Here is a 288,358-nt window from a genome sequence, read left to right on the forward strand (position 1 = left end):
ACAAAGATCAATAAGAAGCTGGATGAAGACTTACTAAAACTGCCTCTTGACGGCAGGACTTGTATCGGAGAGCAATGATTGTTTGATCAGCTGAATGAATATTAATCCACAAAGTTCAAGTGCTGGAGCCTGTAGCGGCTCGTTCCACACAAGCTAGACAGCAGCAATCCACAAAAACCACAGAGTAATCACCTGTGGCACAATTGAAGCTGCGTTCGGATTTAGCGTTCGGACTCTGCTGAGTCCTACTAGGGAATCGTCTCACTCCCTCCTTCCACCAGGGAGCCCACTAGAGCTGAAGAAGGGGACTTGACCAAACAGCTTTTTTTTTTTTTTTTTAATGTCTGACCAAAAAGTGGCTACTTGAAGAGATGTTACTAACTAGTACTCCACTGTGCACTTGGATGCTTCTCCTAGGTTTGCCCATCTCGTTAATTTTTATGTACTTCAGGCAGCTAAAATTCCAGTGGCAACATTTTGGAAGCAACCTTTTCATATAGTAAATAAAAAATATAAATATTTATAGCTTAAAGGTAAAGAATGACCCACTACATACCATGGGTATATAATATAAATGTAACAGAATATGGGAACCATGAAGAAGATACAAGTGCTTCATAATTTTAAGCCCCTTGGAGAAGAACTTCCAAAGAACTTCATACAAATATTTTTCATGAAAAATTACACTTTAAAAATGTCACTCTTCTTTCTTTAAATATTTTTTGGTATATTGTACTTTGTAAGATTAAATGTAACTTCCTAATATGTCATAATATCCCATAGGTTACCCTTTTCTAATGTTTAAATTTCAAAATAAATTACAAGACATTTTAACACCTCCCTGGACAACAATGGTACACCATTCCTTGCTGTATAAGACAATTAAATTGGTGGACAAAGTTGGGTTGTCCTGACTACTTCCATATTCGCCCAAAACTTATATGGTCTCATAAACAGACAAAAAAAAATCTACAATATGTTTTTTAACTAAATGTACAGTGACACTTGGAACACCCACCCACCATTCAGGTAAGTGGGTTGGGGTAGTTTAATTTAAAAAATAAATTAAAAAAATTGGCCTAACCCTTATTTGGGATGACATAATTTTTCCTTCAGTCTCTTTGGGAATTCCCATACATTCATGGAAGAATCTACTGCAAAGCACAAGGTTACCTTACAATTTTATAAATTGATGCAACGTGGAGCTCATTGGACTAATTCCCACAGACACACCATCTGCTGGCCAAAGCTATTTAAATATTTCCAAACGTGTTCCTTTCACAAAACTTTTCCAAAGGAACAACTATTTAGACATTTTACCTCTTTTAAAGCTTTTCGCTCCTATTCCCCCACTTGTTAACGCATGAAACGTTTGGCGGAGCTATTCTCTAAAGGGCATCTCCATGTAAAATTGATGTCTCCCTCTACCCCTTGCTTTAAATACATTAAATTTTCTCTAGAGGAGGGGATTTAAGAATAATGGAAAAAGTATTAAAAATACACATTAAGCTCAATTTGGATATTTATGGAGGATATTAACTGAATGAAGGAACATAAAGATGGTGTAAAATAATCCAGAGTGAGGCATTCTTTCAGAGTATTTTACACCATTTTTCTGTACTGTAATTTTGAAAATGTTGCTTTCTGGTGTCAAAGTATTTTTCTCTCCATATTGCCATCTATAATATCCCCAGTATATACTTTTTCCCTTACTATTATTATTGCCAACATTTAAGATTTTAGATCTGGCTGCTGTAGCTGCAAATTATTCAAACTGTGTAGGTCCCTGGCAGTGATTATGTGCATAAGATTTGACAGACCGATATCTCTTCCATTGGTGCCCAGACAGTACAAACTCCATGTAAATATCAACTCCATATTGAGGTTTATAATGAATATGCCAGTGTATACTGCCCATCAGATGTTTAGTATTGCTAATTATAAATGAATGTGTCTCAAAAATCCCTTTTCAGCACACGTCACTAGGAAGTTGTGCAGATACTGCAGTAAGACACATTGATGAGTGCTTGTGAATACCCAGAAATGGTTCTAAAGAACATTAATGAAAAAAATCACCCTTTGTAAACTAGGGAGAGGTTAAATGTGAAAAATAGGCACCAAGAAGGTGATTTTGAATTGCATGCAAAAGAGTCCCATTTGTGTGTGTGCAAGTATACACCAATACACAATTATGTTTCAATGTCCTCATTTGGAGATTATTTGGAGCATATAATGAGGTATCCTTAACGTTGGGATGCAGGCTTAAGTCTTTTGATCAAAATATGAACTAATACCTCATGTTTTCATTTTGCTAGACACACACAGATATGCAGTTTAAAGGATAAGCGCTGACAACTTTCTTTTTGTTTTGTATACATATATGGGCATTTATATTGCCACGCAGCTGGTACCACATACAATATGGGATATACCGAGCGCAGGCTTATTTTTCTCTGGTTTTGCTTTATATATATATATATATATATATATATATATATATAATGGTCAAATACATGCAACCTTAAATCTAGTATATAGATGTGTCCATAGCAAATATGTTCAAGAAGCATAAATTTTGCACGTACAGGTGCACTTTTCAAGACTTGAAAAGTGCACCTGTACGTGCAGAATTTATGCTTCGTTGACACGCCTGAAAGGGGTGTGTTTAACTTGTATCTGCACGGCTTTAATTGCACATGAATGCCACTGATCTACCGTTTAAGTGACCACAGATGTCTGACACATGCATCTCAAAATACTATTGTAAAATACTATTGAAGTGAATAGGTGGTAGCTTAAAATTCCTTGTGTTTTCATACATGGTAATGTGTCACAGTGGGGAATCAAATAGCCACCAAAATGTACTTAGCAGTTATGAGAGTATAATATTACACATAATCGTTTCTTGTACAGTAATAGTAAAGCAACTAATTACAGTAATGTGAAGATGTTATTTGGATAGTTATATAGTTTTATGGTGGGTGTTTATGTACACTCTCTATACAGGAATGTTATATTTATACATCAATGGTTACTCTGCATATGCCGTAAAAAGGCCCAACCCAGGTTAATAACAAAATGTGTAGCAAGTCTAAATATCAGTGGTGTATAGCGTGCAATGTAGGCGGTTGCTGCCATTGTATGGGTGTGACATTGTGATATTGAATGTGTTGATGACAGTACTATGTTAAGAGAAAATGCAAAGCATGTAGTAGCATATTGTGGAGGTCAGTACTGTGTAGAGTGGCAGTATAATGTAGGTTACAGCACACAGTTATATACAATAGTTTGGGCATCCTTGGTCAAATTAAATATTTCACTGAATACCAGAAAAGTTTATATTTCCAAATTTCAGAAGGTTGTAAACATTAAATATTTCTGCACATTTTAATGCACTATTAAAAGTCAATCAAATTTTATGGCCTTACAAAAAAAAATATTAATGTGACACAAGATCATCAACAAAACTGCATCAACATACATCTCCTAAATCAGGGGTGTCCAACCTTTTAGCTTCCCTGGGCCACATTGGAAGACGACGAGTTGGTTTGGGCCGCACATAAGATACACTAACAATAATGATAGCTGATCATCCAAAAAACCATAGAAAACATAGTTAACATATATATATATATATATGAGAAAAAAAATGATATATATATACATATATATATATATATATATATGTATATATATATATATATATATATATGTATATATATATATATCACTTTTTTTTCAAATCCCCCTATACTTACCTTTCAATCGCCCTGTTCAAAAAATCCTCTCTAGTTATTATACTATAATCACTTTTTGTATTGTTTCAATGCAATATCAATAAAGTGCATTTAAGCCAGGCATTGTATATCAGGGTGCCCTGACCAGGCCTGCGGTACCCAGGGCCGGATTAACCATAGGGCTAACTGGGCAACAGCCCAGGGGCCTATGGCATCCAGGGGGCCCTTGAAAGTGCTCAGCAGCAGTATTGATCGGTCGGGGGCGGGGGCGCCCTCGGCGCGATCAGTGCTGCTGAGCACTTTCACTGCAGTCCTTCCCCAGCGCGCTGTAGTCTCCTTACTGAGGAGATCTCGTGAGTCTCACTCTCACGAGATCTCCTCAGTAAAGAGAGTACAGCACGCCGGGGAAGGAGGTAAGTGCCAGGGGGCGCGGGCAGCTCCGATCACGGGGGGGGGGGGGGGGGGGGCGTGCAGCTCTGATCACGGGGGGGGGGGGGGGCCCTCACGGGGGACTGGAGGCCTCCATTCCCTTAATCCGGACCTGGCGGTACCTGACATATACATCACTGTGACCCCAAATTGTGACCTATTTTGCTAATTACACCACTATGTTAGTTAAGGGATAACAACTTATAATGGGCCAAAGAGAATAATATATAATGCCCCATTAGTATTAAAAGTAGAAGTATGTAGCAGGGAGATAAGGTCCATGATGCTCCAGAACCAGGTGACTTTTATTCACTGGTCAGCGTCCCTTGAAATAATAAAAAAAAATCCCCCTTAACTTACCTTTTAATCGGCTTGTTCTCCTGTCCTCTTCTCTTCTTTTCTCCAATTCTGTGCTGCTGATTGTTCTTCTCGCGCGGGTGACTGCTCTGTGCTGCGCTCTGCAATGGATGTTGGGCATGATGACATCACGCCCGACATTCACTGCGATAACCGCACGGAGGAGACAAGGGAGGGAGCCGGAGTACCAGCTGACGTGACCGCAAGGTAAGTATTTTCTTTTCTTTTTTTGCAGGATTTTTTTTTTCCACTAACAGTGCTACCCCCTTGCCACAACCAAAACTCCTTCTGGGCCACATTTACAGGCGTGCTGGGCCGCATGCGGCCCGCGGGCCGCGGGTTGGACAACCATGTCCTAAATCAACACCTTTGTTCTGCACAAGATCTGTGTCTCTCATAAACACTCATCACCTGCTCCCATTTCCAGTTACAGGATTTTTGGGTTGCACCAGAGCCGGATTTAGACCTCATGGGGCCCTAGGCAAGATACTGGTTTGGGGCCCCCTCCCTGAAAAATTCCATAGCACTATAGTTTTTTAGCATAACATATACACCTATCCAGGTTCTTGCTGGCAGACTTTAGCCCGGGGGGGCAAGCACATAGCACTGGCCCATAAGTAACGGCCCATTTTTAAAGGGTGGTCTCACCGCCAGCCCTGGGAGGGTCCTCTGGGGACCGCTGGGCCCTAGGCAATTGCCTAGGTTGCTTGGTGGTAAATCCGGCCCTGGGTTGCACACATTTTGTGGAATTTCCTCCCTCGACCAATAAGACTTTCCTCAAGTCTTCATACCTTCAAGAGTTCTCTGAAAGCCCGCCTCTTCAGGCAAGCTTATAAAATTCCTCAACCATCCTCTTAACCTCCCTAGGTTAGTCTATTTTCACCCTTTATAGAGTTCTGACAAGACAATATCTCTCTGACCCCTTGACCAACTTTGCTGCGTGACTGGTTCATAGAGCCCACAAAGCAATTTTTAACTTTGCATTCTGGCTCGACCAATATGCAATTTGTAGCACTTAACTTTATGTACTAAACTCCCATTGTCCTATAGATTGTAAGCTTGTGAGCTGGGTCCACTTACATCTGTGTCTGTACTACCTGGGATTGTTTTACTACTGTGTTTGTTCCCAATTGTAAAGAGCTAGGAAATTTGCATTAAAGTGTACAGAAATACTTCATGTTTATGTTTTCACCTTGCGAAATTGTCCCAAAACATTGGAGCCAGCACACTGGACTTTTACTGAGTGCCCACAATTGCTTAACTCGCACCTCCTGCAGCATGTTGTGGGGTGAAAATTCTCTGTGTGTCTGAAAAAAGTCAGGATCTGCAGGAGGGAGGACAGTGACACAACATAGGACTTTCCTCTCTCCTGCTGACCTTGCACACAATTCCTGGAGGGCCAGCTGGACCACAATTATATCATTTTTTGACATTGGACTTTACTCAGAACAAGACACCCAAAACAGGAATTATGCTTTAAATTGTATTCCTTTACATTTTTGAACTTCAAATATTTACATTTTATATTTTAACCAAAAACATCACTTTATACATAACACCAAGTGTCCATACCAGCGGTTCCCAAACTGTGCGCCGCGGCTCCCAGGGGTGCCGCGGCGCTGTCACTGGGGTGCCGCGGGCCAAGCATTGACAAAAAGAAAGAACACAGAAACTTACCAATCTGTCGGGCGCCGGGACCCAGCAGACTCCTCTCTCCCGCAGCTGTCACTGAATATCAACGTCAGTAACAAGCTGCTGCGGGAGAGAGGAGTCTGCTGGGTTCCGGCGCCCGACAGATAGGTAAGTTTCTGTGCTCTTTCTTTTTATTCTATGGCTGGCGCGCGGCAGAGGAGTGAGAGGGAGCGGGGCACAAGAGGACAGAGGAGGGTGACAGCGGGGCACAAGAGGACAGAGGAGGGTGACAGCGGGGCACAAGAGGACAGAGGAGGGTGACAGCGGGGCACAAGAGGACAGAGGAGGGTGACAGCGGGGCACAAGAGGACAGAGGAGGGTGACAGCGGGCAGAGGAGGGTGACAGTGGGGCAGAGGAGGGGCTCAGCGAGGCAGAGGAGGACAGCGTGAGAGAGGGTAGAGGAGGAGGACAGCGTGAGAGAGGGCAGAGGAGGAGGACAGCGTGAGAGAGGGCAGAGGAGGGGGACAGCGTGAGAGCAGAGGTGGGGGGACATCGTGAGTGAGGGCAGAGGAGGGGGGACATCGTGAGAGAGGGCAGAGGAGGGGGGACATCGTGAGAGAGGGCAGAGGAGGGGGGACATCGTGAGAGAGGGCAGAGGAGGGGGGGCATTGTGAGAGAGGGCAGAGGAGGGGGGGCATTGTGAGAGAGGGCAGAGGAGGGGGGGCATCGTGAGAGAGGGCAGAGGAGGGGGGGGCATCGTGAGAGAGGGCAGAGGAGGGGGACAGCGTGACAGAGGGCAGAGGGGGCAGTGTGAGAGAGGGCAGTGTGTCTGGATGCAGAGGGGGCAGTGTGTCTGGATGCAGAGGGGACAGAGTGCCTGAGGGCAGAGTGTCTGGATGCAGAGGGGGCATTTTTGCATACAACTAAATAAGTATTTCTGTCCTGACCTAAATACATATTACAATTTTTTGACCCAACTACTTCTAAAACAGGACTGCTCAGTAATTATTTTGGAGGGGTGCCTTGAAAAAATTTGGAGACTCTAAGGGTGCCGCGAACTGCAAAAGTTTGGGAACCACTGGTCCATACCATTTTCTGAAGTAAAAGTTGGCACAAAACTATACATTTTTCTACAATCTGTAAATGCCCCATTTTGAAAGTATAAATACTTCATCCTATAATTCATCTGTGTATGGTTGTTAGAAGGCATTGCAGGAACAGCACGAATTTAATTCACGTTCTTGGTTATATTTGTTGCATTGTAATGTATGTAGTCATGTACCACAAATTAGGTCTAATATAATAGCTGCAATGCATGTAAATATATATATATATATATATATATATATATATATGAGACGATTTGCTTGCTCTCTGTACATCGCCTCTTGCTGTATACTAGTAGAACATCGTCAAAGCTTTGTATTCTTGACAACCACAACAAGATTACGGCTTCTACTTTACAGTGTGACCAATCCGATTCTCCTATTGTCCCTGGAAAGAGGCGGGCTATGCAGTGATTGGCTGTTTGACATTTCGATCACGTGATCGCCCTTTGCACATCCAGTATGGCTTCCTCCTGTTGCACGGCAATGTTCTGGCAATGGGTGTAAGGAACCTGGCACCGCGGCTGCACTGGGCATGAGTAACGTGCAGCTGATGGGTAGGATCATTACCATGAGGTCCTACCAAGCCTTTCTGCTCTGCGTGGCTGCACTGGCAGTGTTTGCCTTCTATTACCTGGGTTCGGGGAAGGAGAATTTCTCTAGCACCACTAGGAGGATGAAGGAGAACAGCGCTGCCCATAGTGTGAGTCCGGACTTGGACCTCTCCTCTTCATCCGAGCTGAAGCTCAGTGAGGGGAAAAGCAAGAATTTGGAGAGCCGCGGGGTGCTGGACTATCACCTGCTGATGATGTTCACTAAAGTGGACAGAAGTCCTGGGCTGGGGAACAAGTTCCAGGTGGCTCTCAGCTCCTTAGTGAAGTATGGCAAGTTTGAGAGCAATGAGGTGCTCAGCCTGCATTTTGTATCTGACGAGCCCAGTAAAGAGATTGGCAAAACTGTGCTAAGGGACCTGCTGCAGGGTGCCAGCTTCAAGTATAAGGTAGGCGTCTGGGACCTGTTACAGTGACTTGATATGGCAAATGGAGGGGTATATTATAACTCATTGGTGTAAGCATGGAGAAGTTTACATTGCTACATGTAGCTCTAGGTTTCTCAACTTACAATTCTGTTTTGCAAAAGTGTGGTGTACCACAAACTGTAATTAGAAATCATCATCATTTATATAGCTTCACCTATTTCGATGGGAATAACAAATATTCTCTGTACTGCACATCAGTTCCTGCCCCATTGGAGTTTACAGTCTAAATCCCACACACACATTAAGGAGAAATTTGTCAGTAGCGAATTACCTTGCCAGTATATTTTGAAGTGTGGGAGGAAAACGGAGCACCCGGAGGAAACCTACGCAAACACGGGGAGAATATAAAAACTTCACACAGATAGGGCCCTGGTTGGAATTGTACTCATAACAACTTTGCTGTGAGGCTGCAATGCTAACCACTGTTCCACCATATTGCCTTATATTTATTTTTGTGTGCTGGAACATGGCCGTGGGCACCAAACTCCCTTTGGTGCCCACTTGCAAAGTATTTTGTTTTCGTGTATAAAATGGAACAGTTGACACTACATAGGGTGCCCACTGCCGTGGTTACATTAATAAGTAATTATTAATGCTATATTATTATTACTATTATATACCTAAGTAAACAACAGTAAAGAAGTTAAAAGAATATCATTAATTTAAACTGTAATTATGACTCACAAAGCTGATGCATAAATATAATGTGTCCCAGATCAAAAAGATTAAGGCCTCCTGAAGTAGTGCTTTTCAAAGAACTGAATGATCTAACCCAGTGGTCCCAAACTTTCTCAGTTTGCGGCACCATTAGGATTTCCATAATTAGGTAGCCCTAAGCCAATATGTTTACTGAGCAGTGCTGTTTTTTGAGTAGTTGGGTCAAAATAACATAATTGTTTAGATAAGGACAGAAATACCTATTAAGTTGTCTGCAAAAATAATCCATCTCTAAGGAAAATTAATATTATTTTATATTAGGGCAGGACGATGGCTTAGTGGTTAGCACTTCTGCCTCACAGCATTGGTGTCATGAGTTCGAGTCCCGACCATGGCCTTATAGTTTGTATATTCTCCCCGTGTTTGCGTGGGTTTCCTCCCACACTACGAAAACATACTAGTAGGTTAATTGGCTGCTATCAAATTGACCCTAGTTTGTGTGAATGTTATGGAATTTAGACTGTAAGCTCCAATGGGGCAGGGACTGATGTGAGTGAGTTCTCTTTACAGCGCTGCGGAATTAGTGGCGCTATATAAATAGCTGATGATGATTATATTGTTTTCAATTATATTTTTTTCAAAGAACAATTGACACCATTAGCAGGAATAAAGTCAAACAAAATAAAGCAACGATATGTACAAAAAGGTGCTTGGTTATTAAATAATTTATAAAAAAAAATACCAAACTTATTTATTACTGGGATGGGTGCACCTGTTGTGCACTACACAACTTTTTAAACATTAGGATCAGCTTGGACATTGTCACCTTTATTTCCTGTTGCCCCTTCATGACAGTGTTTCCCCTACCATCCTTTATTTACTTTTACTTGGCCTTCTTTCTTCTGTTGTTTTTTTTGTTTTCTTCTGTCTTCTTTAGGCTCCTCACTGCACCGCTCCTCACTGAAAATGTCAGGCATGATGACGTCATGCCCAACAGTCAGTGAGAAGGGAACAGGGAGGAGTGAGGCAGAAGGAGGATGCTGGGTCCCAGTCGCTACAATATTGGTAAGCATTTTTTTTTCTTGGTTGGCCGGTGAACAAGCTGGGGATGGCAGGCAGTGGGGGGAGCGCCTCTCAGGCGTGGTGCCCCCTGCCTTGCTTACCTTGCTAACGCCGGCCCTGGCCACGGCACTTCTGTGTGAGTGCCAGGGCACAGTTTGGGAGCCACTGGTCTAGCCAATAAACTTGTACAACTATTGCAATTAACTTCCTTTATTTTTATAACCAATGCTAATAATTTGAAACATCCAATGCATTTATGTATGTTTATTAACATACTTCTATTAGAAATATATGTTGTGGCTCCTTTCCGGTGACCATAGTCCATTAATCACAGATTCAATCAAATTGATACATTCATCTCTGTAAAACTATTTTTTTTTCTACATTAGTAGTCCAGTTTTTTTTAAATTTAAATTCTAGTGTCTAAATATATTTTCTACTGTATTCACTGTATAAATGAAGGGGCTTTCCTCCCAATATTCAAACCCATGTTTTTTTTTAACCCCTTCATTGCCAAGGTTAGTTTACACATTAATCGAGATTTCAGGAAAGCCTTATGGGACTCATAAGTGGGATTGTTTGAGTGAAGTATGTGCCAGAAGTTGCGACTAAAGGACCATTTGTATAGGTAGGAAGTAGAGAGGTTCAGGAGGATAAGTATGGAGATCTGACCTGTAGACTTTGCTGTAAGTAGACTATATGTTACTTTTGTGAGGGCAAACTCAGTTGAATGTTGGGGATGGATGCCTGATTGCAGAGATCTCGAAGAGAGTGAGAGGAGAGAAAGGTGTGTGTACACAAGCCACTCAAGTATACTGGAGGCATGTGGGGGAGGAGAGAAAAAGTGTGATATATTATACAATTAGTGCTTATAAAGATTGTTGAGATAAATTTAAAGGAAGATGGAAATGTGCCAGTGAAGAGAGATAGGTTGAAGAGAAGTGAGAGGAAGAGTCATGGATGCAAATTTTTTATTGATTTGAAATATTGTGATTACAATTCTCCCTTACCTGTACATTAGTTATATCTATCTATAATGTTTTTTATATATTAGTGCCATCTCCAGCAGAGCTTCCCTATCTAGTATATACTAGTTTCATTGTCCCAGTTTATATGTGAATAGATAAAATCACGTATGAGGAAGACCAAATTTTTCTTTGCTGCTCTTTGAATATGTTATCATAAATACATTTTAGTACAAATACTTAGGGTAGGTGGCCTATAGGATATCACAATTTTTTTCTCTCCATGTACAGTATATCTACCAGTATGGAGTCTACATTGTCATAATGTTCACAAGTATCTTCCCAGTTGTCTTGTATTAAACAGATTTTTTACATATGCGCTCCCCTTTTCCTTTGCTTTATAAACATCCAAATTGACTACCCAGTCATGACTTTCAACCAGATAAATCTGTTATGCCCATTGCCCTGGCTTCCACTACCATGCATTCTAATTCACCTGTTGTGTTTGAATAACTCCAAGCATTGTTACCTTACAACAGTGGCCTAGTGGTTAGCACCTCTGCCTCACAGCACTGGGGTCATAAGTTCAATTCCCAACCATGGCCTTATCTGTGTGGTGTTTGTATGTTCTACCCGTGTTTGCATGGGTTTCAGCCGGGTGCTCCGGTTTCCTCCCACACTCCAAAAACATATAGGTAGGTTAATTGGCTGCTATCAAAATTGACACTATCTCCCTGTCTGTCTCTGTGTGTGAATGTGTGTCTATATTAGGAAATTTAGACTGTAAGCTCCAATGGGGCAGGGACTGATGTGAGTGAGTTCTCTGTACAGCGCTGCGGAATTAGTGGCACTATATAAATAAATGATGATGATGATATGATATTTTTAGTGATTCTACAGAGGTGTATCCTGTCCTTATTGTAGAGTATACCTGCGAGAGAATTTCAGTTCTCCAAAAAAGCTGAAATGTTAAGTTTACAGCCTTATTCCTTGAAATTGTTTTTGAGGACCATCTATCTAGGCCTACCTTTGTCACTGTATCATGACCCCTGGGTCCTCCCCTTCCCCTCCCAACATTCTTTTGACCCAATCCACACTGTGCCAAATCTGAGCACCCTAGAGACATTCACATTGTCATGAACAGCACTCACTTGAGCCTGCATGACAAGGGGTTAATCACTACAAGTCCACCTGACCTGTCTAAGAAAGATTAAAGTAAAGGAAAGCAGACTACAACTGGGTCACAAGTCCTGAGTAATTTTCAGAAACACTGTCCCTCAGGTCTCTGAGCTTTTACTATTGTGCCTCAGGGGTGATGCTAAATGCTGTTGCAGGGCGCTCTTGATAACCTCCTAATTTTATCACGTTGAGGGAGCAAATGGAAATGCTTCCAAGGCTTTACCTTTACCAGGGGTTAAGTACCGCACTCGGTACCAGCTGCACTGCAGTGAGTGTCGGCAAGTTTTTCCAAACTTTGACTAAAATGTGTACAGATCCCTATATTGTTCCAATACAGGGAGTGGCTTAATACTCTCAATACTGGAGTCTGGTACCACTGACCTCTCTGACTGTTGAACATAATGGAGAGTTTGTGAAGCTCTAGCTGGTACATTATTTTCTGCCTCTCGCTCTGTCTGCCCACCCCTCCGCTACTTCTCTCTCCTCATATTATTGTAAAAGTTGCTTTTTTGTTGCAATAATTACAGGCACCAGATATTTCAAGGCAGTTGGAATGTAAATGTCCATAACAGTATTCAGAGTTGGGCTATTGGTTCCAGAGGATTGTAAAGTTCATCACCTAGTGCAGTTTCTACTTCCTAACCTCTCTCTAGCATAACTGTGTCCTCCATCTTGACCACCATCTTCATGCAAAGGGGTTCTATCAGTTGGGCTTTGACTTTGCAAATGCTTGGATATCTTCTCTCCTCACATTGAACAACAAGTACAGTGACTGCCATATTCTCACGCATTGTGCCAAATAAACAAGTTCATGACAAAAAGAGAAGGTGGTGGTGGGTAGGAAGTGACATGATTTGTACTATAAGGGGTAGATTTATCAAAGCTTCTAAAAAGTGGGGGTGTTGTACATAGCAACCAATCCGATTCTAGCTATCATTTTCTAGAATGTACTAGATCAGGCATGTCAGACTCAAGCCCCAATTGGGCAAAATAGTCAAAGTCTAAGATTGTGTGGGCCGCAACTAAACTAAAAAAAAAAGAATAACCCTGCAATCTGTGTTTAAGTATGTTCATCCATGCTGCTACTACTACTCTGATCATTATTCTGTGAATTTCATCCCTGCAATCTGTGTTTAAGTATGTTATAGGAAACTGTTATCTGTTTAAACTTAGGTTGGCACAGTCTTTTATTGCTGCCTAATTTATGATGGGTATCTGGCCTCCTCTATCCTTTCCCACAAATGTTTTCTTTTCCTTTGATTAGCTGACCAATTAGCACATCTGTAGTGTATTCCTAAATTAGACTGACTACATCTTAGCTTCATTCTATGGGGAGACGTATGTGGGGTTAGACGTGTGGGATTTTCTCACAAAGTGGACGAAAATGCACAGTTGGACAAACATTGGACTACATTTGACTTGCTTTTACTCCCAGCAATAAGCAACATCTGCCACAGCCTATTTCTGCACTACTTGTCTATTTATATGGAATACTGCTAATAGGTAATTCTTAAAATACCCTTGCTTTTTGCTTTTACCCCTTTTATCACAATGTTTCACAAATTGCTTTTCTTAGTCTCATTTCATGGCATGATCTTTAGGACTGTGTCATCTTTCACCCCTCCACCAACACACAAATTTGTTCATATTGCACATGCATTACTCCACTCACCTCTATTTAACACCCATGAACTGTTGTCCTATTTATTATCTCTAACAAGTACAGCCTCCACCTGTCGCCAGAAAATAAAAGGCCACACATCTTACAATCCCCTTGCCTATCTTTCGCTCACTCTGCTTCTATTAGCTGGTGATATATCACCTAATCCAGGTCCCCCACACTCCTCACACACACATACATCAGAACACTACCGTTCTATAGCAAACCTCAAACACATCACCTGTCTACCCTCTCTTCCCAAGTCCTTTAAATGTGCCCTTTGGAATGCACGATCTGTTTGTAACAAACTTACCTCCGTTCATGATCTCTTCCTCTCAAAAAACCTCAACCTTCTGGCAATAACAGAAACATGGCTCATGCAATCAGACACTGCCTCACCTGCAGCACTTTCACATGGTGGCCTCCATCTCACCCACACCTCCAGACCTGAAGGCAGACAAGGAGGTGGGGTTGGACTACTTCTCTCCCCACAGTGCACATACACAGTTCTACCAAATGTCCCATCACTCACGTTCACATCTTTTGAAGTACATGCTATTCGCATTTTTAATCCATTCTCCCTACGTGTTGCGGTGATCTATCGTCCCCCAGGAGCACACCAACAATTTATTGAGGATTTCTCTGCATGGCTCCCTCACTTCTTATCTTCAGACATCCCCACCATCATCATGGGTGACTTCAACATCCCCATTGATAACCCACCTTCCAAAGCTGCTTCCAAACTACTCTCTCTAACATCCTCACTTGACCTCTCCCAGTGGATTGAATCATCTACTCATAAGGATGGCCACTGCCTTGATCTTGTTTTCTCTAGACTATGCTCAGTTTCTAATTTTATTAATACACCCTTCCCCCTCTCGGATCATCACCTTATCAGCTACACTCTCACCCCCACTGCTCTAACCTCTCTACTGTCTAACTCAACCAAGCCTCCTCATACTCGTAGAAATCTTAATTCTATTAATCTTCAACAATTTTCCACCTCTCTCCAACACCTTCTCTCCCCTATCTCTACATTCTCATCCCCTGAGATGGCAGTACCTCATTTTCACCTAACCTTAGCAACGGCCCTTGATCAAGTGGCTCCAGCGACACTTCATACTACACGTCGACTTCGATGTCAACCGTGGCACACCAAAGCAACACGAAATCTTCAAAAACTGTCCCGTAAAGCAGAACGTCACTGGCGTAAATCTCGAAGCTCTAATGACTTCTTCACATATACTTCTGTCTACCACTCCTATCGAAATGCTCTGGACACTGCAAAACAAACATACTTTCAATCTCTTATCTATGCTCAGGCTTCTAACCCCAAACGCCTTTTCAATACATTTAATCATCTTCTCAATCCTCCCACCCCGAACCCTCCATCTACTATCAGTGCTCAGGATCTTGCTACCTACTTCAAGGACAAGATTGATAAGATCAGACTAGAAATGGTATCCTCTTCCTCAACAAGCCATCAGCTCATTTCCTTCCCACTACCCTCTGACACCCTTTCTTCATTTGACCCCACAAATGAAGAGGAAATTTCTACGCTCTTCTTATCTTCCTACTCTACCTCCTGTCCTCTTGATCCTATTCCCTCGCAAATTGGTAGATCCCTGTCTTCTGTGCTCATTTCACCTCTAACTCAAATCTGTAATCTCTCACTCTCTACTGGCATCTTTCCATCACTATACAAGCATGCAGTGATTACTCCTATTCTAAAAAAACAAAACTCCGACCCAAACTCTCTCTCAAATTACCGTCCCATCTCTCAGCTCCCTTGCCCCTCTAAGCTTCTAGAGAGACTTGCCTACACTCGCCTCACACGCTTTCTTTCCGCAAACAACCTGTTGGATCCTCTTCAGTCTGGCATTCGTTCTCAACACTCCACAGAGACTGCGCTGACCAAGGTTGTTAATGATCTGATCACTGCTAAGACTGAACGCCATTACTCTCTCCTAATTCTCCTTGATCTCTCGGCTGCATTTGACACAGTTGACCACTCTCTTCTCATACAAACGCTGCAATCCCTAGGTCTTCAAGACACAGTTCTATCCTGGTTCTCATCTTACCTCTCTAATCGCTCTTTCACTGTTAATTTCTCTGGAGCCACATCTGCTCCGCTTCCCCTATCAGTTGGAGTACCACAAGGCTCGGTGCTAGGTCCTCTGCTGTTCTCTATCTATACCGCTTCTCTTGGAAATCTAATAAGTTCCTTTGGCTTTCAGTATCATCTCTATGCGGATGATACCCAAATCTATCTATCCTCTCCTGATATCTCGACATCTGTGTTGTCCCGTGTAACTGACTGTCTTTCTGCCATTTCATCTTGGATGTCCTCTCGTCAACTCAAACTTAATCTTTCTAAAACAGAGTTAATAATCGTCCCACCCGCCAACAAGAGCATACCTGACATTTCTATCTCTGTTGATAACATGACCATAAATCCCACCCCACAAGCTCGCTGCCTAGGTGTAATCCTTGATTCACGCCTATCCTTTGTTCCCCACATTGACTCTATATCTAAATCATGTTACATACATCTAAAGAACATTTCCAGAATCCGCACATATCTCACACAAGACACTGCTAAAACCTTAATTCATGCACTAATCATCTCCCGCATTGACTATTGCAATTCCCTCCTTACTGGTCTTCCCAAAAACAGACTCAAACCCCTAAAATCTATTTTGCATGCTTCGGCAAGACTGATTTTCCTTGCAAATAGCTATTCCTCTGTTGAATCACTCTGTATGTCTCTACACTGGCTGCCTGTCTTCTACCGAATCCAATATAAAATACTTTTACTAACCTACAAGGCCATCAACAAAGCTGCACCAACATACATCTCCTCTCTTGTCTCAAAATATCTCCCAACTCGGCAACTCCGTTCTGCAAAAGATCTGCGTCTCTCATCCACCCTCATTACATCCTCCCATTCCCGGTTACAGGACTTTTTTCGGGCTGCACCCACTCTATGGAACTCTCTCCCTCGCACAATAAGACTCTCCTCTGTTCTACAAACTTTCAAGCGTTCTCTGAAAACCTACCTATTCAGACAAGCTTATAATATTCCTCAACCACCATCTTAACCTCACTACCTTTAGCCTGTTACACAATTTCACACAAGACAACTACCCCCGGACCAACATTGTTGTGTGACAGGATCATTTAGCTTATGAGTCACCCTACCTTTGCAGTCTGGCTGGGCCAAGATGCAAAATGTATACTTAACCTCATGTGTCAATCTCCCATTGTCCCATAGATTGTAAGCTTGCGAGCAGGGCCTTCTCACCTCTTTGTCTGTTTTACCCAGTTTGTTTATTAGTTTATTACGTTTGTCCCCAATTGTAAAGCGCTACGGAATATGTTGGCGCTATATAAATAAATGATGATGATGATGATGATTGTCAGCACAAATGGGTAATACATTTGATAAATAATCGACATACTGTCATATAAATGTACTTGGACACCAACTTGCCAAATGAATAATTATAATGCTTTGAACACAAGCAGTCACAGATTACCAAGTACCAAGCAGTTCGCTTGAATTACGAAAGCGTACTGTTTTGACTGTATGCAACAACATACAGCATGGGTGGAGGGAGGAGAGCAGATTTGATGCGCTCACGTGTCATCTGACACTGACAGGGAAGATTGACCAAACTAACGAGCTAACTGTTCTGTCATATTCAGTGAATGTTTAAGTAATTTAAACAAATAATTGAAACAAATTAAAATAAAACACATTCCACTTGTTTCGCATATATATTGTGGGGCCACAAAAAATATGCGTTTGGGCCTCGAGTTTGACTCGTCTGTGCTAGACAAATGATAGCTATAATCTGATTGGTTGATATGGGCAGAAACTCCACTTTTCTTTTTTTAAAATGTTTGATAAATCTACCTCTGTCTTCAAAATATTCACCAAAGACAGGACTCAATGCATAAAATAAGTCTGTATTCCCTCTCGCAATAATCACTCAGACTTTATTCAGTAAAGTTCTTAAATGAAGAATATCCCACAAGACGCCAACTATTTGTCACAAATAGCAGCCACTCAAGCCTGTGAGATGAGAGTGTGACAAGGGGTTAATCACTACAGGACCACCTGGTCTGCCTAAATATGAAATATAAAAATTATTTTTCACACACCTTGTCCAAACTGCCCCCACCAAGAGTTATTTTCAAAGCTAGTACTTTGCAGGAGCTCATAGGTTGTCCCTACACTTATGTCTCACATTAATCTTTACATCAATCAGAGTTATCATTAACTAAATAATATCCTGTAAGTTCTGTAGCGATGTATATGACCAAGCTTAATTGTCACACAGCTTTATTAAGAACATTGAGAGAAAAAAGTTATGAAATGGAATTTAGTATGGTAAAATAGCCACTATGTTTAAGATAGTGGCTGCTCATATAGTTTAGGCCTTTATGCCAGGGCAAGCGGGAACAGGATGCAACTCTTCAGAAGATGGAACCACATCTAACCTCCCTGACACTTTCCCTCTTTCCCTTCTATCTGTGACTCAGTTGCCTACATGAGGTTGCTGTTTTCCTATGTCTCCATCTTGTCAGTGAACCTCATTGTACATACACATATGTTATGGGATTAGCCTCAAAGGTAGCATCCACTTGGTTATTGTCTAAGGGCCTGATTCATTAAGGATCTTAACTGAAGAAACTTCTTAATTCAGTCTTATTTCAGTGTGCTACATGAAAAAAAACAGTCCGGATTTAACTTATGTGCAAAACAGAATACTAATTTGCACCCCTTGCATTGTAACATGGTGTCGAAGTCAGCTAATTGGATAAAGTCATTTCAATAAAAGTCGAGCAAACTTGGTTGTCTTTGTCTGAAAAGATGCGTACGGTACGCTACGACGTACAAGGTCACGCTACGGCGTGGAAGGGCGTACGCATCCACTACACGTGGCAGCAACAGTAATTGGTCTTTTACCATACATTCGCACAAACACGCATACTTATAAAATTGTACACAGGTTGAAGGAATCATATCATGAGTGGTATCATAATAAACCTCTTTACATTTCCTACTGTTTGGTTCACTCTGTGAAGGAATCGCAGAGTGCAAACACAAGTTATGAATGATAGGAAATTATGAACTACTTAAGACTAAGGAATCTTGGCGGGAAGAGCCGAGCATACCCCCTGGAGAGGTGACCCCCTCCTTTGGATTCCTTAGGATGAACTAGCCAATGATTGACAACCCCTTGGACCTGCCTGAGACCTGGACCAATAGATGCAAGCTATACCACCTTCATTGTATTACTGTATTTCTGTGTGTATATAAGCAGCAGCCTCACATCCACTGTTCAGACATCTTGTCCCCAGACTTCAGGATTGAATGACTGCACACTGGATCCAGAGCGCCTGCGATAAGTAACGGCTGTATTTATTACCACTTCGCTTGAGCATATTATTCTACTATTTGCGAATAAATCTTTGTGTGTTGGAAACACAAATCGAGGTTCGACAATCGTTATTGGTTAGCGACAATACGCACATAACAATGGTTTTGTCCAGGAGACTGAAATAAGATGTTTCTTCAGTTAAGATCCTTAATGAATCAGGCCCTAAGTGTTTAGGTCCAAAAAATATGGATCTCCACCAGGTAATTCAGAGTATGCTGTTAATTAAAAATAATTTATATATCAATTAAAAAGCAAAATACCACTGGCCTAAATAAAATCGACTGAACTAGCGACAATAGGAAGTGCTAACTTACTCATTCTCCTCTCTCTATCAAGTGGGCAAATGGGCCGCATAACAGTTTTGTTGTAATGGCAGAGCTGAGGTTCCCTCCTCATTCAGTCACTATGGCCACTTAGAGTGAGATCGGCCGTTCCGGGATAGGACACAGACCTGTCTCCAACAGACTACTGTAGCAGTTGGTTGTCTCTCTCTTCCTTTCTCCTCTCTGGCGGAATCTAGCTCTCATAAGATGACACCCTTCTGTCTTTCATCTTGGCCTGCAACTTTTCTGTGTTGTACGTGACTCTCTCTAGCAGAATCCAGCTCTTAGGGAATAGACCTCTTTTCATTTTCTAGATGAACAATCATGGACTGGCTACAATTTACTTAACTAATATTCAGCGCTTTTATTTTGGAGTATTCCCTTATAGCTTAACTAGAGCTAATGTCTGCAATAAGAGCCTATTAGTACATAATATTAATATAGTAGTGTTGGAGTACTAATAGACTACAAAGAAATACAAAGTTATATTTTTTCCATTAGTCATTTTTATTGAGAGATTTTACAAACTTTGGAGCTGCAGATGGGGGGAAAAGAGGGGGGGGGGGTGTAGTACAACCAGGAGGAATGTGGGGGGTAACAGAGGGAATAAAGGATACAACAAAACATTACCAGTATGTTACAGTACTTGGTCAGAGTCAGATAACATTCACTATGGTTTAAACTCATGAAAAGTGTGTGAAATAGACTAAGGTTCATTAAAGTGAAAAAAACAGAGTCTGTGTTGTTACCTGATGGGGTTATTAGGGGCATTGTCTCCATCTGCTGCATATTCGTGCCATTTAAACAATTTAACAATTTGTAAAGAGGCTGAAGTGGAAGGTCTCCATTTCAAAACAATATTGGACTTTAGCTATTATCGTGCCAATATTGAGAGGTGTGGGGTCCTTCCGAATCAGGGCTATTGCAGCTCCATTTGGTATCAAAATATGTCCCATAAGGTATCTGTAATGTTTGAAGATTTGGGGCAGGTAGAGGTGCAAAAGACTCATCTTGCTCTCACGCCGCTCCTCCTCTGCCTCCCCTCTCTGCCTCGCCTTACACTGGCTTCCCTTCCCCTACAGAATCCTTTTCAAACTTACACTTACAAGGCTCTCTCCCACTCTACTGCCCCTTATATCTCTAACCTCCTCTCCATTCACACTCCCGCCCGCTCCCTGCGCTCGGCCAATGATCGCTGCCTCTCCTCCTCTCTTTATCACCTCTTCCCACTCCAGAATCCAAGACTTTTCCCGTGCTGCCCCCCTTCACTAGAATGACCTCCCTCGTTCCACCCGCCTCTCTCCTACTCTGTGCTCCTTTAAACGTGCGCTGAAAACCCACCTCTTCCTTAAAGCCTACAAACCATCCACATAACCCCTTCACAAAACTCCACTCGCTCTCCCCTTGCCTTATCTGGCTCCCCTGTGCCAGTCTGTTTTCCCTCCCTTAGGATGTAAGCTCACATGAGCAGGGCCCTCTTCCCTCCTGTCTCCTTACCGTTCTTCTGCTCCTTGTTTACTACATCAGCCAGCCTGGAGTTTCTGAAGTATTGGTATTTTTGTTTATTGGTTTGTACTGTTTTTACCCTGTTTAGTCTACTGTTTGTACTGTGTACGGCGCTGCGGAAACCTTTTGGCGCCTAACAAATAAAGGATAATAATAGATGCAGGGACAGCGTTATTGTTGTACCTATTGATTAAATTAATTTGCATCCCAGTGTGATTTAAGGTGTTTAGACATACAGTGGGAAGCTGCATTACCATTCTCCTATGAAAACTTCTTGCATAAAACCCCTTCCCAGCGTATATGGGAAGGTGAATTGACACAGTTTCAGGGGTTAATAAGTATTAGAGCCAAACGGGATACCAGCTTTATGTTTACCCTTTGTGAACCTAGACAAAATCAGAGATGGAGTTAAACGTATACAGTGCTTAGTTTTCATAATTTCAGCAGACCACTATCTGATATGAAGAAATGTATAAAATTCCTTTGATGAGAGATTGGTTTGCTCTTGTATTTGAGAAAAGCGTATTAAGCTCTCCGCAGAGAATGGATTAGTTAAAGAAACAATACCCCTCTCACACCAAATTGTTAGGTTGAGATCAGGTATTAATTTAGTTAATGCTCTCAAAGAAAGACTACTGGTAGGGGTAATGATTTTTTTATTTACGCAATGTAATTGGTCTATATATTTCCTAGGGGGCAATATGTGGTATAGTATGAAACATTTAATAAAGTACTGTAACTAATACCTAACTTAGCACGGGTCAGACAGGCTTCTTCCATTATTGTCCTGGTGCTCAGGCTTGGTTACAGATTAGGTGGGATGAAGGACTTGGGATAACGTCTGGCTTGTACTGTAGTCATTTTTATAAATAAACTTGCAGTTCCATAACAGTGTCACAAGATGTCCCCAATGCTCAGTAAATTGATTAATGTTCTAAGGGAAGAAGTTGTTTTGATTTTTAGATGCTATTTTTTAAAATGATCTTTAGCAGTCTTGATTTTGTTTTTGTTGTTGTTTTGTTAAGCATATGTTTTAAATAGCACATACTAGTCTAGTAACATTCTGCTCTTAATACTTCCTGAACCACAAGTGATTCTGTCGATGAATAGGTAACTCACAATGGAATATATGTATAAAGAAACATGTGAGACAGACAGAATTTGCTCTGGTGTATGGTTTTTGTGCTCTTTTATCATGCAAGTTCACAGTTGTTCTTAATTATCCAAATTCATGTGTAGCAAATATATGGGCTTTGGTTATTGGCTATTTGCATCACTGTGGAGGAATTAAACTATATATGTTAACAGGCGTGCACTGTGTTGGTTATGGTTAGTCTTTCCTCCAATAATCATTCAGAAGTTGCTGAATACAAGCTTTCATATTTTCATCAATCTTACCCATGTCACTAACTTATAAATTTACTGCTTGAATGTGTACTACGTAATTTGCTAGCGCTATATAAATAAATGTTGATGTTATACTTATATTATTATTATTATTAGTATTGTTTATTTGTTAGGCGCCACAAAGTTTCCGCAGCGCCGTACATGGTACAAACAGTAGACTATACAGGGTAAAACAGTACAGGACAATAAACACAAAGTACCAGTACTTCAGAAACTCCAGGAAGGCAGATACAGTAGAGACGGAGCAGAAGAACAGGTATGGAGACAGGAGGGAAGGGGGCCCTGCTCATTCGAGCTTACATCCTAAGGGAGGGTAAACAAAGTCAGGCACAAAAGGGAGCCAGTGAAGCAACGGGGGAGAGAGAAAGGGGGCAGGGGAGAACCAGAAGAGGTGAGAGGTTAAGTGGATGGTTGGTAGGCCTTAAGGGTTGGCAATATTTCTGTAAGTATGGATTTTTAGTGCAAGAAAATGATTATCTATGATACATGGAAGCCCTTTGCAAAATAAATAAATACATGTTACTAGGTTGGCAGCAAAACCTAGACTCCAATTGTGATGTCAACTTTCCTGAAATTTATAATGAAAAATTAAGTTCCAATGATTGGACTGGTTGCTTTTTAAGATGCTTTTGAACCATTGCTGACAAAAAAATAAATAAATATCACAAATCTTAACAAAACCATATTGATGAAAAAGGATTTATCCATTGTAAGACCATTTATTTCTGTCAATATTGGAGATACAGCAGCATTATAATACTACTAAAGGGTATTCAGAAATTGTGACAAATAAGCCCATATCTTAAGGACAGTATTTGCATTTTCCTTTGTGGTTGAATTGATAAAACACCCAAAAGACACAGGTGTTGTATTCTTTTTAGCTGAGTCTGACTTTTACATCTAAATAGCAGTATACTGGGAGGGGCAGGATGTCAGTGCTAACACAGGATATGAGGAAAGGAAGCCAGTGAAACCTTCCACCCATCTGGGGCTTCAGTTTATATTCAGGGCCTAAATCCAAATGTCAAAGAATTGGTATTCTGCACTCGCAGTGTAAATGGATTGTGTATTTCAGGTACCTTGATGATCTGCATCTTGCCTAATCCAATCAGCCACAGAAACCAAGGCTGTTTGATTGTTGTCTTTATTATGGTACCATCATTAATTAGCAGCACCGTTCATTAATGACACAGGTGAATGAGCAGACTTGATAATAATCTGAAAGGGTAAGAGCATGTAAAGGGTACAAACAACTAGTAGGGAGTTGCAGGTAGTGAATAACCGTGTAGAGCAGTGATGGACAACCCAATATACTTGAGGAGCCACATGAGGCCCTCCATCCTTCAAAAGGGCGGCACATTACCCTTAATTTCAAGAAAGAAAAACTGCCTCAAAAAGACCTCAGCACCCCCCATCACTTATCCCACATTGACCAACCCCACATGCCCCTTGCTAGCTCCAAAATGATACCACCTCCCACTCAGACCTCCTCACATGCCCACCATGATGGTGTCTATTAAAGTTCAGGATTGTTAGAAGCCTAGAGTGTAGTCCAACAGTTTGTGGTTTGTAGACAAAATTAATGTGGAGTTTTTATAATTCTTATTAATGGAGTTGAATCCCTTTTCTCTACAGGTCGTTAATTTTTCTTAGCTCTTTTGTGGTCTGTGTGGGAGCATGGAAAGTTATATGAGAGAGAAGGTTTTCTTCGCTTCATTCTCAATCTGCAGTTAAATAGAATTTCTTGTTGTTGGTGTTGCAAAGTGTTCATGGTGCTGGTTGTATGTGGGTGTACCTTTTATGAAAATAACTTGATGTTGTCCCCACTTCTGCTGCAGCGTGTTAATCTAAGTTCTCTTTGCTGTGCACTTCTGCGGGTGTCTTGTCTTGAGATATAAGATTTTCTCTACTGCTATGCTGTTCCTGACTCCTTGCCTGGGTCCTGGCTGCTGCATGTGTGGTACTTATGTGCTGACCTCACTTGTAGGGGGGGAATAATTCATGGAGTTGGGGATGAGAGATGTTACATTACTATAAGACATGTTTAGATGTGACTGAGGAGGAGAGGTTGCCTAAAGGATCAATGATTCCTATGACAGATGCAGGTATATACTGAGGGGCTGAATGGTGGTGTCACGTCCAATGTGGCCATTCGTCTGTCTGTCTGTCTTCGTCTGTAGCCAAGTGAGACCCTATGGGCAAGATCAACCTATGTCCATATGTCATAGGATACATAATTCTAGAGGTTCTTTGGTAAGTTGGATGACCACCATTTGCTTGCAGCATTTCTGTTTGGAAAATTAGAACATATTGGATAATTTACCAAATCAAACCAGCCCCAACACACATATCTGCCAAAAGTCCATTTTTGACAAAAATAAGGTGTGTTGGCAGGTATACCATTTGGACACCCTTGTATTAAACACCATTTTGGAGGCTAATGTACAATTGATCTTAATTTATGTATGCTTTCTTGTTAATAAGAAATAAGATTGATGCATATTTATATAATTAGAGTAGACCAGTCAATCCCACTTGACGCATCTATTTTTTCCTTTGAACAAATATTCTTGAACAGCCTATTAATTCGCTAGTAACCTCTGCCTCATGAATTTGTCGGGGCTTCTGAATATTAGTCAGGTGTTTTGTCAGTGATAGGCAGTAGTCTGGTTCAGCCGACAAAATGGATGCCTCCAATGTGTGTAGGTGACAGGTCCATTTTAAGCATTTTTCATAAACATGCACTGGTCAGTCTGCTATCTTTTATAATGTAAACTTATGTCACTATGTTTGAGAAGATAAAATTGCAATTCCTAGTTGATATTTTACAGTCTCCTGAATGGTTTGTTTTTGTTTACTGTGTAAAATGTATATTTGCATATTTAATTTTTGCCCTCAATATTAGAGCCTCAATTTCTCAGCATCTTTAAACAAGATTTAATTTATCAGTTTCAGATGAGATTTGTATTTCTCATATGTGTAAGTTATAGCTAGCATGTGATGCATGGGTGTTTGTCAGAAAAGGTTAATTACACATCTAGTTCCTAAGTTTTTCTACTGGAATGCAGAGGTTTGACTGGCAGCGAACCTATTAATGTAGTCATTTGAGGTTCGTTATTCATCTTTTCTGACAGTATTGATAATGTTAGATCTTTTATCCCTGATTCCTCTGATATATTGCATCTTGTGATAAGATGTTGCACTGCTATAAGGCATGTTCAGATGTGCCTGAAGAGGACAGGTTGCCTAAAGGATCAATTATTCCTATGGCAGATGCATATTTGGCCCTATTTTACAAGCCTTTTTTGTATTCACCACAGAAAAATGAGTTTGTGTGAACTAGAATATAGGGGTCAGGAAAAACCTGACTTAAAGAAGTAGAGAAGACACAGATTGATGTGTGAGGGAAAGTAATTTCCTAATGTAGACACCATAGACAAACTATTAATTACAACAAACGTGTTGTCATCTACATACAATTGCGCATTAATCCGAACAGGTAATATATAAATAAACATTTACTGTGTGTTTTTAGAATGTTTCTTCTAAATTAATTTTTTTAGATGTGTAAGCCAACTTCAGAGCGGGTATAATGAATCATTATTATTGTGTGAACATCTTATGCATTGCCAGGATCATGAGAAACTTTGATAAGAAGTAGACGTATAGAAAGTCTAAGGGTGGAATAGGATGTAAATGTGCATGTTTAATGTCCACTAATGTAAAAAATAGATTTTGCTTTTCAAGAGGAGGAGCTGGTATTTGATAATGACCGACAGGGGTATTCAAGCATAAATACCACTAGTTTGCCTCCAAAAAACAGACATTCTTTTTAGTTCTTTAGGATAAACCAGAAAGTGTTAACAATATACTGCTGATTTGGTGGGATTGGGAATTTAGAAAGTGAAATCCTCTAGATTTATCTATCACTGTTAACAATACCACCATTTCATCTGTTCCCCAACTCTGCTGTCTGGGCATCACCCTTGATTCCTGCCATTCCATTACCCCCCACATCCAATCCCTTCCCCAATTCTGTCGGTTCCAACTAAGCAACATCACCCACATCCAGCCCTTCCTATCCCAGGATTCCACCAAAAGCATTATCAATGCACTTATTTCCCATCTTCATTTCTGTAACCTTCTCACTGGCCTCCCCCGCTCCCACTTTACCCACCTTCGTTCTATACTAAATGTGGTTGCTAGACTTCTCTTCCATGCTCACCGCTCTACCTCTGCTCCCCCACCCTGCTATACCTTACACTGGCTCCCCTTTCTTACAGAATCCTCTTCAAACTCCTCACCCTAACCTACAAGGCCTTCTCCCACTCCACTGCCTCATACATCTCTAGCATCCTCTCCATTCACACTACCTCCCGTTCTCTGCGATAGGCCAGTGACTGCCGCCTCTCTCCCCCTATGATGACCACATCTATCTCCCAAATCCAGGATTTCTTCCGGGCTGCCCCCCTTCACTGGAACAATCTCCATTGTTCTCTCCGATGCTCCCCTAATCTGTGCACCTTCAAACGGGCACTTAAAGCGCACCTGGTCCTCAAAGCCTACCCTCCATCCACCTACCATCTCTTCATGCTTGAGTTCCTCACCTGTCTCTTCCCTTGTCACTTTCCTGCGTTCCTCTTGCGCTAGATCCCCTCCACTGATTCTCCCTTTAGGATGGAAGCTCTTATGAGCAGGGCCCTCTTTCTTCTTTTCTCTACAGTCATGGCCAAAGGTTTTGAGAATCATCATCATCATCACTGTTTATTTATATAGCGCCACTGATTCCGCAGCGCTGTACAGAGAACTCATTCACATCAGTCCCTGCCCCATTGGAGCTTACAGTCTAAATTCCCTAACATACATACACACAGACAGAGAGAGAGAGACTAGGGTCAAATTTTGATAGTAGCCAATTAATCTATTGGTATGTTTTTGGAGTGTGGAAGGAAACCGGAGCATCCGGAGGAAACCCACGCAAACACAGGGAGAACATACAAACTCCTCACAGATAAGGCCATGGTCGGGAATTGAACTCATGACCCCATTTCTGTGAGGCAGAAGTGCTAACCACTAAGCCACCATGCTGCCCACACAAGTATTGGTTTTCACAAAGTTTGCTGCTTTAGTGTTTTTAGACCTTTTTGTCAGATGTTGCTGTGGTATGCTTAAGTAAAATTACAAGCATTTTATGTGTCAAAGACTTTTATTAACAATTATATTAAGTTTATGCAAAGAGTCAATATTTGCAGTGTTGACCCTTCTTTTTGAAGACCTCTGCAATTCCCCCTGGCATGCTGTCAATCAACTTCTGGTTGGCCACCCATTTTTGCTTAATCAATGCTTGGGGTTTGTCAGAATTTGTGGGGTTCTGTTTGTCCACCCGCCTCTTGAGAATTGACCACAAGTTCTCAATGGGATTAAGGTCTAGGGAGTTCCCTGGCCATAGACCCAAAATTTCGATGTTTTGATCCCTGAGCCACTTAGTTATCACTTTTGCTTTATAGGTGCTCCATCATGCTGGAAAAGGCATTGTTCGTCATCAAACTGTTCTTGGATGGTTGGGAGAAACTGCTCTTGGAGGATGTTTTAGTACCGTTCTTTATTCATGGCTGTGTTCTTAGGCAAAATTGTGAGAAAGCCCACTCCCTTGGCTGAGAGGTAACCCCACACATGAATGGTCGCAGGATGCTTTACTGATGGTAGCTCATACCTTTCCTTCTCCGGACAAGAGTTTTTACAGATGCCCCAAACAATATGATTCATCAGAGAAAATGACTTTACCCCAATGCTCATCAGTCCAATCCCTGTACCTTTTGCAGAATATCAGTCTGTCCCCGATGTTTTTTCCTGGAGAGAAGTGGCTTCTTTGCAGGTCTTCTTGACACCAGGCCATCCTCCAAAAGTCTTCACCTCAATGTGTGTGCAGATGCACTCACACCTGCCTGCTGCCATTCCTGAGCAAGCTCTGCACTGGTGGTGGCCCTATCCCGCAGCTGAATCAACTTTAGGAGACGGTCCTGACGCTTGCTGGACGTTCTTGGGCACCCTGAAGCCTTCTTCACAACTATTGAATATCTCACCTTGAAGTTCTTGATGATCCGATAAATGGTTTATTTAGGGGAAGTCTTACTAGCAGCAATATCCTTGCTTGTAAAGCCCTTTTTTCAAAGCAATGATGACTGCATGTGTTTCCTTGCAGATAACCCTTGTTAACAGAGGAAGAACAATGATTTTAAGCACCACCCTCCTTATAAAGTTTCCAGTCTATTATTCTCTCACCCGTGTTAATAAGAAAATCACTGTACTGATGTCAGCTGGTCTTCTTTGTGGAAGGGCCGAAATGCAGTGGAAATGTTGTTTTTGGGATAAAGTTAATTGTCATGGCAAAGAGGGACTTTGAAATTAATTGCAATTGATCTAATCACTCTTCATGACATTCTGAGGTATATGCAAATTGCCATCATAAAAACTGAGGCAGCAGACTTTTGTGACAAATAGTATTTGTGTCATTCTCAAATCTTGGCCATGACTGTATACCTATTTTTGTGCTCCAACTAAATTTGTACTAGCTATGCTAGGAGCTTTTGGAGTTTTTGTATTGCTTGGTTTTTTGTTTGTGTTGTTACCCTGTATGGCAAATACAAAAGGAAAGCGCTCCAATCAAATCACTCAATCTAAATCTGGAACGAGCTACTCATAGGGAGAATTCCGGAATCTTATTAACAATGTGACAACATTCCTTGAGCACTCAATTCCAGAAGAACAAGAACAAAAATATAAAACAAAAACAATATCAAAAGCAAAAGCACAGACCACTAACGATAAAATTTGTCAGTCCAATCAATAAGCATGTAAATAACACGCAATTAAAAACATATAAGTGGAACGTCCATATATAGAAAGCAGTTGAAATCTTATAAAATGTTCATAAGGGATAGTGGCAATATAACACGTAATGTGCAGTCCAAAATGATGGATGTACAATATATTGTCCCAAAGGGAGAGACTTACAGTAAACGCTATAATGATGGTCCTGTAGATATAATAGAATGCTGTACTCCTTTCCCGTTGATAATTGTAATGTCCCGAATAGGGTGCTGGATGAAGGGACTGATGACCCTAGTCGCGGTCCTTCTCCCCCAGCAAAAGGATCCGAGATAGCGAACTTCCAAAAATCCCCTCTCCAGTCAAAGTTGCAATCCCATAGAGAGGCCAAGAGGAGTGGTTAGTACGGTGCAACTTTATTGAGCAAGTAACACAAAAATGTACTTACATGTAGATAAAGGACGGCAAACGTCAATGGATAAAAGACACAAACAAGTGTAAAATACAACGGTAATTCTCAACGCGTTTCGGTCCCTTCCGGAACTTCATCAAGAGTAAATTTATGCATATGTTGAGACCTTAAATACATAAGCGCAATATCCGTTACCCTGTCTGATCTATTGTTTGTAATTTGTACTGCGCTGCGGAAATCTTCTGGCGATTGTGTAAAAAAAAAATGATGATATATTTTGCATGTGTCTATTAAAGATTTGGTCAAGGTTTATATCTAGCAGGGCTTAAGTGCCGGTGAGAATAGTTTACAGCACAGCAGCAGTAGTGTTAAACTGGTGTTCAGCATCAATATTGATGAAAAATATCATACAACACCAGCTGACCACAACCAGAGGACTGTCTAGCTATTGATTGATGAAATGGTGAGTTTTAGTGGCCCACAGTCAAGAGGACACAGTGTGAATAATAGTCATTTGAATTTAGAATTAAGATTATCCTGGAATTTGTCTAAACGTGTGAACTTGGGGAAAATTTTAATTTAGTCTAAATTAGTTTGTTGTTTACCAGAAGAACTAGTGGACCAAAATCAATTTGATAAAGCCATTGGACCTTTAACTACACAAATTTTAAATGAATCATTCTGAATATTTATGCACAAGGAACCCTACACATTACATGGTGTGGGGAATGATTTGTCAGTGGGAAAAATATGGTGAAATAAAAGAACTAATAATTCCTGGATAGTATGAAGCATAGGAAACCTGTGTCCTATGCGCGCACCCCCCCAGCTTGTTTTTTACGGAACACTTCACTGCAACGGATGACAGCCAATCAGTTTGAGCAATTCTCGTTTGAAACACTCAATAATACACTAAATAGATACCGAGGAGCAGCTGGACTACCTATACAGTTTTAAGTAAAAATAAAAGGGATACAATAAACACTACTTAAATTACTGATTTTTTTAATGGGATTGTGTATGCATTATTGTCATTTATTAATAATAAAACTTTAGTGTTAGATTTATAGATATGATTGTGTTTATTGTTAATTTGTTTATGCATCCTTCATAATTGCACAAACTAGCTTCAGTATCTCAGAAATGGTAGCAGAGAGACACAGGCGCCAGTCGGTGTCACTAGAGTTTCACGTGTACCACAGACTGGCTGGTCATATGTTCAGGAAGATGTTATTGGTAGAAGGATGTCTGTATTGTGTGACTGAGCAATATCATCCCTCTTCATTTGTTTGGTTCTTCCAGATATCTTCCCCTTAGCTTGTTCCACTGCCTGGTCACTATGGTGATGCCCTATTTCTGAAGTGTTATATCTTATCCTGAGATTGATTTTGCAGCCTTTATTTCCTGATTGCGGCATGAGCTCAATGGAAGGCAGTGTTATCTGTTATCTACACCTCCCAACAGCAATCTAGTTATTAATGTTTTCACTCTGTAACAAGCCCCCTGGTCGTCTGTCGTTTAACATTCCCTGCTGCTTTTTAACTCTGGGTCGTCATGGGGATACAGTTTTGTGTCTCTTTACCTTGAAGAAAACTTATATGAACTCTCCCCCATCAATTGCAGGAGACTAAATAATGTGCTTTGAGTCTCTTGTGAGAGCCAGCTGTGAAAGGCAGTGTATGACCTGTACCAATATTCACCGCAGATTGAGATACAAAAATAAAACTTGGGAACAGCTATTTCATGCTCAGGAAATAGGTTAGTGTGCAAATAATCTAGTTTTGTTACAGGGAAGGATGTCCCATGAGCTGTACAAATAGCCTGATAAACCTTCCACATACAGTATATCCCTAGCAACATACTAAGACGTCATTTGGATATGTGTAGCAAGGTTTTCTGACACTCTGTGAGGGATTTTGTTTTTGTTTACTTTTATTTATCTATTTTCTTCAACTCAGATGCACCATTCATGCATACTAAGGAAATCCTTGCATTCCCATATAAAATGAAACTGGACCTTCACACATTAATTATCCCTTTAACCATACCTAAAGTTATAAAGATTTATTTATATAGCACAAGCATACACCACAGTAATTTACAACTGGAAGCAATAAATCAAAATTGAGTATTAACAGACAGACAAAGCAATAAGAGGACCCGCTCGCTAGCTTTCTATTAATATAGCAAATGTTTTTAGCCTATTGACGTGTCAATAGACTAAAAAAAGTTTGTGTCAAAATGTTAGTTAATTAAACTAAATTGCACTTTTATACAGAAAACGGGGACACTTGTTCTATATAAGGTTGCCTTGTACAGTAAAACCACAAGTGGAATCTTTTTTTCACAGATTGTCACACTGATCATTAACTACTGTATAGTGCTAAAATTATAAGTGCTTGTGGGCACAGTAAGTTAGTGCACATCAATAATTGATATTAAGACAAAAAGGGGCGAGGAAGGAGCATAACAGTTGATTGACGGGTCAACAATTATCTACGCTCCACCATTTAATAGTCCCAAGAAACACATTTCTGTTGGAGCAGCAGTGTTGCACTTTGTCTGGCCTGGCAATATTTATGATCCTCTGGCATGGTTTTTCTGGGCATACATCATCTCCGTTTGGATTTGCAATTGCCATTTTGAGGTGCTCATTAGGTCTGGTCTGGTACTATGTGTAAGCGTTCAGTGGGTCCACATACAGTCTAGGCTCATATTTAGTCTAGATCAGATATACAGATGTCCTTCTCACCCAACCTTTTCCATCTTTGAATCATCATTCATCTTTGTCACAGAGAATGAATTACACACTTTGAAATGGCTATAATATTTCAAATAGAGCATCCACATGCTCCCATTGGTTGAATGGTTCATGCATGTGAATGTACCGTGTTACTTAAACATGATTGGCTACGGAGGATCATCACTGACCAAACCACTTTTTGCAAAGAGGAATACTCGATTGCTCACAGTATTGCTCAGTTTGTATCACATACTCCAACTGTTCTTCTGTACGTCAGTCTGATTTCTATGCAATTTAGATTTTCAGTGGCATAAAACCTGACTCTCCTCTGTGAGGTTGGATAGATGCGATGCCTACATTAGACCACCACTTCACAAGTATCATTAAAGATGATGAAGCCTATGCTCTCTCTATTTGGGATCAAGTAAATTCTACAGATATAAATGGACTTTAAATTGACTAAAATTATTTTTCCTAGAATATGGAACTTTAGACTGAGAGAGAATGTAGATGTATACCTCTCAAAATGGAGCATGGGTTGAGTTATATACAAACCGATATAGATTTTTATGCCTGCATCGTATTAGGCTGCACTATAAGCTAACATAGGTAAGTATCCCAAAAATGGTGGCAGTATGGCTCTTTACTTGTTAAGTGCTTAATCAGTGCTCCTTGTGACTGGTTCTGATTTAATAAGCCCCTGTGCTGCAGTTTCTGTGCACTACATCACAAAACATAATTCAACATGGAATACAGTATAAAAGGAGCTTCTGCATTGGGTTGGTTTTCAATATGTGGTGGTGTCACACATTGCACCAGCTAACCTGCATTATGGTCTGTTCTCACCTGTTTCCCTCTTTCTGCATTCACTTGCCGAGCTGAACTGAGCATGCACACACCTGGTCTGCTCATTACTTCTTGCACTCTCTTGATTGGCTAATTGCCTGTCAGCTCTGCCTGTCCCTGTACTTGCTCCTGTTTCTCTGCTTTATGTCTTGTGTTCCTGATACAAAGGAGCTACCAAGCTCCACAGGATTCATCAGCAGCCGCTGCTGCAGAACTTCTTTCTACTGTATTCTGGCTTACAGGCTCTGCCTAGATCCACTGGACCTCTTCAGTAACCACTACTGCAGAACATCCTCTTCTGTCCCCCTGTTCCTCAATATTTCAGGCTCTCCTACAGGTTTCGCCCGTTGCCCTCTGAGAGGATTGGGTCCTGAGGTTAGGGAGCTGCCAAGACCATACTCCCTTGCCGGAGCCTCTGGTGAAATCCTCCCTCTCCGTTAGACTCCGCACCTCAAAGGGGGAAGTGCTAAACCGGGCAAAGTAGTCGGGCACTCCTAGTCCTCCGTATCGTGACAGGTGGTGTTAGTGAAGACAGCTCTAGTTAATAGCAGGACTTGGATTGACTAATATAGATTACGTAGCTATTAATCTACTGGTATAGTTATACCCCAACTAGTATTGTATCAGTATTTTATGTGTTACAAAAAATATAATTACAATAATGTAATGAAGTAAAAATAATAAAACAGCAACTGTAAAATGTACATGTATACAAATATTGGGGCAGATTCAGTTCAACGCTAAGTGCCACTGAACATCAGATGCGTATATTGACTCTATGGTTGTAATTTTCTGTAAAAACTCATATCTTGCGCCGAATTTAATCTGTCCCATAGAATTCAGTTGGCTTTAAAAAGAAAAATGAATAATCTGACAAATCGGGCAGAAAAATAAAGTGACTACTGGATGAATTGAAATAAAGTGTTGTACTAAGCACATTTCATTTACTACTGAAATATCTAACTGACTTTTCAGCTATAAACAATGAGAAGGAGTGATTTATTTCTAGAAGATTGTATGGTATCCAGTAATACTGAGCGACTGAGGAGAGATTGTGTTTTTGCTGTAACAGTTTCTGCAATTGACTCTAGTTTTCATTCTTGCCAGAGTTTCACCTTGACACGTGTTTCTGGTGTATATGTCTGTACAGTGGTTAACGGTACTTTTATAGTACAGTGTAATAAATAGCAAATCAGACTGTTACAGATACAAAAGATAAACACAGGCCAAGTGTATACAAATATTATCTATGACAGTGGTTCCCAAACTTTTGCAGTTCGCGGCACCCTTAGAGTCTCCAAATTTTTTCAAGGCACCCCTCCAAAATAATTTTACAAAATTACAAAAAATTGTAATAAGTATTTAGGTCACGACAGAAATACTTATTTAGTTGTATGCAAAAATGCCCCTCTGCATCCAGGCACTCTGCCCCCTCTGCATCCAGGCACACTGCCCCCTCTGCATCCAGGCACACTGCCCCCTCTGCATCCAGGCACACTGCCCCCTCTGCATCCAGGCACACTGCCCCCTCTGCATCCAGGCACACTGCCCCCTCTGCATCCAGGCACACTGCCCCCTCTGCATCCAGGCACACTGCCCCCTCTGCAACCAGGCACACTGCCCCCTCTGCATCCAGGCACACTGCCCCCTCTGCATCCAGGCACACTGCCCCCTCTGCATCCAGGCACACTGCCCCCTCTGCATCCAGGCACACTGCCCCCTCTGCATCCAGGCACACTGCCCCCTCTGCATCCAGGCACACTGCCCCCTCTGCATCCAGGCACACTGCCCCCTCTGCATCCAGACACACTGCCCCCTCTGCATCCAGACACACTGCCCCCTCTGCATCCAGGCACACTGCCCCCTCTGCATCCAGGCACACTGCCCTGTCTCACGTTGCCCTCTGTGCCCTCCTCTGCCCTCTGTCCTCCTCCTCTGCCCTCTGTCCCCCTCCTCTGCCCTCTGTCCCCCTCCTCTGCCCTCTGTCCCCCTCCTCTGCCCTCTGTCCCCCTCCTCTGCCCTCTGTCCCCCTCCTCTGCCCTCTGTCCCCCTCCTCTGCCCTCTGCCCTCCTCCTCTGCCCCGCGCCAGGCGCCGGCTATAGAAAAAAAGAAAGCAAACAGAAACTTGCCAATCCGCACAGCGCTAGAACCCTGCAGCCTCCTCTCTCGCGCAGCTGTCACTGACGTCGATATTCAGTGACAGCTGCGGGAGAGAGGAGGCTGCAAGGTGCTAGCGCCGCGCGGATTGGTAAATTTCTGTTTGCTTTCTTTTTTCTAGGGCTGGCCCGCGGCACCCCTGGGAGCCGCGGCGCACACTTTGGGAACCGCCGATCTATGATTTCGATTTTGGGTGTTCCATGTGTTAAGGTATATATAAATATTACTGATCCTTTTTTTGTACAGAGATCCATTTTAGTGGTTCCCATTTACATACATATTACAAAGGGTTATTCTATTTAGTGGCAGTTTGTGCCTGGATTTGTGCGGATTCAGCTATGTTTCCGGCAAATTCCAGGAGTTGATAGAGCTAGATGTAGCGTTGGTAGCGGAGCTGAAGTTTACACTGGCTGACGAGAGGAGTTACAGTCCTTGTTAAGCATGGAGTAGGATTTTTTTCATGGTGTCTGTGGGGATTTTATAGCAGGGTTTCCTTGTGTGGAACTACGGGTACCAGCATGTATTCTACATTAAAATGCATCTGATGACCGACGTCTCTAGCACATCATGATATGTCTCTAGCACATCATGATATGTCTCTAGCACATCATGATTGACTTAAAGTATATGATACTGCAGACACATTTAACATTGTATGCATAAGATAACCGTGACTCAGAATAAGCACGTAATTGTGTTGTTTTTGTCAGACGCGTTTTAGGTCTGAGGTTGTGACGTAAAATGCGTCCAACTCTACATGAGGGCATTTGTGCCTTCCAGTTCCTACTCGGCAGAAAAGCACATCTCTAGACATTTATTGCCCAATGTGCAAATAAAAAACAAAAAACTTCAAGCACAAAAATGCCCCGATCCCAATGTCCTCTCCTAGCAGTTACAATGTAAGTGAAAAATTAGACTAAAACGAGCAGTAATGTAGCACTAAAAATGAAGTTTTATTTAATGAAAGGAGATGTTCTAAAGTGAATTGAGGTAGGCCCTCTGATGTGTCATTTAAAATTTTGTACAGTATTCCTCACACTTTTAGTTTGTATAAGGGTCCCTTGAGAATGGAGGGTAGGCACCCACCTCGATATGCCGTGGGTGGACCATCAAGACACAATAGTGAAAAAGCAAGATATTATGTAAATTTAGGTCCTAAATATCTGAATCTGTAAGAAAAAATAAAGTAATAGATAATATCTCTGTCTGCTCATTCATTCTCAGCATGCCTCCCCACAATTGTGCTTACTGTGCCTATTGTTATATGAATGTCTGTGACCTTTTCACAGTAGGGCTCTACATTCTGAGAAGGAAATTCAGGCATATTAAAGAGTCATTTGGGTAGATGAAATTAGAGCAGATTTATGGCATATACCGAGAGTGTTAAAATCGATCAGAAGATCTGCAAAGTATTAAAAAAAAGGTAAAGAGAATTGGATAATTGAAAATGACTTTACAACTAGGCTTTGCTAAAGTAGTTTGAGAAAATGAGTTGTATAAAGTTCAACCATAGCAAAATGACAATAAACATAGGTGCACACTTTAAAGCAGATTTACAATATTATTTAAAAACATCCTCTTGAAAAATATACTGCTGTTTTTGCAGTCACCATATATCATACTTGCCAACTCTCCCTGAATGTCAGGGAGACTCCCTGAAATAGGGGTGATCTCCCTCACTCCCTGAATAGTCTGACATTCTCCCTGATGCTGAGCTAGTACAAGACGCAGTTGGCTTGGCCATCTGTGGCATGATGACACTGTTCAGAAATTGTGTCCTATGTCCATGTATTGATGATTGATGCCTATGGAGGTGGCCATTTTCATGGAGACCAAGATTTAATCAAAGACCGACAGGTAAGACAACATAACTTCAGTAATGGAGACAGAAATATAAAAGACACTTCAGTCACTCGAGATGCATTAGCTGCCTTTCTTTAATACATAATTGCCTACTCTCATGGAATGTGCGGGAGACTCCCACATTTCTGAGAGACCTTCTGTGCTCCCTGGAGAGCAGGGCAACCTCCCGGTTCTCACCCCCGCAATAGATAGGTGGCGGGGCAAATATCGCATCATCTTAGCCCCACCCCCTTCTGTAATTAGCCAAAATTGTGCCAATCATTAAGGGGCGGGGCCAAATGATGTGAATCGTAAAGCCCCACCCCTGCACGCCCAACTCCCCCGAGATCTCCCTGAAGCCAATGAGGAAAGGTTGGCAAGTATGCCATATATTTCTTGTTCTGAGCCCTTATCTACTGTCCTGTTTTCAGCAGGGTGAAGACAAGTTGAAGTGAAGTGTATAGCTTAAGAAGTCACAAGACTTCAGGTCATTATTGTAGACATGGGAGCACCATGTTTTTCAGAGCACTTGTATATTGCTATTACTTTATCCTTGCAAAGTAGAGTATGCTGATAGTGTCCCTCTGTGTAACAATGGCTTACCATTTGCGGTCTCCAGCAGTCGAGTTGGGTTGCACTCCTAATCTGAGGTCTTCGCTTGCACGCAGATTTGTACAATCAGCTGAGGCTTACTGTTAGACATGAAAGATAAATATGGAAGTGCATGTGTGTGATGTCGCCAGCCTGTCAGAGGACTAAGCAGAGAGGTTTACTGCTATAACAACCACAGTACCTGCCTATAATGGGCATGTTCGGGCAGATGCTTTTTCAAGATAATTTGTTAATTTGACCACAAGAAATCTGTTCTATTGAAGTATTTGGCTCACATTGGCAGTTCACTTTTTAATTTGCTTTGGCTGATGTTAACAGATTATAGTTTATAGGGTTACAGTTATTTATACTTTTATGTTTTGCAAATATTGGCTAAAAAATAAAGTGAAAATAATGTCTCTTTACAGTCTGTTACCATGGTTCAGTAAGGGGGATGCTCCGGGTTACCATGTACGTGATTCTTGACATACTGCTTGAAATTTCTGGTATTTTTTGTTTTCCTTGTGCATAACCGTACCCTCAAGTTTTAAACAACTTGCTGTCCTGTTGGCTGAGAGACTTCAGGAATCTCGCTTGCAAAGTCACTGAATGCAAAGTTTGAGTAACTTTGTTTAGTTAGCAATAGCAGGATAGACGCTTGAGGAGAACCTCATACTTTGTTTGCCCAGACTGAAAGTTCTCCTTACAGATTAAAACCTTCCTACATTAGGAAATTTATGCAGGATCTTGAGCATGTCCATTTTATTTCAACAAATAACAGAAATGTTAAATCACAATTTCAAAAGAGGTGTTGCTCTTTCTAGTTTTAAATAAGGCACAACTTGCCTTGTGTGTGCATGTATTTGCAGGACATAATGTAAGAAAATGTCTTGCAGTTTCCAAGGTCAACTTGTACAGTATGGAAAACCAAAGAAATACATATGTGGTTACCAAAATGTTTTTTAAACTCCTTCATTTTCTGGAAGAAATGGTACATTATTAGAAATAATTGCAAGGCCACGACTGTATATATGTCTATTACATTGCTTGCTTACTTACTACTTTCTTTGGGTGCTATGAATTGTCTGTTCAGTCTCTTGCAACGTATTTAAGAAATTTGACCCCCTTCTTACAAAACTGTTTTAGATCATTGATGATTGAAGGCAATCATTTCTGTACAACGCTCTTCAGTCTCTGGGGTTGGGGTCTGGATTTTGGTTTGAATATCACCCTTTTCTTTTTCAGTTATCCAGTTGTAGATTTCCTGGAATGTTTAAAATCATTGTTCTGTTGCATGTTCCAATTTTGTCCAAGTTTCAGTTGTTGGACAGATGGACTCACATTTTGCTCTAGAATACTCTGATATAAAGGTGGACTCCATGATAGTGATGCGTTCACGTCCTGTGGCTATAAAATAACCACAAATAATAACTCTTCAACACCATGCTTGAGAGTTTGTATGGTACTAGGTGATAGTGTGCTTCGTTTTTTGCCAAAGATGGCATTGTGCTTGAAGACCAAAGTACTCCACTTTGGCCTCATCTGTCCAGAGGACATTGTCCTGGAAGTCTTGTAATTTGTTCAAATACGACTTTGCAAACCTATGTCATACTGCAATGCTATTTTTGGAGAAAAATGTCTTTCTCCTGGATACGATTCTATGAAAGCCATATGTTCAGTCTTTTTCTTATGGAGTCATGATTGTTAACATTTATCATGTTAACCAGGGTCTGTAGATCCCTGGATGGACTCTTGGGTTATTGTGAGATTTGTTGGTGCATCATATGGTCTGATCTATGGGTAAATTTGCTGGGATGCTCTCTCTTGGGAAGATGGCAACTGTTTTCAATGTTAATTTGTAAATTATTTCCTCACTGTAGAATGATGGACTTAATTCTGCTTGGAAATGTCTTGATAAATATTTTCAAACTGATGAGAAACAATTGTTTATCAGAGGTCATGAGACATCTTTTTTTTTTACTTGGTATGGTGTAAAAACAAACCCGAGTTCTCCATACTGAACTACGAACGAGTCTGGCTATATATAGAGTTTGTAGCACTTTCTGGTCATCAAATAATGAAACACACTAAACTAAATCACCTCCTTTGTTTATGTGGAAGCAGAAATTGTTTCATTTTCATACACGCTTTCTACATGTAGGCTTCTTATTTTGTTGAATCATAACACTAGATGATTAATTTCTGTTGATATGTAAAATCACATATTTAAGAGGATACTCTTCACATGACTGGATATAGAAGGATGTGTATTATGTTATGCGCATGTAGTTGCTCCAATAACGATTGTTGATTTCCAATATGTGGTTCGAAAGCACAATGTGATTTAATAGCCAAAAGTAGCAGAGTAACAATTAGAATAAAATAAGTACAGCCGTTACTTATCGCAGGCGCTCTGGATCCAGTGTACAGTCATTCAGGTCTGAAGACTCTGGTCAAGTAGACTGACTACTGGGTCCAGAGCCCCTGCTTATATAGAGTCAGTGAATACAGTAAAACAATGCAGATCATTTGGCTTGCTTCTATAGGTCCAGGCATCAGGAGGGTCCAGTGTAATGCAGGTCATAGGCCAGTTCAAACGAAAATATCCAAAGGTAGGGGGTCAACTCTCCAGGTAATGCACTCTGATTTTCCCGCCAAGAATCTAGTTTAAACTAGTCTATTAACATTACACAGACAGTATCATTTTAAACATTTATTCCCTAACATCGCTAACTAGAGTATGCAATGTGCGATCCATTCGGCTAATGAACCGGACAACTGCGGATGAATAGGGGACTAAAATCATACTAAACATGACATATTTCCTGCAATCTGAACCTTTGATTTCACTAACATGTATATAACTTATAATATTAAACGTAAACATTGCTTCATTTTGACATAAATAACTGTGTACTAATTGCAAATGTGTATGTTCGTGTGACAGCGGGCAGAGGAGGACACTGTGACAGCGGGCAGAGGAGGACACTGTGACAGCGGGGCAGAGGAGGACACTGTGACAGCGGGGCAGAGGAGGACACTGTGACAGCGGGGCAGAGGAGGTCAGTGTGACAGCGGGGCAGAGGAGGACAGTGTGACAGCAGAGGAGGACAGTGTGGCAGAGTAGGTCAGTGTGACAGCGGGGCAGAGTAGGTCAGTGTGACAGCGGGGCAGAGTAGGGGGACAGCGTGACAGCGGGCAGAGGAGGGGGACAGCGTGACAGCGGGCAGAGGAGGAGGGGGACAGCGTGACAGAGGGCAGAGGAGGAGGGGGACAGCGGGCAGAGGAGGACACTGTGACAGCGGGGCAGAGGAGGTCAGTGTGACAGCGGGGCAGAGGAGGACAGTGTGACAGCAGAGGAGGACAGTGTGGCAGAGTAGGTCAGTGTGACAGCGGGGCAGAGTAGGTCAGTGTGACAGCGGGGCAGAGTAGGGGGACAGCGTGACAGCGGGCAGAGGAGGGGGACAGCGTGACAGCGGGCAGAGGAGGAGGGGGACAGCGTGACAGGGCAGAGGAGGAGGGGGACAGCGTGACAGGGCAGAGGAGGAGGGGGACAGCGTGACAGGGCAGAGGAGGAGGGGGACAGCGGGGCAGAGGAGGAGGGGGACAGCGGGGCAGAGGAGGAGGGGGACAGCGGGGCAGAGGAGGAGGGGGACAGCGGGGCAGAGGAGGAGGGGGACAGCGGGGCAGAGGGGGACAGCGGGGCAGAGGGGGACAGCGGGGCAGAGGGGGAGGGGGACAGCGGGGCAGAGGAGGGGGACAGCAGGGCAGAGGAGGGGGACAGCGGGGCAGAGGAGGGGGACAGCGGGGCAGAGCAGGTCAGGTCAGTGTGACAGCGGGGCAGAGGAGGACAGTGTGACAGCAGAGGAGGGGGACAGCGTGACAGCAGAGGAGGGGGACAGCGTGACAGCGGGGCAGAGGAGGGGTCAGGCGTGACAGCAGGGCAGAGGAGGGGGACAGCGTGACAGCAGGGCAGAGGAGGGGGACAGCGTGACAGAGGGCAGAGGAGGGGGACAGCGTGACAGAGGGCAGAGGAGGGGGACAGCGTGGCGCAGAGGAGGGGGACAGTGGCGCAGAGGAGGGGGACAGCGGGACAGAGGAGGGGGACAGCGTGAGAGAGGGCAGAGGAGGAGGACAACGTGGCAGAGGAGGGGGACAGCGTGACAGAGGGCAGAGGAGGGGGACAGCTTGACAGAGGGCAGAGGAGGGGGACAGCGTGACAGAGAGGGCAGTGTGCCTGGATGCAGAGGGGCATTTTTGCATACAACTAAATAAGTATTTTTGTAGTGACCTAAATACTTATTACATTTTTTTTACCCAACTACTTCTAAAACAGGACTGCTCAGTAATTATTTTGGAGGGGTGCCTTGAAAAAATTTGGAGACTCTAAGGGTGCCGCGAACTGCAAAAGTTTGGGAACCACTGGTCCAGACAATATATCTACGAAGTGTCCATATAGAACACCGCAAAGGTCTTCATATACCAGTGTGTCAAATATCAGTATTTAATCAACGTAGTAACAACTGAAATATATTGCAGTAAGATGGTGTGCGTACCAGATAGAAATATAAAAACCGCTTATCTGTATCGTGGCTCCTAGGTCATCCCGACATATGATGCTCCATCATATGATGCTCCATCATGTCTCCCTCGGCCGCAGTAATAAGGGAATATAAATAGTATGTTCTCTGTCCAGAACCGAACTGGGAGCCTGCAGCACCTGCTGTGTTATGATTGGAGTGTACACGTCATGCCCGTGCACAAACCCGAATATCCCCAGCGTTCTCATCCCTTCCAGCTGATGCGCGTTCCCGCTGCCAAGAGAAATTCAGGGCCCCGGTACAACAAATTCATGGGGCCCCCCTTATAGTTGAGTAAGCAAAAAATTTTGCGCCGCCTGTAGGCGTCGCAAAATTTTTCAGGAGTGTGGTAACACAATTTGGGGCGTGGCTATGCGCAATTGGGGCGTGGCTAGCGCATCAAAATCACTAGGTCCTGAATTCACCGGACCGTGACATTTGTGCAAGCACTCCTGACTTTCAGGACTAGAAGAAAAGTAGGATGGTAGCGCAAAACTGGGATCAGCACAATGATTTAATTCACACATGTAAATTCAATACAAATAATTGTAAATGCTTCATTGTACACTGATAAAAACTATTAAATGGAGACTGCACAACAGGTCAAAACAGAGGACTCAGTAGAAATCGCAGCATTAATGAGGGTTATTGGAATATAAAATGCCACAATGTCAAATCCCTCCAGATGAGGGGGAACCACATAGGGTAAATATGAAAATAACAGTAGCGACAGAATAGTTTACAGATTCCTTCACATCGCTGTGTATATATGTGTGGTCGCTACAAGCAAATCCATACATATACATCAGAAAGTCTGAGCAGGCATCAGAGTCTAAATTTCAGTGAACGTAGCATAAAGTGCCAACATACAGATGGACTTAATGTCTCCCATTCCAGGTACGTCCCAATTTATAGTCCGTCTGGATCCTAAGAAACTATGAGAAATGGATACACGGTACTGACCGCCCTTGAAGGGCTTCCAAATTGTTTCTCACAAGTGTATACGTATGCTTACTCTGCTTGGAGTTTTATACGAGAGTGTTACACATCTCAGCCGGCATAAATAAATGAATACTTATGTGCAAACGTGTCTCACCAGCCTCCGAGCGGGCTCTATTCACTCCGCTCCCGACAGTGAATTCTCGTGAGTAAGCATAAATATCTTCACTGATCCAGGACAATCGGCTAATGAAAAAGGTAAAAGTTATCAGACCTGTGTGTAGGGCTCAATGTCCTCCGCTCGCGGCAAAGGATTTGGACCCACAGTCACTCTCACCGGAAATAGTTAGTCCTACCCCGGGGTATATAAAGTAGATAATGTCCAAAACTCCAAATATCCAGTGTGTACTGATTGTGCTGCCTGACGCGTTTCTCGGCATGCAACTGCCGTTTCATCAGAGGCAAAGGTCATCTAGCACCCTTGTGTAGTATAGGAAGAATGCAGTGTGTACAGAAAGAGTTCAGTCTTGGCCTGCGCCTACTGGGCTCACCAAACACTCACCAAACATTGGCATTGTCCCTACTAGAGTCACAACATTTCACACACTATGCTGCTCTGTCCTACCTGTTCTTCTCACTTTTACCACATGTGGCTGCTGGTTTCTTTAGTTGCGGCTTGTCCGGATCCTGGAATGTTGGAGGACCTATTTGGGAAAAAAAAATGGCTACATTTAGAAAATTACAGCCAGCCCCACCGTTAAATCAATAGCATCCATGATTAATAATTAGGCCTTCCTCCAGCCCCAACATTAAAATAGTATTCCCATTACCCCGCAAACAAAATAGCAACCATTAATTAGCCATCTACTTCACACACACTACATTGCCAAAAGCTCCGTGCCATCACACACACATTACTGTGCCCCTTTATCATCACCATGCTATGCCCCCTTATGATCACATTGCACCCTCTATGCTGCCTTTGCCCCCTCCTTTCATCATCCCCCTGTGCCATGCTGCTTTTGTCCCTCTTTTATTTAACCCCCTGTGCCATGCTGCTTTTGTCCCTCTTTTCTTTAACCCCCTGTGCCATGCTGCTTTTGTCCCTCCTTTCTTTAACCCCCCCGTGCCATGCTGCTTTTGTCCCTCTTTTCTTTATCCCCCTGTGCCATGCTGCCTTTGTCCCCCTTTCTTTAACCCCCTGTGCCATGCTGCCTTTGTTCCCCTTTCTTTAACCCCCTGTGCCATGCTGCCTTTGTCCCCCTTTCTTTAACCCCCAGTGCCATGCTGCCTTTGTCCCCCTTTCTTTAACCCCCTGTGCCATGCTGCCTCTGTCCCCCTTTCTTTCACCCCCTGTGCCATGCTGCCTCTGTCCCTCTTTTCTATAACCCCCTGTGCCATGCTGCCTCTGTCCCTCTTTTCTATAACCCCCTGTGCCATGCTGCTTTTGTCCCTCTTTTCTATAACCCCCTGTGCCATGCTGCTTTTGTCCCTCTTTTCTTTAACCCCCTGTGCGCCTCTGCGTTTTGCCTTCCTTTCTTTAACCCCCTGTGCCATGCTGCTTTTGTCCCTTTTTTTCTTTATCCCCCCATGCCATGCTGCTTTTGTCCCTCTTTTCTTTATCCCCCTGTGCCATGCTGCCTTTGCCCCCTTTCTTTAACCCCCTGTGCCATGCTGCCTCTGTCCCCCTTTCTTTAACCCCCTGTGCCATGCTGCCTCGGTCCCCCTTTCTTTAACCCCCCTGTGCCATGCTGCCACGGTCCCCCTTTCTTTAACCCCCCTGTGCCATGCTGCCACGGTCCCCCTTTCTTTAACCCCCCTGTGCCATGCTGCCTTTGTCCCCCTTTCTTTAACCCCCTGTGCCATGCTGCCGCTGCCCCCCTTTCTTTAACCCCCCCTGTGCCATGCTGCTTTTCTCCCTCTTTTCTTTATCCCCCTGTGCTATGCTGCCTTTGTCCCCCTTTCTTTAACCCCATGTGCCATGCTGCCTCTGCCCCCCTTTCTTTAACCCCCCTGTGCCATGCTGCTTTTCTCCCTCTTTTCTTTATCCCCCTGTGCCATGCTGCTTTTCTCCCTCTTTTCTTTATCCCCCTGTGCTATGCTGCCTTTGTCCCCCTTTCTTTAACCCCCTGTGCCATGCTGCCTCGGTCCCCCTTTCTTTAACCCCCCTGTGCCATGCTGCCTCGGCCCCTTTCTTTAACCCCCCTGTGCCTTGCTGCCTCGGTCCCCCTTTCTTTAACCCCCCTGTGCCATGCTGCTTTTCTCCATCTTTTCTTTATCCCCCTGTGCCATGCTGCCTTTGTCCCCCTTTCTTTAATCCCCCGTGCCATGCTGCCTCTGTCCCCCTTTCTTTAACCCCCCTGTGCCATGCTGCTTTTGTCCCTCTTTTCTTTAACCCCCCTGTGCCATGCTGCCTTTGTCCCCCTTTCTTTAACCCCGTGTGCCATGCTGCCTTTGTCCCCCTTTATTTCACCCCCTGTGCCATGCTGCTTTTGTCCCTCTTTTCTATAACCTCCTGTGCCATGCTGCTTTTGTCCCTCCTTTCTTTAACCCCCCCGTGCCATGCTGCTTTTGTCCCTCTTTTCTTTATCCCCCTGTGCCATGCTGCCTTTGTCCCCGTTTCTTTAACCCCCTGTGCCATGCTGCCTTTGTCCCCCTTTCATTAACCCTGTGCCATGCTGCTTTTGTCCCTTTTTTTTTTTAATCCCCCTGTGCCATGCTGCTTTTGTCCCTCTTTTCTTTAACCCCCCTGTGCCATGCTGCTTTTGTCCCTCTTTTCTTTAACCCCTCTGTGCCATGCTGCTTTTGTCCCTCTTTTCTTTAACCCCTCTGTGCCAATCCGGCCCCCCCCATTTTTTAACTCCTCTGTGTCCCCACACCCTGCTTTTCTCCCTTCACTTACATTTTCCTCTCTCTTCTTTCTTGGTCTTCTCTGCTGCTCTGTGCTCCATTGCTCCAGACTGACAGAATGCTGGGCGTGACATGATGACGTCACACCCGGCATTCAGCCTGAATGGAGCACAGAGCAGCAGAGAGGAGGGACGCCGGCGCCGCGATCACGTGAGTATGTTTTTTTTCAAATACCCTGCTCCCCCCACCAAGAACCGAGCCCCCCCCCCCCCCTGCCGCAAAAAAATAATGTAGTTTAAAAAATTAGTACACGCCCCCCCCCCCTCTCGGCGCCCCTGTATATGTGTGTATGTATATATATGTATGTATATGAATGTGTGTGTATGTATATGTGTGTGTGATATATATATATATATATATATATATATATATATATATATATATATATATATATATATATATATATACAAATTCTTTTAGTAAAGTGCTAGACACACCCACATTAGCTTGGCCACACCCACTTGACAAATGCCACTCCCACTTAGATGGGGGGCGCCGGTGCTCTGTCTCGCCCAGGGCACCAAAATGTCTAGTTACGGCACTGAGAGAGCACTTAGTTCTGTAATGTGGAATATGGTTTGTTGTCACACCCAAAATAGTGACCGTTACATTTCATTTTATGGAACATCTAATAAATCCTGTTTTTATAAAGAAGTTTAGCTTCATCTCTTATGTGAATATGCTCTTCCTGAAATTCCAACTTTTATAAAGCGCTAGTAAACCTACAAAGTGATTTTTGATACTGTAGAAGGGTGTACTGTACTGTCATATGTCTGTTTACATTGAGCTTTTGGACCAGGCAATGAATAAGTAGCCTTTTATCACGTTCACATGTATAAAATTTTGATTTTACAGTGTTGCTTTTTTTGTTCTTCTTTAGTATTTTGGAATATTGTGAAATACTGTGCAGTTTACATTCATAATGTGATGTGCACTGTGTCGTTATCCAGTCTGATGCATCATTCCAGAACAACTCACATTTAAAGGGAAACTAGCTATGAGCTAACATACATATATATATATCTGTGCTGTATAAAGCACACATTTGTAACATTCATATCCTATATACAGAGTGATTTGCGGATAAAGATCGCTACTACAAATGCTCTATAAAACTATTGGACATTATGGGGCTGATGAAGAGTAGAACGTATCTTGTATAATATCGCTTTGCATATCCCCAGAAAGACGTTAGACAGACCAAAGCTTATTTGTTGCTCTGGGTTACTAAACATTTACACTTTGTTGATAACCAGTCCTATTGTATGTTAGACCCCCTACGTTTAGTATATTAAAATATATTCTATAAACAATTATGCAATGCATATATAAACTGATTGTCATCTCTTAAAGAATATCTTCACAACAAGCATTGGAAACCAATGCCTGGTAAAACCTTTTTTTTCTTGTCTTCGTTTTTTAACAGAGCATTAAAAGCACATTCTTAAAGCCTCCCTGCATTGAACTTGATATGAAATGAGTGCTGGTCATAGTGTGCATACAGATCTATTCACTTACTTTATTTTTTGAACTGTCAGCATTAACGTGCGTTTAACAAGCTTTAAGAAAGAGCGTTAAACTCATTCTAGTAATACCCAGGTGTACAAGGACTTTATTTTAATATTAGTGGCCGCCACGGAGTGCATGTGGTGGCCACTAATATTAAAATAAAGTCCTCTAAATGAACATAGGATAGGGTAAAAAATAATTAATGATGGCGATCCCCTGTTAATATTCATGTGTGTCTTTTATTTCATTTTATGGTTATCATTGTAATTGAGCCATCAGCATCACCATCATTGTCAGCCCCTGGACTGCTTGTCCATCTTGCTGACTGCCCAATGAGGTGAGGAGAGCTATTAGCATCTCAAGTCCTATAGTTGTCTGCCATGTTAATAGGTTACTAATAAGGAAACGTTGCTCATGTTTGATTTGTGTCTGGTTATAGAAAATGAAGTGTTCTCTCATACATGTTTACTCTCTGCACTGCAGGTTATTTTCCATGATGTCAGTGCCCTGACAGATAAGTTGTTCCCGATAGTAGAAGCCATGCAGAAGCTCTTCAGTGCCGGCACTGGAACCTACTATAGTGACTCCATCTTTTTCCTATCTGTTGCTCTACATCGCATAATGCCAAAAGGTAACTCTGTTTGCACATACAGCCCTACCCAGTGTAAAGAACCACTAAACCTAAGGATCAAATTGCTTTTTTTATTTTTTTATTTTTTATTATAAAAGAGCTGATATTAACTTTCCAAATTCGGTAGAAGTAAACATATTGTGAGCTTAAGAAACTGAGTATATTTACAGATTTTTATCATAGGGAAAGTATTTATACATATATCAGACCAGTAAAGGGCTTTGCAGTCTGTATTTCTAACCTTAAAATGAATAATAACAAATGACATTTGCTTTCGTTGAGATGAAAAAAAGGTTCCAGACCATGTGAAATGCTTATTCCTGTCGTAGTATAGTAACCTTTACACATACATTAGTGACTATTGTTTTCATCCTCTCTGTTAGGTTACATTTTTTTTTTAAAGCTCAGCACTGTGCCTTTCTGGCTACAAAGGTAAAATCCCTAATTATGAAAGGCTAAAATTTGAAACTAGTACAGTCAGGGGCTGGCTGGTAGACTTTAGCCCGGGGAGCAAGCAAATCGCACTGGCTCATAAGTTGCAGCCCATCCTTAAAGGGTGGTTTTTGGTGCAATATATATTTATGACTATAAAAAGAGCCTATTTTAGTGTTGCTTAATCCAGCAATACTTTATTATAAATGATAAATTTGAAATAATGAAAACAAATAATGCAACAAAAAACAAACCTCACTTTATATTGCATTTTATTTTATATGTTCCTTCTCCCTACAGCACTTTATGTATTTTTACACATACCTGGCTGATTATAATGGGTATAAATCATATAGCAATAGGTTTTATAATAATATTCTATTACAGTACTGAACATAGGGGCTGATTTATCAAAATGCAAAACGCCCTGTTGCTAAACTGCAGATTTGGAGATGTTGCCTTTAGCAACCAATCAGATTCTAGTTGTCATTTTGTAGAATGTACTAAATAAATGATAACTAGAATCTGATTGGTTGCTGTAGGCAACATCTCCACTTTTTCAAACCCGCAGTTTAGTAAATATACCCACTAATGTTTTTGCCAACAAAAGGGCTTGTTTTTTGCTTCACACTATATGCGAATAGGGTTATTTGTTTTAGGGTTAACCTAAACAAATATGAAGGATGCTACTGGGAGGAGTAGCAGAGCACTAGGTGTCAATCTGACACTCTGGCCCAGAATTTTATTAAAGCTCTGGGGGTACTTTAGACAGGGGGGAACCTATGATGTAACATGGTTATCATTTTAGACACATACACAGGCAATACTGTGTGCGCTACTGTTGGGTGCATGCAGCTCTGCCTTCACGGGTAAGTGTGAAGCAAGACATACCTCCCAAACTGTCTTGCTCTCTCCTACCTGCTCTTGTCAATTTCACCACCTGTGGCTGCTGGTGTTTTTAGATTAGTAGCTGCTTGTCTGGATCCTGGAATGTTGGGGGACCTATTTGCAAAAAAAAAATGGATACATAAAATTTAAAAAACTCCAAGCAGCCCGATGTTAAATCAAAATAGCACCCACATTTTATAATTTTCCTCCCTCCAGCCCCAACATTAAATTAATAGCATACACATTTAATAAATAGACCTATTTCCCTCCCTACAAACAGCCCCAGCAATAATTTAAATAGCATTTCCGTTTAACAAATATAACCATTTCCCACAACAATCTACTGTAATCTACAATATACTGACCCCTACACACACACACACACACACACTACACTCCTATACTGGTCCCTCTCACACACACACTACACTCCTATACTGGTCGCACGCACGCACACACACAATACGTTCATATCCTGGGAAACACATACACACATTCCATTCATATATTGGCCACACACACACACAATACATTCATATATTGGCCACACACACACACACACACACACACAATACATTCATATATTGGCCACACACACACACACTACATTCATATACTGGTCCACACGCACACAATGCATTCATATACTGGCCTCCACACATACACACCATAAAGTCAATACACTGGCCCCCCCACACACACACACACCATACAATCATATACTGCCCCCCCACACACACACACACCATACAGTCATATACTGGCCCCCACACACATTATATTAATATACTACTACCATACCCCCCCAGACTTACCTGGTTCAATTCATACGTGCTGTCCGTTTCATCACTGTTTCACACTTGTCATGTGGTGCGCATCCCATGTGACACAAATAGAGGCGCGTGCACACATAGTGGGAGGGAGGGGGGGGCGGATCGTTATGATCCACGGCTGATTGAAGAAGGTGGCTGGGGGAGGGACCAGCCACTAAGTACAGACTATAGGGATCGGGCCTTGCAAAATAATCTTGTGTGGCCTAAACCAATGTTCATGAGTGTCTCATACAAAGGATATTTCTAACTCCTCTAGAAGCTGATTCTGGTGAACATGGATTCAGCCTACAGATTCTCTCTCTCAAATGCGTGTAGGTAACAGATGCACTAAATACATGTCATAGGAAAAGTACTGGAAGATACCATTTTGGTTACTTAATGGCATTTTCCAGCATGATGTGTTTTAGCAAAACCAAAGATTTATATCTCATATATGCATGTTGACATGCCACGAAATAGTCTATATAATATCTGACCTAAGTATCAACATACCTGTCTGTAAACTGCAGGTTATGAACACTGTGAACATATGTTATCCACAAATGTTGTCAAGATGATAGTTTTGGTCTAATAAATAACAAAATATGCAAAAAACTAATTTTTGGACAGCTGTTTTGGTTAGTTGACTGATTCTTAAGTTTTTTGGTGCGCTGAATCCAAAAATGATGGCCGTTTTGTCCTGGGACGTCAGGTTTTCGAACAAACGGGTGGTCATCGTTTAAAAAAAATCTCTTAACGCAAATATTTTATTTACATGAAAAATATTAACTCATTTGCACGGGTGACGACAAAATTAACACCACACTCAAGTAGATTGCTTGTGAAATCGTCTTTTTTTAAACTCTAAACTTCTTTTTGAGCTTTTCTTCTTTTTAGGTGGCTTCAGGAATATCCCTGTACAGCATCCAGCAGTAGTCAGCCATCATCGTAACACTCCATTTCCCTTGATACCTTCTTTCCATTTCTTTTATATCTTAATGGAAACGTTCTCCCTGCTCTTCACTCACTGCTCCCAAATTTTCAGGAAAATAGTCAAGGGGGTAAATGTATTAATGTCCGGATTCTTCAACTCCGGCGTGTTCAGCATCTTCGGCTATTAAATTTAAAGCGGCGCTGCATTGTAAAGGGAAACTTCCCTTTACAAGGCAGCGCCGCTTTAAATTTAATCGCCGAAGACACTGAACACGCCGGAGTTGAAGAATCCGGACATTAATACATTTACCCCCAGGTGTGAGTTGAGAAAATGGACTTTTAAGCTCATGGAGCAACCAAGCTTGTGGAACGCTTTCAAAATTGTTTCCACCATTTCCTTGTAATTTGGGTCCTTTTGGTTTCCCAAAAAGTTTTTTATGACCACAGTAAAGGCAACCCACGCTTCTTTTTTAGGCCAATTTTTTTGCTTCCAGTGATTTTGTCGGTCTCTACTGTCCCATAAACATAGAAAACAAGGGTATTTGGTGTACCCAGCCTGTTGTCCCAGCAGCATACACAATACTTTTAAATCCCCACATACCAACCAGTTTTGGTTTTGATAACCCACTTTCTTAAGTACCAACTCCAAGTTCTCATAAGTCTCCTTCAAGTACACCGAATGAGCAACAGGAATGGACGCATAATGGCCACATTATGAAGTAAAACTGCTTTTAAGCTTCTTTTGGAAGAGTCAATGAAAAGCCTCCATTCAGAAGAATCATACTGAATGTGGAACTGTGCCATCAACCCCTCTAAATCAGAGCAAAACACCAAATTTCCCTCATGAAAAAAGTAAGACAGAAAGTCTTTTTCCCGATGTCTGTACCATGCAAAAGGTGTACCTTCCATCAACAAATTTTTGCTTTTAATTCTAGAACCAAGTAATTCAGCAGATTGCTTAGGTAGATCTAGGTCTCTCGCCAAATCATTGAGTTCCTCTTGCGAGAAAAGTTTTGGTTTGTCAACTTCAACATCTGAAGAACTTGATCCATCTTCAGTCAGGCTGAGGTACAGTTCCATTCTCGTCAGGCCAATTGACTTCATCCAGGTTTGTAGGAGGGTCGGGGACAGGCACGTCTGGACCCTGGGGAATGGGACGAATAGCAGAAGGAAGATTGGTATAAGTGATGGTGCACTTCCACTTTGAATTGTACCTCTTCACATCACAGGAACAGAAATAACAATCATCACTATGATTCTTTTGCTCACGCCACATCATAGGAATTCCAAATCGAAAAGCTTTTATCTTGCCTTTTGACCAATTACGAAGATCTTCGACGCACTGCTTACATACTTTATGAGGAGCCCAAACTTTATCTTGGTCACCAAGTTTTAATTTAAAATAAACAAAATAAACTTTCTTAACAAAATCCGTAATATTCAGCTGCTGCTTTTTCACCATGAACTCTCCACATATGAAACTGAAGCTGTCAGGCGAATTTACACACTTTCTTGGAGGCATTGCACTAATTTTGAACCACACAGACAACAGCAGGATGATGACTGAAATGAAATACAAGATTGTGGAGGAATCAGAGAACAAGTTAATGCATGAAAGAACATGTCCGGGCAGGCCCTAGAAAGCACACTCAACAATGCAGTGATCACCCTCAGGACCAATAAACATGTATTTTCATGTTTTTGGGAGCATTGGCAGTGAAAATTATTTTGTTTTTCCATGTTCAGTTTTTTTTTCCCAAGTATGATGAATTTGAAATTTAGCGATTTCCAGCTACCTGTTTGACCAAGGCACATTTCGATTGTGAAAAAACCTGACGTCCCTGGAAAAAACGGTGGTCATTTTCGAATTCAGCGCACCAAAAAACATAAGAATCAGATAAAATTATGAAAACAGCTTTTTGGTTGCAGACCGGTGTAATTTATCGTTTGTAAGGATTTTGGTTAGTGGACAAAGTTGCACTTGTTAGTCATTCACTGTAATATATAGGGACTAGGAATACACACTGATTAGTTTTTTTTTAACTGTTTTTTATTAAATATAATACCCCATTTGTAAAGATTTACAGAAGAAAAGGGGAGGGTGTCTAGTTCACAATATCTCAAATATATTTGCAAAAATGCATATGTAGTAGTTATTTTAGCAAAGTTATACATTTTTGATTACGGTTCAGACAGAGCCTGATTTAGTTCTCCACTGCAAGATGAATTTGCCAAGTCTTTTTTTCCAACATCAATAATAGTTGGTGCAAAGGGAGGGGAACAAGCTAGAGAAGGGGTTGTTTTTATATGACTGCTGGAGTGAAATGATAGATCTGGAAAATCTGGATTGGATGTATTATAATGATTAGTTTAAATATTACTGTTATAAGAAAGTTAAGCTAGATGCTTCTTCTGGGGTGCTGTCTTAGGTGCCATGTTTATGCCATATTTAGGTCTGCCAGTTCTGAGTTTGACCCTGATTGGCTGCAGTGATGACCCATGTCTCCACTGGTAAGGACCCACTGGAAATTCCACAGATTATATCTTGGCTATTTTGTAGATGCTCCTATGAAGCAGTTATCAGCAGCAATAATATCAACGTTTCCTTGTGTCCCTGTGTGCGACTCCCTTGTTTTTTATTTATGAGACTGTTTATTGAGATTTGTTTTGGATTTAGATGAACTGGGGAAGGGGTTCAGAAGTGATAAAAGATTCGAGGAAATATATGTATGGAACTACAAGTACATATGTAAATATGTATATGTTAACAGTACAGTAGTAAACACAAAATTATCCCCCTATCTTCCTGGAGTGTGTAATTCTTCAAATTGTTTGCTAGGTTAAGTTGAGGGGGACTAGCAGTAGGGACTAAAATAGAGCAGGCCAAGGATTGAGGCAGGGGCCCTGACCAGCGCATGTTAGGACGTAGAGGCCATAGTGGCAGGGAGACTCTAAAGTAAGTGGATAAAGGAGCAAAGGTACAAAAGAAAAGGTTCAATGGATTTATAGGCTGGTGTACTGCCAGGGAGTTTCCCAAAAGTTAGAGTAAATTAAATGGAACTTGTAGCCCCTGGCCCTTTAGATTGGGCTGGCAATGTGAAGGGCTCTTACACTCTTTTAGGAGGGGTTCACCCCTTCGGCTCCTGATGTGAAGAACTTAAAATCTATTTTCTAATTTAAGATTTGGGTCCAATCAGGTCGAACTCGCCATGCAATCCAGTTGGGCCCATTGTTAAGCGTGCACTAATGTTTAAGAGGGGGTGGGGGAGATTGCCCCTTCTGCTTCACTTACCTTAGGTCAGGCTGCCAGTGTGCCTTAAGCTGGGTACACACTACACAGTTTTCATCCAATAATCGGCTAAATCAGCCGACATACGACCTCTCGTTCAAAAGTCGGGTCAGTGTGTGCAGTGACACGATGGTCGAAAGTCTGCCCAAATGGGCGATTGTCGCCTCATTTGGTTGGTCGTACCGTTTAATATTTTCGTTCCAATCTCGTTTCCGTTGTGTAGTGTGTATAAACTTCCGACTGATCCACAACAGTGAGTATAAAATTACAGTCATTGCTCACGACAACATGGCTGTAAAAAGTCGCTAAAGGGACGTCCGCTCTTCCCTTTATCGTCCTAAACAAGGCTAGTGTGTATGCAGTCCATGGACCGAGCGATCGGACCATCGATCGCATGTAAAATCGCTCGGCATAAAAAGTTGGTCGAAATTTCTGTAGTGTGTACCCAGCTTTAGAAAGTGAGAAAGAACTGTCTTTTTTAATCTATTTAATTTATACTGGAAGTGTTTGAAAGAGGCTTCCTCAATGGAAATGTCACTTGCTTGGACTACTGCACTATAGGCTGCAATGGATATTACAATGGACATTAGTTCCTGATGTAATATCTCATTATTGTTCAATGCACTGAGGAAGTGCCATTGCAGACACAAAACTATTTAGGTCTCCAGCCAACCTGTAAAACCCATTTTTATTTGATTCATTTTTTTGCTACTGTTAATTAAGATACTGTTTCATAATGTGGGCAAAAAACAGTGGCTTCCTTTGAACAGTGTGAGTATAGTTGCTCACATGGCTTTTTGGTAGTTAAGAAAGAGTAGGCGCTAGATTTGGAGCGCCCTAGACAGCTCCCCCCTCGAAAATGGCACCCCACCCTCGCTTCTCAGTGTTTTTTTGGGGGGGGGGGGGGGGTTACCATATTCTTTTGCGCACTAAGCAGCTGCTACGTTTGCCAAACTGTAGTGCCAGCTCTGAGTGGAGAAGTCGCACCATTGTCACCAATAACCAGGTGGAGCTGAAGATTAGCTCACCATTGCAGAGAAGCAAAAATAGCAGTGGTGCACGCAGGGGGGGGGGGGGTTTCTGGGTCTCCAGAAACCCCTCCCCTCCGCTAACGATGTGCCCCACGTAGCAGCACTGTACTATACAGCGGACGCTTCTTTGACAGCGCCGCGGCTGCTGAATAGTACAGTGCTGCCGAAACCCCCCCCTAACAATCCTGCGTGCGCCCCTGAATATATATATATTGCTTCTAAAGTACTGTAAGTAGTACATTAAGTAGCATAGACCTGGATAAAGATGGCCAAAAGTTAGAAGCCAGAGCCAAGAGCATGTAATTTTGTAATTAAAAATTTGTAAGGCGCACATAAATGTTTCTGGGTGGGTTTGTTCACATAGGCAGGTATCTGTGTCTTATCTAACAATAACATATTGACATCAGCCCATGGCCCCACAAAAGAATTCACCAGTCTCTGCCTCCTTATATTTATTACACACTAGCCTGTGCCCTCCAAGGTACTATTATTGAGATAAAAGGGGATTTTTGTTTAACTAAAGTGGAAAACTCCTAATGGTTCCTGGTGTATTGTGTTATGAATTTTCAGCCTTCATGTGTGTCTGCAGTTATATCTGTGATAGGGTGGGATTACTCTGCCACCAGTTATATCTGTGACAGGATGGGCTTACTCTGCCACCAGTTATATCTGTGATAGGGTGGGATTACTCGGCCACCAGTTATATCTGTGATAGGGTGGGATTACTCGGCCACCAGTTATATCTGTGATAGGGTGGGTTTACTCTGCCACCAGTTATATCTGTGATAGGGTGGGATTACTCAGCCACCAGTTATATCTGTGATAGGGTGGGATTACTCTGCCACCAGCTATATCTGTGATAGGGTGGGCTTACTCTGCCACCAGTTATATCTGTGATAGGGTGGGATTACTCTGCCACCAGTTATATCTGTGATAGGGTGGGATTACTCTGCCACCAGCTATATCTGTGATAGGATGGGCTTACTCTGCCACCAGTTATATCTGTGATAGGATGGGCTTACTCTGCCACCAGTTATATCTGTGATAGGATGGGCTTACTCTGCCACCAGTTATATCTGTGATAGGGTGGGATTACTCAGCCACCAGTTATATCTGTGATAGGGTGGGATTACTCTGCCACCATTTATATCTGTGATAGGGTGGGATTACTCGGCCACCAGTTATATCTGTGATAGGGTGGGATTACTCGGCCACCAGTTATATCTGTGATAGGGTGGGATTACTCGGCCACCAGTTATATCTGTGATAGGGTGGGATTACTCGGCCACCAGTTATATCTGTGATAGGGTGGGATTACTCGGCCACCAGTTATATCTGTGATAGGGTGGGATTACTCGGCCACCAGTTATATCTGTGATAGGGTGGGATTACTCGGCCACCAGTTATATCTGTGATAGGGTGGGATTACTCTGCCACCAGTTATATCTGTGATAGGGTGGGATTACTCGGCCACCAGTTATATCTGTGATAGGGTGGGCTTACTCTGCCACCAGTTATATCTGTGATAGGGTGGGCTTACTCTGCCACCAGTTATATCTGTGATAGGGTGGGATTACTCGGCCACCCTCTCTTGCTGCCACCAGTTATATCTGGTGTCCTGTCTGTGGGAAAATAATTTTTACATGTTTGTTTTGTTACTCTCCTTCATGTTGGTAATCTGACCACTGGTGTTGGCCACCAGACACTCACTGACTGTGAGTACTAATTGCGCACCAGTTGTAGGAGAGTACCTGCTTTCACCCTCAGGGTCCTTCATTGGCACCTCCTCCAAATAATAAAATAAGAAATTATTTACTTTGAAATCCTGGACTATTCCTAGTAATATGAGGAGTAGATTGCACTGATCCAACTAATCAGGACTAGATTTGACTGGACCGATAGACAAGGACTTCTGCATGCTCATGTGCAGTCCATTTCTCCCCTGGCTAGTCTTGAGGACAGATCTGCCATCTTGCTTACGGGAAACTTTTCAACACAGTGATATTGCATGTTAATGGGTAGCATCAGGGGATGGTTCTGGGCACACAGAGCAATGATTTACTAAATTTAGTATAATTTGTTATTCCCAAATAACTGTAAGGTCCATTGGAACAATTTCCATTAACACACACATGAGACTCGCTTGTGGGCACTCAATCAAAGGAACATTAATGTGATATTCTATGTTACTGCATTACTCAAACATGATGTGGACATCCTGCTTCAGAAACGTCAATACCTTAATATTCACCATTTACAATAATCTACAGTGTCCTCCCCCGCACCTTTTTCCCGGGTACTCCACCTGGTTGTTTTTACTAGCTACCTGGCTCATCAGAGTACTATTATAATAGAATAAACCATTGTTTATAACGGGTACTATGGGAGCACTACAGCCAGCAGTGTGTGTTAGACCACTGACCACCAGCCTGACCAGTCCTGGCAGGTGTGGGAAATAACCTCCAATATTTTTCAGTATTATTGCAAAGTATTACAACTGCCCCCACCTGGCTGCTGCTTAATTTCACCCAGCTGGCAAAATGTTCTGGGGAGAACACCCATCTACACATGGCACATTGCATCTATGATAGAAATACATTTTTGCCAGAAGTTTTTCCTTCCCTTTTTGGTGTGGGGGAATCTGGATCCAGCCATAGCAACATTTAAATGTATTTTGTCCAACAGATGCACTGAAGTTGTGGCTGCATAGAGCAGGGGAAGTTTCCACAGTCGCCAGGGCACATTTTTTAGTTGCCATGGCTAGCAGGATTTGTCCTGCTCTGCATTAGCAGCATGAAGTTTTTGTTTTATTTGGCTGCAATCCCATAATACACTAAGGTTTTAGTTTACTTATGTATTCAATTGAAGGAGTTAAGAGCCAGAAATACCATTGTCTAGAGCCTGTCTCTGCACAGCCTGCCACTCCCTGGAGCCTGTTGTACAATTTGCAGATGTGACCCGTTCCCTGTGAGACTCATAATAGTTTAATTGGTGAAAGTCTATTTCTAACGTATCTTTCTAAAATTAGAGCTTAGAGGGGTATTTTTAGTACATAATTATACAACATCTTCTTGCAGCACGTAAAGCGTGTAATTTTGCTTTGACAGGCTAACAAGACCATTAACCTGAAATGGATAGTTACAGTTACACTGTACATGTCATACTTATGTAGACCTTCTTTTTTTAAACTATGTAGAACATTTTTGTATAATCACATGATTTATAAATGGATATTTTAGGTTAGGTTCACATGATAGCAATTATATTATGAGTCCAAAAGGTAGTGTTTACTAGTTTGCAATGTTTCCATCCATGTAATGGCAAAAGGCTGAAGAGAAAATACAATGTTAATATGTGGTGGGAGTTTCACATTTTTATTTCATCATACAAGTGGTACCACTACATGTACTTAAAGTACAACTAAAACCAACCAATTACGTTTTTATATATAGTATATAGAGTAAATCTACTATTCTACACATTACTGTGACCTTCCAATGCAGATCATTTTTAGAAGCAAAACATAAATAATTATGTATTTCCTTCTGATCCAATCTGCATCCCAAAGTTTGCAGACAATTATTAGTTTACTGGGATTTTTCTACGGTATTTAAATTAGTAATGGACAACCTAATGCACTTTATGGGCCGCATCTGCAGCCCTCTACCTTTCAAAAGTACTGCACATTACCCTTAATGTCAGTATTAAGTTAAATCAATACATTTAATAAAAAACAGCACCATATGGTCTTAGAATAGTTCCAACTTGTAATCCAAAACACTTTTCAGATTGTTCCACATGCCACAAGCCCCTCAGTTGCCCTAAAACACTGCTCAGGCTAAAAATAAATGGCATTCAACCAAAAGCATTTGAAGTTTAGAATCTAATAATTGCCTTACATATACTACAATCTAGCACTCCTATCAAAATACTCTGGACACTGCCAGGCAAATATACATCCAATTTCTCATCTCTGCTGAGTCTTCTAACCCCAAACACCTTTTAAATATTTTTTTAAATCTCTTCTCAACTCTCCCACCCCAAACCCTCTGACTTTTATCAGTACCCAACATCTTGTTTCCAAGAACATGATTGATAAAATCTGACATAAACATTCCTCTTCCTAGAAAATCAGCCTGCTCAATTCCTTCCATGCACCTTCTTGAACCTTATCTTCATTTGATCCCACAAATGAAGATGAAGCACCCACTTTCTTCTTATCTTTCTACTCTACTACCTGTCCCCTTGATCCTTTACCCTCACAAATCAGTAAACCTTGTCTCCTGTGCTCCTCAAAAGCTTAACTTAAATATAGAATTTGTCTTTCTCTACTGGTATCTTTCTATCATTTTTAAAGCACATAGGGTCTGAGTCATTAAGGAAAGTAAGGCAAGTCATGTTACAATGGAAGGGGTGCAAATTAATTTCTTATTTTGCACATAAGATAAATACTGTCTTTTTTCATCTAGCACACAAAAACTTGATAGCTTTATTTTTACACTGAAATTTAAAGTTGAACTAGGACATGCCCAACCCCAACTATAAATCTGTGCCTACATTTTACCCTCCAATGCAACATGGTTTTGCACAGATTCAAAGTTACTCCTTTTTTTATGCTTTGCTCTCCTTAAGGACTCAGACCCATAGTGTTTACTCCTATTTTGAAAAAATAAAATTCTGACCAAAGCTGTCTCTCAAATTACCGTCCCATCTCACAGCTCTCATGTCCCATCATCATCATTATCATCTATTTATATAGCAACACTAATTCTGCAACGCTGTACAGAGAGCACACTTATATCATTCCCTCCCCCATAGGAGCTTATAGTCTAAATTTCCTAATATATACACACACACACAGACTGAGAGACACTAATGGCTATTTAATAGCAAGCAATTAACCTACCAGTATGTGTTTGGAGTGTGGGAGGAAATTGCAGCACCTGGAGGAAACCCACGCAAGCACGGGGAGAACATACAAACTCCACACAGATAAGGCCATGGGTAAGAATTGAACTCATGAACCCAGTGCTGTGAGGCAGAAGTGCCAACCACTAAGCCACAGTGCATCACTCCAAGCTTCTCAAGAAAGATCTGTAGCTCAGACAAACAAATACACCAAGAGCACTCCAAAAGACAGTTGCAGTCGACTCTACATCAGACTCGCCAATCTCAATACATATAACTAGCAAAGATCATGAGAAGAATGATGGCTCCAGTTTCCCTAATAAAATAAAAACAAGTAGAAAATGAAGCAAAATAACAGTCCAAAAAATAGGTCCAAAATAATACTTGTGAAATTTCAATGCTAAATCTTCAAATTTTTGTGTTATTCCTTCTTTGTGTTCATCTCAGTGTTCATAAATGTCTTTCAAATATTAGGAAAAACAAAGTAATTAATACAAGTGTGTAGATAGATTTCAGCACATTTATATCACTGCTACTACTTTAAAATAACTAAAAAGTATTCTACTCCTGTAACATATGTTTTATATATAGTTTTGTGTAATCCTTAAAGTTGTAGTCGTTATATAAATCCTGTTCATTGTCTGCTTGTACTGTTTGCTTTGTGATTTGTAAAAAAAAATAGGCTGTGTTTTAAACGTTGCACTACATTTTTTAACGTTCCAATTGTACATTTTGTTTCTTATCTCTGTAACAATTGTCAACATACATAAAATCGTAAAATGAATATGCGGATATTTTCTCTTCAGGAAAAAAGTTATAACCGGCATAAGAGAAAACCAGATGATGTACAAAGCCTGGCATATGCTTTTACTTATTGTGATTAGTATGTTGCTATATTATTTTTTTTTCCATTTTAAAATCCGTCTGTTCTGCGTGCATAGAAACCCATGGCACAAATACAGTGAGAGATGTCTGACCTAATTGTCTTTAATTGTATTTGTCAGAGAGTATTACTGGACACAGAGTGAGCAGTGCCCATTGTCTGTCTGTGTTATATTGAATAGAAGAGGATCAAAGAATGTAATTAACAGTCTGCTTGTGTTGTTTGGAGACCGTGTTTATTTATTCATTGCCATTGCTTAGGAAAAACAGACCTTTGTCTGAATTTACAATAAAACGATTAACAGCTTGCTAAATAAACAAGTTACTGAGCTGTCCTGTGTCACAGTTACATAAACAGACACTTTTAATACATAGTAGGAATCTTTGTTCCCTAAACCGAGGGAGAATAAAACGTGAATCGTCCAGTTAGCCTCCCGCCAGCTGGCACTCTACTCTGACACTTGAGACTATAAGATTGCTGGCCCTCAATAACAAACTCATGGTTAATAGTTATTATTGTCTCACAATAGTGTCTTATACAGTACTGTTCTATCTGCTTACTCACTGGTTAACTTTGTATCACTTCTAAGTGTAATGTAAGAAGGCATTTTTGCAAGTTCACACAGTAATAGCAGATTAATGTGTTGTTTTGTAACCCAGTATCGAACACTAGTAAACCTGCATAAAGCCACTGTAATCTATTCTGGATTTGCTTTTTCATAATTGAATTCACTTTATCTTGGCTCATCATGGGATTGGTGAGATGGGTTTAAATGGTATATTGGTCTCTCTCTGCATGCAATACAATGGAGGTAAGGAAATCTGGTGCTGTTTTTCCATCTAAGATTTCTTTTGGTTTTTAAAGTGGTTCATAGATGTGAATTCATAGAAATAAACCCAATAGAGATTGATATGAGGAGAAGTCGTCATTCAGAGTACTAAAAGCACTGCAAATCCATGTGTAGGAAAGTTTAAAGTGATAGGGGCTAGGCCAACAGGTAGCCAATCCAATACCGAATTGTTGACGAGCACAGAAGAGTGATGTCGGACTTCTGTCAAACTACTGTTGGCAGCGCTTATCCCTAATACTGCATATCTGTGTGTATCTAGCAATATGAAAACATGAGGTATTGGTTATTTAATATATTCATATTTTGATCAAAACATTTAAGCCTGCATCCCAGCGTCAAGGGCGCCTCATTGTATGCAGGTCATACACTGACCTATATGCTTTTGATGGGATATGACGACTTTTTATAAACCTATTTAAGATCAGTGCAAAGTTGTTTGTGATATTCATCTAAGTCAAAACTACACAGATGACACACTGTTGTTTACATGGTAAACACAGTGTACATGTGTGTGTTTGTATGTATGTGTATATCTAATGTGTGTGTATATATGTATGTATGTATATAGTCACTACATCCCTAGGGAAAGTTGTAAACTGAAACGTTGGGTCAAAACGGATTGAAACACCTTCTTTTCAGTTCAGTTGTCTGATTGAAATTCTTTAGTGATGCCTCACCAGGAATTGATTATACATACATGCATACATTTTGCACTGTACTGTGCAAAAGTTTTAGATCGGTATGGAAAAAATGCTGCAAAGTAAGATTGGTTTTAAAAATAGAAGTGTTAATAGTTTATTTTTATCAATTAACAAAATGCAATGTGAATGAACAGATGAGAAATCTCAACCAAACCACCCTTTACCTTCAATACAGTATCAATTATTCTAGGTACACTTACACACCGTTTTTAAAGGAACTCAGCAGGAAGATTGTCCCAAACATCTTGGAGAACTAACCACAGATCTTCTGTAGACTTGCTCAAATCCTTCTGTCTCTTCATGTAATCCCAGACAGACTCAATGATGTTGAGATCAGGGCTCTGTGGGAGCCATATCAACATTTCCACGACTCCATATTCTTCTTTACACTGAAGATAGATCTTAATGACATTGCCTGTAAGTTTGGGGTCCTTGTCCTGCTGCAGAATAAAGTTGGCACCAGTCAGACACCTCCCTGATGGTATTTTATGATGGATAACTACCTGCCTATATTTCTCAGCATTGAGGACACCATTAATCCTGACCAAATCCCTAACTCTATTTGCTGAAATGCAGCCCCAAACTTGCAAGGAACTTCCACCATGTTTCACTGTTGCCTGCAGAAACTCATTATTGTACTGCTCTCCAGCCCTTCTGTTACAGCCAAATATTTAACATTTTGACTCATCAGTCAAGAGCACCTGCTGCCATTTTTCTGCTCCCAGGTTTCTATGTTTTTGTGCATAGTCGCTTAGCTTTGTTTCCACTTCAAAGCTATGGCTTTTTGGCCGCAATTCTTCCATGAAAACAACTTCTGGCCAGACTTCTCTGAACAGTAGATGTATGCATGTTTCATCTAATGCACTAAATTTGCTTGTCTGACCACTGCGTCTACTGCCCTCAACATTGCCTGTTTCTTCAAAAGAGCTTGGACAGCACATCTTGAAACCCCAGTCCTCTTTGAAATCTTTGCCTGGGAGAGACCTTGCTGATGCAGTATAACCTTGTGTCTTGTTGCTGTGCTCAGTCTTGTCATGGTGTATGACCTGTGACATGAAATGGTCTTCCACAACCTCACCTTTGCAGTAAAGTTTGGCTGTTCCTCACCCAGGTTTAAGCCTCCTACACAACTGTGTCTGTTTCAGTTAATGACTTTGTTTCAACCTACATATGAAGATGATGATCATTATCGCCTGTTTGGTATGATTGGTTAATCGTACACCTGACTATAATCCTAACAAATCCTTGACTTTATACAAGTCTACCTAGAGGAATTGATGCTGTTTGGAAGGCAAAGGGTGGTCACGCAAAATATTGGTGTGATTTAGATTTTTCTTCTGTTCATTCACTTTGCATTTTGTTAAGTGATAAAAAATAAACTATTACCACTTCTATTGTGAAAGCATTCTCACTTTGCAGCATTTTTTCCACACTAGCCTAAAAGTTTTGCACAGTGTTCTATATAGATATAAGTGTGTGTGTGTGTGTGTGTATATGTATGTATGTTTATATATATATATATATATATATATATATATATATATATATTATATTTTACATTGTTATATTATATTATGAAACAGAAAAAAGAAGCACACCAAAAATAACCATAAATTATGTTCCAAATGTAAACAGTGTATTGTAAGGAGACCACACTGTTTATGTTTGGAACATAATTTATAGTTATTTTTGGTACTCTATATGTGGTGCTTCTTTTTTCTGTTTAATTTTTTAGGTTGGCACCTGCAAATAAGTGCTAAGATTTGTAAGCTGCCTACTGTATGTGACTTTATTTATTATCTATTGTTATTACACAGAGTTCTGTTTATATACACTTGGTGTATTGTTGGATTCACAACTCACTTAGCGCCGGTATTGCTTATTATTTTTTCACTGTGTGTGTGTTTGTGTTTGTGTGTGTGTATGTGTGTGTGTGGTGTGTGTGTGTGTATATGTGTATATATATATATATATATATATATATATATATATTTCTGTGAAAACAATATGTGAGACAATCACTCCATGTTTACAGTTGTTTATTTCTTTGGATAACAATACTAGATGATATTATCAATACTAGACATCAATATTTTTTTTCATTTGGTAACCTCTAATTTCCATTTATGGACACATTGTTCACCCGTTCTCTGTTATACAGATGCAGAATTTAAAATCCCGCTTATGGTCTATTATGTTGTATGACTCAGGCAATGATTAGTTTTATCAAGGTGAGTTAGCCATGCAAAAAAATAATCCCCACCTTATCCAACTCCTGTTTGAAGAGAGTACAAGAGTTAACCTGTGCTGTGCCATGACACGACCCTGCTGATTGTTGCCACAAACAATATACATAAACCATGCATTTGTCAGTTTCCTCACTAAAAAGCAATACTGAAACTCATTATTAGAAATTTATGATTCAGAGAACTTGAAGCAGCGCTTAATGCACTTTAAGCACAGAAGCAGGTATTGTAATATATACTATTCAAAGCATATCCAAAATGAAAATACAGAAAGTATGCTAAAGGTTATTTGCAAGGAAGGAGTACATACACTCTAATGATTGCAGTTGAGAAGTAGTTTGTTTAAACTATAACACTTCATATTCTTGAAATGTGTAAAATTCCTTAAATAAGTCACAAAAGTAAACCATGAATGCAAATGGTATCTTAACCAGAAACCATAATAGAAAAAGGAAGCAAGTGATGATATATAATTTAACCACTTAAAACAATAGATGAGCTAACAGTCATCCCTCCTGTTTCTTTGGCCAACCTTCCTCCCTCAATGGTAGCGGTGGAAACATAATCAATGATTATTTATACTACAAGGATGGACTATTTGTCCATCCTTGTAGCTGAAATCCCACAGTACTTTTTCTTTCAAATGCAATTGTACCTTTTTTTACCTCATGTCGCAGCCTCTGTTTAATTATACTGATTTTTTTGGGGGGACATGACTAAAATGCGTATGTCTGCAGTAGTAAAATCACCACTTCAAAGTACTGCCTAATGTCACATATGGCCAGCAGCTTTCTCTAATATGATATTGTTTGATCTCTTAATGTATTGTATAACACATGGTAGGGGAACACTGAGGCCGCATTTATTGCGTATGGGACACTTAAAGATGTTTACTTTATAATTACATTGGTTTATTTGTGGCTGGTAATGACCTTCTATAAAACACACAAACACTAAGCAAAAAGAATCCCATAAAAAGTAGTTACAAAGCTCTGATTAATGCTACCATTGAGGTAGTGGTAGAAAATCTAAAGGTTTATGCCACTAAAAATCAGTGCAAATACATTCATCCATTTTCTCCCTTCCATCCAATGGAATGTTCCTCTCCACAAAACAAAATGTCGCTTTTGAGTACACCCCATATTCCTCCACAATAATGTCCCTCTATTCTTCTACAAGGAATGCCCCAACTGGCCCATCTGAAGAGTGATTGTTCCATAGTTCCATAGCGGTCTCTGAATATGGATATTTAGACAAGTAATATGGTGACAGAGAACAGTATTTTTCTGTTTACACTTTGCACTGGATGTATTTTCTCATGCATTAAGAATTATTTAATTGATAGAAATCTGTTAGCCAGTGCGTGGGTTTAAAAGTACTGCTATTTTAAAAGCTCTAATCCTCTATATCCACCTTTGTGACCTCGTATGATGCACATAATGTGACCTGGAATAACATTTTACAGCTCAGTCATCTGCAGCTGTATATATGTTGGATGATTGGGATCAGAAACTGTTGTTATTGGCAAAGTACAATATCTTTTGACAGCTGTATGTATACCACATATGTGTGACCTACTCGCCCTCAGACCTATTGCTATTTGTGAATTCCACATCACAGCACAGTTTAACTCTTGGTTTTTTTTTTTCTCTTGTGACCTATAGCTATCCAGTTTCTATCATCCTCTAAATAGACTTGACTTGAGACAAGTACACACTGATTTGATCCGTTTGTGATCTTTATGTAATAATATTTGTATTTTTTGTTTGAAGGACTGTAACACTTCATGTGTAGAATAAGCCCCTGAGAGACTGCATCTGTTACATAAGATGTGTGTGATCTATCATCTAGATCATGGTTGTCCAACTCGCGGGCCGCATGCGGCCCAGCATGCCTGTAAATGTGGCCCAGCAGGAGTTTTGGTTGTGCAAGGGGGCAGCGCTGGGAAAAAAAATCCTGGAAAAAAAAAAAAAAAAAGAAAATACTTGCCTTTTGGTCACGTCAGCTGGCGCTCCGGCTCCCTCCCTGGTCTCCTCCTCCGTGTGGCGCTCGCAGTGAATGTCGGGGGTGATGTCATCACACCCGACTTCCATTGCGTAGCGCAGCACAGAGGAGTCACCCGCGCGAACTATCAGCAGCAGTGAAAGATTATCCAGTATCTTATTGTTGTTGCTGAATTTGGACTTTCTGCACCATGCAATTATGAACTAGCTGTGTTCTCTGTATGTATCTAATATAAATATTAAGAGATAATTGTATTTTTAATATTTTAAACCATTTTAAATGTGCAGTGCTGAGTAGGGTGAAAATATCACCCACTGTTACCCTCATTGGAGGCGGCTCCATGAGCCATTTTTCCCGCCACCCTATCTTTAAATCTCTGTAGATTTCTATTAGTCCTCCTGATGCTCCTATATCGGTGACCATTTCAAACTGGTCAATAAAAAAAATTATTCATGGGCGCAGAAAGAGAGGAAAAAATTTTTTTGCCCATTTAATTCCCCGAACCCCACTAAGGGGCAGATGCAGGTAACTTAAATTGTAGCTGGTAATGGGACTACTGCTTTAATCATGATTCTGCAACAGGTTTCCTAACTCTTACTAACTTAATTTCCAAGTAAGTTTAATATGTTAACTATGTTTTCTATGGTTTTAACGATGGTCTGCTATCGTTAGTGTTGGTGTATTTTATGTGCGGCCCAAACTAACTTGTCGTCTTTCAATGTGGCCCAGGGAAGCTAAAAGTTTGGACACCCCTGATCTAGATGGACACATATTGGCCAATTTATCTTGTTTTTAATGGGGCTCATATAATGTATTAGTTCTGTTAGTATTTCAGATTAGTCAGTTAACAGACCTATTTTGGTTGCTAATGTAGACATGAGACTACTGCTCTGGTTTCACACATTAGGACCTTAGGTTGGTTTTGATGTGTGTATGCTGTCCCTCTCAGATCATTTCATGGGGCGAACCCTCTGGAACCAAGTGAAAATGTGTGAAATAAAATCTTACAAAGGGCACCAGGTACTGGCGTTCATGAATGAAACGAACCAAACCGCCTGGTCCACCGAAAATGATCACATGAGCTACAAGCTTTTCACATCAGTTTAGATGACAAATTGTGCCTGAGGGCAACACAGCAAAGGGAAGTGTGTCAATCTGTGATGCTTTTCGGACAGTCTGTGTATAGCTGAATGTGACCTTTTATGTTTATGTATCAATTTCATGCCAAGTTTTTCTTCCAGATCGTCACATTTTTGAGTCTTGGTGAATGATTTAGACCTTTTCTGTAGGCAGGTTGTATTTTATCTTGATTGCTAATTCTGTAGAGCTGAATGGAAAGCTCGTCTGAGCACTATATATGGCTTTGTGCCTTCCTTTCTCTCTGGGATCTTGCGGTTTCTGTGATTGCTTCCAGAGAGCTGGAAGTTATGTTTTGCCTTTCCTTTTTTTTTAAAAAGCTGTTACATATGCAAGTGTGTTTTTTAGTAGATTGCACTATTATTATTCTAACTCATGGTAAGACTTATGTGCACAAATGGTGTAAAAACTTTAGAGCAAGTAGTCCTTGTAAGATATGATCATTAGCTTTACTTTCTTTTCTTTTTGCATAGAAAATCTCCCAATTTGGTTTCAGAAATTAGTTACCACCTTTTTCTAATCTGCAAATATAGAAAGTTAATTCTCTTGAGCAGCGGTGGCCAAGCCACGGTCTAGAGCCACATGCGGCTCTTTGAGCTTTAAAATGTGGCTCCTGGCTGTGAGCATCAATTAAGTACATCCAGTTGCTTGACTGACCGAGAGCTGCCGTGTCTTGTGACCTCCGCTCCAAAATGCAGGGAGGTCACAATGTCACAGACGGTTAAATCAAGGAGGAGGAGAGAGTGTAATGTGCTCTTTCTATGTCCACTGTGCAGACAATTAAGGGGCATGTGAGATCTGATGGCATGTGAAGAGGCTAATAGGCATGTAAGGAGATGTGATGGCATTTGGGGAGATCTGATGGCATGTATGAGGAATTTGGACAGATCGAATGGCATGTGGGGAGGTTGATGGACATGTAAGGGGCATCTGGTGAGATCTGATGGCATGTGGAAAGGCCGATGAGCATGTAAGGGGCATGTGTGAAGGTTTGATGGAATGTATGAGAAATGTTGGTAGATCTGATGGCATGGGGGGAGGCTGATAGGCATGTAAGGGACATGTGTGGAGGTCTGATGGCATGTAAAGGGCATGTGGGGAGGTCTGATGGGCATGTAAAGATGTCTGTCCAGCATTTCTGGGGCATTTGGAGAGGTCTGATGACACATGGGAAGGAAGATGTGCATGTAAGGGGCATGTGGGGAGATGTGATTGCATATTGGTAGATCTGATGGGAATATAAAAAGGTCATTTTAAGAGGTTTGAGTGGTTGTAGATGCAGTAGTTGTGTGAGCTTACCATGAAGAGACTATTAATAGCCCCACAGATTAATGCGTACCGTGAAGACATTTTTTGCAGCAAAGTTATATGGCATATATAAATCAAAAACAAAGTGGGCACCTGTGATCACCTGTTGCCTACACAAGAATCTATATATAGTAGGATCCAGTGATGTACGTTAAGCTGCATTTCATAAATATAGCTACATTTGATTGTCAGGATAAAAACAGAACCACATATTTAAACTTCATGCTTCTTGGGATATTGCGATTTGGGAGTTGAGTGATCCTGAAATAGCAGTATGTTACAGGAGTGTAAAATATAACTATTTTAATATAAATTATTTTTCATGTTTAATCATTGGCTCATCCTCCTGTGCTTTGGTTCTAAAGAACCATACCTTTTGTTTCAACACATGGATTTAGCCTTTTTAATATTTGTCTCGTGTTCCCCAACAAAGACAGATATCTTATGATGTCTATGTGGCGATTTTTCTAATGATTATGCTGTGATGTTGCAGTACACTTTATCAGAAGTGCTTTGCTAAGGTGATTACACGCACTTCTGATAAAGTGTACTGCAACATCACAGCACAATCCTTAGAAAAATCACCACTTGGCTTGATAGTGTAGAAATGGCATAGACATTATAAGACATCTGTCTGTTGGGGATCATTTAGCTTACAAACCACTTTTTACCTTTGCAGTCTGGCTGGACCGAAATACAAAATGTAGACTTAACGTCATGCATCAAACTCCCATTTTCAAATAGATTGTAAGCTTGCGAGCAGGGCCTTCTCACCTCTTAGTCTGTTTTACCAAGTGTGTTTATTACTTTACTTGTTGACTTGTGGCCTTGTATGTTAGTAGAAGAATTTTAAATTGATTCGTTGAAAGACAGGCAACCTATGTAGAGACTGACAGTAACTCAGCAGACGAAAAATGATTTGCAAAGATATAAATCTAGCCTTTGCGTTCAAAATAGATTGTAGATGCTCAAGTTTGATTTTGGGACGACCAGGAAGGAGGGAATTGCAATAGTTGATGCAGGAGTTGAGTACATGAATTAAAGTTTTTGCATTTGCAGTTTTTGAATTAAAGTGTCTTGTGTGATATGTACGTGTTCTGGGAATGTTTTTTAGATGTATGCAGCATGATGTAAATATAGAGTTGATGTGGGGAACAAAGGATAGTTGCGAGTCAAGGATTACACCTAGACAGCGAGCTTATGGGGTGGGATTTATGGTCATGTTGTCAATAGAAATGAGGCAGGATGCTTCTATTGTTGAGTGGGAATATTATTATTTCTGTTTTTGAAAGATTGAGTTTGCGTTGGCAAGAAGACATCCAAGATGAAATGGCAGAAACAATCATTAACGCGAGACAACACAGATGGTGAAAGATCAGGAGAGGATAGATAAATTTGGGTATCATCCGCACAGAGATGATACTGAAATCCAAAGGAGCTTATTAGTTTACCATTAGAAGTGATGTAGATAAAGAATAGTAGAGGACCTAGGACTGAGCCTTGTGGTACTCCAACTGATAAAGGAAGCGGAGTGGAGATTGTTCCAGAGAAATTAACACTAAAAGATTGATTTAGATAGGTAGGATGAGAACCAGGATAGGACAGTGTTTTGAAGACCTAGGGATTGTAGCGTTTGTATGAGGAGAGAGTGGTCAGCAGTGTTGAATGTAGCAGAGACATCCAGGAGAATTAAAAGAGTAATCGCCTTCAGTTTTAGTTGTGATCAGGTCATTGACAAACTTGGTCAGCACAGTGTCTGTGGAGTGTTGAGAGCAAAAGCCTGACTGAAGAGGATCCAATAGGTTGTTTGCAGAAAGGAAACGTGTGGCGAGTGTAGGCAATTCTCTTGAGTTTGGAGGGGCATGGGATCTGAGAGATGAGGTGGCAATTTGAGCGAGAGAGAGAGAGTGGGTCAGAATTTTTTTTTTTTTTAATAGGGGTAAAGCTAACTGCTGATTTGTTACTGTGGTTCAGTGCATAGACTCCAAGTTTCACAGTTGGAAAGAAACATGTTGCCCATCTTTGCTGTGAATATAACATTTTGCTGTAATTGTTTATTTTGGATTTCAGATATCAATAGTAGAAAGTCTGCCAAGCTGTGATAAACTTCCGAAGATATAGCTCTGTTGTAACTTTTGGGATGAAAAACTTTACTTGGCATGAAGTTTGACAAATGATGTAGAAAATAAATAGGCTTACCAAGAGACATTTAGGGCATAATGTGAACATTAAATTGCAAATCAAAAGTAAAACGTTTAATTTGTATGAACAGTCTGGTCAAAGTAAATATTTACTGCAGAATGTTAGCTGTAATAACATGTCAGAATATTGGGTTCTTGCTAAGGCATTTTGCAACATGTCTGTGTTTACAGCCATAGATGATGATAATAATAATAATATTGCTGCCCTTGTATGTATGGCAAGAAAGGGAAATAAAAACGTCGGAATTTAAGTGTGGATTTAAAATAAAATATATTTTTATTATTGTATTATACAGTTAGATGTTAAAAACAAATCTGACTGAAAAAGATCAGGGGGTAAATGTACTAATGTCCGGATTCTTCAACTCCGGCGTGTTCAGCGTCTTCGGCGATTAAATTTAAAGCGGCGCTGCATTGTAAAGGGAAACTTACCTTTACAAGGCAGCCCCGCTTTAAATTTAATCGCCGAAGACGCTGAACACGCCGGAGTTGAAGAATCCGGACATTAATACATTTACCCCCAGGTGTCTTGTGTCATATCTCAGACATAGTTTGCAATAGTTATATAAATAACAAACCAAACTGACATTTGACCAGTTTCTAAAACAGCATGGTTCATTAACTACAAGCATAGAACAGAATATAAAATGTTGAATATGACTTGTTTTCTTCCACCTTGTAAAACAAGATGCTTTAAGTATTGCAGAACTGAAAAAAGCAGAAGAACTTGTTAGCAACACATACAATCTATATATTTTTTTATTATTATTTATGGCACAGAAGAGAGAGTGGGGTCCAGTGGGTGTGAGGGGCACAGAAGAGAGCAGGATCCAGTCCAGTGGGTGTGAGGGGCACAGAAGAGGGAGTGGGATCCAGTCCAGTGATTATGAGAGTCGCAGTAAGAGCTGGGTCCAAGTGTGTGTGGGGTGGGGTGGGGGGTGAGCAGTAGAGCCACCGTAGTTGGATCCTGTTGTGGAGAAGAGCACCATATTAAATAGGTATGCCAAAGAAAAGGAGCAGCTGGGCAAGTGATACTGCTTTCATACTGCCGCCCCGGCAATATCCCGGGTTTTTCAAGCCGGGTTTTTGCCGGGGCTTGGAGCGTCCCAGCTTAGAAACACCATTCATACTGCACCTCGGACCCGGGAATTTCCCGGGTTGACCCCATTCATACTGCACAAGTCTGTGCCCTGGCAATTTGTGGGAGTCATCACCAGAGCAGTTTTCATTGGCTGAAAAATGGTGATGTCATTGAAAGGAAATCTGCACTCCACCATCCACCATTTCTCCTAAACTCCTTCTCGAATCATCAACGGGCTCCCACCGATGACATCATCCTCCAAAGACAGGCAGACAGCCAATCAGCTTGTTTTCTGTGCAACCCGGGTTGAAAAACCCGGGTTGCACCATTCATAGTGCAGGCAACCTGGGTCCGACCCGGGAATTACCACTCGATAAATCCCGGGTTGAAGACCCGGGTTTTTAGACCTGGGATTTTTGACTTGTACCATTCATACTGCACCAAGACCCGGGTCGTTTGAGCTCGCCCCGGCAAAAACCCGGGATTTTGGTGCAGTATGAATGGGGTATGAGAGGCAACATTCTTATAGCCCAGGTTACCAATTAAACATTTGCCCCAGCGGTACCCATCATCATGGCTGTTTCTGCTCACTAATAATATTGGGAATTGTCCCTCAATTAATACACTGTTCCCGACGGATTAAACAAATGCAGGTAATCTGACTCGGTGGATCAGCCTGTTAATGATGCTAATGCAGGTAAATCAAAAAGAAAGCTCTTTGGTGTGTCACTGTCTACATAGTCTTATTTCTGATCACTATTCATAGTATCACACACTATCTCTGATAGGAGGTATGGCTGCTGTAGTCTGTGGAGGGTTATACTCTGCTGCTATGCAATTGTGAACTTCATGATCTCTTTTGTGAGGAGTGTCACATGATAAACTGTACTCTTATGAACATACAGCAGAGGAGGTAGGCTGTTAATCACTTTCTAAAGCTGGGTACACACTACATAAATTTCGACCAACTTTTTATGCCGAGCGATTTTTACATGCGATCGATGGTCCGATCGCTCGGTCCATAGACTGCATACACACTAGCCTTGTTTAGGACGATAAAGGGAAGAGCGGACGTCCCTTTAGCGGCTTTTTACAGCCATGTTGTCGTGAGCAATGACTGTAATTTCGTACTCACTGTTGTGGATCGGTCAGAAGTTTATACACACTACACAGCGGAAACGAGATTGGAACGAAAATATTAAATGGTACGACCAACCAAATGAGGCGATAATTGTCCATTTGGGCAGACTTTCGACCATCGTGTCACTGCACACGCTGACCCGACTTTTGAACGAGCGTTCGTATGTCGGCTGTTTGAGCCGATTATTGGATGAAAACAGTGTAGTGTGTACCCAGCTTAAGGGGCTGTCACTCTCTCAATATGTGCAAGCCAGTGACTCTCTGCCACAGCAAAATTGTGGTTATTTAGCAGTATACAGATGTATCTCAAACACAGTTGATATGGTTATTTATCTAGGAAGATGCCTCTCAAATAGCAATACAATATTTCGATAAAGAAAAATAATGGTCTTGAAGGTTTATTTTAAATAATAATGAGGTAGTATTATATTAGTGTGAACCTTAAGAATGCCTCCAAATTAAAATCTGTTTTCTTTTGCATGAGTGGGAAATGGAATTGGTCAACCAGGCTAGTAATTAGAAGACATGGATGGGTCAAGGTTGTAGCAGAGTGGGAATGATTATTAATTTTTTAAAACCAAGATAGATATACATAGGCATATACCTGTTAAGAAGGAAAAGTATTTTTGTCAAGATGTGAACAGCTCATAGGCAAAGAAGGCATAATATAAATAAACTTATGGGGAAACTTTTAAGTCACTGACGAGTTTCTATAGTAGTGCATGCTGCAGAACAACATGTTTACTTTTTTTAAAACCACTTACAAATGATCAACATTATGCTTGTTAATCTATTTGCTTCAGCATTTTCTGAGTGTGTATGGATTGTCGAAATGGGCTGGGGTATATGATTGCTATATCGCCATTTCTCCTACTGAGATATATATTCCAGTGTACATAACTTTTATTATGTTTCTCTTTCATCATGTAGTCACAGATCTGATTCACATTATTAATTATTCTAAATTAGTTCCCTTCTCAGGGATTATAGGCCAGATAGATATATTTCAGCACCATGATCACCATTTATTTATATAGAGCCACTGATTCCGCAGCGCTGTACAGAGAACTCACTCACATCAGTCCCTGCCCCATTGGAGCTTACAGTCTAAATTCCCTAACACACACACACACACACACACACACACACACACACACACAGGTCAATTTTGATAGTAACTAGTTAACCTACCAGTATGTTTTTGGAGTGTGGGAGTAAACCCACGCAAACACGTGGAGAACATACAAAGGGCTAGATTTACTAAGCTGCGGGTTTGAAAATGTGGGGATGTTGCCTATAGCAACCAATCAGATTCTAGCTTTAATTTATTTAGCACTTTCTACAAAATGACAGCTAGAATCTGATTGGTTGCTATAGGCAATATCCCCACTTTTTCAAACCCGAAGCTTAGTAAATCTAGCCCAAACTCAGCACAGATAAGGCCATTGTCGGGAATTGAACGCCTGCCTCACAGCACTGGGGTCATAAGTGCTGACCACTTAGCCACCGCGCTGCCCATATATTTCATACTGAAATACATATCGGCTAGCCATACACAGAATAAGTACAACATTATATATATACCTAAGGGATTGTGTCGGCTACAATTACTTCTATTACACGCCCTCCTCTGTGCTATTGATTATGTTGTGTTCCAGATTTGTCAAACCGAAGCAGACATGTGCTCATACAGTGAAACAGCAGGGAACAAATATGGACCTAAAGAAGCCTACTGACATGGTTTCTTTGTTTGATTGCTTTCAACTGTTTGTTCTGTTTTACAGATTATCTATTGCAGTAATGTACAGCAGTACAAACCTGCTGTAATTTATAAATATATATAGATAATGGCCGTGTCTATGGAGAGAATGTATAATGCTAAAAATGGCACAAAGAACAATCACTTCCTGCACTGTGACATGTCCCTGTTTTTTCTAATATGCTGATTGCGCACAGATTAGCACAGCAGTATCCAATATTGATGAGCTGAGCAGATATTTTTGTCCGGATGATGGGCAGATTTGGGCATTCCTTATGAAGTGTAGACTATTTGTATTGTGCTGGGTTGTTCTCAGATCTCCTAAAACTATATATTTTTTTTTCTTTTGCAAGACAGGATTATTAAGTTAACTTGAGTTTTGCACATTAACATGTGATTATGCAAAGTTGATAATTAGGGATTACTTTTTGCAGTCCAGATTGGCACAGTAAATAAAATCTGAGCAGGAAGGCGATCAAGTTGTTGTTTGGAGCATGAACTTACAGTATTGACCATAAAAGCAGTGGTCTGGCACACAATTTTTTAGCATCCGTCATAAATGACTGCTCCATACATTTGATTTTCACTTATATTTTATCTATCTAATCTTAAAATAAATTATCTTGTCTAAAATAGTTTAACGCAACCTTCAGGATCTTGCCCCCAGGTATTTGAGGTACTGGAATCTATCCAATCAGTCTTGTGACATATAAAGGACTGGCAGAGATAAAATGTACAATTGATCTCTTACAGAGTATAGGGGAGAGGTGGAAGTATCTTCCGCAGTACGCAACTGAAAGAACAAAGCACAAATAAATAAAGGCCATACCGGGATCACAACTGCAGGACTCTAAGGCTAGGGCTACATGAGCGATGTTTTTATTGAGGACTATTGGTGGTAATTTGCTTGTGACAAATGGCAGAATTGTAACTATAAAAACCCAACGGTAAAAGCTGCTCTTCTAATTTTGTGTAGCTTAACCCATATTAATCCATTGGTTACAAATCGGGAATTTTTTGTCTTTTACAATTAATTGGAACAAAAACTAAAGATCACCAGTGTAGACCTAACCTGTACTGGTGACTTTTTTCTATTATGTTTTTTTTATTCCTTTTTTCCGGTTTGTGTCTTTTAAGAAAAAAAACTTTCAATCATTCCAGAATGCTCATGGAAACATGATCGCTTGATTCCAAGGATTGGTACAAAAAAGATGATTGAATAAATGCTATTGTAGTAAAGGAAGGTTATGACCAACGTTCAAGCTGTTCCTTTGTGAAAAATCAGTTTGTGACTTTCTTTATTCATATATAAAAGCCTCAATATACTGGCCAAAATATCTAACGCACAGTTGAAGAAAAAAACATGAGCTTCTATGGTCTAGACATAATAGTATATATGTTTTCTAAAAATAGATGTTTATTTGCCAGAAGAATGCAACACATACATGTGAATAAGCTACTTCTAACAGGAAAAGCTCTCTAGACAGCATCAAAACTATTCTGTAGAGATAAGGTCTTTGAAGCTGTTTGGAGTTCTTATGAAAGTTTCTTACGATGATAAGTTGCAGAGATGCAGACTTTGGAATACTAGTACACTACTATGATATGGCTGCCATAATAGAATCCAGTTTTGCTTGTGTTTTATAAATATTATATTTTCTCTACTTGTGTAGAGTTAAAGAAAGCTGTTAGACAAGGGTGAGTGTAATAGCAGGATATAGAATTGCAATATTAAACTACCCTAGATAATCTTACAATATCATATCTTCCCAAAAGAATATGCAGGAAGTACTCTGACATCTCATGGATGACATTGTCCCTAAATTGCTGTGCAAAGGGTAGTCTGAAGTCCAGGTTTAACAACTGTCAGGGTTAGTTGCAAGTTAATTAATCATGTGTTTGATTCTTACCATGGCTCTATCTCTGTGAAGTTTGTATGTTCTCCCTGTGTTTGCGTGGATTTACTTCAGGTACTCCGGTTTTCTCTAACACAGTCCAAAAACATAATGATGATAATTGACTTACGACAAAAATGGATCTAGTATGTTAATTCACAGTCACGGACCACTTACCGGTAAATGCAATTTTCAAATGAAACAACTTCAGAGTCATTAGTATTACTTATGATATTATTATTATTATTATTATTATTATTATTATTATTATTATCATCATTTATTTGTTAGGTGCCAAAAGGTTTCCGCAGCGCCGCACATAGTACAAACAGTAGACTATACAGGGTATAACAGTACAGAACAATAAACAAAAAGTACCAATACTTCAGAAACTCCAGGCAGGCAGATGCAATAGACACGGAGCAGAAAAACGGGTAAGGAGACAGGAGGGAAGAGGGCCCTGCTCATTCGAGCTTACATCCTAAGGGAGGGTTGACAGACCAGGCACAAGAGAAGCCGGTTGAGGCAATGGGAGAGAGGGGAGAATGAGTGGAGGAGATAGGGGTTAAGTGGATGGGTGGTAGGTATGATATTGGAAGGACTGCATTTTTGTAATATTTTAAAATAGAAGTATCTCTATGTTGCAGTGTGCAGTCATCTCCGTGCATTATATTTGTTTTAATAACCTACAGTTTCCTGTTGACACACAGCTCCAACATTTTGACTGCCTGTTGATCTGAGTGCAGAGTAAGGTCTAGGACAGGTTTAATCTGCAGAAATACAAACAGGAAAGTCTAAGTGCTGACAACATGTGGGAAAAACATCAGTGCAGCTTTGGAAACTGTAACAACAATGAGAGGCTTAGGGTAACCCAATATGATATTGTACAATAAACTGATTTTATTTTTTTTCTGCATGGCACCAGGCAGCTCAATTACCATTTTAATGGACAGTGTTGATTGAGAAATCAAATATATCTGCAGAACTCTTAGATTTCAGAATGGATTAAACACAAGAAAGGCATTAGAAAGGCACTTTGTAATGGTTGACTGATTATGAGCTAATTAAGAAGCTTGACACGGGTGCATTGTTATTGCAATGTGTGCAATGAATGTGCCACCAAGATAATTTTATGAAAGGATTATAGTACATGTTGTCTAGCACACAGTATCTTGGTTTTCAAAACTATTTTTTTTTCTAGTGCTAGTAAATCATGTCAGATGCATCCCACCTTTATCTGTTTAGCAGGCATTTGAACGTAAGTATGGGGATAAGTTGGGTATTCATCCATTTCTATCTTCCAAAAGTCACTGGGGAGTCAACAGCTGTGAGGTTAGCTTGACTGTTCTCTAGGGTAGTGACGCAGCAAGTAGCCTGTTCTCCCGACTACAGGATGCTTCAACCGTATCCATTCACTCTTCTGAATGAAAATAGCTTGCAGGTCCCCCCCACCGCTTGTGATGCTGTTCGCTAACTATGATGGTACAGAATAAAACTCTTTATTACTATTGAAGCCAGCATTAGTGACCTGTTCCTTCATCCCTCTCACAGATAGCCGTGTGCTAATAAAACCTTATATGTCTGCCCACTAAATGCTGAGCACTGTCATGTGTGATTCAGTAGACGTTAACCATTCTGATGCAGTCATGCGGCCTTATGCATAGGAGAAACACTGCATTTTTCAGGCAAATATATACTGAGTCATATGCAGTTTTTATTTTAGCAAATCAATCTTCAGGTTTTGCGATGATTAATTGTTCTTCCTTTCTTCATTTCTTCTTCAAATGTATGCTGCTTTTTTTTTTTTTTTTTTTGAGGTTTCGACTGGTTTCATAAAGGTTGTAACTTGTGTTTGCTTACAAAGCCTATAAGCTCTCCTCCTAACCCTCCCCATCTCCTCTCTTCACACTGTCCTATTCCTATTCTTTCTGCGTCACCCTGTGCGTCTTCCTTTCCCCTTGGATTGTAAGCACTAATGGGCAGGGCCCTCTTCCCCTGTGTCCTCCTCGTCTCATTACATTAGCTACCAGTTCACCTGTGTCTTCCTATTTATTCTCATCCAGTGGCTCTTATCCTGTTTACTATGCCAACACTCCTGGGTACAGGCTCAGATTGAATTTACTTGTTCCCCCACCTCTAGTCACTGTCCAAGCATTTTGCTTTCTGTTCCTTTGGCTGTTTGTTTTCTGTGTATTCTGTTGTGTTGCCTATGTCACAATGCACTGCTTTTGCCTTGTACTCTTTTACGGTATTCTCAATGTACGCTGCTGCAGACCTTTAGTGGTGCCTTATAAATAAACGATAATGATATTGTGCTTTTTCCAATTTGCTGATAAACAAGTACACACAGATCATATCACACAGCCTATGAGGACATCTGTTTACTACATTTCCAATTGTGACATTTTCTAAGCATGTCATTTTAACATATATATTTTTGTAATTAAAAGAATAAATATTAACTTATAAAATCCAAAGTATAAGAACAGATGAAGAGAAATGTTGTTGCACGATTGGTCACTATTGAAAAATCAGAACATTTTTAGTGCTATGTCTCGAAAACCTGTATCTTTGCCTGGAATTTAGCCACAGGTGTGCTGTGCCACAAATAAGCCTGGCTCTATGAAATGTAATCCGTTTAGCATTTTGTGTTCTCCATAAGGAGCGAAGATTCTGTTTGCTACTACTTTATTATCCGTGTGTTCAACTGAGTGAATGCAATAGAGCCTTTCTGTGTTAGTCACAAACCATTATTTGGAACGGTCGGGCAAGTGCAACTAGGACTATTTTTACCCTAGAGGAAGAATAGAAGAAAGGCAACACTGGGATTACTACATAAGTGTTTGTATTTCTGCTGGAATTGTAACTCACATTTGATTGCAACCAGAAGCCAGAAGAAACGTAAACATACTAAGTCATTGACTAGTTGTGTAAATTACAAGAGAACCGTGTGTGATCAGATTGTTATGTAGTGTTCAGATTTATCATGAGTCTCCACAACGCTTCCTGTTATGTTACCATCATGGAAAAACAGCATTGGCATGTTTTTAACTTTGTCAAATTCCTTGTGTGGAAAAGAAACATGATAAATGTTGTACGTTTTGTTACAGTGCTGTGTACACTATTAGTTTGTGTTGCTCTTCAGTTTGTTGCTGTTAAGGTTGAAGTAGAGCTATATATGATCTGTAAATGCGCATTTATTCCACAATGTTATATAGTCAAAGAGCAAAATTAAACAGCATTTGTGCAGAAACTTCTAAAATAACTTATGTTCTGTTGTAGTATTTATATTTGCAAATGTTTGTGCTTGTTATGCTGCTGAAGAATAATTGGATATTCATTTATGATAGGAAAGTTGCTGAACACTATTAAATCCTGCATAGTTGTATTTATAGGATCTGGCTTCTATACACGAGTTCTTGACAAACGTTGATCCATTTATTGTGCACAGAAATGTCATTTTGAAAAACACTGAAACCCTTTGACCATATACCGTATTCCATCTGTTATAAAGTAATACAAATGCTCAGAGAACATCATCTAAAGATGTATGTCTTTATAAGGTTTACTAGTGGTCTAAATTGTATAAAAACAACATAATTGGTATGATGATATGAGAATTTTCTCCCATGAAAATCATTGATCTGATCAGGAACATGATGGACAGATCAGGTTTGCTGACATCTTAAACTGCTGTGTACATCTACCATCTATTAATTATGATAAATTCAGAGTACAAGGCATAATAACGGGAGATCTCGCCAGATTAAGAGTTTCGTCCTATTTCTCCCCTAGGATGGTGAAGGTTACCACCCCTTTTACCGTCTGCGTCCTGGGGAGAAATAGGGAGAAACGCTTAATCTGGTGACAGGACGGTTAAGGCTACCAACAGGTATGCATGGTGTGGGTAACAATATTCACCAAGCACAGCAGTGGTACAAGTACTGTCTCTATCCTCCTATAGCTATCACCATCTTGGGATGACAATATGACAGTAGCCAGGGGTGAGTTAAGAAGCAATTAGCCAAGTTTTTTTTGTTATCGTTCCTTTTTCTTTCTTTTTTTATTCTACAAACCTGCAGGATTTCAGTTTCAGCGCACATGAGCAAGCCAGTTAGACTATTTGTGAGTCTCCACACTTCAGCAAGCTAATGCCACACTAATACAGATTTTTGTATAATTGATGAAACAAGCACCAGTGTGTGTATAATTAATATATATATTTCTCCACTAAGAAACAGAGTACCATGCTGACTTTTTTTGTGGTAGTAATTAGAGATGAGCGCACTCGGATTTCCTGAATCCGAGCCCACCCGAACGTTGCCGATCCGAGTCGGATCCGAGACAGATCCGGGTATTGGCGCCAAATGAAAACTTGAAACCGAGGCTCGGAGTCATAATCCCGCTGTCGGATCTCGCGATACTCGGAACCTATAAATTCCCCGCTAGTCGCCGCCATCTTCACTCGGGCATTGATCAGGGTAGAGGGAGGGTGTGTTAGGTGGTCCTCTGTCCTGGTAGATCTCGTGCTGTGCTGTTTAGTGCTGTGCTGTGCTGTGCTGTGTTCTGCAGTATCAGTCCAGTGGTACTGTGTGCTGTGCTCTGTCAATTTTGAGTTCAGTGGTGCTGCTGGGTCCTGTGCTGTGTCCTGTTCAGTCCAGTGGTCCTGTTCTCTGTGCTTCTAAGGGCATAGTTATTTCCCCAATATTCCCAAGTGTTTAAAAAATTTAAAAAAAGTTATAAAAAAAAATACAAAAAACTAATTTTAAATTTTTTTTAATTACAACAAAATTTGAAAAAACAATCCTGCAGTATAAGCCCATTGGTACTGCAATATTACCAAGTTCACACATTCAGCAATAAAAGTCCAGTGGTACTGCTGCAATATTACAAAGTTCCCACATTCTGCAGTATCAGTCCAGTGGTGCTGTGTGCTGTGCTCTGCTCTGTCAATTTTGAGTTCAGTGGTGCTGCTGGGTCCTGTGTGCTGTGTCCTGTTCAGTCCAGTGATGCTGTGTCCTGTGCTCTGTCCTTCTAAGGGCATAGTTATTTCCCCATTATTCCCAAGTGTTTAAAAAATGTAAAAAAAGTTATAAAAATTAAAAAAAAAAAAAAAATTACAACAAAATTTGCAAAACCAATCCTGCAGTATAAGCCCATTGGTACTGTAATATTACCAAGTTCACTGATTCAGCAGTATAAGTCCAGTGGTACTGCTATTACAAAGTTCACTGATTCAGCAGTATAAGTCCAGTGGTACTGATATTACAAAGTTCACTGATTCAGCAGTATAAGTCCAGTGGTACTGATATATTACAAAGTTCACTGATTCAGCAGTATAAGTCCAGTGGTACTGCTATTATAAAGTTCACTGATTCAGCAGTATAAGTCCAGTGGTACTGCTATTACAAAGTTCACTGATTCAGCAGTATAAGTCCAGTGGTACTGCTATTACAAAGTTCACTGATTCAGCAGTGTATAAGTCCAGTGGTACTGCTATTACAAAGTTCACTGATTCAGCAGTATAAGTCCAGTGGTACTGCTATTACAAAGTTCACTGATTCAGCAGTATAAGTCCAGTGGTACTGCTATTACAAAGTTCACTGATTCAGCAGTGTATAAGTCCAGTGGTACTGCTATTACAAAGTTCACTGATTCAGCAGTATAAGTCCAGTGGTACTGCTATTACAAAGTTCACTGATTCAGCAGTGTATAAGTCCAGCGGTACTGCTATTACAAAGTTCACTGATTCAGCAGTGTATAAGTCCAGCGGTACTGCTATTACAAAGTTCACTGATTCAGCAGTATAAGTCCAGTGGTACTGCTATTACAAAGTTCACTGATTCAGCAGTATAAGTCCAGTGGTACTGCTATTACAAAGTTCACCGATTGAGCAGTCCAGTGCTACTCTCCTGTGCCGCATATAATTTTTAAAGGCTTTGCCGAGTGTGTGTGGCTTAGGGGTACGCTCTCTTGTGCTACATATAATGGAAAATCAAAATTTGGAGGATAAAGTAGGGAAAGATCAAGACCCACTTCCTCCTAATGCTGAAGCTGCTGCCACTAGTCATGACATAGACGATGAAATGCCATCATCGTCGTCTGGCAAGCCCGATGCCCAATCTCCTAGTACAGGGCATGTAAAATCCAAAAAGCCCAAGTTCTCAAAAAATAGCAAAAAGAGAAACTTAAAATCATCTGAGGAGAAACGTAAAGTTGGCAATATGCCATTTACGACACGTAGTGGCAAGGAACGGCTTAGGCCCTGGCCCGTGTTCATGACTAGTGGTCCAGCTTCACCCAAGGATCTAAGCCCTCCTCCTCCCCCCCCCCTACAAAAAATTTAAGAGAGTTATGCTGTCAGCAACAACAACAAAACAGCAAAGAACTCTGCCTTCTAAACAGATGACATCACAAATCCCCAAGGCGAGTCCAAGGATGTTGTTGGTTGTGAACCCTGACCTTCCCATCACTGTACGGGAAGAGGTGACTCCATCCAGCATTTGCAGCACGCCCTCTGCATATGCTGGAAGGATCACCCACAGTCCAGTTACAGATTTGGCTAATGAAGGTGTGAATGTTGTACAGCGGGAGGAGGATATTGATGTAGCTGGCGCTGCTGAGGAGGATGTTGATGATTATGATGCAGACAGATACCAAATTGCCTTTCTCAATTTCTATTTATATTCTAGATTATATAACGGCTGAATAGTTTTCTATTTTACTCCTAGTGGAGAGGGGATCTGATGCAGACAGATACCAAACTGCCTTTGTCCATTTCTTTGTATATTTGAATTTCTAGTTCTATACTCTATGCAGGCTGCTTTATTTATATTCAACTACAAGTGTAGGGCGGGGGGGCATAGATAGCCACCAAAGTAACGTTGTCCATTTAATTTCACTTTCTAGCTCCACAGTCTGTGCAGCCTGCATTTTTTATCTTCAAAGTAATTATATTTACAAGCCTTGCAATCTAAATTAACTAGAGGTAGTGACGTGGTAGAACTCCAAAAGGCAGTTTGGAAGCCCCTATACAAACTGGCTCTATTTTTTAACTGAGTTGTCCCCCCTCCAGTGTGTACTCGGAAAGAGTTTTTAGTGCAGCGGGGAACCTGGTCAGTGAGCGGCGAAGGAGGTTGCTTCCTCACAACGTTGAAAAAATGATGTTTATAAAAATGAATAATCAATTCCTCAATGAAGTACAGCACTGCCCTCCAGATAGTACAGAGGGACCTGTGGTTGTGGAGTCCAGCGGGGACGAATTGATAATGTGTGAGGAGGAGGAAGTACACACTGTAGGGGGAGAGGAATCAGAGGATGAGGACGACATCTTTCCTCAGTAGAGCCTGTTTAGTTTGTAGTTGTACAGGGAGAGATGAATTGTTTAATTGGTGTGGGGGCCCAAACAAACCAATCATTTCAGCCACAGTTGTTTGGTAGGCCCTGTCGCTGAAATGATTGGTTTGTTAAAGTGTGCATGTCCTATTTCAACAACATAAGGGTGGGTGGGAGGGCCCAAGGACAATTCCATCTTGCAACTATTTTTTTGCCATTATGTGACCATTCAACAGTCGTTTGCCATGTTCAAAAAGTAAAAGAAAATTAGAAAATGTCAACAAATTCAAAAAATTTAATCAAAAGTTAAATGCCCTGTCATTATTTGAAACAAGAGGGTTTGACGTGCTAGAATTAGTGTAGTGTTAATATGTTATAAACACTACACTTGGAACTTGGAGTAGGTATTGTGGCCCCGGTATCCAATTTAGTACCGGGGCCACCCCACTACGCAGTCCAGATACTTGTTTGGTGGAATTCTGACCAGTTGAGGGTGTAACTATTTATTATATTGTGGCCCCGGTATCAAAGTTAGTACCGGGGCCACCCCACTACACAGTCCAGAATTTTTTTGGGGGAAATTCAGAGCCGTGGAGGGTTTTTTATTAATTATATTGTGGTGACCAGACCACTCCTCTACGCAGTCCAGGTACATTATTCGGTGCGATTCATACCAGTTGATGGTTTTCTTATTATATATATTGTGGTGACCCACTCCTCTACGCAGTCCAGATACATTTATTGGTGCGAATCATACAAGTTCAGGGTTTTTAATTTATATTGTGGTGACCACTCCTCTATGCAGTCCAGGTACATTATTCGGTGCGATTCATACCAGTTGATGGTTTTCTTATTATATATATTGTGGTGACCACTCCTCTACGCAGTCCAGATACATTTATTGGTGCGAATCATACAAGTTCAGGGTTTTTAATTTATATTGTGGTGACCCACTCCTCTACGCAGTCCAGGTACATTTTTTGGTGCGATTAAGACCAGTTGATGGTTTTCTTATTATATTGTGGGGACCACTCCACTACGCAGTCCAGAAAGATACCTCATTGCAACGTTTTGGACTAATAACTATATTGTGAGGTGTTCAGAATACACTGTAAATTAGTGGAAATGCTTGTTATTGAATGTTATTGAGGTTAATAATAGCGTAGGAGTGAAAATAAGCCCAAAAACTTTGATTTTTGAACTTTTTATGCTTTTTTTCAAAAAAAAATCCGAATCCAAAACCTTAAATCCGAACCAAAACCTTTCGGCAGGTGTTTTGCGAAACAAATCCGAACCCAAAACATCGCTAAAATCCGAATCCAAAACACGGGACACCAAAAGTCGCCGGTGCACATCCCTAGTAGTAATGTATACCTGTGGTAATCATCTAAAATAAATTGGGATATCTAATGTTGATTTAACCTAGCGTTTTTGATTCTGCTCCAAAAGCTTGCATTATTTATGTAACTTGAAACGTAAGGCATTTAAAGTAATTTTGGTTTTGATTTTTGAATTCGGGAGGAAAAGTTACTTTAATAAACTGGAATAAATAAATTACGATTAGTAAATAGTTTAATACATTGAAAAATCAATATTTCAGAAAGTAATGGGCAGACAGTCGAATAGTTTTTTAAACATCCTCTCTTTATTAAAAAAAAAAATAATAGTTAAAATCTGAGATGGGTGGTGGGTACACCTGGTTGAGCTGTCATGGTATGACCCTACAATCAATGAAACTGTTGAATGAAAGCAGTGTACATTTTTCAAATAAAAATAAAGCTGATCTGTCAAATGCTTGATAGATGTATTACAGACTCAATCCTCAGCTCTCACTTGTAATCGCTTCATTATCTGTGAAGGAAATACACATTGAGGAGACAACCGCCCATGTGTGAAATCTTGCAAGACAGGCAATTTTTATTTGAAACAGGGTTAAAGACCCTTACAAAAGGTAGCCTAAAACAGGGCTTATTAGAAAAAAGTGGCCTACATTGAAATTGTAGTGATTACATTACAGTCTCATGATCTCATGATAAATTCAGTACACGTGTCAAAGTTAGTTTTTTCTTTTCAGTGACTTTAGTGATTATACCTGACTAAATATAGTGCATGTAGATTAAATTTGCTTATGTAGCTGGATCTAATAGTCTTCTGCCTGAAGAACAGTCACAAGACAATTGAGCAGTAGGTCTTATACTGATCTGGACGTCCCTATCTTCCACATCATCCTCTATGCATCAAATAGTCCCAGTCACACAGACACCTGCCAATAGCATTTGTTCAATTAGGGGCTAACTAAAATGTGGTTGTTATGTACTTTATTCACATTGTGTAAGCAAACAAACTGCATTGCACATTTACTTTTGTCACTTACCTAGCAGATTTAAAATGTAAATTATATTGAATTTCTAAATGCCTATAAGAAACCAAACCAGAAGGCATAGAAATGTACAGTGTATTACATAGGTGGCACAGTGTCGTCTTTTTGCTACTTATCAGATCACTGGGATCTCGAATTTGACTCCAACCAGTGTGCTATTTGCTTAGCTTTTGTATTTTCTCCGTGTTCTGGGTGCTCCAGTTTCCTCCCAGAATCCAGAGACATAATGATAAGTTCATTAGCTCCAACTTAAATTGGTGCTAGTGTGAGGGATTGTGTGTGCTTGAGATAGAGAAATTCAGATTATAAGCTCTACTGGGGCAGGAATTGATGTGCATCAATAAAGTTCTCTGTACTGCAGAGTTTGTTGGCTCTAAAGTATGATGGTATTAACAATACTTGGCAAAGCACCATAGGACAATTATGGTATTAATAGACTGAGAGTTAAGTTTGAAGCTATTTCTGACTATTCTGCTTGCAGCAGATGGACTTTTTTAGTTGATAATTATTCAGTCATTCGGAAATAAAAGGGATGTGTAATGGAACAAGGTATGATGTATTGCAAGATCCTTGTGATAAAATCTCATTGCAATCACTCATGAAAGATAATAGTCGTTGCTGAGCAGCAGTAATGTGGTAAAGTCATTTAGATAACAGTGGATGTGTTGGTATGAGTTCATAGCTTAGTATGAAGATCTTTATTTAAAACGTGATAGCGTTAAGGATTCTAGTAAGGCATGGCTTGGTAATAACAGTCTTAGGCTGTGTACACACTACAGGGTTGTGTCACCTGATTATCGTGCCAGTCACACAATACACGACCGTTTTGCCCAATAGCGCATTAGTGTGTACACTGCAATGATGAACGATTCGTTCCAAAGCAAATCGTATTGTTGTTTTTGATTTTTAAACCTGACTTAAAATGTCGTTCAGCAATGGAACAATGTTGTGCCAATTCTGCAGTGTGTATGCACTCATGACCGGCAGTGTCCATAGATATCTGTAGAATGTGCAGTGTCACAATCTTTTCAGCTGATGGTTATGACAGATGAAGAGCACAGATCTGAAGGTAAATTGTGCAAAATGTGCTCAGTGTGTATACATGAATTGGCATGTTGTTTGTTACTTTTTTATTTTAATCGTTGATAAAATCGTTAAGGATATCGCATCCGGAGAAATTTAGAATTAGTGTGTTACCAGCCTAAGTAGCAGTGGGGTAAATACCAAGGCTGCAGAGGGCGTAAAAGCTACTTCGCCTAACAGCCTTATGAGCTTCAAAACATGCTCCATTTGTTTATACCTCATGCCATTAGTTTCACTGCACTGCCATTTTTATAATTACTTAGGACTGATTGCTGGGGCACGGTGGTTTTGGCATTTAAGGAACAGAGGGCAAACAACACCCATAACTTAATTTTGCCAAGTACGGAAAAGTAGATAATCAACCATTCTCCTTGTAGTCAAGTGCAGATGTGACACAAAAGACTTGGACCTCTTGTGCTTTTAAGGCAATTTGCCCTGTGTCCCGGTCCTTTATACTGCTTTTGAATGATATGTTGTACCCTGGTGTCCTCGCCCGGTTTACATAATATGACATGCTGACATGACCTGCACCTACTTTTACTTCTCTGCCTTACCAGGGCCCTCAAAAAGTGTTAATTATACCAGTTTATAGTCTATTAATGGCACCTACTGTAAATGATAGTTATATGTTAGAGGTCACTGAGGTGTTCCATTGCCATATAAATGGACTGGGCCACAAAAATGCTTAGTGACATCTATGATCAATAATTGTTTACAGTGGGATGAGTTATTCATATAATACGCATGTTTTCTTAATAAACATTAAAGTGATGGTATCAGAACTCACTGTTTATACATATATTAGCATTTCTTCTGTATTATGTAAGGGATAACTCACCTCCTTCTGTACAATATAAGAATCTCTGTGACCATTTCTAGTTACCAGCCTGCAGACCCTGGGTCTTTATAATACATGAGTATTATGAGTACATTTTTGATATTGTATTAAGTTATGTTTATTTTTTTTTTTTTTAAAGAGGAAAGAAAGCTCTCAGCACATATTCTGTGACCGATTTCTGTATGGGGGAAATCATAGTTGCCAATGCTGCTTATAACAAGTTAAGACTGGGTACACACTACAGGTATTTCACCCGATTATCATGCCATTCACACGGTAAACGATTGTTTGGTCTGATATTGCTTTAGTGTTTACACTGCATCGGTCATATTTTATCGCACTGAAGCACATTGTTTCATTTCATTTAAAATTGTGACTGAATTACAAATCTCTATATACGATAGAACGATGTCAGGAAAATCCTGCAGTGTGTATACACCTGCCACCAGCAGTGTAGGCAGGTCACCATAGAGTGTGCAGTCACAATCTTTTCAGCAGATGGTTGTGACAGATGAAGAGCACAGATCTGATGGTAAATCACGTAAGTATGTATGCATGGATCAGCATGCTGATCGGGACTTTCAGTCGTTAGTAAAATAGTTAAATACCGCTTAAATCTGAGACATTTTCTGTATTGTGTACCTAGCTTTAGAATGGACTTTAAATTTTTACTTACATTATTTATTTATTTTTTAAAAAAATTTTCCTGTGTATATATGATAGGTTTGTTGGGCTTTTGGATTGGTTCAGGATTGGTATTTTAATTATTGTTTTTATTTGTAATTGAGCCGCAGAGGACTGGAAATCTTCCCAGTGGTCCTAAAGCAAATGAAGAACTCTTAACAATGATCTGTGAACAACTTAAATAGAAGTGGTTTGTTACATGCACAAATGTATGTATTAAGGTAAATATAGAGAAAATAGCAACTCATTTCTCTAAGATTCCATTATTTCCATCATGTATACCTGCTATGTGCTAGCTGGCGCTCTGTATACATTATATATTTGTCGTTAACTGTTATATAATTTTATTGATTAATTGAACAGGAAAATGGTTTTGTTGTCTTTGTGTAATATATTAATAAAACTCATTTTGCCCCTGTGATTTTAATTAGCAAGTAAAGCAGCTTGAACTGACAGACAAATCCACCTTCCCCTTCAAACCATAGGTTTGGCTTGTTTCTAGGAAGTGTACAGCCTTATACTTTCTTTAATTTGTAACATTTTATCAGAGCATTGGTCAGTTTTGAGTATTTATTTACATACAATTTACTGTATCAAAGTAATTTTGTTTTTTCATTTAAAGTATAACAAATCTTAGAATATTATTTTAGTATGTATTTACAAATCATAAAAAATAGATGGTCAACTTTTTTCAGATTCTTTGGTTACAAGTTACTAACAGCACCTGGCTGTCACTACTGCTCCAAAGTCATGTCTTGACTTTTTGTGGCTGCTAGATATTATACTAGCTTTAAAGATGTTTTATACTTTAACTATGAATTGTACTAAATCTCATTACTCCACAATAATAGGTGGGGGAGTCCCTCAGCATCTTTCTCAGTGAAAGCCATAGAGCTTTTGTTTTTTGGTCATAGCTTGGACCCTGATAATGGTAAGGGTCACATAGTAATATTATTGTTTAACGTCTCACTTACTAAATGCATAATAGGGAGGGGAGGTGTTGACAAATGCCCTTTCTCAGCGAGGAGTGTTTTTTGTTTTTGAAGTTCGCGTTTTTTTGGGTCATATTTTTCATTGAGACTTTTTTTTCTTAAATATATAAATATTTTAAATATCTTTCTCTTCCTAGATATATCCCGAATCATTCAGCTGGACCTAGATCTGAAGTTCAAGACTAACATCCGAAAACTATTTGAGGAGTTTGATAACTTTTTGCAGAGCTCTGTCATTGGAATCGCACATGAAATGCAACCTGTTTACAGGTAATGCCCATTCATTTTCTGCACACTGGTACAAATAGGCAGTAGGATAACGGTGTATTTATATAGGATGAGTTGTTGGAGTGGGCATGCTTAGACTGCACTTGTAACTAATGTACAGTTTATGCATACTGCTCTTGCCTAAGTAGCTACATAAAAAGTTGAACTATCATTTTTTTCTTAAGCAATCACTCTTACAAGGTACTACATTGAAGTCTCATCCATAATGTAAAATACTGATTGTAGTTTAAGTTTATAAAGTGTGTACCAATAAGCGTACTGAATCTTACTTCTCCATTTAGCAGCAGTCTCCTCCAGCCCACAAATAAGAGTATTATGTTCTCGTGTAGTGTTTCAGAATCAAAGGGTTAAAACCCTTTCTCCTAACCTTGGTGTTTCACATAGATGAGCATAATCACACTTTATTTTAATTTACATCATACATTTTAGTTAAAAAAAAAACCAAAAAAACCCAAAACAAAACATGTCTTTTAATTGACTAAAGTTTTTTTTAGAGATGCTCTACTCCCTCATGTGCCCTCTCTGCTTAGTGTGTGTTCTAGTAATTATTTTTGTTCTGCCTTTTTAATTTTTGTCATTTTATCTACCCTTCTTTCCCCCTTTTTTCTTTCCTCACTTTCGTTTTTCCATACTAACACCCTCTTTATTTTTATGTCTGCTCTGACATCCCTTTACTGCCCTTAATATTTTATCTGCTCTGTTCTGTAACTTCAAATAAATACAATAAAATTATAAGAATAAATGTCATCAACCAATCTCCGTACATCTTCTAGCTGGTCTGTAACTTTTAAATACTTTCTGAGATCAGTAGTCTACCAGGAACATGAAGGCCTGCAATTGAGTAGACTCCTGCTTGTATAATCCCAAGGTTTATTTTATAATTTTTATGCTCAATATCTGTAGGACTTCCAGGTGATCTGCAGATCACAACCACTATTTAAGATCAGTAGTCCACCAGGAACATGCAAGGTGATGGTGAGGGACTAAATTCCTGAACACATAATTCCAAAATGTACTATTATAATTATTAACTTATATAACACATACATATTATGCAGCACTTTACAGAGAATGTAATCATTCACATCAGTCCTTAACCAAGTGCAGTTTACAATCTATATTACTATATTCCCTTACACACAGTGCACACACACATATGGCAAGGCTGAAAAGTGAAGTAAGATTACTGAAATACTCTCCCTTTTTGTAATGTTTGGGCAATGGAAAAAGTTGCTCTTAATCCTCAAAGCTCAGACATTTTACCCAGCTCACTGACCAAGATGAAATGAGAGAGTAGAGGCTATAAAACTCTCGCTTCCCCCAGAGAGGGAGAAATTATGCAATAAAATGGACCTTTAAGTTTTAAGTGTTATAGTTCATGTTCTGTTATGTTTATATAAATGTATAGAAAACCACATCAATGATTCCTTACTGGCAGAAAAATCTGCTGTGCAAGTTTCTTGTGTGTTCCATCAAGAATGATTTTTAAAGTGGGTATGATGCAAAATACACAGCACACGGGGTCTGTGACTTCCTGTCTTGTTTTGGACTGTCTTGCTAAATGTTCCATCAAGTTTCTAAATTTGTATATGTGTCAGACCATATGATCAGTGAATCCTATGCAGGTAACAATCTGATCTGCATTTGGTAACATTTTGGGGGAGTTTTGTCATTCTTGGGATATCCTTGGGGTATAGACCTGGGTTGGAGGTCTAGTCTATCATGGAGATAGTATGTGATATTTTCCATGCATGTGACATGCAAGATTTTGTTTTTATGAGCTGACATAGGAGGATCTATGATAGGTGCGATAGATAATTTTGCTGCTGCTAGTATATGCAAGATCAGTTTAATAGAGTGGTAAGAAAGAAGGAAAGAGCCATGGATATTTGGGTATTGGGGATTTGGGCAAGGAGTTTAAAAGTATGTGTACCTTTTCCCAAAATAGAAATATTTTTGGGCATGACCACCATATATGGTGGAAAGTTCTCTTATGGCCACATTTTCTTCAATGGACAAGATCATATGGAAAACATTTTGTTATGCATATCGGGACTATAGCTCAATCTGTAATACAGCTTGTAATCCCCTCTCTTTAATCAAAGTCTCTTAGGTCCTGCCAATAGTCTTCTTCAGATGAGGTTGAGTACAGACTGTCATTCACGTTCATGTTTGTCTTGTCATTCAGTTGATGATTCCAATAAGCTCCATTGTCAAAACCAGGGTTATCCCATATGGGTAATAGACGAGATTGTAGCTGAAAGGTTAAATTTGGTCACAAGACCAATATTTTCATAACAAATGTAAGGGTCTGCATAAAATTTAGGTTGATGAATCCGTGCATTTTGGAAAGTCCCCAGATAGAGGGGAGAGAGAGGTAAAACCAAGGAACTTTGATTATTTATCTATTTATACAGAGATCCTTTAAAATATGAATTGTGGAAAGTATTGCTTTTATCGACTGTTTCCCATAAGTACCATAAAATGTGATCCTTTCTAAAAAAAAAAAAAGGAATTTTAGCCATTTTTCTATGGTCCTTGGAACTCTTAATAAAAGATTTGGTTGCTCTTCTGTGACAACAGGGTATTTTCTCAGTAATTACTCAAGAAAGGTGACCGAAATCAAACTCCTGAAGTATATTGGTCTGTGTATATTGTGTATATTGGTCTGTGTATGGTCTGCTTCATCAAAATGCAATAACCCCTCATTTTCTTGCAAACAGTGTTTATCTGAAGTAACTTCAGACTTAGGATAGATTGTGACCACATTAATAAATTATTTTCTAAATTATCCTGCTTGTGCTATAAATAGACACTCGCCCAGTCTGACATTTTCAGTCCAATAGTCCAACCGTTTCTACTTTTAAAAAGTGAGATTTGCTGCATAGTTAGAAAATTCTTTGGGTTCATTTTTGTTTTTTGCTTCTTTTTTGGAGTTTTTTCCCCAATTAAACAAAGACTAACTGACGTTATGTCCACCTATAACGTTAATATATTATGTTAATTGTAGCAATTAGTCACTCTTCGGCGTCTCATGTGCATTTTATGATGCCATTTGCTTTACTGTTTGGAAGTCTTCAAGTACTAATGTCTTCAAAAAGGGCAAAAAGCTCAAACTTCTGGGTAGATTAGTGTTCCCTCCCAGAGTCCGGCCCTCTTCATTATGGGGCCTAGATGATGCATTTTTCAGCGACTCACAGAATTTCATGGTGGTGCCATGATGATATGATTCCATCGCCGCATCTCCCCACACCTGTCCCCTCAGAGGTCCCCCCTCCCCAGCTTCTCCCAGGGAGGGGAGCAGTCAAAAGTTGGTAAGTATGCATTACCTATATATGAGTTAAAAGGTTAGAATTTATTTTCTTAATCATGTAAGTGCTGATTAAACTATTGGGAGACGTGACATCTAATCAGATCGGACCACAGACTTGTTGGGATTGTGATGGCAATCCTGCATCTATCTTTTTATAACAGTGAAAGAAGTGTTCTGCTGTGCATGTGTTCAAACCTTACCTTTCATGTATCACTTCTTTCCAAGGTTACTGTGGTATCTTCTATTATCTTCTAAATCTCCTCTCACTATCTTATTTATTATGCGGTCGAGGAAATACTGTTCTTCCATAATGCCTTTGTCTTAAACATTTTGTACCACTGTATACTGTTCTCTCGTATATTACTTGTGAGACTTTATATTTTGTCCAGTTTACCAAATATTTATTGTGACAAGTTTAGTCTTTAATGTCATTGACTCTTTTCGAGGGCTTACATTAACCTCAGAGGAGGACCGGAAATGTCTGAAGATTCTTATTCAGGAAAACAAAAGGAGGCTCACATATTTGGATTAATTTATGAAGTTGTCCCAGTTTAATCGATTTCAGTGGCATGCTTTCATCTCTGCTTTTATCTACAAAACTTGAATCACCATAACAGTATATAAACCAGTGATGTACCAAAACAAACAGTAACTGGCTTTGCAGTTGTACATTAGTTTTTGGCATAGAAGCAACATTTAATGTGTATAACTAGAGATCTGTGTTTATTCTGCACAGTTCTACATTTGTTGTTTTCATTTTATGTTTGTATGTCAAGGTCAGGTCTCGGTGAAGTATTTTCATCTGCAGAAATACCATGCATCCTTTGGTCTGCAATGTTTCTTAGTATATTTTAAATGCTGGTTTTACTGACAGCTTATCATTGCCAGTAGAGCACTTTTATTGCTAAAGTTTTATATGACAGTTATTGGTATATATTCCGTGGAGCAATTCTCAAATATAATAGGGTATACTTGGAGATTGGGGATCATTTCACAGGCAGTTAAGAACTTATCAGATGTTTTTTGGAAATATGTAGTGGAGGGGATCATGATACAAAATAATAACATACAAGATATGACCAGCTGCCTATCCTGGACAGGTAACTAACTTCGTACCGTCTGTGTTTTTTGTTATATTACATTTACATTTTGAGTGTTCTTAATGTATGGTTCAGTTGGTCATACATACTAATGATTAAATAAAAAAGATTTTGCGAAACTTATTACAACTCTTTGATCTGTTAGCAAAGAAACCCTATTGCTTAAAATGTTCCGAAAACCAGAAAGAAGAAAAACAAAGTGCTGCTTTTTTAATATGATACATGCAAGCATGGTCAACAAGCATTTCCTCCTACAGTCAGTATGAACACTGCTAAATAATGTAAGAAGTTGGAGACAGAGGAGGCAGTGTAGGAAAATTTGTTATTTTTAAATGAAGCTCAGTATATTTTAGGTATTATGCTTTAAATATCTCAAAAACACCTTATCCAGATAACACTTATTATCCAGCTTTCCACATAATTGATGTCATATCTGTATTTTATACTTAGTATAACATACCTCCTAACATGTACCCAGGCAAACTCCAGCCCTTAATCCACTATGCCCCGATTCATCCCAAACCCTTCCTAATCCAACCAGACATGCCAATTTTCTCAAGTCCCACCCATTTTCTACAAGCCAAGGCATTTTAAGGTCAGCAAACTTGGACAGTCCTTCCAAAATTAGCATGATTGCTAGGAATGGGTATGGGTGGTTTAATATAATAAAACAATAGTATATTTCAAATATTACAGACTATTATTGCAAAAATAAAATCTTTATCCCAACATTTAATAAAATACTCATCTATCCCTCTATTGTTTAGGCTTAAAACCTGCTCTTATAATATTTAAACTAAGAAAAATATTGGAAAGGGACTTTCTTGTCTTCTGATATCAACACTGAATTTACTTGTGAATTTGCATACCGCATTCCGACACATTTGTTTACCATTTATTTATTTTAGAAATACAGAGAATGAAATAATTTTGGCGGCCACACACAGGCTAATCCTACTGATTGCTGAATGACAGGATCATATTCTATTCCGGTCACACACAGGTGACATAATTGCATGATGGCCAGATCACTTTTGGCTTACATTAGGGCTTGTAAGTGCAGTTAGTAGATGACTACACACACAGGTTACTAGGGTCATCTTCCGATGTATTTACAGTCCAATAATAATACAATAGTTTTTGTTTATCATATTTATCTGTCGTTGAGTTTTTTGTGGGGCCAAATACGCTGTGATATTGGGCTAAGTTATATTGCCAGTTATATTGCACTATGGGACCAGCCTTTTATTCTTTTTGTGTTCTACTATGATTGACCACACTTGCTGTCAGATTGAAGCCGCTACTCAGTTGGTGTACCCTGGCCACACTCCATGAATGTGTGAAACATTTAGATAATTTATCCAGCAGAGAACCATATGCACAGCTGAATATAGCATAATTTATGTGTGACGTAGGATATATGCAAAAAAAAAAAAGAGCATAGCAGTTTTATAGGAAACATTTGAAGAAAATAATTTTTAGTGATGTGTGCTCAGTGCACAGTACAAGTATGTCATACCACATTTACGCAGCTAAAATCAGGGCAAAACAAGCCCTGCTCCCAGTCAGTGCAAGCCATGCACCCTTCTCACAGAAGATCTGCCCACTATCCAGTTCCTCTTAAGATGCCCAAATCAGGGCAGATAGGGGGTTTGTGTAAGCACTACATTCAATTTACATAATGCACGTAGACAAGATCCTCTGGCCAGATGTGGAGCCTGTTCTTTGTTACACAAATGTCATAGAAAAGAGAAAAATCCTAGCTCCTATCTGCTCAAATGATCAGGTGTTCACATATCTTCTTCAATCAGGTTTTAGGAAGTAAGTTTTGCAGCTGTTGGCTGAGAAGGTTCTCTGAAGCAGAGAGAGCAATGACACAGCCGAATGTTCTGTGCTTGTCACCTAGAGATGAGATGAGTGTTGTCTCAATCTGCTGCAAAATAAGACATTTACTGCTCAATGAAGTGGCTCAATTTTCATGGGTCAAAGCCATTGAGAATAATTATACTGAAGATTGCTGTTCATTAAAAAAAACTATATTCACCTTTGTGTGAGTATTAGAGGAGATATGGAATATACTACTTTGACTCTGACTCTACAGATTATTTCCATGAGCAGCATATTATTTACCAGGAATAAAACCTTTTTGCTGGAAGATGTACTGACCTTTGCAGAAAACCAGCAGTTATTGGGTCCAAGTACAGTATGTTTTCCTCACAACATTTTTTAGCACCTATGCATGTCCTTTAAACTATTGTGAATACCAGTATGTTGTGGTGATTATATTATATTTTATATGTATAAGTGTATTAGTTATTGCTCAATACGCACAGCATCTTACAGTATATAACACAAATTGGAAATTGCGATAGTAATGAGATATATGCCCTGAGGAGCTTACAATTGAATAGGATATGGGAAGATGTATCTCTAACATCTTATGAAGTGCCAATTCCACTTTTTATTTATATTATATGATTAAAATACTTAGACGCTTTAGTATAGGAGATATAGGCAACATTGCGGTCAAAGTCTACACACTGCTTCTCAGATCAAGGCTTCTCCTAATTACCAGGGTAGACCTTTCCTAATTCTGGTGTACTAGGCACACAAACACCCTCCATACAGCATCTAATTCAGCTAACATCACTGGATTTAAAGTCCCAATGGAATAGCTATACACAGCAAAAGAGAATAATATCGCATCAGTAGTCATGATCCCTCTCCCTTTCTATCATCCTTACACTAATAATTCATGCATCTGTTTCTTATACAGTTATTTCTGTACATTAACAAACTATGTGCTTATTTTCACGTCTGAGATATTCTGGTTCGCCAATAGTATGGTAATTATTTTTGTGATAGCTTATATCTGAAACTTGAATATAAAGTTGAAGGTCTAATGATCATTGAGTGATAGCCAGAGGCAATGGTTTGCAAAATATACTATCAATCAGGGATAAGAACATGCTGCATATAAAGGAATTCATGCCTTCAACATGTCGCAAACACTGTGTTGATTAATGCAACAGTTTGACAAATATCTAATTTTATGGCATATTTCACAGAGTTACTATAGTATGTGCCTGTCTATATAAACAGCCAAAGCTTGCTTCTTGATCATGAAAATGGTAAACATTGCAATCGATGCTTTTACTGGGCCATAGTCAAACTCCGTAAATCCATTTTTAATGTTTTCACAAACCAGAATGTTGCATAAAACCAAAATGCATAAAATTCACTGTAGACCTCCTGGGGGTAAATGTATCAAGCTGAGAGTTTTTGGCGGGTTTGAAAAGTGGAGATGTTGCCAACAGCCACCAAACAGATTCTAGCTGTCATTTTGTTGAATGTACTGAACGAAGACTAGAATCTGATTGGCTGCTATAGGCAACATCTCCACTTTGCAAATCCACAGAAAACTCACAGCTTGATACATTTACCCCCAGAGAGCTACAGTGAGTTTTATGCATTCATTGTATTATTAAAGTAATTCTATCGTTTTCAAATAAGCATTGCTTAGGCGATTGTATTGTGTTTCTAACGCACAAATTGATTTTATTTTAGCAGATGTAAATAGTCAACAATTTAATACATTGTTATATTATGATACAGTACAGCCAATACCAAAAGATAAATACATACTGCTGCTATCGCATGCGCTCGCTGCGCACCCACGGGACCCGGTGGACAGTATATCTGTTAGAATACTGTGATCAGTGAAGACTGAGAGCTGGGTGCACAGCTATGATCATATATACACAGTCAGTGTTACAGAGAACAATACAAATGATGTGGCTTGCTTCTATAGGTCCAGGCTAAACAGGTCATAGGCTGATTCAATCTAAGGAATCCAAAGGTGGGGGTCGTCTATCCAGGGAATGAGCTCCTTTCTTCCCGCCAATGCTCCAGTTACAATTAGCATTTCATAGCCAACATCATACAAAGGTTTATTCCCTAATATCAATAACTAAAGTATGCAATGTGCGATCTCTTTGCCGACTGCACCGGACAGCTGCTGATGATTAGGGTTTCAATATGATACTAGGCATGATACCTTTCCTGTAACTTGAACCTTGAATATCGCTGAAGTGTACATATAATCATTATATATATATATATATATATAGACTAATAATAAACCAAATTCTATCTGCTCATAAATTACAGTGTAACGGAACCAATATGAATATGAGTTATATAAATAACTAAATGTTGTAATGCGAGTGTGTGCGTGCGTATTTTACCGTGCGATCGCACCATGCCATGTGTTACGTGGCGTACGGATCTGTGTTACGTGGCGTACGGATCGCAATCGCACGGCAAAACAATATTAACCAATATACTTTCGTTCATCCAATTATACGACTTTGACAGTATTTATAAGAATACCACCGCTTGTTCTCGGAGATGATAAATACAAAATCTACAAAATTAGTACCTGTCAATTAAGCACATTGTAGACAAAATAATTTTTTGCCCAAACCTTAATTTAGGCTATCGATCTATAAGAACGTATGGGCTGTGTTAAACATCTGCTGTGTCACCCAACAGCGAACTGTTATACAACATGTACACCAATTGGTGACAGACATCAACACTCGTGGAGATGAAAACATTGCAGTGCTACCATTCATGTGTCACCGCATCCTAACGGAAAGTTTATTTCTTTTTAATGAGGAAGAAAAATTGCATACTCTACAACTGGTCAGAGCTATATCTGTGTATCCCTCCAGAATAAAGGGTGTCAGAAAAACAGATAATCTCTTTGTACTTCCTGAAGGTCCAAGGCAAGCTCCTTGCTAAAAACACACTTGTAAGATGGAATAGAGGAGTTATTTCACAGCCTTATAAAAGGAAAGAATGTAAGGTGCCAAAAATATTGAGGGTGCATTCCACAAGAGAAGTGGCGACCTCTTGGGCTCACAGGGCACAGACTCAGTTTGGAATAAAATTCAAACAGTTAATCAACAAAATCTCCTAGGTCCATGAATTGGTCAGTGCTTGATTTGTTTGACACCCACCCTCCCCTATTTGTGATTGCTTGGGTACATTACTTTTCTGTGGGCTGCAATGGAGTGTAAAATGAAAATAAGCAAATTATGTTTGACAGATAATTTAGTTTCCTATAAGAACTCTGTGGCAGCCCTAATATTTCCATCCCATATTTCCCTGGTTGTACTTTTCAGAGACCGCTTGGGAAGCCGCTTCGACCAAAAGGGGAGTCAAACTAATAGCTTTCTGGAGTGTCAAATTCTTTCCGGCCTCTACTTAGCTGACTAAGGATTAACCCATTTGTGTGGTTTGTCATGGGTTTTTCCTCATGGAAAGGAAATTATCAGGTAAACCTGATTTGTTTACATTTAAGCTAAAGGTAAAACATTGAAGGTTATATATAAGAATAGACCATCCCTCACATAAGATGAACCATTAAGTTTTTTGTTCAAGGGAGGTGGAGAGTTCATGTTTGAATGCACATGTAAAAACAAGTTTCCTGCTGTTTGGTGAGCATTTGTTATTGAAACATTAAAGGGCTCATCTGGAGGTGGGTGTGTTTCCACTCTGAACATACGTAGGCAAAATGGAGTACACATACATACGTTGAGTAGGTTGCAGTAGTATTTGAGCCAGATGGATGTTGGATGTAACAAGTGTGTATTTACACCTTGCATTAGAATAGACATGTGGCTTGACAGTTTTAGTAGTAAATGTTAGTTGCATTTACCTATTTGTACACAATTTAATAATGTTACAGGGAAAAACAGCAGACCCCTAGTGCTATTTATATCGTCCGTGTGAGTCAGGAGTATCATATAGAATCTGAGAACTACTCATGCAGGAGAACTTTAGGTTGTGTAAGGAAAGAAAATGGGCGTTGAGAGATGGACTGGTAATCTATGAGAGAGTTTGAGTCAGAATTTTTTTTTTTTTTGTTTTTTCAGCATAGTATTTGCCTAATGATTGAAAGATACCAGTGGAAAGAGATTACAGATGTTGGTTAAGGCTGGGATGAATACAGGAGACTGTAATCGACTGACTTGAGAGGATAGGGTTAAGTGGACAGGTAGTAAAGTGTGAGGGGAAGAAGAGAGTAGATACTTCATTTGTGGGCTCAAATGAATGCCAGATAGCATGTTGTCAACGGGTACAGAAAATGCAAGGAACTGAGCTGGTTGCGGTTTGGGGAAGGCAATACCATTTCCTATTGAATCTTGTCAGTCTTGTCTTTGAAGTAGGACAAATGTGGGTAGTGATGGTATCAGAGGGTTTAGGGTACAGCGGTTGAGCAGAGATTTAAATGTGTTAAAGAGGTGAGGTGCTTCCTGTTAGAAGCCTGAGTGGAATTGAGAGATTTTTAATCTCTTTGTTTGGCATTATCCAGAGTTTTCCGATAGGAGTGTTGGATAACCGTATAGAAGAAGGTATGAGATTTACACCACTGATATTCTACTCTGCGGGATTGTTTTTGAAGGAAGCGCGTTTCTTTAGTGTGCTATGACTGAGATTGTGGTTAATGTCAAAAGGAAAGAGAAGCTGAAGCCACTTGATCAATTGCTATATTTTGGGTTTGATTAAGATGTTGGACTGCAAGATAAGACATAAGTTGAGATTTGTGTGGGTATGTAGAGACTTGGTGAAGTTAGAATGTATAGATGTTAAGGTGATCACCAGATAGATGGAAAGGAGTGTTAAAGAAATCAGAAGAGGTACAAAGTCTAGAGAAAACAAACTCAAGGCAAAGACCATAACAATAAGTAGAAGACTGGGTGCACTGACAGAGGCCAAGAGAGGAGGGTCAAGAATATGGTTTGGAAGCACAACAAGAAACTAGATAATGAATAGGGATTTTGAAACCAACCATGATGATGATGGGGATGTCAGAGGAAAAGAAATGAAGGAGCCAGGCAGAGAAATAAATGTGCAAGGAATTGTTGGTGTGATCCAGGGGGACACAGGATTTCAGTAACATGCAGAGTGTAAGGGTTAAATATCAGGATAGCACATACTTCAAATATGGGAACATGAGTGATGGAACAGTCTGTAGAAATATAAATATGCAGTAAAGGGAAATAGTAGTCCAGTCCCACATCTTGTGTCTGTTTCCAGAACTGGAATTGTGGTGACGTTGAGACCACCATGTGAAAGGGCTGCAGGTGAGGCAGTGTCTGATTGTGTGAGCTATGTTTTTGTTATTGGCAAAAGGTTAACGTTACTTGAAAGGAAACATAAGTGGGTATATTTACTAAACTGCGGGTTTGAAAAAGTGGAGATGTTGCCTATAGCAACCAGAGTCTAGTTATCATTTATTTAGTACATTCTACACAATGACATCTAGTATCTGATTGGTTGCTATAGGCAACATCTGCATTTTTTATTTTTTTTTCAAATCTGCAGTTTAGTAAATATACCCCTGTGAGTGAGCTGATAACAGTCTTCGATGTAGTGCTGTGTTGTTTACTAAATAATGAATTCCATGAGTCTCACAAACTCTCCTTTCAGTTTCCTTTATTTAGGTGATTTTAGTTGCCATATAGTTCATATGAAAACAGCATTTTAGAAAGCTACTTGGGAGAGTTGTGATATTATATTTTACAGAATGGTTCACAATTAAATTTTGGCATTCCTATTATCTTTTTTTGTCTATACTTTGCACAGTGTGTGTCTGTCTCCTTGTTGTATTTTATGAAAGGGTCAGATGTAGTTTTAGACTGATCTCTGTGCAGAAGATTACACTATACATAGGTAGAGGACAATCATGAGTAGAAGACTTGTGCAGGAAGCATTCTAATGACAGAGCCTGTAATGTTTACCTCTATACTAAAGCGGTCTCTATACTATAGACCGCTATACAATGCATAGGGCTTTGCTGGCTACTTGGAAATGCAGATATCAATATGGTGTCTACTATGTAAAACAGACCCCAATCACTGGTGACTTTTATGTTATGCACACCCAAATATCTAGTGGCTGCTTTAAAATGCAGAACCCAATCTCTGGTGACTACTATGCATTTCAGACCCCAGTCTGTTGTCTACTATAGAATTGAGACCCTTGTGTTTACTGTGCAGTTCCCATGCTGGGTATTCACCACTGCCTTTATCTCACTGTCTGCTCTTGCTCTACAGATTGAGCCAGGAATCTGTTAGAACCACTTCTCAGCTCTTTTTACTTAACATGGTAGTGATCACCAACCAGCTACTGCTACAGTGGACTGGGCTGTTTCTCTCTTCCCTGCTGGTAATTCTGAAGCAGTGGTCGGAGAAGCTTTTTCTGTGTCCAGATTTCTCTCCTGGACTTCTTGTAACAATCAACCAAAACTTTTAGTTATTTAGCAACAAGTAAAATAGAGTAGTACTGTATACCCTCACAAGTAAAACCATTTTAAAATTGCAGCAACACAGGTAATTGTAATCTTTTGTTCCACAACCTACTATCTTAGTATATGCTTATGCATGTGATCTTGTGTATATGAACGTTTATCAAATTGGGTACAATACCTAAGAATATGTTGGCACTTTTTTAATTAACTTATGGTAATAATTGCTTTCTATAGGCAGGTTATGAGGGAGTTGCAGGATTGTGCAGGAATCTTGCTTTGAGCTTCAATATTTTTTTTTCTCATTACAAACTGTTGTACCCTAATCAATTCATTATCTAGACTACTGGTCTACTTATTTGCATATTATCCTTAGGGAATAGCCTAAATATCTCAGTGCCATTTCTCACTGGTCCGGTGAAGCTTTCCTACACCCGTAAGATTGGTGTTACTGGAACACTTCAAACTCCACATTTCAAAAAAGACATCAGATATTTGCTCCAGATTGAAATCCTCAATTTTTGTGAGTTATATGGAGTGGGTCCCGAGTGGTTTTTAAAATTCTGACAACAGCATTTCGAACACATATCTAAAACACTCAATAAAAATGCTCTCCAATTGAAATACATTATATTTGAGTAGACACGGTCACACGGAGCGTTTTAAACGGTCATTAAAGGCTGTGAGCCTTAAAAGCACAGTGCTTTTCCCAAATAATGCCGGTGTGCCATTATCCTAAAGATTGCACAGAGGTCTTCTAGGTTGTTACAAAGTGCAGTGTACAACATAACTATAACCTGATTATACAATTATTATTATTTGCTATGATTTATAGGGCACAATGTTTGAGATTACAGACCAAGCCAAAATTCACCTACTTGGTTTGGAAATTAACTTTGTGCCCTGATTACTCATTCACCGTGTGGTTCAGAGCAGAACATTCTGGGCAATGGCAGAGGTTCCTAAATATTCCGTAATCCTTTTTATCCTGACTAATTTTAATGATCAGTAGCGTTGCCCTACTTAGAACCTTACATGACCAGCAGCTGCAAACTAATGTGATTTTCTGCATTCCTAGTAGCATTAATTATAGCTAATAGCTTGGAAGAACAAAGTCTCCAAACTATTTTTTTAGTCTGTTTGTGTTAATCCATGAAATGAAGTCACACATAAACTTGTTCTAGAAGGACTATTAATAGCCTATGTATTAGAGGTTTCTGCACTTGAGAAAGGAAGCCAGGCAATGTGATATGGCAGTAATCTGTTACAACAGAAACATTCATATATACTGCTCGTTGCTGGCTTATATTAAGTAACGTGGGTGGGCAGCATGGTGTAAAATGTTAATTTTGTGTGTCTTCAAATTCAGATTTATATTTCTTCTAACACCAGACAGCTTTCAGATCTGTGACAGTTGGAACTCCCTTCTTCCTTCTGTTCTATTTTCAAAGTGACAATGATTCCATTTTTAACAATTTGTGTATAAATGAATACAGTATTGGAATTCTCCAAGGTTGTTCAAGATTACATTGTTATTATTGTTGCTGAGAATGGGCAGAGCTTGCCAGTAAGCAGCCAATTTGTCTTGCATTCATATTTTGTTTGTTTTTACAAGTGCCTATTTTTCAAGCAGGCATTTTTGAATGCATACATTTTAATCTTACGCAGTACAGTCATTTATAGGAGGATTTATATTTAAGATAAATCCAAACACTCAAAGCAGCAAGTTAACATAGAAATGAAGTACCTTTTTGAAGCTTGCATCTGGTAGACGTTTTTTCTTTGCTGTCCTCCTATAAATCATTATCTCCATTTCAAAATGTCTCTCTAGAGCAGACCAGTATGGCTGCCAGTATCGCTCATAGACTCAGGCTCTCAACATGTCATGTGAAGAACGAGGTGGAGGACTCTAGACTGCAGTCGGAGATCAGAGAGACAGAGAAACAAACCAAGGAAGAGTTATATTTACAAAGCTTCTTATATCCTGTCTCAGTAATTTATGTAAAACAAAAAAACACACCTTTTTTTCATGGGACAGCTACTTCATGCTAGATTTGCTGATGGTATATTTGAAGGCGACATATGCAAGCCGTCGTTCTAAGGTATGTACAGTTTTGCACTCTTTGTGCCTCATTTGTTATTAGATGGCAATATGTAAAATTTAGCCACATTTTGCAGCGATAGAAAATCTTTCTCTGCGCTATTTTCTAATCCTATTTTTGCTGAGGCATCTGAGTGATACTCTGCTTCCCAGTGATCCGGCAGCAGTAAGGCTAAACTTACCTCTTCACCAAGCCAGTGTGGGAGCCTATGCACTTGCGTGAACCAGCTTACCAGTACACACATGCACAGTGGAGCTGGAATCCTGGACTTCAGCTTCCAGTTCCACTTTCTATAAAAAAAAAAAAAAAATAGTGGAAAAATTAAAATAAAAAAACTGTAAAAAATTTTATTAAGGTAAACAAAAATAAAGCTTGATTTACATAATAAAGTATTCTTGTTCTGACCCATCCTGAGTTGGCTATAGCAATAGAAGAACAGTGGCGCTAATGAACAACCAGCACTGTAGCCGGTGTTGGTTACCACTAAAGCATGGCCACAACCAGAGTGGGATGCCTCTGCTAGATCAGCATCAGGCTAGGGCAAGCGGGACTATTTCCACTATAACAGGAGTAGGATGAGCTTAGTGTATCCCCTGCTTGCTTTGTATACAGTACAGTGTTTTCAGACGATTATCGCGTGAATCAGACAATAAACGAGAATTCGGCCTGACGTCACAAAAGTGTGTACACTGCAACGATGAGCGATTATCGTTCCACAGCACATCGTATCATTATATTTCAAACCAGACTAATAATATCATTCATCGATGGAACAATGTCCTTCCAAGTCTGCAGTGTGTATACAATCACGAATGACCAGGTCTATAGAATAGGCAGAGTCGCAATCTTTTTAGTCTATGGTTATGACAGATGAAGAGCACAGCTTTGATGGTAAATCGTGTAAACCTTCATTAGTGTGTACACATGAACCAGCAGGCTGATCCTGACATTTTTTTTCTTTTCTGTCATTGGTAAAATTGCTAAAAATATTGCGTTGGGTAAAATTTTCTCTAGTGTACCCAGCCTAATACTTACCTGTTGGTCCCTACCCAATTTCACCTCCCATTCAGTGTGTTGTTCGCACGGGCAAATTGGGTCAAAAAGAAGCATGATCACAAACATCAAACAGTGTATAAATATGATCAAAGCACACTAACTGTACAATGTATCCTGTATGTGCGGCTTAGGGTAAGAGCAACCTGTTATACTCTTTAATTATAGATTCATTTCACATTTCCCAGCACTCAGTACAAGTTTCTTGGTAAATGTAGTGCTTGTTGGACGAGCGAATTTTAAAATCCCCGCTAGTCCAACAGCCTCTAAATTTATCAAACATCATATATTGAGCGCTGGGATGTTTGAAATTAACAAAAAGTGCATGGCTTTGTATTTTCCATATTATTATTGTTTCTTTAGTGGCACATGGATCTCTGCTATATTATTGTAATCTCTCTTGCACAAAAAACTGGTCTTCCCTAACAACATTTAATATAGTTGTTGACACTCATTGACAGAAGAGGTAAAGTACGTTCAAAAATGTAACTGTTGGTACAAACATTTCCTGACCGATATTCCCTGGCTCTACCTAATAGCTCATTGTATTGTGGCTCTCTGAAACTAGGCTTAAATTCCACTTTTTGTCTCTAAAGCTCACTAATAAGGAACAGTTTGTGGAGAGAACAGTGAGCAGCAGTTACTAAACAATGTTGTGCTAATGGCATTGCAGTAATGATAGCCATAGTCCTATAGCGCACAGGTGATGTGTGCTTGATGCCGCTGCGTTCAGACTTGGCAGCGTGTATCCTCTAAATGCCCTGTAGGCTTTTCTAATCTATTGAGTCAGCAAGAAGTTTTTCTCTTCTCAGTATGTCAGGGCTGGATATCAAGAAAATAAGTAAGTGAAAACAAAAGATTAAATGCACCTGTCCCAATGTTCCAGTGATGCTGTTTTCAGCCAGCTGGTGACAGCAGAGAAAGGTTCCTCTGATTGTCTGAACTAGATCAATAGATGTAGAACTACAGGAAATTGGGGAAACTGGGTTACCTATTTGGTCAAATTTCAAATCCTGCCGTTTGGGAAACTGATTTGGAGTTAGCATGTTTGATGCTAATGTACATCACAGATTTTATTGTGCCTTTTTATTATTATTTGACATGTATCCAGTGGTTGAAGTGGGGCTTTAGAAGTGGTGGTATAGAAAATGTAAGTAAATGGTAATTGATAGTTTTGCAATCAAAGCAGTAGAAGAGGTAGTATACCATCCCACCATACACTGGCCCACTCAGACCTCTGCATGTATCCATAAAAAGCACAGTATATGCTGTATTTCACTTAAATTCTTGGTGCAGTAGTTTTTTGCTCTTACAGAATCTGATCGTATTGACCCATGCACTCCTACTAGATAGGAATTCACAGTTCCTATTTTGCAATGTGTCACTTTTACTTTTTATGATAATAAATAGGAGATAAGTCACTGACTAATCTCCTAATTATTAACACTACCATCTTTCAATTACCCGTTTCCTTGCTTTACCTTTGCTACATTGTGCTGATATATTTTTGCAGCATCTGTCAAATTTTTAAAATCCAGCAGTGGCCACAAACAATTGCATTTTTGTTCCTACTTAAAATCTTAAACAGGAGTTCAGTTCCTGCTTATTTAGTTCCTTATTTGCTTACAGATCAAGTAAAGCCAGTATTTGGCATTATGTGTCACAAGCTGTGTATTACCTAGTTGAATAATAAACATGAAATAACTAATGTTTGTACTTTACTAAATATGTCCACCGTGACTCCTCAGCAGCAGGTTACCACGTTAGAACAGGTGCCCGCTAGCTTGCGTTGGCATTTTTTAATGCTCGTAAATACATAAGTGAAAATGCATGCTAAATATTTGACATATATTTGTTACTAACAATTAAAGCGTACAGTAGGTTTTTCCATGGAAAACGCATCGGATAGGAGATGTACTCCGAAATCTGTAGTGATAGTTTTGAGTAAAGTGTATGACGCTTTAAGATGCAGGAGTTCTCTAAATAAACAAGCAGTGTGTGACCGCTAGGCAGAGTTACTTTGCAGAAGTGCACAGTTAGGATTGATGGATTTATATACAGAGTGCCATTGATGTCACAGCAACTCAGAAACTAGCGGTCTCAGCTTTTTGACTAGCAAAGGGCTGCAGAGACAGACCCACACATTGCTTAACGCATAATTGGCCATCCCTCTGGAATGTTCAGGACTGCTGAAGTCCTCTTGGAATTCCATCAGAGTAGGTTACCCATCTGGATCGCATCATCATGGCTCCATCATCCACTGTCAAATGAAGTGAATTACATCATGATGCAAATTGCCTCGTCATGTCCCCGCACTTGTCCCTCGAACCACCCCTCCGGTGTCTGAGAGGGAAAGCCCTAGGAAACTGGCTGAAGATACCCCAGTGCTTCATTAAAAATGGTAGACTTTTCATGGAATAATTGTTGAAGTGGACGACAAATGCATAATGACAATAAACCAATACAGTATATTAACAATGTAGTACACACAAACGCACACATATATTTAGTCTTGGCTTTTGATCAATTAGCAGCACAGCACTAAGGTAATAAAAAGCCGGAATGTCAGGGATTATCACCTAAAGGGTTTGGGAGATTTTTGCCACAGAGGAACTTGAGTGGGGTGTCACTTATTGTTTGACAGTCTGTTAAGAGAACTCAAAATGAGCGAAAGATTATTATTTATTTATTTTTTTCAATAATGGTTTTATTAAAGTTTTTCCATTTGGTTACAGGGTACACAAAAATGAGCGAAAGATTTTTGACCTTTTGTTTCAGCGTATCTCAGGTTTTTAAGTTGACTATTTTTACAATTTTATAATAATGTAAACTGCTAGTAATAGACATCAGTTGGTAACTATCTTTGTAGCATTGCAGTTGATTGCTGTATTGCGCTGCATGACATTTATAACTTGTGGAGGCAGAACGTTATGTTCCAGTCTATAGGGCCAGCGGTGATCTTTGTGCTTATGATGGGACCTGTCCAGTATTGTATTGATTTTCACATGCAACCACCACAGGCAGTGACCTACATTACATTTATGGATCACTGCTACTAGGTTGTGTGTGCAGACAGTCAGAAATAATATAGCTTATGTAACTCATTGGAGACAGCCGTCACTTTCAGGCAGATACATTTTTCAATATTTGAGGGTTTAATGGATGACTCCATCTTTAAATAATATCTGAAATAAAGCGAATATATTTACCAATGAAATTTACCTTGAATTTTTGTTTCATCATTGTCACCTTAGCAATATATGATATATGTTTAGGAAGGGATGTTTGCAGGATGCCACAGCAATGTTTGGGGCGATGTTACTCACACAGTTCATTGCAAAAAAGGATCCAATAGTGACCCTGTACACTATAGGCATCATGTACAGTTGATTGCATTTGTGTCCAAAATGTGCACGTAAAATACATGTCGCATGTTAAGTGTCTGCACGAAGATACGTTTAAATCAACAAGATGCGCTTTAAACTTATCTTGATGCAGCTGCATATTATATACGCTTTTCATCATAATTAATGGTGGTGACTGGATTTTTAATCAATAAGTAAAAATAAATAAGAAATTAAGAAATGTGTCTCCCCCCCCACCCAAAAAAATAAAAATTAATAATTTAATGCAATGAAATGTCATTAAGACCCTATATTGGGTCTAGCCGCAATAACAGCAGCTTTTTCATGCCTTGACCAATCAGAGCAAAGCCATCTCTCTTTTATGTTGTAGTTCCACAATGCAGCATCTTCGTACGTGGTTTTTGTCTGGGTTTTTTTAGTTTTGTTTTCTATTTTAGCCCTTGGATTAACCTGGAGAAGAAGAAAAGAATATCCCTTTGGCATTAGTCTAATAATAAACTGATGAAAAAGTAATTGGATGATTATTTAAATGAAAGGAATTTCTATTTTTTTTTTTCATTGTTTTTTTTATTTTTTACAATATTTTTCTATGTGGCACTTCTACAGGTCCCTAGATGCCAGGGCATACTGGCAGTTATACAAGTGCCAGCATACCCATGCAGTTTATGGCTGTCATGGCTTGCTGGAACCAATAGTGTCGTACATGAAAATACTTATCTCTTTACTTTAACACATTATTATCCCAACATCTGCTGGCACGGGGCTTTAGGTGGAACTTCTGTGCTCAGGACTTTTCCTCGGTGGTGGTGGGTGGGCACATTCTCCCCGATTTCTTAAGGAATTGCTGGATCTCTTTTCCAATATAACAGGTTGACCTCATACTGCTTAAAGAGGGAGAAGGTAGACCACAGCATGCCAAGGCTGCTTAGCAGCGTCTGTTACCCATATCAGCCAAACAGTTCCAGCATGCCCTACCAGCATTGTGGAACTTCAAGCTTGAGCACTCACATATAGCCAAGGCCTCTGCTTATCTCCTTCAGTGGTGTTCTACTCTCTCTGTAACAGGTGAGGCCCACATTGGCTCTAAGACATTCATTTAGAGATCCTGCATCAGATTCTACTTGCTGTAGAGTGAGCCCAGTGATGCCAAATGTGATTGAAAGATGTCCTAGGTTGATCACTGGGTCCATACTACATACAGTGTTTGGTGATCCAAGTGGTCATATCCCCAACAAAATACTTTTTTTGGTAAGGGAAGGTTTTTAGTAAACATGTTAAACTGAACTAAAACTAAACACCTTAACTTTATTTGGTAATTTTCTGTCCTAAGTAGAGTATCCATTTAACTGTAAAGCACTTCTTCTTGAAGACTGTGGTATTAAGCTATCTGTTCTACATTAATAATTTCTCAGACTGCTTGTTATCCGCTAATTATGCATGCATACTTGTAATGTCCGGCAGACACCAGGAAGAGATGGCCACCCTCCAGGATCCCACCTGACCGCGTCTTCTTGCCCTTTCCTCTGCATCTGACCCTTGGAAATCCCAGAGGGGAGGCACTAAAAGTAGGCAAGATGTATTCTACGTTGCAAGTGCCAGCTCCCGTTGTTAGTAAGGAAAAAAGAATGGCAACAATTTATCTTGGTAGAATCATAAAATGCAATGTCTTCCTAAGTACGGGAACCTTGACTTTGTATCACATGTTAAATTTGCTGGGAAGTTTGATCTTTCCTTTAAACAGGTTTTCTTTTTTTTGTATGTAATGTGTTTTTATTGTAATAGATAAAAAAAATCCCATACAGTAAATTGGTACAATAAAGTTGTCTCTGCTTACAAAAGGTATGCTTTCCTTTTTATATTCTTTTTATTTCCTTAGTAATTCAGTCATGAAGTTTGTAGTGGGTTATATGACAAGCACTGAGATGTGTTATTTGCCACTTCTTTTTCATATGGAGATACTAAACTTTGAATTTCATCTCTAGTTTCAGCACTCATGCTCTGGCTGTGGAATTATTTTCGATACACCAAGTTATATATTTATTCATCCCTCAAAATGAAAATCTGATTACACCAGTAGAGATGATGAGGTCTTAGCAAGGTTTATCTATCAAAATTAGTAATACACAGCATGTGCTATAGTGAAAGTACAAGCTGTCATTACACTTATGTGCTATGTAAATAGTACATACTGTATGAAAAACAAACTGTTACTAGAGCATTAGTTTTGTATTATTAGCTTAACTATCTGCTGGGCATGCCTGCACTGATGACTAAGTACACAAAGACACTTGTTTTTGCAAATGGAGCGGACAGCCCACACCAGTGCTTCCGGTTCCACGGCTTTGACGATGTGTTAATAAAAAATTGCGGCCATAACAGATTTTCTATCGCTGTGATAAGCGTCCATAGAAAGTCTGTGTTATAACCACATATCAATAAATAGGGGCCTAAATCAGAGGCTGTACTACCATTGGAGCAGCAAGTGTGGTGCAGAGGGGCCCATGGAGATAAAGGGACCCGCTGCACGGGGAACTAGCGGGCTGTGGGCCCTGATGGGCCATAGTGCAGGGAAGCGGGGAGGAGAGAACCAGGGCCCATGGCTCGCTATTTCCTTGGGCAGCGCGCCCCATTATCTCCATGGGCCCCTGTGCACCGCACCTGCTGCACCAATGGTAGTTCCGCCACTGGCCTAAATTATGCTTCATATTCATATATTTTTGTTTAATCAATAGAAAATGAATAAAGACTAAAAATAGACCCCTTAAAAAGTGGTTAAACTGCTAGAAATATAATGGAAAACTGCTGTGTTTAAGGAATGCCAGTCGCAAAAAAACAAGAACACTTGTATAAATAAAGAGAAACTCTGCTCTAAATGGCCCTCTATCTTCAGCTGATCTAGGTAATATATGCATAATGTGATATAAAGACTCCTCTACAGAATAACTTCTTCCAGCTCTTGGTTCCTCAGTCCAGCATTTCTTCTTACTTCATCAAATGAGTAACATGTAATTTTCTTGCCATTCTTGAAGTCCATATGTGGCACCTTACAAATACATGATAATTAATATATAAAAAATACTTGTACTTCAAAATAACAAATACAATGTTTCAAACAGATAAAATAATACAACTTTATACTAAAATTCAATGCTCTCAACTCTTGCATCCAAAATGTTATTACCCCAACCTCCGGCAGTTTTAGGCAGGAGCTTCCTCTCCAATTTCAAACTTTGTTGGAGCGGTTTAGAATGGAACATTTCTTTACATGCACAACTTATTTCTAATGGTAAACGGGTATCCCTGTAATATAGCTGTCCGGATTTAGGTCACCATATTATTATCAATCCAGGCACCTATAAAAGGATTTAATCACCTAATCAACCATGCTGAAGTGACTATAGCCATTTTATGGAAGCAGATTGGTACACCTGCTTTGTGATTACATAGAGTAAAATACACAATAGAGTATATTTACTAAGAGTCAGTTCCAAAGAACCGGCGCTTTTCAGCGCTTTGCTGTCATTTTTTAAAATGCCAATTTTATTAAAGACACAGCCCATCGGGCTGCTGCTTAGTAAATATACCCCTATGACCATGAGGGATTTAACATTTACAGTGAAGAGGAGCTTTATCACATGGTTTGTCTGGATGGGGTTCATAAAACACAAGTACATCCGTGGGCTGCTGCTGCACGGTTTGCATAAATATGTTTAGATTACTCTGGCATCGTATAGGTTTACAGACAAAGAGAACAGTTGGGAAGAAAAGACTTGAATTATGCACCAGCTGTGCGCTGTTTTAAAATGAAAAATAATTAAAAATGAGAGCATGCCCCTCTTCCAAAATTCTCAGCCAGTGCTAGATAGCCAGGCCTGGTTTCCACTGTAGCAAGGAGACCACAAGCATGGGGCCCCTTTTGCACATAAGAAAACAAACCCAAAGCTGATCAGCGATATCTGGTACTATTTCTGCACTGAAAAGCGCTGGTCTCTTCCCGAAACCCTTTATGCTGTACAGTGTGTGGTAATTGATTTTAAAAAATAAAAACTAAAAAAAAAAACATACACAATTTCTAAATAACATTTTGAATGAGTCCCCAAATCCCTTGTTCCCTTTTTCTTTTTTTTTTCAAATGTGTTTTCTTCTTTCTGATCCATCATAGCTGAAATGTAAGGGGGTTCCTGCCTACTAAATAGAGGCTGCTCGCTTGTTTTCTTGTGTACCCCTCCATCTGATAGAAGGGGGACACACAATATACACTGGACTGACCATACAGTGATAGACTGGGAGTATGGCACTGGACTGACCATACAGTGATAAACTGGGAGTATGGCACAGGCCTGAGCATACAGTGATATACTGCTGAGCACGATCTTCTGCTCCTGTCAGACTGGAAGTATTGCACAGGGCTGACCATACAGTGATAGACTGGGTGTATGGCACTGGACTGACCATACAGTGATATACTGCTGAGCAGGATCTTCTGCTTCTGACATACTGAGAGTATGGCACTGGGCTGTGACGTCATACTCCAGCACCACACTCCCAGCCCATCACTGGCATGAAGAAACAGCAGCCAGCAAGTTGCTGCTTCTCCAAGTCAGCAGTGACGCTTAGTGTGGGGGCGTCTTGGGGACATAAAAATCAGAGAATGGCATTATCTTTCTTCAGGTATGTAATAATATTAATTGTATTAATATAACTACTAATCCTTGTCATTATAATTATCTCAATTGTAAAGTGCTCTGCGGAATTTGCTGGCGATATATAAATAAATGTTGATGATGAGGATGCATCTGAAGAAGGGAATTCGCCCTTTTCATAAACTGAAGCACTGACATTAACAACGGCAAGCATACATTTGTAGAGATAAGAGGCTAAAGCAGTGGATCCCAAACTTTCTCAGTTCGAGTCGCCCTTAGAGTCTCCATAAATTATTTTTCAAGGCACCCCTAATCCAAAATAATTACCAAGTAGTCCCTCGCATTGCTTACCACCGGCCCTGGCCTTGGCACCCCTGTGAGATTGCCACGGCGCACAGTTTGGGAACCACTGGGCTAAATGCTATATATTGCACAAGGTCATATTATACCTATTTTTGAGCTAACCAGTATTAAAAAGTTCCTTAATATATCCAATATCTAGCTAATAAATTATTAATAAAACATTTAGCTATTTGTCCCCTTTTTCCCTTTTATACACTCAAAATATTAAATAAGCTAATTACTGATCTATTAGTGTAGAACATAACTCTTCAATCTCACTTAATTGTTATAGACTGTAGGTTTCAATGACTTATTACAGTGCCATGTAGGGGTTAGAAAGTGGCTAAGAGTTATAATCCCATATCTCCAACACTATCAAATATAAATATCTGCTAATCGTGTAAACATCTAGTTTTGGTAAAACACTTGTACTGCATAATGTGAAAAGGTCATAAATGGTTATGAAACATTCAATGCATACTAAAAATTTATAGCAAACATTAAAACAATGTAGCTTACATAAACTGTTACATTATACATAACTCAACTGAATAATAACACGGAAACATGTGTAGACTGCTCTGAAATAACAGTTCAGCATTTGAAGCACTCTGCTGTTTGCCGTCCAAAAGCATCTATTCCCTTTATCCAAGAAGATAGGCTTGGTAAGTATGGGAAGCTGACTGATTAATACATTGGTGCACTTAACGGGCTCCGTTGATAACAAGTGTTTGAACTTTAGTGAGAAATGGAAAATATTGTGTGATAAATGTGTTTGTTACAACTTTTCCTGCCTGGATTGAGAAGTTGATACTGAGGGTTAAATTGGAGACTAGGAGACTATATTAGCCTGCAGATTTGTACTCTTAGCCTAATTGTACTAAGTTCGTTCTAAGATATGCCACCTGCCTCTAAGAGGCTTGTGTGTATATAAATGTTATATTTCCTCTAGCCAACTCTGATATATCTCACATAGGTAAAAATAGCTATATTCAGTCTATTGGATGATATAATCGACACTTGTAGGCTTTCTGTTATCCTAAGAGCTACTCTAATGTGTAACTAATACTGTCAGTTAAAACCACCCAAACAAGTTCAATGAGTGGCCATTTATTAAAGTGGGTCATTGGTATTAACAGTCTACTAAATGACGGTGAGGAATTTCCATGGGGCAAGGATTTTAATCTGAACTCAATCTTCCTCATCCCAGTAAGGTACATAATACAAAGTTACTTATAAGTTATGTATCTGTATGCTATTTAGTGTAAGCATATTGGTCAATGATGTCCTTATGCCTCCAGTATCTGCTTGTAGCTGTTTGGTATTATCTCAGTAAATTCAATGACTGTGATTACTTCTACAATCGTTTTGACCCTCTTGCTTAGAGCCGTAATTTAAAATTTTAGTGCCTGGCTGAGAAGGAAAAGTGCTGCCACCCCCTAAGTCTTCAATTTTAACTAAAATGAACCTAAAATATTCATAAGCTACGCCCCCCTTCAGCATTGTCCCCCTCTCGTACAGCCCTAGTTAAGGCCTTGCTCTTGCTGTATATTTTCTCTCTATTTACTCGTATGTTACAGTACACATCCCTTTCAGTAGCATTCTTCCCCAAGTTTCTCCTACCAAACCTCTCCTTTTGACCATTTAACTGTCATTTACCTGCTCCACTGCATTCTGGGGCACGTGGTTCCAGTGCCAAATATGGCCGCCAGCGCCTCTGCTCCATTCAGAAGTGTTACCTCACCTAGCGAGACATCACATACTTCCATGCTGGAGGATGCAGGTCCTCACTCTCACCAAAGTCCATTACATACACATATTTTTATTTATATTTTTTAACATGGGTATTACAAATATTTCATCTGTCACCAACTACACATACATATCATCTTACTGCATATACCTGCCAGGTAATGTCTCCTTGGTAGTTCCCTTTGACCTTCTTACAGTCCCAATGGCATTAGTATATCCTCAAGATGAACTTCCTTGTTTACATGTAATGGACTTTAAGGTACCTGACTACGATGTGCCCCAAACAGCTTTCCATGACCCTCTGGAAAGTTTTCGGGCGTTACAAAGCCTGAATGGCATGCACTCAAATTCAAATAGTCCTATCGTGGTGGTAAGGTCAGGTTTCTCTCTATCTATCAAGTGCCATGGGGGACTTGCCAGGAGCCACTAGTCAAATCTAATGTGGAGAAGAACGCAGCGGATTTCAAGGCTGTCAGTGGCCCTGATTCATCAACACACGCATACTGAGCGCAACCTGCGTTTGTTTTAAAACTCACGGAATCTGGGCATACTCATGCCCGAATTCAACAAGGTGCAGATCTAAATATATGTGCGCTGATGAATTCGGGAGTAGGATTACTCAGCTCTACTACACAAGACACTGCAGGATATGTCCAATACCTATGTGGACTATAAATTTGCATAAGAATGCACAGGAAAAATAAATCAATTCATATCACCTGTTAATATAGGCATTAGTGGTAAAACAGTTAAAAAAAATATATATATATTTTTTTAGATACCGTATATACTCGAGTATAAGCCGAGTTTTTCAGCACTTTTTTTGTGCTGAAAAAGCCCTCCTCGGCTTATACTCGGGTGATGGAAATGCAGACCTCAATTAATAGTACTGAAGGGAATGGTGGTATATCCGGAGGCTCCAAACTGTATAGGACATAATAAGTAACAATGCAGAGCAGTGTTGGTGTGTATAACTCACGATTTCTTGATAGCAGTTCTCAGTCCATCCGCGGTATTCCTTAAAGACTGCAAGCAAACAGATGGGGTGCGCTGACTATAATAGCCGTCCAGACACAAAGTCTTTTGAAGAAAAGTTCCTAGCTCCGTTTAGTCCTACCACTCCAATAGTGCTGGTTGAAGTAGTGATGTTTCCATTCTTCAGACGCGCCTGTGCAGGAGGTTCCTGACGTCCCGGCTGTTACTGATTGCCTCATGTCTCACTAAACAGGCTGTCAGTGCAGTCCAGCGCTGCAGCGGCAGAGGATGAATGGGATGGTGGTGATGCACAAATGCTGAAGCAGCATGGCCTGTTTTATTTGTACATCTGCTTCCCAATAACCTAGACCGGAAATGAGGAGTCCATTGCTGTTGCTATTTAGTTTAATTTGACACTTTTGTACTTATGTGATTTTGTTGCTTTGATGTATATTTGAACCCTCTATGTACAGCACTGCAGAACTCTTGTGGCGCAAAATGAAAGATCATAATAATAACAGCCCGTGCTCAAGCAAAATAATAAAATCACATAGGGCCTAACTAGATGTTGACTGGGATTGTCATTCTTTGTCCACATACAGATATTTGTGGCCGATTTGCTCTAAAACTGCTAAATTGTTCATCCAAATTCCTGAGTGTATAAAATATACATTACGTCAGGGGTGGCCAGACAGAACATCTTTCTGGTGAAACATGGCCTGGTTACATATAATGCAGTAGCGACAGTGTTTGTATACCTTTCGCTTAGTAGAAGGAACACTGGTGCGCAAATGGCTGAATTATCTGTTCCAAAAAAAATGTGTGTATGATATATATATAGATATAGATATATATATATATATATATATATATATATATTTATTATTAAAGTAATTATATTGTTTTCAAATAAGCATTGCCCAATCAATTGTATGTGTTTCCAAAGCACAAAGTGATTTATTTTAGCAGATGTAAATAGTCAACAATTCAATACATTATTATATTATGATAAAGTACAGTGCAGTCAATACCAAATGATAAATACATACCAATGCTATCGCATGCGCTCGCCGCGCACCCACGGGACCCGGTGGACAGTATATCTGTTAGAATACTGTGTCAGAGTTGACTGAGAGCCAGGGGGTGTGCAGCTATGATTATATACAGTACAGTGTTACACAGTGAACAATAGAGATGACGTAGATTGTTTCTATAGGTCCAGACATTGGGTGGGTCCAGGGTAAACAGATTATAGGTTGATTCAATCTAAGGAATCCAAAGGTGGGGGTCGTCTCTCCAGGGGGTCTGCTCCTTTCATAGCCAGCATCATACAAAGGATTATTCCCTAATATCAATAATTAAAGTATGCAATGTGCGATCTCTTCGCCGACTGCATCGGACAGCTGCTGATGAATAGGGTTTCAGTATGATACCAGACATGCTACCTTTCCCACAAACTGAACCATATATATCACTGAAGCGTACGTATAATCATTATATATATATATATATATATATATATATATATATATATATATATATATATATATATATATATATATATATATATATATATTACTAATAAACCAAATATTATCTGCTCATAAATTACAGTGTAACGGTACCAATATGAATTATATAGATAACTAAATGTTGTAATGCGAGTGTGTGCGTGCGTATTTTACCATGCGATCGCACGTGGCGTACGGATCGCAATTACACGGCAAAACAATATTAAACCAATATACTTTCGTTCATCCAATTATACGACTTTGACATTATATATATATATATATATATATATATATATATATATATATATATATATATATATATATATATATAATTCTTTAATAATATGACCTTACTGGATTCAGTGATCTCTAAGTTTTAAATTTTATTTTATTAATGATAATAAAGGTGAAAAAAAAGAGTATGATCCAATAAAAATGTATGAAAAAGACATTCAATTCATAAATATGCAATATTAACTAATAACATAGCAGTCCAACTCCGTACTGAATCTAATTTATAGTGATTCCTGCTCTAAAATATAAAGACCAGTTTTAGTGGGAACAATAAAGAGTACATTAGAGCAATAATTAGAGCACATATATATGTTTAGACAGTATATGATACAGTTCAAATGTCAAAGTGCATTCGGAAAAACGGTTGGATGTACTAAAGACCAAACTGCCAGTTAAAAGGCTGAAAAAAACAGTTTTACAAACAACTACTTTACAAATCGTCATCCCAATTTTCAACATGCTTAAAATACAAACCAGATTTACTAAGCTAGCTGTTTGACAAACCGCCAGAAAAACAACCAGAAAAAGAGGTGGTTGTGAGAGGTGAGATTGATCAGCTGCATGCTGGTTTAGTTCTCTTGCCATTCAGAACACAAGAGGAAGCACCATTGACATACACTAAATGGACAAAAGTATTTGGCCACACCTGTTAATGATTGAATTTAAGGTGTTTAAATCAGACCCATTGCCAGAGGTGTATAAAATCAACACCTAGCCATGCAGTCTCCATTTGCAAACATTTGTGATACAAAAATGGGTCATTCTGAAGAGCTTAGTGACTTAAAGCATGGTATTGTGATAGGATGCCACCTTTGCAATAAGACGGTTTGTGAAATTTCATCCCTGCTGGATATTCCACGGTCAAATGTAAGTGATACTATTCGAAAGCATAAGCGTTTAGGAATAAAAGCAACTCAGCCATGAAGCGGAAGACCACGTAAAATCACAAAGCGGGGTCAACGAATGCTAAGGCACATGGTGTGTTAAAGTCGCCAATGTTCTGCTGAAGAGTTCTGAACTTCCACTGGAATTAATGTAAGCACAAAAAATGTGTAGCAGGAGCTTAATGTTTCCATGGCCAAACAGCTGCATGCATCACCAAGAACCATGCCAATTGTCGGATCTGTGGAGCAGTCAAATGGGCGAGTCTGGGTTTGGTGAATGCTGGGAAAACGTTACCTGTCTGACTGAATTATGCCAACTGTGAAGTTTGGGGGAGGAGGGATAATGCTATGGGGCTGTTTTTCATGGTTTGGGCTATGCCTCTTATCTCCAGTGAAGGACATTCTTAATGCTTCAGCATACCAAGTCATTTTGGACAATGTTATGCTTCATCAACATCATCATTTATATAGCGCCACTAATTCCACAGCACTGTACAGAGAACTCATTCACATCAGTCCTTGCCCCGTTGGAGCTTACAGTCTAAATTCCCTAATATAGACACACACTCACACACAGAGACAGACAAGGAGGGAGAGACTAGGGTCAATTTTGATAGCAGCCAATTAACCTACTAGTATGTGGAAACAGTTTGGGGAAGGCCCTTTTCTATTCCAACATGACTGCCTAAGTGCACAAAGCAAGGACTACAAAGACATTGTTTGATGAGTTCGGTGTGGAAGAATTTGGTTGGCCTGCACAGAGCCCTGACCTCAACCCCATCGAACACCTTTGGGATGAACTGGAATGGAGATTGCGAGCCAGGTCGTCTCGTCCAACATCAGTGCCTGACCTCCTAAATGCTCTACAGAAGGAACAGGCACAAATTCCCACAGAAACACTCCATCTTGTGGAAAGCCTTCATCATCATTAATTTATATAGCGCCACTAATTCCGCAGCACTGTACAGAGAACTCAGTCACATGAGTCCCTGCCCCATTGGAGCTTACAGTCTAAAATCCCTACTATAGACACACACTCACAGACAGGGAGAGGGAGAGATTAGGGTCAATTTTTTTATTTATTTTTTATTGCAGCCAATTAACCTACCAGTATGTTTGTTTTTTTGGAGTGTGGGAGGAAACCGGAGCACCTGGAGGAAACCCACGCAAACACGGGGAGAACATACAAACTTCACACAGATAAGGCCATGGTTGGGAATCAAACTTATGACCCCAGTGCTGTGAGGCAGACGTGCTAACCACTAGGCCACTGTGCTGCCCCAAAGCCTTCCAAGAAGAGTGGAAGCTGTTATCACTGCAAATGGAGGACCAACGCCATATTAAAGTATATGTATTTGAATACAATGTCATTACAGTCCATGCTGGTATAATGTTCAAGCGTCCAAATTCTTTTGTCCATATAGTATATAAATTATGGGAACAATCATTATTTATTGATTTAAGGTGCAAAATTAATTTATAATTTTGGGGAAAATGTATTTGTCATTATGTTGAGACGCTGTTCTATTGTATTGTGAGGGAAATATGAATATGTAATTATATTAACTGGGCAATACTATTTGATTGTTAAGGGGGGTATAATTATTTACTATGCACAATATGGTATTCCCATAATATAAAGCAAACAAAAAGTAGCTTGTTTTGAACTATCAAGCCAAACAGAAGCAGGGATGTTTTCACCAAACCATCGACTGTTTAGCGTTTTTCCTTCTGCCACCCATTGCCAGACATTTTACATCGCAGCCTCAAACTGCCCTACAGTAAATGCGGCGTTTAAGAACACTAAAACGTCTGCAATGTGTGGTGGTTTAAAACAGCCAGTATACACGACTTTTGGTAAATGTACCCCTTAGTCTTGTAGTCTTGATCAGTGTGCTATTAAGCGGACAGGCCATGCATATAGCTGCATCCGCAGTGGAACACAGTTTCCTTTTTGCTTCATTAGTACAGAAGCCTATGAGGGTCCAAAGCAACAAAAGAAAGGGCGAGGGTCTGCCAGCAGATCGCGATTGACTGTTTGACCACCTCTGCATTAATGAGTTTCTGAATCTTTTGATCATCATCATCATCACAGTCGCACAATCAACAAAATATAAACAGCAAAATACAAATAAGATGCAAGAGAAACAATAGTGTCATTAAAAATCAGTAGACTCAAGATGAGACCATAGAAAAAGCAATTATGTGTTTTGCTACTAAGGTTAGAATATCATCTAGCTTGTATACTATCCAATATTTTTTAGTAGGTTTTGTAGCTGTGTCTATTACATGGGGTTTACACCTTATTTATATTTGGGATTTGGCACAGCTCTGCACATTGGTGCCTCCTTTTCAGTTGCCCACTTTTTTACTTGGTGGTTACCCCTTGACACTGAAGAAGAGAGTTCGAGGAGAGGGAACCCACTATCCAGGTAAGGGAACCAGGAACCACACAGGCAGTATGTAAAAATAAAAACATGTAATTTAAATTTAAGATTGCACAAAACAGAGCAGCTCGGAGACTATACAGTAGAAGATGAAGTGGTGAAACACTGGAGGATCAAATGCAGCAGCCTTGAGATAATAAAGGGAAAGTGGAATAGGAGATTGGTTATGGGGCTTAGTGGCTATAAGATGAAGGGAGGGAAAGGTACAATTTCATGTTGTGGGGAGGAGGTGAAGTGAGGTAACAATGGGCTTATAAGCTGTATGTTGCGCAACATGCTCGAAGTGGGAGTTATACCACTGTATACCTCCCCATTTTGGGGAGGTATACAGTGGTATAACCCCCACAGGATTATTATTATTATTAATTTTTATTTATAAGGCGCCACAAGGTGTCCGTAGCGCCGTACAGGGACAAACAAATTACAATACAATGGGAGACAGCACAGTACAGTAAGCACAGTAACTCAATAAGCTCAATGCACAGCTAGAGAGGGCGGGGAAGGGGGAGGGAGGATCCACAAACGACGGGGCCCAAGAAGGAGGGCGCGGAAGACAGGGAGACCCCCAGGGGGGAGGAGGGAGCGAGAGTGGACGTGGGGTGGAGGACCCTCGAGGAGGAGGGCTAAGTAGCTGGAGAGCAGAGTTAGAAGTGGTGGAAACAGGAGGAGATATTATAAGAGTATAAGACTATAGGTAACAAATATAATTTTCACATAATTTAGAATATAGAATATCCCACAGGTAAAATAACTATAATGCAATTAACAGATAAATCAGTGTAGGCAAATCACTGTTTCTTGATAGTGTATCTACATGCTTTGAGGGTGTAAAAGGGTACCTCTTTTGATACATTATATACTTAATGGTCTGGCAAATGTATGGATGACTATCTTAATAACGTTATTTATGACTATTACCGTTAGCCAACTGTTCACAAAGGTAGTTCTGGTTTAACCTCAGAAATATAATTCTTCTTTTCCCTTAAATCCACAGGACCAATCTAATATATAAATGCTTAGTGGCGTCTGTCTGTCTGTGTGTGTGTGAAAAAAAAAAAAACAAGTTGCAGCGCCACCTGCTGGGCAGAGTTATACACTGACCTACTAAATTCTTAGTGTGTGTGGGAAAAAAAATTCAAAAAGGGCTGAAATTTGGTAGGGCTCAAACTCATTTTCGTGAGGTAATTTTACCTCATGAACACACATGTGTAGAGGCGTGCGTTCGTGTGTGTGTGTGTGTGTGGAAAAAACTATTTTCTCAGAAAGGGCTCATCCAATTGACCTGAAATTTGGTATACTGACATTATTTGACAAAAAAATTAGAATAGTCAAGTCCGTTAACTTCCATCATCCCCCCTTCCCCCTGTAGGAGGGGTAGTAAAGGCTAAATTTAAGAGTTGAGGGGTCAAACTCATTTTTGTGAGGTAATTTTACCTCATGAACACACATTAAAAAGGCTGCTTGCGTCGGGAACTAACGCTCTTCCCCTGAGGAGGCCTGGGCTAGGTCCAAATGCATGACAAGAACCTTTTTAAGACCTTAAGTAGCTTGATTTGACTAGAATGCATGAGTATCATGCACGGGTTAACTTGTATTTATATAATATCTTATGCTTATACCTTCAAGAAAAACTGCACATAATATGTAGCTTCATTTAAAATGTTTTGTATTCTCAATTAACATTCTAATTGTAAAACTTATATAAGTTATAAAACAGTAGACAGTGTATATTATACAAACTCAACAGGATTCATATGCTTTATTAGCATGGATGGTATACCATAGATGTTAATACAATACATTACATTTATTGCCTGTTTTATAAATATTCAAGTTATTGCGTGTTTTTGTTTTGATCAGCCATTGTGTGGTGTAAGGGTGTGCGTGTGGCTCAGCTTCACCTATTGTCTAAAGGTGTATGTGTGTGTGTGTGTGTCGGGGAGGGGTGGGGACACACACTCAGGCTAGTCTCCATTTTAAACATTCAAAACACATTTCACTCTTCCATCCTTTTCACATGTCACACTATAACTTCTGTTTATCTCACTTATAAACACACATAAACTTCTAGCATCACAACAAAGACATTATTTGCCTCCTTCAGGAGCCAATTTGTCTGATCACATTAGTTTACAATGGCAGCCATCTTGCAGTCATGGATGGATTAGATCAACCTCCATTTTCTCTATTGTCTGAAACTCAGCCTGTTCTAAACACATTGTATATCACCTTACTTCCATATTAACTACACTACTTTTGAAATAATGCAAACTATTTTGTCATTCTACAATCCATTCCAAACATCACACAAACGCTTACATTTTAACCCAGAAGACAGATAAACTCTATATTTAATTCAAACACCATAATCCTATTTCACGGTGTCTCATAATTTGAATGTACGGCACATTCCCACAACTGCAAAGCACTGCAGGAGCTAAAACATTGTCAGCCATCTTAACACTACATCTGCCACAGTGCCACCTCAAATGTATACAATTAAAGCTTCAATCCCTATCAAAGCTACAACATCACATTGTCTTACAAAACCAAGCAAGCAGTTACACATTAGAACACACTATTGTAACTATAACCAAAGACAAATGCTACCATTTAAACTCCCCACATATTGACCAAAACTCACGCTAACTTTTACAAACTTACACAAGCCTTGCAGTTACATATTTTCCATTCACATTTCATTCAAATACACTATTATCCATTTTCACATACTAGCCATCCTCTAATATATTGCCTTCCAGGCCACATAACATACACAAACCTCCTTTGCATTCAACTTATAGTTTCCATCAGCTGGGAGCTGTATGTGTGTGTATATCTTATCAGGCTGGGAGCAGGAAAGTAAAAGGCTTTCACTTCCTTTTGTTACATGAGATCAAACCTTTCCTCTGGGTGGAGTTCACCTTCTACAGGAAATAGCTCACAGCATTTGATATGCAAAATGAGTTGCTTCTCAGGTACATAATCCTCATACCAAGACATTTGGGGGGGAATTTACATCTGTTCGCTAAATAGAGTCAAGCATGGATTAAGCTGCTAATATAGTATAAAATGGAATATAAACTAATAGATTATATATATAATCTTTAGAGGGATGTATTCTGAACAGGGCTGCCATCAGAAATATTGGGGCCCAGTACAAATGAAACAGACAGACCTCTTGGAAACACCCTCATCACTCATCTCAAAATCCTTCCACATACAAACACCTCCCATTCACTTAAAATACACGGCTCATAACAGCTCCCCCCTTCACGAGCAGTGCAGTTTGAAGCAGGACATACTTTTTCAGCTATCCTTGCAGTCAAGGACGGGACAGTAACCCAAAATCAGGACTGCCCCATCAGTATCCGGACAGTTGGCAGCCTGTCCCATTCTCTTGCCTGTTCTTTGCAGTTTTCATTGCCTGCTGTTCCTCGTTTTTTAAGCTCAGTTGCTGCTTGGTTTGATCATGAAATGTTGGGGCCCTGTTTGGAAAAAATAATATGTACATGGGTCATGAAATATGGAAAGTCTAGCAATGAGTGATGCCTCTAGGCCACCCTCCCCTGATCCAGACGTTAATTCAATAGCATTCACATTTAATAATTAGGCCTCTTGCCCTGTAACCAACCCAACATAAAAATAATAGCATTAACATTTCATAATAAGACATATTTCACCTCCAAATAGTCCTGACATTAAATAATTACTTACATTTAATTAATAGACCTACCATTGGTATTCTGTTACACCTATTATTCACTACATTATTTTACATCTCCTTTTTTAAAAAAGAAACAGAAATAGGAGGGGTGATGATAGCATTATATAATATCACTATTTATTATTATTTTCCTAGATAGCCTCGTTAATTTCTTGCACCCTTTTCAGATTTTTCCTTGTACTGTTTTTATCATTGCCCACTCTTTACTACTTAATACAAAATTCTCATAGTTTTCCTTGGCAAAGTCCTCATTTGAATAATTATTATTATTATTATTAATTTTTATTTATAGGGCGCCACTAGGTGTCCGTAGCGCCGTACAGGGACAAACGAAATTACAATACAAGGAGAGACAGCACAGTACAGTAAACAATAAGCACAGTAACTCCGTGAGCTCAAAGCACAGCAAGGGTGGGGGAGGGGAGAGGGGAAGGTCTGCATACGACGGAGCCCAAGAGGGAGGGCACGGATTATAGGGAGACCCCCAGGGGGGAGAGGAGGGAGCGGGAGGGGACAGGGGGAAGAGGGTCCTCGAGGAGGACGGCAAGGTTGCTGGAGAGCAGAGTTAACAGTGGTGAGACAGGAGGAGAGGTGACCCTGCTCAAAGGAGCGTACAATCTAAGGGGTGAGGTAGACAGACAGAGAGACACGGGGGAGAGAGGGAGGAATGGAGGATAGGGGAAGGGGAATGAAGGGGAAGAGGCAGAAGAAAAGGTAGGTAGTTAAGTGGGAAACTGGAAGGCTTTACGAAAAAGGTGGGTTTTTAAAGCCCGTTTGTAACTGGACAGATTGTGAGTACAGTACAATAATGTACTGTACTCACATACTTGCTATAGGTAACCCACAGTCACAGGGCACCACACTCATAGAATAATATTTATATACTTTACCAAATGATTACAACATTCTGATGCTTTTTCTGTGTTGATATTCTATTGTTTGTGCTCTGATCTAAACTGAATCATCCTGCATGGCTTCACCATTCAATCAGATCATGTGTTTTATATATTGCTGTTTCCAGGGGCAGCAATCTTGCTGAATCTGTTTATGTTCTCGACACTTGAGAGCCATGTTGTTGTCCTCATCTTTCCACTTAGCTACTCCCACTTGGATCTTAGTCAACATCCAAGCCATTAAAGATGAGGTGTGTTTTTGATGAATTGGTCCATCTGTATTCACTAACATCATGAGTTACCACCGTGAACCATCTTAGAGCATGTAACTTTTCTTGGTTGCCATGTTCCTCTAGGTCTTTGCACCTGATCTCCTTCCTGCAAACTTAATAATGGTATTGAGATACTGCTGTAGTATTTAGAATGCCATTGTTGCTTATTCCTCAATCTCATTTTGACGACTGGGATGACCTGTTTAAATTTGCACCCTGTTATAGAATTTCTACCTTGCAAATAATTAGGGTTTGCTTTTGGGGTCGCATAGTCATTGTATCTTAATGGTAAGCACTGAAATGCTTGTCTCCTCTGCTTTAATGTCTCACCATCTGTTATACATGCCCATGTTTTCTTTCCAACCTAATAATACTTAACAACACTTCTCTTTTGCCTTGAGATGACCTTTGAAGATGAGCTCAGCATGTTGTTAAAATCTTTTCCATTTCTCTGAAAGGTAGGAAGTTGCATGCCTGTAAACTCTATGTCGTGTGTTAAATATAGTGTGCTATAAGTGTGTATTTATAGTTCTCTGGGATGCAAACTGTCACCATGTAGTGTTTCACAACGCCTGCATGCTCTGAGGACTGTTTTACTTTACCTCCCAACATTTATGATTTAACATTTGGGAGATGATGTGCACGAGAAAGGGGCATGCCACACTACACAGGTGGTGGCCACATAACGTTGGGGGCATTTTAAAGCACTGAGCTGCACCCAGACCCCCTACTCTTCCCTTATAAACACCCTTTCAGTGCTATTCGCATCTGCTGCTGGTATACTTGGCTTGGAATATATGCCCCTCTATACGATGCATTCTTCAAAGTGTTCCCGAACGTGACAGAAATCCTGGTATGCTATCAACAGCGACAAGTATTATTGTGAATGATGCAGCACAAAAAAGGAAGAGCCTCCCTCATACAACTCGATCAGTGTTCTATGTGGTCTGCTATGCGGTGCATAAGCTGGATACAGCCTTTTTTGATTGGATGGAACCTCATTGAGCAAAGTAATGCTTACTGCATGCTGATGATTTTAACAAGTGCAAGTGTTGCCAACTCTGAAATTTAAAAAGTAGTAACAGAGATTTCCAGAACAGATACAAAATAAGTCCACTGACACTTGCCTTCTGTCCCGGAATGTTGGGAGACTCGTGGATTGCGGGTAGTTCTTTTGGACTCCCAGGAGAGCAGACCACCATTCCGGATTACGCCCACTTCCTTGGTGAAGTGGGCAGGGACAGAGCTAAATGAGTCAATTAACGTCATAATGCCCAACCCCCCTGAGTCACGACATTTAATCTGGAGGAGCTTGCTCATGATGATGATGATATTATGGAGGAGAGATTGCTAAAATTGGCAAGTATGAGTCCACTCCTTCCCAGAAAAGCCCAGCCCTTGTTTAAACAGGGAAGTAGAATTGCCTGTCATTTTAGGCTGCAATAGTAAATAAAAGTAACAATTAACAATATTAAATAAAACATAACAATAAATAAATTACATAACTGCAAAAAAATTAAATATCTACCATACATAGAGCCCCGTGCAGTGCACAGCATGTAAATATGGAGGAAATAGTGTGGGCTTTGAATAATGCTTATTCGTTTTCTCCATATTTGCCTTATAGACCCCTGTATATATGAAGTGCATACTTAGTGCATGAGTAACAAACCACTCCTATTTAAAGTGTTCGCTGATATTGGTTTAGAGCTGTACTTGTGCTTGTCTGTGCAGAAGGTCCGCATGATGGACACAAATAATTGCTCTACAATACCCGCAAGGCAAGATTTACCCAACTCTTGTACTTGCCCTGTTTCACCCATTTGCTTGACAGCATCCTCAAAAAGTGTTGAAAATTTGCAGGCCTTGGGCCCCATTTCCATTCAGAGCTGGATTAAGAATTTGGGGGGGCCCAGAGGACTTATGACAGGCGGACCCCTATGATCTAAAATTAAGAGCATAGTGCTATCATTCAGGGAGAGTTACTTGTTGATGCAAATATGAACCATATGGTTTTGAATATACCCCACTATTAGGAGCCTAGATTATCTAAATTAATAGTTCTTGATGATCGTAATTAAGTGTCACCTTGATGCTCTTAATAAAAGTGCTCATTTGATTAACGTAATGAATAATAGTGCCCCCTTGATGATCGTAATGAATAATAGCGCGCCTTTGATGGTCGTAATGAATAATAGTGCCCCCTTAATGAGTGTCATGAATACTAGTGCCTCCTTGATTATCTACAAGTATTATGCATGGAAATACATGCCTGCAGATAATATGCCATTGAATGATGATTTAAATTATTCCTGCACTAATCATTGCAAGCTCCTTTTTAAATGCATCATACATATATAGGCAATACTAACATTCTGTTATGGAGATGTGGCAATGCTACGATTAACATACATAATATTCCCAACTGTTGATTTTGGTAGGATGGTCCTGATTTATGCAGAACATAAGGGGTCATGTCTGTGGTCGGGGAATCATTTTGATGAGTGTAATTGATAATAGTGACCCTTTGACAATAATAATAGTGCCTTCTTGATGTTCTTAATAAATAATAGTGCTCATTTGATTAACATATTGAAAAATAGTGCCCCTTTGATGATTGTAATGAATAATAGCGCCCCCTTGATGATCATAATGAATAATAGCGCCCCCTTGATTGTCATGAATAATATTGCCCCATTGATTATCTACATTAATAGTAGTACCCTCTTGATGACTGTAATTAATAATAGTGACCCTTTGATGTTAATAACAGTGCCCCCTTGATGATATACTTGCCTTACAACTTTTTTCTTTCCTCTCTCTTCTTCCCACACTGCCTCCCTTAAGTATCACAATGGCTAAGGGAGCATGGGGAGCAAGGGCCTCTGCATACAGTCATATTCGGAAACAGTAGCTACTGCCTTAACAGCCCCAGCGGCACCTGTTTCCAGAGAGGCGCTGCCGCATTGTCCACCCCTGGTCCAAGGCACATGCACCCTGCCCCCACCTACCTTAATCTGGCTCTGCTTCCTTTCCACTGCTGGGTAGTTACAAATGGTCAGAGTTTTAATTGTATCACATACACACATATACACAAATATGCCATGGCTTTGCCCAGATTGTCCAATGATTCTCTGACCACAGCCACAACCCCTATGTTCTGCATTAATCAGGACCATCCTGCCAAAATCAACAGTTGGGAATATTATGTATATTAATCGTAGCATTGCCACATCTTCATAACAACAGAATGTTAGTATTGCCTTTATATGTATAATGTATTTAAAAAGGAGTTTGCAATGATTAGCGCAGGAATAATATGCCGTTGAATCATGATTTGAATTATCTGCAGGCATGTATTGCCATGCATAATACTGGTGTCAGCAGTATTAATTTGCTACGTAATATACCTACTTGCAAAGATCCTATTTCTCATTTTAGCTGAGTAATGCTACCTGTCTTGGTGAACACTTACATTCACAAGAGTGCACACAGCTTCTTCCAAATAAATGGCATGTGTTAATGGAAATACTGACTGTTTAAAGGAAGGATGTGTTCAAATTGACTGTAATTTTCCATGTGAAGATCCAGAGAGCAAGATGTTAGCAGCTGTTCGCTCCACACAAGCTGTTTCTTGTCTCTTAATATCCACTGTGGTGGTGACTTGTACTTTTTTAACATTGCCTGTGGGGACACAACCCCCTGTGAAGTCTACACGCTGGTACCTGGAAGGTGTACAGAACACAGTGTTTGGTAGCCTGAGTTTTCACCACCAAAGGTAGATTACCAATTTCACCACTTGTGTATTGCAGTTGTATGGCATTTACAGTTTACAAGAAGGATTATTTTACATAGGCCCTAGCACCAAGGAGACATGACGTAATAATTTGATGGTGGCACTAAATATTTTGACATATATTTTATAAATTTATATGTAGCTTAATGTTTCTACACTTCTGACACCATGCTGGTACCTTTGTTTCATAAAAGACAGATTAAAAATATGAATCTAATAGCTGAGCTGTACCTTAAGGCTAGTTGCATACTACAGAAATTTCCAACAGATGTGTTATCTACAACGACTTTACCTACGACTTATGTTCCGATCTGTCGGTTGATTCTTGCGTACACACTATACACGTTTTAAACGATTTTTGCAGAGTGAAGCGATTTTGGTTAGACAACGTCAGCTCAAAAGGTTGTGATTCCGTACACACTGAAACAATATATGGGCTCACTGCGGCGATGTGCTGTAGAAATTTAAATAAAGAGCTGAACATCACCAGCAAAAAGTTATGCAAGGAGACATATGCAATACACACCTATATAAATTGCTTCCTACATTATTTTAACACAGTTCCATACACATACATGTTGTACTGTTTATAGTATGTAAAATAAATACACACATAAGAATATTATGTAATTTTATTTTAATAGTAATTACATGTAATAATTACAAATCAAATATAAGGTCACATGTCACTTCTGAAAATACATGAAACTGTATTGAGAATATATATTTTCATATGTGGTAAGAATACAATGTTGTATACACTTGCACACAGGAGCACATAGATGTCATATGGAACGTTCTAAACAGGTTTTTTATTGCTTTTCCATTAAAAAGCACATTATTTCCAGTTGACTGACGTTCCTAAATCACACCACATGGTGAGAGGAAAGAACATCAGAAATTTACATACACACATCTAGAAAGAAGTCGCTGTTTGAGGAGCTATCGGCACTTGGTCGAATAATCGGTCTTTATTTCATACACACTGACGGTTTGGAAGGCGGTTGGAACGACAGTTTTAGGTTTACTGACCAACCAAATGAATCGACAATCGGTGCTTTGGATGACCAGTCATTGTGTAAGTGTAAACACTACTGCGATATCGGGCCAATCGGTTGGTTTTCGGGTGTTTGACCCAATAATCGGATGAAAACACTGTAGTGTGTACCCAGCCAAACTGACAGAACACTTCAGTCATTCATGATTGTTTATGCTGACAGTGGTTAGCATTTCTGCCTCACAGCACTAGGGTCATGAGTTTTATTCCCGACCAGAGCCTTATCTGAGTGGTTTGTATGTTCTTCACGTGTTTGCATGGGTCTCATCCAGGTGCACCAGTTTCCACACACACTTCAAAAACATACTGTTAAATTAATTGACTGCTGACAAAATTAATCCTGGTCTGTATGTATGACTGTCTGTGAGTGTGGAATTTAGACTGTAAGCTCCAATGGGACAGGGACTAATGTGAATGAGAAATATTCTCTGCACAGCACTGCGGAATTGGTGGCGCTATAAAAATAATGACATGTATTAGATACTTCTATAATTTTGTTCATATTTACGTACAACATATCTAGATCTGCAAAAGCCTAAAACTGGGGGCATGGCCAACTTGCAATGGATGCATTTGAAGTGCTAGGCTGCCCATATTGTCCTCCTGCACGGCACCCGTTCACCGCTGCTCTGCCATGCAACTTTCCACTTGTCGGACAAGACTGTCCTATTTGGGATGCCGGACAGAGCCCTCAAATCAGGACTGTCCCGCCTAAATCAGGACATTTGGGAAATATGTTTACATCTTAACAATTCAAATTCCATAGCTGAAGAGTTCCAAACTTTGACTGGCATTAATGTAAGCACACAAACTGTGCAGTGGGAGCTTAATGAAATAGGTTTCCATGGCTGTGCAGCTGCATGCAAGCCTCACATCACCAAGAACAGTGCCAAGCGTCGGATGGAGTGGTGTAAAGCATACTGACACTGGACTGTGGAGCAGTGGAAACATGTTCTGTGGAGTGACGAATCACGCTTCTCTGTTTGCCAGGCAGATATGCGAGTCTGGGTTTGGTGGATGCCAGGATAACCGTACCTGCCTGACTGCATTATACCAACTGTGAAGTTTTGTGGGGGAGGGATAATGGTATGGGGCTGTTTTTCAGGGTTTGGGCTAGGCCCCTTTTCTCCAGTGAAGGCCAATCTTAATGCTTCAGTATACAAAGTCATTTTGGACAATGCTATGCTTCTAGCTTTGTGACAACAGTTTGCGGAAGGCCCTTTTCTATTCCAACATGACTGTGCCCCAGTGCACAAAGCAAGGACTACAAAGACATGGTTTGGTGTGGAAGAACTTGGCTGGCCTGCACAAAGCCCTCACCTCAACTCCATCGAACACCTTTGGGATGAACTGGAACGGAGATTGGAAGGCAGGCCTTCTCGTCCAACATCAGTGCCTCACCTCATAAATGCTCTACAGAATAATGGGCATAAATTCCCACAGAGACACTCCAACATCTTGTGGAAAGCCTTCCAAGGAGAGTGGAAGCTGTTATCAATGTAATTACAGTTCCTGTTGGAGTAATGGTCAAGTTTTGTTTATATCTATGTATCATCATCATTTATTTATATAGCGCCAACATATTCCGTAGCGCTTTACAATTGGGGACAAACATAGTAAACTAATAAGCAAACTGGGTAAAACAGACAAAGAGGTGAGAAAGCCCTGCTCGCAAGCTTACAATCTATGGGAATGTATGTATATAGATATATATAGATAGATAGATATATTTACATATATATATGTACATCGTTCTAATTTAGAAATATATAAATATCTCTAGCATGATTTTATTTAGGTTTATTACATTAGAGTTTGGCAACTGTTGTAGTTAGTTTTCAGTTCAGTGATGTCTGTGTTCTAACATTGGAACTCCACAGGAGTGCGTCTTTCATGCAATGAGCCCAATAAATGCTCAGCATATTGAATGTTTTTTCAATCAAGTATTCAGGTTGTTAATCAACAAGAACAGGAGGAGGGCGAGAAACTGACAGGCACTCCAATGCAGCAAGCAGGTCTAACAAGCTAACTGGTGCACCATTGAAATACCAGTCAGTTTTCAGCTGTCTGTGGTTGGCAGGAATTCCAGTTCATAATCGTAATAGCCTCAAGAAATGCACAGAAATAATTAGCAATCTGTGTTAAATAATAAGATGACGTCCAGATACATTAGGTCACCAGGGGGCAGCGTTGGGTAATTGCTGTGAATATTTAATATTTTTTTTGGAAGGCATTGTCATCAGTGGATAAAGACTCTGTGGACATGGAGAATTGAGAAACATATGGTATAATATTGTAACTTACTGAAAACAGCTTGCAAATTCCTGTGACATAGAAAATCTTGGCAGTGTTTTACCCCTTGACCTGCCCTGATGTAAAAACATCATAGATGAAAACAGACATTGTGATGAATTGCAACTCCCAGATGATTCCTGAACACAAGATTTATTAGGATGCTCAGACTTGTATGTTGTTACTTTTTTGGTTAGGGGGTCAAGGGCTTGTAATTGTTTCCCAAACTGCAGAGGAAAACCGTAATGTCTAAAGCAACTATTCACTATCTTCAGAGTAGACAATGTCCATAGTATAGGCTAACAACAGTAAACTGTCATACTGTGTTCATGTCTAGGGCATCCATGTTAAAGGAGACATATAGTGCTGCCTTCATATAAACATCCTCTTTATATAACACTACTCTTGCTTACTATCATTGTGTATTTACTCTTTTCATCAAGGAAATATGGGGTGATATCAAGGACAGCTGCCATCAGAATTAAGGGGGTCGAAAAAGTAACTTTTAGTGTTGTTGTTTTTAAAATTTAATTATGTTCGTTTAAGTTTTTTGTTCAGTTAGTATTACAGTTGTAATGCCTACACCTGTATTTGGCAAGTTTCAAAGCTTCATAACCATTTTAAATCCATTAATTGTCATCATCTTTATAAGGTCAACCTTAGTATAACAATATTGTTAGCATTTGTTTTAAGCTGGTGTTCTAAAGAAGGAGGATTGCATCATGTTACTTTTTTTTCCCTATCAAGGATTGGAGGTCTGTATGTGGTTAATGGTGGAGATTCTTGCTTAACACTTCTCATTTGCTTAGTCTTCATACTTTGCATAGTTAATTTAACCAAGTCAGTGCCCAATTTATCATCATCAACATTTATTTATATATCGCCAGCAAATTCCGTAGCACTTTACAATTGGGAACAAACATTAATAAAACAATACTGGGTAATAGAGACAGACAGAGAAGTAAGAGGGTCCTGCTCGCAAGCTTACAATCTATGGGACAATGGGAGTTTGAAACACAAGGGTACGTGCTACATCATATTGCATATTGGACCAGCTAGAATACAAAGGTAAAAAAGTATTGAGTGGGCTCTGTGATCAGTCACACAGCAATGTTGGTCAAAGGGTTCTTGTCTTGTGTTAGCTGTGTAGAGGGTGATAATAGGGTAACCTAAGGACATCAAGACGCTGGTTGAGGAATATCATAAACTTGTCTGAAGGGGTGGGTTTTCAGAGAACGTTTGAAGACTAGAGGAAAGTTTTATTGTGCAAGGGTGAAAATTCCACAAAGTGGGTGCAGCCCTTTAAATAGTCCTGTAACCGGGAATGGGAGGATGTGATGAGAGTAGTAGATATTTGAAACAAGTGAGGAGATGTATGCGGTGCAATTTTGTTGATGGCCTTGTATATTAGTAGAAGAATTTTATATTGGATTCGTTGAAAAACAGGCAACCAATGTAGAGACTGACAGTGGCTCAGGAAGGAAAATCAATCTAGCCGCTGCGTGCAAAATAGATTGTAGGGGTTCAAGTCTGACTTTGGGAACACCAGTAAGGAGGAAATTGCAATAGTCGATGCGGGAGATGATGAATGCATGAATTAAGGTTTTTGCAGTGTCTTTTGTGAGATATATTCGTGTTCTGGAAATGTTCTTTAGATGTATGTAACATGATGTAGATATAGAGTTGATGTGGGGAGCAAAGGATAGTTTAGAGTCAAGGATTACACCTAGGCAGTGCGCTTGCAGGTGGGATTTATGGTCATGTTATCAATAGAAATGTCAGACAGGAAGCTTCTGTTTTTGAGTTAAAATATCATTAATTCAATTTTTGAAAGATTGTGTTTGAGTTGGCGAGAAGACATCCAAGATGAAATAGCAGAAACGTGAGACAACACAGGTGGTGAGAGATCAGGAGAGAATAGATAGATTTGTGTATCATCCGCATAGAGATGATATTGAAATCCAGAGGTGCTTATTAGTTTTCCAAGAGAAGTGTTGTCGATAGAGAATAGTAGAGGACCTAGGACTGAGCCTTGCTTTAACAGATTTTTACTTAATCCTGGTATTGTCTATTGTTGCATATTTGTATGCCCCATTTCCTGCACAAAAGCAAAGTCTGTTCAGATACTGTAAGCTTTCCATTCTCAATACAGAGTATGATGATTAGCTAGAATAGCACAGTAGATCCATTTTAGGATTACATTATAGCTAAACCTCTGTACCAGAGCCTCCTCTCTTCTGTCAGCAAAGCAATACGAAGCAGCAGGTGATTGACATTCTCTTCTAACAATTAAGCTGAGTACACACTACTTACAACTACTGTAGAAGTGATTTCTGTAACTGTTTTGCCAACGACTGAAAGTCCAGATAATGCAGATTCATGTGTACACACTTACACGATTTACCTTCAATCTGTGCTCTTCATCTCATAACAATCTGCTGTGATTTTTAGGAAGGTTATTAAATCAAATGATACAATAAAACATGATCTTGGGAGCGTACACACTAATGCAATATCTGACCAAACGGTCGTTTATCGTGTAATCGGCACAATATTAGGTGAAAAGCCTGTAGTGTGTACTTAGCTTTATTCTGAAAATCTCTTATTATCTCACCATGTAATGCTAATGATATCTCATTCACAGCAGATAGTCACTGTCATCTTATCAACTAAGAGAAATCCATTGTTTGTTTTGTGTGACATTTGATGTAGTGTCTACATTGTTATGATGGAAGCGTGGGGTTTAGGTTATAATGGAAACTCACTCTATGGGGGAAATCTACTAAAGGTTGAGTCTATAGAATTTACCCGTAGCACCACTGGGCAAACAGGCTTTTTATAGAACATTTTTTTTTCCCACATCAAGATATTTGGGATATAGTTAATTAATTTTGTTTGTTGTTCTGTTCGATTATGGTGATATAATTGCAGTCAGTGTATCCACTCCAGTGTATTTTCTGCATGGACTTGCTTGCCACTAAACAACACAATTTTAATTTGTTTTATCAGTGACTTCTATCTTATCCAGCAAAGAGATTTGTAATTTATTGGATTAAATGGATGGCAGCACTGGAAACAACCACTGGATAAGTAACAAACTGCAAATGGATTTGATTTGTGTATATAACAATTACTTGATAGGGATTATGCTGTAATATAGAACCAGACGGACATGGTTACTAATCAGCTGCAGGACCAGTTGCCATGGCTTCCCCTGAGTTGGCAACTTATGTTATCATGACTTTACAAGAAGTCAGGCTGTCTGTTTTCTTTTGTAGGCAGCAATCAAAAGGACCAGGTTCTTGCTGATTGGAAATTGTTTTTGAAAGAGTTGAATTGTATTAAGAACTGTGAATTAAGCTATGTCTAGGTGGCAATTATTGCTTTGTACCTGCTAGTATATGTATCTGTTTAAGACTGTATATGTTACTTGCATGGTACACATTGTGCTGTAGAGTCTGTGGCCATGTATGTATGTTCATGCAGAATTAAGAGCAGGAAGGGATTATAGGTGCCCATATCCTCGCTGTAGACCAGACCAGAAAAAAACATTTGCTGTTAATATTTCTATCAGTGTGCAAGCACTTTTGTTCCTATTCACAGGGCAGTGTAATTTGTTGGCTTTTCCAGAATAAGATGTGTGTATAATATAAGATATAAATATACTGTATGTATATTTGAAGAGTATGTATGTATGTATGTATATACATACGTTATGAACATTTTGGTTAAAATTCCAGCCTTTTCATCCATGTAATAAAACTACAACAGTTGTCGCAGAGAACTAATATATAAGCAGTAACAGTAATTTTAATAAGCCACAAGTAGTAGTAATGCCCACTAAAATACCAGCAGTGGTAGGTCACGAGCAGTGCTAATGTCCATTAAAATATCAACAATATATTTAGTGCACAGTAACGTTCCAGCAGTAACGGTATCACCCAGTCAAAATCCCCCATTAGTACTGATGCCAAACACAGTGAGCAGCAGCAACAGTAGTAAATTGTCTTTACTGCAATGCCCAATAATAAGCTACCGTTAGTACTAATACTCAATGGATTGTAAGCAATAGTAAAAGTGCCCAATAATGTGCCACCAAAATCCTAGTCAATATCTTTTACGTCTCTTGTTTCGCACCTGTACTCTTTCCACCTTGTGAGGTGTGAGGTGGTAAGTGGTTAGCATGACAGACATAAGGGACTCTGTATACATTTACTGGCTTACTGTAGGAGCTATACAAAAATATACAGGCATAATGTAAAGCATTGCATACAAATAATGTTACTACATGTTTGTGTGTACACATGGAGTGACTGTACGGCTGTGTTTGCCTTTGTCAGAATTGAGGCTCCAAAAAATGATATGCTGTTTCTAAGTTTAGCCTTTGCTGTCATGCTAGAAATTGTGTGGAGAGCAAGGGGGTGCATTTGCCTCTCTGTGTCTTCCTTTTATTGGGCTCAGCACAGATAGAAATGTTGTCATAGGTGATATAATCCCTTACATAAACCATATTTTCCTAGATTTTCTGAAGAGCAACAAGGACAAATTAATTGAGCTAGATTTTAATTACATTTCTTACAAGCTGAGATTTAGTGTTTCTGGACAGCTTGAAGCTCTAGCTCAGGGGTGTCCAACCTTTTAGCTTCCCTGGGCCACATTGGAAGGCGACAAGTTGTTTTGGGCCGCACATAAAATACACTAGCACTAATAATAGCTGATCAAAAAAAACATAGAAAACATTGCTAATGCTCCTTGTTGTTGCTCAGTTCTTCAATGACATGCTAATGGCTGCTGTCAAACATCAAGTGATATTGTTACAACATTTTATGAAGAGCTTCAATACAGCAGTCATTAAGACAGGAAGATAAGGTCCGTGATGCTCCAGGACCAGGTGAGTTCATGCACTGGTCAGCGTCCCTTGAAATAATAAAAAAAAAAACCTTAACTTACCTTTTAATCGGCTTGTTCTCTGATCCTCTTCTCTTGTTTATTCCGTTTCACTGCTGCTGATAGTTCGCGCGGGTGACTCCTATGTGCTGAGCTCCGCAATGGATGTCGGACGTGATGACGTCACGCCCGACATTCACTGTGAGCGCCGCACGGAGGAGGAGACCAAGGAGGGACCGCGTGACCACAAGGTAAGTATTTTCTTATCTTTTTCTGCAGGATTTTTTTTTTCATTAACAGCGCTGTCCCCTTGCCACAACCAAAACTCCTGCTGGGCCACATTTACAGGCATGTTGGACAACCCTGCTCTAGCTGTTAGTGCCATGGCAGGACCCTTCGGTGTTTACCCTGTTAATAGTGTTTTTGGTGTTTCAAGGAGATGTCAGACTTGATCCATTTAGTGTTTTTGCCTTTGAAAGCTCCTGAAATATCTGTTTTATACACTGCTTTTGTCCAGGATGTCACACTACTTCAGAGTTTTTTAGTATCTTCCAGTGTTTTATGCAAAACAATATTGGACTGTTAAGGCCCCAGGCTTACTTGTGTGAGATTAGTGGACAATCTGCATTAAATTGAAAGGAAGGGATAACAATATTCTGTCACTAAATGGTTAACGTCATGGTGTCAACTGATGCCTCAAAAAGTGTGTGTTCTGTACATCTAATAATGTTTCCCATGTGGGCAAAATCTCCAATAAGGGAGCACATCTTTGCTTCTATGAGGTCTGGGCAAGCGATTACGTATTCCTGGCTGACAATCACGTGCCTCTTATTCGTTTAAGTTGCGACAGAATTAAGAGACTGCTGTGACATAGTGAGGGTAGAGTTCTAGTGTGATCTATTCCATTTGACTGGCTGTTATATCCTGGTTATATTAGATGTAGATTCAGATTGAAAGAAGGGGTGAAAATATCAGGTATATGTGGCAGGTGGGCTGGTATGAGAAAGTGGTGAGGGGTGGTGAAGTCTATGTGGGAGAGGATAGTGGTGAATTGATGGGTATGAGGAGGGGGTATGGAGAGAGTTAGGGGACTCATATGTCCCTGTGGATATAGGGGGGATATGTACGGTGTGGCTCATCATGAAAAGTTCATTGCATGGAACTTGACAGTTAGGCTGGTAAGGTAAAGTACAGATTTTTTTACTATAGTTTAGCCAGTTATCCTTTCTTCTTGGCTATGCCACCCAGTAAGTTTTTTACTTGCCTCCTTTAATTAGGTATTTTTGGCATGCACCAGCCCATGTTCATTTTATTGGAATATGTGCGCGTCAGACTCCACTCAACTGCTTAAGAAAAGGATATTCCAGCTTTTGTCTTGACTTTGTTTTTAACAGTCCTGACTAAAATGTAAAACAATCCTTCACTGATTTTGATATTTTTCATTTAAAAGGGTAGTATCTTCAAAATATGATTGCTAGATATGCTGGGTAAGTAAAATGAACTGACCTTATTTTAATTATGTATAACTTGCTCCAATTCTGCATGAATTCTTAATAGAGTGCAGTACATTTTACGTTTAAAAAAAAAAAAAAGCAACAAAAAAACCCACAATAACAAATGTATTCCCATGCAAGTAGCTACTATATCATTTTGAGAAATGCTTAACTTTTATAGTAACTTTTTTAGCCTAGAGATGTTGGAAATTGTAATGTATTTGGAATAATACAGTATAGCACTCTGCTATGGCAGTAGCTTTGTGTTTATCTGTGTTGCTCATCATCAACATTTATTTATATAGCGCCAGCAAATTCCATAGTGCTTTACAATTGGTAACAAACACAGTAATAAAACAATACTGGTTAATACGGACAGACAGAGAGGTAAGATGGCCCTTCTTACAATCTATAGGACAATGGGAGTCTGATACATGAGGTCAAGTTCCACACATTGCTTATTGGTCCAGCCAGAATGCAGATATGTCTTCCCCTTTATGTCACAGCATTACAGACTACACTTCTTGCATCACCAGTACAGGTGTGTGAGTTGCAAGGAGTATGTGAATGTTCTCACCATTAATGATTTGAGTTTAATTCCCAGGCTGAATTTATGGTTTTATAGTACCGATTGCAAGGAATGAGTGCAGTGGGCTGAGATTTCGTTAATATTAATTTTTGAACATGACAAGCTAAGTTAAAAGTAAGGTTAATAGTAAAAACTAGCCTTCGCCAGCTAGCTAGCAGTGCCGGGTAGGTAAGGTGTGCCACCATTAACAATTCTTTCGAACGTGGTCACACTGTTTTAACATTTATGCAACACACCAGAAATAATGTTTTAATTATTTTAGCTCAGGAGAAATACAACTTACTTATGGTAGCATATTGTATTACATATCTAATTAATTGCTTTGTATAGGAAAATAAGCAGAAAGAGCACTAAATTGCGCTTAATCATGGAAGGGAGCTGATGTGTGGTCCCTAAGGTCTCTTCATACGTGCAATCAAAGTCCTTCAGAAATCCAATCTTGCTGGCAGATAAATAGATTATTTTTTAAATACTGGTTTTAACAGCATGCCTAAGGAAAAGAAAAATAATCCAATACAAGGGTAAAGCTACAATAAATCGAAATGGTAGTGATTGCGATGCGACCCAATTGGAAGACACTGTGTGCTCAGTGATTGTACCCTGGACTCTTGATTGAAATGAGCTTTGTATACTGGCTGCTTGTTTGGAATGAGCTTTGTATACAGGCCACTGGATTGTAATGAATTCTATACTAGCCACTTAATTGTGGGATGGGCTTTTGTATACTGGTCCGTGTTGCAGTCTAACCAGAGCAATGGATTCAGCTTTATATCCAAGTCGCCAGAATGACTGTAGTGAGGGGCACATGGTCCTCTTATTACACCACTGCTCCGATGTCTTGAGAGGTACCTTTGTTTAATTCATATTCTTTAGAAAAGCTTCCCTTGAAGTTGGTCGCTGGAATAATTTTTCAAGTGAGTCTATGTATATTATTAAAAGAAAGAAAAGAATTCCACCTCCACAAAGGCACCCTTTACTTTTTATTAGTACCCTTGACCTGACCATTGTATCTCCAAAATACCTCACCATGATGCAGAGGGGTTTCTCTGCTCCCTTGTTTGCCCCTTCTCTCTTTCCTGTCTCTTAAGCTACTCACACTTAAAGTTATAGGGTTTCACACAAACGCTATTCTTTTGCCTCTGAATAAGACCTATGCTCTTGGAAGAAATCCACTTTTCTCAGCCCTCCAACGGAAGCTCTTCTCCCAGTCCTTTGTTTCTGCACACATTTGAGCGTAGAGATGTGGCCATTCTGTTCTATATCACCGTCCCACTCACTGTTCAGCACACGGTTGTAGACACAAACATTAGATTTATCATGATTATCGATACCCTGAGCCATCTGCCCATCACCTTGGTCTGTTGCCATGCCCCCCCAACTCTGGTCAGAACACTTTAATATTGAAGCTTTTCTTGTACATTGTGAAGCACACTCAAGGTTACCTTCTCTTTGAGGAGACTTTAAGATGATTCTGGACCTTGGATTAGACAGATTGTCCATCCAGATTGAATTTTACTGCACCCCTAGTTCAGACAACAAGATTGGCTATGAAATTTGCTGCCCATCTCAAGAAACATTTTCTTTTACATTCCTGATGGCTGGGATAGAGGCTATGAATTGTTCTACCATCCCGATGAAGTTTACACCTGCATTGACTTTCTTAATTGACTCAAAATTGACGGTGCTGATCAATGGTTCACTGGACCAACCATTGCTGTGTTTCTTTTCAGCTAGCCATTGCTGATCTGCCAAAGAGACAGCCCTCCTGGAGATTGGCATATACTCTACTGCTCAATCCTGCTGCCAGATACCCTCACAGAATTCTTTGCTTTAAACAAATCTTCTAATATAGCTCCCTCAGTGCTTTGGGATGCCCACAATGCTACAATTAGAGGTAAACTCATTTGTATTACAGCAGCAAGAAACAAGGAAAACAATGAGCTTATCAAAAGAAGAAACTGAAATCCTTTCTCTTCTTAGCCAACACCAGGGATTCCTCAGCTCCAAGCACCTTGAAGAGCTCTCGTCTGTGCAGGGTAACCTTAGCATGGTCCTGGTCACAAAGATTTCTAGGTCCCTTAAATGGTTCTAACAGGACTTATGAGAAAGTCGATAAAACGAACTTGCTCCTCGCATGGAAACTCAGGCAGTGGTAATACTATGTCTCAAAATAAAAGCTCTATCGGTCAGACCCTTTATCATCCAGATCTATTTGTTAAAGAATTCCAGTGTTCCTGCTCTAAATTGTATAACTTAAATGATCCCCATCCTCCTCCCCATAATTTTGGATGAACAACTGTTGAGTACCTCCACTCATGTAATCTTCCAAAACTGTCCCCTGAGATTTTGGAGGAGAAAATGGACAATCTTTGTTCCATGAAAGTAGCATCTGTTCCAGACCCAGATGGTCTCCCAGTCCCATATTATATTAAATATGCCAGTGTTTTGACTCCCGAGCTTACTTCCCTCATCATCTCAATATCGGATGTGGAGAACTTTGAACATGCTGCAGTGATGACAAAGAGTCATCTTTAAAAGTAAGTATACAAGTAAAAGATTATCCCCACTGGAACAGCTACCGTGCCATTTTATTATTAAAAGTTGATCTGAAGATCTAATGTTCTGGTTAACGGGATAAATTTGGTTCCTCCATCCCAAATCCATTCAGATTAAGTTGGTTTAGTCCCCAGTAGGAAGGCGTTGGACACCACCAAATTGTCATTGCTGGTCCTCTCCCTAGATGTTGAAAAGATCTTTGACCATATTGAGTAGACTTTCGTGATGAGAGCTCTCAATTTTGCATTACAATCCAGCGACCCCGGTCCTGATGAATGGGAGTACTTCTTCTTTCCCTGTGAGCAATGTGACCAGGCTAAGGGACCCTTAACCCTTAACTCCGACCCCCCCCCCCTTTGTCTTTGCCCTAACCAATGAACCTGGACACCAAATTTAGGTAGATTTCAGACATTTCCAGTATATTGTTGACTTTTGGTAACCAGAAAGTTGTTCTTTACACCCATGACATCCTTCTTACTATAACTAATCTCTTGATTTCACTCTCAAATTTGTTTAATGAAATTCAGCGATTTTCTGTTCTATCTAATTTGAAAAGTACACGCAACCAAGATGGAAATTCACAAAAAAAGCAGTTCCTGGAGCATAATTTCCCCTTCAATGGACACTCCAACCAAAATAAGTACTTAGAGGCTCACTATGTAGGTTGAAGATCATTACCGATCCAGCTATCCACCTGTTAGGAACTCCCAAGTCAGTACAGTGAAACTCGGGAACTACTCTGAAGACCAGGTGTTCGCTGGAGCCCCTAGTGGTGGGGACAGACTGGGCTGCGGGTCGACCGAGGGTCGAGTGACGTATACTGACTTAAAGGAGTTCCCAGAAGTGGAGTGATTGGCGGACTGTAGTTAAGTAGAATCCTAGGTCAAAGGGTCACAGGCACAGATGCAATATCCAAAGACAAGCGAAGGGTCAAACACACAGGCAGAGAAGCAAAATCCGAAGTCCAGGCAAAAGGTCGAGGTCAGAAGAGAAGGGTCACAGGTCCAATAACAAGCAGGGGTCAAAACACGGGTAGTCAAATCCAAGGTAGCAGGAACCAAAACAGATAGCACAAGCAGGCAGCAGGACTGAGGACAGAACACTATAACCGGCAGTGAGGCTGCAGACCTCACTGCCTTAAATACACAGAGGGACCAATCAGGGCTTGCCCCTGAAGTATACCCACTTGCAGGCTAATGCCTGCTAATTCAGCCCACAGGCTGAATTCAATCATAATTTACAAAATGCGGGTGCGCGCCCGGCTCTCTATACCGCCGGCACGCCGCGCTGAAGGAGCGTCTGACCGTTGCCTTAGCAACGGTCAGGTGCTGGGTGGAAGTGACGTCCCGGTCGTCAAGGTGACGGCCGGGACGTTAGAGGAACCAGGAAGCGAGCCGCGGCGGCTCGTAACACCACCCTCCTCAATCTTATTAAAAATTATTTAGATTCATGGAATGATCTCGTCATCTCCTGGATTGGACGCATCACTTTGATAAAGATGAACATCCTTCCAAAATGATTATATATTTTCCACACCATACCCAATAGAATTCCTCCCTACACTTTCTCCTGCCTATAAAAACTAAGGATGTGTTTTATCTGGCAATATGCTGAGGATTCAATCCTGCATCCTCCAGAGATTTTCCACTGCAAGAGTCCCGGGCATCCCTAGTTTCTGTAAGTACTACTATGCAGCCTGACTATTTCAATGCATGCGGTGGCACTTCCAGGGACCATAGTTTGGGTAGACACGGAAACAGCAGCAACGTGTGACTTCCCAATATGTTTTCTTCTTTGGTTACTCCCAGCTCAGAGATCCCTGCTTTTGTGCACTCACTCTGTGATCAGCTTTTCCCCGACAAGTTGGGCCTTCTGTAACAAGATGGCCAACATCCCCTTCACCCTCTCCTATTATCCCCCTCTAGGGCAAGCCAGCAACCGTCACCCCCCTGGTCTTTTGCGGCACATGTCCTTCATTTGGTCTCGAGCATGAGTACTACTGTATATCAAATGCCTGCTGGAGGAAGTGTGGCCAACCAGCGTCTTTCCTGCACATCTGATTGAATTTCAAGTGAGTAGAGAGGACAACAAAAAATAGTTCTGGTTCCTGCTGATTACTACTGTGGTCCTGCCCCATGTCTTGCCTCTACAGTGAGACATACGTGTGCTCGTAATTGATACACATATATATCTATGTCACACAGAGATTTAGGAATAGGTGTAGAAGCATTCTATTTCTAAGTTGCATGATTACTGTATTGCATTTCTTCATTCTACAAGGACAAGGCCAACTTGAGCCTGTTAGTGTTTCCTTTCTGGAGGACTGTTAAAGATATCCACTAAAGATACCTATTGCTGATAAGTTCATGTAACCTAGGTTATCAGCCATGTTTACCACCGGTACCCAACTTTCCTTATTATTATATTGTTTGTATTAGATAGCCAGATAGAAAGTTACTGGTGTGAGTTAAATGTGGTGCAAACTGTAATCTCTTATTCTTATCTCATTGCATCTATATAGGAGCCTTACCCCCCCCCCCCAGCGTTTAGTGTCTGAGCTGTGATGACCTTCAGACCCACGTGTTATTCATGTGATGTGCTATAGTTATCTTTAAAGGATGTTGCCACCAATTTCTATCTAATTTAATCTCATTTTATTTGATTACAGTAAAGTCTATTCTACTTTGATAATTGATCTATTATCTAACATTGTTCTACCCCTGTGAACAGGTTAATGGTCACAGCCGGCCTAGGCTACTACACTGGATATATATATATATATATATATATATATATATATATATATATAATATATATATATATATATATATATATATATATATATATATATATATATATATATATATATATGTTCTCTTTTGCTTGTTCTTGGAGTGTTGTCCGTTGGCTGGCTTCTGGAAACTTGAGTCCTGTATTTAAAATGTGCAAAAATTGTATTATAGTGCAAAATTTTAACAAACCCTGACTGATTCAAACACAACATTCCATTATGCCCATATAAAATAACCCCCTTGTACAGACATAGACAATAAAATATATGAATACACTCATATAGTAACATCTACCAGCCCTGTCTATCTAGTATTTAGTATTCTTGTGATCGCTGAAACCACAGTCAGCATCCACATCACCGCCACACAATACAGAGACACTGCCCCCCACAAGCTATTTCATCACCTCCCACACCAGCCAATTCATCCCCCTGTCATGTTTATCAACCCGCACCAGACAGTTTATGACCTCCCCCTATCCAAATCATTAACCCCCCCCTGTAGCCAGTTCATTACCTCCCCAGTGCCATTTCATTAATTCCCCCTTTAGCCAATTCATTAACCTCCCCCATCCAATTCATTAACCTCCCCCATCCAAATCATTAACCTCCCCCATCCAATTCATAAGCCCCCCCTCTAGCCAGTTCATTAATCCCCATTTTCAGTTCATTAATCCACCCCATCAAATTCCTAAGCCCCCTAGCCAGTTAATTACCTCCCCATTTTCACTCCATTAATCCCCCCCTAGCCAGTTCATTAATCCCCCCATATCCAAATTATAAGATCCCTCCATTAGCCAGTTCATTAATCCCCCCAGTCATCTCTTCCCCTCCACATCCGATGAGTCACCCCCCCCCCCCCCTCGATACTTAACAAGCTGCACTGACCCTGCTGTCTTCCGTTCCTCCTCTCTCCAGACACTGGCGCTTCTGTCATCCTCACATGCAGCTAACAGCATCCGACGCTGTTAGCTGCATTGTCACTGCGGGCGCGCTCTGTGTGATTAGTGTCGTCACGTGAGATGTGAGATCTCATGTGACCACACTAAGCAATATACCGCAGCCACACTGACAGGGCAGCTAACAGCGTCGGATGCTGTTATTGGGTAACAGGGACATGCAGCACTGCTCCCTTGAGACCAGGGGTGGACCCATTAAAGGAGAAAGAAGCCGATCGCTGCCAGAGGAAAAAACCCAAACAAAATGAAGCAGCTTGTTAGTGTGCCCCGCTGCGCCCCCCAGGACTCAGCGCCCCAGGCTGCAGCCTGATCAGCCTAGTGGTTGATCAGGCCCTGCCTGTGAATGATAACTGTCAGACAACTAGATTCATTGATGGGCGGAGATTGACAGTTATTCAAGTTGCATCATCAAGTCCCACCCACCTCAATTGAAAGCAAGTGGGCAAGCTTGTAATATCACAGTTAGCATTCTCATACGCTTTCCCTACCCACTTGATGTTGCATCCTCCTATTTTGTTACCTAATCTGACCATCTCCCTGAACCAAGACATTAAACTTAGGCAGGGATGTCATTGATTATTTTATTGAATTTGCAAGTATAGAAAGCATTATAATTTAAAAATAAGACACACATGTGATTAATGCAGCATAGTAGTACTTGGGTAGAAATTGCTATGCTAGTGTTAGAGTAGCTTACTGTTTCCAGCTACAGCTTCTGGCAGTTTATTTATATTTTTTGTGCCATAAAATTTTACCACTGCAGAACCTTAAAACAGTAGTGTCTGGAACGTGTATACGCCCGTTACTGTGTTTTGTCAGAACTCATTGTTCAATAGTGCCTCTAGAAGGGGGAAGCATTCTATCTTTAAACACCTCTTGGAACAAATATTGCTGTAGCTAGAAGGTGCATACAGTGAGTTCTGTCTTATCGTGTACAGGGAATAAAACAATTTTTTTGTATTTTGTGATTCCATTCAATAACTGTTAACTTTAGAAGCTGTCGTTCAAATGGAGACGAGTACAATATGTTCCATTTGGAAGCAGGTGTCTTTCCCATCCCTGGGGTTCAATGTGTCTCTATAAATAGCCAGATCTCTTTAGAATCCTGCATTATTCAGTATTTAACATCTCATTCACAGAGAAGACTAAAGAGTCATTTCTGCAAACTGATTATGGATAAGTTGCAACATTTTATATAAGAATCTTTGAAACCTCTTCAACCTATAAGCGGCTTATTTTGTATGACATATTTTTTTTAATAAATTTTACATGTATAATTAATATTATATCTGACAAAGGGGGGTACATCCTTCTTAATTGTAATTTTTAAAAACTGTGTTCACTCTTTTTAGATTTGTTGCAGACCATGGGAACAATATCCACAATTTTTTTCTTTTTAGTGGAGTTAATGATATAACATTTTGTTCCAACAGTAAAAACTACCGACCAAAGATTGCACCTGCCGCTGTACTTTGGTGAGAGGAAAATGTTGTAAATCTGCTGTGAATTTGTATTGCCTACTTTGCTTTTACATGCTCTCAGGAATGATCAAGGGAAAACAGACCACACAAGTCAATCCCTATAGTTTTCTGCATTCCTTATGCTTACATGCGTTCATCCTGTGACTTCTGTTACTCTAACACAAGAGTAAGGTGGAAGAAAAGCTGGCTCGTGTGCAACAAGCTTTTGGGGGCAGAGGTCTAGAACTGAACAGTCTCCATTACGATCATAATATTGAGGAGTAGTTTAACAGGGGTTTGTGTCAAGATTGATATTATTCTTTGCTTTTCCATACTTTGCAATTACCAGAACATAGAGAAGCATATAATGTGGGTTAGCATTATTATAGGATTATCACGCAAAAACCATGTGACTATGTGGATACATTAGGCTGGGAGTAAAGGGCACCGTTTGACATTTATCCTTACGTGCCCAAACTCATGGGTGAGGGAATTTGATAATTCTGCTATCCATTTGAATAAGAGTACATGTGTAGGATCTCCTGCTTATAACCAATAGAATAATAGAGGGACTCGCCAAACCAGAGGATTGCAGGAGCACAGATAAGTACTCATTTATGATCTAAATTTGTTCACCTAATTACACCCAAAACAAATTTTGGGGTTTTGGGGACGGAATTGCCCACATGCAATGTGAATTATTTGTAGACAATTTTACTATTTCAATGTACAAGTTGTAAAATGGAATTGTAATAAATTAATGTAGGGAAATATTCTTTAAATGAGTAATAAGTAATTTCTAAAGAGAGCATATGTATGCATAAACTACATGTACACTGTAAAGCAAATATTTTACAATTAAAGTCCATACACCAAAGAGCACCAAAACTGCTGTACAGCGCAAACTAAGATGCATGTGCAGGAAATCCAACATGAATTTTCAAACAGGGTCAATTTTTAAAATTACACTGTTACAAATACATGGTACACCATTCATAATTGGAGCCTTATGGGGTACGAAAATCACATAAGAAGCTGCTCCACAAAGCACTAATTAACCAATCATACAATGCTTTTGGCATGCAAGGGAGTCCATTTGGCAGCAAGCAAACCATTTTTGTGCAATGAGTTTGAGGCAAGGAACCTTTCATGTGGCTGGGTAATCCTCATTTGGTGTTGGGGTTAGTGATTATGCATTTGGCAGCAGTCGTGTCTTCCCTGCTCTTTGTTGAATTTGAAAATAACATACAGGTATTAGATCTCTTATCTAGACAACCCATTAACCAGAACATTTCAAAAAAACTAAAATAAAAAAGGAAATGATCGCTGCTACTTTGTGATATTACACAAACTGACACTGAGGGGAATGTCTTAGGAAGAAGTGGCATTTTTAAATGTAATTTAATATGATATATTTCGTTCATGGTGCTCCAAAGCATTCTATAGAATCAACCCTATATTTGTAAAAATACTAATATATATATATATATATATATATATATATATATATATATATTAATAACCATGATCTTTTAGGCTCAAAAAGATCTACATGGATTAAAAAAAAATTCTGAAGACAAACAATCCTGTGCATAGCACACCTTTGTGTCATGCATGTTTGGAGAGTGGTAATACAGGAAGCTTAAATGTATTGAATAAGCTACATGGTAAAGTCACAAAAAACCATTTTAACAACATGTTGTCAGCTTGCCAATAATAATACAGTATTATTTTCAACCTTCAGTTTCTGAAAGTAAAAAAAAAAAATTACCATCAGTATAGGTGAGTCTGTACTCTTTCTGGGGCCCAGGAACACCAGTAATTCTGATCAACAACTTAATTGAGATCTATCATGTGTCAGTCATGACAGGCGATAAGTGAAACTGAACAACGACGACATGCATCGGACTATGAATGCAGTCATGATTCTGTTGCCCTGTTGGATGCAGCTGTGTCATCAGACTTGTGACTAATTCCTGTTGACACTGAAAATAACTTTGACAGCTTGTAAATAAAAAATATGATTTTAGTTGACAATAATGGTTCACTTTTTAACTTCAAATTTTGACTCTTACTTTCTTCCTTTACAAGTCATAGTTTTCCTTTCAGTCTCTCCATGGTTTTATGTTTTAATTAGCTCCATTCCATGTCCCCACCCTCATACGTCAGCTGTTCCTCACACAATCAAGCTGTCCGAGCTCGCATACGTACCAAGCAATACACATATGGGACACTGGATCCCCCTCAAGTTTATGTGATGTCAACCACAACTGCCCATTTTATTACCAAGCACTATGCAATATATTAAGAATTATGATTCCTCCAGATACCTCCTTCAAATTATACAAATAAAGTGCAGTGTGGTTGTGTGTGTATGTGTGTCAAAGTCGTATAATTGGATGAACGAAAGTATATTGGTTTAATATTGGTTTGCCGTGCGTATTGCGAAGCGTACGCCACGTGTTAGGTGACGTGGTGCATTCGCACGGTAAAATACGCACGCACACACTCGCATTACAACAGTTAGTTATTTATATAATTTCATATTGGTTCTGTTACACTGTAATTCAGGAGCAGATAGTATTCGGTTTATTATTAGTCTATATATATATATATATATATATATATATATAGTGATTATATGTACATTGTAGTGTTATTAAAGGTTTAGGTAATAGGAAAGGTGTCATGCCTGATATCATATTGAAGCCCTAATCATCAGCAGCTGTCCGGTGCAGTCGGCGAAGAGATCGCACATTGCATACTTTAGTTATTGATATTAGAGAGTAAACCTTTGTATGATACTGGCTATGAAAAGGAGCAGACCCCCTGGAGAGAAGACCCCCACCTTTGGATTCCTTAGATTGAATCAACCTATTACCTGTCTGGCCTGGACCCACCCAACGTCTGGACCTATAGAAACAATCTACGTCATCTCTATTGTTCACAATGAAACACTGACTGTATATATATTAGCTGCATCTCACTGGGGCCTCAGTCAACTCTGACACAATATTCTATACAGAATATTGTCCATCGGGTCCCGTGGGTGCGCAGCGTGCGCAAGCGATTGCATTGGTATGTACTTATGTTTTGGTATTGGCTGTGCTGTACTGTACTTTATCATTATATAATAATGTATTGAATTGTTGACTATTTACATCTGCTAAAATAAATTACTTTGTGCTTTGGACACACATACAATTGATTGGGCAATGCTTATTTTAAAACGATAGAATTACTTTAATATGTGAGTGGAGTATCTGACCTCCCCCTGTAAGTAAACCTGCAAATGCATACCTGGGAAAGTAAGCCTATACTTTCCTTATCCCAAATGCGGATTTGGAATAAAATAAAAAAGTAAATAGGGCTACAAAAATGTTTTTGTCCTGGCTCAACATATAATTTGTCTGGTTCTGGCTAACTATGTAAACATGCAAAGTGTCTTTAAAAACAGTTCTGATAATCCCATTGTTAAAGTATGGGCTCAAGGCGGCTCTACCAAACCTCAGCTTAATTTAAATCCCTTCCAAATATCTCAGATCGTCCATTCTTCAGCTGATTATATGGAGGTTGCAGATCTCTGTACACTTTTCAGAGAGGTGCTACTGGCAGTGGCTGTGATCATGTTATTCATTTAATAATCTTACAGTTGGAGGTTAGGTATAAGTTCCAGGACCGTTATCGATGCAGCTGCCCACAGGGACTCACTGCTATGCTTCCATCCTGGCCCTGCTGCGACAGTTCTAATATGTTGGGACTGAGCAGCAGATAGTGAATTAACTGCATCTGCCGCCATGTTTTCAATGCCACCAGTGGTCAATAAACCTGGGCTCTGGTCAATGACAGCAGGAGCGTACTGTAAACAACCTGTGGTGTGCATTGGTGGGATGCAAGCTTTGTGGCTATTAGAGCTGTGACCTTTTTTTCTAGCAGTTGCTCTGGACTTTGTGACTAAGGGGCATCTGGGCTTTTTGGCCGGGGGACATTTCTGGTGGTTTTGGCAGAGATTTGTGCAGCATGGCTGTTTTTTTTGTAATGTAACTAGAGTCTTGCAGGGACCTTGTGCAGGAATTGGTTGCTGGTGCAGGTGCGATATTAGGTGCTGATGTTGTTTGTGGTAAGCAAAGTGAAGTGTGCATTTCCTAATTGCTAAACAGGGAATAACAGGTGTTATAATGTTTAAATCTGCACAATGGTGGATGTGTGTATTGTTGGCTATGCTTTTTTTTTCTATTAGGTTTTTAGCAGTTAACTGGTTTGAAATTTAGAAATCAATGGGAGGCGATTAATACATTTGTATGGCTGTTACAGTATGTCTGTCTATAATGGAGTTTCTTATTATTTTACCTCTGACACTAAAAGTTGTAAGTTAATAGTGAGGCTTAGGACATGAAATGTTTTTTGCCTACTGGCTCCTGAGTAGTGTATCCGGCCCTGAGTAATCCACTTCATCGTTCTTTATTTAAAACATCAATATATTCCATTGTTTAAAAGGACAACTTGTTTTTATGTTTTTCACTTGGTTTGACCTAGATACTATATGACTGTAACAAAACAGTTCTCTACTTTCCAGCTTCTATTGCAGATGGAATAAAGCTATTCCAACCTTTTCAGAGTCGCTTAATTAGCACACTAGCTAGCATAGTGACATTCAGAAAGGTAATATCCCTATGTTATTGGCTATTGATTTTGCACATCCAAAGAACACTTATTTATGTGTTTGTGTCTTTGCGTGCATAAGAGACACGCTAGCATTTATTTGACAGCTTACCAACATTTATTTATATAGCGCCAGCAAATTCCGTACCGCTTTACAATTGGGGACAAACACAGTAATAAACAATATTGGATAAAACAGACAAAGAGATGAGAGGGCCCTGCTCGCAAGCTTACAATCTATGGGACAGTGGGAGCCTGATACATGAGGTTAAATCTACATATTGCATATTGGTCCAGCCAGATTGCAAAGTAAAAAGTTATTTGTGTGCTGTGTGATCCAGTCACACAGTACTGTTGGTCAGGGGGTCAGAGGGTTGTTGTATTGTGCGAATTGTGTAAAGGGTGGTAATAGGTTTACCTAGTGAGGTTAAGAGGGTGTTTGAGGAATATTATAAGCTTGCCTGTAGAGGTGGTTTTTCTGAGTATGCTTGTTTGTAGACCAAAGGAAAGTCGTCTTGGGCACGGGAAGGTATTCCACAAAGTGGGTGCAGGCTGAAAAAAATCCTGTAACCGGGAGTGGGAGCATGTAATCAGAGTGGATGAGATCTTGTGCAGAACGGAGTTGCTGAGTTGGGAGATATTTTGAGACAAGTGAGAAGATGTATGTTGGTGCAGTTTTGTTGATGGCCTTGTATGATATTAGAAGTATTTTATACTGGATTCAGTAAAAAATAGGAAAACAATATAGATATCGAAACAGTGGGTCAGCAGAGGAGGAACGATTTTCAAGGAAAAGTAGTCTGGCTGCTGCGTGCAAAATAGATTGCAGGGGTGAGAGTCTGTTTAGTGGAAGACCGGTAAGGAGGGTATTGTAGTAGTCAATGTAGAATATGAGTGCATGAATTAAAATTTTTGCAGTTTCTTGTGTAGGATATGTGCGTATTCTGCAGATGTTTTTGATGTATGTAACATGATTTTATATAGAGTCATTGTGGGGAATAAAACATAGTTGTGAGTTAAGGTTCACGCCTAGCTTATGGTGTGGGATTTATGGTCATGTTGTCAACAGAAATACAAATGTCAGTTAGGTAACTTCTCTTGGTGGATGGGAATATTATTAACATTGTTTTTGAGCGATTGAGTGTGAGTTGGTGCGAAGACATCCAAGATGAAATGGCAGATAGACAGTAACGCGGGACAACACAGATAGCGAGAGATCAGGTCAGGATAGATAAATTTAGGTATCAACCGCATAGAGATGTTACTGAAATCTAAAAGAGCTTATTATGTTTCCTAGAGAAGTGGTGTAGATAGAGAACAGCAGATGACCTAGTAGTGAGCCGTGTGGTACTCCTACTGATAAAGGAAGCGGAGCACAGGTGGTCTTAGAAATAAAAGGAGAGCTCTGATTAAATTTTCTACCATCTGTAGAACCATGGAGGGGGTCAAAGTCTGATACTCCCACAATTCTGAAGATACTTGCCTAATTGTCACTCCATCTGATTCTTCTCCTAGGCTAACACAAATGTTTATAATAAATAATACATTTTTATATTCTGAAGTAATGCCTCTCTACAACATACAGCTAGAAAGCAAAAAGTTCCAAAAGTGAGAATTTCTTTTAAAGAGCAGTTAACCCATTTACAAAAACACTTGAAAAAGCTTGCCAATATTAAGTTAATTAAATTTTTAGCCATTTCAGGAGCTTAAAGAACAAATAAAGCAAATTATTTGACCTTAATATGTACCGATCATGCACAACATTAAAACCACTGACAAATGAATTACATTGATTATCTCATGACAGTGACACCTGTCAAGAGGTAGGGTATATTCAGGAGCAAGTGAACAGTCATTTCTTAAAGTTGATGTGTTGGAATCAGGAAAAATGGGAAAGAGTAAGGATCTGAGCAACTTTCACAAAGGCCAAATTGTGAAGGATAGACGAGTCAGAGCATTTCCTAAATGGCAGGTCTTGTGGGGTGTTCCTGGTATGCAATGGTTAGTACCTACTGTGGAAGTCAAATAATTGGATGAAGTTGGATAAATTAATTAATATTGGTTTACTGTGTGATTGCGATTAGTACACCATGTGTAATAACGCAATTCCACGGATGAATAACACACACACTTACATACACACTTACATACACACTTACATACACACTTACATTCACACTTACACTTGATACATATTTTCTAAAAGTTTTGATTCACAATCGATTATTTAATAAAAGAATTAAAGGTTATTTATACAGATAAAATTATGTTAAAGGTAATTATGGGTCAGGTCCTCTAAAATATATAGAGTTTGGTCTCCTATTAGTCCATATTTCAACAGTGGTAACCCGGTTTCAACAGCGTAGTGATTGCATCTAGCGGTCGCTAGTTATGAGCAATATAACATTAATTCTCAAAAGCACTCGTCTTATGGGTCCGTTTAAATGGGTTCTTCGACGGGAAGACACGTAGACAACAGTTGGAATGAGTTGCCCCCTCCTTTGTGAAAGGATCAAATGAACTGACCTATGACCAGCAGTCTACTGGAACATCGTAAACCCTGGACCAATGAAGACCTCTTAGTGTTATCTGTGTATATTTTGTGACATCATCAGTGTTTTGTTTTTTTTAAACTTAACATATAAGCAGCTTCAGATTCAGGAACGGTCTCTTTGCCAACAGACATCAGGATTGACGGGCTGTTCCTGAATCCAGGGCTGCGTACTGTAAGTATCGGTTGTACTTTGTATATTTATTGTGTACTGCTAAATTTTGCTATTAAATCTCTACCAGAAGTGGTCCAAGGAAGGTCAGCCGGTGAACCAGCAATAGGGTCATGGGCGCCCAAGGCTTATTGATGCTCGTGGGGAGCGAAGACTAGACCATCTGGTTCAATCCCACAGAAGATCTACTATAGCACAAATTGCTGAAAAAGTTAATACTGTCTATGATAGAAAGGTGTCAGAACACACAGTGCATCGCAACTTGCTACATATGGGTCTTTGTAGCCACAGATCGGTCACAATGCCCATGCTGACCCTTGTCCACTGCCGAAAGCGCATACAATGGATACGTGAGTGCCCAAACTGGACAATTAAGCAATGTAAGAAAGTGAGCTGGTTTGATGATTCACGTTTTATTTTACATCATTTGGACCGCCACAAGTTTGTGCGTCGCTTACCTGGGGAAGACTTGGCACTATGGGAAGAAGGCAAGCTAGTAAAGGCTGTGAGATGCTCTGGGCATTGTTCTACTGGGAAATTATATTATCTGATGGCACTGGCCTCTCTCAGCAGGATAATGCGCCCTGCCACACTGCAAAAATTGTTCAGGAATGGTTTGAGGAACATGACAAGAGTTTAAGGTGTTGACTGTCGAAGTCAGTAAATTGGATAAAGTCATTTCAATTAAAGTCTAGCAAACTTGGTTGTCTTTGTCTGAAAAGATGCGTACGGTACGCTACGGCGTACAAGGGCACGCTACGGCGTGAAAGGGCGTGCGCATCCACTACACGTGGCAGCAACAGTAATCGGTCTTTTACCACACATTCGCACTAACACGCATACTTATAAAATAGTACACATTAATGGTAGTTGCAACACATAGTCAGTTATGTCGAAACATAGTTGTATTTATATGTTATATCAGAGTTACATGCATATTAGTGAAATACACGGAATGGGTTGAAGGAATAACATCATGAGTGGTATCATAATGAACCTTGTCACATATCCTACTGTTTGGTTCACTCTGCGAGGGAATCGCAGAGTGCATACGCAAGTTATGAATGATAGGGAATTATGAACTACTTAAGACTAAGGAATCTTGGCGGGAAGAGCAGAGCATACCCCCTGCTGAGATGACCCCCTCCTTTGGATTCCTTTGTATGAACTGGCCAATGATGACGACCCCTTGGACCTTCCTGAGACCTGGACCAATAGATGCAAGCTATTCCATCTTCATTGTATTACTGTATGTGATTGTGTATATAAGCAGCAGCTTGTGATCCAGAGTGCAGACTTCTTGTCCCCAGACTTCAGGATTGAATGACTGCACTGGATCCAGAGCGCCTGCGATAAGTAACGGCTGTATTTACTATTACTTCGCTTGAGCATATTATTCTACTTATTTGCGAATAAATCTTTGTGCTTTGGAAACACAAATCGAGGTTCGACAATCGTTATTGGTTAGCGACAATACGCACATAACATGACTTAGGCTCCAAATTCCCCAGATCTCAATCCGATCGAACCTCTGTGAGATGTGCTGGAAAAACAAGTCCAAGCCATGAAGGCCTCACCTTGCAACTTATAGGGTTTAAAGGATCTGCTGCTAACATCTTGGGGCCAGATACCACAGGACCCCTTCAGAGGTTTTGTGGAGTCCATGCCTCAACGGTTCAGTCCTGTTTTGGCGGCACGAAGGAGACCTACACCATATTAGGCAAGTGGTTTTAATGTTGTGACGGACTATGTGCTACTGAGCTGAATAATATATATGCAGTACCTTGGGGGTAAATGTATTAAGCACTGGATCCATCAAAGCGCAGATATTCTGCGATTGTGACAGCCATATTTAAAAAGACAATTTAATTACAGTCAAAACTCTCTGGGTTGGGTTTTGCTTTTAATGACGGTCTAAGGCTTTTGTGGTTTGTTTGTAGGTTTTGTACAAAAGTTGAGCAAAGCGTTATTTTCCTCAATTGAAAAATTCAGGAGGCAAATAAATGAGTATGCCGCTAGATCCGGGGGGGGGGGGGAGTGGCGGGTTCTTAATCTAGCTCTGACATGCATACACTACCATCATCACTAGTGATTGGCACTTACACCCAACCTGTAGCTAGTGCAAGTGATACAGCGGCAAAACATGTACTTTTGAGATGCCCAGAGCTTGGATCGATAGCTGCTGCATGCACTTGAGTTTGGCATGCCCTTACTGTACATTTACTGCGTGCATATGCGCTCCTCCATTCCACCCATGAAATCACAGGCTGTTGTAAGGCTCCTTTGCCCTTGAAAATGAATTCCTGCATGTACTGGTGTATGGAACGTATCGGGATAATGTTCTTTATTGAATAAGGCTCTCAATGTCCTTTCCAAAAGTAAATCATCATGGTGGTGAAATATTTTTTTAAATCGGGTTACCAGAATTGTTTACTATTGTGAAATTGAGAGTTTTCTGCATGGTTTTCTTCATGGAGTCTGTAGGTGATTGGTTGGCAGTTTGTGATTATATGCATTCTGTCTTACATTTATGCAAAATGTGTGTTAGTGCCACATAGAATGGGTAATTTCATCTTGGGGGTGTACAGCATTTTTATGTGTGTGTATATAGTATGTATGTGTGTGTGTTTGTGTATATATTTATATATGTGTGTATAATATACATACACACACACACATATATATATATATATATATATATATATATATATATATATATATATATATATTTTAACATAATTAAACACTTTTGCCATTTTTTTTGTTTTATATAAGGGTGTTCAAATTGTTTATTATTTTATTTTTAGATAGAGAGTTTTGTGTAGGTAATTGGTCGTATGCATACAGTAAGAAGTGTTTTGGCTGATATTTCTCTTTTAGTTGTAGCTTGGTTGAAATATATAGTGACCTGTCAAAAAATTGTGGTGATGGAGCCTGTATTAAGTGTGTGATTACATGCATTCTGTGTGACATTCATGCAAAATTTGGCAGTGTCACAGAGAATGGGTGATATCATTTTGGGTGTCTGATATGAGAGAGTCCTCTTGAGTTGTGGAAGTGAACAAGTTACTCTACAGGTAGAACTCTGTGCAGCGCTGCGGGATTAGTGGCGTTATATAAATAAATAATGATGATGAACTATAACTTCAAGTGAGCTATTGTCTGGCAGGTCCTGCTGGTACTTGTATTTACACAACATGTGTAGCACCACAAGTTGTGTAAGCCAAGTACAATTGGCAACCAGCACAATTTCTTCCTTGCATGTACAAGATTAAACATTCTTTTTGTAGGGAAGCTACAATTTTGATTTTTTTTACAGTATGAATACGATACAGTAACTTATTACCATAGATAAAGCAGACATTTGAAACACAAAGACACATAACATGTGATAGGTCTCACTGTGCATGTGTCCATGTCAATACATAAGAAGGTTAAGTTCAGCTTACTTTCCTTTTTAATATCCCCTATTGTGCTTAATGTTTTCTCTAATCCTTGGAATCCCACAAATAAAACAGCAGCCTCCTGATTGTATTGGCTTGAAGTCAATAGACTTTGCAGGCAGTGTCACTTCATCCAAGGTCAAATATGGATCTAATCACACAAGCTTAGCAAAATATGCTTTGTATGTCATGTCCTATTTTGTGTATGAAATGAAAATATGCTGCATCCCATGCACTGATTAGCTAGGGAAGAAAAACATAATTAAGACTATTGACCTCTAACTTGTTTTCTCTTGTATAGATCCATAAGCCTTGGTCACATTGCTTCAGTGGTAGTCACTGATCAAGATCCAAATATTTTATTACTATTAAATTAATATGGGAGTAGCAGAAGTCCTTATATCTAACCTGCTAGATTTTCCATGTGGGCCGATTTCTATTAATTGTAAAACTGTAACTGAAGTGTGGACAAAGCGGGGTACTTTCTAATCGAACGGACCCTCAATTTCTTTACAAATATTTCAATAGCAATACCCTAGCAATGTTAAGAGAACGATCAATACTTTATTGAACATGTGGTCTTAAAATCAGAATGAATTGTATGATGTAATAAAATGTATTAAAAAATATAACCGATGACTTAGAAAATAAAAATAATTTTATTTCTATTGTACTAATGTGCCTGTGGCATAATACTATCAAGGCAGTATAGCATACACTTGCCCCTGGGAGAACAGACCTTTCTCCCGCAAGTGGGCAGCCTCCATGACACGATTCACCATGCCAGTTTTGATAATGATTTAAAAAGAAAAACTGCAAAATACTGCATTTTTTGAATACAGTCCAGATGGGACTTTATTTTTTTAAGAACTTTGTGTTCTGAAACAGTATAACAGCTGCCAGTGTCTGTACAACTGCTACCACAAGCAGGTAAACAAGCCACAAAGTGAACAAAAAGTACAAAATAATGGCCATCGTTATTCAGAATTGTGGTTGTACGATCTTTCTTCTATCATTTGCTTGCGCTTTGAGTTCATGTGTAAATCAAGTGCATTTACAGGTCATGGGAATGTTTGCCAAGTTCTCTTCCAAACACTCAAGCCAAAATGCCACAAAATCTTTTGCACAATTCCCAAATGTTTAGTCCTTAGAAAGGTCAAAAGAAGTGGAACCAAATCAAATTGAGCTATGTAATTATGATGAAAACTTTTATTTTGTATTCAGAATTTTTTAAATTTGCATGTGCTATTTGAGTGTACGAAAATGGATTTATTGACAATTATAGATATAATTAAGCCGTAGAAAGCCTTCTATTTTGTTGAAGAACAAACTATTAGAATGTGTGAGCTTGGTTATGTATGTGTATGTAACTGACGCTGCAACACCCCCTTTCCCATCCCATGCCACTACGCTAATTATCTTCTACATAGGATTTTAGCTCATGCTTGGTAGTCAAAACAGATTTTTTTTGCTATTTAACCTATCTTAAATAGGGACAATCTAAAGCCTTTTCCTGCAATTTTCTTCATATCTGTATCTAAAAGATATATATGTTTCCTGCTGAGTTTTCTGTCTGTTTCCTCATTGCTGCTATTAAATAAGTCAGATTGCATTATTATCCCACTACAAAACCATGCACATGTTGCAGAAATGTCCATTATCTGTCCATTCATCTGTCTGCTCACATAGAGTTGCCCAAACAGAAAATTTATTATTGTCTTACCATTAGTTTTGCAGTTACCTGAATACAGACACCTTAGTGCAGCCTTGTGTAGGTCGAGTACACAAACAAACAGTTTTATTATTCTATTTGTTGTTTGTTTTTATGGGGAAAGCAACCAGGGGGTAAAGATATTTCCCCAGGCCCCATCCAGCTGCCCAGTAAAACAACATATTAGAGGACATCAGTAACAGAAAGATGTGAGTGTGTGCCGAGACATCAGAGGAAGTCCTTGTGGAATGTCCTGCCTGGCTCTTTGTGTTTAAATGCTTGGAAGTGCGATCCTGCAGATGTTTCCTCAGGCGAGAGAAGCAGTGTTTACAAACAGCTCTTTCAAGCCAGTGGTCCTCTGGAGAGAAGGATTGGGCATTACTAAGGAATGCACCATGAAGGCCTTTGTCAAGTTGCTAATATTCATGTGCTCTACAATGATTTAAGGAAGAAAAAAAAAAACCTCCGTCACAACAACACCGGTTGTTTGGTGGCCACCGAGCATGACCACAGCAATTCTTTTCTACAAAAGACTGCACTATACAATCGGTCCACGGCACCAGCCTACCCATGTAGCCAGACCATACCCTCATGGTAACGCAGTTCTGGGACCTGTGACTTTTCCTTTCTACTATTAAATAGTAGAATATGACTTCGGTGTTGTTCCAGATAGTTCAGTAAAGCATCTGTTTTTGATACAACTTGCAGAATACTAAAAACAGCAGGTTGTCCCAATAACTATAAATTACTAGAGATTACCATAAACATTGCACACGTTTAATAGGGTAATATCCCTTTGAAAATTATTTTGGCATCTGTGGATTATTTTTTGTCATAAAATGTATCAGCACTGCAACCCCACATGGTACTTGCAGGTATCCGATCTATTGTAAGTCTAGTACAGAGAAGATGACTTGTGACTATTCGGATATTATTGTACTATAAGCCTTGGTTGACATTTCCGACACGTTAAAAGTTCTTATAATTTCATTAATAATCAGATTTTGATGTGTTTGGCCACTGTAAACAATTTCAGATTTATGAACTAAACTAGTTGTGTAGTTGGACAAATTTATGAACACAAAAACTCCTCCCAGATTTTACTTCCATCCCCTAAAAAAGATTGAGACTTGTAGAAGATACCTTTTATTATATAGTCTATAGCATCTTATGCACTCACAAACTAACTGGTGACAGAACTTAAGTATGAAAGAGTGTCCTGCTGCCTCCTTCTGTAAATCCTCAAACGTCTCTCTTCATTTAATTTCTAATCTGAAACTATGGGTCATACTGCTACTTCTTGACTGTAAATGAGGAGTGCTTCCACTCATTGACTACATGATAATTAATTGAGGATTTTCACATTTTCCTTTTTGCAGAAACCTCTATAGAATGTGCAGTTTTATGACATTTAGTTGAGTAGTGTACTGTATATACTGTTGCTAAAACACTAAAAGAAATATTAGAAATGGATTTCATGTGATAGCTATAAATAACGCTATTCACCTTCATAAATGACTGTTCAAAAGTACAAAAACAGATCTGCCAACTCACACTGACACACCCTGCTGGCTGCAGGAATCACACTGAAAAATATCTCTGCTGCTGGGGATTTTTTAATAACTACAGCTATAATAATAAGTTCCATGTCCAGTGTCTAATGACAAATAGTTATGAACTTGCTAGATGTTATAAATTCTACTCGTGGTTACAAAAACTAGTATGATGTTGGTATTCCTGTGTTCACTTATGTGTCACAGTCCAGAAACAGCAGACCACGGTTTTAAATTATTTCCTATATTCCTAAGAAGCTATTTGTTTGTTTTTTAGAATTACTATTATTTTTTATTTGCAATATAATCTTTTGTATTCTAGGATTGACCTGCATTTATTGCAGATCAGGCATGTGTTGCACATTTTTAATTGATTTTTATTCAATGTTAGTGGGTCTAATGGGAGAGTCCCGATCTCCCAGAGTGTCTCCATGCACCAAAATTAGGTTGGGGATGACCAGGGGATGTTTAAAGGAATAAACACTATGGATTTAGTTTTTTTAAATGAAAATAATAGACCAGTAACGTACAGCATCTTTCACTGTTCACATGGGGGGCATACCCTATGGCTGTTTTCTGCACTGCGTAATGCAAATCCCTCTGATGTCAGCCCGGTAATACATCAAGGAAGTATGTCTACATTGTATGTGTGCCCTTGAGTGAAGCAGGCTTCTGCTTTTCATCACACTCAGGTACATGTTAGATACTCTACTAGAGATCTGAGTGAGTTGTATTTCGAAAATAGACTATGTTGGCCTATAACTTTATTTTAAAAATGGACTATTCCATTAAAAGAAAGGATGGTGTAGGTAGCTATTTAGGTGTGTTAATGTGCAGAACAGGCTTGTGCACAGGGGAAAAAGCAGGAAACATTGTGCAGTAATGGAGTAAGTGAGGCCGCTTATCCCAGGAGGATAGTTTGGAGAGGTTGCTGTGTGTGCTGGAATGGAATCCTGGAGTAATGAACCTGTGTCCCGCAGGTGGAAAAAGACAACTAATGTTTCTGTAGTGGGAGGTATTCGGTTTGCTTCTATAGAATGCCTGAAAGGTAGGGGCTGTCAGAACTACTGGGTTATGCAGGACACACTAGGAAGTGTAGTATTAAGAAATACTTTACAATAATATAATTTATCTAGTGCCTAGGTTCCCAAAGTGTGCGCCACGGCTCCCAGGGATGCCGCAACGCTGTCACAGGGGTGCCATGGCCAGGAAAAAAAGAACTTACCGATCCGGCGTCGCCCGGGACCCAGCATCTTCCTCCCTCCTTGCTTCTCTCTGAATGTCGGGCGTGACGTCATCACGTCCGATAAATTCGGTGAGAAGGAACAGTAGAGAGGAGGATGCGGTTTTCCGGGCGCCACCAGATTGGTAAGAAGAAAGAAGAGAAGACAGAAGAAATAGAATAAAGAAGGCCACGTATGGCAAGTAAAGATGCAGAGGGGAAATGGTGATAGGAAACAGCAATGTAGAAGCAAAATAATGAAGGAGGGCACAGAGAGTGTGTGGCTGCAGGAGGGCACAGAGTGTGTGTGGCGGCAGGAGGGCACAGAGTGTATGTGGCGGCAGGAGGGCACAGAGTGTGTGTGGCGGCAGGAGGGCACAGAGTGTGTGTGGCTGCAGGAGGGCACAGAGTGTGTGTGGCGGCAGGAGGGCACAGAGTGTGTGTGTGGCGGCAGGAGGGCACAGAGTGTGTGTGTGGCGGCAGGTGGGCACAGAGTGTGTGTGTGGCGGCAGGAGGGCACAGAGTGTGTGTGTGGCGGCAGGAGGGCACAGAGTGTGTGTGTGGCGGCAGGAGGGCACAGAGTGTGTGTGTGGCGGCAGTAGGGCACAGAGTGTGTGTGTGGTGGCAGGAGGGCACAGAGTGTGTGTGTGGCGGCAGGAGGGCACAGAGTGTGTGGGTGGCTGCAGGAGGGCACAGAGTGTGTGTGTGGCTGCAGGAGGGCACAGAGTGTGTGTGTGGCGGCAGGAGGGCACAGAGTGTGTGTGTGTGTGTGGCGGCAGGAGGGCACAGAGTGTGTGTGGCGGCAGGAGGGCACAGAGTGTGTGTGGCGGCAGGAGGGCACAGAGTGTGTGTGGCTGCAGGAGGGCACAGAGTGTGTGTGTGGCGGCAGGAGGGCACAGAGTGTGTGTGTGGCGGCAGGAGGGCACAGAGTGTGTGTGTGGCTGCAGGAGGGCACAGAGTATGAAGGTGAAGGGGCACAGTGTGATGATTTTTGTAGATATTTTTATTTTGTTTGATCTTATTCCTCCTAATATTAGCTGTAAATTATTCTTTGACAGAAATATAGTTGAAAAAAATATATAAAAATATTCTTTTCTCTTGGATTTATGTGTATTATTTTTGCAAACAACTTACTAAGTATTTCTGTCCTGACCTAAATACTTATTACACTATTTTGACCCAACTACTTATAAAACGGGACTGCTCACTAATTATTTTGGAGGGGTGCCTTAAAAAAATTATGGAGACTCTAAGGGTGCTGCGAACTGAAAAAGTTTAGGAACCACTGATCTAGTGCATACCTATTATACTTCAGACAATCATCTATATAATGTACATTTAATGGTTTTGAGACATCAGAGTCAAAAGTGTTACAGTGTGCAAAAGAGGAAGAGATTTAAACATGGGGAGATAAAATTAAGTGCTAATTAGTCTATTTATCAATAGGATAAAAGCTCTTTCTTGGGGCTTTTTACCATTTATCAAAAGCGCCAGTCCTGTAAGGACTATCGCTGGCAGTAGCCTTTTAAAGCTTGGGGAAGCCTATATAACAAGGCTAGATGCAGTACAAGTACCACTGCTGTCTTCTGAGGATGGCAAGAGCTGGGGGTGTCCACAAGACATAAAGCTTTATTATTAAATGATAAACAACACCACTAAACACATTGACATTATGCACCCTTGAACAAAGCATTAAAGACTTACATATAGTTTTTGTTTACATTTTTTTGTTAGCTGTCAAATGTAAGTTTGGCATTTTTGCAAAGTGCTAATTTGCACTGTGAAAGAAATAAAAAATCAGTTTGTATCAGAGGCGTGATCATAAATGTGGGGGCTACATAGCAACAGGGTTTCTAGTGGAGGAAAACTTCCCCTCACTTATCACCAGTCCAGCTGCTCCACTGTGCTCTACTCTTCCTTCTCAGAGACAAAGGGAGTATCCAAGTCCCCTTTCCCTCTGAACAGAATTTACATTTGGAGCCTTACAATGTTTGCTGACACTTGCACACAGCATTCTGGGTCTTCAAATTCCTTGAGGTGTTTGTCACAGAGCAGGGATATTATGTTCCCTGTTGACCACAGACACATCGCCATTCTCCTCCTGTATGAGGGGTCTACTAGGTCTCGACCTGTCCAGCGAAGGGATAACACTGACCTTACCAGCAACCTCTCTTCCTGCTTCTGCAGCTTCTGGCCTAGGACAAAATACAAATGATGAACTGGAAATGATACAGGACGGGAAAGGGATTGTAAAAGTGATAAAGCTTGAATCAGGTATCCGCACCTCACTCTGGATGCTAATACCTTGTGTATATTCTGATCTAGGGTGGGAAAATTGCATGTATTGCCCGCAGACAAGATTCCCATATGAATACCATACTCACCGTATGTGATGGCGCAATGAATAGCACAAGCAACTGAGAGACACTCACCGTAGTAATTGCTGTTTTGGTTTTTGTCAACTTAATTGCTCCTGCAATCCATGAGGCACAAAAATTTAGCCTATCAATAATATGTGCCAACCACTCTAGCTTACAAAAACATCCAGCACCTTGGTCCTAACATCACTCTAAGTGACCAGTATGCTGCACAAAACGAACACCTAAAACTAGATGTAATGTATTACACTGACTAAGGCCTAACAGTGACATCCACAATGCAATTAAGCTAAACAGCAAAGGAAAACAACAAGGAACACACCTAAAACCTACCTTCTGTGGGAGCCTGACTAATGGGTTCTATTTGAATTGGGGAACAGCAAGATGTGAAAGGAAATACTGTACACAATCAGGTGGGAAAATTACTGGAACAATGGTTGTGGCGGGAGAAGATGTTTTGGAGGGAAAATTAGGCAAGAATGCAATCCAATATGGTGGGACTAAGTAGACCGCAACCAAACACCCTGGTGGCGATTGGACCTCTCTGGTGGTCTAGCAGTGGAGACCAAGGCCTTTAAACCAGGCTATGGAACAGCCTGAGAGCAAAGGAGAAGGTCACGGCTTAGTACTGCCGATGATGGCGTGGTAGACATGGACCTGTCTCCTGCTTGACTGGTGCTTATAGGCCCGACATCCAAATTACTAATACCCACAGGCCAAGGTGCCTGATTTAATGGTGCACATGGACCTAACGCCAGAATTAACTTTACCCCCTGATGCCTTGCCTAATATAACATGCCTAATATAACATTCTCAATGCTATCAGAGGGCAACTGTGAAAGCACTTTGCCTGCCCTCTGCTGTATTTGGCTACAAAGCCACAGTTTCCATTGTCTTCTTTCTTTACATGCCAGTTTCCACTATTTTCTTTCTTGACACACTGGCTACTGCTGTCTGCTTTCTTTCTTTCAAATATGTGCTATTTACAAGGTGGGCGATGATTGGCACGTCATGGCACGCCTGTTCAAAATGCCTGCAACTTGTCCAGGGCAAGAGCTGCAGCTGCCAGCAGAAGCTTACCTGTCTTTCGTGGACCTCTTCCATCAGGTGTCTTTTCCCACTCCACAGAGGGGAGCAGGGCCTGGGTGGGCACTTTTAGCTGTTGGTTACAGTTTATGTTACTGGCTAGAGCTCTGCGGCAGCTTATAATAAAAATTGGGAAGGGCACACAGAGTCGCAAACTCTAAGGGGCTCAAAGATTCATCATCCATTCTTAGTGATGCAGGTATATACTTGCAGTAGCTTTGTTCCCAAGGACTGTGAGCGGTGTAATTTTATGGACATATGACTTGAGTATTCGGTGTGTTTTACTTTGTCAGGCAATGTGTTTTATGCATAGTGTCCATATATGGAAACCTGTATCCTCCATGACAAGGGACACATCACTGTTGTATCCATTACTTTTGCACTTTTAAGATACAGTATTTATACACAGATTGCATTAATACAGTCAATTGCATATAGTAATAATGCATATTTACTATTATTGTGCTTAAATGATACACTTCAAATAGGAGGCTTGTTGGTTTAAAGTAATTGTACATGGTTATAAATGAGTGTGTGAAGAGTTGTTTTGGTACAATCAAACATTTAACAGGCTTCTGTTGTCGCTTTTTAGATGATTATTTTCTGCCTTACAGGGAAACATGACAGCTCTTCCTGTTTATGAGACAGTGTCGCTGTGAGGCTGTTAGAAACTGTGTGACCTAATTTCACATGAGCTGACCCAGACATAGCTAATATCTGTACCTTGCCTCTGCAAAAATGCTCCCTCAATTATATTTGTCCTTCCAGCTCTGTAGATTAGAATTAGAAAAGACATCTTCTGAACCAGTCTCCCGGCAAATCCTTTCTACACAAACACACGGCGACATATCTTTCTTATATTTCTTTTGGTTAGAAAAAAAGGCTTTGTGGTTTCTGGTGGAGGTAAATCAGTGGATACAACAGAGTGTTACAGGTCAGTATAGACAATAACAGTATATTAGCAAACATCATTGTAAAGCAATATATGGAATACTGCACATCTGACTGTACATTCATAAGCATATTAGACGTTAGAGGACTGTCAATTCATGAAGATTGTAGAACACCAATTAAGACCCCAATCAGCAGGCTTTTATATATTTAGTAGGAATCCGAGGAGATTTCAAATATCCATAAAAATTTACAGTGGGGGCAGGTGTGTTTTGTTGTTGTTTTTAAATGTGTGTATCTATTGGCCACATATTCTCTTATTCTCAGTGTTTTCTTTTAGATATACTAGGATATTTTATATTGTGTGTAAATATTAATCCGTATTTTAGTTTGTTCCGTATAAAGTGAGATCAGTTGAGTGTTAAGTGGATTAAAGAAAATTTATTAAAAAATATTATTTTCTGTTCTTTTTTTTTTTTTTTTTTTTTTTTATAAATTCTTTTTTTATTGTTATAAAGAAATGGTACAGCTTTTACAAAGGTAAATCGTATTATATGGACAGTTGAGTATTATCTTCAGTCATTTATCACAACACATCGTATATATAGCCAACCATGCCTGTGATAAGAATCAATAAGATATGTTGAAGTAAATAACAATAGGCAACACAAATATAGCTAAACACTATACATTTCAAAATAATGGGGGGAGCGTATTTGCCAGACTATTTGTCCATAGGATAGGGGGAGAGGGAAGGCGGGGAAAGGGGAAATAAAACGTGGTCTTTATTTATTCCATTATATAGTATAAGTATTAGTATAAAGAAGTTTTCTTGAACTCCATCCATTCGAACCATATTAGATAGAATGCCCTGGATTTATCTTCTGAAGAGTAAATCAGATAGTCCATGGACATATAAAAGTCTAATCTTTCGAACCATTCTTTAATAGGAGGGGCAGTTGTTGACTTCCAATGGCCCGGTATCATAGCCTGTGCTACACTGCTAAGATATTTCACAGTAGATATTTTGTATTGGCAAATGGGTATTTTGGAGTCATTTAATAGCCAATAAACTGGGCAATTTGGTAGAGCAGTATCCACTATTTCACTAGAAAGGAGCATAACAGTATCCCAAAAAGGCCTTTGAGGCGGACACGTCCACCAAATATGTAATGGAGTGACCGGCTCCCTCTGGCATCTCCAACAAAGATATGGAAATACCGGGAACATTATAGCTAAGACGCTGGGACATCGGTACCACTGAGACAACATTTATATATCGTTTCCTCCACTCGCGCACACACACAGAGCTAGTTTGGGTATATTGGAATATTTTGATCCACTCCGATTTAGGAATAACAACTCCCAACTCACGCTCCCAATCACCTGTAAATTTCGGTAATTTACAGAAGGAATGTTCAATTAATATACTATATATGGCAGATAATGTGTGTTTTGGGTGTTGGGTGTTCATGTATAAGGACTCAAATTGTGTGATTGTTTGTCCTGCGAACTCACGAATCTTTGGGGAGCCTATAAAATGTTTCATCTGTAAGTATCTCCATATTTCTGAGTTGGGTAAGTCCCATTTCAACTGCAAATCAACAAAAGGTATGGCCCCTGAGGCACCCACCAGCTGGCCGATACGAGTGATCCCTGCTTGTATCCATCAGTGGAAGGCCTGTTTTATGCACCCTGGAGGAAATTCTGAATTATCGAAGAGTGGAGTCAAGGGTGAGTATTTTTGTTGAAATATGTGGTATATTTCATAATCTGGACCCACCTTGTCAGGGTAGGGGCAATTGTTGGGTGTTTAATAACAGAAAAAGATGGTTGCCAAGGGGTAAATTTAATCTGTGTTCTTAATGTGTGCCACTCAATCCACACCCATTGTTTATCTGGTCCTCCTCTCATCCAGTCAAGAACCCTGTTCAGCATGACGGCATCATAATAAGTTAAAAAATGTGGCAGTTGTAAACCATCAGCATGTTTGTATCTTCTATACAGGATATCATGTTTGAAACTGTGCCTTCTGCGTCTCCAAACAAAGTGTCTTATAGCTCTAGGTAAGTCATTAAACCATGAGGCAGGAATATAAACTGGGAGTGTATGTAACAAATATAGGACTCTAGGCAATAGATTCAATTTCTCAAATTTTTTCGAATGGCAGCTGTGATGGGAAGAAAATTGTCTGCATAGATCTTTAAGAGGTCTTTGTTTATAATTACCCCAAATATTTAAGTTGGGTGGGAGGCCAAACGAAGGGGAAAGCTGGCTTCAGACCTTCAACTACCGCCAGTGGCGTTGTAATATTGAGGGCTACGGATTTTGAATAGTTAACCTTAAAGTTAGACAGTTCTCAGAATATTTGAAATTACGACATCAAATTCGGTATTGAAATTACCGGGTCTGTAAGGATTGCAAGGAGATCGTCCGCAAACAGAGCTAATTTGAATTCCCTATCTCCTAACTTCAAGCCAGAAATATCTGGGTTCAGTCTAATGGCCCCTGCCACAGCCTCCATACACAGAATAAAAATCATTCGGGACAGGGGACTGTCTTGTCCCATTAGTAATGTTAACAAGCTTTGACAAATCGCCATTAACCCGGACCCTAGCCGTCGGATGTGAATACAGCGTTTGGATCTGTGCTAAAGTTAAGGGACCCAAACCCAAGTAACAAAGTATGCCCATCATAAAATCCCAATCTATTCGGTCGAACGATTTCTCCGCATTGGTAGATAATAGATAACATTTACTAATACGGTGTATTAGTATGTTGTATTAGTAGATATTACACACTGGATCTAATACTTTTGTTATATTATCTCGTGCCTCCCGGCCTGGAAAGAAACCTACCTGATCTGAGTGGATTATCTGGGGCAATAAGATTTTCAGCCTATTGGCTATAAGTTTGGTATATAATTTTTTTTTTTTTAACAAATAAAATTTTTATTGGTTTTTCAAGGTTTTTCAAAAGGGGTACAGAAGAAAAAAAAAGGGGAAAGGGTACATAAAGGGGATGGAACACATACACAATATACTTGAGAAAAAATACAGCATCAAAATCAAATGCATCTGACTATACGTTGTGTACATTCGGCTTGACTAATACTTTACACACCATCAAACAAAAGATCATTCACCAGCGTCATTGTCATTAGAGGGCAAGGTAAGCGAACGTGATGGATTTCCCTCCCCATCTGTCACATAATTATGCCAGGCTCTCCACTTAATCAGCGGGGACGATGTTGACGTGGAATATGGGACACCCAGGGTTTCCATTTCAAAATTGTTGGCATATAATTTTAATAAAGTATATAATACCCTTACAGCGCTACATAATTTTAAGTCTACATTTAACAACGATATGGGTCTATAGCTAGTGCATAGAGCTAGGTCCTTCCCTTCTTTAGGTATTACAGTGATATATGCTACCAGGGAGTGGCATGAGAAATGGGATTGCGCAGATATCGAGTTGAAGGCCTGAAGCATAATTGGCATTGATTGAGTTTTAAAGGTTTTATAACATGATACGGTAAAACCGTCAGGGCCTGGGCTCTTCCCTGAAGGGGTTGTCTTGAGTGTTTCCTCTAGTTCTCCAAGGGAGAAGGGAGCCTCCAACATTTGTACACTCTCTGCATCTAGTGTAGGGAAGTCACTCCTGTTTAGATAGTTGGCTATACGTTCCTGTTTAAGTGAGCGTGTTGCTTGGTTTAAGTCACTAGTGAGGTTATAAAGCTCAGAATAATAAGTGCAGAATGCCGCGGCTATACCAAACGAGGTGGCGCATAGATTCCCGTGTCTGATTCAATACGTGGTATGTATAATTGTGTTCTTTGAGCCCTCAGAGCACGAGCCAAGAGTTTACCAGGTTTATCCCCCCATTGAAAGATCTTGTTGCGGCATTTACGGTAGTCAAACGTTATCGTATCAGATAGCAATTTATTTAATGCCTTTCTGACTTCAGCTAACTCAGCCAGAGTGTTCCCCTCCTGTGAAACTTTGTCTCATCTCTAGAGATTTGATTTTCTCAAGAAGGGTGTTTTCGTCAGCAATTTTTTTTTTTTTTTTAGAAGTGTACCCAACTGTATAAGTTTTCCCCTTATAACGCATTATTTTCTGTTCTGTCTATAATTACTAAACTACATTTCTACAAATAGTATGGAGATGGTTCCTAATATCTTTGATCAGGAGGCTAATAAAAGTTTAGTTAATAGCCGGTTTCCCGACCCTTGTCTAACAATGGAAGCTGAGAAACTCAATGTAAGTATTGTTACATGTGGTTTGTTAAACGGGTATTCTACTTTTTTTTGTTTGTTTTTTAAAGGCAAATTTACACAGGCACCCTTTTTTCCAAACTTCTAAATTAGTGGAGGTCCCGATGTACTTCTGTCCTGTACTAACTGTTAGTGGGGCCTCTGTTGGGATGACAAATATTACATGTTGACCGATGCTCAGCCCAAATGCAAAAATGTGTTCACCAAACCGTTCTAGCTAAATTCATGTCACATCCTACCTGCTGGCAAGCTGAGCTGTGCGTAGTTCTGTCCTTAACACCCACTGAAAAGAAAATTCTTCTCTCTGGGATCTAGGGCTACTTTTTCCTCTACTCCTCAGTTCACGTGAAAGCGGGCTTCCTAACCGTTATAATTAGTTTGCTGATAGAGCCATTTCCTGTCCTGCCTTAAACCATACTTGCCTACTCTCCAGGAAGGTAGTATATAAGACTTCCAAGGTCACTCTCCCATATCACCTGAATTTCTCTAGAGAATTGAGCAGTGTCTTTATGGTGGGATTCACTGTGTATTGCATCATCATGGCCCCAAACCCACTGTACAATGCCGCAAGGGGCGGTGCCATGAAAATGCAGATTGTGTCGCTACAACCCCTGCACTTGCAATCTTGACCTCCCTCCTGGAAGATTCTAGAGGGGAGATCAGAACAATCGACAAGTATGAGCTAAACTCCAGCAACCAATTAGACTTTATTGTGGAACAGAAAACTGAACTGCTATAGGAAGCTGAGACGTTATCAGCAAGTGATGACACAGGATTATAGATAGTTCCTCAGGAATCTGTTGGGAGGAATCTCTTTAATAAGACCTAAGAGTAAAGGGAAGGTGGTGTCCAGGAGTTCAGGGCCCAGTGTCATTTTCTTGGTCACCATGGCAACCTAGCAAGATCTTATGTGTATATACTGTATGTGTGTGGGATGTTAACCCTACCTATTCTATGTACCAATGTTTATCATACCCAGTCCTCAGTTCTAACAGTGCAGGTTTTCCAGGTGACAAGGGAAATAATTATACCACCTGTGGATCTGTTACAGTGTGTCAGTCAGTAATGAATACACCTGTGGTAAAGCAAGGAGATATGGAAAACATGCACTGTTAGGGGTCCTGAGGACCAGATTTCAGAGACACTACTATAGACTACACTGGTGGTAATTTGCAGATTACTGACAAGGCAATTGAGACTGAAAATAGCTTCCACTCCAACTATAAAATGATTTAAATTTTGATTATAGTGTTCCTTTAGCTTACATAGCGGAGTATTAAACACATTGCTTGCAAATATTCTAATAAGGCATTATGTAAATTTAATGCTGATGAATGGGAATATATTTACAACAGTACACACATAAACATACTTCTAAGCTTAGCTGTAACTGTTCTTAAAGAAGCATTTCTCCTCTTTAACACAGCTGGTTCTCTTGACAAAATTAATTATTATATGCCAATATTTCAGTAAGTCCGTCTGGTACCTTGTATCTGGCTGATTGAAACACCTCCCAAAAGTGTCAGCCAAAATATTTGTTAATTTAGCCCAAGACACAGGTTAGGCTTCCTGTAGTGGTGTGCACTGTAAACTGTTTTAAACGCAGCTCTGCACAACAACTATTTCCTCTCTCTCTTTGTTACACGGCTGCTGTCCAACGTTTGGACAATGGGTTCAGTTTCAGTTATGCTGAAATTCACATTGTGGGATTTTGCCTTAAATAACCCTGTGACACAACTCATTGTGCAGTGTATTTAATGCATGGCTCAAATACAACCAGTTTATACTGTGTGTCATGTTACTCTTGTGTGTTTAGTTGTTAAGCATAGTTACATAAGTTGATATTTATGGGCCCCATAGCAAAATTTTCTAAGGACCCAATTATGAAACATTCACATACAGACAGGGGCTGGCTGGAAACATTTAGCCCAAGGGGCAGTGGTGAGACTGCTCAGCAGCCTTTTAGGAACATGACCCAGCCCAAGGTAGCCCATTATGGGAACAGCCTAGGGGGTAGATGCCCCCTTCCCCTGAGCCCTGCCAGGACCTGCATACACATGGGGCTTTGGCGGGCCCCACAGTAACTGCACCCCTACACCTATGGTTGTTATGCGCATGTATAATTAGCCAGCTAGGTTATTGTATTTCTTTACATTCTAATATGTATGCTTTTTGCAGATTTTTTGGGGTAAGAATGGTTAAGTAACAAATCAACCTAGGTGGTAAGCATGAACTGTTCCCTACGGAAATATATTGTGAAATACCAGCGTGCATATAAAGTCTCATTAAACAAAGACGACATCTCTGGTACACAGAAAGTTTCTTTTTCAAAGCGATATTCCCTGAAGATCGTTCAGACAACAAGAAATGTCATTTCTGTGTTCCAGTTTAGTTAAAAGGAACTATATATAATAATGCAGCAAGAAAATATGTTTTGTTATGGGGAAGAGAAGAGAAATGTATAACAACTGCCACAGGTCCAGTATTTGTTTCATGTAGATGTAAAATATAAGTATCGCAAATGTTGGAGGCTGCTAGCCATACAGAAAGGTTGGTATAACCAATACTCCGCTCCGACTACTACTGTATTCATCATTTAAATTATTTGATAAATGTATGACCAGCACTAGACGTTGTGAACTTCGCTTCTGTTCCCTACATTGTTTTAATAATAATTTTTCCCAATCGCTAATGGTAAAGTAGCAAATTACTTACTGTAATCTTTAACTGGTGTGGTGTTATTATAATGGTTTTATAGTACCAGTTATGCAACACTGTACAGAGAATATTTGTCATTCATATCAGCGTTCTCTGAAAACCCACTTCTTCAGACAAGCTTATGATATTCCTCAACCACCATCTTAATCTCCCTAGGTTACTCTATTACCACCCTCTACACAGCTAACACAAGACAACAACCCTCTGACCAACATTGCTACACATACAGCCCACTCAATACTTTTACCTTTGCATTCTAGCTGGTCCAGAGTGCAATATGATGTAGCACGTGCCCTTGTGTTTCTAACTCCCATTGTCCCATAGATTGTAAGCTTGTGAGCCGGGTTCTCTTACTTCTCTGTCTGTATGTATTACACAGTATTGTTTTATTAATGTTTGTTCCCAATTGTAAAGCGCTACGGAATTTGCTGGCGCTATATAAATAAATGATGATGATAGTCAATCTCATTGCACCACACATGCGCTCGGTGTAATTGAAAATAATCAATGTAATGCAGATTGCTTATTCAGTAATGTTTATGTGCATCTTACATGCCTTTATTACTCCAGGTAACACTAAAATTACATCCCTGGTGCCAGGTACCATCCTACCCCCTCCCACCCACGACATTCACTGTGCCAGATGCCAAACATGTGATCTCATAATCATCTTGCCCAGTAGTGCTCAGGATAGTTCCGCTGGCTACGTTTGGGCTAGGTTGGTTCTGGGCAGGCTGTGATTGGTGGTCTGGTTAATCCTCATAAGAAGATGGTGTCCTCACACTTCTTTTTTCTATCCCTCAAGAGTGATATCTGTAAGCTGTGTCCTTTTCTGGAAGAGGAGCTGATCACATGTAGCACTCGCTGGTGTTTTCCCTCACTGCTACTATTCTCTTCCAGAAAGAGCTTATTGCTTCTGTTGGTTAGTGGACCATCTCTCTCATCACTGTTAGGACAATAGAGAGCCATCCGGACTAATTGCAAACAGGCCTACACTCAAGCAACCAGCAGTCACAGGGGAAAATAGATCAGAATAGCAGTTAGAAGAAGGGCACTTATCCTGACGATGTGTAAATGTTCAGCAAGTTATTATCAGTTACAATTTTCATAAACTGGAATATCCAGAGTAGGTGCCTGTGTTTAGCATATAATACAGTCAGTTTATGGGAAAAATACCTATGCGGTCAAAAGCAATTTCTTTTACAGGAACATAACTAAATGCTTACTAGTAATCTTCTCTTTGTTTGCTGTCTCAAAGTTGTTTTGTTTTTCTTCAATGGTTTTAAAATAGTTTAACTGTTTTATTGTTTGTCATTTGTTCATGGAGTCTGGAGACAGCAACCACTTCCTCTATGGAAAAGTTTCCATCCTCCAACTCCACAGTATGACATCTTCACCAAATACTTTTCTATAGTGTTCACTTTCCTTTTCTTCTTCATTGTTAAAATATTGACCTGAGCACAGAACTTCTCAGAGATAACTTTTTTAGGTCCAGATTTAAACAGTTTCCACCCCTAGGCCGCTGTTGCTGCGTACCCACTAACCCCCCCTACCATGAAGGACAGTTTTTCTACCAATAATTAAAAACATGCCCACTTCCCCAACTTGAGCAGAAGTAACAATACATATAAAATAAGTAAGAAAATGTAAAACAATATTGAATTACAAAGCAATGGTGGAAACTTAAGGAACAGACTGCTGTCCGTGCGATTTAACCACCGCTTGGCTTTTCCAGAAAGTGGAGCTGCTTTTAGCGATCACCAGCACTTTGCTATCGGTGGCTCTGTCTTGTCGGTAGAATCTTGATTTAATGTTGGATAAGTTCTCTCCAAATATACACTTTATTTAATAATCGTTACACTCACATATATAGTGAGATTGGACCTAGCTGTTAATTTTTCTCCATGGGTTCTTGTCAGGGTTCCCAACTCTCTGGACATCTAGCCATTATAAAGAGGCTTATCTTCTCTCTCTCTCTGCTGCTACCGTGGAACTAATAATGATGCTGTGGATTGACATCTTGCTCACCACTGTGCATAGGCTCCTACCTGCACAGCACTATAAAAATACAGATGGGTAGGCTCTATATCAGGGGTGTCCAACCTTTTAGCTTCCCTGGGCCACATTGGAAGACGACGAGTTGGTTTGGGCCGCACATAAAATGCACTAACACTAACGATAGCTGATCATCCCAAAAATCATAGAAAACATAGTTAACATATTAAACTTATTTGGAAATGAAGTTAGTAAGAGTTAGGAAACCTGTTGCAGAATCATGATTAAAGCAGTAGTCCCATTACCAGCTACAATTTAACTTACCTGCAACTGCCCCTTAGTGGGGTTCGGGGAATTAAATGCCAAAAACTTTTTTTTCTCTCTTTCTGCACCCATGAATCATTTTTTTTATTGACCAGTCTGAAATGGTCACCGATATAGGAGCATCAGGAGGACTTATAGCAATCTACAGAGATTTAAAGATAGGGTGGCGGGAAAAATAGCTCATGGAGCAGCCTCCGATGAGGGTAACAGTGGGTGATATTTTCACCCTACTCAGCACTGCACATTTAAAATGGTTTAAAATATTAAAAATACAATTATCTCTTAATATTTATATTAGATACATACAGAGAACACAGCTAGTTCATAATTGCATGGTGCAGAAAGTCCAAATTCAGAGTAACAACAATAAGATACTGGATAATCTTTCACTGCTGCTGATAGTTCACGCGGGTGACTCCTCTGTGCTGCGCTACGCAATGGATGTCGGGTGTGATGACGTCACCCCGACATTCACTGTGTGCGCCACACGGAGGAGGAGACCAGGGAGGGAGCCGGAGCGGCAGCTGACGTGACCGCAAGGTAAGTATTTTTTTATTTTTTTTGCAGGATTTTTTTTTTCAGCGCTGCCCCCTTGCCACAACCAAAACGCCTGCTGGGCCACATTTACAGGCATGCTGGGCCACGGGTTGGACAACCATGGTCTATATATTCTATGCTATTCTTCATTGTAAGCCCCGTCCAGTAAGGAAGTCATGGACACACTATTTGTATACTCACCTATAAATGCATATGGCATTAGGGCAGCACAGTGGCTTAGTAGTTAGTACTTCTGCCTCACAGCACTGGGGTCATGAGTTGGGGAAAAATAATATATAACACTGGCTTGCAAGAGCCCATGGGGATCACAATGTGGATATTGAACTGTGCTTATACTGTTTTTAACTTGAACTCAAGATCCACCCACTGTTAGTCTGGGACTAGATTTATATTTTGTTGTTTTTCCTATATGAAAAATGTAACCTATTAATGAAGTCAGTTGCAGGATAGTTGCACCCAAAGCTACTTGCTTGGTTCCATAGTCTGCTGTCAGACAATTTTAACATCATAGACTATAATACAAACAAAAATAAATCATATCTTTAGTTCTGCTTAATGATTGGCATAAGTAGCCAGAAATGGTATCAGAGTTTAGTGTAAAATAAATTACATCCTACAAGAGTCATTTCTTTGCATCTCCATCAGAGCAGCAATACAAATACTTCTATTTGTGTTTGTTGCGGTGCATTTTAACTTTGGTGCAGAGACTCTTTCTTATTTCATAAATATTTAATCCACTTGTATAAACATCTTTAAAGACAAAATGAATTGGTCTTGAAAGCCTACAAGAGAAAAATATTGTGAAAACAAATTAGGTTTCTTGGGAAAAATTCAATTGGGAACCACGGTGTTATTACATTTCCTAAACAAAGAAAAAGATTCCTTTGAAACAAATGGCTATTTTAGGGGATTAAAGTGCTTAATGCTGTGAAATGATTTTACTGATCTAAACATGACACAAATAACCATGTGATGGCAACGCCTTCAGTATTTCTTTATAGTGAAAGTGAAACTAATTTCTCTGCAATGTATCTTTATTTCACAGACAAACACATTGGAAGCAATGGATATTGAGGTTAAATTAAATGTGTATTTATGCAACAATTTGTAAACTTTAAACTTTTGTTTTAAATGTTATATATCTGTTTCTGATTGTGACCTCCTTGATGTGACTTTATTTGTTTTGTCTTTTTACATTTCCTAAATCAATAAATATTAAATAGCTTTCTCCAAAGACATAACTTTTTAGATGGGTTTTCTATAGAAAAAAAATACTTATAATTCTTCGCACAGATAGCATGTGACAGATAATGTCATTCATTAACCAGTGCATCTGTTTTTGTTTTATCTGTATTTCTTTTTATTAAATTGTATTACTACTATTTTTATTAGTAACAGTATTAAGAATAATAAAATAAGTGGCCTTGTTTGTTAACCATGCATGATTTATTTTGTTGATTAATCCATAGATCAATTACTCTTTAACTAACAAATCCTTCTTTTTACCATCATGCACTGAACATATTGTATTATAAGTATTTACAAAGTTAATAGAGCTTACACTATACAGATCATTTTTTTTTTTGCACACCCAGTTTTAAGAAAAAAGAAGGTTTAACTGTATATTTTTTAACCCCTCAACAAAGATTGGTTTTATTGCAGAGTACAGGCACCAATCATGGCCTAAAGGTCTTGCAAAAAGGGACAGGAATTGATCTGTTCCTGACCTCCTGATCACAAAGTTCAATTAAATATAAGTGCAGAGGAGAGAGGTGATTTGGGAGGCCCAGTAGGATAAGAGCTGACAATTTACTCCATTGTATTGTGACTGGGAAGTGTGCCAGACATTCAGACCTGGTCATTTGGGCTCATCGTCTTACATGTGGCATATCTTGTTTTGCTTTTGTGCGCTGTTGTGCCCATAAATAGGTGATTATGTACTGTTTAGAATTCTTTATTTTTCCTAACATGCGAGTTGAGATTGTGACCTATCCATGAATGCAAACCATGTGCTTGTGTAATGTTTTGTCTAAACATGCCTCCCCTCCCCTGTGTCTGTATGTATCTATGTCACTCTGTATCATTGTTCTTATCAAAGTAACGTTCCCTAATTATAATAATGGGATTAGCCATTAGACAGAAATGCCATCACTTGTCTGATCAGATTTAGAATGCCTTATATACACATACAATCACAGCACATATGATTAAATCTACTTTCTTTCATGTAGGCATGAAATTGTCCCAACTAGCCTACTTCCAGAGGATCAAAACTTGTATCAAACACTCGTTCATTTGAGAGGAAAACTGTAGAGAAGCTGCCAGGTTTCAGTGAAAACCATGTACTTCGGTCCTAAGATTAAAATTAATGTTTCTAATATAGTTATCTTTGAGATAACTCTGTATTATTGCTAGATTTTTCCCATTATTGTACTTTGATATGATACCATGTATAAATTGGCTGGTCTGACTATATAAGATCAGGGATTGTCAGTTGCACATATTGTAATACATGTTAATCTGGGCAGCTAGCATCAGTCATTCTTAATTTGGCCATTCCCTATACTCATCTAGATTAAATCTAAATAACAACCTAACTATTACCATTCATAATCAGTTTGTATCTTACCCGCTTCTTGCTTCTCTAGAGTAACTTCTTAAAAAAAATTATTGGATACCACTGGGATCATCTCACCAAAGTTAAGGGGGCAGGAGAGCCACAACAGGGACTGGAAACTATTGCATTATACAGTAACAGAGCACTACAGATGTACATTCATTAGGGGTGCAGAATTGGTGTGACAACATTTTAAAAAAGGGCCTTGGCACTCCTGCTTAGGAAGATGTTCAAGCCATAAAATGTGAAAAGAAGGTAACCCCCATTCTGTATTTAATATGCAAACGTGAAAAAACTAATTTATTACACAGAATTACGAATGCTGTATATGAATATCTACATAAAAACATTCAAAGGGCATTTTCTGATATCTGATTCTATGATGCTATGTTAAAATTAAATGATCTATTTAAAAGCATTTCTTGCCAGTCTTAGATATTTGACATAAGTCATGGACAACCATGGTTAATTATATATATATATATATATATATATATATACAATTTAGTCAATCCTGACCCCTTATCACCCATTATTCAATCAGAATTTCAAGATAATAATTCCTAAGCTTTTTATGAACTGATTCAGGCTTGCTTTAAATTTTTGCACGGTACTGTAAATGCTTTATAGATTCTCTAACCAAATCAGTTGCTTAACATTTAAGCCACTGATTGACTTGTGCACCATATAGACAAGTAGATAATAATAGTACACATTGAACCTCTGGTTTAAAACATGAAGCTTGCAGTTAAGCAAATTTAGAATGCAGTATATATCATCCTAGATCAGTGATTCAGTCCATGTAATGAATGTTGTATAGTAAATTATAAGTAGTTCTGTTCTTGTTGAATTATGCCACTCTTTACCTGACTTGGGCTCTAGTATGTACTTCTTGCTCTGCCCAGTGCTATTAAATAAATAAACTGTGTGCTATAACGTAGATTTATACAGTAAAGTAGCCATTAGACCACACTTTATAGCTATTTATTTACTAGGCTGGTAAAGCAGAGTGTAGCTTGTAGTTAAGTGTACCACTCACAATGGTGGTAGAAAGTTTGTAGGCAAAGCCAATGATTAGGACAATGTAGTTTATCTATTCACTATGAAGTAGTTCATAAATAACTGAAAGGCTGAATATTGGATAAATAACTATGTCGCCTCCGCTATGTGACAGGTATATTTTAAAAATTAAAAGATTGTTGACTTAATTGTTAACTTAACTTCTTCCCTCTCCTTTTTGTTTCCCAATAGACATACATTTTGGCAGTACCGTCGGGAAAACCCAAACACCAATGTTGGTGGTCCTCCCCCCGATGGAATGCCTGGGTTCAACAGTGGAGTGATGCTGCTGAACCTAGAGGCCATGCGCCAGTCCAAACTTTACAACCAGCTGCTGGAACCCAATGCTATACGCCTGCTCGCTGAGAAATATCACTTCAAAGGTCATTTGGGGGACCAGGACTTTTTCTCCATGATTGGGATGGAACACCCAGAACTATTCTATGTTCTAGATTGTGGCTGGAATAAACAGCTGTGCACATGGTGGAAGGATCATGGCTATAATGACATCTTCGATCAATATTACAAGTGTGAAGGTCACATTAAGATATATCATGGCAACTGCAATACTCCCATCCCAGAAGATTAGGTTATTCAGTAATATAGTGCATTTTCTAGAGCAGAAAGGGCAATGGTAACGTCTCATTAGTATTTTGTAAAATTAAATGGGTATAATCCATTTTTTCTTTGGTTCAACTAAAGATAACTAATTTGCATTGGTAAAGTGTTGTAACCAATTTCTCTAAAATAGTCTAATTTTAGTCCTGTACACATTATCCTTCTTTTCAGTTGAAATGGGCTGCAGTTCACACATACATACACACACATTGAGTGTTAAAAGTGGACAGGTATACAGAGGTATGCCATACCACCACTTCTCCTGCTGCCTTCATTGTGAAACTATATATATATATATATATATATATATATATATATATATATATATATATATATATATATCCCAAAGTGTCTACTAAATGCACGTGACTGAACACTGGATTGTTTGCTGGAATGACAAACAAAATTAATGAAATACAGAATGTTCACTAAGCTACTTCAGAGGCAAGCAGTCTAGACCTTCTCTCAACTTATTAAACAAAAAACCCCACTAAACTTACATGATATTTTTTCCTTTTTAGCAATGTGCCAAACACATAGATGGACATCTATGTAAGTGCTTTGAATTTGCTCATTTACTCTGTCATCTGATTATAGTAACGTTATTGATTTTATTGGGTTGGTCTTAGCTGACACTAAAAAAAAATGCTCCTTTTAAAATACCCTTCTAATGTGTTTTGTTTGTTTTAATAATGAAACTTTTATGTTCCCTAATTATTTTAGTGTAAATTATGTATGTAAACTGAAATTGCCGTAAATGGTGGTGTGGTTTTTCCAGCAATTTTGGTAGCGCTTATTACCTTATATTTTATTATTATTATTATTATTATTATTATAATTAATTATAATAAAATGGGATTGGTACATCTGAAAATATTGCAGATGTTTTTTTCTAGAAACTTTGTAAAATAAAATAAATACAGTCAAATCCAAGTTGGCAATGACTCCTAATAATTTTCTAGCTGGGTGCTCATTTATGGCTTGTCAGACTACCATGTATTGGAGGAAGAAACAAGGGCACTTTGGTATGTGATGCAATGGAATTAGTTTATTTGCACACAGGTATAAGCTGCAATGTTTAAGAAGTGTAGTGGTTCATCAAGCACCTATTAAATACAAAACATTGCAGCTTATACGTTTGTGCAAATAACAAGTCTTCAGTTGCATTGCGTACCAGAGTGCAATTGTTTTTCTTTTCTTTTAACTTTTTATAAATGTCTTCCAGAAATAGCTAATGGTAGATTTTATTATAATTGTATCTGCATGCCATCATCTTGTCTGTTATTTCTTAAACAGAAATTATCTCAGTCTCTGTGGAGCCCTTATTGGTTATTTAATTATAGACTTAATGTCTGATGTCCTCTACTCCTCAATGATTATTCTGTGTGATCCATATTTGATTGGAGCAGACTGAAAAATGCAGTTGGCCAATGATCACATTGTTGTGCTTCTGCAGCCATAATACATGGGCTCCTCACTATAGTCTTTCAGACCAATTTGTCATCCACATTCAGTGATCAGGGCAACCAGTCAGATCACTTGTGGTTACTGCTATGTGTCCTCAATGTGTAAATGATGTATATGTTAATGTAACAGTATGCATACATTTTTATTCTTTACAATGACTCATTCATTTTTTTTAATTCTCAACTGTGTATAAGAAACCACTGATACAGATATTGTGTTTTATGTTATATCTAAAGTGTGTTGGTTACACACAAATACCTCAATGTTCTTTTCCTGAAAAAATGAAAATGGGTCCTAATTACGTTTTGTACCGTTTGTCTAAGGTGAGCGTTTGTACACTACTTTATGTATTTATGAGCATATTTTATTATTGTGTGTACACAAGACCTGCATATGCAGAACAATCTAGCAGACAATGGAAATGGTTCTAGGTGATGCATTAAGGAATAGGCTAGATTTTAGTATATAACACTTATGACAAATAAGTAGACTTTACATAAAGTGCACAATACTGGACAAAGTAGTAATATAAAAAATGTCAGTATGTTGCAGGGTAATGTGCTGACATACTGTTGGATATAATTGGTTTCAAGCAGTAGAATGGGACTATGTGGAGAGCAGGATATGTTAGGCATGTAATATGCTACATAAATGATGTATGAGAATTTGTTCTATGTTGTTGTTTTGTTGTTGTGTTTTTATTATTTCAACACATTTTATGCTGGTACTTTACTTAAGATGTTACTAGTTTTGTCAAATAAACTATTTCCTTTGCGTGCTATTATGTTTTGTGTTCCCTTCTCTTGTTCTTTTTCTGTAATATGATGGATCTGGCTATACATATAATATATACACTCTCGGTTTATTTAATATAGTTCTGCACAAGCTACAGTTTAATAGAAACATGACTAATGGAGAAACTAACCTCTGTAATCTCATCTATTAAACTACTAATGACCATAAAACATTTGTGACGCAGATATGTTTTACTTTATATATACTGAACATTGTGTCCATGCATATTATGCCCCATGTGATACTTTAAATTCTTCCTGAAATGTCGTCATGGGATGAAGTGTTCTGATACCTAGGGCTTTCAGCATAGCCTTTACCATCACTCCTCTGTGGCGCCACCTACTGTTCCTCCAGGGAACTCGGGCAACTTGGCCATAAGTCGGCTTTGGAAGGTTCCTTTACATTCTAGGTGATTTTGCCCCTTCTTCCTTCGCTGAGTTGCGATACAAATACAGGTTTCCTCAAACCTTTTTCTTTCCATATCTCCAGATAAAAAATTGCAATCAGAATCAGTTGAACAAAACTAAACTGAGAGGCCTTACCTATTTGGAAGTTATTTGTTGGAGAGGAACATCTCAATCTTATATAACCGTATGCTATCTCTTGAGTCTCAATCTCCTAAACCACACAAAGCCCTATCAGCTTGAGTACATGCTTCTTCTGCCTTTTGCATTCTATCAGCAGCAAGACATACAATTTACGTTTGCCCATCATATTGTATAGTATTCAAAGATGATGCCTAAAGAACATGTACTTTGTGTCATCTGGGACATTCTATATGACTGTTATGTGATGTAATTAATGTACTCATAACTGCATTTTTTTAAGCTTACTTTGTATTACGTATTTTAGGGTCTTTCTGGTTTGCTGTAGGCTATATATTATTAATGTACTGTTAGTTTCATAACACATACACACACATATACTGGCAGTTACCGCAAGGCAAATGCAGCTTTGGACCCACCATGAATCACGGTTTGTGCAAATGCACCTAGATTTTGCTGGGACATATAGGTTTGTGGAACATAAATGTGGCAGTTGCAGAGGGGGAAGAGTTGAGTGAAGTTAAGGTGTTCCTAGCGAAATACAGAGTAGGTGCCCTGGTGTGCTTCCTATGGAAAATCAGTGCAGAAACAAGACTTCACATTTTGTGAAACTAGATTATTGTAATTAAGAAAGAAGAACATAATATATATATAGCAACGTTGTAGCCCTGAGGAGCTGGGAAGAGCTCCATCACTTTTAGCTCAAGGCTGGTAGCCTTATGCTGATCAGACTGGGGCTAATATTCAGGATAGCACAGGGGGAACACCTGTAGTCAGAGCTGGATTAAGGCTCTGGGGGGCCCGGGGCACTTTAGGCAGGGAGGCCCCTATGATGTAACATGGTTATCATTTTAGGCAAATACACAGGCAATGCTGTGTGCACTACTGTTAGGTGCATGCAGCTCTGCCTTTACAAGCAGTACAGTGTGGAGGGGGACATACCTCCCAACTGTCCTTGATGTCGGCCCCAATCCTGACTATGTGAGACAGTCACCCAAATTCAGGACTGCCCGACCAGATTCAGGACAGTTGGCAGACTGTCCTGCTCTCTCCTACCTGTTCTTGTCACGGTCACTACCTGTGGCTGCTGGTTTCTTTAGTTGCTGCTTGTCTGGATCCTGGAATGTTGGGGGCCCTATTTGGAAAAAAACATGGGTAAATGAAATTTAGAAAATTTCAACCAAACTAGCATTAAATCAATAGTATTTCCCATTTAATATATAAACATATTTCCCTCCCTCGAATCAGCCCTATCAATAAATTAAATGGCATTTACATTTAAAAAATATAATCATTTTCCACAACCATCCACGGCATTAAATAATTCATATTTCACATTTAAGAAAAATATCTAATTTTCCCCAAACAGCCCCACATTCATTTATGAGCTTCCAAACCACCCCAGCATTAAATGTAAAGGTCCAATCACCCCATCTTAAACTGATAGCCCCCACTATTAAATTAAATTGCCCCACCATCACCCCACAAATAAAATAGCATCTATTAAATAATTAGCATCCACCTGCAATCCAAGATTAAATTAAGAACCCCGTTCCCTCACCCATTATATTAACATACTACCCCCCTCACACACACACATTATATTAACATACTACCCCCCTCACACACACACACACACACACACACACACACATTATATTAACATACTACCCCCCTCACACACACATTCTATTAACATACTAACCCCACTAACTTTGTTCTATCCGCTCGCTGTATGACCTTGTTTCTCTTCACACATGGGACGCACCTGTCATGTGGTGCACGTCCCATGTAACACCAATAGCAGGCTACACATAGGGGAAGGGGAGGATGGATCATAAGAATCCGCTACCAATGATAGAAGGTGGCTGGTCTCAGAGGAGGGGCCAGCCACCAAGTAATAGAGACTTGGACCAGTGCAGGAACCGGACCAAAATAGAATTTTTTTCCTGCCCTGCCCAACAGGCATATGCCCCCCAGCTCCCCGTCCCAGCCCGCCCCAGAAAATAGCATTGATACTGCACATTAAAATAAAAAAGAAACACTGATAAAATGACATCAGTTTTAACATATATATATATATATATATATATATATATATATATATATATATATATATATATATATATAAAATATATATATATTTATTTATTTATTTATTTTTTTGACATGTTATCACTGTTTCTTTCTTTTTAATGTGCGGTATCATTGCCATATATGTGTGTGTGTGTGTGTGTATATATATATATATATATAATATAATATATGTATATACATATACACACACACACAACAACTATGTTACGGGATCCTCTATTTTATTAGTAATTATTGAGGCCTGCCTCTTCTATTAAATATTAAAGGTTTAATTAGGCTACACACATATACATACACACATATATATATAGATATATATATATATATATATATATATATATATATATATATATATAATGATTAATAATTATTAATAAAATAGAGGTTTCTATAACTTATATGATCCTCTATTTTATTAAGGTAATTACTCAAGCCAATACATATATATATATATATATATATATTTTGCATCTAATATTCCATTATTCGTGAAAATGTAAAATGTCACATAGAAAAGATAAGATCCTGGTAAAAAAAAAAGTGGTAACACAAATAAAACAACTGTGATAGGTGAAGTCAGACTAAATAAATTACAAATTACCATGCAGTTTGTCTGCTCCTCTATTAAACAAGTGTATATCTAAAATAAATTATAAGAAAAATCAAAAAACACAATAATATATGATAGTGGGTTGGGTACGTTTTTCCCAACTGTAATAAACACGACAGCAAGTATGCCTATAAACTAACATATATATACATATATAGATACAAACATATACACACACACACACATATATACATACATACATACATACATATACACACATAATACACACACAAACTCCAAGTGACAATGTGACTTACATTGGAAGCCACGTTCTGCACTGCAACCCCAGTCTCTTTTGGTATGGGAGGAGCTGCGCATGCGCAGCAGCTTAATCTCCGGCACCTTGGAATGGCCTGATGTACAGCAGCACCGCGGCTGCTGTACTTCAGGCCAGCTGTCAAATTTTGTTTGGGGGCGGAGCGCCTGTGTCAGGGGGGCCCCACAGCCGGAGAAGCACTCTAGAATCGGATCACCAACTGACAGGTGATCCGATCAGCGTGTGGCCGGCGGCGGGTGGTCGGCGGCGGGGGGCCCTCAGAGAGAGGGGGGCCCGGGGCAGGTGCCCCCTGTGCCCCCCCCTTAATCCGGCCATGCCTGTAGTCCCCCAGTTATAGTGAAAACATGCCAATGCTGTCTAGCGCTGAGGCTGGTTGAGGGTATCGGTGGAGGGGGGGGGGGGGTACTCTACCGTTCTCTTTATATTAAACTGCACATCACATGTTACGGGTGCCAATTTTATGTGTGAAGTGTTATTACACTAATCAGAAGGGTTCTGCAAATACACTTCTCTACCAAACTACCAATCCCATTATTATCTGTTATTTATAAAGAGCTAACGTATTATGCAGCGCTGTACATTGACTCATTCTTGGCATAAACAGATTAGACAGCTAATAATAATTGGCATAAACAAATTACACGGGCAATAACAATTGTAGCTGCTGGTAGGGAAAATGCATGTGACTATTGTAATGCTGCAGCATTATCATAAAGCAGTTGGTAAGTGGCATTTCTGTGCAGCTAGCGGTGGAACAGGAGGATGAGAGACAATGGAAAGCGAAGGCACGAAACAAGAACCAGTCACTGTAGAAATCTTAGAACGTGCTGCCAACCAGAACTCTTTTTCTCCATTTCCTTCAACTGAACCTTCTTCCTCTTCTGGTTCACTAAAAACAGTCCCATTGTCCCCTCATTGTCTTGGTTTCCCATTATCCCCTCAAGGTCTTGATTTTTGTAAGCAATAAATAGAGCTAAATGAAGCAGTGTTTTAGGAGTTTTACTGATAAGTTTATTTTGTTGATAGTGGTGGTTAAACTGGTTTAATGTTGGTCTTTATGAGAGATTTACACTTTGCAGTGCTCCTTCTACTTTTTTTTTCTTTTTAAACTTTGCTTAGGATGTTCTCACGTTTGGTAGGAGGGTGGACCATAGAGCTCACCTCTGCAAAACAGAGCATCGCGGTGCTTTTCATAAATTACCGCCACTATATATCATGTATACTGGATATGTACATTGAGTTTCTATTGTAGCTAATCTGGTTGTACTGTAATCTTCTATTCATGCTGGTGAATCCAGGGTCAGTACTGGACTAGGTGCTGAGTTTTATGTGTATGTGAAGCATCCTTGGTACTTCTCTATATGCGAAGTCCTCTACCCTTTGTTTTCATGTCTGCATTGTATGTCCCTGTTTTATGTATGTCTTGTTTTACAGAATGTATGGCGCTGTGGAGCACTGTCGATCCTTACAAAGCTACGATAATGTGTTTATGTTAAAACGGATATGTATACTTCATGCATGGCATTATGTCCCTGCATATTAGATTTCATGTTCAGTGAACTTTATATTATTGAGCTCTAAATGCTTTCTTTGATCAACATACAGTATAATTAATGACATTAGGGGGTAAATGTATAAAGCATCTGTTTCTGAAAGTCGTCGGATATCGCCAATATCAGGTGACTTGCAGGAACCGATGCTTAATACATTTACCCCTGGGTCTGTTTAGTATGACTATGTGCCCTGGTTTTGCTTGGTGTAGTGTACTGTATGTAGTGTAAACATAATTGCCAATACTTTAAAATCATATACAGGGAACTCTTGACGCGTAGTTAATGCATCTAATTAGGTTACATGTGATACAGTCTTGGTGGACTTTGGAGCACTCCATTTCTCATCATCTCATGTTTACAGAACTTGATTACAATGTAATTTTTTGCATAGATATTCCTCTGCAAAAAGTCTTAATTTACAGGAACTAGGGAACAGGCTCAGATAGTAAAATTTCCATCTAACGTGAAGAAAAAGATTATTTCTTGTGCAGTTGGTCAATACTGAAAAATAGGGAGATTTCCAGGAACACATATTTACAACCTGGGACTGTTCCTGGAAGCTAGTTATAGTTGTCAATTCCTATGGTGTTGTATGTGTTCTGTACGTAATTCACATACCTGCAGGGGCAAACAAAGGATTTGAGGAGGGGGGGTTTCCACGCCACACCACCAGTGGGCATGGCCAGCATTCATGGCGGCGTGACTCTAATTTTAGACAGTGCTAGACAGCTCTCCAACTCTTCCAATCCCCTTTAAATACACAAGCAATGCTGTGTGTACTACTGTTAGGTGCATACAGCTCCCCCTTCATGAGCAGAGCAGTGTAAAGCGGGATATACCTTCCAACTGTCCCTGTAGTCCGGACAAAGTCCTGACTGAGTGGATCAGTCCCCAAACTCAGGACTGCCCCACCAGAATCAAGACAGTTGGCAGACTGTTCTGCTCTCTCCTATCTGTTCTTCCTGCTTTCAATACTTGTTGCTGCTGCTCATGTCCTAAACTCAGTTGTGCTTGTCTGGATCCTGGAATGTTGGGTCCCTGTTTGTAAAAATGATAGGTACATGAGATATAGAAAGCCTATGAGTGAACACTGCAGGGCTGCCTCCCTCTCTGCAATCAAAAGAACTCCGGTTTTATTAGTCCTTCCTTCTTGTAATCAGGGCGACTGTAAACTAATTTTATTCGCCTTAAATAAAAAGACCTATTTCCCCCAAACAATCCCAACATTAAATTAATAGTAATCATATTTATTAAATAAACCTCCTACCATACATTAAATAACTTGTATTTACTTTTAAGATATATGCTGCACTCACACACAACACTGACATCAGGCTCCCCCTGGTGCTCTCAACACAAACACAATACTGACATCAGCCCCCCCCCCTGCTGCCCAAAACACAACACTGGCATCAGCACCCCTCCTGCTGCCCTCAACACAACACTGGCATCAGCCCCCCCCTTGCTGCCCACAACACATCAGACCTCCCCCTCCTGCTGCCCTCACACACAACACTGACATCTGCCCCCTCCCCTGCTGCCCACAACACATCAGCCCTCCCCCCTCCTGCTGCCCTCACACACAACACTGACATCAGTCCCCCTGCTGCCAACAACGCAACACTGGCATCAGCCCCCCCTGCTGCCCACAACACATCAGCCCTCCCCCTCCTGCTGCCCTCACATACAACACTGACATCTGCCCCCTCCCCTGCTGCCTACAACACATCAGCCCTCCCCTTCCTGCTGCCCTCACACACAACACTGACATCAGCCGGGTGGGGAAAAAAACAGTCAGGCATCCCAGGCAGGACATGGCTTTTCCGGAGACTAGGAACCCCCCCCCCCAGCCCCTCCCCCCTTCCTGCGTGCGCGCCTGACCTGAACACTGTTTCAGTTTACATACACCTGACAGAGTTTTTTTAGCCCAAAATAAACAGTACTCAGCATACCATGGTAGATAAAATGTTAGTCTAATGTTCTGTCTTGCCTTTGGCTAGGTACATTCATATAAAAGTGTCTCCCATGTTACATTGTCCTTTTGGATAACCAGCCCCTTTATTCCTCTGGTAATCTTTTGATGCTGCTGAAGCCAGTATAATAGGATTTAAAGTTTCTAGAAAATTATTGCTTACTAGCTCCTCTTAAGTGATAAGGGGGCGGGCAACCCTCGGCTCTTTGACTTTGAAATTGAGGCTTCTGACCGCCTGGGTGATTCTCTGTGGCTGTCAGCACCCGGAAAATTGCAGATAGCCACAGAGGATCACACAGCCAGCCAGGAACCTCAGAGCAGCTTGTGTCATGTGACCTCCTCTGCATAACGCAGTCACTTTATCAGTGGCATCCATTCAGGGAAGGAGGGGGAGAGTGTCTAGTCTGTTCTCCCTCCTTCATCTGTACGGACTCCAGCGTCTGTGTGACAGGTAAGTAAGGGGCAGGTGGATATCTGTTGGAATGTGTGGATGTTTGATTGGCGTGTATGGGGCATTTGGTGAGTTTGATTGGTATGTGAGGAGCATGTGTGCAGGTTTGATTGGCATATATGGGGCATGTGGTGAGGTTTGATTGGCATGTATGGGGCATGTGGTGAGGTTTGATTGGCATGTATGGGTATGTGGTAAGGCTGACCGGCATGTATGGGATTTGTAGTGAGGCTGATTGGCGTGTATGGGGCATGTGTGGAGGGCTGATTGGCGTGTATGGGACATGTGTGGGGGGCTGATTGGCGTGTATGGGGCATGTGTGGGGGGCTGATTGGCGTGTATGGGGCATGTGTGGGGGGCTGATTGGCGTGTATGGGGCTTGTGAGGACGGCTGATTGGCATGTTTGGGGCAAGTAGGGAGGCTGATTGGCATGTATGGGGCTTGTGAGGGCGGCTGATTGGCATGTATGGGGCAAGTGGGTAGATCTCAAGGCATGTGGAGAGGCTGATGTGTATGTAAGGGGCACATGGTGAGGTCTGGTGAGAATGTGAAGAGGTCTGAGGGGCATGTTGGCTATTTTAACTTTTGTTATTCCCACTTGAACAGTTTCCTCCACAACGATTGTGGATACAGAAGCACCGTGAGCTACTGTGGAGAGACTGTAAAGTACCCTTTGAACCCTCCGCCGCTGGACACAGTAGTAAGGCAAGAACCAAGTTGATTATTATTCTGAACATTTTGGCAATGTTAGATATCTTCTTTTTAACTTAGCAAGATATTGTAAATTTTTATTTTTTCAATGTATGTGTGCGTTATGTATGCGCATGTTTATACTGTGTATATGCACACATATATAAAAGGTAAAAGTTGTCTCTTTGGCGTATCTATGGATATTTTTTGGCTCTTAGACTCTTATTGGTGGGCCACCCCTGTGCTGCAGAGATACTGTATCCACTGTATTTATAAATATAAAGTCACTTATGTCAACATAATAAATACTAAATTATTAATATAAGTTAATTCAAAAAAAAAAATTTTTTTGTTCAAAATGTTAGCCACACCAAATGTTTAACAGCTTTACTCTTTGTAAAACTTAAAGCAGCCATCCCACAGATGTTTGCTGTTTATTCTTCACATAGCAAGGTAAATACCCTTTAAGCATGCAACTTAGCTGTCTTTGTACAATCATAATATCCTTTTCAAAATCTCTCTTCATCATGTGCTATGTGACTGGTTGCCATGGTATTCCATGACATTGTGCAGAATTAAAATGTATTGATAGCAGCCTGAAGGAACAAACCAAGGAAACATGGTAAACTCATAAATTCTTCTAACTTGCCATAGTGATTTTATGTAACAACAAACAAACCTAATTGTTTAATAGGATTGGTGCTTTAAGTATAAATTATGTTGGTTGTGTGGCTTCCAGCATGTGTTTTATGTCACAGAAACTAATTTAATTAGAGAAGATACTCCAAAAGGTTTGCAGTTTTGTATTTGTATTTGTAACCTGCCACCACAAGGTGTAGCCAAGCCATATATCAGCTGTGGATGGGAGAAAAATAGATGACAGCTCAAATTATTTCACACATCCTATATTATAGGAGTGAAGCATGTAGTGTATATGTTTGCTCAGCAACATAGTCAGGACAATGCAATTGTTTGTTACTGTATAGCTTGTTTATTGTACACAGTTTATTTAATTAGTAGATGCAAAAAATAATAAAGAAAATCAGTTATTTGCAGCCATTTTGTTTGATTGCAGACTTGTGTAGTAGATTATAGGGTGGTATATATGGGAAAGTACAGTGATTTACTGTAATATCCCTTTTTATTCAGGTAATATCACATGAATTAATTTATCTTTTAATAGCAAAATTTAATTTAACTGTTTATCTGTTCTCGGCTGGTATGATACATCCACCTTTGTATAATATACATTTGTTCCATCCGAGATTGGTGTAACTTCCTTATGTAACTTTCGATTAATCACTTGTGTTTGCCAGCTTGTGTTCATGCGGAATATTTGTGTATTGCATAAAATGATACATTTTAAAAAATAAAATAAATAATTGTAAAAAATTATTTCAGTTCTGTCATCCTCTTGAATCCACCCTAGTCTATACTCTGCTCTCCTGAGCGTACACAGGGAGTGGTGCATGTAGAACTAAGCTCCCAATTTGGGCTTCACAGTATTGCTGGTCCCCTTTTCTCTCTGTGCCCCTTAGTGGCCGTTACTTGACAATAAATATTTTCTTAGTAGTACAAACCACTGAAATTAACCTAAACAAACTTCTAGAATCTGGTAAATTTACTTCCATTTAATAATTAATTATAATTTATAATCTAATTTCAATTACTTATTTTTCCCCATTTGTATTTGATCTTTGACAATTAGTGTAATCTACTAATCTACCATTGTGTTCATGTACCATTTTGTACTTTTTATTTATGTACATATGTACCTGTCACAAATAATTGAAAAATAATTGTTATTAAAAGGTTATACAGTTCACCATATATTTACAAAAAAAACATTCTGTGAAGCATGAAGCTATATGCATTTATATTTTTGTACAATTTTTCTATTTTATTTCAGGTTTTTGTTTATATTTACACATGTAAGTGTATAGCATTAATGTATGCTCAATATTTTAATGATTTCTTGAATTACAAGTGCATTATGAGCAATGAATTTTCAATTGCACTTCTGCTTTCTTATGCTTTTGTGTCTGTTTTATTTCTAGAAATAAAATCATATGTTCCTTATTGCTGTAACTTTCGTCAGAATATATGTAAAGATTATTTTTGTGCTATAACCCACAGCTACCTATGAAATGTCAGTTTTTAATAGTTAAGTGCAGTTAGATTAATGGAAGCTGGTATCTTATTGGTTGCTGTGGATTACAATGGAACTATTCTGTTGTATTATTTTGTTTTATTAAACAAGTGTTCATGTACTCTGAATTTCCAGAGACCATTTCCTGTTTTTAGACTTGCTCTCTAGAAATGTCTGTTTTTCTTTATTGAGTGACTGCACAGGACAATTCCTGTTATTCTGCATACAGCATGTTGTTCTCAATATCTGATATTTTCTGGGCTTTATAAGTTAATATACACCAATCAGCCACAATATTAGAACCACTGACAAATTAAGGGAATTACATTGATTATCTTGTTACAATGGCACCTGTCAAAGGGTGGGATATATTAGGCAGCAAGTGAACAGTCAGTTCTTGACGTTGATGTGTTGGAAGCAGGTAAAATGGACAAGTGTAATGATCTGAGCGACATTGGCTAAGAGCCACATTGTGATGGCTGGGACTGGGTCAGAGCATCTCCAAAATGGCAGGTCTTGTGGGGGGTTTTCGGTATGCAGTGCTTAGTACTTACCAAACGTGGTCCAAGGAAAGACAACCAGTGATCCGGCGACAGAGTTGTGAGTGCCCAAGGCTCATTGATATCGTGGGGAGCGAAGGCTAGCCTGTCTGGTTCATTCCAACAGAAGAGTTTCTGTAGCACAAATTGCTGAAAAAGTTAATGCTGTCTATGATAGAAAGGTGTCAGAACACACAGTGCATCACAGGTTGCTGCGTGACCGCTGACCAGTCAGGGTGCCCATGCTGACCCCCATCCAGTGCTGAAAAGCGCTTACAATGGGAAGGTGAGTGCCAGAACTAGACCATGGAGCAATGGAAGAAGGTAGCCTGGTTTGATGAATCACGTATTATTTTGCATTATGTGGATAGCTGTTGTTTACCCGGGGAAGAGAGAGCACCAGGATACACTATGGGAAGAAGACAAGTTGGCAGAGGCAGTGTGATGTTCTGGGCAATGTTCTGCTGGGAAACTTTGGGTCCTTGCATTCAATGGGCTCTTACTTTGACACGTACCACCTACATAAACATTGTTGCAGACCAAGTACACCCCTTCATGACAATGATATTCCCTGATGACAGTTGCCTCTTACATCAGGATAATGCTCCCTGCCACATTACAAAATTGTTCAGGAATGGATTGTGGAACATGACAAAGGTTCAGGGTTTGATTAGACAATTCATGTCATGTACTTGACCACCTTGCAGCAGGTAAGTGTTCAAATGACATGTTCAAGGTGTTGACTTGGCTTCTAAATTCCCCAGATCTCAATCCAATCGAACATCTGTGGGTTGTGCTGCAAATCCGAGCCATGGAGGCCCAACTGCGCAACTTGCAGGACTTAAAGGATCCTCTGCTAATGTTTAGGTGCCAGATAGCCCAGAACACCTTCAGAGGTCTTGTGAAGTCAGTGCGTTGACAGAAGTTGTTTTGGTGGCACAAGGATGATCTATAGAATATTATGCAGGTGGCTTTAATGTTATATATATATAGAGAGAGAGAGAGAGATAGAAAAGGAGCTCTTAAAAATACAATATAGGGTACTTGTTCTGTCTCGCTTCTGGAAGGTGAGGTTGGAAAAGAGAAGGTGGGTGGGGTTGAGGCGATTTGTGTCAAAAAGGAAGCAGGGGCAATTTTATTGCCCAGCTACATTTAACTCCGTAAACAGTTATGTGAAAGACCTTATGGCACAACTCACTTCAATACGTCCCTTCCACTTTGTGTTTACTAAGGGGGACAGAGTTTGATTACACAATTCATGTCATGTACTTGACCACCTTGTAGCAGGTAAGTGTCCTCTGGGATTGCCTACACTGTCTCCTGGACATTTCAGAATATTAGGTGGTAGTCAAAATCCTGATGGAGGTAATGCCGGCACTTAACCTGCCGAAATTAAAATGTCAGCAAGCTAAATGCAGACACCTACATTATGCAGACAGGGTTTCAATGTCGTCAGTGTTATTGGCGACATTGACAGTGTCGCCAATCACAATGCCGGGATTAAAACAGCTGTACTCCGGACCCAGCGGCATTGTTTTTTTAATGTCGACATTGTAACTCTGTCTGCATAATTTAAGTGTCGGCATTACCTCAATCAGAAATACGTACCCTACCCAACACATCTGCTACAAAAGCATATCCCAGGAATTATTTTAAATTGTTGGCAACTCTTCTGTCATATGGAAATAATTGTAACTATTAAGTTTAGTCTACAGTTTTGTTTTAAAGTCGAACTAATCTAAGATGATTAATTTTGTTTTAATCAAGGCTGAAATGTACTATTTCATTATATAGCAAAACTGTTTTCTTTACACTGAAAATAATAAATACGTTGGCCACAAAGTATGCTTACACTGTTTTTTTTAAATAACTTTAATGTAATGGCCAGTGTGTGCCCCCAATATTGCTGCTTTTAAAAAAAAAACTTTTATATCATCAGGTGGAGATATGGATTTTTATTACCCAGGGTTTATTCGCAAAGCTGTGTTAGTGTTGAAGATGTATCAGATATAGTTATACCGGGAATTTCACGAAAGCACAAATAAACATCACTACTTAATGATATATACACATTGCTGAAATGCACAGAAGAAAGTTATAAAGTTAGCTTTGAATTTAATAAATGTTGAAGAAGGGTACATAAATTCCAATATATTATAGACCAATTAAGGAAGCTTTTTTTAACTGTACTTTATTACAATCATGATAATAATTGCATTTCTATTATCATTATCATAAAATGTCCTCTGTTATAAGAATATACAACATATTAGCAGCCACTATTCGAGAGCTATCAGTTAGCAACGGCTAAGACTGTTCATATTAAACACCTTTTGTCTCTGTCAATTGCTTTACACTATAAGATGGAGTTTTGGTTTTATTTTTTTAATTTTGAACTTTAAAGGTTTGTAGGAATCATTCTAATGACTTAAGTTATTGTATCAGGTTCTGCTATCCAGAAGAACTTGCATTTAAGCTAAATGAAACATACCAGATACTTGACACACGAGCCACTCTCGCGTTCCAGCTTTTCTGTCCTCTATAGCTCATGAATCATGGACAGACTTCAAGTACATTTTGCGCTCAAGGCCTTTCTGAAGGTTTGCCAGATATGTTAATAGCCAGATTACATCACAATAGTCAGGCTTCCTCTTTTCTCAGAACACCTCTAAATGGGAACAAAAATGACACTTTGGGTTCTAGATTTAAGGTTAAATATAAAGAATGAAATACATGCACAGAAAACCTATCGGCATGCCAAGAGCACATTAGTCACTGACCCATTTTATGTGCAATATTAACAATACATCAGCATTTTCATGCTCCCACTTAGAGCAGCTTCGTTAATCAGTGTGAGCTTCTTATTAATGCCAAGTACTGCACTCTTTCTTAGTTACTTGTGCTGATGAATCTTTTAGCTGTTTTAAAAGGGGATGTTGTGCCAGAATGCAAACTCCTGAAGAGCGTTAGACACTGAGCAGCACTGCCACTAAAAGCATTGCTGTTTTCAAACACATAGCTTTTTCCATGGAAGATCTCAATGTTGAGTCTCTGTTTGTAAAGTCATGAAGATGAAAACACAATCAAATCCATTTTGAAAATGAAGAGCCATTATGGCAAAGTGTCTGCAATCAATGCTTTAGGTGCTTGAGATGACGGATTTAAATTGCCACATTTTCTCTACCCCTGGGAATAGAGGCACGGTATTGTAAAGGGTAATATAGGAGTTGTGTGGTTCACGCTGTGCACAGCAGCCTTGTTTATTACACACTTAGCTAAGCCTTAATGATAGGAAAACTGATACGTCACTTGAGGAATTGCTGATTGTTTATTGTACTGTCTAAAGCTGGGTACACACTACACAGTTTTCATCCAATAAAATGAGCCGACATACGACCTCTCATTCAAAAGTCGGGTCAGTGTGTGCAGTGAGACGATGGTCGAAAGTCTGCCCAAATGGACGATTGTCGTCTCATTTGGTTGTTCGTACCGTTTAATATTTTCGTTCCAATCTCGTTTCCGCTGTGTAGTGTGTATAAACTTCCGACCGATCCACAACAGTGAGTACGAAATTACAGTCATTGCTCACGACAACATGGCTGTAAAAAGTCGCTAAAGGGACAGCTGCTCTTCCCTTTATCGTCCTAAACAATGCTAGTGTGTATGCAGTCCATGGACCGAGCGATCGGAACATCGATCGCATGTAAAATCGATCGGCATAAAAAGTTGGTTGAAATTTCTGTAGTGTGTACCCAGCTTAAGGAATTCATTAATGGAGTGAAAGTTTCCCTCTGCAAGTTGGCCTAACGATCAGTCCTGGTTAGGGAATTCAGATGAGCAACCGTTTTGTTTTTTGGTTATTTTGTTTTGTTTTGGGGTTTTTTTTTGTTGCATATCTTATTTAAGCAGATATTTTTATGGGAATGGGGTATCTGTGAATCTTTTGTACACTAACATAATAAATGAACACCAGCTACTTATGATACACTTGCCAACTTTTTAGATCCTTCCCCTTCAGGAGATCCTGGTGGTGAGTGCAGGGGACATGGCTCAGGTAATTGTGTCATCTTACCATCATCATCATCATCATTTATTTATATAGCGCCAACATATTCCGTAGCGCTTTACAATTGGGGACAAACATAGTAAACTAATAAACAAACTGGGTAAAACAGACAGAGGTGGGAAGGCCCTGCTCGCAAGCTTACAATCTAATGCAGTGAAACCATGGCCACAACTTTCTAGCATGACAAAATTGGCTCAGGATTTCCACCCAGGCCACACATGGAATTTGCTATTGCTCTGGCTACAATCTATTAGACAACACTTCTTTGTCCATGTGAACCTAAAAATGTCCTGCTAAAAGAGAGGACTGTTTCAGCAGGGACGCACGCAGGGTGTGTTTCTGGGTCTCCAGAAACCCCTCCCCTCCGTTAAAGAAGTGCCCTACATATTGGCACTGTACTACATAGAAGCTGCGGCGCTGTAAAAGAAGCGTCCGCGGCTTCTTTGACAGCGCTTCGGCTGCTGTATAGTACAGCTCTCTCACTTTTTTTTTTTCGGTGGAGGGGAAACCCCCCCCTTTAAAAATCCTCCATGCGCCCCTATTCAGGGTGTAGTGAAATAACTGATCTACATCTCAAACCCCTGGTATCCTTCTGTGTGGTAAGTGTGGATGTGTTGAACCAACACAAATATGATTACAACAATGTAACTGATGGCCATATTTCTCATAAATTCAGTTATGAATTTTAGCTGTGACCTACACTTGTCTTCTGCCGTTATTACAGTATATAACTGACCTGCATTTTTTAACACTAAAAAAAACCCAACTATTATCATGTAAATGTTTTTATCCAACAGATGGAATAAATAGGTGGTAGCTCACCTCCTAACATACCCCTCATAGTCCCCAACATTGCAGGTTAAGATCAATGTGGAAAGTCCCTACATTTTATCAAGCCATGCTCCTCTTACACCCAGCCACACCCACACATGCCAGAAGCCATTCCCAAATGACTAAGCAATTTGAAGTTGCAGTAAAAAAGGAGAATTTGGTGGTATGGTGCCATAATTATTGGATTTACCTAAATCCGAAACGAAGAATCTCTGCGTAGGTACAAATAGGGAATGACCATAATAGAGTCAGAGCTTAGCTTTGGGTTCCAAAGATGGCATAATAAGAGTTGTGGTACTTTCCACTTTTTATTAAAACAAAGGTAATTGTTAATTATAAGGGCGCCACTGTCTCCGCTCTGATTCAAAGCACAATACAGTGAATAGCAGAGGGAGATTTGACAGTCAGCTTAGCAGTCTTGTTACTTGAAAAACAGAGTAGACAGGATAATAGCTCAGGCTGGTCAGTGACGTACGACAAAGAAACTCCAGGTAACACCCTCCTCTATAGCAACTTCATCTTCCATTCCGGGGCAACCGGTACTGGATGAACTGAGGCGGGGATCTTCTAGTGAAAGTGGCTGGGAATAAAGAGCTGGAAGGGGACAAGCGCCTGATAGTGTGATCGATGAACTAGGAAATGGTGTCTGTTCAGCATGCTAAGGTCTATACTCTGAATGAGGACTGCTAGTGTTATGATGTGGCCCCAGGCTTGTGTCATTCACCTATGTAGAGAGACTGAAAGGGACATTCCTGCTGGTCCAGACCAAAACAGCTGACTGATGAACACGTGGGAACCAGTGCACCGTGGAAAGCCCAGGCATGTTTGTAATGTGATTCACAAATCTATTTTCAGATCTCCCTCTGCCTGGCTACAGTATTAATTGATTTACTGAATTGAGCCAGCCAGCAAGAGAATTAAAAACTGCTTTGAATCAGCTGTTTGCATGAAGCTGATTCATTGGCAAACATGTAGTACCAAAACAAATCTTATATTAGCTAAGCCTTTTAAAAAGCATTTATTTAAATGATCAAATCACTTGCATCCTTTGTTTTTCTAGACTATTGCAATAGTCTAGAAAAACACCAATTTGATATAAGCATAAAATGTATGGGTAAAAATGGCTTTTATTGTGGATTAGGCCCACATGTGATCAGTCTGAGTATGTTATCCAGATCTGTACAACTTGAGGTCCATGGTTTAGTTTGTGCCTCTCTGTGGTGCATGCACGCATCATGGGTGCAGGGTTGGGGGTGACCCGTGCCACTCCCTTGACTTATGGGCCCACCCTGCACCCACAGTTTTGATGGCATATTGGGTGTCTAGCTGGACCTAGCATTTTGTTTCTTCCATCCCCAAGGATCAGCCACCATATAAAATATATTCCTCCCTACAGCAGGGATCAGCCTCCTGTCCTGACTGGGTCAGTTTTCTTTCTGTCAGCCTAGAGCGGGATACCTACTTTCCACAGATCCAGATGCACAGTCTGGCTTTCCTCCTGTCCTTCCGCTCCCTTCTACTCCACCATTCACCTTCCTTATCCATTTCTCACTTTTTTTCCTCCCCGCTGCTTCTCTACATCCCGTCCTCCACATGCACCAGCCCCCACACTACAGTCTTCAGCACATGTGACTGCACAAGAGGCAGTCCAAGGAGTCTCATACAACAGGTAAGTATAGTGGGGATATTAATGTAATGTGTGTTGGCTATATTAACGTAATGTGTATATGTGTGTGTGTGCTGCTATTGTATATAGTGGGCACTGGTGGGAACTATTAAGTTTATAGTGGGGCTATTAATCTAACATAGAAACTGGTGGGTGCTATAAATGTAATGTAGGGAGGTATTAATGTAATGCATTGGGAGCTATTAAGGTTATTTAGTGGCACTATGAATGTAATGTAACATGAATGTTATGTGGCTAATGGTGAGGGCTATTCATTTAATATATCAACAGGTGCGGTCTCTCTATTAAATGTGGGTGCTATTAATGCTGGATCAATGGGGGCGGTTTATGTATTGTAGGGGCAGTGTGCCGTATTTTAATTAAATGTGGTGGCTAATAATTAAATGACATGGCTTGTTGGGGGAAAGGGGGTTTATTCATTTAATTTTGGGGATGTGAGGTCTAAAGTGTTCAACGTTCGAGGAGGTGTTTAGTACATATAACCCCTTTCTCTATACTCCACTCGCTCTCCCCTTGCCTTATCTGGCTCCCCCGTGCCTTATCTGGCTCCCCCTGTGCCAGTCTGTTTTCCCTCCCTTAGGATGTAAGCTCACATGAGCAGGGCCCTCTTCCCTCCTGTCTCCTTACCGTTCTTCTGCTACTTGTTTACTACATCAGCCAGCCTGGAGTTTCTGAAGCATTGGTATTTCTGTTTATTGGTTTGTACTGTTTTACCCTGTTTAGTCTACTGTTTGTACTGTGTACGGCGCTGCGGAAACCTTGTGGCGCCTAACAAATAAAGGATAATAATAATAATAATAGTACCTAACTCTTTTCCAAACAGGGTCTGACATTCCAGGATCCAGATAAGCATCAACAGCGCTTAAGACATCAGCAGCAGCAGCAGGTAGTCACACCTGCAAGAAAAGGTAGGAGAGAGCAGCTCAGCCTGCCATCTTTGCTGATACTGGTGAATCAACTTATTTCAACCTGTCCTGCACAGTCAGGACTTGTTCCTGGCTGTAGAGATAGGCTGAAGATATGTTCTTCTTCATGCAGGTCTAACAATCTGCCCCTTTCAGCAGCTCTTCTCCTGCTGCGGTATCCTGTGGAGGGGTCAAAGAGTTGCTCTGCACTACACAGCTCATGCAGCTGCCTCATAATGTGAGCGGTTTGTGCTGAGCGCCTGTGACATCATCAGTGGGGAGTCACCAGCAATCTGTTCCTTCCCACATGGAGCAGTGTGATGATGGAAACTGATGTGAACACCACAGCCAAACTCCAGCGAACATCACAGCTCGTAGGAAACTCTGGGGGGTGGGCTTTGGACACACATGGCATGGGGAGAATGGTGGGCGGAGCATACGTGTTTCATATACAAGCACCCATGTATGGTGCTTCTATGTGAAACAAAGTTTCTATAGAGCTGTTGCAGTGAAAATAATGATACAGTTTGCATATAATTACATTAGTGCCACATTTATGCAGTTAACATTTAGAAATGTAGATGGGCTGTCGGGTAGCAGGCATGGCGCACTTTTAACCAATCTGTACATATGAGTTGATCATAATTAGTGATGGTAACACCTATGGCCTATTCCCAAAGTACATACCGGACAAGACACTCCACATAAGAGCGCTACATAGAATAGCTCCGGTTTTAGTGTGTTATATGAACAAAAATATATTTTACCCTTCACTAGTCAAACGCTATTTTCCAGTGCTTTCTTCTAACCAGAGCCAGCATTACTGAGCTTTCCCTTATCACAAAGCTATGTGTTAATGGATGTAACTGGTAGTACATTAACTAACAGACATTTTATTTTGCTTTGTGTTGTGCCACAATAAATCAGTGTCACACATGAGACTAAGTGAACATACGATTGTGTGTTTGCTGAGATATAACTACCAGCTGTAGCTGGAGGCTTTCATTTAAGTATGGTTTGCAGTCGCACTGATCTTATTGGGTCCTCTGACGTTGATACCTGTAGGCATCATGGATGTTCTTATTATAACTTAACCTTTTATAATTATCCACAGCAGTGTTTTTCTAGAGCAGTGGTTTCCTCAGTGGCAGCCATTGCACATTGTGCTAATACAGTGTCATTCCCCTCTAGGTCATGATCCTGAAGTATTAATAAGGCAACTATTGCATCCTGTCATGTCCCTGTATGTCTCGCCCAACCAGCATGTGCTTTCTTCAGCTAGCGGAAAAAGATGTTAACACTGAGTCACTCTCACCCTGAGGAGCAATGTAGAGACGGTTTGTTCCTGTCTTGTGCGAATGCTTTATGGAAAATCAATGACTGTCCTGAGTGCTTGCCATTTTCAGTTACATTTCATTGCACATGAGTAGCCTCAATGAAAGATATGTAAACAATGTACGTGCACTTAAGTGTACAAAGAATTTGTTATCTTTGCTGTAAAAGACATTTGTTTTGAATTTGTAAAATGTAGGTGCATATGATTGTGTTTCCATTTTTAAAGAGATACAGGTGCTCTTTTACCATAGCTAGATTATGCAATTATTGTGTCCTTTATAATAATACTATTATCAAAAGTTTGGGTAGCTCCTTTCTTTCAATACAGGGTTGCACATTGTGAGAGTTTACTGTTGCCCCAGTGTGTTTGCAATGAGGAAAAATCTAGTTCCTGCTAGAGATGCTCAGGAGAACCGAGCACACCCGAACTTAGCAGATCTGAGTACTTTGGCGCGCCCTCGGAATTGAAAACGAGGCAAAACATCATTGTTACGTCGTCTGATCTCGTGAGTTTTAGATTCTATAAGTACCGCCCTCCACGATGATCCAGCGCCATTTCACAGAGGAACACAGAAGGGGTAGCACAGTTCTTGGCAGTCTGTAGGGCAGTAGGGCAGCATCATAGGTACAATAAAAAGTGGAGGGGGTAGCAGTGTTCTTCAAAGTCTACTGTGAAATTCAGGAGAGCTCCATTGCTAATTGTCATTGCTGAAATAGAAAGAATTAATAGGTCTGGCAGGCTTGGTGTAAATCTGCAGTCACATTTTGCTGTGTTATATAGGTAACACACAAAGAGGAGAGCTCCATTGCTAATGGTCATTGCTGAAATAGAATTAATACGGCTGGCAGGCTTGGTGTAAATCTGCAGTCACATTTTCCTGTGTTATATAGCTAACACACAAAGAGGAGAGCTCCATTGCTAATGGTCATTGCTGAAATAGAAAGAATTAATACGGCTGGCAGGCTTGGTGTAAATCTGCAGTCACATTTTCCTGTGTTATATAGGTAACACACAAAGAGGAGAGCTCCATTGCTAATGGTCATTGCTGAAATAGAAAGAATTAATACGGCTGGCAGGCTTGGTGTAAATCTGCAGTCACATTTTCCTGTGTTATATAGGTAACACACAAAGAGGAGAGCTCCTTTGCTAATGGTCATTGCTGAAATAGAAAGAATTAATACGGCTGGCAGGCATGGTGTAAATCTGCAGTCACATTTTCCTGTGTTATATAGGTAACACACAAAGAGGAGAGCTCCATTGCTAATTGTCATTGCTGAAATCCAAATATTAGGGCTGGCAGGCTTGGTCTTCTGAATTTGCAGTCAAAGTGTGCGGTGTTATCAAAATGGATTCACAGCAGTACACAGAAGAGCAAGAGCACCAAGCAGCTGCTGGCATCAGTCATGATGATAGTAATCCCTCTACGTTATCTGCTAAAGCCTATGTTACAGTACATAGTGTTTTTTATGTCAAGGAAAAAAACACCTTTCACCTTGGTCAAGAAAAAAAAGACCTGTAACTATCAACATCCAAAGAATGGTGGAGGATTATTTTCAATTCTTTTGACCGGTATAAAGACAACAGTTTTATTAACAAAGAACAACGTTGCTTGCAGAGGTAATGTAAGCATGGATGTATAAATAGACATGTATATCATCATCATCATCATCATCATCATCATTTATTTGTATAGCGCCAACATATTCCGTAGCGCTTTACAATTGGGGACAAACATAATAAACTAATAAACAAACTGGGTAAAACAGACAAAGAGGTGAGAAGGCACAACTCGCAAGCTTACAATCTATGGGACAATGGGAGATTGACACATGAGGTGAAGTCTACATTTTGCATTTAGGCCTAGCCAGACTGCAAATGTAAAAATGTATTACCTCTTATTACCTTGTATTAAAGGTACATGTATTACCTTCCACTTTGCTGCTGTTTCATCAGTAGTGCACAAAGTGTTTGTAATCTGCACTTCAAAGGTACCTAACTATATTACAATTTTTTGTAAATTGGGGCTGATTCGAAGCTTAGTGATGAACTTGCATTTTGCTGTGAATTAAAATGGCTTTTTTTAGTGCATTGTCTGGCACCCTGGATTGGTGTGGCTCTGATAAAAGCATGCAACTTGTCACCATGTATTAGCTGTAGAATTACCACAGTTATACAAGAAACGGGTGGAGCAATCAAAAGAGCCATAACTAATTTCATGATCTAAGGACATTTCCATCTTGCACCACTTTTCTTTTCTGCCACTGCTGTGTGGCAATGTTTCCTAGATGTGCTAGGAACTGCCGTGTGTTTGAGTCATTGCTCTGTTGTTTAGCATCACGCCAAATCGATGCAGTATTCGGGCAATATTATCTGCTCATATTCAGTCAAATGCTTCAGAACTCATTGGACAGCGCGTCACAGTGCAATTGGACAATGACCCGAAGCATACTGCAAAAGCAACCAAACAGTTTTTTAAGGCTAACAAGTGGAATGTGATGCAATGGCCAAGTCAATCACCTGACCTGAATCCGATTGAGCATGCATTTCACTTGATGAAGACAAAACTGAAGGGAAAATGCCTCAAGAACAAGCAGGAACTGAGGACATTTGCAGTAGAGGCCTGGCAGAGCATCACCAGGGATGAAACCCACCGTCTGGTGATGTCTATGCCTTCCAGACTTCAGGCTGTAATTGACTGCAAAGGATTTGCAACAAAGTATTAAAAAGTGAAAGGCTGATGTAGGATTGTTTAGTTTGTCCCATTACTTTAGGTCCCTAAAAAAGTGTGAGGCACATATAGAAACCGTTGTAATTCCTACACCGTTCACCTGATTTGGATGTAAATACCCTTAAATTAAAGCTGAAACTCTGCAGTTAAAGCACATCTTGTTAGTTTCATTTCAAATCCATTGTGGTGGTGCATAGAGCCCAAAATACGAGAATTGTGTCGATGTCCCAATATTTATGGACTTGACTGTATAACATTTTGGGGCTGAAAATAGTTTACTAAAAAAATGTAAATTGCGGACATATGCAAAGCTGCAATGTATATGCAGGTTGGCACCAGTGGCATACGTGCCCGGTTTAGGCCAAGCATACTTAACATACACTTACGCACATGTTTTTTACAGCTTGTTTTGCAATATGAGTATTCAATATAAGATATCAATAACATTTCAAAAACCTCTCTAATACAGGAGAAACATCTCCCCAAACATACACAAAAAAACTAACATATACACGTGTGATGAAGAAAGCGCTTGCAGAGCATTCGCAAACAACCACTCACAATAGACAATCGCTATTGCTGGCAATTGTCATAATTATCATCCGCTATTTGAGTCAGAACGTGGAGCTCGTAATTTACCGCTTGGAGAGGGATATGTGCGTCTGTGTCCATGACTACATCTGTGAACGCACCCGTACTGTACTCTGTCTTCGTTAGTTGTTTTTGTGCTGGGTGAAGAGCACTAATGTGACACCATTAGTAACCATCATTAGGTAGATGTATTATTGAAAATCTGTAAACTAACAAATAGGCTGAACAAACTTCAACAATTGTGGCCAGCATAAGTGGGATAATGATACATTGTAGGACAATTGTAGACCCATAATTGGGTGTACTCTGTTTATATTTGTGAGTTTACTGTAACTTTTTTTTTATGGGGCCTGTTAACCCAAGTATGTGCAGTTATATAAATATTCTAAAGAGTGAATGATTTATTCTTCCAGGATTTAGTGATTTTCAATCCATCCTCCTCATGTGTTACAGCTCAGTTTATGCTTTATACACTGCAGACAGGCTGCATTCCTGTAGATGGATTGCTGCTACTGACGTAGAAATCTCGATGTTCCCAGAACAAGCAGCAAATCCTCAGATTCTTTTTCCGAGATGTTTTTTATGGCACTGTTCTGTGTCCTTTTTATCTGATCATTTTTCCTGCCTGAGGAGTCTCTCCCTATGCATTCTAATTAGTCAGCGTATTAAAGAGACCGTTATCTCTTAATATGAAGCTGAACATCAATTACTAAATATAATAAGAACATTCTGAAACATATTTACCTTTAACTCCAGCTGAGTTAAACTCGCTCGTATAACAAATTGTGCACACAATGCTCAGTGGTAGATTACAGATTTATTAATGTACCTACAACCTACATATTGTGGAGGCAATCATTTTGTGAGCTTTAACCAATATTTTGGAGAATGCAGCCTATAAGAACTAGAATAAAAATATACCCTTTGGTGTTATAGCCTGGATAATACTTTTATGCAGTATCAGGTATTGCTTGCTTTTTATTTCTGAGAACCTTTTTCTCAACTACTGCATTGTAAAATTTAATTCAGAAGAGTGTGTGTGTGCTGTTTTTAATAAGTTTTTGAATTCAAGATCATTCCACCCAAAATTGAATATTCAGTTTTTGTTGGAATATCCTAATTTAGATTTCTCATGCAGGAGCAAGTGTAACAGCCACAATGGTCCCAAGTGGGAAAACTATTTCCTCCCACCCTGGATAGCTCTAGGGCTGGTTTAAGTCATTGTGACGTTGATTCTTCTTCATCATCACCATTCATTTATAAAGTGCCACTAATTCCGCAGCGCTGTACAGAGAACTCACTCACATCAGTCCCTGCCCCATTGGGGCTTATAGTCTAAATACCCTAACACACAGACAGACAGACAGACAAACAGACTAGGGTCAATTTGTTAGCAGCCAATTAACCTACCAGTATGTTTTTTGGAGTGTGGCAGGAAACCGGAGCACCCAGGGGAAATCCAAGCAAACACTGGGAGAACATTCAAACTTCTCACAGATAAGGCCATGGTCGGGAATTGAACTCATGACCCTAGTGCTGTGTGGCAGAAGTGCTAACCACTGAGCCACCGTGCTGCCTGTGATTCTGTTACTCAAAGGTTTGTGTTATGTCAGAGAGTCCTAGACCTGGATTCCTCAGGTTCCTCATCTCCGCTCTCTTGTAAGGTCACAGATGGAACTGTGGATGGGCTGAGCATTTCTTCAAGGCTTGGTATGGCCTTGGAGTATTTGTAAGTCAAAGCCTTTTGCTCTGCTTTGGTCAGCTCAGGACTGGCTATTGCAGGATCACCTACAAGAGTGACTAAAGGTTCCTGTCATGAAGATACGTCAATCCCCTCTCCTTCTGTAGGATCCTACTTGATGAGCACAGTCTTGCGTACACCAATTGTTGCCATGGTTCCAGCACCTCCTTAGTCTTCCATCTCATCATGGGGAAACAACATCATTTGTTATTCAATTACTGCTACCTGCAAGTTGGATAAACCCATTCCTGGGAATGATCAAATTTAAGTTGCACTGTTTGTATCTCATAAACAGTAATACTTGCGCTCCACACAGCGCAACTCCACCATCACATGTCTAGAGCTCTAATTGTCCCCTATGTATTCAGGGGTCTCGCCAGAAGTTTTCAGCACTCCCTTGATTTATTTTGGTGGACTCTTTTTAGTGGCTCCATCCAGACTTTTCAGTAAGCATTTTTTTTTATAGGCTACTCCCTGGGTCTGCATTTCTTCTACTGATTAGTTTTCAATTTATGTTGGTTAGTGTTGGTAATTAATAGTGTATTTAAACAAAAAAGATACAGAAAGTACCACTGAAACACGCTCACTAGTTCATCTAGTGCAGTGTTTCTCAACTCCAGTATTCAGGACCCACTAACAGTGCAGGATTGCCAGGTGACCAGTGAAATTATTATACCACCTGCTACACTGTGTCAGTCAGTAATGAATACACCTGTGTTCCAGCAAGGAGATATGGAAAACATGTACTGCTAGGGGGTCCTGAGGACTGGAGTTGAGAAACACTGATCTAGTGGCTCTCTCTATAGGTAACAATGCTGAGCCTCCAGCAAAGCAAATGATTGGTAGCAAATTTGTGCAAACATTGGCAGATCCCATTACAAACCTGTTTAGGTGTCCTCAAATTATTACACACCTCAGCTTCCCAAATTTTCCGCTACTGCAGGAGTCAGTGCAGATACTGAAGTGAATTTTTTTCAGTTATTGCTTTCTGATTAATTCAGCATATTAACACACAAACTCATTTATTTGCTGATTAATGTATTCATGAAAATACCAGTTAATTTTATGCACTGCCCACATGGTGGACATGTATATATCCATTACAAATAAACATGGGGTGGAAGGGGTAACTCTAATCATGCATCAATCCATTAGGTCATTTTGGATTAAAAAAAAAAAAAACAGTATGTGAAACTCCGCTGTACCCCTCTGCCATGATCAGATCATGGTATGATTCCATTTTGAGATTCCTGCACTTCAATGCTAACATCCATAAAAAAAAAAAAAAAATGTAATAAAATATTTTCTTAAATGTTCACCCCAGAATAAAACACATTTTTTATTGACGAGTCCCTGGTGCATTTTAAGAGGAGGCTCAAATTTCACCAGTACATCCCAACTGAAATAGCCAGGTATGGCATAAAAATGTACAATCTGTGTGGAAAGGAATTTGGGTATATCATCATCTATTTCTATAGCGCCACTAATTCTGCAGCGCTGTACAGATAACTCACATCAGTCCCTGCCCTATTGGGGCTTACAGTCTAATTTCCCTAACATACACATAGACCAAGAGAGATTAAGATTTATTTAATGGCAGCCAATTAACCTACTTGTATGTTTTTGGCGTGTGCGTGGAATCCGGAGCACTCGGAGGAAACCCACGCAAACATTGGAATCGAACTCATGAACCAAGTGCTGAAGTGCTAACCACTAAGCAACTGTGCTGCCCAATACATGCAGTCTATGAGGGGAAAGATACTAAACAAGAATCTGATTTCAGAATGTAGTTTATTATTGTGCTCTGCCCTTGTGCCTGTATGTCCGGTTACAAAATTCCTCCCCAAAAATGACAGCTTTCCTATTATGAGGAGAGGCTGCTAAATATACATAGCCACGATTTATTCATTTTATTCATGTGGGAAATATGTCCCAGAGTACTGAAGCAATAGAAGAAAAATCTCTGTTTTCTTGTAATAAATAAATAGAGTTATAAAATAGAATATGTTGGATGTATTTATAGGAGTATATGATTTTCAATATACACCTTTTTTTGTGGAGCTCCTTCTTTTTGGAGTAAATAGTATATAAAGGAAATCTCTGCATATGTTCACAAGGGATTGACGTAATTCCATGCATCTGGTCCTGTCCCTGATTAACATAGACAGTGATTGAAGTATTAAAGTAATTCTATTGTTTTCAAATAATCATTGCATAGGCGATTGTTTTGTGTTTCTAACGCACAAAGTGATTTATTTTAGCAGATGTAAATAGTCAACAATTCAATACATTATTATATTATGATACAGTACAGCCAATACCAAAAGATACATACATACCACTGCTATCGCATGCGCTCGCTGCGCTAACCACGGGCACCCCTGGACAGTGATTTACCTTTGAATACTGTGATCAGTGAAGTCTGAGAGCTGGGTGCACAGCTATGATCATATATACACAGTCAGTGTTACAGAGAACAATGCAAATGACGTGGCTTGCTTCTATAGGTCCAGACATCAGATGGGTCCAGGCTAAACAGGTCATAGGCTGATTCAATCTAAGGAATCCAAAAGTGGGGGTCGTCTCTCCAGGGAATGAGCTCCTTTCTTCCCGCCAATGCTCCAGTTACAATTAGCATTTCATAGCCAACCTCATACAAAGGTTTATTCCCTAATATCAATAACTAAAGTATGCAATATGCGATCTCTTCGCCGACTGCATCGGACAGCTGCTGATGATTAGGGTTTCAATATGATACTAGGCATGATACCTTTCCTATAACCTGAACCTTGAATATCACTGAAGTGTACATATAATCAATATATATATATATATATATATATATATATATATATATAGACTAATAATAAACCAAATACTATCTGCTCATAAATTACAGTGTAACGGAACCAATATGAATTATATAAATAACTAAATGTTGTAATGCGAGTGTGTGCTTGCGATCACACCATGCCACGTGTTCCGTGGCGTACGGATCGCAATCGCGCGGCAAAACAATATTAACCAATATACTTTCGTTCATCCAATTATACGACTTCGACAGAAGCATGCAGTATCCCCATACACATTGGGTTTATAGTTTTGCACCCCTCCCCCCCTCCCCCCCAATGCTGAATTAACGTATTCATGAAAAGTTTGTAATTTTTGCATGACAAATTCTAGGCATACAAATTCCTCAAGATACCCATAATTGAATACCTTTAGTGTATTTTTGTAGTATAAAGACATTTTCATAATATTTTGGCACTGGTCTTGGTGCGTGGGTTCTGGGCGGACTAGACACCTTTACCTGGGTACCGTCTTTTCCCTGCTTTGCCTTCCCTTGCTTCTTACCTAGAGCATCTTCTATTTGTCAAGAACCCTGCATGTAGCTGCAGGTCTCAGTGTTCAACTTTCACAGTTTGGCAAGCACAGATAATGCAAGTTTATTGCGATGCAGTCAGGTGATCGCTGACAGCTTTGCTGTTTTGAGTGTGTGATCCTGTTTACTGCTTCATTCCCGATTATTGCCTGTGCTTGTTCCTGACTTTGTGATACCTGGATCCTGTACTGTGTTGAAAGATTGGTTTTGACTTTTGCATTTCTCTGCTTGATGATTCTGTTTGTTTAACCTGCATCCTGCTGATCTTGGCTAGTCTGACTATTCTGCCTTCAGAGCTACTTATCTGTAGTGCTCCACCCATCACGCGAAGGACCAATATGGTGGACTCCAACATGGTTACATCATGCAACCAATTCCATCCTGTTTTGCTGTGGGCTCTGTTGAATACAGGTAGTTAGAACTGAGGGGTGAGCTAAACCCGAGGGAATTTAAAAGCTGTAGTTTGGGTACATAACCATTTTAGATTACTGAGGGTTGACAAATTGAGTAGGTGAGGTCATGTACAGCAAGTGTCATGAAGAGGGTAGGAACAAGTACCTTTAGCTTAAAAGGAGTGGGTGGAGTCAGATCCCTCTCTCAGCCCAGGACAGCAATCCCTCCCTCCCATTCCCGAGTCCTGGTGCAAATGTTCGCTTCCTGATCGAGGTACAGTACAAAGGGCCATACGATGCACAGGCTGGTACTGGTAGTGGAGTATGGTGAGGAGATGGATGAAGCCCGTGGCAGGTGCGGGCTGTGGTTCAGCTCTGGAATGAGCCTGGAACCACATATCTATGGGCATTGGTTCGGTTTGGATGTCGAAGGCCGTGGCAGGTACGGACTGTGGTTCATCTCTGGAATGTGCCTGGGACCACAAATCTATGGGCATTGGTTCGGTTTGGATGTCGAAGGCCGTGGCAGGTACGGGCTGTGGTTCAGCTATGGAATGTACTTGGGACCACATGTTGATGGGCCATGGTAAGGAGTGGCATGGTCTACTATAATGCTGCTGGTGCAGTTTTAACATGGCAGGTGAACACTGTATGGTAGTATACAAGGTGGGTAAGCACACATTTATGGTAGTCAGGTGTTTGGAACCCGTACCCTGCAAAGAATCAGCTTTGGTTAGGTGCAAGTACACCTCGTCTGGGCTGACTTGCGGTGCATTACGAGTAGCCCAGAGGGGTGCGGGTTCCGGATAGCCTGGGGACGACTGTCCCTTTAAGGGTAATAAACAGTGTGCGTTTTGTGGCACGGTCGAATGCAGTGTTCTCCCACCACCATAGGAGCTTCGGTCTGTTTAAATAAATTACAGCTAAATTTTGCCAACAAGTCGGTGTTGTGTCTTTCATTATATTATTTAAGATTTAAGGTTAAGACTAAGGTCTTTTGGTTATGTTATCAACTATAAGCATTTTATAAATTACACTTCTCACCACTGCTTTCTGGCTATATCAATCTTAGAGAACAATCATACAGAACCTTTCTGACAGTTGAACCTTTTCAGTGTTGGCATATGTTTAAGCATTCTATGTACTATTATTTTATAGCCCCTGCTTCAACAAAATGGTGCAGCCCGTACCACTGAAGGGGAAAAGAAGTGTAAAGGACACTCCAGAGGGTGAAGGGAGGCAGAAAAGCCTGCTGGCATGAAATGGGACGGCAGAGGTGATAAAAGAGAGTGGGGCATTAGAGAAAGGGAAGAGCCATCTTGGAAGACATTGCTAGCTGGTGAGGAGAAAAAGGAGGAATAAGTGCCAGCCTCACATTGGACCCAAGAGAGAAGGACTGGGAGAGGAGAGAGATACAGAGCCTGCAGACAGGTACTAAGACAGCTCTGAGTGTTATGAATGTTTTACAAGTGACCAGCTCCATTGAACCTTTGGAGAAGCACAGTAAAGACTTGCTGTTGTGGGCATTCAAAGCTAGTCCGTGACCAGAGTGTGACTTGCAGGTGAGAGGAGAGGACAGCAAGAAAGTGAAGGTATGATAAGTGTGATCACATATAAATAAATATATATATATATATATATATAGATTATAAACTGAGCTATATGTGCAAATCCATACTGTTCAGAAGTTATAGTTTGCTTCACTGCATTCCATCTTCATACAAGACCAAGTTTGCTGTATATCCAATATATTAGTGTTTACCTTTTGGAGGACTGCCTAAGGCTTCATTGAAATTAATTTACCTCTGCCAAGTTCATGTTACTTAGGTTACCAACCAAGTGCACCAAAAATACTCAATGTTTATAATTTCTGCATTATATAGCTAGTGTGAAAGAGTGTTCTGGCATTATAGGGGGAGCGATGTGAACTGTAGGTATATACCTTTAACATATTGTGTGTGACAGGCAAGGCTTACAGCACAATGTTTATTTACTGAGCTGAGGTGTCATTCAGCCCTACCCACTGCCTTTGTGAGATGTTATACTTGTTACTTGGGGGTAGGTCAGTGCAGTACAGTTGTATGAAGTTTGAGTTTCATTTATCACACTGTGTGGTGCTGTTTATCATCCGATATATTCTAAACTATTCACTTTTAATCTATTCAATTAATTTCAATTACAACCAATTCTATTCTAGGTAATTCTATTCCATTCTGTCTAATAATTGGTCATCTATTTAATACCTCAGATCGTAAAGTCTGATTGCTGGTAAGATTAATACTGCTTTCTCATAGTGAGCATTGATTGCAGACAGGCAACCAGTTTTGATTTGTGTGACTGGCAGAGTGGTAGGACTGTAGGGACATAGGAATGGTATATTGGACTGTGTCTCTTAGTTGTTAATATAGAGCGCTACACTCAGTCTCTCATCTTTGTAGTGGTGTCCCTTGCGATTTAGTGAAGCCAGGAAGTGGGGCAGCCTCCAGCACCGATCTACTGAGCAGGCCCAGAAAGGATGTTAGGCTCTCAGCAGGCTCTTTCAAGTGATAGTTGAACTTTAAAAGTAGTGATAATTGGAGTTGCATCCCTTTTGTGTTCTCATATATAGATATATAAAGTGACCTGAGGCACAAAAATATATATGAGCAACTTGATCTCTGACATTGCCCACAATATAAGCTCACTACCATCTGTATATATAAATGTACTATAATAGTGTTTTGTACATTAACTACATAAGTATGTCATAATCTGCTCCAGTCAGTATCAACTGTATATCGGTTGCAACAAGTTCTGAAATAAAACCAATAAATTGCTTAAGTCTAAAAGCTTCTTGTGGTTTAACATCTACCACTAATGTCGCAAACACCTATTACATATAACAACACAAGTGTCCAGGTAATAGGTTTTAATGCCAATAGGTTATGGCCCAGAACCCTATGTTGAAGAAAGCATGTAGATATAAACAACAGTAACTGAAATACGCAAAAATAAAAGGAAGCTGTTTTTCAAAAGAAGTCCTGTACTTTAGTACACAGTAAAAAGTCAGAGAACAGGAGTCAGTATGCGCTTCGCAAAACTGACAGGCTCAGAGAATTATGCAACATGGAAATTTGGCATGGAAATGCAGCTCAAACTTGAAAAGTTATGGAAGGTCACAATAAACCCAGGAGAGAGTCCAAACGCATATGAAGTAGATAGAACCATGGGTACCATAGACTTAGCTTTAGAACATCATGTATATTCTATCAACAGAAGATGTCAGCACGAGACTTGTGGAGCACCTTGAAGGTAGCATATGAGGACAAAGGTCTAATGAGAAGAATTAACTTGAGGCGTACATTATATAGGACAAAATTAAGTGCCTGTGAGAATATGAACGAATATATGGACAAAATGTTGTCAATATACAATAGCTCAGCAGTTAGTATCTGTGGGGGCACAGGTGGATGATGAGGAGGTTGTAATGGCGATGCTGCAGAATTTAATGCTAGAATTGATTTCCTGGTGGTAGCTTTAGAGTCTAATGATACTAAGCTGGCTACAGAAATTGTAAGGGCTAAACTGCTGCAATTCCAACAACAAATTCCCATCAACACTAATGCTGAAAGTTCTGCATAACTCATAAAAGGTACAAAGTCCAAAAAGCAGAAGTACAAAACTTTATATGTCACAAAATGGGGCACAAAGCATCAGAGTGCAGGCTGAGAGGTATAGTGCGCATAAAAAGCATGATGAGCCACATAGGTCGGCATTACACATTGCAGACAGTCACAAACAGGACTGCTGGTATATGGACTCTGGGGCCACCAGAGCTGCAACCAATATTTATTAAACTGCGGGTTTGAAAAAGTGGAGATGTTACCTACAGCAACCAATCAGTTTCTAGTTATTTATTTAGTACATTATACAAAATGACAGCTAGAATCTGATTGTTTGCTATAGGCAACATTTCCACAGTTTAGTAAATATACCCCCAAGGGTCTTTCACTTCAGTCAAATTATGTGAACCCATATCTGTAAAAGGAATATGAGACAAAGTCCTTACTGCCACAAAAGTTGGGACAATCATAGTGTGCCTAAGCATAAAAGGTGATTCTGTCATCACAAACTTCTGAGATGTTCTATATGTACCAGATTTGGGAACCAACCTTCTCTCCATAAGTGTTCTTGAGAGAAAAGATTATAAAATCAAATGTGCAGAGGGCAAATGTGTGGTGCAAAACCAAACATCGACTGTAAATGCAGCAGCAACTCAGTGCAACCAACTATATGTCCTAGACACCGAACAGTGTTGGCGACTTCAGATAACAACCAATCCATGGAACTGTGGCACAAGAGACTGGGTCATCTGAGATGTGATAATATACAGAAACTAGCTGATGGGATGGTGACAGGGATCACTGTGATAATCCTGATAGACCGGCATGTGAGAGTTGTGTAAAGGGTAAACAAACCCATTGTCCCTTTCCAAAATCAGCAACTAGTGCTAGTAAAACATGTGTGTGGTCCAATGGAAGTAAAATCTGTTATATCTGACTATAGGTATTTCATGACACTTATCGATGATGATACGTGTACTTCATTAAGGCTAAAAATGAAGTTGCAAATAAAATTGAGGATTATAAGCACCTAGTAGAGACTCGGACAGGTCTAAAATGGCAGTGAATATGACAACAAGACGTTAGCTGAATTAAAGCCACTGCACCATCAAGAGCGAGAAAGTGAGTAGAACACACACAGCACACCTGCAATATCCCTCCCCGAGTCTGATTGAAGAGATGTTGCATATTATTGTAGTATATTGTTTTTTAAAGTTTTTTATTATTTGTCCTTTTTATTGTATTTTTTTGCCATCCCTGCTCTGCATTGCCACCCCTTTCCCCTAGCTTATTCCAGCCTCTTCAACCTCCCCACCATTTTATTTTGCCCTATGGAAACAAGAAAAAAGGGAAGGAAGAGATCACTTTCTCCGCTGAGAAAAGGCCGGGTAAAAATTATCTCTGGAGAAGAAGGAACTCCCTGGGAGAGCAACTTTCTGCTGCCACTGTCCCAGTGAGATAACATTGATAAACTGTAGCAAAACTATATTTTTTATCACTGCGATAACTAATGTTTTTTTTATCAGGGCTTATCACAGCAGTCACTGTTTCAATGCTTTAGATGCTCTCTACACCCTGATGACAAAGACACCCACAAAGATTCGTATAGTGGTAGCATTGGCCCTGTCTCTTCTATGAGACTATTGTGCAGAAAACCAGCAATGGAAAAATTGCCCTTTGAAAGTCAAAATGTGCTCATTCATTTCTGGGCCCAGTTACCTATCCAAACAGTGAAAAAACACACAAGTAGTATCCATCTTCATGGCAGAAATAGCAGAACACATAGTGCATGTGAGCCTCTGAAATACCCATATTGTGCGCACAAAAGCATTTAAAGGGTATATTTATAAAGGATTTTAATCCTCAACTCAAGCAAAAACATCAGATATCTCCGGCATTCACTAATTTAATAATCAATACCGTTGTCCCCATTGACCTTTATGGGGACAGTGAAGAGGGGCTATTTAAGAAGCTGCACACATAAGAATCTGAGCATGGCATTATGTAGCTCTTACCTGTGTATTCCCACTGGAGAGGAGAGTTTTCTACCCTGCACATGTGCAGAGTTTAATTCACGCTTGTGCAGTACACAGAGCAGGGCTGGACCGCTGCATAAAGCCAGCAGCGAAAAATAATATAAACTATTTCTTATTGCTGCAATAAGTGGCAGTAAGAGATGATAATTGCTGGGCATAAAATGTGTAACTTAATAAGTAGGCCCATAAGATATTATACAACAAATGGAGCAAAAAAACAAGCTACAACATTGTCAGTATAACCCTATTTGTTATTAGGCTATAAGACATTTACAGAACTCCCTGAAATCAGGTAAATGGTCTCTCTGAAATCAGAGTTATGAAGGGGTTAAAGTATTACAATGCACACTGGGTCTCTAAGTCAATATGTCTAATAGACTGATGTTTCAGTGACACACTACTTCTTCTGAGGGGCACAGTGGTCCCCTTCTTAAAGTTTTACGTAAAGTGATCCATAATTAAATTTATTTGTTGTAGCATTATGCCTCGATTAAATGAGATATCTGAGGACCTTAGAAACAGAGTTGTCGAGGCTCATCAGGCTGGAAAAGATTGCAAAATCATTTTTAAAGACTTTGGGATTTACCAATCCACAGTCAGGTAGATGGTTTACAAATAAAGAAAATTCAACACCATTGTTGATCTACCCAGGGATGATTGCCCAGCAAAAATAACTCCAATAACAATTCCTATAATAGTCTGGATCACAAAATAATAATATAATAGTAGATCACAAAATAACCCCAGGGTGACGTCAAATCATCCGCATGCCTCTCTTGCACTGCCTAATGTCAGTGTTCATGAGTTTGCCATCAGACACTAAACAAGAATAGTGTGCATGGGAGGATAGGAAGGAGGAAGGGAGGATGTTCTGTGGACAGAGGAGTCTAACGTAGAAGTTTTTTACTTAAATGAGAAACGTTATATTTGGAGAATAACAAACAGTGCATTCCAATCCGTGAAACATAGGGATGTTGGTAGTATCATTCTTTGAGGCTGTTTTGCTGCTACGTGACCTGAATGGCTTGCCATCGTTGATGGGACTATCTGTATTGCATGAGCAAATTCTACAGAAGAATGTCTAGGCATCTGTCCGTGAACTGAAGCTTAAAAGAAGGTAGGTTGTGCAGCAAGATGACAATCCTAAACACACTTCAGTCTGCAAAAAAATTGGATGAAGCAGAAAAAAATGAGTGTTTTAGATTAGCCTACTTAAAGCCCAGACCTTAATCCAATTGAAATGTCGAGGAAGGATCCAGGGGTGGAATAAGGGGGGGAGGCTATGCTAGATAGGCTAGACAGAGCAGGTTATTTCCAGTAAAATAGAGTCAATGAAGTGAACATCCCCTTTAAATAACTAAAAATGAAGCAGTTCTATAACAAAAAAAACCAGCACGATTTATAGTATGCTATTCAACAAGAAAGGGTTAATCCATTGTGGCAGGACAACTGAAAACAAATGTCATTAAACCACTTATGGATAATAAGTGAAAGTAAAAATGTGAAAGTGCAGTGGTTGGTTAAGTGTTTAGGGGTAATTCAGGAATTTATGGTTGTATTATTGTGATGTGAAATTTTCATAGAACTTAAAATCCCTTTTAAATTTCATAACTGTTAGATGTATAAGAATAGTTGCTACAGTGATACAATTTATACACTACAAAATGTGCTATCAGCAAGTAGATTGCTGCTGTTGTGGGCGTAAGAGATGATACAATAATATGTGTATTATGTTGTTGTTCAAATCCTATCATTTTTGTTTGGAGCATATATTTAAATAGTTTTCACCATCTGTCTGCAGTTAAATGTAATGGAGCTGCTTATTAGCATACTGTCATTACGGAGTATTTTTAAAAATGTCACAGAAGCTCAGTGAGATTGTATCTTTAGAGCTGCACATGCTGAAAATCAAATCATCACTTACTGTAGACTGATGAGACCCAAACAGCATAAAAGAGTTGTAAGTGGAATATTCAGTACTTGCTGGTGTCATGTTTTGAATATTCAGGTCTTGGTTCCTCTCTGGGTGTAAGTCCTGTTACGGGCAGTATCTTGTGTGAAATTGCTCTGCGCATGCTCAGAAACAGACAACGCAGTTGCATTCACTATTGCAGTCACAAATGACACTTCTGACTGTCTACGACTTGAAGGGTGCAACAGGGGCAGGAAGGGGTGGAAAAACTCAGGAAATGTCCAGTAAGGGCATGCTGAGGTTGAGTGCACACACATTTGTCCAATTCAAGTTCTGGGCATCTCTAAGGTACGTGTTTTTTTAGCCATATCACTTGCACCATCTACAGGGCATGTGTAAGTGCAGACTGATAGTGATGACTGACACGTATGCATGCCAGGACATCTGTTTGCAAGTATGTGAAACTATAAAAATGCATTTTATGTACAGTATGTATTAAGAACATATTACAAACATATTTAATAATGGTTATAGTATTAAGCATTGTAAATTAAATTTTATATATTCTATTTTTTTTCTCCATGCATTCTGATGGGTCCTGTTTTGCGTATCCTGCAGTCTGTTCTGTCTGCATACGGCAAGTAACGTCTAGCCAGAATATGCTTATACCCATATTCAAATGGAAACGTTTCTTGAGATCTTCTTGTATTTTAATATGGGCGTACGTGCAATTCTGTCCATGTTTTTTTAATCGAAAGTTGCATTCACATTGCGTTCGAAGACCAATCAGGCCCTCAGCGGTTTAAGCATTGACTCAAGCTCCCATCTCTGTTATGCCAACAACTGTCGGCTATCTTCCTTACTCATTACCTCTACTCAGCCCCGCTTCCATGACTTCTCCTGTTCTGCTCACCTTCTCTGGATCTCACTTCCTCTCCCAGTCAGCCGTTTCACCTCCGTCCAAGGATGCAAACATGCTCTAAAATCCCATTACTCCATGAAAGCCCATCAGCATCTCCTACAATAGTAATAATTTAAACTAATATATTGCTCAACTTTTACAAGTGTTGCATAGGAAAGGATGATGTAACCAGTGGTGGAAATTTAGAAGTGGTGGTATGAAAAATATAAGTGAATGGAATTTGATAGTTTTACATTGCAGGCAATAGGAGAAGTGGTGGGATGGCATATCACCATATACACCCCACTTCGACCACGGGCTGTAAGTAACCTTACCAATCAAAGTGTTATTTTTATTTCCCAAATTAGTGATTGTTGTGCATTACAGCATATTTACATTTCATTTGAATTTCTTCCAGTGAGCCAGAAAACACAATATTCTGTACCTTCATGGTACCAGTTTATATTGATTCCTGGTAGTTATTCCCATTGTAGCAGGTTATTGTTCTTACTGTAACAGTGAATGCGGTACCTCACAAGCATGTAAGTGAAAGTAAACTTGTGCAAGATCAGATACCTGTGGATATAGAATATGGAAATGTCAGTAGTTTTTCAGAATGAAAATCATTTGAAATAAGATTTTAAATGTGGTGAGTTATATCAGGCTTCCTATCAGTAAATTATTGAATTATACAACATTTGTCACAGCCTAAAATGGCCTTTGTGTACTATTTGTCCCAAATAAACTAGACATACTGTAAGTGTAACCACTGAACAAGTATGGTCAGGAATGTGTAATATGAATCAGTGTTTCTCTAAGTGCCACTTTGGTACCTCGAACCAGATCAGCCTGGACTTGGTTATGGAATAGAAGTGTTCTCTATTCCCCAGGGGTCGGCCCAGGTATGCCCTGAATATCTCACCCTACACAAACAGTTGGACAAATGCGAGTATAGGTAGTGATGGCCAGGGAGTGAGTACCAGGTTAACACAAAACAACAACCCTGTGTAAATGGTAAATGAATTGAGCACAACAATACAAAATGAGAAATCAATCTGGTCTTTGAGTAAAATGACTAAAAGAATACTTGATTATAGTGGCAGCATACAGCAGTAATTCAGTAAAACTAAATAAGTTCTGAGATAAATTATTGTAAGGTTACTGCAGCGTCAGTCACTCTATCGCTGCTATTTTTCTGTCTACCTAAGCAAACAAACTTTAACTCAATGTAGCCGTCTTTGCTGAGGTTGGTGCACCTGGTAGGATAAGGTACCTCTTTCAGGCTCATACCCAGGATGGTCTTGTTTCCAACTACTAGATTTATTTAGGGAATACTGATTAATTCACAATTAGCATACTTCTCAACTCTCTCCTCTGCAATACATGGGTAGTACAAGCTGAATCTGACCAGAACAAACTTATGTTCTGAGAACAGTCTTTCTACAAAGTATATCAATGCTCGATAGTTCAGTTAATAAATGAATCAGGGGTATTCCTAGTCCATTTGTATCATGGTATATATCGCAAGAGACCTCTGTTACCTGGTCAGTGACACTTCCATGTCCATTATGCATCAGGACTCCCACAGCTGGATGCAGGCTACACATATTGCAGGTTGTAGCTAGCCTGGTTCTCTTTTCTTGTGGAGCTTAATCTCTGTGTCTTTTTTTTCAATGCTGTCCTTCACTGAAGAGAGCAAGATGACTGCTCTGCAGGGGCTTGAATACATTTATTTGTTTATTGAACTTTATTTATATAGCACTGTGACCGGGTAAGGGGGGGGGGGGGGGGTGGTCCGGGACAATTCCCTGGGGCCAATGGTTTTATAGCAACTGAGAGATTTCCCAGAAGTCCAACAGTTTTGTGCAACTAGCCTCAGCCAATTTTATTCAGTAAGAAAACAAAAGAAAACTCCAAAATAAACACCTTGCTGTCTGACTCTAACTAAACTCTGGTCACTCCTGACTAACAAACTAAGTCAAAGCAAAAAGAAGTTTTAGCACAGTAACTTACAGACAGATCAGGCTTTCTATCACAGACTCTGCAGCCCCTGTCCCCAGGCAGTGAGAGTCTGACTGAGCTGCATTGCAGCCTTTTACCAGCTCCACTCAGGTGCAACTCCTGATTACAAGCAGAATCACTGGTAACGTGGAAATAGATGGAGGCATTAACATGCCTAATGGATGGAGCCCGACCTCTCTTAACATCCATAAACCCCAGGACCATATTCTAGCTTTTCAACAGGCCAATAGCCCTTTAGCAGCTCACAGACAATACACATTTTACTGGGGTTTTAAAATAAGTAGGTTAGGAACAAGCACCTACAGAGACAATTTAATAATTTACATTGCTCCCTGACGCTGTGGCGCTTACAATCCATATACAACCACACACACACGCACACACTGGGAAATTTTCATAAGAAACCATTTAACCTACATCGTTATATTTTTGGAGTGTGGGAGGAAACCAGGGCATCTAGAGAAAAACCATCTACACAAGGGGAGAACATACAAACTCCCAGCATTCCTAGCAGATGGGTTTAGTGGGAGAGGTAATTTTCCCAAGGACAATAACAAGGAACCATCTCAGTACCACTTCATGGGTATATGCCTATCTGATGCTACATGTGCTTACAGGGCAGTGGGTGGTACATAAGTAAATGCTAAGCCTATTTTTATGAGTTTTCATGTTATATTTGCCAGGATGTATAAACATGCCCTTATTCACTGTACTTTTATGCATACAATTATGCCCTGTTTCAATTTAGGTGGTGTGCTGCTCTGAGCACCGCTTTCATGGGATCTGTGACAAGTGGTTCCCAGCCATTAGATCACTCCTATGCATGTGATCATTGCTCCTTGTAATGAATGCTGCATGTAGACTACACAGTTAATGCTTTAAGACAGCATTTCCCAAACTCAGTACCCCTAACAGTGCATGTTTTCCATATCTCCTTGCTGGAGCAAAGGTGTAATCATTACTGGCTGACACATTGTAACAGATCCACAGGTGGTATAATTATAATGTGTCAGTCAGTAATGAATACACCTGTGCTCCAGCAAGGTGATATGGAAAACATGCACTGTTAGGGGTACTTGAGGACTTAGCTTGGGAAACACTGTTCTAAGAAATGGACCCCAGTGGCTGGTGGCTGTGTAAGGGTTAAAATAAACTGTAATGCACCAACAAATGGATATCTCTTGGGCAGTAGTAACTAGAGTGAAGATAATATTAATTGTTATAGTCCATACTACAGCTAGTGTTAGGAAATTGGTATCAAAAATCGGGATCACTTCCATCAATAAGGATTTTGAAAGAACTGCCTACAGATAAGGTTCTGGAATTATTAGTAATCAGATCAACATTCAAAGCTCTGATACTCCAAGTAGACAGGATAATATCAAGAACTCTAGTTCATATACTGGTCACTGAGAACTTCAATTATAGCATCACAGGTGTCAGGTATTATCATGCCAAGAGCTTGAGGTGAAATAGCCGTGCTGTATTTAAGATCTGCCAGTGTTCTCCCTGTTGCCAAAAAACGTAGTGTTGCCACCAGTCTTTGCTCTGGCGGTATGGGTCTCCTTTAATGGGTGTTCTCCCTCTGGATGAGAGGGGTTACAAGTTGGAGCAGTTCCTGAAAAGTTGAATCATTCATACGTGTTAGGAACCCCGACAGCCTGCAACACAAAACCCGGAATCTACTCAGAAGTCTGGTTTTTGCTGGAGCCCCTAGTGGTGGGGACAGACTTGGCCGCAGACAGCTGAGGGTCGTGAATTGTGCGCTGACTGGGGGAACCCAGCGACAGATGAAATAGCAGAGTGAGGTCCAGGCAAGAGTCGAGGCCGGTAGCAGACAGAATAACCAGTACACAAACCGGGGTCAGAGGTCACAGGCAAATCAGCAGCGTAGAAGTCCAGGCAAAAAGGTCAATGGGCACAGGCAATCAAAACGAAGTCAGGGAACAGGCAAAAGGTCAGCAACGAGTAATCAATCCAAAGGTACAGAAACCAGGAACACAGCAGGCTAGTCAGCAGGGAAGCAAGAACTATAACCGGCAGGGAGGGCTTGCCCCTTCCTGCCTTATATACTAGTGTGGTCCAATAGAAAACTGCCCTGGGAGGACAAGAGGAAAGAGCCCAGCTGGGCAATAATTAATTATATTCCTTGCGCACGCGCCCGGCTGACCTAGGTGCCGGGACGCGGTGCTACAGCCAAAGAGCATCCCGACCGTTGCCTTGGCAATGGCCGGGACATAGCGGAAGTGACGTCCCGGTCATCATGACGACGGCCGGGACGCAAGGGCATCAAAGGAAGCGAGTCGCGTGGCTCTTTACAGTACCCCCTTGAGGAGGGGTCAGGGAACCCCGATAACCTGGTTTTCCCGGGAATTATTTAAAGAATTCAATAAGCAGCTTGTCAGAATGTAGATTCCTTTGTGGTACCCAGGACAGCTCTTCAGGGCCATACCCCTTCCAATGAACAAGAAAATGAGTTTGCCCTTGGACTTTCTTTGAGTCCAAGATTTTCTCAACCTCGAATTCTTGATGACCATCAATAGATACGGACTGGGGTTTAGAAGGTCGTTGTTGTCTGAACTACCTGGAAGAGAGAACGGGTTTCAACAAGGAGCAGTGGAACGTTTTGGGTATTTTTTATTGATTCTGGAAGCTTCAACCTGAAAGACACCGGGTTAATTTTTTTCAGGATGAAAAATGGACCGATAAACTTGGGCCCAAACTTTTTGCACGGTTGGCGGAGTGTGATGTTCCGGGTCGACAACCACACAAAATCCCCTACCTTAAAGGAACAGGCGGAACGGTGAAGATCGGCAAAGACCTTGGAGTTGAAAGAGACTCGGAGTAAGGATTGATGTACCATCTTCCAGATTCTTCTGAGCCGGGTGGCCGTGGACCTAAGTTCAAAAGATTTATCAGTAGACAAGAAAGACAATGAGTTGGTTCTGGGGTGATACCCGAGATTGCAGAAGAATGGAGAATGTTGGGACGATGAATGGCATGCGTTGTTGTAGGCGAGTTCAGCCCATGGAAGAAGGTCCGCCCAGTTGTCGTGGCTTTTGGAAATATATAAACGCAGGTACTGCTCTAGAGATTGGTTCACTCTTTCAGTCTGTCCGTTTGACTGTGGATGGTAGGCAGATGACAGACTAATATTAATACGCAGCAGGGAGCAAAATGACTTCCAGAAGGCTGCTACGAACTGAGAGCCTCGATCCGATACAATATTTTCAGGAAGGCCATGGATACGGAATATGTGTTTAATGAATAATGAAGCTAGAGTGCGTGCTAAAGGTAATTTAGTCAACGGAATGAAGTGAGCCATTTTACTGAACCTATCCACAGTTACCTATATAGTGTTGCACCCGGAGGAAGGAGGTAAGTCAACGATAAAATCCATGGACAAGTGGGTCCAAGGTCTGACTGGAACTGGCAAAGGTAACAATAGCCCGGTAGGTGATCTCCAAGGAACCTTGTTTATAGCGCACAGATCCCAAGATAATATGTATTCCTTGATATCCGCCGACATAGACTGCCACCATACAACCCGGGAAATTATTTCAGTGGTTTTGGCAATACCAGGATGTCCAGAAGACTGGTTGTCATGACATTCTGATAGAACTGCTTTCCTGAGGTGGATAGGCACAAACAGTTTGCCTATAGGGGTTTCAGGAGGTGCTTGTGGTTGAGCTTGTAGAAGTTTTCCCAAATCCTGAGTGAAGGCAATCAATACAGATGAGGCCAGAACAATAGGACACGGCTCTGAGACAGGAGTCTGGTAGGAGACAAAGCTACGAGATAGGGCATCCGCCCTAAGGTTCTTTGAGCCAGGTCGGAAGGTGATAATGAAACGGAAATGGGAGAAGAAGAGGGACCACCGTGCTTGTCTAGAATTCAACCTTTTAGCTGACTCGATGTAAGACAAATTCTTATGGTCAGTGTATATTGTGACAACATGCAACATACTTCAAGCCAGTGGCGCCACTCTTCCAATGCCCACTTGATGGCCAGTAACTCTCGATTGCCCACATCATAATGTTCCTTAGCGGCAGGAAATCTTCGGGACAAATAAGCACAGGGATGAAGGCGATGGTGCTCCGGGTCTTTTTGAGAGAGCACAGCTCCCACTCCTACATCAGAAGCGTCAACTTCAACGGTAAATGGAAGATCAGGATTAGGATGTTTCAGAAGAGAAGCAGACACAAAAGCACGTTTTAAGGCTTCAAAGGCAGATACTGCGGCAGGCGGCCAAACATTCGGATCCGCTCCCTTGCGAGTTAGAGCCGTAATGGGAGCAACAAGGATGGAAAAAGAATTAATAAATTTCCTGTAATAGTTAGCGAATCCTAGGAACCTTTGGATGGCCTTAAGATTCGAGGGTTGCACCCAGTCGAGGATAGCCTGAATTTTCACTGGATCCATAGCAAAGCCTTCAGGAGAAATAACATATCCCAGGAAAGAGACTTTAGCAACTTCAAATTCGCATTTTTCTAATTTGGCATACAGGTGATGATGACGGAGTTTCAGAAGTACTTGCCGCACATGCTCTCGATGTTGCTTTAATGAGCGGGAGTAGATCAGTATGTCATCCAAATAGACAACTACAAAGGAGCCCAAGAACTCTCAAAGGACATCATTAATCAAGTCTTGGAAGACTGCTGGAGCGTTGCTGAGACCGAAGGGCATGACAAGGTATTCATAGTGACCTGTAAAGGCCGTTTTCCATTCGTCGCCACTTCAGATTCGTATCAGATTATATGCACCACGCAGATCAATCTTAGTGTAAATTTTTGCTCCTTTAAGTTGGTCGAAGATGACTGAGATAAGTGGCAAGGGATAAGTATTTTTGATGGTTATTTTATTTAACCCCCTGTAATCAATACAAGGCCTCAGCCCGCCATCCTTTTTGGCCACAAAGAAGAAGCCTGCCCCGGCAGGTGACTTGGAAGGTCTGATGAACCCTTTCTGTAGGTTTTCCTTAATATATAATTCCATGGCTTGGGTCTCTGGAATAGATAATGCGTATAATCTTCCCTTGGGCAATCTTGAACCAGGGATGATGTCAATCGCACAATCGTACTCCCGGTGGGGAGGAAGAAGGTCTGCTTCTTTTTTCGAAAAAACATCCTGAAATTCGTGGTAAGGAAAAGGTAAGTGCTCGGAACTGGCATGAGTGATCCTGATAGGCAAAGACAAACAGGAATAAGAGCATTTAGGACCCCATCAAACTATCTCACCTCTAGTCCAGTCGATAGAGGGATTATGAAGGGCTAGCCAGGGATGACCCAGGATCAGCGGTACTGAGGGACAATTGATCAAGTACATGGAAATAGTCTCGGAATGAAGGGCGCCTAGCTTTAGCTGCAGAAGAGGAGAACGATGGTGAATCTCACCGTGACTCAGGCGAGTTCCATCCAGTCCGCATACAGCAATTACAGAGTCCAGAGGAATGGCTGAGAAACCCAAGGACTGAGCCAGAGTTAAATCTAAAAAGTTTCCTGCAGCTCCACTATCCACGAATGCAGAAACAGAAACGACTTGACCCCCAAATGTGAGTTGGGCAGGTATTTGTAGAGAATTTGTTTGGAGAGATGGCTTGTAGGCCTAAGTGTACTCTCTCCACGTTCACTTGGCCTGATCTTTTCCCGGTCTGACAGGACAGGTACGAAGCAGATGGCCCTTTTCTCCACAATATAAGCAGAGACCCAAGGTTCGCCTCCGGGTACGTTCTTCAGATGACAGTCGATATGCTCCCAGCTGCATAGGTTCGACTTGATCAACAGGAGCAGTTTGCGGAAGCATAGGGGCAAAGGATGATGAACTTTCTTCTCAGCCTTCCTTTCTATATGTCTCCTGTCGATCCGGATAGCTAACTGCATCAGTTCCTCGAGGGATCCCGCAGTAGGGTACTGGACCAGGGAATCTTTAATTAGTTCAGAGAGGCCCAGACGGAACTGACTACGAAGGGCTGGGTCATTCCATGCACAGTCTGAAGACCAACAACTGAAGTTGGAACAATATTCTTTAGCGGAACGATGTCCTTGCGAAAAGGATCGAAGCTGTGCTTCGGCAGAAGCCACTCGGTCCGGGTCATCATAAATCAATCCGAGTGCTTCAAAAAAGGCATCCACAGACTGCAACTGAGGACTGTTGGAATCTAGGCTGAATGCCCAAGACTGCGGATCCCCTTGTAGGAGAGAGATAATTATCCCCACTCTCTGTTGTGGATATCCAGACGAGAGTGGTCTCAATTTGAAGTAAAGCTTGCAGCTTTCACGAAAGTTACGGAAGAGTCTGCGATCTCCCGAGAAGCGGTCTGGTAAATGCATCTTAGGTTCCACCACGGCGTACTGAGAAGCTTGAGAGGCTCTTGACGCCTGTTCTTGAGCAGCCTGCCACTGGGACAACTCCTGGACCATTTGGGACTGGATCTGGATTTGTCCTGCCAATACTTGAGCCGGACTTGGTTCCATAGGACCGGGTGTCAGATAATTCACTCACTGCTAGTATTATTATGGCCGGTTATAATGTTAGGAACCCCAACAACCCGCGACACAAAACCCGGAATCTACTCAGAAGTCTGGTTTTCGCTGGAGCCCCTAGTGGTGGGGACAGACTTGTCCGCAGACAGCTGAGGGTCGTGAATTGTGCGCCGACTGGGGGAACCCAGCGACAGATGAAATAGCAGAGTGAGGTCCAGGCAAGGGTCGAGGCCGGTAGCAGACAGAATAACCAGTACACAAACCGGGGTCAGAGGTCACAGGCAAATCAGCAGCGTAGAAGTCCAGGCAAAAAGATCAATGGGCACAGGCAATCAAAACGAAGTCAGGGAACAGGAAAAAGGTCGGCAACAAGTAATCAATCCAAAGGTACAGAAACCAGGAACACAGCAGGCTAGTCAGCAGGGAAGCAAGAACTATAACCGGTAGGGAGGGCTTGCCCCTTTCTGCCTTATATACTAGTGTGGTCCAATAGAAAACCGCCCTGGGAGGACAAGAGGAAAGAGCCCAGCTGGGCAATAATTAATTACATTCCTTGCGCACGCGCCCGGCTGACCTAGGTGCCGGGACGCAGCGCTACAGCCAAAGAGCATCCCGACCGTTGCCTTGGCAACGGCCAGGACATAGCGGAAGTGACGTCCTGGTCGTCATGACGACGGCCGGGACACGAGGGCACCAAAGGAAGCGAGTCGCCTGAAGCCGCTGCGGCTCGTTACAATACGAAGAAAATTCTCAAAATCATCGGGGTTGTTGTCACGTATCTTCTGTAGCAGGGGCATATGGCAGAACGTGTCTCTCCTCTTGAACCACTCTTTGCTCCAACAAGATCTATTCTTTCTCCTTCTTTCTCTTTGGCTCCGTACCAGCAGTCGGCCATAGCAAGCATGAGAAGTGCAGCTGCTTTTTCTTCCTTTTGTAGCCATTGTACGTTTACAAATGGGAATGAATGAAGGGACAGTGTAACCTTCTGTTTTTAAGCTGTTTTGGGAGTTAAATATAGTGCCGGGTCCCCCCCTTTATGCTAATGTCTTCGGTATCTCGTACATTTCCCCGCAAATGTCGCTGCAGTGTGTACGGAATTTAAATAATTGTTCACGACAACATGGCTGTAAAAAGTCGCTAACGGGACGTCCGCTCTTCCATTTCTCGTCCTAAACAAGGCTAGTGTGTATGCAGTCCATGGACCGAGCGATCGGACCATCGGTCGCATGTAAAATTGCTCGGCATAAAAAGTTGGTCGGAATTTCTGTAGTGTGTACCCAGCTTTACAAGTCTCTGTCTTAAGCTGGGTACACACTACACTGTTTTCGTCCAATAATTGGCTCAAACAGCCGACATACGACCGCTCGTTCAAAAGTCGGGTCAGTGTGTGCAGTGACACTATGGTCAAAAGTCTGCCCAAATGAACGATTATCGCCTCATTTGGTTAGACATCGAACATCAGAAACATCTATCTGATGGTTCTGATGAAACATCAAATGATTTCCATCCCTAGTTGAGGTCTGGACACTGACTGGGCCTTTTCAGGACATTGATCTTCCTTTTCTGAAGCCATTCCTTAGTCGACTTTAATGTGCATTTTGAATCATTATCATGTTCAGGGCCTGATCAACCACTAGGCTGACCAGGCTGCAGCCTGGGGCGCTGGGTCCAGGGGGGCGCGGCGCTGCGGGTATTTATTTATTTATTTTCATTCATTTTTTTTTTCAGGGTGGTGGAGGTGGCCACGATCAAAAGCATTGGTGGTCAGTGTCAGCAACAGGCAGCCAATCGCTAGGCTGCCTGTTGCTGTGCAGCAGACAGGAAGCAGGTCTTCACTTCCTGTCTGCTGATCTGAGGAGCGAGGAGCGACGCTGGCCAGCACAACTCAACTACAGGTAAGTGAAGGGAGGGGGACTGCCATGTATATCTATAGAGGGGGAGGGGAATGCCATGTACATCTATAGGGAGGGAGAGGGTTGGACTGCCATGCATATCTATAGGGAGGGAGAGGGGGGAACTTGGCTGCGGCCGTATTAGCCTAGGGCGGCCAGAACCCTTAATCAGGCCCTCATCATGTTGGAAGGTAAAATTCCTCCTCATCCTCAGCTTTCTGACAGAGGCCAGCAGGTTTTGTGCCAAAATATCAACTAAAGAGGAGGGGCACTAAGGCATGATGCAGCAACCACCATGCTTCACAGTAGGTACAGTGTTCTTTCTTTGGGTGATTAGCTATGATGTCTTTGTGCAAAACATTTATTTTAAGGGCAAACAGTTCAACCTTGGTCTCATAAGACCATCATGCTTTTTCCGACATGGTTTGGGTTGATTGAAATGTATTTTTTTTCTCAATAGCAAAATTTAGATGGACTTGGATGTTTTTTTGTGAGAAATTACTTAGGTCTTTGCAGCTTACCCCATAGCCCAGACATGCGTAGAATAGGGGTTTGTTGTCCCATGCAGGTGACCAGTTCCTGACAGAAATTCCTGCAGCGCCTTAATGTTCCTGTAAACCTCTTGGTAGCCTCCCTGATGACTTTCTCCGTGTCCTATCATCAACTTTGGAGGAACGTCCTGATCTTGACAATGTCCCATTTTCTCTACATATTTATGATAGTCTTCATAGTTTTCCAAGGTACATGTAATGCCTTTAAAATTCTATTATATCTATAATATCTATTCATATCTTCTGATTGGCATCTTTCAACAAATGCGATCCTATAGATGTTTTGAAAGCACTTTATGGACCTTGGCTATCCCAGTAGAATGCAAGGAAATCCTACAGGGACAGCTGATGCTTACTAGCAGATGTATGTTTATTACCTTTGAACATGATTTTGAATGTGATTGGTTAATTCTGAACAGAGCTACAGACCCTATTAAAGGTCTGCACACTTATGCAACAAGGGTATCTTTTTCCTAAAAACTATTGTTTTAACTTTAATTTTGTTGGTTGCAAGGTCACATAAAGGCAGAAAAATGTCTGACATGATTTATTTTGATTTCATTACAAACACCTGCAATTTCAAAAAGAGTGTGTAGACTTTTGATATCCACTTACTGTACCCTTATTTGGTGATGACCCCTTCGCTAGGCCTTCAACCTTAGGTGAAAATTAATCTTGGTCTGGACAGAGCAAAGGGCAAATTGATACATGGGGAGAACAAGATAAGGGAGTCAAGAGTATCCTACGTGATTAAACTGCATTATCAGAAAACGTGTACATTAAGCAAATGTGAAAAACATAAGTTAGAAACATAAACATTTCTAATAAATACAGGTATATTAAGAATAAATCACTGATAAGTAAGAATGAAAGAAATTAAAGGTGAAAACTAGAATGAGTTAAATTTATTTTAAATGTCAATCACTTTATATATCCACAAAGGATTTTGTTTCAAAGGAGACACTTGAAAAAGAACAAAGAGCTGGAAGGCCAGATAACAGATAACATTGGATTCTATTTTACAGATTTGCAGTCTCATTAAATCTCTCCCCTAAAAGCTTGCAGGATAATAAACTCATGATTTCCGATATCATCACCCAAAGCTATTTGTGATTTCAGATCTGGTTCCAAAAGCTGCAATTACTATAAAGTATCTATTACAAATGTGTTAACACTGTTACTTCCTAGCTATACTTTTACTTTTTAGCTACAGAATAATATATTAACAACAATCAATATAAATGCAATTGAGGTACATGTAAATATTAATGGACAGAACTTTTTCTTTCATTATCCCATTAAAATGTTTAGTTTGTAGGCTGCACTTGTTAGATTGTATGCTCCTTTGATCCAGATATCTTTCACAGTTATGGTACACGTATTTGCATACTTCTTTTATAATTCTATTGGTGTTTATTCCTATTACAGTCATAAACAGGTACTCAAACCAATGGATAAGTGCAGGCAATGGAAACCTGCAAGCAATATGACGAGCCGGATCAGAGAACGCACAAGCCAGTCAGGATAGTCTGGGATCGGCATCAGGAGTTATAGTACTTAAGATATAATTTGAAAATAATTTAGCAATGAATGACAGAAAGAGATGTCCTTATCTAATGACTGTTCAGAAACCAGCATCCCAAAGAGCAAGAACACATACATACTTACATGTGTGCACATATCTGCACTTGAAAGTTCCTGGGTGAACAGCCCAGTTGTGCGCATCATTGCGACGGCGAGGCTGAAGTTAATTACCTTTGAACATGATTTTGAATGTGAATGGTTAATTCTGAACAGCGCTGCACATGCACCTTAAAAAGGGCAGATGTAAAATAAACAATTTATGCAGTCAAAGTGTTGCTTGTTTTTTTGTAGAGATCTGATACATTTGTATGCTTTACCACTAATAATAGGGCTAGACCCATGAACCTGAGTGTCCACTTTACTAGACTTTACTAGGCACATACCTAATACCTAATAGAGTTTTTCCCCATGTTCTTTATCAGAACAGCCTGAATTGTTCGGTGGCTAGCACTTCTGCCTCACAGCGCTGGGGTCATGAGTTCAATTCCCGACCATGGCCTTATCTGTGTGGAGTTTGTATGTTCTCCCCGTGTTTGTGTGTGTTTCCTCCGGGTGCTCTGGTTTCCTCCCACACTCCAAAAACATACAAGTAGGTTAATTGGCTGCTATCAAAATTGACCCTAGTCTCTCTCTGTCTGTCTGTCTGTCTGTGTGTATGTTAGGAGATTTAGACTGTAAGCTCCAATGGGGCAGGGACTGATGTGAATGAGTTCTCTGTACAGCGCTGCGGAATCAGTGGCGCTATATAAATAAATGGTGATGATGATGATGAATTTTATAGGGGTGTTATCCCATGCTGACTAAAAATGTTACCCATGAATAACGCAAGTTAGCTGGTCCTATAGCTCTAATCCAAAGCCACCACATTAATCTGATTAATTATTATGTTCTTGTAGCCATTCCAGGACTTTGCTATGTACATGATCAGCAACAGTATTCAGATATCCTGCAGTGTTCAAAGCTGCTGTGCTTACATCAAAGGTGTATGCCATGGAAACACACCCCATAGCCTTAGACCGCCATCACCAGCCTGTATTATTGAATCGCGGCTGGACAGATACGTGTTTTTTTGCAGTTGTTATTACAGTACACCCTGATCCTTCCATCAGCATGAAGCAGCGGTAGCTATTGTTCATCGCACCAGGTGATGTTTTCCTAACAATCCAGTGTCAATGTTGTACTTTGGTTTTTATTTGACTCCATGTAATTTCTCTACACAAGTTATGTAAACCTCTGTCAGCCCCTTTCATCATGAGATGTTTCTGACTACAGGACCTTAATTAGCAGGATGTAATATGGTGGTGGTCACTTCCTGTACACCTGTGACGCTATTCTAGATAGCACCACTCCACTTTCAATGTCACTTAACATTTTTGCGTAGCCACTACATACACACAATGTTTTGCTTACATAACGCTAACATCAATTTTGTAAAGGTTGAAGACTTTTTATTAAGTCACATCAGGCCCTGTCTCATTGAAGTTTACAATTTAATTTCAAGCACACTAACACACACACACACACACACACACACATACAGGCCACTTATTAGTAATAAGCCAATCTACTGCCTGCTACTATATTTTACTACATCATTTTCTTTTTATATTATGTAGGTCAGATCTGTGGGCGCTTGTTAGATGCTGCAAGGCAGAGAATAAGGTGAAGCCAGGAAAATGTATAAGTGCATCTTCTGCTAGAAATTATGCGTCACTAAAGCAGTTGCATAACAAGAGGAAACCAATTATTATAGGAATATGGCTCTGCACTTTTTAATCTGCTTTGTGCCCTTGGGAGGTGAGGGTAATGAATGGTACAGCACTTGATGCTTTTCTTTGACCTATATTTCTGACTGCAGGATATCCACAATAGCCATTGAATGGCATCAAGGGCAGTCCTTTATTGTGCATGACTAGCATAATAAGCAAATAATAACTATGAATGGAATATGGACCACCGACCTACATATAACCACTCAAGCTGTCTTTTCATTTTCTGAAGCATCTTTACAAAAGGCTCATTTCTAGCAGGAACTTACAGCTGTTTTGTTAAGTAATTATACAGACAGACTTAAATAGGCTATGCTGTGTCTGTGGGGTCAATGCTAACTTTCACATAATGGGAAATGCAAAGTCACTACTGCTGTCAAAAGTCATTTATTAAAAGATTGTTTACTGCTAAATGCGGTTAATTGTGGCTGTTTGTTTATATTTCATTGTATAGAGAGGTAATATAAGGACATTTTGCATATTATTAAATATTATTAGGTGGCAAAAGAAATGAACTAAACATGTATAATAATCACATTTTATCATACATAATTTATGGTTATAATTTGACTGCTCACATTATGCCCGGTGTCTTTAAATCCTTTGTTCCTGCCCTAGATGGGGTAGACACTGACAAATACTTTCTCTCTCCTCTTAAGGATCTTGGTTTTTTGAACTCAGGAGACTACCACGGTGAAAGCTCAGGAGAGAGTTGGCTGGGCTCCTGGGATTAGCTGCAAATCACAGTTTAGACGTTTGCATCAGAATTTCCAATTCAATGGGGAATTCAAGTGGATGAGAAAGACAACGGAATGTAGTGAGGTAAGAGGGCGCACATGGGTGAGAGACAAAGGGGTGCAGTGAGGTAAGAGGGCACACATGGGTGAGAAAGACAAAGGGGTGCAGGAAGGTAAGAGGGTGCACATGGGTGAGAGAGACAAAGGGCTGCAGGCAGGTAAGAGGGTGCACATGGGTGGTAAAGACAAAGGGGTGCAGTGAGGTAAGAGGGCGCACATGGATGAGAATGACAAAGGGGTGCAGTGAGGTAAGAGGACACACATCGATGAGAGAGACAAATGGGTGCAGTGAGGTAAGAGGGCACACATGGGTGAGAAAGACAAAGGGGTGCAGGAAGGTAAGAGGGTGCACATGGGTGAGAGAGACAAAGGGGTGCAGGCAGGTAAAAGGGTGCACATGGGTGAGAAAGACAAAGGGGTGCAGGAAGGTAAGAGGGTGCACATGGGTGAGAGAGACAAAGGGGTGCAGGCAGGTAAGAGGGTGCACATGGGTGAGAAAGACAAAGGGGTGCAGTGAGGTAAGAGGGCGCACATGGATGAGAAAGACAAAGGGGTGCAGTGAGGTAAGAGGACACACATGGATGAGAGAGACAAAGGGGTGCAGTGAGGTAAGAGGGCACACATGAATGAGAAAGACAAAGGGGTGCAAGCAGGTAAGAGGGCACACATGGATGAGAAAGACAAAGGGGTGCAAGCAGGTAAGAAGGCACACATGGATGAGAGAGACAAAGGGGTGCAGGCAGGTAAGAGGGCACACATGGATGAGAAAGACAAAGGGGTGCAAGCAGGTAAGAGGGCATACATGGATGAGAAAGACAAAGGGGTGCAAGCAGGTAAGAGGGTACACATGGATGAGGAAGACAAAGGGGTGCAGGCAGGTAAGAGGGTGCACATGGGTAAGAAAGACAAAGGGGTATAGGCAGGTAAGAAGGCACACATGGATGAGAGAGACAAAGGGGTGCAGGCAGGTAAGAGGGCACACATGGATGAGAGAGACAAAGGGGTGCAGGCAGGTAAGAGGGCACACATGGATGAGAAAGACAAAGGGGTGCAAGCAGGTAAGAGGGCATACATGGATGAGAAAGACAAAGGGGTGCAAGCAGGTAAGAGGGTACACATGGATGAGAAAGACAAAGGGGTGCAGGCAGGTAAGAGGGCACACATGGATGAGAAAGACAAAGGGTTGCAGTGAGGTAAGAGGGCACACATGGATGAGAAAGACAAAGGGGTGCAGTGAGGTAAGAGGGCGCACATGGGTGAGAAAGACAAAGGGTTGTAGTGAGGTAAGAGGGCACACGTGGATGAGAAAGACAAAGGGGTGCAGTGAGGTAAGAGGGTGCACATGGAGAGTGAGACTAGTGGATGTATTGAAGCAAGAATGCAGACATGGGGGGAGAGACATGAGGAAACAAGAAAGCCTGGGGGCAGGGTAGACAAGAGGACAGGGGAGGGATGAAATGAGACAAGGTACCAGTGGGTAGAATTAACATGATGAAGACAAAGAAGGCAGACATGAAACAAGCTAACAGGAGTTTTAATGAAGAGGATTAGGCAGTCAAAGTAGGATGGAGACAAGGGGTGCATACATTAGTCAAGGGAGAAAAGAAATATGTGGAAAATGGCAGTAGACACAAGTCAAGGACATGGGAGATAAGGGGGCTAAATGTCAGGGAGACTCCCTGAAATAGGGGTGATCTCCCTCACTCCCTGAATAGTCTGGCATTCTCCCTGATGCTGAGCCAGTACAAGACGTGGTTGGCTTCGCCATCTGTGGCATGATGACGTTCAGAAATTATGTCCTATGTCCATGTATTGATGCCTATGGAGGTGCCCATTTTCATGGAGACCAAGATTTAATCAAAGACCGACAGGTAAGACAACATGACTTCAGTAATGGAGACAGAAATGTAAAAGACACTTCAGTCTCTAGAGATTCATTAGCTGCTTTTCTTTAATGCATAGTTGCCTACTCTCCAGGAATGTCCGGGAGCCTCCCGCATTTCTGGGAGACCTCCCGGGCTCCCAGGAGAGTGGGAAAACCCCCGGTTCTCGTCCCCGCAATAGATAAGCGGTGAGGGGGGGGGCTTAATGACGCAAATATCACATCTTAGCCCCGTCCCCTGTTGTAATTGGCCCAAAATGTGTCAACCGTTTAGGAGGCGTGACCAAAAGGATGTCATTTGTCAAGCCCCGGCCCTGCACGCCCCGCTTCCCGAGATCTCCCTGAAGCCAACGAGGAAAAGTTGGCAAGTAATATTACAAACATTTCATAAGTGTCAAAGAAGAATAAAAAATAAATAAAACAAGTCCCTTCCTTTCCCAACATCCTCCACTGTAAAATCCTGACTAGCCCTTAATGTAATTAATGTAAACTTAATGTAATTGTCAATAAAAGCCTTTGACACTTATGAAATTCTTGTAGTTTTATTTCAGTATACTATAGGAACATCAGACAAAAAGCTCTAAAAACACTGAAGCAGCAAAGTTTGTGAAAACCAATACTTGTGTCATTCTCAAAACTTTTTTTTGCCATGACTGTAGGGATACCATATAGGTGTACTATATACAGTCTTACATCATTATAAGTTCTGGATTCACAGATATGCAAATTAGTTTTACATTTGTAGAAATGAGCAAAAGTAAGTGGGGATAGTGCCAGGTCTAGTCAGGATTTTGCAGTGGAGGATGTTGGGAAAGGAAGGGACATGTTTTATTTTTTTTTTATATTCTTTTTCTCTTTTTCTTTTCTTTACAACTGCAAGAAAACCATTAGGGCTAGATTTACTAAGCTGATTTACTAATTCTAGCTTTCATTTATTTAGTACCTTCTACAAAATGACAGCTAGAATCTGATTGGTTGCTATAGGCAACATCCCCACTTTTTCAAACCCGCAGCTTAGTAAATCTAGCCCTTAGAGTAAAAGGAGGGTCTGCTAAATATCCCCTGCACACTGACACTTGTAAGTCTAGTTGTATTAATGTCTAATAGCAGCTTACATATAAATCTATGTAATAGTGCTCGCTTCTCGGCCTTTTGGCTAAGATCAAGTGTAGTTGTGGCAGAGCTGCACTTGGTCCTCTGGCCAGGGGCCGGCTATGCTGCTTTGAAAGCCTGGGACAAATGTGCCTCCGGGAAGGGCGACCCCGGGGGTGCCATAAATCACTGGTCATAGCACCTTAAACACGTGATTATGTTGGCACCCATGCACTTTTGACCAATTTAATTTTGCACTCGCTACATTCTTTGCCCCGGCCTTATGGCTGGGCGAGAAAATTTTTATACCAAGTCCAGCCATTAGGCTGGGGCTGTATCTACTCGACACTATTTATTTTTCTCCACGTTTGTCACTTTTGCTTTTGTGTTTTCACGTTTCTTGGATTTTTTTTGGGTGCGGGTAGGCCCTTTGGGGCTCCTGTCCCCGGAAGATCTAGGGGGGGCTGTGCAGCCCTGAGGCTCCGGCCCCCCTGAAACTCCTCAAAGGTCCTCCCCTTAGGGGGTGGACTAGTTGTGGAGCCCTGGGTGAAGCCACGGTGGATCCCAGGGGCTAAAGGGACCCCCCTAGCTTTGCGGCGAAGGGGGTCTGAAGACCCTTGCCCCCTAAGGGAACTTTTAGTTCCGGGGGTCGGGGACCAGGGCCCTTTCTTTTTAAAGGAAGGGCCAAGTTCCACATCCCTTAGTGCCCTTTTTTATGGTTTTGCACCTTTTTTGGGCACTTTTGGATTTTGATTGCACGTTCCCAGGCTTTCAATAAAAAATGTATGTAATAGTGCTGGTAATCTGGACCCCCCAGCAACTAGGACGTGGGCTGAGGTCATAGTTCCTGCCCTCTCACTATGTCCTTGGGCTGTCACAGACAGCTCGCAAGTGGATGGCCGCCATTACTGCTAAACGTTTATCTACATTTAGCTACGAGTCATGAACTGACCTTGCTGTCATAGATACACTGTGGGTGGTCATAAACTGATTAAATAATTGTATTAAAATATACGAGTCATGATTTTAGGTAATTGTATAAAATAATAAAATATGGTTAACCAGTGCCTCGTCACCATTTCCTCTACAGATCCAGGATTGACAGCTGCTCACTAGAACTTCATAAGGATTTAACAAACCAAACCTTCTCTAGTGACTTCTACCCCCATATCATAAATCCTGAATCACACTCCACATTCCCTCCTTCTACCACTCTCCTTCCCCACAGCTTAATTATTACATATAATGAAACCACTGTATGACACTGTCAGCTTCCTTTTTCTCATTCAAGAATTGAAAATATATAATTATACTAAATATGCCAAAATATAATAATAATTTAATACAATGGTAATTAAAATACTATTATGTTTTGGTTGTTTCTTAGAAAATTACTACTCAGGAATAATTCACCCCCTGCTGTGATATATAAAGATTATAGAAGTTGCCTGTTCATGGAACTTCTCTTTTTATATTTCACACTAAGGTATGCATTATACAATGTGTTTCTCAACATTGTTTATACAAGTATTCACAACACTCATGTATCATATTAATAATAACATTTAGCTTATGCATTGCTTCTTCTTTAAACAAATATACATAATGATACACAGTATATAATTGCATTAACACATTTTATTTCACATTTGCATATAGACTATACATTGAGTTACAAATGACACAATGAAGGGACTCCTGAATGGTAGTCATGTTTGACCACACCGTAAGTACCCTGCTCAAAACAAAACCTATTCGGGCAAAAGGGGCGGCCGTCTTGCGTTGTGATAGGGGCTTTATCAGACCGGCAATGTTTGCTCAAAAACAATATGTCCAATTTGTGATTGTCACATTGTACAGATGAGCAATATAAAGGAGCCCTGTAGTTGTCCTTTTATGGTTTATATTTAATAGAACTCCTTTCTTTCCCTTTTCATTCTTCCTGTAAAACATATTGTTCTCATAAATAAATTATACTGATGGTTCTATGAAAAGGTTATAAAGTTAATTATGAATTACATTCTATAGTCTGCTGTTTTATTGTTCGTTACTGAATTCTCAGAAATCTTATATTTTGACCTTGACAGTCATACATTATTATTGGCTATTTATGCTATATGCCAGTATTTCCATTACTTCTGTCCCTGACCTTGTCTACAGTTATAACCCAAATAATTTTCTGGACCAATGTAATGCTATTTAGTATTTTTCATTCAGATTTCACTATCCAGCAGTCCTATTTTATAGGGAATGCATATGCATTGTAGCTTAGAAATGTAAGGGATACTATTCGTGTGCGAAGTGGACATTTAGAAGTGGCGGTGTGGAAAATGTAAGTGAATTTAATTTTATAGTTTTGCAATGAAGGTAGGAGGAGAAGTGGTGGTATGACATACCACCGTATACCAGCCCACTTCCACCACTGGATACATCCAAAGGCATAGATGGTGGCTTGTTTCAAAAGTACAGCAAAAGTGTAACACTGAGTCAGTGTATTTGCATACAGCACCCAGACAAGGCAAGCAATGAAAGTCTCAGATTTTTAACAGTTTAATAGTTCAGACGACCTACTCCTGACAATACCTAAACCTCACACCCCCATCCCAACCTTATTAATTAGCTAAAGCTATTTAGTTTAAACGTTCCTCATAGCACACAAACAATACTTTAAAACAACTTTAAACTCATTTGGCTGCTTGTGCTTGTTGGAACCGGTATCCTCTCCACCATAGATGTTTTTGAAAATATCTACAAATGAGGACACTCTATTCCTCTATTTACACAACTGGGATGCCCCTATAAATTTCTCTAACAGCATGATCTCCACCATATACTGCTTAATGATCTCATATAATCAACCTCTTAAAGAGCTTCAAAACTCTTTTGGCGTTTATGTGGACAGCATGGCACTCTGTAAAATATTTGGTCTAGCTACCCGAAAATAACTAAAATATGTAAGTTTGTGCATCATCATATTTCATCAAATTTCAGCAACCACAGGAATACAATATTCGGTTCCCTTCTCTCTTATATTACTATTTAGATCAATTCTGAACATTCCAAAACACAAACACACCCAAAAATGTTATTGGCATATACTACATGTGACCAAATGCCAGATAGCATCCAACTGGAAATAGACGGAACCCTCCTCCCTCCCATCTGTTATCAATGTAATACCTATCATATGAAACATATAACAAGTATACTACACTGCACCTCAGCAATTTACAAGTGTTTTTTCACCTTGTAACACCCTTGTGTGCGATGTTGTTGTGGGACTTTTGTGATTAAATTCACAGCAACAGAGGCGATCTCTCTTCCCATCTGCCCATTACAAACTTTTAAAAGTTTTAAAAAAAGAAAAAGAGGCAAAAGGGGTGGTATCATTACACCTAATAGGAGAAAGTCAAACATGATAAAGAAAAAAATAGAAAAAAATTAGAAGTTTTAGTGAATAACACTCCTGGTGAAGATCAAGAGGTAAAGATCTTTAATTTAAGTAGCCATGTTCTTACCGATGAGGAAAGGAAAGTTTTATCTAAAGGGCTTAGATTTGCCCCTAATCATCAGATGGATCATTTTCAGGTTTTTGTAGATCTACAGAAATATTTGAGGATTATTTCTCTTAAAAAATTCTTTCATGATAAATCTAAGGATCCTAATTCACTTGAATCAGTAAATTTCCCTTAGAATAAAACATCCTTTAAGAAAAAAATCTACATTCAACCCTGTTTTTAACAGGGGATGCTATATTGACTGTTTTGGGAAAATGGTACAAAAAGATTTAGAGTCCATTGGGAAAACTAATTCCCAAGTAAATTTTACTAAAAAGGAAAGAGATGCATTGAAATCCCTCAAAGAAGACCCCTCATTAATAATCAAGCCTTCGGATAAGGGAGGCGGAATTGTTCTCATGGATAAGATAAAGTATACGGCTGAGAGCTTAAGACAATTAGGAGATACAAAGACCTACAATGTTTTGAAAAATGATCCTACCGATAGAATGAAATTGGAATTAACCAACATGTTTGAGAGATATAGAGAGAAGGGAGTTTTAGATGTTGAAACGATTGAGTATCTCACGATAACTTATCCAGACACCCCTGTTCTGTATATTTTACCTAAAGTCCATAAGGACGCCCAAAATCCTCCAGGTCGCCCGATTGTGGCTGGAACTAAATCCTTGACATCCAATCTGTCCCAATGGGTTGAACACCATTTACAGCCTCTAGTGATCAAAAACCCTTCCTATCTTAAAGATACAGGGGATGTTTTGAGGAAGCTAGAGACCATCCAATGGCAGGAAGGGTGGTTTCTTGTGACTGCGGACACTAAGTCCCTTTACACCGTCATCACACATGAGGATGGACTGAATGCAGTTACACATTTTTTGGAAAGAGAGAGTGAATACTCTTGTATTAAAGATTTCATGGTGGAGAGTATTTATTTCATTCTGACTAATAATTATTTCTATTTTGGAGGACAATATCCAGCGAAATGGTACTGCTATGGGCACCAGGTTCGCTCCGAGTTACGCCAACTTGTTTTTGGTGTTTTGGGAAGAACTTACCATATGGCGGGATGTTAAACTTGGAGCGAATCTGGTGACATGGATGATATATATAGACTACATTTTTTTTCGTCTGGAGTGGAGATCTTATTAGTTTGGATCCGCTCTGTGAGGAGTTGAACAAAAATGAGATCAATGTTGAATTCACATTCAACATTAGTTCGAATAAAGTAAACTTTTTAGATTTGGGTATATATATCTCTGAGGTTCAGCTTTGTACTAAAACAAACAAGAAACCAACCGACTCAAATTCGTATATTCTTGCTACCAGTGGTCATCACCGGAAATGGTTGGAAAATGTCCCTAAAGGACAATTTCTGCGGTTAAAAAGAAATTGTTCAGATTCTTACGTATTAATAGAACAAACTACCGAAATGAAGAAACAGTTTCTAAGTAAGTGCTATAAGGAAAAATTGCTGGATGAAGCTATTGAATGTTTTAATGAGAAGGATAGAAATTTATTATTGGAACCACGTGAGAAAGAATACAAATTGAATAATAATAATAATAATATAGCATTTAAAACTCAATATAACTCTCAACATAGAAAGATAGAGAAGGTGATTTCTAAATATTGGAACATATTAAGAAAATATCCTTTATTGATAGATGTGATTCCAGAACATCCTAAATTTGTTTATAGTCGTGCTCCTAACCTGAAGGACAATCTTATCAGAAGTTCCCTTGTAGAGGCCAAAAGGTCAGGTGTGGTTTCCAAGGGATTTTTCAGGTGTGGACTTTGTGCCGCATGTAAAACCACTTTTACAAATCAGAAAAATAAAGTATCTCAGTTTACTGTAAAGGGTCGTAAATATTATATTTAAACCTTTGTAAGCTGCAACACTCCCAATGTTATATACCTGTTGGAGTGTTAATTGCGGACTCTTTTACGTAGGACGCACATCCCTCCCACTAACAGTTAGATTGTCTGAACATCTACGGAACATCAAGAAGGGGTATGAGAACCGTTCTGTGTCCTCTCACTTTAAAAGCCATCACAACTGTGCTGTGAGTGGCTTAAATAATTTTCTAGCAATAGATAAAATAGAAGGTAATTGGAGACATAGAAACACCGCTGTATCTCTTGCTAAACGAGAGATGAGATGGATCTACAATTTGGGGACCTTAGCCCCAGGAGGGCTTAATCATGATTTTGAACTTAAGTGGTTCCTTACAGAGGATTAGTTCTTCTGTTTTCTTTTAGATTCATCTAGCTTGATTCTATCTACCCTAGGTTCATGCATGGTATATTGGTGAAGCTAAGCAATACTACCTCGGGTTAAGAGGTGGATGGGGGACCACTATTTGATTTTTGTATATCTATTGATTTTTGTATATCTTTTTATTATATAATTTTTAATTATATTTTCCACACATTTGTTTTATTGTATCTTTTGTTGATTATGGTCCTTTTTTAGTGTGTATATGATTTTTTGTGTATATGCATTATTAAGTGACATGCGGGTATTGGGAATATATAAGAAGCCCACATGTAGAACTCCCCTCATACACCTTGACAAAGGCTCCAGGAGAGCCAAAACGCGTTGGTTGATGGGAGACGGCTGACGGGAGACTTGGAGATTTGTGACGTCAGACGCATCTAGCGGGGATTCCTTCCTTTACGGACCTGGTCTTGTTCATCGAGCGACTACTGTGGGAGTGTTTGCCTGGGACACGTCTCGCTACATAACATCATTTGTTACGCTCGCTTTCAAGCTTAGGGACGGTAAGAGTCCACCTATCCCCGGTTATTTGGTTTGCTCTGGCGGTCCTCACTATATGTATATTTTATATTTTTTATGGATTGAAGTTTTATACCATTTTTGAATAAAGTGTGTATGTTTTTACACTATGGATATTTTCCTTCTTTTTTTATCATTATCGTGATTGAGTGGGATCCCATTCTGGAACATCTATTTATGGGAAACGTGGAATTTACATGACAGGCTCTGTTTCTATACATCATTGGGTGAGTTTAAACCCTTGAGGGGTTAAGATTATCCCCCCGATCACGTGGTGGTTCACGTCTTATTAACAACACACAGATTTTTAAGGGACTTTCTCTACATCATCCCATTTGATTGGCAGGTTGCACTATGTTTGTTATTTTGTCTTCTTGCTTTATATATGTATCCACGGACATGGCATGAAGTAATTGGACAGCTTATAGAGGATTTATCTACATCCCGCTAAATTGCATGATTTTGAAGAATTGGTATATGAACTTACCACTTTATTTTGGTTTTGTCGTGACTGTGTATCTATTTGCTTTGTATTTATCTGATATTTCATTTTTGAGTAGATATTATTTTATTGTTTTAGCTTCATTTGATAGAATTGCATGTTTTGATTGGCGCCTGTCAGCAAATCTGTTAATATTAAACTTTTACCTATTTGTTGTCTGACAGATTTTATTACCATTTGTTGCTCTTGTGCATTTAACATATGCTATTGTTTAATTTGCACATTTATGTTAATAGTGGAGTTGTTAATATAATCTAGACAGGTTATTAAATGTTGCCAGGTGAGTTGTTAGTAAATTAGAGATAGCAGAAACAGAGACGTCTGGGTTAAATGGTTAGTGTATGCATGTACAATGTTATTAAGCTTATCATATTTAGCTAACAAAGTCAGTGTTCCATCGTTAACAGTGATTAGACCTATGGGCACCCTCTCCACAGGGAATCAACGGTTCCTTAACTATTGTGGGGGAGGACACCTAGTGAATAGGTCTTATCGCCTTTCCACATATCATAGTCTGAATACCACCCCCAGTCCACCCTCCTTTAGACCCACCACTGTAGGTATATTGAGGGGTATATAAACTGTGATTTGGATTGGAAGTGTGTGTTGCTTTGTGACTAGGATTTGTGCTTTCTTCCCAGGTATAGGCAGTGATCATGATTTGATAGGACTCCTTGGCTTTGTGACTTTGCGTATCTGCCAAAAGCTGAAAGGCATTGCACTGGTCCTACCTTGCGGTAGAGGGCTTATCAGACCGACTGGCCGGGATCCTTGGAAACGTCAGAGTCAGAAGACCTTGAGACTGCCTGCTTAACACTGCATCCACCTAGTGAACTGTATATCTGCATAACATATACTGCCAGCCAGAGAAGCGGAGAGATGCACAGCATCTGGTCACTGAGTTGCTGGGAAAGACAGAATACATAGACTATGTGAGTAATGTGACCTGTACAAGCTGCCAAAGAAGCAGAGGGAATCCAAATCATGTATAAGAAGAGAAAGAGAGCAAGATACCAGCCCAGAGGAACAGAATAAGAAAGACACCAGAACAGAGAGAAAGTGAGAGCCCAGACTCCCTCAGAGATACAGATAAAGTCCAGAGGTATTCCACTTGTCTGCTGCTTGCCATGAGTGTCTGCTGTTACTCCTCCTTCTGCTATTTCTGTTGCTCCAGATGAGTCACTGGAGAACATTCCAGATCTTTGATTCAGGTTCAGAGAATCCTACAACTTTCCAGATTTGGTTAGTGTTGGCTGCATGTGTGAGTAACCTGCCTAACTCTGCACTGCTCCCCACCCAAATCTTTTTGCCCATGGGACAATCTGTTTGAGACAGAGGTACTGCCTTGCAGTATTGCCCTACACTGCTGAAACTACTCCACCCTCACCTAACCCTACCACACCTTTAGTTGTAACTACCAACTAAGGGACTACTCTGCCTCTTTACCTACCTCTACCTCCATCTGTAGAGGAACAGAGTATTGTAACAGTGTTCGTACACTCTCATTAACCATTAGAACATACTGCCTCCTGTTACAGGAAGTTTCATTGCATCACATACTATCACTGTAGTTATCAATGTTTTCTGAATCCATCCACCTGGCAGAGATATTGGGCCTGATTCATAAAGGCACGTATCTGACGATTTTGAGCGTATCGTACGCAAAATCCCTTTGTGCATGTCCTTGTAACACCCCCATTTCTGGCTATAGTGTATGTATCCCTTTGTATATCGCTCAGTGCTTCCATCTTGGTCTTGGTACCGCAGGGTCTTCGTTGGGCAGTGTCCTGATTGTGGCAACATCAGAGGGAGACCAAGGAACCCTCTCCCCCCCCCCCCACACACTGTGGATGACAGACACACACAAATAATATATTTCCATACCAGTTTGGTCTTTAGAGGCCACAGCGGCACGTTTATTACTGAGGCATAGACTCCTAAAGCTCTTTTGTAGATTTTTTTTTAGATCAAACATATATCTCTCTTAACAGGCTAACTATCACTAACTAATAACATACACTAAACAATCAGTTACTTTAACTTTGCTAAAACATATCACACAAATGCAATTTAATATTCGACAAATGTATACAATCATGCAGTCTTTGTTAATAGGCTATTGTCCATTTTACTGTTGTATTCCATTGTTAAACCATGTTGACATTTCTGTAGTATTGTATTATCTAATTTGCACCCTAATCCTAATGTGTTTGCTCTTGCTGCACTTAACCCACAAAGTCTTACAATTATACCACTCAAGAACCTTGATCATAATGGTTGTTACTAGAAATCATTTACAAACACCACTCAAAACCACCACTCAAGCTGCCGGGCCATAGATTACCGTGATGTTATCTCAATAAACGTGCCACATGGCTTATTTCCTTTACCTCCTGAGTGCCTGCAAGTGTTTTTAGGGACTTAGAGGTTTCCCGAGTCAACTCCTGGTAGGCCCTGCAAAGACCCACAACTTGACGAGTGAAACTGACTTGGGTGAATGGACTGTGTCAAGAAGAAGGATGGGAACAAGTAACATGAATCTAATTGTGAGGTTCAATAGCCCTCTCCCCTCTAGGTGCAGGGTATCACCCAGGGGTGCCGGGGCTACATCTATATTGAGTATCTCAGGTGTATCTACTTCTGCTATGTACTACCTATCACCTCTGCTATCTTTTCCAGTGTTCTGTACCGTTTCTCATTACATTGCCAATTTTTTTTGTAGAAAACCTGAAAAAGGAAATATAGTGAAATAAAGTTGATGGAAAATGATCATTAAGAAGGGACATCTTTGTATTCAATGTATAAACACAGTGTGGCTATATTATGTGGTTTGTGATAAGATTCATGCTGTTCATATGTTGTTTATATGAGCGCTCGTAGACACACAGTTACAGTGACAAGTGGAGCTCAATAATAAAATAATAAGTAGGAAGTGATCTCTGAGCAGTTGTTAGACCTAAACAGTGACCCATTGTCTCAAGTTATCCTAGTGTGTATCTCCAGCTAATTTTTCATCCGCTATGATGCCTTTTAAATGTAAAAACTATTGCAGTATGAGGTGTGAGTTGATGGGTGTGTTCATTCTAAACTCTACGGCCTTTAATACCTTAATCAGTAAAGTATTTAAAAGACAAACTTAATGTCACCCATCATGTTTAACTCCAAATAATATGCACCAGGAAACTCACTTTTACTCCAAGAAGTATTTCTTGCTTGAGGGTCTTTTATGCTGCCGTTTGGACCTACCACAAACCCATGAATGTTATGAACGCTGGTTAACAGGCCCACCTTTATCTAATTTCCAATTGTAAATGCCAGCATATAAATAATATATTTAGTAGCATGCACTTACTACACACATGTTTAAGCTCCATGGGTACTGTGATATGTCTTTTGTTACATGTATATCAAAAGTAAATTAAGTAGGTAGAATATGGTTCTACTTAGACAAAAAGATCACAAAGCCACTATTTAATAATGATAACGCTAGACTGAGATGTTCCACTGAGGACAAATCTAGCACCGTGAAATAAGCTGCGCAGCTCTTATTGCAAAACATCAGTCTATGATAATTTTTACACATCATTGTATAATTTGTTGCTTGTATAATTTAATAGGTCTAGCTTCTGAGAACCCGTGATTCACAATGTAGCACAGCGCTATATTACACAGCTGATAAAGTCATGAAAATTAATTTTAGTGAGCAGTCGTATGTAAAAAGCTGTTTAAAGCTGTACTACCACCTACAGAAAAGATTTTAGTAATATGCCCATTCTCCTAGACATTTCTGTATTCCAGAGCTGGCAAAGCAATTTAATTCCACATCTTTAAATGGTGGTGGAAGATGGGTGTGAACGGGAGCATCAATCGCAAGCTGCAATCAAGAGACTGCTGCTGCCCATGAAAACCTCCGTATGTAGCAGCACCATGGATGCTAGCTAGGGGGAGGGGCGCGTATGTGAATTGTATGTAGGTGGTGGTGCAGCTTTGAGGTAACTCTTTTTATAAGCTGTATAGATGAAGCCTTCATTCCACAGGATTTATGTAACACAATTTGAATGCTGGTGTTCTAGATGAGGGACATGTTTTTCATTAAAACTTACATAGCTTCCTATCTTGTGGTCAAAACGGCAACCAATTCACACTACAACAGGGATTCTCAACTCCAATCCTCAAATATAAACAACAGGGGGTAAATGTATCAAGCTGAGAGTTATCTGGCGGGTTTGAAAAGTGGAGGTGTTGCCTATAGCAACCAATCAGATTCTAGCTTTCATTTTGTAGAATGCACTAAATAAATGATAGCTAGAATCTGATTGGTTTTTCAAACCCGCCGGAAAACTCTCAGCTTGATACATTTACCCCCAGGTGGAGTTTTCAGGATTTCTTTAATAATGCACAGGTGTGTTCATCTATTTTGCTGTGTCAGTAATTATCTGAACTGTTTCCACAGATATCCTGAAACATGACCTGTTGGGTGGTATTTGAGGATTGAGGTTGAGAACCCCTGTTCTACAACACAGTAGTGTAAAGCAAGGGAAATACACTCCTAAAAACACCATAGCCACCGCAGTAGCCACCAACTGGTGGTAGAAAAGCTTTGTAGAAGGGAGATATTGGGTGCCATCTATGGGAAATTTCAGTGACTTACCCCAACTAAGAGGTATGCTGCTGTCCGCTCAGGAATGTTGTCCTTTCTACATATTCTAATTGGTTGATGCTCTGTGACATCATACTAACCATGTAGAAAGAATACTAAATATCTGTTTATTGGCTTGTATAGAGAACCATGTGAACCAAAAAGTAGTATCAGCATTTTAAGCAATTGATGGAACCCAGTAAGATGCTTCAGTGATCCTCCTGTGAGGGCTATCAGCATTTAGACCTAAGATAAAAGTTGGGTGTGGTGTAATTGGTAGATGCTATTTAATTACAACAAGAGAATGTATCTACAGTTGAATATAGCATTAAGCAGTTATCCTTAATAAAGAATAGGTATTTAAACCTGACATAACAGAGCCTTCAGTTTCAGATCTGTGAATGATCATGAAATGTATTGAGTGAATAAATTGCCTAAATAAAGCATTTTCAGTATCTCCCTGCCCTTTATGCCAATTCACTTATAGAGCAAAGGTACAGAGATTGTAATTTAGGAATTTAATAATCCATCCTTATTGTTATACTACAGTTACCAGACTACTGGAGCTTGTACAGATTGTATACTCAAAGCCTGACTATGATCTGGATGTCTTTGTATCATGAACAATGTGTGCACAGATTGATAATAAAGGTGCCTGGATGACGTATATAGCTAAATTACAGCTGACAGTTTACCAAATAAATGTGCACTAACTATAAATCATTGCGATCCAACCATCTCAACAGCAACATTTATTATTCACTCAGAAGTGTTTGTTATATTGCAACTACCATAGAAATGCTGACATCTGCAGATAATCACCCAGCTGCCTGTGTTCCATCTCACTCCTATGGGCGTCAATTATCTACAACTGAGAGATGTGGTACCGCCACTGGGTGTTTATCACAGGACACCCGCTCTGCATGTGATCACAATGTAATTACAGTGATGCTAAAAAGAGAAAGTAACGAACTACTGCTTTGTTACATTCCATCCTCATATATTTATTCATTGTGATAGTGATGTATGCAGGGCACATGGCATAGTGCAGCGGCATATTAATATTTTTATTCACATTAAATATGGAGTGCTATATCTTCCATGACAAGATATATGTTTATAAAAATTGTTTTAAATATAATAAAATTACAAGGTGTGGATATTCAAATTTTATTTATATGAATTATAAATGTATTATTGGCAATGTGTAATATATAACATAAATTTAACTTTACTAATGTATGCTATACTGTGCAGGGGCGGTGCAAGGGTTCTCAGCGCCCTAGACAAAATTTCAAAATGCCGCCCCCCTCTGTGGCCACACCAAATACCCGCTTCACAGACCCTTACATACTTGACTTTGTGCTTTTGTGTTTAAAGAAAAAAAAAGAAGATAAACCTTACCTTCTTCAGCAGTCCAGATGCAGTGATGTTTGATGCAGAACGCTGTCCAGTCTCCACTGCAGACACAGGATTTCTAGAGGGGAGGTATCCAGGTGTTAGGTTTTGGAACAAAAAACTTGACACAATAAGCCTATGAATTATGCACTTGTTAAAAGCAGTGGACGGCCCTAACATGTCCCTTCATCACACATATGTTCCTTCATCACACCACTGCACCCCCGTCTGCACCAAACCTCTGCACCACACCACTGCACCGCCCCCCTGCATCACACCACTGCAACCCCCTCTTCATCACACCACTGCAACCCCCTCTTCATCACACCACTGCAACCCCCTCTTCATCACACCACTGCAACCCCCTCTTCATCACACCACTGCAACCCCCTCTGCATCACACCACTGCACCCCCCTCTGCATCACATCACTGCACCCCCCCCCCACTGCATCACTTGCAAACTATGGTGTAGAAATTCTACCCCATAGTTTGCAAGTCAAATATAGAGCATGAGGTGCCAATATAATAATTATTTTCTCCACCATAGTTTCCCAATCAAATATAGAGCATGAGGTGGCAAATAGTCATTGTTATACAGTAGAAAAATGACTCTTTGCCACATCATGCTCTATATCTGATTTGCAAGCTATGCAGGAGAAAAATGTACTATTATTTGGCACCTCATGCTCTATATTTGATTTTAGAACTATGGTGGAGAAAATGATTATTTTATTGGTACCTCATGCTCTATATTTGACAATTTGTCAAATATAGAGCATGAGGTGCCAAATAATAAATCCCCTCCCCCCCCCATTTTTTTTTTATCTCCCTACTTCCTGCATTGGGCTTTGGGCACCCCTTTTCAAAAAATAAAAAATAAAAAAACATTGTATTTACTCACTGTTTTTTCTCCTGAAGACTGGTCAGCAGATGCAGGGGGCTCTTCAAACTTCTTCTCTTTTCTCCAATGGCTGCCCTATTGCTTCCTGGTTTCTTCACACAGAGGAGGGGGGGTGGAGCAGAGCCATGCATGCTGGAAGAGGAGGGGACGTTGGGAAATAACTTTAATCACACTGTCTGTCAGTGACAGACAGTGTGAGAACATGGGGACGGAGCCAGCACATTGTTCGACGGAGGCGCCGCCAATGTGAGATTATCACATGATCACTGACGATCATGTAATTGTCAGTGTACCTCTTCACCAAACCGCTGACTAGATTAGAAAATCTAGTCAGCGACGCCCTGCATATCCCGTCGCCCTTGGCAACTGCCTAAGGTTGCCTAATGGAAGCGCCGGGCCTGATACTGTGTTGTGATTAATAAGACCAAATAAGCTGTTTATTAATGTTATAAATGTTTATTTATTTTACCTTTTTTCTTTCATTTTTAAGTAGAAGCTGAACAGGAACAAAAGGGTATATTCATTTAATCAAATATCTTATACAGCAGCTCATACTGTACTTATCTAAATTGTACTTATCTTAAGTTAGTAAGATAACGAACCATAAAAATATGTGCACCGCTATTTTATTTGCGCAAATGTCCCCACTTGTCCGCCAAGCCCATTACAGGGTGCATGTCTGCAGTCCTTGGAACTGGCCGAGGAAAAGCATTCTGTGCCTAGCTGTGCAGGTTTGCAGATACACCAGAGAATGCACATGGTGGTGAGAGTGTAAATGTCACATCAAAGCCTTATCATCACTGTCAGACAGCCCTTTTCATTATTTATTTATTACTTTTCTCTTTTTCTTCTAAAACTGGGTTTATCCTCATTTAGGTTTTAATTTAGTCATGAGAGTGAGGGCGACATAGGAATGCCTTTGTTATTTATATGGGTGCAGAGGAACTTGCACTCAAGCACCTAATCCAAGTGCCCAACTCCCCAAATCCATTGGTGTACGGCCACAGAAACAATCCAACACTGTTCAGAGGTGGGCGGGTTTTGTCACTGTTATGTCACATCATCAACTCTGGAGAGAGAGCAGGGCTATAAAGTGTTTTAAGTTCTAATTAATACTACAATACAGAAGTATTGTTTATTCCTTTCTGGGGAGATGTCTTTGCCTTAAGAAAAAAAAAAAAAGAAATGTTTCAAACTCTGAGGTATATTTACTAAACTGCGGGTTTGAAAAAGTGGAGATGTTGCCTATGGCAACCAATCAGATTCTAGTTGTCATTTTGTAGAATGTACTAAATAAATAACTAGAATCTGATTGGTTGCTATAGGCAACATCTCCACTTTTCCAAAACAGCAGTTTAGTAAATCTAGCCCTATGTCTCCTAACTGGTGTCAAAACATTTACATTTGAAATAGTTTTATCATCAAAACATATTTTGTTTTTAATTAATTATGGGTCTTGAACTTTGCATTAAAAAGTTACAATGCAGTTAATGCAATTTTATTTTGTAAACCACAATCAGTGGTTCACTTGGGAACTAGCATTGTAATACCATTGTCAATCATCACATTTGTTTGTTTACACGCTAATATATTTGTTACCTCAAGTTGGGTTATTTTTTGCTGTTTTTTATTTATCCATAACATATGTTTATTACCACTACCGCATCTGTTTCAAAAATGTTCTTGTGGTTTTACCATGCTAGAATCTCTGCTACGTCTTACTATTATTAACCTCATCTGACAATGCCTTGATAAAATAAAGACATCCTCCCTTATTTGTTGGATTTGTTGTGAATATTACACAATATGACACTTAGGGGTTCCACAGTAAACGTACACTGAGCATAAGGGATAGTGTGAAAAGCTCCATATATACACAGTCATGTTTATTGTTTTTCACAAAGTCTGTTGCCTCCGTTTTTATGATGCCAATTATCATATACTCCAGAATGTCATGAAGGGTGATCAGATGAATTGCAATTATTTTCAAAGTCCCTCTTTGCCATGACAATGAACTTTATTCCAAAAACAACATTTCCATTGCATTTCAGCCCTGCCACCAAAGGACCAGCTGACATCAGGTCAGTGTTTCTCTCGCTAACACAGGTGAGAGTGTTGACGAGGACAAGGCTGAAGATCAGTCTGTCATGCTGGTTGAGTTAGAATAACAGACTGGAAGCTTTAAAAGGAGGGTGGTGCTTGAAATAATTGTTCTTTCTCTGTTAACCATGGTTCACTGCAAGGAGATATGTGCAGTAATCATTGCTTTGCACAAAAGGGGCTTCACAGGCATGGATATTGGATATTGCTGCTAGTAAGATTTCACCTAAATCAACCATTTATCGAATCATCATGAACTTCAAGGAGAGAGGTTCAATAGTTGTGAAGAAGACTTCAGGGCACCCAAGAATGTCTTGCAAGCAACAGGACCGTCTCCTAAAGTTGATTCAGCTGCGGGATTGGAGCACCACCAGTGCAAAGCTTGCTCAGGAATGGCAAGAGGCAGGTGTGAGTGCATCTGCATGTACAGTGAGGAGAAAACTTTTGGAGGATGGCCTGGTGTCAAAAAGGCCAGCAAAGAAGCCACTTCTCTAGGAAAAACATCAGGGACAGACTGATATTCAGCAAAAGATACAGGAATTGGACTGCTGAGGACTGGGCTAAAGTAATTTTCTCTGATGAATCCCCTTTCAGATTGTTTGGGGCATCTGGTAAAATTCTTGTCCAGAGAAGGAAAGGTGAGCGCTACCATCAGTCCTGTGTCATGACAACAGTAAAGCATCCTGAGACCATTCATGTGTGGGTTTGCTTCTCAGCCAAGGGAGTGGGCTCACTCACATTTTTGCCTAAGAACACATCCATGAATAAGAATGATACCAAAACATCCTCCAAGAGCAACTTCTCCCAACCATCCAAAAACAGTTTGGTGACGAACAATGCCTTTTCCAGCATGATGGAGCACCTTGCCATAAGGCAAAAGTGATAACTAAGTGGCTCGTGGATCAAAACATCTAAATTTTGGGTCCATGGCCAGGAAACTCCCCAGACCTTAATCCCATTGAGAACTTGTTGTCAGTCCTCAAGAGGCAGATTGACAAACAAAAACCCACAAATTCTGACAAACTCCAAGCATTGATTAAGCAAGAATGGGCAGACATCAGTCAGTATGTGGCCAAGAAGTTGATTGACAGCATGCCAGGGCAAATTGCAGAGGTCTTTAAAAAGAAGGGTCAACACTGCAAATATTGACTTTTTGCATAAACTTGTAATTGTCAATAAAAACCTTTAAAACTTATGAAATGCTTGTAATTTTATTTCAGTATACCATAGCAACATCTGACAAAAATGTCTAAAAACAGTGAAGCAGAATAAGTTCGTGAAAACCAATACAGGTGGCATTCGTAAAACCTTTGGCCATGACTGTATATAAATACCTTCCAGCATACCGACTTTGACAATCAGGACACTGTAGCCCCCGATCTAACCAAGCCATGCCCCAGACATACTCAGCCATGTCCTAGTCCAGCTTGGCAACACAAAATTACCAGATCATGGATTATTTTGCGATATTGGGAGAGTTGACATAGGAATTAACTGAGTCTTATGGGTGTTGAATGTTATGGACAATCCTTAATGAAATATAATGCTGCCCTGACAGTCATAGAGGAGAGATGAGGGCTCAGCGAGCTTTAAATTAGTTCCTGTTGACATTCATGTAAACTTCATTTATTGCAACCAGAAGGCAATAGAACAAATAAAGAATGAAACTTTCACAATAAAACAGAAATCTATAAACTTTATTTTAACAAGTATGTGAGTGGCATAATAATAAGAAAAAGAGTATTGAAATATTAAGGCAATAGGGGAGGAAGTATAATATGGGGGAGGAAGGGGTGGGTGGGGTTGTAAGTGGGGTGAGAGAGGTATCTGCACTTAGGATGGGAGGCCTAGATATGAGAGTAAAAGAACATACAATTATCATGCTATTTATAGCTGCATTGATGTAAGCGCAATAGGTAGCAGATTCCTTAAATTCTAACCAGCTAAACCATGTGGTGGAAATTTCCACAAGTCTATCCTGGGATGAGAAGATAAAGTGTACATCTAAACCGAGACCTGGCTCACTTACCCCGCAGCCAGGCGCCATCATAGTTTCGGGTCTGCGCATTTCTTCTTAAAACTTTTCTGTTCTCTCATTAGTCCTTAGATTGCCACCCACTATTTAAGGCACCATCCTCCCTCCTGCAGTGCCTGTTCTTGGTCATCATTCTCCTGAGAACAAGCTGTGGATACCTTCTGCTCTATCCTGCTCGTGTTCTGTCCTGCAGTCTGCAGATCATCACTCCATCTTTCCAGTGGTAACGTCCTGCAGTCCGCAGATCATCACTTCACCAATCCAGTGGTAACAGCCTGCAGTCCACAGATCATCACTCCACCATTCCAGTGGTAACAGTCTGCAGTTCGCAGATCGTCACTTCACCATTTCAGTGGTAACAGCCTGCAGTTCGCAGATCATCGCTCTATCTTTCTCATGTTCAGTCCTGCGGTCCGCAGATCATCACTTCACCATTCCAGTGGTAACAGCATGCAGTCCACAGATCATCACGCCACCATTCCAGTGGTAACAGTCTGCAGATCATCGCTCTATCTTTCTCGTGTTCAGTTCTGCAGTCCGCAGGTTATCACTCCACCATTCCAGTGGTAACAGCCTGCGTCCACAGATCATCGCTCTATTTTCCTCGTGTTCTGTCCTGCTTTCCACAGATCATCACTCTACCATTCCAGTGATAATAGCCTTCTGTCCGCAGATCATCACCCCACCAAGCCAGTAATAATAGTCTGCAGTCACAGTCTCATCGTACTCTCTTCTCCTGCTACTATCTAGTTGCTGTTATCCGCTGATCTCGCCATACTCCCCAGAGGGCCGCGACCTGTGTAGCGATAGCCGCTAAAACCATACCTTCTTGCGAGGGTTCCTGGAGAAGACCAGCCACTACGTTAGACTCCACACCTTCGGGAGAGTAGCAGCTCTTTGGCAAGATCAGGGTCCAAGAATCCTAGTTTACTGTGGTGTAGCAAATCGCTACACCCCCCCCCCTGTTCCGAACCCCGCTGTGGTTCCTCAAGTCTCCGAGCATCCCACTGTTTCAGCTCCCTCTACTTTTCACTTGTCCTCTCCCTCCAAATTCGATGGAGAACTAAAGTCCTACCGGGGCTTCCTTAATCAGTGTTCTATTCACTTCGAACTCCAACCTCAGAATTTTCCAACTCACCGTTCCAAGGTGGCATATATTATATTTTTGCTCTCCGGATCTGGCATGGGCCTCTCCCCTTTGGGAGAGAGACGATCGGTTATTAGGAGATGTCTTCATAGCCGTATTTCGGAGGATATTCGATGAACCTGGTCGGGCCACTTCAGCTGCCTCCAGCATCCTCTGGCTTCAACAAGGGTCTCGCTCCGTAGCACACTATGTGATCCAATTCCGCACACTATCCTCGGAGCTTCAGTGGAATAATGATGCTCTGGTGGCCACCTTCTGGCAAGTGCTATCTGATAGGATCAAAGATGTTCTGGCCTCACAGGAGTTTCCGTCCGCCTTTGATGCTTAATTTCCTTGTGTAACTGTGTTGACCTGAGATTCCGGGAGAGGACTTTGGAGAAGAAATCTTCTCTTAGTGCGCCTGCCAGATTGGCACCCCGGTTTCAACATCCTCTTTCTCCGGTGGAGCCCATGGAGTTGGGTCGTTCTCGACTAACCCCTGAGGAATGAGAGCATTGTTTAAAGAATAAATTATGCCTTTATTGTGTCGATCCTGGACACATGCTTAGCTCCTGTCCTATGAAGTCGGGAAACGCGAGGCCCTAACCTGCTCCGGGAAGGTCAGGCTGGAATCCTTTGAATCCTCTCCAAACTGTTCGAGCTCTAAAACCTGCTCTATTCCGATTACCATCTTTACCCCTGCCGGACCTCTTACATCCTGTGGGTTACTGGATTCCGGAGCGGCGGGTAACTTCATTTCCCACTCTCTAGTAGTGCAGTGGGCCCCACCTGTAATTCCTCTGGAGAAGACTATCATCATCACGGCTATAGATGGATCACAAATTCCTAATGGAGTGTCACGGGCACTAGGAGTCTTTACCCAGGGATCACCAGGTGATAGGCTTACCAGAGCAGTATAGGTGGTAATATGGTACTCTGGTAGCAGGGTGATCACGGAACAGGAAATAGCAGATGATGAGATGCTCAGGAAAGTCTATGACTAGCAGCACTGGCAATATGGAGGTAGTAATACACGAGGAACTGTATGGACAAAGGACACGTGAAGGTAGTCAGTGGTCTGCGGTAGCAAGTTGTACCACTGCTATAGTGAGGAGGAATGTCCAACAGAAACGAGGAGGTGATGAGAGTCAGCGGTCTGCGGATAGCAAGTTGTACCGCTGTCTGAGTGAAGGAATGGAATCCAAGTGGAGGTATCCGGGGAGTCAGTGGTCTGCGTTAGCAAGTAGTACCACTGCTATGTGAGAGGATACTGGAGCAGGTGAAACTGGAAACAGGGGTCAGTGGTCTGCCACTAGCAAGTTGTACCACTGAATATATATGTGAGGAGGTGCACGGGGAGAGACTGCAACACAATATATACACGGGCACCTTGACTTTGATCCACAGTAATATGCACAATATAAATGTATAAATGACTGAACAACACTGCCAATATAGAAAGTCTCTTGAAGTAATCCAGCATGAGATAACACAGTCAATGATGGCAATAGACTCAGCGGATAGTACACTCCAGAGGAGAACCAACACAGTCCAGCAAGGTATGCAATACACAGCACAGTCAATGGGAAGTATGCATACCGTGGTTCAGGAGAAGGCAGTCAGACAGAAGTGCAGAGATACCTGAACGGCAGGAGGCCGGCAGGATGCAAAGTCCCTGGATGGGTGAAGCGGTGGTCTAGCAGGTGCAGCGCACAGGTAGGTAGACCAGCAGGGAACCCAGGAAGGCGTGGAGAGCGGATCAGCAGTAGATGGATGCGTAGCGCTGAGAAGTAACAGCAGCGGGTCTCTGCGGGAACACGGAGGTAGCCAATAGCAACTAGCAGGTGCAGTAACGATGGGACACCAGAGCAGAGTTGAACTGGAACAGTTGATCACGGAGAGTAGCGGGTAGCAATAGTGGCAGCAGACTCAAGGAAACACGGGAGAGTTGACAAGGGCTGAAGACTGAAGCGCACAGAGGCGGCGGATAGGAATCAGCTACACAGTCACGATGAAACACAGACGGGTTGCAGGTTGAAGACTGTAGTGCACGGAGGCAGCGGATAGGAATCAGCTAGCAGTCACGATGATGAAACACAGACGAGTTGCAGGTTGAAGACTGTAGTGCACGGAGGCAGCGGATAGAAATCAGCCAAACAGTCACGATGATGAAACACAGACGAGTTGCAGGTTGAAGCCTGTAGTGCACGGAGGCAGCGGATAGGAATCAGCTGGCAGTCACAATCATGAACAGGTGAGTGGATGTGAATGAAAGACGGTAGTGCACGGAGGCAGCGGATAGGCATCAGCTAACAGTCCCAATGATACAAGGTAGAGTTGAAGTGGTTAGAAGACTGTAGTGCACGGAGGCAGCGGATAGGAATCAGCTCACAGTCACGATGATACAGTAGATGGTAGAAGTGGTATGGGAACCACAGTAGTAGAAGTGGTTTGGAAACCACAGAGGTAGAAGTGGTTTGGAAACCACAAGAATCAGCTGGGCTGAATAAACGAGGAAACACAGGAACACCTTCAGAGACTCATGGGGAATGAGACTCCAAGATCAGGCAATGTGGTGATGACCACAGGTGCTTAATATAGGGAGGTTGCCTGATCTGCCAATTAAGTTAAAGGAACATACACTGGAGGTATAGAAAGGGCTGCGCATGCGCAGTCCCTCAGGATGGAGGACGGCCACGGTTCCTAAATGTCCGGGAAGAAGCACTCACAGTCCGGTGAGTGACAGTACCCCCCCTTTTAAAGGTGGGCACAGAACGCCTGGAACCGGGCTTGTCCGGATTTTTGGAATAAAACTTCTTCAGAAGGGCAGGAGCATTAAGATCTTCAGCTTTGATCCATGAACGCTCTTCAGGACCAAAGCCCTTCCAATGAACGAGGAAACGGAGGACTCCTCGCGAAATTTTTGCATCCAATACCTCAGTAATCTCGAAATCCTCCTCCTGATGAACTTGAACTGGCTGCGGTGCTGAGGGAGGAGTCGAGAAACGGTTGATGATGAGAGGTTTGAGCAAGGACACATGGAAGGCATTGGAAATCCGAAGATTCTTAGGAAGAAGAAGTTTAACACATACTGGATTGATAACTTGAATGATCCTATATGGACCAATAAAACGAGGGGCGAATTTCATAGATGGAACCTTCAAACGAATATTTTTGGTAGATAACCAGACACGATCTCCAATTTTTAGTGGTGGAATAGCCCGCCTCTTCTTATCTGCGAAAGACTTATATTTATTAGATGTCTTCTTTAAACAGGTTTTGACCTGAGACCAGATATTTTTGAAGGTTTGACAAGCAGTCTCCACAGCAGGAACTTGGGTGGGCGGGAGGGCAGGAAATTCCGGAAAAGACAGATGGTGACCGTAGACCACAAAGAATGGAGTTTTGGATGATGACTCATGGTACATGTTGTTATGGGCGAATTCAGCCCAAGGGAGCAATTCTACCCAGTTGTCTTGGTTGGCTGAAGAGAACATCCTAATAAAAGTCTCAAGATCTTGATTGACTCGTTCCGTTTGTCCGTTAGATTGCGGATGGTAAGACGATGAGAGTGCTAATCGTATGCCCAAGGTTTTACAAAGGGCCCGCCAGAATCTGGAAACGAATTGTACTCCTCTATCCGACACAATCTCAGACGGACATCCATGGATGCGGAAGATTTCTTTAATGAAATGTTCAGCCAGAGTAGACGAGGAAGGTAAACCGGACAGAGGGACGAAATGGGCCATCTTCGAAAATCTGTCTACCACTACCCAAATAGTATTGTGATTCTTACTTGGTGGCAAATCAGTAACGAAATCCATACTAATATGGGTCCAAGGCTTGGACGGAATGGGTAGTGGTCGCAGCAACCCTGCTGGAGTTCTGCGGGAGGATTTGAACTGAGAACATAAATCACAGGAAGCAATAAACTCTTTGACGTCTCTCCTCATTGAAGGCCACCAGTAACTACGAGAGAGAATCTCAAAGGTCTTGTGTTCACCGGCGTGTCCAGAAAAACGAGAGGCATGGAACCACAAAAGGATTTTCCTCCTCAGAGTAGGAGGCACAAGGGTCTTCCCAAATGGTAGCATTTTGGTGGATGAAGCAGCCAGAGAAATACATTTGGGGTCTAGAAAAGCATGGTTGGGAACCTCTTCTACATCAGAGGACGTCACAAAAGCTCGAGATAGAGCGTCAGCTTTCTTGTTCTTAGCAGCTGGTTTGAAGGTTATAATTAATTCAAAACGGGAAAAGAAAAGAGACCATCTTGCTTGACGAGGGTTCAAGCATTGAGCAGATTGCAAATATGACAAGTTCTTATGATCCGTGAAGATCGTCACCGGATGGCGAGCTCCTTCCAACAAGTATCTCCATTCCTCTAATGCAGCTTTGATGGCCAGCAACTCCTTGTCCCCGATAGTATAATTTTTCTCTGCGGGCAGAAGACCCCGAGAGTAGAAGGCACAAGGATGTAATTTTTGTTGCTCCGAGCGTTGGGAGAGAATAGCTCCTAAGCCCACATTAGAGGCATCTACTTCTAGGAAGAAGGGGAGTGTCACATCAGGCTGTCGCAGAATGGGAGCAGACGAGAAGGCCTCTTTGAGGATTTGAAAGGCTTGGAGAGCCTCAGATGACCATTGCTTAGTATTAGCCCCTTTCCGAGTTAGGGCCACAATGGGAGATGCAATGGATGAAAAGTCTTGAATGAAGCGTCTATAGTAATTGGCAAAACCTAAGAAACGCTGGATGGCACGAAGAGTAGTTGGCTGAGGCCAATGTAGTACAGCATTTACTTTGTCTGGATCCATCTTCAGGCCAACTCCGGAAACTATATACCCCAAGAATGGAATCTGGGGTAACTCGAATGAACATTTTTCCAATTTACAGAACAACGAGTTTTTCCGTAGTCTGGAGAGGACCTCTGCCACATGTTGGTGATGAGAAGGCAGGTCCTGTGAGAAGATCAATATGTCGTCTAGGTAGACAACGACACATACATATAATAAGTCCCGAAAGATCTCATTGATGAAACCCTGGAAAACAGCGGGGGCATTAAACAGCACGAAGGGCATTACTAAATATTCGTAATGCCCATCTCTGGTGTTAAACGCGGTCTTCCATTCGTCACCGGAACGGATTCTAATTAAATTGTAAGCACCACGAAGATCCAACTTAGTAAATATCCGAGCTCCCTTGATGCGATCAAATAGCTCAGTGATCAGCGGAATGGGATACCGATTCTTGATAGTAATGGCGTTGAGTCCACGAAAACCTATACAAGGGCGTAATGATCCATCCTTCTTTTTGACGAAGAAGAACCCAGCTCCAGCGGGAGAGGTGGAAGGTCGAATGAACCCACGCTGGAGATTCTCCTGTATGTACTCAGATGTGGCTTGAGTTTCAGGTAACGAGAGAGGATAGACCCGACCCCTGGGAGGAGTCTTGCCAGGTAGAAGGTCGATCGGACAATCCCAAGAACGATGAGGAGGAAGACGTTCAGACTGAGCTTTATCAAACACATCGGCAAATGAAGCATACTGAGGAGGGAGTCCCGGGAAAGAAGATGAGATGGAAGATCGCTGTACTTTAAGAGGAATAACTTGAGAGAGACAACAATGGTGACATTCAGACCCCCAAGACGTAACTTGAGGGGTGCGCCAGTCAATCTGGGGAGAGTGACACTGAAGCCATGGAAGGCCTAAGACAATCGGACTTGTCGTAACTGGAAGAATTAAAAACGAAATCTCTTCATGGTGTAGTACACCAATCTGAAGGGTTACTGGAGACGTACTCTGGGTGATGAGACCATTGATGAGGCGTGATCCATCTATAGCCGTCACAGTAATGGGTGTTTTTAAAGTGATCACTGGTAGGGACCATTGATTCACTAGTGATTTAGAAATGAAATTTCCTGCTGCTCCGGAATCAATCAATGCCTGTGACTCAAAGGATTTGGTAGCAAAGGAAATCGTAACATCAAAAGCGCAGACTTTAGATTTCATAGCCAATGGAGAGGACTCCAGGGACCCTAACTTCACCTCTCCAGAACTAGTCAGGGCCTGGCATTTCCCGATCTCTTAGGGCAAGAGCTGAGCATATGCGTGGAATCAGCACAATAGATACAGAGTCTATTCTTTACTCTTCGTTTCCTTTCCTCTGAAGATAATTTGGACCGTCCTATCTCCATGGGAATCACAGAGGATGGAGCTGGACGAAATTGAGGGTTTAAACGAAGAGGTGCTTTGACAGCTGTTGTTTTCTCAGACTCTCTTTCACGAAATCTCATATCTACACGATGGCAAAGAGAGATCAAATCTTCTAGTGACGAAGGAAGCTCTTGGGTAGTCAGTGCATCTTTAATTTTATCGGAGAGCCCCTGCCAGAAGGCGGCAACTAATGCTTCAGTGTTCCACTGAAGTTCAGAGGCTAAGATCCTAAATTGAATGACATACTGTCCTACTGTATGGGAGCCTTGTCGCAAACGAAGAATGCTGGAAGCAGCGGAGGTCACACGACCTGGTTCATCGAACACACTTCGGAACGTGGAAATGAATTTGGCACTATCTTGTAGAATTGGATCGTTTCTTTCCCACAGGGGGGAGGCCCAAGCCAGGGCTTGTCCCGAAAACAATGAGATAAGATAGGCCACTCTGGAACGATGGGTAGAAAAATTTTGAGGTTGAAGTTCAAAATGGACTGAACATTGGTTAAGGAAACCTCTACAAGTTTTGGGGTCCCCGTCATATTTTGACGGAGTAGGCAGGTGAAGCGTAGGAGCTGTAGACACCTGGGATGGCACTGGGGAAACGGAGGAAAGCACAGGAGCTTCAATATTAGCTGTAACAGTCTGTCCAGATGTTCCTTGGGAGGTTAATGATTGGTAACATTGAAGTAACAGCTGTTGGCGAGCATCCTGTTGCTCCACACGGCTGACCAGATGCTGCAGCATCTCTTTAGCGGTAGATTCCGTATCTGGGTCTGTCATGGCCTGATCTTACTGTCACGGGCACTAGGAGTCTTTACCCAGGGATCACCAGGTGATAGGCTTACCAGAGCAGTATAGGTGGTAATATGGTACTCTGGTAGCAGGGTGATCACGGAACAGGAAATAGCAGATGATGAGATGCTCAGGAAAGTCTATGACTAGCAGCACTGGCAATATGGAGGTAGTAATACACGAGGAACTGTATGGACAAAGGACACGTGAAGGTAGTCAGTGGTCTGCGGTAGCAAGTTGTACCACTGCTATAGTGAGGAGGAATGTCCAACAGAAACGAGGAGGTGATGAGAGTCAGCGGTCTGCGGATAGCAAGTTGTACCGCTGTCTGAGTGAAGGAATGGAATCCAAGTGGAGGTATCCGGGGAGTCAGTGGTCTGCGTTAGCAAGTAGTACCACTGCTATGTGAGAGGATACTGGAGCAGGTGAAACTGGAAACAGGGGTCAGTGGTCTGCCACTAGCAAGTTGTACCACTGAATATATATGTGAGGAGGTGCACGGGGAGAGACTGCAACACAATATATACACGGGCACCTTGACTTTGATCCACAGTAATATGCACAATATAAATGTATAAATGACTGAACAACACTGCCAATATAGAAAGTCTCTTGAAGTAATCCAGCATGAGATAACACAGTCAATGATGGCAATAGACTCAGCGGATAGTACACTCCAGAGGAGAACCAACACAGTCCAGCAAGGTATGCAATACACAGCACAGTCAATGGGAAGTATGCATACCGTGGTTCAGGAGAAGGCAGTCAGACAGAAGTGCAGAGATACCTGAACGGCAGGAGGCCGGCAGGATGCAAAGTCCCTGGATGGGTGAAGCGGTGGTCTAGCAGGTGCAGCGCACAGGTAGGTAGACCAGCAGGGAACCCAGGAAGGCGTGGAGAGCGGATCAGCAGTAGATGGATGCGTAGCGCTGAGAAGTAACAGCAGCGGGTCTCTGCGGGAACACGGAGGTAGCCAATAGCAACCAGCAGGTGCAGTAACGATGGGACACCAGAGCAGAGTTGAACTGGAACAGTTGATCACGGAGAGTAGCGGGTAGCAATAGTGGCAGCAGACTCAAGGAAACACGGGAGAGTTGACAAGGGCTGAAGACTGAAGCGCACAGAGGCGGCGGATAGGAATCAGCTACACAGTCACGATGAAACACAGACGGGTTGCAGGTTGAAGACTGTAGTGCACGGAGGCAGCGGATAGGAATCAGCTAGCAGTCACGATGATGAAACACAGACGAGTTGCAGGTTGAAGACTGTAGTGCACGGAGGCAGCGGATAGAAATCAGCCAAACAGTCACGATGATGAAACACAGACGAGTTGCAGGTTGAAGCCTGTAGTGCACGGAGGCAGCGGATAGGAATCAGCTGGCAGTCACAATCATGAACAGGTGAGTGGATGTGAATGAAAGACGGTAGTGCACGGAGGCAGCGGATAGGCATCAGCTAACAGTCCCAATGATACAAGGTAGAGTTGAAGTGGTTAGAAGACTGTAGTGCACGGAGGCAGCGGATAGGAATCAGCTCACAGTCACGATGATACAGTAGATGGTAGAAGTGGTATGGGAACCACAGTAGTAGAAGTGGTTTGGAAACCACAGAGGTAGAAGTGGTTTGGAAACCACAAGAATCAGCTGGGCTGAATAAACGAGGAAACACAGGAACACCTTCAGAGACTCATGGGGAATGAGACTCCAAGATCAGGCAATGTGGTGATGACCACAGGTGCTTAATATAGGGAGGTTGCCTGATCTGCCAATTAAGTTAAAGGAACATACACTGGAGGTATAGAAAGGGCTGCGCATGCGCAGTCCCTCAGGATGGAGGACGGCCACGGTTCCTAAATGTCCGGGAAGAAGCACTCACAGTCCGGTGAGTGACATGGAGTCATTGCTGAATGCACCGGTCCACGCACTCTTCAAGTAGGGGCGTTGCATCGGGAACAAATTTCCTTTTTGGTTCTATCCTCTTCCACCAGTCCTCTCATTCTGGGCCTACCCTGGCTCCAACTCCATTCCCCACAAATGGACTGGAGTTCACCTCAATCCTATGTTGGAGCTCTGCTTGCCTCTAGAGATGCCTTTCCCTAGTTCTTTCTATTAAACTGGCTACCACATCTCAGAGCTCTCCTCCGGCTGGCCTTCCCGTTCAGTATGCTTCCTTCGCTGAAGTATTTGACAAAGTTTGTTCGGAAAGTCTTCCTCCTCATCGAGTTTGGGATTGTCCCGTGGATTTGCAGCCTAGTAAGATTCCACCTAGAGTTCGGCTATACCCGCTTTCCTTGCCCCAAACGGGAGCTAGTTATCCCATTACTATCTTTACCGATCATAAAAACTTACTTTATCTGCATTCAGCCCAATGTATGAATCATCGACAAGCCCGATGGTCGCTGTTCTCTCGTTTTGAACTTATTATAACCTTCAAACCTGCCTCGAAGAACAAGAAAGCCTTGTCCTGAGCCTTCAATCCCACCTCAAACTCTGAGGTTCCACTGGAACGCCCGGTTCTAGATCCTAGATGTGTTAAATTATCTGCGTCTACTCCCATTATGCCACCTGCGGGCAAAACTTTTGTGCCTCCTCTGCTCCGGAAGACAATTCTCTCCTGTTATCACTCCCTTCGCTTTTCAGGTCCTGTTGGAGCCTGGAAGACCTTAGAGATTGTCTCTCAAAGTTACAGGTGGCCTACTATCCGAAATGACATTAAGGACTTTGTGGCCGCTTGTGATATATGCGCTCAATTCAAGTCCTCCCATCAAGCTCCTGTTGGTCTTTTTCGATCACTGCCTATTCCTCTCAAGCCATGGACTCATATTAGCATGGATTTTGATACGGATCTTCAACCCAGCAGGAAGTTTAACACTATCTGGGTTATTGTAGATAGGTTTTCCAAAATGTCCCATTTTTTTCCCTTTGTGGACCTGACTTCATCCACTATCTTGGCTAACCATTTCATTAAGGAGATTTTTCGACTTCATGGATGTCCCTCTGAAATCGTGTTGGACAGAGGGGTACAGTTCATCTCCAGGTTCTGGCGGTCCTTATGCAAAATTCTGGGTATTCGCTTGTGTCTATCTTTTTCTTACCATCCTCAATCTAATGGACAGACCGAGAGGGTCAACCACGATCTTGAAACCATTTTGAGGATATTCTCTTCAGCGAACCAGAATGACTGGGTGCATCTTCTACCCTGGGCGGAGTTCACCCACAACAATGCTTACCATGAATCCACCTCTGCCTCTCCGTTATCCATTGTGTATGGGTTCCATTGACCCCTCCTGGGACTTTCCTCCCTCCCTCCCACCGAGGTTCCAGCAGTTAATTCTTTACGTCAGAGATTTTCGTCCATCTGGACTCTAGTTCAGACCTCCCTCAAGAAAGCATCTTCCAGATATAAATTTTTCGCTGACAAGAAAAGGCGGGCCGCTCCTGAATTCAAGATCAGGGATCGAGTTTGGCTATCTACTAGGAACATCCATCTTAAAATACCCTTCATGGAGTTTGCACCACAATTCATTGGACCCTACAAATCCTAAACCCAGTCAGTGACCCAGACTCCCAGGTCTGGGTCACTGGGCCACCTGCATTGTTTTCCCTTTAAAATAGACTGCTGAGTCAAGTCTTGCCCCCCAGGCTAAAATATGCCATCCCTCCCCTGCTCCCCCAGAGATCTCCCACCCTGGAACCGTGGATGAGGCAGGCTGTCATCCTGAAACTGAGGGAGGTAGAAAGAAGACCTTTGGCTCTTTAGCAATCTGCAAAAGATACTTGGAGGCAGTGAAGTCTGCAAGACCAGAATCCCGATTTACTCAATTTGTGGACAACTGTTCCATCCAGAGAGAGGAAAGAAGGGTGACGGACTCCATGAGGAACAATCACACACCTAGCAAAGACATTGCCACCTGCCTGAGCCATTTCTGCACCGTGGTCAAGGACCCCTCCAAGATTCTGAATGGTAACGGCTTCTGTATAGGCAAGTGGTCCATCATTGTCAGGCTGAAGAAAAACGACAATGCAACAGATGGTCTCCAACACCTGCCATCAAACTTTGCCCTGGGTAGCTCTCCTCCACTATGCTGATCAGCCAAGAAAATGCAGGGGAGCTGACCACATGTGGAGAACCTACAAAGTCTCAGCCTACAGAAATCGCAGAGTGGCAGGACACGAGATCAAAGACTGTCCGAAGTAAACACCGTGCAACCTCTGCGGCCTGGCCAGCCACATCTACAGAGAATAACCATTATTCTATATGGATGGAATTTGGGTTTATATTGTACCAAACTATGCTCCATGATGAGGCACATCATACCTAGTATAATCTACGCATATTCATTTTTGTTGTTGCACCACACAGATGTCTTTTTTGCCTAGGTATGCTGGTCATTTCTAGGATAGTGTGCTACATCATGCGTTGGTACATCCTTTAAATTGGATATCCGTGTTGCAGAATTCAGGAACAACTCCTCTAATAAACTACACCCCATGTTTTACATATGATTGCCTACTTCAGTTTTGTCCATGTTCATTTAAGACCATCTGATGTTTGCTTGACTCCTGCCCCACATCTTGTGTCCTTCTCAAACTTTTACATTTTACAGCTTTGCTTCCTTTGTCAGCAATGGCTATTCCAACATATTCTGCTCTTATTCAGTTATTAGGCATTTTCTCTGCCTGTCTTTCTTGCTAATTCGGTTCCCTGATCAGTTGCTTTGTTCTCGTGTCTGCACTTTCAGACGGTAATTTCATTTTAATTTAAAACTGGATCACTTTAAAGGGTGTCGTTTTCAAGATCACTGAACTCATTCTGTGTTCTAAAAAGCAAATAAGATACCGCAAAACTGGGCAGGTGACCACCATAACATAAGCTTAGGCAATGGTAACCTTTCTGATTTATACCAAAAGGTTGAATGAATTCCTGTGAATATGTAAGCTAAATATATCATTGCATGTTCACTGTTTATTTCCAGTTTAGCCAGTAATGTTGTGACTAATAGCCATTAATTTGTTATCTTATTGCAGCTATTCAAATTTAACATTTTGTATGTGATAATTATTATGGTAAAATAATACACAGTTATGGTACTATTTACTGTGTATGAACAATAACAGGTGATTGAAATACAACTAAGATTCAAGGTATTGTTGTAAATTGATTTGTTAATCTGCTTTCTCAGGGTTCGCTCTTTGTAACAGATTGTTAGTGTTTAGTGCAGGTAAGCCAGCGACTAACCCAGTGCTCATGTTGGCTTTATAATCCTTGTGTGGATGCACTTTACAAATATCTAAATCCTCTGCAGTCTTAAATTAACCAAAAGTACTATTCTCTGTGATCCAAGTCATTATAGACAATATTTGCTGCTGAAGTGCTAGTTGCCTTAGGTGGATGTGTCTTCTCTACATACAACTACACTGGTACCTTTAACATATCAAACACGGATTTCTCTAGATGTTTAGTAAATCCAGACATGAAATTCACTGTTTATCTTTTATATCCTCTTCCCACTTTTACATAGCATAGGTGTTTGCTATATCCAGTCCTCAGGGAGCCCCCAACACTGCATGTTCTGCTTGCTGGAAAATAGGTGTATTTATTACTGACTGACACATTGTAACAGATCCACAGGTGGTCCTAATTATTTCACTTGTCACCTGGAAAACATGCACTGTTAGGGCTCCCTGAGGACTGGATATAGAAAACCTGCACTGTTAGGGTTCCCTGAGGACTGGATATAGAAAACATGCACTGTTAGGGTTCCCTGAGGACTGGATATAGAAAACCTGCACTGTTAGGGGACCTGAGGACTGGATATAGAAAACCTGCACGGTTAGGGCTCCCTGAGGACTGGATATAGAAAACCTGCACTGTTAGATGTCCCTGAGGACTGGATATAGAAAACCTGCACTGTTAGGGTTCCCTGAGGACTGGATATAGAAAACATGCACTGTTAGGGTTCCCTGAGGACTGGATATAGAAAACCTGCACTGTTAGGGTTCCCTGAGGACTGGATATAGAAAACATGCACTGTTAGGGTTCCCTGAGGACTGGATATAGAAAACCTGCACTGTTAGGGGACCTGAGGACTGGATATAGAAAACCTGCACGGTTAGGGCTCCCTGAGGACTGGATATAGAAAACCTGCACTGTTAGATGTCCCTGAGGACTGGATATAGAAAACCTGAACTGTTAGATGTCCCTGAGGACTGGATATAGAAAACCTGCACTGTTAGATGTCCCTGAGGACTGGATATAGAAAACCTGCACTGTTAGGGCTCCCTGAGGACTGGATATGTAAAACCTGCACTGTTAGGGCTCCCTGAGGACTGGATATAGAAAACCTGCACTGTTCAATGTCCCTGAGGACTGGATATAGAAAACATGCACTGTTAGTACTACCTGAGGACTGGATATAGAAAACCTGCACTGTTAGGGCTCCCTGAGGACTGGATATGTAAAACCTGCACTGTTAGGGGACCTGAGGACTGAATTGGGGAAACACAGCACAGGTCATCTTAATTCTGCTATTACTAGAAGGCCACCTGAATCTATTCCTTTCCTCTCATTTGAATGCAAATGCAACTGGCAAAAAATATTAATTCCACTTTCTAACAAACAATTTCCCATTCAGGACCATGTGTTTTGCCCCATATGACCCGGCCAATTTTCACATATTCTCCTTAAGTCTGTTTCACCAGGATTAACAACTAAGGTCTTAATGTCATAGGGAAGATACAATCTTTAGCTCTATTACTGGATGCATGTTTGCAATGGATTAAAAGAATTGTTGTTTACTAGCACAGTCTTTGCATATAGTGATGTTATTTCAATGCAACCTGCGTCTCCTTCACTAGAATTAGATCTGACGGTCTTAACCGTGCTCACACTTTAACCACCTCACTCCTGAAGTGATGGAGACTATGAGGAAGCCAGGGGATCATTACTATTTATCTCACCCATTCATTTAACAACAAATAACTAAGTGATGCCCTCTTCTTTATTACCAGACAGACAGCTGCTGTTAAACACTGCTGGATCTGTTGCTGTATGAAATATGAGCCACCCGAGTCTGCTCCTGTTCCGGGTAGCTTTACTTAGTCTGGCTCGTCCCTGGCCAAAATGAGTAAGTTACTTTGCACTCAAAACCCTGTACTAATTCAGAACTGTCTTTGCATTTTGCACTTCATAATGCGCACAATAGAGGGGCAAACGCAGGATTTGTAAAGGGGGGTTTCCACACCACGCCGCCAGTGGGTGTGACCAGCATGCATGGGGGCGTGGCTATAATTTTAGATAGTGCTTGGCTGCTCTCCAACTCTTCCTATCCTACTGTTAGGTGCATGCAGCTCTCTCTTTTCAAGCAGAGCTGTGTGAAGCAGGAGCAGGGTCCAGCCACCTCAATTATACAGTGCCCCAGGCTTGAAGGGGGGTTTCCATTCACTAGGAAACCCCCCCTCGGTTTGCCTATACAATATAAAATAGACAAGATTCCTGCACTTTGGAAAGTAGCTGGAGTTTACAGTACAGGAAAAGTTACATTGTATATCTCATGTACAGACAAAGCACAATTAATGGCGGCCTTTATTATACTGTTAGCTACAACATTGCTCATTTCAAAATGAACACAGATGGATCTGCATTCATATATTCATTGCAGACATTAGATTTTTCATTGTTGTGTGTTATTGTTTCCTTGTATGATGAAATAGCTGGGAGCAGCCAGCACACAGCTTGAAACAATAACCCGACATCCCAGCATTGGCATCAAGTCCTCCGGTTCTTGTTCCAGTTTATACCTTTTCCAGTCACTGTTGATCACGTGTTTGAGCTTGCTCATTGTTTCCACATTACTTCTTGCTTCTAATCGCAGCTCTTTCCACACACTCTTCCTGTTGTCTGTCTCTCCTGCTAGTCCTCTGACCTTTATTATTCAGTAAAGATTTATCCACATTCGGGTAATTAATTACAATTTGCAATTGGGTTCATTTCATTGTCGCAGACAGTCAATGCATTGACACGCCTGAAGTTGAGCATATTGCACTATTTTCTACTCTTCACTTTTTCATTTAACTACCTAGCTAGTACTGCTCTAAAATAAGCTGCATGTTATAGTAGGATTCTACTAAAAGACCCAGGTTTGAACACTGAATCATTAAAAGTTACATTAGTTTATTGTACGATATCTCATCTGATATACGATGTAAAGGTCATTTACAAAAGGCAAATTATGAGAACATGCAGAGCATTTACTTTTATCTGTCAATGTACCAACTGCAGTAAATTACATGGGATTGCTTTTCTGCAACATTGATTAATTTAAACTTAAATGTATGTGCGACCAAAGCGGCAAGCAAATGTTTAGTGGTAACAAATTACAATTTATTAGTTGGCCATAAACTTTTATTTCTCTAAGCTTTGATTTACAGTTGCACTTACAACTGGACCTGTTTCTAATCCATGCAGGGCTAGAGGGGTATCTAAAACAAACTTACTGAAACTATAAAATATTTTGTTAGATCTGACACTGTCAAACCACAGTGGCTCTTAAGGAAAGATAATATCACTTGAGTCTTTTGTGGAGATTTCTGATTATCCATTGCAATATGTTTTAACTATCATGTGCAGATAGGAAGACAAAAAAACTCTGAAAAATGCTTGCTTTGGCAAAATGAACATCTTGTTTGCATTGAATCTTCTTATAAAGCTGTATAAATGCGCTGGCTCTAGGTGCTGCTATTTGGCATTGTATGATCATGATCTACAATAAAACCGAGATTCATCACAATCATGACTTCCACCCATGGCGCAAGCTACATACATATTTTTAGTCCCAAACGCATACATGTACCAAAATTGAACCTTGTGTGTCATGTTTCTGCATAATTTCCCAGTACATCTAGCTTCATCTGTAAGGATAATGCATCTTGTATGGACTATTACATTATGTTATATAATCAGACACATATACAGTACTTTTAATATACTATTTTACTATATAATTTATGAGCAAAAAAGCACTATTGATCCCAAGTCAGAACCTTTGGGTACATCCTTTACAACTTTATTTCTGTTGTGTGTTTTAGAGTGTAAGCTCCAATGGTTCAGTAACTGATCAGAATGATTACATGCCAGCTGTACAGCAATGCAAAATATGATCAGCAATATATAAAAATACAATAAAAAGTAGGTGAAGCAGCAGCAAATTAATTTTTCATAGACATCTATGGAATTTCTTCTGCATCTGTCCCAATATCTGCTGACATACTCTGTAGGACTTTTCCCTTCGCTTTTTTGTGCTATTACTAGGGGTATAACTTTCCACCCTTCAATGTGAGATTTTTTTTCCCCCTTGATAGACTCAAACCTTAAGAAAAAATGCCCATGTTGAGATCGACTAAGATAAATAAAATAGTCAAATTAAGGTGCAGCTGCACAACTACATAAAAAATTGCATTATTTGTTATATATTGTTGTAATAACATAAATGTGTAAAACTTTTAATGACTGGCAGAGAAGCAACATACATTTCAATCATTTGGGGCTCTGAGGACCCTTTGTTAGACAAAAAGGGGTACAAATGATGTTGCAATGGCAGAATACTTAATATTTATATACCCTAATCAAAGGCATTCTATGAATATAATATAGTAAAAGATGGCATAGTGGTCACATATAAATGAATGTACATATCTACAGTCAAACAAGTGATATGTATTGTATTATTTATGCAATGCATTTGTGCATTATTTAATATGTGTAAAGGTTTGCCTCAGAGCCAGCTAAAGTTTAAAGTTATACATACGATTGGTTGTTAGAGTGATCACTGACAGGCTTGCCCAGACATGTCCAGCTCCCATACTGCCAAAAGCAGTACACACTACACGGTTTTCGTCCAATAATCGGCTGAATCAGCCGACATACGACCGCTTGTTCAAAAGTCGGGTCAGTGTATGCAGTGACACGATGGTCGAAAGTCTACCCAAATGGACGATTGTCGCCTCATTTGGTTGGTCGTACCGTTTAATATTTTCGTTCCAATCTCGTTTCCGTTGTGTAGTGTGTATAAACTTCCGACCGATCCACAACAGTGAGTACGAAATTACAGTCATTGCTCACGACAACATGGCTGTAAAAATTCGCTAAAGGGACGTCCGCTCTTCCCTTTATCGTCCTAAACAAAGCTAGTGTGTATGCAGTCCATGGACCGAGCGATCGGACCATCGATCGCATGTAAAATCGCTTGGCATGAAAAGTTGGTCGAAATTTCTGTAGTGTGTACCCAGCTTAAGGCAGCCTGCCTATCTCAATGCCTTGGCCTGGAATTGTTGATAAGAATGCAACCTATCAATACTAGGAATGTATGACATGACTATCGCATTAAGCTGATTCCTAGAAAATTGATAAACTGAATATTGTATGAACAAACACAATACCTGCCTTCACTGTATGTAGGTGACGGGTACAATATAAATGAAACAAATTTATTGAATTCTAGTATTCCATACGTTTGCTTCATAACATTTGTTTCTATTGAGTTAAATCAAAAATAAGACTGACATTGTTGAAGTAGTATGTAAAATACTTCTTAGTAGATAACATTTTTAACATTTGAAGTGCTAGAATTACTATTGTTATCTGTTATGCTAAGAGAACTATTTCAATGTACCATAACGATACATCATTGTAATATAAACTTAAATTGTTAAAATATCCCCACAGGGAACCATTCCCTTGTCAGTTCAATGTCCATTACTAGCAAACACATTTTCTACTGGCAATTCACGGTTTATTCTTAATTCTAAACACCATCACTTTATTGCAACTGTTTAATCAATCCCTTGGTCTGTAAGATACACCGAATGTTGTTTTTTTCCAGTTACACGATGCTCAATTCAATATTGAGCGTTGATTCAATCAAAGCCTGCAGATATCATAAATCCTGCAGGTACCACGCTGCTTTATCGGCTGCAGCTACAGTCTTCAACTGAATTACAGCCTGGGAGCTGTAATTGGAAGCACTGGTGGATATTTATAGAGCATGAAGAGCAGGGAGTGAATTGCAGAGTATGTGTGTGTCCTTCTAGATGTGAAATTCTAAAAGCAAAATCTCTAGCTAAAAATATCATAGCAAGCAAAATAAGGATGTTTGCAGCTAAAATTGGTTTTGCATATGTATATGAGCACCTCATATCTTTGGTGGGGTTGTAGGTAGAGAGAATAGTTATTAGGTGAATGTATTGTTTGATACACAAGAAGTTCTGCTCTACTTACATCAACATTTTAATTGATTTAGAACAGAACTCCAACCAAAAACAATGTTTGTTCCCAGGTAACAATCCGTTAGGGATCCTTACCCTGTAATGCCGTACCTAATGATAACTGATGAAACAGCCACATACACCACTATTTTGTGATCCCTGTAGGGGCTGAAAGAGTGGGTTCCCAGTTATCAGAGGGAAGTGTGACTGAAAGTTACATCTCATTGGGCAGGTGTCATGGTGAACCAATGAGGTGGATGGGATTATCATGGCCTCTCACTGGCTAGTCTTAAAGCAGTAATCCCATGAAAAAATTAGGTGTTCTTTTTTACATAAATCACCATGGAAGGCTAGAAGAAGAAAGTTGGTATTTATTATTTTTCCTTGTTTTGTGTCTTGAGGATGCTGTTAATGATTTATAATTCTGCACAGTGTCATGGACTACCATGGTAACCACAGTCACATGGCACATGATGTCGTGAGCAGAGAGAATCCCATTACCCAAGGAGACAGAGGGAGGTTTATGTGCAGTAGGTTAAACCCCTAACTTTGCACTTCAAATGCATTAACTTATGGGGACTAATTTGAATAAATAAGCAAATACTGTACATGTATAACACAATAACTTTATTTCCCCATTAACTTTACTTTTTCTAAATCTGGACAAAAAAAACGGTTATCCATGCAATATGATCTTTAAAGCTATATTTCAAGGATAACATGTACATAACGCCCAACTTTCTCAGGTTAGGCAGGACAGTCCCACCACCCCAGCAGGCAGAACGCTTGTCCCTACTGCCTGGGAATTTTGGGAGGTATATCCCGTTCACTGGTGCTCAGTGCTGATGAATAGCTCCCGGCAACAATGGTGAGGTGTCGCCAATGGAAGCGCTAAACACATACAGGGGGTGTGGCCATGACCAATGTGATGCAGCCACACCCCCTACGCGATGCAACCATGTCTGTATTTAGGAGTGGTCATGTCTCGATTTAGAAAACTTAAAAGTTGGGAGCTATGTATGTACAGTATTAGCAGTGTTTTGTCTTTTATTACTGCATAGATGAGAGCAAATTCATATTCCAGATCTAAATTGCATTATGTATATATTTCAGTAACATGACAAAGGCTGTTCCAACAATGGGCTGGGGAGGACATAGATATTTTAAAGTCTATTATTTAACATTACAGTCATGTTTATTTTAAATTATTGATTACATTTTCCATATATTTCCTCATTTTTAGGAGCTCTGAGGTTTCACTGAGGATTCAGCCATGGCCTTCCTTCCATCCCTAAGGCCTGCCTTCAGCTAAGGAATTGTCAAGTAATGTGGTTATACAATTTCATAGCAACCAAATGTGGACACAACTTCTCCATATTGATAAACACAGTGTTTGACTGAGCAAATTGATTATTGTTAATGACAGTTAACGGACACATATAGGAGAGGTTGGGACCATTTTTACAGAATGCTTGTTTGTGTCTATTTCCATGTAAACAATCACATTTAGTTAAATTAGTGCACCTGCACTAAATGTATTAATAAGTATTTGAAAATATTTTTTATTTTTATTTTTTTTCCACTATGGGAAGGCAAATGTATTTTAAGATGAAATTTGAACCTTTTTGTTGTTATGTATTTATATATTATAAAATAGAGGAAAAAGAAATATACATATAATAAAAACTCAGTATGACAGGAATGTGAAAATGTAGAAAGAAAAAAAAACTCTTCAGAGATTTATTCTGGCATTGAACAGTCCAACCTGCAAGAAACAACCCCAGACGCTGCTCACAAGAGCCAATTACCAGCATCCCAGGCTGATACTGAAACATTTTAAGGGGACAGCATAATTTGCCCGGTGACTTGTTTAGCTACAAAGCACGTGCTGGCAGTAAATTAGCACTTTATTGGATTTCATTCGGGGATTTAATAGCAAGATTTTATTTAACATATTCGCTTATAGAGGTGAACATGGCACTCAAAACCAGCAGTGACAAAGCTTGTGATTTCTTTTTGTAAAAACATGATATAAATATAGATGGTTTTATTTAATTGAAAATATCAACTCATCAACTGCTTACAATTTTTCTGTTGTTAGTTTACAGGTTTCTATTAGAGCATCATTTCATTAAGTCACAAACAACCTTAGAGCATAAAAATGTTTTCAATAACACTTCACAAGTTCTCCCTGCAGCCTGCACACAACACAACTGTTGGTCACCTTGAACTGGCTCCCTAACATTTAACCCTAAATACTGAAAAGACAGTCTCCAAGGCATAAGAAATTCAATATATGTTGTTAAAATTGCAGATGTATTTGTATCTATGTATATCTCCTAATATTACAAAATAAAAATGATGGAGCGAAAATTGTCCACACCTAAAATCTGTCCAAATATGCTTCCAAACCCAAATATCCAGAAATGGTTGTGGGCATGTTACTTGTATGTAGCCCCTGCACCGTTGGGGGCCTCGGCATACCGGAATGGTGGCGGTATTATTTTACTGTAAGTAGAGTAGACTCACATTTTCTAAAACGTAGTGCGTCCAACCAAGTCACCTTCTCTCTTCAAGGCTGCAGATTTTGGCAAGTTCTACCAGGGATTGACTTGGGAAATCCTGACCGACTCCCTATAAATGACTAGCGATAACACACACGCCACTTGGCACATTTATTAAATGGCCTTATAATTGGAAAACCACTAAAATAATAAAAAATAAGTAAAGGAAGATTCTTGTCCTCAGCAGAGATAAAGTGGTTTAAGTGGCTGTAACTATGAAATACAAATAGCATTTAATGAGGCAATAATGCAATTTCTGTGCAGAAGAAGATTAGCATAACAGTAACACATTTGTATGGCATTCAATAGAAGAATCATGGATAGCATTGGTGACGATGGTAAAAGCAGCAATGACAATGGCATAACTATGTGCTGATAAGATCGTGACTCTGTAAACTGTATGGAGATCTGCCTACACTGCTGGTGGTGAGTGTATCCAAGCTGCAGAATTTGCCCGACATCATTCCATCGTTTATAGAGATTTGTAGTCAATTTATAAAATCAGATGATATGATGTGCTTTGGAACGATAGAACATGATTGTGGGAGAGTCGCACCAATCTGATATCAGACCTAATAGTTGATTATCCTGTAATTGGCCTGATATTTGGGTGAAAAAACTCTAGTGTATACCCAGCGTTAGAGCTGGACGGAAATGCATTTGTATTTTGTTATTGTTTGCATTACATAAAATGCTATCATACTGCACATGTGCACAGTATTTTAAACTGCACATATTTTGCATTGGTGGCGTTTACAGGCATATAATGCACAGTGAGGATAGTACTAGAAATGCCAGCTAAGAACGTCTTATTGAGATTGTGAATTATTTTGGGTTACACATATCTTTAAAATATGTTCCTTGCCAAGCAGAAATTCTGGGCCTGATTCATCAAGGTCGCAAAACTAACGTTTTAATAAAAAATGCACATAAATGTCATACGCACTTCTGCATTCAACGAGGAGCGGGTGCTGATGATTATTATTAACTAATGGCATGCAATAGGTTTGCACAAAGAAGAGCACCACTCAAAATGACCTAACCCATATTTAGGTTCCAGATCCATAGGTTAAGAACCAATATTGTGGATGCTGCCACTTCACCTCCAGTTAGCTCAAATTGAATTATATTAACATATACATAACATATAACAATGGTTTACCTTCCCCAGGAACAAAGGAAATAGCTTGTAATATTAATTTCCATCATTTGAGAGAGCTCCAGTGTAGACACAATACCATACTTGCCAACTCTCCCGGAATGTCCGGGAGACTCCCGCATTTTGTGAGAGTCTCCCGGACTCCCGGGCGAGTGTGGCAATCTCCCGAATTCTGCCCACTTCACTAGGAAGTGCCCCACTTCCTAGTGAAGTGGGCAGAATTAGATCCCAAACGCCGCGATTCCCGGTGAATCGCGGCGTTTGGCCCCGCCCCCGCTGTCAAATGACGCAATTTGCGTCATGACGTCACAGGGGGCGGGGCCGAAATGACGCGATTTCGGCCACCCCGCCCCTTCACGCCCCCCTCCACTGGCTGGCTCCCGGAAGGGAGCTGAAGAAAGTAGGTAAGTATGCACAATACCACATAAAGTACAGACTTTCAGTTAGAAGATATCTGGTAGAGACAGGATTTTCCTCAGGAACACGGCGGCTGTTACAGCATAATTAATTAGGTAATCTGACAAATAACAGATTTTGATGTATGATCAGCTCCTTCCTCTAAGACGGCAGTCTTTCTGTTGTTTGACATCGGGGTAGTTTCCAGCTTCTTTGGTATAGACATTAGATACATTGTACAAAATGTTTTATTACATGTTAATGGATTCAAATGGCCCTTTCTAGCAGTAAACACAAAACTCATGTGTTTGCTGGATCTCAGTACTATACATTATGTATGTGTTCATCAGGTTAATTGTTCTATATAATATACAATTTTGTTTTTATCCACTATCAAAATACATGAAGTGAAGATGCCGCAACTCATCATTAATGGAGTAAACTAAGAACAGGTTCCATTACAAATATATAGTTTATTAATTATATTTGATGATAAAATTACCAGTTACAATTTCTCAAACTCATAAAAACATCCCACAACCCCCAAATCTTTTCTCTTCTTGAAACATGTATTATTTGTATCAGACTTAAGCAGATATTTGGAGATGTATCGCAGGCATCACCTGACCATCAGGCTTTAGTTCCATTGCTTATCCCAACTTTGTTTGCTTTTCCACAGTCCTGTCAAACACTCTGCAACACCTGTTTCAAGCAAGTGGAATACAGTTTGTCGAAGCAATGATGCTAGAGAAAACAATCTACATCTATTTATCATTTAAACATTTTGAATAAAGGTCAAAAATGAATGGTTTGTTTAGTACTACCCACTGCCTATAGTATTTTCATTATCCTGCCAATTACACTTTGTCATGTTCAAGTATTTGTAAAAGTTCCTTGTGGGAAATGCTGTTACCAGTTCCACCTTTGTTTGGTTGTTTGTACTGAAATAATTTGGAAGCCTATCCTGCTTACCTTGTTTTATGGGTCATGAGTCAATAGCTCATTAGTGTACAGTAAAATGAGAGATTATTAAAGAAGATCAGCAACCCAAAAAAATCACTTAAGCATTTACCCAATGAACCAACACAGGGACTCATGGTAAGTTAAACTCAAATTGCGGTTTTGGTGTATAATATTTTATATTCCTCGTAAGCGCACAAACCACTATTTCCGAAACTAGTGCATTGTACGCTTGCCGAGAAGTACAAAAGTGTCTTATACGCCAAAACTGCAATTTGTGTTCAACTTAACATGATCCCCATTACTGCTTAAATGCAGTAAGTAGTAAAAACAAAATACGTATAGTTTAGAAAGCCCTAAAGCTCAAGACTACATTACACCAGAATATGGTGATTGTCTTTTCTTTTTTTGTGCTGAAATAATAAAAATACTTTTGAAAAAAAAAAAAGAAAGCCCTGCAGCATTATTCTGCCGCCTCTATCTGTGCTGCAAATGAATGACCACTGTTTGTGGTGTAGCTACTCAATAGTGTGTTGCTCAACCATTTGTTCTCAGGACAGTCTTACTTTGTCATAGCATGACCACTCTATTAGCAACAGTGCCGTGGAGTGGCGGGTGGCTTAGCATACATTTGCAAATGTCTGCACATAGCATGTCAGCTTCAGTCCGTCTTTTTCTCACCACAAGACCACTGTCCGCTGCAGGGCCGTCTCTTCCATTGGGCACAATGGGCAGGTGCCCGGGGGCCCTGCAGGCAAGGATGCCCATCCGGGGCAGCGCTGAAAAAAAATCCTTACCTTGCGATCACGTCAGCTGCCGATCCAGCTCCCTCCCTGGTCCCCTCTTCCGTGCTGTGCTCACAGTTAATGATGGGCGTGATGGGCCCAACATTCAATGCAAGCAAAGCACAGAGGAGCGTGAGAACAGAGAGACTCAGCGCGGAAAAAAGAAGAGAAGGGGATCGGACTTAAGGTAAGTTAAGGGGGCCCCTATATATATATATATATATATATATATATATATATATATGTAAAAAAAATGATTTTATATATATATATATATATATATATATATACATAAAATCACTTTTTTTTACATACATATACATTTTTTTACACACACACACAATATATATATATATATACACACACATATATTTATATTTAGGGGCCCCGGTGCACTGCATCGCCCGGGGGCCCATAATGTAGTTAAGGTGGCCCTGGTCCGCTGTATAGTATGTACTTGTTGTACTTGTTGTCTCTTCTGAGGCAGTTACCTTAGGATATATGAGGGCATGCCGATAACTGCGCCATGGAGAGAGTTGGTGAGGCACACCTTATTCGTTTGCAGTTTGTAGCACCAACAGAGCTGACAGATGTAGCAGCAAGTTCTACACTGTAATATTGGCCATATACCTTATGATAGTGCAGGCAAAATCATGTAACTGACCTCAGATCGCAGAACGTGCGGTCTGAAAACTACCACAATGCCGGATGATAAACCTTAATGTAAATAGATGTGATATTTATTGGATATGTTGGTAAATGCATGACCACATATCACTGCTAACATTCAGTGTGAAGAATCGCAAAATAACCAAGAATCAGAAAAATGCAGAGTGAAAAACACAAAACAAAGGACAAATATCCTGTCCTTCCAGTCACGCACACAGTAATACACTTAGCTATTTTCTTTTCATTTATTTTTATTTAAAATATTACATTTGAAAAGCGCTATAATACTAATCTGCTGATTGGAGACCCATTCAACACAAATGGGGATGTGGACAAGTTAGTCTCTTGTTATGCAGTTAGCCTTTATGAGGTGTCAGAATAGTCATGGCTTTGTTGTTAAACTTCATATACCCTTTTTGTTTGTATCACTATATGTTGGGATATATATGGGCTGTTATATGTGATAACATATGACAGTGAAATACTACAAGACTTGATATTGGGTATACATTCCTGTGGCTCAGTCATTGGACAACCAAGCAGCAAATTACTAATTTAAATTAAAATAATATGAGTCAGTGGCAAAGAGAATAAGAAATATAATCCTATTTTATCTGTTGTTTTTATTAAACATTACTTTTCCACAATGGATAATGTTCTGTGTGGTTTTCAGCAATGGGAGAATGAATGGAACATATTACAAGTCTTCCTATTTGATCCTTAAAAAACCCTTTCCTCCACACTTCCTTGTTTCACTTGTTACAGCTTTCATAAACAGGAAATCCCATAATAGCATCGCAGCCATAACTTTGCGTCTGATACTTGTGGCCAAGCAGAACTAATTGTGGAAGAAAGGCAGAACTAAGTCCCACATTTGCTGGTAATTCTGATGACTGATTTTCTTTGTTAAGTTAAGTGACTAATTGAAAGCTACTGAAGCCATAAAAATTTATTTAATGGACACATTTTGCTAAATACAGTATAAGAAATGAATTCCGCCCTACAGGGCTCACCCAGATATGTGCAGTATAGTACCTAAGGTAAGGATCCCTATATTGTACCTCCTGTTCGGTCAGCAATGAAATATGTGGCAAAGGGAATGATGTCTGCATAATTTTCCCTCCCTCATCCATGCTGTGGATTTCATTGCTGTCCAACTTACTGGCAGTATACTTACTCTGTATGGTAAAAAATCTGATAAGGCTGCCACCTCACTGACTCGAACAGAGACAGAAGCTGACACATCCTGAGCCCCATTAGGGCAGGTGAAATGGAGCCACCAGGCAAACTTCAGATGTTTGACAATGGAGAGGGTATGCTGATTGAAGGTAGTACATGGCTGGATGGCCATAGCACTTACCTACCTAGGTGCTGCTTTCAGTATACTCCCCTTTGACAAATGTTTGAACTTTGGCAGCTCCAATATTATGGCACATGCTGGGCTCAGAAACTAGATGCTTCTATTTCTGTTTAAGCAGTGATTGTAGAGTCAGGGGCAAGTTTCTATGGGACTCCTACCAGAGGTGGAGCTAGTGAGCTGTGGGCCCCGGTGCAGGGAGGTGGGGAACAGGGAACCGGGGTCATCGACCCTCTGCATCTGCCATGCAGTAGGTCCCATTATCTCTATGGGCCCCAGTGCACCAGATCTGCCGCTCCAATAGTATTTCCAACACACTCCCACCATACTTGGTCAAAGTTCTTTCTGCAAAACAAATTTATATTGCTGAGAGAACATTTCTTTTACTAGGTAATTATAAATAAAAGCCACAGATTTGTAATATCACAAACTATACTAAAGCTCTGTCTATAAAAACATTGAAGGTGATGACCAAATTTACCTCAAATTGCTGCATGTGAAGACCCAAAATGATTGCTGGCCCAGATATCTTGTTCAGAAACAGGAACTACATAGTATGAGCAATTTAAGACTTGACATTTCTGTAGCAAGAGGTAAATGTAGAACTGTCTGAGTTCAAATCAAAAGCAGAGACTGGAGAGCTTTGAGAACATGTCTTTACTGTGTGGTATACACTGAGAACTGAAGATGGCTGCCAGGTATTTCCTGTCAGTCAGCACTTTCGGAATAGTAAGTGGATCGCAGGGATGTCACTTCCACCAAACACACACAGCATACAGCTACGTTCTCCGTTTGTTTTTAGAACAAAGTACCAATCAACAGGTGTGTGGGTGCAAAACAGTGTGACAGTGTTGTATGTGAGAACAGTGTGCAAGTGAAAATACACATGAATTCTGGAATTTAGTATTAGGCCTGGAGATTATACCAGAAAGGAGGTAGTGATGTGTCCTGTGTTGAACAGGGCTCACTATTGGTTTGGGGAATAGGACTGTCCTGCACTGCAATAGATGCTTTATCAGAGGACCCATTGACAGGTGTTCTGACACCCTCAGGCGGTATTCCATGGGGTGGGGGTGCTGACTCATAAATCCCTAAGAGGTGACACCTGTTGCGCTCATACAAAGCACCATCGGATTGCACCACGTAATTGATGGGCCTATTAGAGGTTCCTTGCACAATCCTGGCTCTGTCAAACCCAACTGGGGTCTGGATGCGAGCGGTCTGCCCCGGGACAATGGTCTCAGGGTGGCGTCATTGGTGTGATTTGACTAGAGGGTAGCGTGATTTGGCTGGGGTGATAAATATAATGTTTTAATATAATGTATTATATACTGTGTGATCTGTGTTATGTACTGTGTTCACTAACTTATTGCTCGGTTTTCAATATTTCATGTTCCTATACATTTTCCAAACAGGTCCCTACATTCCAGGATGTATACATGAATACAATACCAGGTTGTGAAAGTTGCATTGACAGGTAGGTGAGAGCAACACTGTTTTAATACATAATGGGGGAGATTCGCATTTTTACTGGTAGGACGGTAAAAATATCCACTC

General features: G+C 40.4%; 1 protein-coding gene and 1 long non-coding RNA gene across 2 annotated transcripts; one reads left to right on the forward strand and one right to left on the reverse strand.

Moving 5' to 3' along the window:
- Positions 1-7,701: 7,701 nt before the first annotated feature.
- XXYLT1 (xyloside xylosyltransferase 1) lies at positions 7,702-186,557 on the forward strand. The gene is made up of 4 exons (XM_075202250.1): positions 7,702-8,262; positions 48,351-48,498; positions 91,446-91,578; positions 183,881-186,557. The coding sequence occupies exons 1-4, from the start codon at positions 7,798-7,800 to the stop codon at positions 184,275-184,277; spliced, it is 1,143 nt and encodes a 380-aa protein (XP_075058351.1). The 5' UTR covers positions 7,702-7,797; the 3' UTR covers positions 184,278-186,557.
- Positions 186,558-243,253: 56,696 nt separating this feature from the next.
- Positions 243,254-255,519, reverse strand: LOC142142757 (uncharacterized). Its single transcript, XR_012689317.1, has 4 exons — positions 255,390-255,519; positions 254,494-254,566; positions 249,182-249,355; positions 243,254-243,575 (listed from the first exon to the last, which is right to left on the reverse strand). It is a non-coding gene; the product is annotated as an uncharacterized LOC142142757 (long non-coding RNA).
- Between the last annotated feature and the right edge of the window lie 32,839 nt (positions 255,520-288,358).

The sequence above is a fragment of the Mixophyes fleayi genome, chromosome 3 (genome assembly GCF_038048845.1).
Source record: "Mixophyes fleayi isolate aMixFle1 chromosome 3, aMixFle1.hap1, whole genome shotgun sequence".
Taxonomy (NCBI): domain Eukaryota; kingdom Metazoa; phylum Chordata; class Amphibia; order Anura; family Limnodynastidae; genus Mixophyes; species Mixophyes fleayi.

Bases quoted from the DNA above. Each gene is read 5' to 3' on its own strand.
- XXYLT1 (XM_075202250.1), top strand. From the start codon at position 7,798: ATGAGTAACGTGCAGCTGATGGGTAGGATCATTACCATGAGGTCCTAC. The intron at 48,499-91,445 runs GTAACTCTGTTT...TTCTCTTCCTAG, and splicing joins ACATCGCATAATGCCAAAAG to ATATATCCCGAATCATTCAG. The intron at 91,579-183,880 runs GTAATGCCCATT...GTTTCCCAATAG, and splicing joins GAAATGCAACCTGTTTACAG to ACATACATTTTGGCAGTACC.